A 288,358-nucleotide genomic window follows, 5' to 3' on the forward strand; every position below is an offset into this window, starting at 1 on the left:
TGTCAATGGCTTCAACTGGGTGGGAGTTGATCACCAGTCCTGCTAGGGGTGTCTCATGAGGTCACTGAGGCACTGGACTTTGTTTTTTTCCCAGCTGACCATCAGGCCGAGCAGTTGGGTTTGTTAGGTCAGCATCCATGGCCTGCAGGGCAAGTTGGAGCGTTTCTAAGACTGTGGCTAGGATTACCACATCGTCAGTGTAATCCAGGTCTTTGATGCATTACCAAAGCAAGCACCACAGGCACACTGAGCCACAGTTCTCCCCATGATGTAGTCAATGGCTGAGTTAAAGACCTTTGGGGCCAAGACACAGCCCTGGAGGACTCAGCTGTTGATGTTAAAGTTGTCTGACAGCAGCCCGTTTACTCACACAGGAGGAGATGTCAGAGGAGAGAGAGAAGGTTTAACAGCTTGACCGGGATGCCAAGGATCTTGAGGATCTTCCAAAGGGCTGGTCTATCCACAGAGTCAAAGGCTTGTTTCATGGAGGCTGCATAGAGAGGTTTCCTGAACTCCCTTCTCTCCTCAGCCTGTAGTCGGAGGGTCAGGATTCTTTCCACTGTGGAACGACCTGGTGTGCTCCTTTCTCTGCTTGAGGATGAGAAGTGGACGCAGTCTCGCTGGGATGACGTCTGCAGTCTGGCTGTTCTTTTTGCCTCGACAACACTGAGAGTCTTCCTTCTCTTGTGGCCAAGCACCTTGGCTGCCGCAGTGTTGATGCTTTGCTTTAGGTCATTCCAGATCTTCTTGGGGTTGTCCTCATCTGGGTCAGCAAACAGGGCGGCACACGGTTGTGAAGGTCCAACTGGAAGTAGGCTGTGACTTAAGGGGACCGCATTTTGGATACGTCAACCTTGCACTGAGCTTTGGAGATGAGTTCCTTTTCAGTCGAAGACGGACTGTCATGGCAAGACACCTGTGGTCGGAGTTTCCCAGCTCAGCACTGCAGTAAACACAGCAGTCGGTTGAGGTGTGCCAACGTTATCTGCTAAGGATGAGGTCAAGTTCCTTGTGTGGCCGTCTACGAACTGTTGGAGCAGAAGTCTAGGAGTCTTGTGCAGTTGTTGTTGCAGGAGCCAGTTCCATGGGGGCCTAGGGCACTACTGAACAAATAGTTTCAATTGACTGATTCTAATGATTGAGTAACACTGAATCATATCATATCAACTGCTTTACAAATCACTAAATGGTAAATGGTTTGTATTAATATGGCGCTTTTCTAGTCTTGATGACCATTCAAAGCTGCTTTACAGTACAGTTTTGCCATTCACCCATTCACTCACACTTTCATAGAGCACGCTGCCGGCACAGTCAGGAGCAACGTGGCGTTCAGTGTCTTGCCCAAGGACACATCCGCATTGAATCAAACCGACAATCTTCGAGTTGAAAGACGACTTGCACTACCACTGAGCTACCATCGCCCCTACGACCCCGCCCACATTGAGGAGGTACTATATTGTAGTGGAAACACAACCTAAACTGTGTCAAGGCGAGGCGAGCTGGGACCATAGATGGAAAAGGGGCTTTGATCTTGTCTGTGTCCTCAGTTGTACAGTCATTGTACAGTTTTTTGGGGAATAATGAACACAAACTTATACAAAAAACGCAACTCTTGACAAAAAAAATGTTCGAGGTTTGAATCAGCCTCCATTAAAATAAATATATTTTTTGTGTGTTTGGGCCCAATCCTTTTTGGATTATCTTTGATAATGAAAATACCTACCTTAATCTTAGCACCTTAGAAGAAAGAGGTGAACTTCTTGCCAAAACCGGTGATAGCTGCAGAAAAGTGGACAGGAAAAGGACGAGTTAATGCGGTGTGTGAAGTGAGAAACTTGACAAAAAGATTTGTTAGCATTCAGGTCCTTGAAATATTGTTACTACACTTTGGTTTTTTATCTGGAATGCACTTAAGGAATTGATTTAATACATTATTTTGAGGACTTTACATTTTGTTTACCATCATTTAACATTTGGCATTTGTCAATCATTACAGTATACAGTACAAATATCATCAAGTATATTATTATAATTGATTATCTGTATATATATCACAGTTTGTTATACCTTCTCCCAGTTTGCCAGCCTGCTCAGCAGCTCCTCCTGGCAGGATCTTGGAAAACACGTTGTCTCCCTCCATGCCCGGCTGACCTGCTGCTGCACTGCCAATGCCTCCTGGTCTCGGCGCTGCCTTGGAGCCTGGACACAAACAGTCAGTGGAAGACGAAATAAGGGAAAGACAAAAAATATCACACTCGTGTTAGCATTTCTTTCTTTATTTATGATAACATTTTTAGTCCAGTGTGTAAAATTTGGGCAGAAATTATTTTCATTTGGCAGAAATTATTTTCATTTTTCGAGTCAGCTCTTTGGAGGCCGCACACAGTAGACAAACTCAGTGCATTTGGAGTGTTGATTCTAACTGAGGACTACATAGGTTCTCCGACGCTTTCAACTTTAACACCGAGTGAATCGTAGATGCCACGTTTGCGCAAGTGCACTTTGCATAACCATAGTTACACAACACTTTCTGTGGGGAAATTCCAGCGGTTTCTAAAAACCTGAAAAGTTGAAAAAGTCAAAACTAACATGTGGTTATTACAGTAATTTTACTCTCGCTATTGCAGGAAGCTGGCGAATCAGCGTCTTTCTCACCAGAGAGGAGAGAGTTGGAAAAAAAAAAATATGGTGTTCATGTTCATATTAGTTTTTTTTTTTTTTTCAAATAAAACTTTTTGTTTTCCTTCATTCAAAATTGTTAAAACACTATTTTAACATGCAGTAAATTGTAAATAACTGCCAGATATTTAAAACTATTCTGGAAAAATGGGCAAAAATACTCACAGGACATTGGCTGGCCCTTTTATGGTTAAATACGCAAATAAAAGTCCAGATGGACATTTTGAGGCTCAGGTCTCAGAGGGTTAACCCAACATGCCAAAAAGAACATCGATATTTGATCATTAATGACCAAGGAGGCATCCGAAACCTCCCTCCTGTGTTTTCCAATGTGGGATTATTTGAATATTAATCTCTTAGATGAGACAGCACACAGCAGTTACATAATTCAGACACAGTGGTTTGCAGCTGGCAAAACATGGGGGTGCGTTCGTGTGTGCGTGTGCATGTACCTATGCCTGTGAGTGGGGGCTGAGCAGCTTTTGAGGCCATGACAGGTGCTGCCTTTGCTCCAATAGCTGTCACAGGGGGCGTGTCGATCTTGGTCTGCAGAAAAAGATGGAGGAAAAAAAGAGAAAGAATGTGAAGAAAAGCACAAACGTCTCAGTGTTTACCCTCGTTTACAGTGGAGCATTTGAAATGAAAGACAGGGGAATCTGGTGAATCATGAAAACGATTCACAGAGGTGTTATTTTTTGGTACAAGGACGACTGAGTGAGAGATGCTCAGAGAAGTTACCAATTTCTCCTCCTTTCACAGTGCCTTCTCTATGTAAATTATAGGTGGTTATGGCTAAAATATCTAAGATGGGGGAGTGAAATATTGAATTAATGCAGCAGGTAAGTATGTTGACACATCTGCCATCAGCCAGTTGGGGCCAGAATGGGCCAGTAAACAGGGACTCGCACACTTGATATGAGGACGATCACATAATATAAACACTGCACATGATACTGTTACTGCACTACCAGAGAATAGCTTCATGGAAACCATCACAATTAGTTATTACCGTGTGAACATGTGATGATATGGTACATTTCTCTGTATTTACTACTAATGTATTTTTACTAGTGTTGTTTTCTTTACATTTCTCTTTTATGAAATTAACCTGATGAGACAGATGCACGACTCTTACCAGTTTATCATAATACATAATTCTAGATTTGTTTGCCACAGACTCCGGTTTAGTTTAGCCGCAGCAAAACAGACGCGATGCCTTATCACGCAGAGTGCAGCATTTTACATTTAGAGCCACTTAATCAATGCTTTTAATTACACAATGGACCGAACATGAGGGTGCAAAAGTGAGAGAGTGTGCAGGCTGAATAATTGCCCATGTCAGAATTTACATTTACTGTTTATGGCTTCCTGTCACAATGAAGCTTTCAGAATCATTTCAGAAGAACTTGATATCGCACTCGTATGAATTATTTCAATTTGCTTTCAGTGCAGCAATATGGAAATCATGAAAGCCTTTCAGCAGTGGAAGCATGTTATGAATCATTTTGAATAATGGTTCACAATGCCTAAAGTTTTTTGATCGTTTTAATGCCCGATCACAACTGTCCTGTGATTTCAGATCCTGCCCTCCTATGCAATCAGCTCACTGGCCTCACCTGTTGTTCCATGCTCCTTCTTCTCACCTGCAGCTCATTAGTTCCCCTGTTTCTATATCTGCTCACTTTCACCTTACCTCTGCCAGATTGTCTTGTGTTTTTGCGCTCCCTGCATTTCTAGTTTTGTAGTCTACCTGAGCTGACCTGTTTGTAGTTTGCCCTCTGGATTCTGACGCCGTTATTTGGATTTGTTTGAACTGAGCGCTCCTGTGAGTTGACTTCTTTGCCTCTGTTGTGCTTTTGGGTTCTTCTCTGGCAGTATACTTCACAGCTTCTACATGACATAGTGATAGCAACTGTGTCTCATTGGCGGCCATAAAAAAAATGTTGTGATCTGTTTCAATCACCAGACTGATGCTGAGGATGAGGATGTTCTATCAGTCTGTAGTGGCCAGTGACATCATGCTGGGGCAGCAGCCTGAGGGTGAAGGACACTAACAGACTCAAAAAGATCATCAGGAAGGCCTGCCATGTTGTGAGAGAGGAACTGGACTCTTGACAGTGGTGTTGGAGAGGATAATTTTGTCTAGATAGATATGGAAAAATATTGGACTCTCCTTCACACCCTCTCCACAATGTGCTGATCAGCTACAGGAGCTTGTTTAGCAACAGACTGCACCACTGAGCAACACAGGAAATCATTCCTGACATTCATCTGTCCTATGTTTGTAACTAAAGCATTTTCCTGTAAAGTGAAGTGATTCTGATGAAGTGCCTTTATGTTAAACTCTGCTGTGTCAGAGTTAAAAAAAACTTCTCTTACCAAATCTTGATTTTGTGTTGAACAAACGATGAATTTTTGAAGCGTGTGACTTTGATAAAGTTGGAAGAGGAACTGTAATGTTGGCCCAATTGTGAACCAGAGATCTATTCACATTAAACTCTTTTTTTTTCTATAGAACACATTGTATAGCTTTTATACCACCCAGTGGCAATCTATAGGTCCTGTTAGGTGCAGTCCAGTGGAGGACATTCACATTTGCAAGGCTTTTTTGCATTATTCAACCTGTTTCTCTGCAGGTCAGTCTCAGGACTTAAACATCCTTTTTGTGCCCCCTTACAAAGGAACGGGAGTTTGAAATGCTCTCTAAAATAGAACATACTATTTTTTGTTTAAAATAATATCAGCATCCTACTTGTCTAACTCTTTATATAACTTGTCTTGTATTAACAATATTTACTCACCATCGTGACTGGCGTGGTTCCTGCCAGACCTGTCTGCCTGTTCTGCCCCATGGGTCCACCTGGGCCACCTGGTCCCATCTGACCTGGCTTAGGCTGGCCCTGCCCCATGCCCATGCCCATGCCTTGACCCTGGGTTGGGGCCTGCTGCTGAGGGCCAGTTGTTGCTAAGGCACCAGGCTGACCTGGCCTTGCAGCTGATGTCTGAGCTTGTTGTTGGAGCTGGGCCCTCTGTCCTGTTCCCCCATCTGTTTGAGAACCAGGAACACCCTGTCGTCCTGATCCTGTGGGCCCACCAGCTGGGCCCTGAACACGTGAAGAGCTGCTACCAGACCTGGAGGAGCCTGAATGGAGGACAGGGCCATTAACACTTATTTTTCACATATTATTTGGATAATTAATACTGTATTTGGGGCCAGGTTTGGCCCCACAGTCCTCGAGTTTGACATATATGAACTATATGTTACAGGTTTTACAAGCTGATACAAGTATTCGTTATATCAGGAATTGTTTTTTCTATTAGATTGAATACTGTAGCATTAGCCAGGAGAAGCAATAATATAAAGGAGAATGACATACCACAAATGTCATGAGCAAAGATCAAAACAGGATTTAATGAGTTTGCTACCAAAAACACAACCATGGTGATCCTCTGATAAGTTACAATTACTGCAGTTAATTTAAAAACTGTTGATCCCTGAGGAGACAGTTGATTGTCAAAGAACATCAAATCCCTCAACAAGGGATATTAAATATTTCTGCCATTGGTATTCAACAGTGAGTTGTCTTTAAAGGGAAATTTAGTGATTAAAATTTCCTATACAGATTGAAATCTTGTAGTAGTTGCATGACTGACAGCTTATCGGCAATAATCTGACTGGCTAATTGATAACCAGGAAGAGACCATGCATATAGTCACAGTTGGACAGTTTTGCGATCAACAAACCCACAGACAGACATTAAATTAAGAGAGAGATGTATAATGTACTGTACATCATACCTTTGTTGTCTTTGAAGAGTTGCAAAATCAATTAAAATTGTATTGATTTACTGTTCAGGTAACACGTAGTTGGATAGTAATAATAACTTTGCACTCATGTAAACCTGATGTTAGGTGAAAGGATGTTTTGTGTACCTGCTGGTTGGCCCTGCATGTCAAGTGGCTGGGATTTGCTGCGTGAGGATCTGTGTGGATCTCCCTGTCTGGAGGAGCGCTGGCCGTGATGGTGTCCAGATGGATCCCGTGAGTAGTCAGAACCTTGGTACCCCCCTGACCTTGATTCGCCGCGCCTTCCTGAGGAAGAAGATCTTCCTGATGGGTCATGTCTCAATGATGGGTCTTTGGGGTGTGCCTTGGTTGACCTTGAGGACCGTGGTTCATCTGAATGACGTGACGAGGTTGAGTGACGACTAGAGGTACCATGTTGCCTGTGATCACGGGACGTAGAGTGTCGCCCTCCATGGCCATACTCATCCTGGGGCCACAGGTCCTCCTCAGGAGGCTCATCATAATCATGGTAGGTATGTTTGACAGCGTGCCGGCTTCTCCCAGTTGAGTGGCTGCTGCTGCCGTAGTGTCGAGAGCTGGAGCGTGGCTTCTCAAACCAGTCTGTTTCTTCCTGGCCCAGATGGTAGGCTTTGGAAACCGAGAGCAGATCACAGTCAATCTCCATGTCGTTTGGAGACAGCGGCATGCAGGCTGAGACTAGAAAGGAGACAGGAAGACCAAACGCATGCAAAAGAAAGGAAGAGGAAGGAGAAGACACAGAAAGAAAGGCAGAAAATAAAAATAAAAGGTTTTACATCCATGCAAAATACACGCCATAATGCCTTGACACATTAAAGACTATAGAGGATAAAACAAACACTGCTAAACTGGCCATTATGGCAGATGTTTTGGTGCTCAAATTATTTTCAGCTTCCAAACAACTGCCCTCCAAAAGAGCAGTTTTCCTTCCCAAATTATTGATGCAATGAGTATGACTATTTCAGTGAGGCAATTATTCCTCTTATATCTTTGAAAAGTAAAGCTTAGACAAAATTGTTTGTGAGGGACAGTTTTGCAGTGTAAACGATACATAAATGAAAACATATATAATACCAAAGACATAATTAATTGTAAAACCCTGTAAAGACAACACAATGCATCTGTGTCGTGCAAAGAAGACCTTTCAAGTGAATCAGTGCAGCGAACGAAGAAAACGACCACGTCGAAGAACCATGCGAGTACTGGACAGACAGACGATTGGACGAACAGGCGGAAGTACGGACAGGCAGGCAGACAGACAGACAGCAGTCCACTGATAAGAGAGCTCCAAGTGACTTAGGAAGAAGAAAACATTAGCATGCAACAGCTATCACTGTCTTTCTTTTTCTTTGCTAAGCCTAGCCTCTGGGTGGGTGGGGGACGTTTAGATAAACGGAGGGGGCAGTAGTAGGAGGGCGTTCATCTCCCACAATTACCTTCACTGTCTGACACAGCACAATAATAATCGTCTATAATGTATGTATCATCCGATTTGTAGACATGTGTCCTGGGAAGGTCCCGTATGTGGTCTTGTACATCTGGCAGCGAGTGGCTTGAACCATACTGGCCGTCATAGTAAGGATATTTACTGCTGCGACTGTCATATGGGTTGGGACCTAAGGTTGACGATCGACCAGAACCCATGAACCTTCCCAGTGGACTGAGGGGACTCTCCTCTTCAGAGTACTGTCGGGTTGGGTGGCGCCCCTGGCTATAGCTGGATCGGTAGGATCGATCATCCCTTTCATAGGATCGGCTTCGATAACCAGAGTAGTCCCTGGCTGAGATCTTGTCCATGCCATAGCCAGTGGAACGAGAGCGGCCAGTGGAGGTGTAGTAAATTCGATCATCGTCATCCACCATCGCACCACAGTATCGACTGCCATGAGTAGTGCCACTGCCAACATCAAAAGCACTCCTCTTGAAGCCATAATCCTCAATCAGCTGGCGCCCTCGAATGTGGGAAGAGGAGTATGTCCCACCTGTTCCTGAGGCATAGGAGGCCAGGTCTGCCTCAACATCCCGAGCCTCCTCAATGGGAGAAAACTTGGAGATTTTTTGCTCCATACTCCCCAGTTTTCTGTGCTTGCTGCGCTTGGAGGACATGACAGCAGGAGCCATAAGGCTTCTGGAGGATGGCGAAGGTTTCTGTACCCCGGAGCGAATGCTGCCATGTTTGTAGTCGTAGTCATAGTAATAGGAGGATCCCCCACCCATGCTAGAGCTCACGCTGCTGCTGCTGCCCCCTAGAGGTCCGTGTCTGTAGCTGCTCTTACCCCTGCCATGGTGGTCGTACAGCTCTTCCTGCATCGCTGCTTCCTCCTCGGGTGCCCTGCCATACGAGGAACTGCCACTTCCCCCACGCGTTGTGCTGCCAATGGTGCCGCTGTGGCTGTGGATGTCACCTGGATATCGCCCACTGCTGCCATGATGCATCATGTCCACTGTCGTCGTGCCCAGCCCGTCTTTTGCCGTCAGCTCGCTTACATCGTCGATCATCATGTAGTTCCTTGGGACGTTTTGTTCTAAGCCAGGTGCCCCGTACATCCCCTCTGCTGTGTTGTAAGTTGAGGGACTGTCTACAGAATGCCCATAAGCATTGGATACTGTCGAAGTGTACTGTCCATAAGAACTGGCTGTGGTGGTAGTGTAGCCATAAGTATTAGCAGTGGTTGTGGTATATTGGCCATATGAACTAACTGCAGCTGAAGTATATTGTCCATAAGTGCTGGGTGGCACAGTGGCATACCCACCATAGCTGCTGGAGACTGGTGCTGAGCCATAGGGCCCATAGGAGCTGGCCATGGTAGTTGTTCCAGTGTACTGACCATAAGCGGGAGCTGCACTGGAATATGTAGCATCCTGGGCTGTGGTGGTGACCACAACTGTCGGGTTGCTGATTGTCTCATAGTTGGTGGGCATCTTGTGTTCCAGATCAGCTAGTGAAGTCTGCCTCGGTCTTCCAGGATGGACAGTCAGGATATCAGCTTGGGGCTGCACAGGGTATGGGGTGCTCTGGCTGGGGTAGGACACAGCACTGGGATATGGTGAGCTGTGGGTGGGGTATGGAGGCTGACCTGGTGGTGCAGGCCCAAAACCTGTCTGCCCTGGCTGAGGCTGAGGTGCAGCTGGTAGCCCTATGTCTGTCTGGGGGTATGGGGGCTGAGGTTGGGGGTAGGTGTGGGAAGGATATGCGGTTTGAGATTGGTAAGCAGGTCCTGGAGGGGGGATGTGGCTTTGGAGGGGTGTAGGCTGTGGCAATGCCTGGGACTGAGACACTGTTGGATAGGGAGGCTGGTTGAATGTTGCAGACTGGTATGGCACACTTGACTGTTGAGTGGGTGCTGCAGGTTGGCTCTGGGGGTACTGACAAGAGAGGAAAGATGAGGTTGGTGGGTACTGGGCTGCTGTGTTGAGATCACCAGTGAACTGGCTGAGGGGGGCAGTACTTGGCCTTGTTGTCAGTAGCCCATTGGTCTCATGTGATACAGCAGCTGCTGCTAAACGCAGATTATTCAACTCACTGTCAGACATATAGTCCCTTGCATCCCCCATACACCTCAGGTAGGCAATATCCCTCCTTTCCCTCTCCTTGACCAATGTCTCTTTCCTTTGGTGGATTCCCAGCTCTAAGTATCTCAGTTTAGCATCAATCTCCTTCTCTTCCTCCTCCAGTTCAGCCTGCTGCTTTCTCAACTTGGTTGACTCTTGCTCCACGGCCTTGAGCTCATGAGTGAGGTCTTTGAGGAGGCTGGCTTTAGCTGCCAGGCCAGACCGAGAGCTGGGCTTGAGGCTGGGCACGGAGGGCAGATAGACCTGTTGAAGGGCAGGTGTCATCATGGGCAGATGAGCTGATGCAGCGGTCTCCTCTGGAGGAGGGCTGGGCAGAGTTCGCTTGACCTTTCGAAGCAGTGAGCTCTGTTGAAGGGCTGCCAGCTGGAGACAGAGACAGGGAGGGTGCGATGGGAGCATGGAACAAAATGGATTGGAGAACAAAGGAGTGTAGAGAGTGATTAATGTGATTACAGAGTGCAAGTTAAATAAAAAGAAATGTGAGATGGAAAAAAAGTCAGTGTAAGAAAAGTTGAAAATGAGATGTGTTTTTGGAAATCAAACAGGGATAATTGGATGGCCCAAGACAAAATATGTTCATGATGAAGGAAGAAGACATGAATTAAAAGATTTAGGATTAAAAAAAAAGAATGAATCGTTGCAAGGGGAGCAGTAGGATGAAGTGATAAAAGGGGGATGATGTGAACATATAAAATTAAATAAAATTAGTAAAAGAAAAAATGGTAGAGAAAAGGAAATATTGTAGAGGGAGGTTAATTCAAATGAAGTTGGGTTGAAATGAACAGAAAAGGGAGGGGAGAAGAGAGGGAAACTCAAAGAGAAAAAAAAGGTCAAGGAACATAAAAACAAGAAGAGGACGCAACGGTAGGATTATATACAGAAGACAAAGGAGACACAAATAGACACAGAGACAAGGACAACAGGAAACAAAGGTGGATTTGTGTTAGAAGACACAAATACAAAATCAATCAATAACACTGTTCTACCAATCAATCTAACAAATGAAATCATGTGGAATATTTTTTTAAATAAAACAATTGAAAGATAGCTGTCAGTATATCCATATTTTACTAAAATGCATTCATATATTACAGTTTCATGATTTTCTGGTGCAGTTATATATATGGAAATTAACTTACAAATAATATGTTTGTGCATTTTTGTTCTGTTGAATTAGTTTTCTTGGCCTTGACTTGTGGACTGCTTTTGCCTCTAGCTTGCTCTGAAATGCATGTCTTAGTTAATCTTTTCTTTTTTATATATGTCACAGCATTTGGAAATAGATCATGTTGTGTTGTTCATCATGTCGGGCTGATCCCCTCAGGACCTTATTAATCATATAATCCAAGCATGTGGGCAGTGAAAACATGCCCTTGAGACTTCACAGCATTGGAGGAGAGAATATTTTATAATATGAAAAAATCTATATTAACAAAGGAGTTCTTTTTTCTCAGCATTCACATAACTACAATGACTCAATATTGATGTGGAAGGTAGACCATGACGCATATTAATCAAGAGGCTCTAATCCAATACATCAGCAATTGATCTTGCAAGCAGTAGTGAAGTATTGGAAAAATGTAGTTAATTATAGAAGCATCACTTTGATATATTTGACCACAGAACAAAATAGTTGCAGTCATGTCTGAAAGTGAGGTGAGCTTAAAACTTGATATATATTTATATATATACAGTACTGTGCGGAAGTCTTAGGCCTACAGGTGTCAAGTATTTAGCGTGCTCCACCCTTACACTTGAACGATAACACAGCTCTGTCAATACTGGAGTGGAACCTTAATTAATGTTACTGGTAAATCCTGTGTTTGTCCTACTATTTCATTTAAAGAAATATCTGCGGTAGAAAAACGTCTATTACGTTAGGTTTATTCAAGACATGCTTGAGCATTACATACACATGTTGCATGAGTTAAACTGATTGACAGCTCGCTAATATGTAAGACAAGCTTTAAGACACATCACTTACTTCCAAATTCCAATGATCACATAATTTGACAGACAGAAAAAACAACAGAGCTGGTGGTGCCTGAAACTTTTGCACAGTACTTTAAATATTCTCTGGGTAGTTCCTCGACAGTCAAAATACATAACGATTGGGAATTACATTAAAATCATACAGAGTCTAAATTAGTTTGTCTCTGGATGTTGGCCCTGCTATGGCCTGGTGACCTGCCCAAGTTGTACCCCACTATTCATAGTCATCTGGGACTAGCTTCAGCCATGGACTAGCTTCAGCCATGTTGCAACCAGTAATAAAGTCACCCATAAGAATCTGAGCTCCTGTTCTGAAGTTTACCACCATGTTTCCTGTAATAGGTTTCATGTGGACAACTGTCATTTTGTAGCTGTATAGCTTCTGCTTTATAGATAAATAAGCCAATACAGACACTGAAGTAGCAATTAAATCACAGAAGTACACTTTTTGCTATGCCATAATCTATCAAATTAATTCATAGATGTCCTTATCATGGATAAACAGAGGCATACATCTAGCAGATGATCACCAATGAATATCATCATCATTATCAACCTACAAAGAGTAAAATGAACAGGCAGAAACACTTGCAGTCTACCTTGAGAAGTCCTCAAACTGAGTTAGTTGTAAGTGGGCAAAATGTTGAACACCTTTCTTTGATGAAATATGTAGAATCAAAGAAAAACCAATACTGCATATTTGGGGTTTTGGTTTGTTATTTGGCATTTGTAGTAAATTTGAATGGGGGAAAATCTAATAGACTGCTTGCCCTAAACAACATAGAAAACAAAACAATCATAAAATATGAAAATGTCATAACAAACAGAATCAGTCATCATAACATTCACATAAAACATGAATGCACTCGCAAAATAAAAACTGAGAAAATAGAATGAAAGGCATTGTCCTGTAGAGGCCTATGAAATTATACCTTTGCCAAGTTTTGACACGGAACAACATAAAAGTAAGTCAAACTATCGCCCCATCCAATCAACAACCTAATATGTTTTTATTTTATAATATGTCTATATTTCTACTTCTATATTTGTTTCTCAAATGTATGATCTTGAACCTTGGAAATGAACCTCCTCTCTGGACTTGTACTTGCCAGTTTACCACATCAGCTGTAAGTGAATTATGTTTTGTTTTTGACTGTGCACATGCATTTAAGACATGTTCATCTCCTCCTTTAAGGGTGGAAAATTTACAGCACCAGGTGCATGGGTCAAAAGTGTTGCAGTTAATTAATCATGGTTGATTTTTGCTTCACATATCATCTCTTATTCCCTTTAAAAGCCAGGTATGCTTGTGCCTGGTCTGATTGCTATTAAGTGGCACATTTTCCAGGTAGCAAAATAAAACACTCCTCTGCAGAAAAAACTGACCTCATCATGCGTGTGTTAAAATATACAGTATCTGTATGTCTAACAGCAAACAGTATTTTGTTTTTTCCTGCATGTGTCAGTAAATGTTACTCTCTTGATAAACACTTGAAGTAATGGTGAAATGACTACATCTCATTTTCACTCATTTATAGGAACTGAAATGCAAGTACATTTGCTGTTGACACAACATGAAACATCACAACTATAACGGTTGGTGAATTGTGGTATTGTCAAATACTTTTGAATGGTTTGTGTTTGTTAAAAGATGGTTTCTATAAGGCCTATGTTTAATGCATGTGTCTCATAACAAAAATATTCTTTGCAAACTTGATGTTAAACATAGTACAATCTTCACAGTAGCTCCATGTTCATTCTAATTGTTTCTCATTTTATCTTTTAATGGATGCAAATAACAGCATGAGTTAAGTGACTTTACCTGGCTCTGAAGTGCTTGTTGTTGATACAGGGTCAGCCTGGCTTTGGTGTGTTCATCTGTAGTTGGGCTAAGGGACTTAGGATCTGACATGGATCTTTGGGTGCTCTTGATGGGTCGGGGCATAGATGGGTGTCGCTGGGGGGACTCAGCTGTGTAGGACTTCTGCTGTGGTGTGACATGGGCCTTGTTCAGCCGCTCACTAGACAGAGAAGTCTCCAGCAGGCGGTGAGGGGACACCGGGGAGACAGGAGAGTAGAGGACTTGTTGAGATTTGGGATTTGTCTGCTGCTGCCGGATGATGCTGGAGATGGACTCGTTGTGGAGGTGGTTGTGCTGCTGGTAGTTAATGTCAAGTGGGTCAGGGCGTCGTCGCTCAAACTTGGCTGCATTTGCTGCAATGTGCTGCTGCTGGCGCTGCTGGGTCAGAAGGTCTGATGCACTGGATTGTTGTGTTCCACTACTGGTGGAGGAAGAATAAGGACTGACTGTAGTTGGTACACTAAGTTGTGGAGCTACAACACCTTGTGACTGGGCTTCTGGGTCAGTTTGGCATGCAAGAGACTGTCCTTTCTGGGTTCGCTCAGGACCAGAGATGTAGTGCACAATCTCTACTTTATTTGGATCTGGTACTGTCACATGGATTGCTGGGGAGACTCTCCCTAGGTGCTCTACTTCTGTCTGGCAAGACATTTCCCTGATGGTCTGGACAGCAATGCTGGTAGATACCATCTTGGATGTGTCTGTTTTTGTGTCAGAAGCCGTACTGGTTGTAGTGGTAGTGGTGTTGCTAGCGGCATTAGACTCAGAGTGCCTGGAGAAACGCGAGCGTCTTCGGCGGACCGGGTGTTCTGTCTCAGTTTTCTCGTCGTCGTCATCTGTCTGGACCGAGCAGTCAACACTGCGACCTCTCCTGCGGGTGCGATGACGCATCATATACCTGGTGATTAAGAGAAGATAAAAAAAAGTAAGGATTGAAGACAGGTTGGACATCCCTCCTCCAGGGTGGAGTCTGGTTCCTGCTCCCTGCTTACACACCTGCATCTCATTAAGCTAATTAAGGAAGCTCCTCTTAAAGCTCACATAGAGTGGTCCTGTTGCACATAATATGTTAGTTATGGATGTCTACTTACATACATTAACTTGTTTGTATGGTCAAAAACCTCCGAGTTGCTGTAAACGAGCCGATAGAAATCTCTCTTTTCTGACGCTGTCCTCAGCCGCGATATTTCAGACTGAAATCTCACACCCAGAAGAAAGAGTGTGTTGTGATTGGCCAGTACCCGGAAGTGACACATTCAGCACACCTGCTCTCAGAAGCGCAGCTCCCCCCTCTGGAACGGTGGATGCACTGCTACTCATACCAGAAGGGAGATCGCGCTGAGCCAAAGATTACAATAAAACACAGCGTTCTAAGCAATGGCTGAACTGTGTGTTTTGAGCCTTCAGGGCTTTCGTAAACAAGGTAATGACGCAGATACACACTAAAAAACAGCCGCTTTAAGGATGTCTCTGCCAGATTTTCTACGTCTCTTCTTTCTACACAACCTCCAAGTACAACCAGTGGCTCCCTTCAAAATCCTGTCGAGTATCTGCAACAGTAAGATTTAACTTCCTGGCATAAATACCCTTTTCTGGATTTATATACAATCCTCAAGCTGGAAACAGCATACCTCTCCGCAACAGGAAGTGACACAGTCTTGGTGAAGTTCTGCTTTTAGAGTCTGCTTAAACTTGGCTCTACGGGCCATGATGTCTACACTGTACACATAAAACAAAATTCAGTCACAATCAGTGACAATTGAGTTTGAATATTATTTTTGCTGGGTAGACAATTATTGTCTGTATGTGAGAATAATGTTCAAATCCTTTCTCAGATACTCTCCATATCTGTCAGTGTAAATACTGGATACCAGTTATTTGCCTGCATAACTGTGTGAAATTGTATTCAGTTATTACAGCCAGCAAAATTGTAGTTTACTTCCAGTGGTTTATAAGTTTCTGGGTCCTCACAATAATGTACGTACACACATACACACTTTCAGGGCAGACATGGCTCAGTGGTAGAGTTGGACATCTTCCAAAATTAAGGTCAGGGTTCATTTTACAGCTCTGCTTGTCTACATGATTGCTAATGGTGGCTGTACCAGCAGTCTGTGAATGACTATGATATAAGTGTAATATAAAAAAAAACCCTGCAAATAGATGTGCTGTATGCATGTGGGTGTGAATGAGTGAATTGCAAAACTGTAGTGTAAACAGCTTTCAGTTGTCATCTAGACCACAGAGGCACCATACAAATATAAACCATTCACCGCTCTCTAAAAACAGATGTACTTTCTATTGACCCTACCACTGCACTCATTCACACACATATCTTTACCTCTCCTCCCCATCTTCATCATCTGTCTGCACACAGCTGTCCACGATCCTGCGGGGGGAGCTGTAGAAGATCACACCATCACCATCCAAGATGTCCCTGCTCAGCCTGGTCATAGAGCTGTGCTTCCTGATGTTACTCCTGGTCTCCATGTGCTCCTCCTGGCTTCTCAGACACATCTCTGATGAGGAGTTGGGAAGGGAACGGGAGCCCATCTGAGAGTCAATGTAGGGGTGCAGGGGCTGTCCGTTTACATCCAGCTTAAAAAAAAAAAAAAAGTTTGATAGGTGCTTAAACTTTGCCCACTCACAGATCATTGATTCACCAAGCCTGATGAGTGGAAAACACTGCATACAACTTGCTTTAAAGTAAAAATAACAATTACAACAACAAATAACTCTTGGTATTAGGAGCTTGGTAATTTGGTATTAAGAGCATGCGTCTGTATTTGTACACTCTCTGCTGACATGCAAAAGCTTCAGCATCAATGCCAGGGGATGCCATACCACTTGCTGTGTTGGATATCTACAATAATATTTACTCCCCTTACCTGCACACTCTGAGCTGCAGCTGTCTTCTGTCTCTTTTGCTCTTCAAGCTGTTGCTGGAGCTGCTGCTGTAAAGACTGGATCTGGTCTAGCTGGGACTTCTGCTGGGCCAGCTGCTCCCTCTGGATAACAAGTTGTTTCTCACGTTCGTGCTGCTGTTGCTGCAAAACCTAAAAAGAGTTGGTGGAAAGAGGGGTAGGAAAAAGTGGACAATAGAGACATGACAAGGAAATAAAGACAACATGTGAAAAATAAAAGAAATTGAGAGAGAGAGAGAAAATAAAGACGAGAGAGAACAAGGATGTTGACTTTTGGATATCTTGTTTTATACTTGATAGTCACATTTCACCAATGCAAATTAAATTGCAAGACTTGAAGTTGGATTTGGCATGAAGTTATTCTCAAGCTGATGGATTAGTTTTGATAATGGTTCCAAGTTGGAAGTGATTACAAGAATGGAAGTGAAACATAAAGTGCAGCGTGTGCTGGTCATTGTGTTTTCCAGTCGCATGATGCTCATAATTACATATTTAATGCATTTCTGTTGCTTAAATGGCAGGCTGGAGCAAATAAGGAGTCAGCGGTTCAGCCTGTTAGGCTATGAGATGCATATTGAGCATTCCATCTCTAGTTCATTCTTATTAAGAAAGGCTACCACACCTGTTTAACCGAGTTAACTTGAAAGATTTTCAAATGCTTGTTCTATCAAAAAAGAGGAAAATTGCCATGTTAGCTCTCCTGTTAGCTATTATAACATCTCCACAAGTGTATAAGGAGGTGAGCAATGCATGAAATTCAAATGTTTACTGAACATTATATTCCTAAGTGTTTACAACATTATGGAATATATTTTACTTCTATAAATAAGTCAACACATGGAACATAAAACCACTTTATAAACAAAACTTGAGCATCATGGGTTTATATCATCATAAGTTACAGGCGAAAGGCATGCTCATGCATACTTCACATTCAGGAAGCATCAAGTACACAACATAACATGCAGATTATATAATTATATATATACATGTATATATACACATATATACAGAGGTGGAAAAAGTAGGTAGGTTTTCATTGTGCTGAATTTTTATTTTTACTCAGTAACGGATAGGGTTTATAAAGTAACTATGTACAATACTTGAGTCAATACATACTCAAGTAAAATACACAATCCTGTTTTTAAATTGTACTTAAAAAAAAAAAAATTAAAAAAAGTATTCAATACAATAACTTGAGTAAATGTATTATGTTACTTTCCACCTCTGCATATATAAATATATACATAACCCACAAAAGTCATGCAGAATTTTAACATGTTCCTCTAACAGATATCTAGTAAATAGATAATACAAGTGTGACAGTACTTTCTTGAAAAGTCAACTGATAACAGACACGCATTGAAACACATGCATGTATACTATACATTGAATGTGTTCGTTTTTCAATTTGGGAATAATGCATCTTATAAAGCGTGTTCATATACATTTATAAAATGTAAAATGGCAAACAATTAAGATTAACATTAAGATTAAAGACAAGGGACATTACCACAGGAACAGAAAAACAATAAAACAGAATATATATCCAATGCAAAATGAAACAACTACAAATCATCAAGCAGTACATCAACAATCAAACTCTTTTTGGCATCTTGTTTCTCCCTCTACCTGTTCCTTGATGGTCTGCAGCTCCTGGAGCTCCTTGTGTACCAGGATCTGCTCCTTTTCCCTGTGCAGCTTCAGCTCTATCCGTTCCCGCTCCAGCTCCTCATGCAGGCGCATTTGCCGAAGTTTCTCCAATTCCACACGTTCTCTCTCCATCTGCAAAAGCTGCTCTTGCTGCCGATGCAGCCTCTCTGCCTCAGATTCACCCTCCTTGTGTATGGCACCTGGTGGAGGAAAGGGGGGGAGACCCCCTGGAAGAGGCAAGCCGCTGGGAGGACCAGAGGGGCCGACAGCGTGTGATGTCACTGAGGGTGGATATGCATTGGCTGCTGGAGGAGGCTGTTGTGACTGCTGAGCATTTGTCGCTTGTTGTTGTTGATTGTTCAGGTGTGCCTGAGACAGGTTTATTGGCTGCTGCTGTGGCTCTGTTGGTATGACAAGTGTTCCTCCAACTGAGGTGACTTCACCTGATGACGAAGACACTGTGGCACCTTTACCAAGGTAAACTGGTTCATCTTGGACTGCAGAGCTTGCTATTGTCATGGAAACAGACACCGGAGCACTTCCTGTTGCTGAAGTTGTTGCAGCACTGCCAGTAGTGGTAGTGGTTAATGGTGTTGGGTAACGGACTGGGGGTTGTCCAGTTAAGGACATTCTAGGGTTCAAAGGTAGTCTGGTTAGACTGGATAGGGGCACAGGTGTCATATTGGCAGAAGGGTATGGCCTATAGACCCCTCTTAGTAGTGGGTGTAGAACAGATGCTGGCTGGGTTGTGATGGGAAGTGTGGAAGCAATTGGGGTCTGAATGGTGGAGTAAATCATCCCATCAGAAGACCTAATAGCAGCAGGGTACATGGCTCTGAGACTGGCCTGTCTAGCATTGATAAGGTTGGTTAGTGCTTGACTGTGAGAGATTGGTTTCCCATCTAGTCCAAAGAGGAGGTTTTGTCTTATGCCAAGACCTGCTGCAAGTCTGGAGGACCCAGGCCCAGTTCCTCTGCCTAATGTGCTATATTGCATCAAGTCTGGGTTACTGCCAAACCGATCCATGGAATTGAGTGCTGCACACATACGACTGATCTCTCTGGCAGTTGTAGCACTGTACTGAGCTAAATTAGCTTCTTGGAAGCCAGCAATGTCACGGGCTGAGTAGCCATAGTCTGTACTGATGTTTGACAAAGAATTATATCTTCTTATCGGCAGTGTTTGGGTTGTAATGTCTCCTCCATGGCGCAGATCTGTATAGGAGCCATACTGCATCCCTATATACCCTCCGTAACCCTGCTTCATGGCAGTTAAATCCACAGCAAGTTCTCCTGATACTTGGAATTGTGGCTCTAGTTTAGAATGGTACGACTGTAGCCCTGCTTCAGCTAGGTTTGTATCAGACATTGAAGGCTGGAGCTTACCTGGGAAAGGTAATGTGTAGGCCTTATGCCCATCCATTGGATACTCATGGTACCTTGCAGGTTGTGTTTCTTGGTCTGACTCGTACGTGAGGGGTGGTGCAGAGGGAGGCCTTATGCCCTCTTTCTCAGAACCACCAACACAGCTTCCACCAAATGGAATTCTGTACACAACATCACAGCAAGCTGGTTGGTTGTCAGATTTAATTTGGCCACCTATTTGTTCCAGAGCATCCTGTCCTTCTTCGACCTGTACTAACTGAGTTACTGCCCTGGCCTGCTCTTGTCCTCCGTCCATCTGTACGATCATGTTATGTGGTGATTTACCACCTACCATTAAACCTGGGGGACTGGGCTGCCCTTTTAGCTCAATGGGGCCAGTTCCATACAACTCAGGGTTAATGGCTGGTAATACAGCACTGACAACAGCTGGGGTGGTGCCTGTCTGGCTGACTAGCAAGTCCTTTTTATGTAAAGGTGGCACCTGGCCAGTAATGTTGAACCTGACCAAAGGAGGCGGTTGTTGCTGATGATGATGGTGCTGCTGTAACTGTTGTTCAAGAAGCTCTTGTTGTTTCTGCAGCTTCTCCTGTTGTTTCTGCAGCTCCCTCTGCTGTACACTGAGGTCTTCCAGTTTGGCATCAATTTTTGGTATTGACGGGTCAATTGGTGGTGAAATTTGTGGTTTGTTCTGTGAAAGACACACAGCCGAACCCATGCCTTGGCCGAGATCAACCCAGGTTTGATGAGGGTCACCATAGACTGTGGGTTGTTTAGGCTGGGTCATGAACATTGATGCAGCCACAGTGACACTCACAGTGGTTGGTGTCATAGTCTCTTGGCTGTTCAAGTTCATGATCAGTGGCTGTACAATTGTTGAATGTCTGCTACCCTCTGATCCTCCATGGTATTTCCTGCTATCAGTGGCCAATGAGGTGAGATCCATCCCTTGGTCAGTCATAATTATGGGGGCTGGTTTGGTGGCTGTTCTAAGGTCCACAACACTTCCACCATGGATCATATGGCCTTGCTCTACTCGTGACGTGCCAGGTACTGTGGATATTCGACAGAGGGAGATATTATCCATTGACACAGACCCTCTGGTATAAGTACTGGCTGTGGTGACCATACTTGTTCCTACATTTACCTTCTCAACTCTTTGTGAGTGGTAGAAGCTACGTGTAGGAGAATGTTGGAAAGGTGGTGTATCTGGAGGACTACCACATGGGGAGTAGGTCTCAAAAGTTGATTGTCGGCTAAATCGAGTTGGTGAGGACAGAGGAGAAGTAGCAGTGTTGACAGTCACTGGTCTAGCTGGGCTTGGAGGTGGGGAATATGGGGCATCCTGTGAAGACTGCTGTCTGTACAACCGGGGGGAAACGGATCGATGTGATGTTTGTGTTCCCTGAGCCATCACTGGAGATGAAGGCCCAGAGCCAGCTGACTCCAATCGCATGGATGAACTGAATGTCTGTGTAGAGAATTCTGCTGTAGCCCTTCTTGAAGGAGATCGAGTGGGACTCTGCAGTGGAGGTGGTGATGGAGAAAGAGGAGGACTGGTACTCCTGTAATAAGTTGTATATTTGGGAGAACGTGGTTCAATTATTCTCTCAGTAGAGGATGTTGAGCTGTCTCGCACTTGGACACCCCTTGTCTCCCCCACCCTGCGAGTGATCACTTCTCTTTGACTATAGGCTTGAGTAATCTCTGCAATCTTGCTGCATACACTGGAAACAGTTGCTGAGGATGTGGCGGGACTGCCTGTGTGTCGGCCATATATTGCAGACTGAGTAGACGTGACAGTGTGGCTTGTACTAGTTTGTGAAATAGTTACTGTATCTCTGGCATAAACTCCATAAGCTGCAATAGTTGTGGCAGCCACAGTGGGTGTAATTCCATTTTTTCCTGCTTGGCTTTTGAGCCTATCTTTGTGACTATCCTTTGCAGAGAAATGCTGTGTTACACGTACATCAGGGATCCGCCCTCCAGTCTCAGCAAAGGAGACAGGAGCTGAGATCTGGGTGGGGCTGGTGCCTGGGGTCAAAAGAGCATTGCTTTGTTCCAGCAGCTTAGCAAAGGCTGAGCCCGTATCAAGGAGCTGCTTGTCTGGGTATGAGCTCTCTATCTCAATATCTACTTGTTCATCGGTGGCCTGCTGCATCTTGGTGATGTTTTGAGATGTTTGTCGGATCTCCTCATAAATATCTGTTTCTGTCTCTGCTGCCTCGTTGTCATATCCTGTTTGATCCTGTTCATATTCATACTCGTCATCATAAGCTTCTCCATTAATATCCTCCTCGTAATAGTGCCTTCCATGTTGTTGCTGCTGTTGCTGTTGCTTTTGTTGTTTTTGAAGCAGCTCTGCCTTCCTCATCATTTCCTCATAAACTTCCTCAGCACTCTTGAGAGGTTTAGAAGTTGATGATGCTGTGGTAGTAGTCGTAATTGATGACTTCTCTACTGGTGAGTAGAGGGACATAAACGTAGGCAGATTATACTCACTGCCTGACTTGTAAAGTTTGGACTCGTATCCCTCAGCCTCTGAGTCCAGACTCTGAGGAGAATATTCAGAGGCAGACGAACGATGAAGCTCTTCCATTTCTGCGGCTTGTCTCAGCTCCTCTGTTGGAGAAGCATCTTCAATGGGTGAAAGATTGCTTGGCGGAGTCTTGGACCTTTCTCTGCGCCTCTGAGCCCTCAGCTCTTCTTTATCCCTCTTGGTCTTTCGTGCTGTACTCCTTATTCTCTGTTGTTCCACCTCTCTCATTTTCTCCTGCTCTCTCAGAAGCTCTTCTTCCTCTCTCAGTTCATCTTCTTCTGACGAGTCTTCAATGGTGGGAAGGAGAGGGCCATGGGAGCGATGGCGTGCTTTTCTTTGCTGCTTGGCCTCTTCTAGTCTTTGTCTCCTGCTTGGGCTACTATCACTATCCTCCTCCATCGATGAAATGGAAGTAGGAGACTGACCAGAACCATATGATGATGAAGTGGGTGGCAGAGTGGAGGAGTAGTCACCTCGAGAGCGCTCCTCAGGAGATCCTGTCAGACTCTCCATCTCTAGCTCTGGTTCCCGATCGAGGCTTAGATCATTTTCACTGCTCAGGTCCATGTCTCGGCTATAGCTATTAGTGTTATTGAGTTCAATAGTTTTGAAGCGCCTCAGGCCTCCTTGAGATGCCATCACATCTTCCTCACCCTCCTCCACTGAGCCTTTATAAACATCAGTGGTGCTCTTAGTTTCCTCTTCAAAACTGCTAGAGTGGTGCTGAAGGCGTCTCTTCTCTTTTCCTGAGTCAGAGATGGTGTGTTTGTGGTGGCTTTTCTTGGGTTTGTGGTAGCCATATCCTTCATCTTCCTCGTCCTCCTCTTCCTCCATCTCTTCCTCCTCTTCATTTTCTTCATCAGCACTCATCTCCATTATTTGTCTCCTCATGAATTCCTCGTCTGTCATTTCTGTGGGCTCACCCTCTTTGTCCTTCTTTTTCTTTTCCTTCTTTTCTTCCTTTCCTTCTTTTCGTTTACCTTCCCAGTCTCCTCCATCTTCTTCTTCTTCCATTATGTCCTCTAATTCCTCATCAGAGTCATATGCGTCTGGAGGGATTGACAGGGAGCGTGGACGCTGCTTCCCTCTATCATCTAAATCTCTGTCTCTGTGCTTTCTTCCTCTCCTGTCTGCCTTGTCTTCAGAGAGACTCTTCTCCAGCAAAGGCCTCATGGAACTTTCTAGCTTGGTAATTTCAGATGGACTTGGAGGGGAGCCCCGTCCACTGATTCCCCTCTCGCTTAGCTTCATCTCCTCTTCTTGGATTAGACCTGTAATTTCGCTGTGGGAGCTGGAGATGCCATCAGAGGAGTAGCCAGTGTCACTGAGGCTCTGGGGGCTGCGTGACAAGTCATGCGTACTGTTGCTTTTAGTCTCCTAAAAAGAGAAGAAAGAACAATACATCAATACAAAAGCTTTTGTTTTTTTTCCATTAAAGTTAATTCATAGTATTCACCTAATTTAGGCCAGAATAAGTTCACAACTTTATTTTTGAAAATATAAAATCAATATGTTTATAATATGTTAAGTAAAATGATATAACTACACCATGTAGTATCACCATAAAACTATTTAAAAAAATAAAATAAAACATTTGTACCAGGTTAACCCTAGTTAGTTGTGTAACTAAACAACATTACTAAATTCATAGTTTATAAATGCATATAGAATTAAAATAAATTATAAACGTATACATCAGACTGACCAACAGCTTTGTCTCCCCTTTGAACAAATTGATAAATAAAGGGAAAAAACTGTTACGACTAAGTTGTTAGCTAAAGATAAAGAATTAGGCAACAATAAAAGTTGATGTGTACTGAGTGTGTATTTGAGCCATTGATGGAAGAGGTTAGTCCAAATTATTTCTCTTTTAGAAACAATGATCTTAACATAGGATTATGGAATTAAAATTAATGGAATTACAATGGATGTGGCACAAAAAACTTTTCAAAACTCATTCATCAATGGCTCTGTCTGGGATGTCAGTTGATAACATTTTAATTCATAGACTCAAATGGACTAACCTGGTGGAGGAAAGAATACAAAGTTTTCATAGAAATTATGAAAAATATAAAACTTTCATAATTGATTACTCCATCAATCATGTTCTGGATTAATCGATTAGTTGTTTGATCCATAAAATGCCGTAACATTTTGAAAATGTTGATCAGTGTTTCCCAAACCTCGAAATCATGAAGTTCTTAAATGTTTTGTTGTGTCCACAAACCAACAAAATGCAGTTTTAATGATTTCTTTGTTATGTGGACCAAAGAAACCGGAAAATATTCACATTTGAAATATTAAAACAAACAGACTAATTGGTTATCAAAATAGATGGTGATTAATTTACTAAAGAATTAATAATCCGTAAATCATCGCATCTCTATTTTCTATACCGAAAACCCATTTTTCTGCTCATCATCAAAGAGAAAACTTAACTTTGAGTTGTCGGCACTTAAAATTCAGAGCAGCTCCTCAATTGAGTCAGGTCTGCATTGCATTTACAAAGGCCTGCAGCAGTATTAGCTCAGCTGAGGGCCTTGGTGGTTTAGCATATTCATGGAGTGCCGATCATATTTCAGCAGGAGCTACAGCTGCCTCTGTCTGCCACTGTCTCACACATTTTCCCTCAGTGTTCGAGTCTAACTCCATTTCTCCCCAAGGTAATCCATGAATACCTCTCTGCCCCTGCAGCCACACAGTCTTAGCATTCTGTGAGAAGGGAATCAATGACATGCTTTCCAAATAGCCATAAACATCCAACACTGACGCAGAAAGTAATAAGTTGAGCTCACAATTCAAAACAACCAGACATCATCTCATGCCACTCTTCTCTGTGCCAGTCAGTGTTGTGTAGTTTTCTTTTCTTTTTTTGCACACAGGTTGAGTTTGATTTCAACTTTGTCAAGTAAACAAAACCTGAACTACTAAGAAACATGGTACAATTCATGAAAACATGAGGTTCATTCTTATGTAGATAGATACATGGTTGGTAAAAGAAGTACAAAAAGCAAAATTACCATAAATAAATACAATAGAGGACAAGCATATTTAATGATCTTACTTACTAAAAAATACAAAATAATAGGAACAAACAATATCTTTTAGGGAAGGTATATAGGATAATTTGTGTTAAGGGTGGTAAAGATGAAACACAATGAAATAAAATTATTCTGACAATAGGATCACACTGTAATCATGAATTCATTTCTCATTTAAAAAACAAATTAAATGTATACAATAAAGTAAACTTAATCATAATGAAAAAGCAGAATGTCTTGTGATCTGTAAATATTACATATATTTCCCAGGTATCAGAGTTTAACCCTCAAATCAAATACACAGTGAAGTCCCAGTGCATTTTAAGTAAAAAAAAAAAAAAAAAAAAAAAGGCAAGACAAGTTGGGTCCATGATTTTTGAAATACCCAAAGTGTTTCCTCCTCTCCTGTCACTGAATGTCTGACATTTCATTTAATCTTTCAGTTTCAGTTGTGCTCATCAATGGAACCCCACTTTTCAACAGATCTGTTTAGCCTTTCTGCTAAATTCATGGAACACAGCAACAGCAATATGTAAATTAAGTGGGAATGAGATCATGCAACTGTGCAGGTTTCTGTAGGTTGACTTACAGAAATATTACATAAACATTTCTTTGATCAGTATGAAAAAATGGCAGATGTATCGCTCTACTGGGGTCACTATCATTGACCTGGACACAAATACACATCACATTACATGATGACTGTATTACTCCAAGCATCTGCTATAAGTGCTTCAAATAACTTCATTTTCTGGTTATTTTCTATATGATATTCCCAAAATAGATTACCTCTATTGAGCTCTCACTGCATACTGTACATTGTTAGTTTTGGCCAAATTGTGATAAAGTGATCAGGGTGTGAACACAGAGTGGCTCAAGAGTCTGAGTCTGAACCGAACCGTGGATAAAGAGACGCCTCCTCCGTTTGCTTGCTTCACTCTGTTCTTTCTCTGTAATGAAGAAGAATCACCTGCCCTGAGCTCATTAAACTGATGGAGAAAAAATATGTACATGAAGCAGGGCCAAGCTGATACAGCCAAACATACGCACACAACCAGGACACATAAGCTGCAGTAAAAGCTTGAATCATTACACAACAATAGCATGTTTTTGGTCCATGTATGTTACACTATGGTTTAGAAATCTTGTAACATCCCAAATCCTCTCATTAGTGCAAAATGTATTTTTTTTCACTTTTTATTATTTAACTATTATAAACATTTTTGCCATAGTTTAACATACATACAGTGGACTAAAATCTTACTTACATCATAGTGCCGGGACTTCTTAATTTCCTTGATTGGGGTAATTGGCTCTTTCTTCTGCAAGGGTTTGCTCTCTTTGGGAGGTTGGGTCTCAGACTCGGTCTTCAGCTTAGTCTCTGAGGACTTCGGTTTCTGGGAGTCCATGGTTGTTAAAGTTGCTGTAGCTGGAGTCACGGTCTTGGTGTCAGTGGGTTGTTTGGCAGCAGTGGGTGCAAAAGGTCCACTACTGCCTGTTCCAACCTGTGGTTTCTGGGCCTGGCTCGGCTTGGACCCCTGCTGATTGGTGGGTTTGTGGAGAGGGCTTTGCTGACTAGTCGGCACCTGGTGACGAGGTGAGCCCATTGGCTGGTGCTTTGGAGACGGATGAGGAACGGGAAGAGGAGGTTCCTCAAGGGGTCCTCCAGACATCAGCCGCTGGGTCTGGCAGTTGAGACACAACCATTCCTTTTTCTGAAACAGAAAGAGAATAAAAACAAGATATGACAGAAATCTCTTCCAGGTTACTACTACTCACTCATGATCAACGATTTTAGCAAAGAAAAGCTTTAAGATGAAATATTATGGGGTTTACAAAAGAATGTGTTCCTGTTTATCACTTAGAACAAAGAGCATTTTGGCTGCTGTTTCCAGTACTATGTCAAAGCACAGGTCTTAACACAGACAAAATGTCCCGACAAAGAGAAGTTTGTACGTTTTTTGGATCTCACAAAGATATAAATACAAGTACAAAGTATATTTCAAACTTGTTATGCTATTACTTATTTATGTGTGACTGTCGGTCCTGCACAGGACGTTCCAGTATAACAGGCCTGATCACCCCCAGCTGCAGTGGACTTCCTCGAACCACTCACAGCCAGAGTGCCAGTACACATTTTGTGCTTGTTTTTAAATAAACCTTTAAAATGGTTTGCTTAGTGTGTTGCCGGTGGTTTCTTGGGAGATGTGGAACAGGGAGTCTCCACATTCATGTTACGCTCCCTAGGACAGTGACAACGACTGCTCATTTGGAATTTGTGTTGCTGATAACCTGGTCGTTTAAATCTAATGTTCGATTCGCCACTCTTTTAGCGCTTGTCATTGGTCTGTGCCAATTCCTGAAGGGAAAAATAAGGCTCTTCGGCTTCTAAATATAGAAGTCGATTCCCGTGTATATTCAGCAGCTAGTCATTACTCCGCCTGTCTGCTGTTTGAAGCTGAACAGGTAGTGCACAGTGAGGGTTGATGTTAAACGAGCTGTCTGTGTTGACAGAAATTACACAGGAGCAACTAGAACTATTAAGTTGAGGGCCAGCCACTGAGGACTGAGATTAAACTCACTGTAAAGCTCTGTAAAGCTGTAAGAACATTTGGAGGATGATTCTCTGCGGATTCATCATTTATTCTGACTCCTTTTAAACTTTACATTGTTTTTGTGTGGTGCACTGATAGATTGATAATAATAAAATATATTGATTTGAACAGTTTTAACTCGTAGAGAATTAAATATGGATTCATGCAATAATGTTAGATGGTTGTTAGTTATATTTTTTTGCTACTACATGGTGTTAAATGTTGTGTCTCCTCACCAGCACTTTACATGCACAGTCTATTATTTGCCCGTCTCTCTCTAGCTGTGCAGGACAGTTATGGTTTAGAGCTGGAGAGCAGCTGCATTACTCATCTAATGAATAATTGACAGATGCAACCCCTTCCTCCTCGACTCTTATCTTCCATCTCTGCTCTTTTCCACCCTCTCGTTGAATCCTCTCTGTCTCTAACAATCCTCATTTGGTCTTTTTTGTGTCTCCTCTCTTTATCTTGCTCCTGCGCTCTCTCTCTCTGTCTGTGTGTTTATCCGTGGTGAGGTGTTGTACAAAAGACTCCATCTCCCTCCATCACTGTGACTAATGTTGTTTTGAGTAGTGCATGCTCGAGTATTCAAATTTAAGATCCAATTAATGGACCCTTTTACTGAAAGAAGGAATTGGAAGGTCAGTGAAAACGTTATGAAAAATAATAATCAATCTGTATTCTTTATTCTTCTTCTTATTTTTCATGACAGTCATATTATTACTTCTTTCATTGGCTCCAGAGGTCTGTACTTGAAAGCCTTATACGGACATTTTTAAAAGAGTTCAACCTCTCTGAGCTTTTCTTTCCCGTTGAAACACATGTGGTGGGTGACACCAAAAATGTGGAGCAAAAGAAGTTCGACAGAAACAATGAATGAGTCAGGCTGCAGTACGACCCTCCCTGAGGGATACAATAAGTCATTCTGAGAGTGTCTCTTAGTATATTCCTTTCGCTGCTTCGACTCTTAATATCAGCACATCTTCATCCTCCTAATATAACTGTAGCATCCAAATACAGAAGACCTTCTTTTTTTTTTAAGTTGAACAAATGGCTACAGTGAACAGGTGTTGAAGCTTCAGACCAGGTTTCATTAAGATGCTTTGCTTACTGAGCATGAAAAAGAAAGCTGTGATGGGTCGAAATAAGTAACACCCGAGAAACCAGATTTAAATGAGTATGAAAATAGCATATAATTACTTTACTGTTGATCAAATAATACATTTATACACCAGCTCTCCTCTAATAAAATACCAGAAAATCTCATATTTAATCTATTTCATAGATAGCTACTTTGCCTTTGCAGCAAGAAGACCCAGGTTTGTGACCTGGAGAGAACATGTAGAGTTCAACCTCTCTAATGAATTAGCTACTGTATATCAACTGAATATGATGCAAACTGATCCTGAGACTGTCATGAAATCATTTTTAGACCTACAGTGAACAGATATTTCCCGGGCAAGTATATTCAGTCCAGCACAAAGGATTGTGTGTGTGTGCTCCAGCAGAGCACGCCATTGCTGCACCACTTAACCTACATAGCACCAACAATCTGCACCTTTCTCCTTCTGTCAATAACGCTCATTAAAACGCTCCATCAGTCCTAATTCTCTCTGCAGTTCTCTTTTATTTCTGCTCACTTCATTCTAACGCATGTTATACATCCAAACTCAATCATCTCTCTCTCTCGCTCTCTCTCTCTCTTTCTTTCTAAATGTCCCTCCTTTTGAAATATGCTGAGTGTTGCGGTATTGTAATTTTACTCTAATTTCTCTTACTTGTGTTTTCCTTATTGCACTTTTACTGTCCGTCTTTCTTTTTGCTGTTCCATAAAGAGAAAAGCATTATATCTTTAGATCTGTTTTCCATTTAAATCGGTCTAATGCGCACTATGAGTCTTCCACCGCTCAAAGGGATTTCGTGACAGAGTTGTGGAAATTACTCACCACTGTGCTCAACCCTTGTGTTACTGTGTTACTCAGCCATGGTGAGGCCTCACTCTTACTCATCAACCAATGTACTTGTCACAGAAGAAAGCCGCATTGTCTATAAGGGAATTATGGGATTGAGTTCTTCCCCCTTTAGTGTTTAGTGTCCACCACTACTAGTACTATCTTCTTTAAAGAAAACAGCATAATATTACAATATACTGTATGTGCTCAAATGGTACAAACATGAAATGTTTACAGTTTACCGTCCACTTTTAAAGATGACCAGAAACGAGAGTATCCAACTGACAAGGATATGAATCATGTCAGTATTGTATCGTGTTATTTTCAAAGAACCTCCCATGCGACACAAAATGGCTGCACCAAAGTTCACAGTAATCCATCTTGTACTTGTTGAGATGTGTTATGGAAAATGCAAAGTGCAGTTGGTAAGTTACTTTTGTCTGGACCATTGGGATGACATCATTTCACCCTTATCCACTAGTACAGTGGTTCTCAAACTTTTTAAACCACTGTAACACCTGAGGAAATATTGAGCTCTTGAAGTAACAGCCATTATCACCCAGGTTTAAACACAGTGGTGTAAATATAGACCATGTACAGACTTTTCAAACGAGGCAGATTTATTCCCAATAAGATCATTTAGATATATATATATTTCACACACTAAGATAAGATAAGAAGCCTTGTATATACAGTAGAACAGTATTTCTGATTTTCCACCAGAGGAAGCTTGAGAACCATGGCACAAGTGGAATTAGGTGCAATCATAATGAGGTTCAGTTGCTTTATTTATTTTATTTAATTAGATGAAATAGCCATATCTGTAGGGAAAGATATTCTCGTTAATGATTTGTTCACAGGAAGTTTTAATACAGATGTTCGTTAACAGCATATACTTGTCGTGATTAACATCTGTCTCTCTCCATTTGGAATACAGCACAAAAAGTGTCTCTAGATCTGTCAGTCTCAGTTCACTTCAAGTGTGAGTCTTCTCACACATGAGCTCCTGCAGTTCATCTCTCTATTGTCTCCTCACCACATGATCGTGAACAATCTTCCCCTTCCTCATAGCTCTCTTCTCGCTCCCCTGTCCGTCTTCTTTGCTCTCCCTCCAACAGCGTATAAAGGCTATTTTTACCCAGAGTACCATTGTTCTGCTTGAACGCACCCTTCTCAGGAACTGGATGCTGCTTCAGGCTGCACTCTACTGCAGTGCACACATGTTCTCATACTTACACCAGGACTCTCTCTCTCACACACACACACACACACACATGGACACATGGTTCACGTCAATGCAACATGGAGCAGGCCTGTGCAGCTGAAGGCTAACCAGAACGACAAGCAGAAGGAATAGGAGGTGGGAGAGGGCAGAGAAGAAACGGCAAAATGACACCACATGTGCACGGTGCGTGAACACATGCAGTAACATCGCTCAGCCAATTGTAATTTGGGCAAGGGAGGGAAGGGTCTGGGAAGAGGCAGCTGCCAACTACAGGATAACACAGAATCAGTGATGATGATGGTGGTGGTGGTGATAAACAGTGGAAGAGCCAGGGATTCAGATTTGGGTAGTGAAAACACTTAAAGATCTCGTGTGTAAGAATTTGTGACAAATTTTTAGACTTCAGATCAGGGAGCTTTGGTGGCCTTGACGAACCAGGAAGGATTTTTACAATTCCTCCACACGCAGTTGTTTCCATGTTCTTCTTCATTGGTTTATACGTCAGCTTTACATGGGCAAAGCCATTTTTTTGTGTAGTAAGCTGCTTCAAAATGGAGATGTTTACGCAGCTGCATAAACACTGCGACTCAAGATGGTGTCCTCTGTAAGAAAAAGGCCCTTAACTACATGAAAAGGGTTACTATAATATACACCATTTCTACAAACATTATATACAGAGTATAGTATACTCTGACTTCCTCCCACAGGATTTATAAATTGCCTGTGGGTGTTACGGTGAGCGTGAACGGCTGTTTGTATCAGTGTGTTAGTTCTATGGTTGGTGATCTCTCCATTGTGTTTTGCCATGTTTGGTGCTATGTCAGACAAGAAGAATGTATCCAGCACACCTCAAAGCTGTCAATGAATGGATGGATGGATGGATGGATGATTTTTTTAAATGTATTTAACCAAAGGTTAAGTGCCCTGAATTACCTAATTGGAATTATAAAAAGCTTGATTATGATTTTTATGAGCAGATATATTTGGATAACATGAAATAATGAGAGACTTCAGAATTTTTTTTTAACATTTGTAACAGTTGTAGTATAGCGTGGCTTAAACCTGTCTTTATGAATCTTTTAGAGTAAACGTTTATCCAGGACAAATATATATATTTTTTTCCTTTGGATCAAAGTGTGGCAACAAACTTAGTCATGGACAAACAAATTAATTTCAGGCAATCTTACCTCACAGAGAGCTTATTAAAAAAAAATTCGGTTGATGGCTGACCTCATTTTTTCATTTTGGTTTAACTTTGATGACGTTTTGAGATAGAAGTATTAATGCCACCAGAATCAATGTATTGATTGATTGATTGATTGATTGATCGATTGAGTGATCACAATGTTGGAAAATTACTGAAATGCATAATATGATACATTTCTGCAGCCATACTGTAGCAACACATAGGCTAAAACATTGATGGGCTAATACTTGTGCAGATATAGAGTTATAACTGATGCTTGATCAGACCTGGATCAGTTCGCTTGAATTGTAGCTGCAGATCCTGCTGAGCTGTGCACTACACACAGCAGACGGTAAAAGCACAACAGGGCATAAACACGAGTGTGCGCTGTAAATCGTGTCTCTCTGCCACATCGACACACAAATAACACTTTACGGTACTTTTTGTCATTATAGGTTTTTTATTTTGCTGTACATTTTCTTATCTGAATAATTCATAACCCATCCTCCCTTGTTGGAAGTTTTCTGGTTTCTTGACTGTCTTGAACCAAATTGACAGAGTCAGGTTTTGAGGCCAGTTTGGTCACTTGCAGCAGAGGTGTGTCACATCTTTTATTGTATGCATGGAGTTTCACTTTTATGTGACAACAAAGGCCAGTGGACCACCCACATCAACACTTCCTGCTCTACTTTCTTTCTTTCCTTCCTTCCTCCTCTCTCTGAATCATATATGTGGCCTGTAATTGTCTCTACCTTTTGCACTGCAGCTTTGCCATTCACCCAGTCACCCACACATTCATACTGTGCATTTATGTGCAGCACTTTTTTCAATCATGTCTGTCAACCCTCGACCTTCCTATTGAAAGACTCATACTCTCGCGGTCGTGTCCATCAGTAATGTTTTGTGTTGGATATATGTAGGAAAGTAGAAGAAAGGTGTCAACATATTAATGGCCATTATTCATTCATTTTCTGCCACTTTCACCTACACATGAGAGTCGTGTTAGAGTTAGGATCTGGAGCCAATCCCAGCTGACATGGGGCAGAAGTCTGTCACAGAGACGAACAACTATTCACTCACACATTACACCTTGACCGTAGGTGTATTTTTTTTAATCTCTTACAACATGGGCACACATTAATGTATTTTAGTCGAGGTTACCATTTATATTTCTACTCCCATCTCGCCACATTCATCTGAAGTGGCGCCTTGTCATATTTCAGCCTTCCATGCAATCACAAATAAATAATCAAAAACACATCTTTGAGAAGCAGAAGTTTTTCTCCTTTCCTTGTTCCGATATTGCGCTACACTTTGGAAGAAGTGAGCCATAGGTCAAGAACCAAACACACACACACACGTTTGTGTACGTGCTGCATACTGAGGACCGGTTTGCTGACAAAGTGAGGACCAGCATTTCCACTTTATAAATCAACACAATTACAAATATCTACTTCATGAATGACATCTATAAAGAACTACTGGGTGCAGTACCATAACATGTCTGCAGGTGCAGCCCCAGAGCAAAAAAGTGTGTGAAACACCAGGGCTGGAAAAAAGGTTCTTGTACCAAATTGAGGATCTCTGTTAAAAAAAAAAAAGTATAGCATGTTTACAACCTAAGGAAGTGATTTCAATAAAAACAAAGTGAGGACCGGCCAAAATGTCCTCATTTCGTAAAAATGACCTCACTTTGTTGGTTAAAAACCCTCACTGGTCCTCAGTATGCTGCAAGTACAAGAACACACACACACACACACACACACACGCACAAACACGCCATATTAACAGTGTAGGATTTCATCCAGCAACACTCCTTTCCCACTTTTAGAGAGAAGGAAACCAGGGATGGAGAGAACAAGAGGAGGAGAGGGAAGGAAATGAATGAGCAATAACAGCAGGAGAGAAAATATTGGACAGAAGTTTAGAGGGGAGTGACACAAGCAGGAGAGTAAGGGAGAGGATAAAGTGAGTACTTAATGTTTGAGGAGAGAGAGGAGGGCATGAATTAAAGGTGCAGGAGGAGAAAACATAGGAGGGGAGGAAAATAGAGGAATAAATTAGAGAAGGAGGAGGTATAGAGGAGGAAGGGAGATGCTGGGGGAGGAGAGTTAAATTATAGGTATAGAAAACCAGTGAAGGGGAGAATGGGCAAGAGATAAATTGGAAGCAGGGAGAAAGAATGGGGAGAGAAATAAATGGTAGAAAAGGAATAATTGGAAATAGGTGCTAGAGAAAGAAGACTAGAGCAAATGAAAAGCAGAAAAGGAAGATAATCTTCCTCATTTTATATTTAGATATGTGTGTCTTTAAATAAGTAACCTTGTTGTGAGAGACAGAGGAGTGGCCCTGAGGCTGGATATGTGTGTGTCTCGTTGCTAATGTTAACACATTATTGTGCACACACAGACGCGCAGCTTGTGAACAGGCAAAGCAGCCAAATGCTTGGGGCCCGAGCCGATAGGGGGCCCCCGACACTCGGAGCCTGGGGGCTGTTTTTACCGAAACAAAAAATGTGCAGTGACCCGGCGCATCCCCCGTCCCCCTTAAACGACAATGGGCAATTTGCAATGACATCTCAGTAGGAAACCTCCCTAAAGGAGCCCCACGTCAATGCCATGATCACACCTGACGTTAACCTGTGTGAAGTTATCATTCTGCAAGTTGGAAATGAAGCTGAAGGAAAATGAAGAGGAGTTATCAATCAGGTAGTGAGTAGAGGAAGAAGAAAGGAAGACATTTGTAAGTGTTGCGCTGCTGGCGCACATAATGATATAATCATAACATTAACAGTAAATGACTGCTGTTTTTGAACTGTTACTTTGTCTAACTAACGGGGACACAGAACTGCATAGCAGTTAACATTATCGTCAGAACGCTAGCTGACGCTAACTAGTAGAAGCAGTGCTTAAAAAATCCTAATGAGGAATTGCCTGCTGTGGGTTTAGTAAACCCCCAAGAAAACTATTTAACTTCTATACTTTATATTTTGTTTATAAGTTTATGATGTGATTTTTTTAAATATTTATAAGTTATTTACAGTAGGATATTGTTCTATATATTTATATTGTCTTATAATGTGGGTTCTTTACAATGTAATGTATATTTCTTTACTAAGTTCATATAGTTTTCTTAAAAGTTATTTACAGTATTTTATCGTGCTTTACATTTATATTTTCACTTTATTTACTTTCAAAATGACAAGGTTTTCCATTTGATTTCATTCATATGGAATAAAAAAAACTTCATACATTTTTCGTTGGTGTGAGATTATTCAGAACATAATGGTGATGAACACTGGTCAGATGGGCCCCCTGGGAATTCTTGCTTAGGGCCCCAACAGACTCTCGAATCACTTCTGTGCACACATCATGGTTTACTGCCAACATTACACTCAACGTCACCTTTTTCACTACCTACCTATTTTCTGTCTCCATCCGACCAACTAGCCATTTTTCAAGTGGACTGATATAAAACTCGAATTAAGTTTATCGTCCCACGTCCTTCCTCTGCTAATACAACATGTAGGAGGAACTCGTTAGCATATGTTGTCATTTCATTGCTGCCAAGATGATTGATCCTGACGCTGCATGGCTAAAACTGACTCTACACTAATATAATCGAAATTACACTTAAAACAAAGAGGAACTCATGGTCTATTTATAGGGCAAATCGTGACAAAGGCTCTTTTGCTCAAAGCGTCAGCAACTTTGTCACTGTGAAGTTCTGTGAAATATCAAAGTCATATAAAGTCAGCAGTGGTGGTTTTTAGTCCCCAAAAGATTTGACATGGACTGGCTTCTGACAATTCTGCAATTGCAATTGTTTTTTGGATGTACATCTAAGGAAGAATTTTAATTTGTGACTGTTTACCCTTCAGGTTAAAGGTGCATGATGTAATAAATCTAAAGCAACTGGCTATGTCACAGAGACTGAGGAATGATGTTCATATAACAAACTGAACTCACCAACAACAACAGTACAGCCAAAATATTTGCATTAAAACAAATATTTTGACACCACAAATCATGTTTATGTTTTTAAATCGTGTTTTGGCATGTGGCGCCACCTACCGCCGTCTACCAATCATTGCAGTCAGTAGAGTCTCAGCTGCCGAGCAACCACGGGTTGCCAGTTACTTCAGAAAACGAAACCTAAAAGATCTCGGTATTTTGAATTTGAATGTAGTAACGTAGTAGGACGATTGCCACAGGGAAAACAAAAGCAATTGTCATTTGGTCAAAGGCTTCACTGTTTTTCTTGTTTTTCTCATTAGAAAATCCAGCAAAATTGACCTCTTTGGGGAATCAAAAAAGTTTACACATTTGAACCTCATCTTCAGTGGTGAGGGCTGACAGGTATTATTAGGATTTAATCGACCTGTCCTTGGGTTTTAGCACGAGAGACTGCAGCCTTTGAAGTGCTGAAGTGTGCACTTTGAAGTGCAGGAGGCGGTCCTTACTTGGACTGGAGCGTAATGGGTCAGGGGTTTGGGGTGCAGGGCGTTTGCTGGCTCATTCTGCATGGTGAAGGAAGAGACATGACCAGACATATAATAGGGAGAGAGTTAAAAAATGAAACCAAGGGCTTGGAAAGAAAGAGAGAGAGAGAGCGGCACTATTCACCACCTCATACTGTTTAATTTAATCATTTAATCTGAGTACAGATGTAGTCACTCATATCCTCTAGGTCAAGGAAAGTGTGTGAGAGATGTTGAGAGAATGGAAAACAAATCGTCTTAATAGACGTTTGAATAAAGATAGACAAATCACCTTCCTTATCCTTGGAAAAAAGTTTCCAATTCCCCTTCAGACATAAAGAAATTAAATTCAAACCTGTGGAAGTTAAATGCTATTCTTTATTATAAGTGCAATGGTTCACAATACTTTCTGATTATTTCTATGCATCATCACTAACTCTCCTGTCCTTTCAGATCCCGCCCTCCTGTGCAATCATTGTCCTCACCTGTTGTTCCACGCCCCTTCTTCTCACCTGCAGCTCATCAGTTCCCTGGTATTTATACCTGCTCACTTTCACCTCACCTCTGCCAGATTGCCTTGTGTTTTTGCCAGGCGCTCTCACATTGCTAGTATTGTAGTCTGCCTGATCTGACCTGCTTGTATTTAGACCTATATGGTTTTTCTATCTCCCGTTATTTGGATTTGTTTGCCTTTTGGGTTCTTTCTCTGCCAGTATACCTCACAATAAGACCTGCTTTACTGAACTCACTAACATATATCATATAGAGAAGGCATGATAGGGCATCCATCCATCCCTTTTCTACCACTTTATCCTCCACATGAGGGTTGCTGTCTCAGCTGACATAGGGACATCACAGTCACACCCTGGACAGTTCGCCAGTCGATCGCGTGGCCAAACCCATGCACACAAGGCAAGAGTGCTAACCATAACACCGACCGTGTGGCCCAAGATATGGCAACATATTGGTGCAATGCTAAAAGCATTGCACCAATATGCAACATTTATCAATAAATAAGGACTTGCCAATCAGGGCAAGTCCTTATTTATTGATAAATGTCGCTGATTTCTGCCTTGTGTAGGAGAGAAGTGGAGAGGGAGGTGAACAAGAGGGACAAGAAGTAATCAGAGAGTAAGCTGAGACGCAGGCAAAATGTCAGAGTGAAAGAGAGAAGCAAGGGGAGAAGATAAGCATATTAGTGAAGTAGGAGGAGAGATGAAAGGAGGAGGAGGAAGAGAGAAAAGACGGGCGCATTCCAAAAATGTACAGTGAATTAGTTCTGCCTCATGAAACTGGCAGTTCCGCCTGTGAAATGCTTTGCACTAGGATTTCTTTCTGTCTCTCACACTCTGTGTGTGTGTGTATTGTTGTGAGTGTGTGTTCTTCAGTGTTTGTGTCTTTGCATGAATATTCATCCAGCGTTTGTGTGTATGCTGTGTATGCCCTAGTGTTGGAATGGAATGATGTGTGCTCAGTCAGTCTTTCCTGCTCGTGTGTGTGTTTGTAAAGAGCATCATTGCCTCCCCAGAACAGAGCTGACGCCATGTTGACATTTAGACAAAAACAAAAGCTCGGTCTTCTGAAAGAGCAACTGTGAGAGTAAAGCTCGCACAGAAGTGACAGGGTCAGGCATGACTGCATCTACTGCTGCTGCTGCAGAGTACACAAGAAAAAGACAAAAAAGCTGTTTTATTTGTCTTCCAAATCACATAGAAACATATTACTGGCCTAAAATAGGGGATAATTTAATTGTGGATTATGATTCACAAACTTATCTCAATGATGAATTGACACGTGATTGTGCCTCTCTCGATCAGTCGTTGGTTATTGCTTTATCCAGAGAGTGACAGCAGCTCAGCTTTACCATTAAAACTACACAAATGCTTAATTTACTTTGCAGTAGTAAGTGGCATCTGTGACAGCTCATTTTCAAAACCTGCCACCTGGAAAAGTGGGTGTTTCAGGTGCAGTTTCAACCGGCGATTCAGCATAAAGGCTTTGCATTCCACATTGGTTTGACTTCTTTCGTCACATTTAACGAAATAATGATTATAAGGATTAATAAAAATGTACAAATGCTAATGCACACACAAACAAAGGCACAGTGTCTAAAGGTCGGTGACATCTGTCATAATGTTTGGCATTTTGCTTTGAAAGTGACTGAACTTGGCCTTGTAAGTGAGTATCGATGAGAAAAGATCAGGTGTCCCTTCGCTTGGGTGTCAGCCAATTTGGCACAAGCCACGTGCTTGCTTGAAGAAGTGACGCTGCATAGCTTGATGTGTCCCTCTCTTCTAGAAATGTACATTAACGCTGCAGTGAAGCAGATCAAAACTATTTATCTGCACAACAATGCTTTGCAGTGGACAGACAAGCCCACACGTGTCAACCTCCTTATACCGCAGTCACAGTACACATCAATTCCTTAAACAGCTTCTGTAAAGAAGATTATTTTCCCTAAAATCCACCATGAGAAAACCATCCAATTGGACTTTTGCTATGTCTTATGTGTAGTGTAGATCACTGCATCTTCTGCACACATCTGCATTTCTACATTCTGGTATGAATTTGGCAAATTATTAATAAACAAATAAAATAGAACGGGCCAAGGAGCGACCCCTGCGGAACACCAACATCACAGTCTAAGCATGAAGACTTAATGCCGTCCACCAGCACACACTGTTACCTGTGCCATTAATTATTATTTGAACCATGTAACTGCATCTTCAAACATATTAACCCTTATGTTACAATGGATTTGGCATTTCTTCTTACCATAACTCCTAGACCGTTTGCGATATCTAGAAAATTCTAAAACTATAGACTGGCAGCCTGTCCAGGGTGTGACATCAGCTGAGTCACCCCCTGGACACCCCTGTGCTTGCAAAGCACCCCCCACAACCCTCATGCGGAGGATAAAGCGCTAGGAGACTAGAGAATAGAGCTTTGTGCCCATAGACTTGTCATTAGTAGCCCTCAGGACTTCCGTGGAATGACCCTCCAATCCCAGACGAGATTCACCTGCGCATCACACGTTTGTGACATCAGCTCGTCAGTACTGTATTTCTTAAACGGTTGAATAACTGCCAGATATTAAAGTGAAAGTTATCTTAGGAAAAAGAGGCAGAAGTATAGTACATTACAGTACAGGCTACAGTATAATAGAATGGTATCATACTGCTTTAAAACCAGGGAATCCAAGTAAAATACCACAATCTGCAAATGATATTTGCAGCCTTTGATATAAAAACAACATCATTCACAATAACACACAAACAAAATGCACATGTTCATATATTTTGCATATATTATATGCGCATGCAAGAAAAATATATGAACAAAGTCCTGCACACCCACCCTTCTGTAAGGACTGTGCAGTACAATTATCCACCTGTTCTAAGAGAGCTGCAGCTGTTTGTCTCCATGTTTTTTTGTTTTTTTTTTGAATTTTTGCTTCATCTTCATTTACATTCAATTTCTCTTCAAATGTTTCTTGCCTTTGTGTTTGTCTTCCAATAAATTCCCCATTTCTCCATTTTGTTCACATGCAGGTGCAGCCTCCAGGATGTCTATGGCTAAAACAAGCTCACTGGTAATGTGGTCTGTAGATATGAATGTTTCTGTTTAGTTTTTTCTCTTTGCTGCTTTGATGTTGAGAAAATTAATATTTAAATGTTCTCTGCTCGGCTAAAATATTTACATTTATAGTTAGTCATTTTGGCAGATGCATTTTTTTCAGAGCAACTCGTGAGTGCTCAACATATTAAGGTTGTAATAATTAACCTTCAGTGAGTGTAAATAGAAAACATTCATTAAAAACTATAATGCAGTCAAATATATCCAGTAGAGTCACAGCACAATGAGAAACTGAAAATAAATAAAAATCACACACTCCTGTGGGGACAGTATTATAATCTGAGGTCGCTTCAGTTCGGCAGGTTTAGGTTCATCATTCATTCATTATGATCATTATGTGTCAGCTGACCTAAATATAATGGATGACCAGATTTTTCTGGCATATTCCAAGATGACAATACTGGGATTTATCGGGCGGGAAACAATGTGACAGAATGCTTCAGGGAGCGATGAGACATCATTTTCACACATGGACTGAGGAGCACCACAGAGTCCAGACCTTAACGGCACAGAGAATCTTTGGAATGTGATGGATGATAATTAACATCGGTCCAACGCCATCATTAGTGCAAGATCCTAGCAGGAATAATAGATGTAAACGGTGGATTGAAATGTATGTTGTGAGGTTGCATAAGCCTATTGACATGATGTCCTCGTGCAGGCAGTGTGTGCAGTATTAATGTATAAAATGTGACAATACTACTATATTAGTACATATTGTACTAGTACAGTAATTGCATGCATGTTGAATATATGTGGACATTAAAGGGAATAAACTTGCAGGAGACATTAGATTAAAGAATGTACAATGAATGTATTAAATATTGGAAGACCATAAAATAAAAGTGGTTTGGAGTTCTCCGGGTTCTCTAGTTTCCTCCCACAGTCCAAAAACATGCAACATGGGTCTAAGGTAAATTGGACACTGTAGATTGACCGTATGTGTGAGAGTGCATTGCTGTTTGTATCTATGTGACTCCACCTATTGCTCAGTCATTGGCAACCATTATGTGCAGGGTAAATGGATGGATGGATATTGCTGATTGTAATTAAGTCCACTTGTATGGAATTTATCAGAGGAATATAAGAAAAGAAAATATATTAAAAAATATATATGATGCTGTTCGCTTGTGTTTGTTTGTATGTGAGTGCGTGTCCGGTGGTCGGAGGAGCTGCAGTATCTGCAGGGGCTCAACTGCACAACTACTACACGATGATTACATGTCATCTCTGAGCAGCAGTGACAGGCTCAGATTGGCATCGATAAGGTGTCAGCATTGATGCTTTTCCCACGTCATTTGTTCACTCAGCAGAACAGAGAGGCCTGTTGTCTTCCTAGTGCAGGAGGGTTGGACTTTCAATGAAAACTGCCTATATTACAACTTTGGTGACATTGATACAAAACGATAATTGGGCAAAGTGAGCACAGGCCTATTAACACATCAATTCAGATTATCAAAAGTTAGCAAATGAAGGCCTCGAATAACGATGTTATCGACAAAACTCCTCGGATTGTGCAAAGGTGGGTTTCAGTTGCGTTTAGCCTATTTGTGTTTGGCTTTGTTCTGAAGTACTGAATGGAGGGGACGCGGCTGTTCTCAGATCGATAACAAATAACCATTAATCCACACATGACCCCTGACAGGACGATCAATAGAGAGAAGATGGTAATGGAAAGAGGGGAGAATGGAGGACGGCAGCAACCTGATCTGAAATTACACACTGACTGAGGACAAACAAACATGGAGGCTGATTTGGACTTTTCTTTGTTTCCTGTACATACTGACAAATATATGACGTTAATATCGTGTGACATAAGTTGTTACATTGTACTCTGTGTGACTCGTTCACTTCAACAACATATATCACAATTTATTTCCTGTATTTGGCTCAGTTTTATTTTAGCACATTTACATCCAACAGTGTTCTACTGAAGTCAGGTTTAGCACAAATACTGAAAGTCAGTTAACTAACTATCTTCAAACCTGATGATAAGCAACTGGCTGAATTAACTTTACAGAGGCAGAAACCTATGTAATAAGAATTGAAGAACTTAGCCTCAAATGTCTGTCTGGACTTTTTTATTTTTTTTGCTTATTTTAACCATAAAAGGGACAGAAAATGTCCTGTGAGTGAGTGTATTGCCCATTTTTACAGAATAACTTTCAATATCTGGCAGTGCTTTACAATTTACTGCATGTAAGAATGGTGTATTAAACATCATTTTAATTTTCTGCAGCAGTTGCACATAAACACCAGATTTTGCGTGTTACATTTGAAATATGAAAAAGTAAGAAACACATTCAAAATTACATTTGGTTGAGTGTCTCAATGTGCAAAAACAGGCCAAAAAAAAGGAAACTATGTACAGGTGTTTTTCCAACTCTCCTCTCTGGTGACAAAGATGCTGATTAACTGGCTTCCTGCAACAGTACAAGTGAAATTACCGTAATAACCACACCGCACAAACCGTTGCGTATCTACACGGTGATGGAAATTGCACTTGTGCAAATGTGTCGTCATTGTTAAAAGGTTAAAGCCTTACAAGGGTAGTTCAGAAGCTTAATGTCAAAATGACATGACAATCCTTTGTCATCTCCATCCATCCATCCATCTCTACTGCTTTATCCTCCACCAGAGGGTCGCGGGGGGTGTGGACTAAGATGTGACTATTCAGGTGACTTCCTTTTGTTTTAACACATTGAATTGAATATTTAATGAAAAGACCACGCACAGTGGCAGTACACCTTGTTTCCGAAAAGCACGCTGGAACACAATAGGCCTCCAGTTGTGTTGTCATAAGTGTATGCTGTTATGAGATTTTAGATGAGCAGAGACTAAAACTTCCCCACTTCAACAGACTGACTCTTGTGTCAGACTGCACACACATTTGCTGGGTAAACTGAAGATGTCACCTCAGCTCTTAGTGTATGTAATCATGTGAAGTAAATACCAACTAAATCACAAACACCACCCGTACAATGTGTCCTGGATTCAGTGCTCTATATCAGTGACATTAGATAGAGACAGAGAAGTAAGTGCACCGGGTTAGTAATCGTTCAGCCGCACTCAAACGTTCAGCTGACCACAAGGCTTTTTTCAACAGAAAATGACAAATGGAGAAGATCTTGGACAATATCAGGTGGCAGATTCCAAGTCCTCGTGTTTTGGTGTTTTTGAGAATTAACTCTGGTAGTGACCTTTGTGATTATGCCTGTGGGCTTTAACCCTCACACACTTGCAAGCCCACACTTTGCTTCAAAAAAATCACCATAGCTTCTGAGACATACATTTAGCTTGATTTAAAGCATGAAAAACATGGGATCTGAAAACTGTCCACTGTTCAGCATGCGGTCCCCCGTTTGTTGATGAGTAGCGACACCGAAGTCCCCTGTTGTACACACACACACACACACACACACACACACACACACACACCTTAGGGCAAGAATCTGTATTGATAAGTACCAAGAGTGCTGTTTGGTCAGTTACAGGGCAGAATATACTGTGATTGGTCCAAGAGAAACTTTGACTGTAATTTGATTCACACAATTTCTCTCTGTTTTCTTTTTTGGTTTTTTTTCCTAATGGTTGTCAGCCTGTGTGCACAGCAGTGTTTGTGTGAGCATGTGTGCATGTGTGCATGTGTGTGTGTGTGTTAGCGAGGGAGGGCGGATCAATTTACTTTCCTTCCTCTGGGGGGTTACAGCGATGGTACAAGTGCTCTTCTCTTTCCCCTCATTTTCTCTTTGCATGGAAACTATATTGTTCTGCTTTATTTCCTCCTACCACAAGACTTACTCATCGTTTCATAGCATTGTTGCAAATAACTATTTGTTATTCGCTGATTAGCTGCCACTGCTGTCTGTGCGTAATGTGCAAAAACACACAATAAAACCACTCAAATGTATTGTTACATTTCCCCTTTTTTTTTCTTATTACATTATCAAATGCTGAGCTGAAGTATTGGTAATTATGGCTGACAACATAAGAACTAACAGTATCAAATGACCCATCCTGGTCATCATGTTACACACACCTCTCTTGTTCTATGGACACATTGTTTTTCTTCTTCTCCTCCTCCTCTATCTCTCTGCTGTGACTGTGCACAGTGACTGTAGTGTGCACAGTGAAGTGAAGTGACTGTAAGAAAAAACTGCCCCTGGCTACTGACAATATTAGCATAATAAAATGGAGGAAAGTGCAGTATGTATTTGTGGAGATGGTAATTCAAGCTGTGGACATGGAGAGACTTGGAGTTGACATGATAAATATAAATCACTGCAGCAGGAGTTTGACACTTGTATACAGGAGCTCCTGCTGCTGGTACCTTTTTCTTTTTAATTGATCTATTTCTCAGATTTCTCCTCTTTTTACATCATGATCTGAGCCATCATCATCATCATCATTATTATTATTATTATTATTATTATTATTATTATTATTATTATTATTATTATTATTATTAATAATAAAAATAATAATAATAATAATACATATTTTTTCTCTGAGAGAAACTGACAAAAACAGATTGCCTGTGGCCACATTTCAAATGATAATTTGATTGTCAGTTACAAACTAAAAAGGTTGTGACTGTGATCGTGTGGGCAGCTTACTGAATATGTCTAAATATGAAACAAAGCTCATGTTTTTTGGGGGGAAATATCCACATTGACTTACAAGTTATTAAAGGCAAATTGTACATTTGATGTCACTGGTTCTCTTTTAAAGCATAATTGTTTCTGAGATAAGGGCAGATCCTTTCAGTTCAATAATTAAATCTTCAAAGGCCACAAATTATTTTATCTCCTCCTATAAAATGTGTGCTACTGTGGCTCTTATTTTCATTTTATTTTTTACCACTCTTGCAGTTTAAATCATTTTTAAAAAATAGACTAATGCATCATAATGTGACCCCTGATTAACTCCTGGTCCGAATACTGTTTGTTTTAAACCATAATCTCACATAACAAATGTTAACCAGTACATTACTATGGACTTTAAACTGCTCTAACACTCACAATTAAAGTATCATAATAAATGTCATACACCAAGAGCACAGTGTAAAATATGCATCCCGACAACAGCCGAGATCAGCACCATGGACAGAGGAAACGGTCCGATGCAATGGCCACAAATGACCAGCAGGGGGGACTGATTGCTCCTGCTGATGTAAGAGCAGTGCTACTGATTCACTGCAGTCTGGAATAATGGACCATACTATGCAGAGTAATGTGGTGCAGCTATGTCAGAGAGAGAGAGAGAGAGAGAGAGAGTGGGGGGGGGTCCATGTTAGTATTTCACAATCACAATAGAAGTGATTCACAGAAATGAGAGACAGACAGACAGACAGACAGAAAGAGAGAGAGAGAGAGAGAGAGAGAGAGAGAGAACCGCATTAGAATACAAACTGCTTCTAGTTTCAGCTGGATTTTTCTAGTTGCACACACACACACACACACACACACACACACAGTTGTGCCTCTGTGTGACTTCAGGGAACATTGTATTGACATATCAATTTTCCTCTAACATTAACTACAACCAACCTGAGCAGAATTTCAATTAAAACCTTAGTATTTTCACCTTACAATGTACCATAAGCTGCCTTATGCCAACTTGCTCTTTGAAACCATATGGAATGTGACAGATGTTGGTGCAAGACAACATGAGTAAACCCAAGTCTTAAAACCAAAATTCAACTACTGTACATTTGCTATGACATAAAATGCTTTCTCAGCCTCCCCATGTGCATCTTGGTACAGTGCAGCCCTAACCATTTTGCTAGTTCCCATCTCGTCCTCCTTGAGCCATCCATCACTTTCTCTCTCTTTTCCTTCAATGTGTTTTAGCTCGTTCCCTCGTGGCATTTGTCTGGACCGTTATTTGTCACCATGAATACAATAACTGTGCAGCCATGTGTGCTTGTGCATGTTAGAATGTATACTTTGCATGTGTGCTCTCTCTCTCTCTTTTTTTTTTTTTGGTGAGAGCTATTATTGTTCATCTTTGTACAAACAAGATGGAGGGTGCGTGTGTGTGGGTGTGCTTGCGTGTTTAAGTGCTCATTGGTTGCTCCAAGCCATCATGAGACACTGCATGTATACATAGGGACGCGCGCACACACACACACACAGTCACCATTAGTCATTACGTCCCCTGCTGAGCTGAGCAGATGAACAACATGCTAGTGACAGGGCTAATTCCACAGCCCACGCCTGAATTACACAGGCACAGAATTTATCTGAGCATGTGTGAGTGCGTTTTCCTTAGTGTCCTGAAATATCAAACCTCTGCTTATGTCACTCTTTCTCGTGTGGAGAGAGAGAGAGAGACGCTGAAATGTTATTAAAGTAGACCTTTAATTACCTTTTTTATGACTACACACAACTCATTCTTGATGAGCACGGCTCTGTGTCGTTAACTGCAAACCAAAAGCCATGTTGTTTGATTAAGAGAGACTATTATTTGTACAGCTCTGTTCGCCACATTCTCGAAAAAAAGTTTCCAAACTGTAAGGAGGATTTGTTTTGTCATCAGATTCACCACATGTAACCTGTTGTGTTGACATGCTTTAACCCTTATTACGCAGAGCATTTCAGCTGTTTTTTTTCCATTACTATGTTAAAACATACATTATATACAGAGGGTATAAGATATACAATATAGTATATGTACAATATAGAGTGTAGCATATCCTTTTTTCAGCACAACAAAGGCAATCTGATGAAACAGTCTGATGAAATTGTTCTTTCACCAACTATATGAACACACCTAAGCAGAAAATAATTAATTAATTATTATTATAATAAAAATAATAAACGTTTTTGTGATTTTTTGTGAATTCTGCACAATTATTGCTCCTTTATATCACTACTAAAAATGTGATATGAAACCTGTTAGATATGTTTCCTCATTACTGTCAAGAGTAACTTTTTGGTTGACTTGTGTTTCCAGAGGGATGGAAACACTTGAGGTGCTCTAATCAGAATTTAATCATGCATGTTGATGTTTGTTTATCTTTAGAGAGCCTTTAATTATCACACATACATGGTGAGAACAACAGCTTACAAAAATGATGAATTGTCAGTGCACACGCAAATGTTCACAGAAAAGTGTTTTCAACAGACTGAATCTTTTTCTTTCATGATCTTGTTTGTCACTTATTAACTGCTTCACTAACCTTTACTGTTTGCTGTAAGGATACACACACACACACACACACACACACACACACACACACACACACACACACACACACACACACACACACACATGTTGATAAAGCAAGAGAGAAAAGCAGCAGAGGGAGGGAAAAGAGGAGAGGAATGACTGAGTGAGCAGAGGAGAATGGCTGGAAGAAAGGAGTGAGATATGAATGCAGGAGATAATGGAGCAGAAACACATCAGGCTTTAGTATCTGAGGCAGAACAGTCAGCAGAGGAAAAAATAAACACCCCTACAAACACTGAGAGAATGGTACAGCTCACTTGGGAATCATCCATTCAGTGAGTGGCACAGTCAAGCTAGAGGAAAACACAGTAAATGGATCAAGTCGGGTTTATGGCTCCGTTCAAAAGAACAAATTATTGTTAATTTTGTCCTTTTAGCTGGATCACAACAGTGAGCCCAGACCTGATTGACTGTAAGAATTTTATGATTAATATTTCTTCTCTTTTTTTTTTTTAAGGAATTAAGGTGAACGATGGAGAGGAAAACATGCTGAGTGAAATCATACATGATCCAGTCATACACTAAATAGTTAAACAACATAATACCACACACTCCTTTACAGATTTGATAGCTTGTTTATGTATGTCTAAGTTTAAGTGTTTGCATGCATGTACTGTAGGTGACATCTTGGTAGCTGTCAGCAAAGGTCAGCCACATATGCAGGACCGTGATTTGACAGCTGATTGGCAGATGGACCCCCCAACATAATATGTCATGGCAACCACAAGGGACATTGTCAGACTGTCAGCTAGTACTTTCACACTGGCAAGCGTGGTTCCCATTTGGGCTGAAGTTTTCTTCAAGACCGTTAAGTGAGCTTCTACAAGCTTTCTTTCTGTTAATTCAGAAAGTTGTATTCATCCAATTGTGATTAGTGTAAGGAATACAAACTATGCTCGAGCAGTGTTAGTGCAAAAGAAGAGGACGTTTATGGACGCCAGGTGTTGTTAGGGTACATTTGTGCACAAGAATACAGCTGACTATGATTGTGTGTGTGTGTGTGTGTGTGTGTGTGTGTGTGTGTGTGTGTGTGTGTGTGTGTGTGTGTGTGTGTGTGTGTGTGTGTGTGATTGTGTGTGTGTGTGTGTGTGTGTGTGTGTGTGTGTGTGTGTGTGTGTGTGCGTGCGTGTGTGTGAGTGCACGTGCATGCGTGCGTGTGTTGGTTTCCTTCTTAATGATGTATTATAAATGTTGCCATACCATCACAAGCACATGTTCATACTGAAGTCGGAGTCATTCATTTAGCAGAATGTTAAACTGTGAGTGAGGATGTCTTGGATATGAAAAATGTGTAAATATGAAAATGGCTGTGGGTGCAGAGAAACCAAATAAAAAGAGGCATTGCTTTCTACTGAAGTCCATAAACCCACACAATACGCTGAGTCTAAATCGTCTTTCAGAGGCTCTGTAGCTAATCACAGTTATTGGTAATCAAACAACAGCTTCTCCATTAAGAGTTCAAAGTAGAAAAAACGTGAGCAATAAAAACCCCAGAGCTGGATTCTATGAGTTTCCAACTCTCTGCCAGCATTTCCTTCCCTCGACCATTACAGCTCAAGATCCATTTCAGAGACACACTTCTCACAGTGAACCTGCATACTGGCTCTCCGACAACCTCTGGGGATACAAGCTCCATGTCACTTTAAAATACTACCACTGCAGCGAACCACAATGACCCAAAAGATCAAGCCTCTATTTGACATACTGCTCAAAGAGAATGTTTCATTACGGCTCAGCAGCTAATTCAGTTCCAGTAAAACTATTTCTCTTCTTCATCTTATCATTGTCCTCGGGCATCGTCTTGGTAAAAGAGTGCTTGTCTTGTTTTCTATCACTGGCAATTGGCAAAAGCTGTTACAGAGATTTAGAAACTTAACTCTAATTTGGTTCTTCTTTACTCTTGTTTCTTTATGTGCACTGAGCCTTATTTCATTTCACCACCTGCACAATGATTCAGCTTTATTTTGCCTTTAATCAGCCAAACTCACTCTCACGAGATACGGGATCTAGACTCGGAGGCTGCAGATTCTTCCCCCACAGTCCACCATTTTGTTTTTGCCATATCAGTGGTGATGTTGTGCAGATGTGATGTTTCCTTGCCTTCTCTGAGCCATTGTGGCTCGGGCTGTACAGGCCTTTGAGGTGTTTTTGTTGCTGTGGTGATGTTTACTGATGCAGACCATTACCATCCATCCATCCATTAACTCTCCTACTTGGACAAGTCATCAGCTTAAGGCTGACAATAATACAGACAAACTCACACTCATGACACTGCTTGTCTCTAATCTGTGGAAGGGACAGTCAGTCAGTCAGGAAGTAAGAAAAGTGAACACTGAATAGCCATTAGGAGGTGATTTGAATGAAAGTCTAAGGGAAAATTAGTCCACTTCTCGGTTTATGTATAACTTCAGCGGACGTTTTCTTGAGGAGTTAATGTCTCAATTGCTTAGTTTCACGGCAAATAGCAAGCAATGTAAAAGCCAATTATGATGTGACCTTTAAATAAAGCCAAACCTGAACACTCTTTACTCTTCAATGCACTACAAATCTGCGATGGCTGAAAAAGATTCTCTTAAAATGTTTTTTGATATTTTAGGAAAGGCCTTTCCACCCACCATCAATGGCTGGTCTAACTGATACCTTAAAACAAAACTGTGGGAAAAGCCTTCATAGATAATTGAATATCCTGTTTTTAGGAGTAGATGCTCCCTTCGAATGAATCGCTTTGGCTCAACAATGAGGTCATTTTACCTGAACAGTTACAAGCTCGTGTTTACCTCTGTATTTTTCTAAGTCTCTATCACAGCTCCACAACAAGAATCAATCAATTAAAAAGTGACTCCAAGCAGCTTCAGCGTCTCGTTCTTTGAGTCTATTACGTTCTCTTCAGCTCTTCAGCTCTTCAGCTTCATACTGTAGCCTTGGGACCTTTAACTCAAAATGACATATTCCTGTTTTGTGGGAGTCTCTTTTTCTTCTGTGAGGGGTGCTGTTCATCACTGTGCAGCTGGGGAGCAGCTCTCATCGCTGACCCATTTAAACACAGTGTAGTTGAGAGAGTGGTGAAAGTAGGACACAAAAATAAAGTTTAAGGCACTGTGTGGGAAAAAAAAACCCACAGGCAAACACATGTGCAACACACCTTTGTGTCGTACCTCCCTCAAGATCTGCTGTATCTGCCCTTTTAGGTTTGTTTCTCTCTGTCTTCATCTCTGCACATTATGGCCTTATGTCAAACCTGTCTTTTGTTGTGTATTACTGACCTTCAGATACCAGTAACTGCTTACAACTCTCTTGAATAGTGTTGTATATAGTGTTTGCTCTTAACACGTGCGTATGGAAATGCATCAATGACAAACTGAAAGGAAATAAAATGAAAGGACAAAATAAACTAGCCTTTTAAAGTTTTGTTTTACTCTTTTTAGAATGTTTATTCAGTAAATTGTTTGAATGCATATAAATAAATCAACAAAAAGGAAAATGTTTCTCCTGTTGGTAGATGTGAAAACATGTATTACTGTACAAGAAAGACAGGGATTGTCTGGATTCTCTCACTTCCTCTCACACTCTGATCAAGGACTCCTGTGTTCATTGGGGGACAAAACTATAGATAAAAGTGAGCCCATGTCCTCTCTATTGGTTGTGTGCGACTTTGTGTGATTTATGTTTACACAAACTGCGAGAGACAATGGGTCTAGAGAGACAGGGAGAGATGGCTCTGTAAGAAGCAGGTGACAGAAGCACAGAAAGATGGTGGCAAATATTATTAAATATTAAGTACAATTACCTTTCCACTAATGTCATAGAATTCCAATGAATGAATTCCAATTAAACACTGTTGGAAAAACCTCAAATCCAGGTTTAAACAAGGTTGTTGACCAGTGATAATTGGGTAGAGGGAGAGAATGGAGAAGACTGATGACAGGGTTGGAGGTGGAATGATCGAACAGAGGAGGAGTTGACGATGGAGAGAGAACCAATGCAAGGTTACCTGAGGTGGAAAACATCACTCAACTCTATCGTAAATAAAGACTGGGCAGTGTGTGTGTGTGTGTGTGTGTGTGTGTGTGTGTGTGTGTGTGTGTGTGTGTGTGTGTGTGTGTGTGTGTGTGTGTGTGTGTGTGTGTGTGTGTGTGTGTGTGTGTGTGTGTGTGTGTGTGTGTGTGTGTGTGTGTGAAAGAGAGAGGCGATTCATGGGGGTGTATTAATGAAGCTCCTGCAGATGACCTGAAATACCTTATATTACAAGGGTACACAGTCAATGTGGTTACATGCATGTTAAAATCCAATATTAGTCGGACTAAGACAATCATTTGGTATTCTTGGTATGTGATGTAAAGACGTTAGTCCGACTAAAACTAGCTTGATTTTAACATTCCTGGATAATCCAGTGGACTAGAGTCGGACATGACGGTTTTCTGATTGATTTAATGTGATGTAAACGTCAACAGGGAACTGATTCAATACACACTTAGCCTAGAGAGAGATACAGCGCCACCTCTGGAAGCAGAGTCAGACGTACACGACCAATGAATCGATTTTCTCCTCCACATAATAGAGTTGGACTCTGCAAGTTGCCTGTCTTAGTCTGACCACGGCCTTAATTAAACTGTGCATGTAAACGCACTGAGTGTGTTCTTCTGTAGGTAATTTAAGACCCGATTGAGAAGTCTAGTAATCACACATAAAAAAAGGAAACACCACATCACTATTGTTGGTGGGCACTGAGTACTTATAGTTTGCCAAAGGCAAGAAATATTGGCATAAAGTTGAAGAGCTGAAGTTTTTTTGAATTTCAGATATTTTTACACTGTAATGCAACATTACTTGTTCATTATATATTACATATTCTGTATGAGCTTGTTTTTCAGATGGCAGTGGAGGTTATGATGATACTATAGCTTACTTAATATGAATCGTTGAAAGTGCTATTGGGGCCACTGTGGTAAAAACCGAACACAGTCCCTTAAATACAGTAAAGGGGACATATTATAGCCTATTTATCCAAGTTAATCTAGTTCCCTGGTGTCCTAATGAACATGTCTATGACATGCTTTGGTCAAAAACACCTTAAGGATGAAGCACCCTGCCTAAACAGCCCTGTTAGTAGTATCTCTTTAGGTCCACCTTAAAAAAAAGTAAAACGAAACTTAAGGGACAGGAAATGACATCAGCCACAGAGGCTACTGGGAGCTAACAGCAGTTAGCATTTGGAAAAGTGATCATTTGCAGGCTCTCGCAGGCACATTGCCGTCATATATAACATGTATCTACTGGACAGATAAATCCTCTGACGCTGGAAGTTTGTGTAGAACTCTGTGCTGCACTGTGGAGCCAAGAATAGAACTTTTTGCAGACTTCCGGTTTTTGGATACCGTTGCTCTGGCCTGCACTCTACCGTGTTTTTTACGGACAAAGCAGAGGTCCGCAAGACAATAATTCCAGGAATTTAGTGCATTGTGACGTCCCATTGAGTGCGGAAGTCAACACTGCGTGTTTCATCTCCTGTACTTAGACTGAGGAGGACAACAAAAACATGAGTGAGTCATCTTTTTTTCACACTTTGGCGACTGATAGGGCCTCCAGACTCCCAAATATAAGGATATAAGGATTTTAAATTATTAAAAAGTTGTTTTTGCATAATACGTTCCCTTTAAAATCACCCTTGCTTGGTCAGTGTCATTTCATGCTTGATCACATAAGAGGTCACGCAAAAACTCATGGTTATGTTTCTCACATGTTTCTTGTTAGACTGTGGGAAAAATTGTGAACATGTTGCTGCTTACTAGCTTCTAAAAGGACTACTGCATGAATTTACACAAAATTCAGTGGAGTTATAGTTGTGATGAATAAGTGAAGAAGATTGTCCACTCAAAACAGAAAAGTTATCAGAAAGTTGGTACCACCTGGTGAAAAAAAAGGAGCAAGCAAGAAGGAGGAGAAATGAGGATGGCGAGTTGTTGTATTATTAATTGTAGTGCGATATCCACAAGTACAGGAGTGAACTATGTTTCCATTAGTGGATCTGTCGTTCTTCCTGCTGCTCTCATCCTCTATTTTGGTTCTGACTTCTTTCTGAATGGATAAGCATGAGTCACCCAGTCCTTAACCTCCTCCTCTCTCCTTGTTTCTGGCACTAAATAACATCTCAGTCTTTTTTTGCTGTTGTCTTCATTTTGGTATTTACTGGTGGAAATACAGCAAAGTGAGAATGTTGGGTTCTTGGAGACCCTTTATATCTTTATTCTAAAAGATTCATGGTGTGTGTACATACGTGCGTGTGAGCTTGAGCTCTTGTGTGCACGTGTGCAGAATTGTATGTAATTATAACCGTTGGGTGTCTAACATGCAGCAGTGAGCATCGTAATGTGATAGTGTGAACATAATGTATATAATCTGGTTTGCATGTGTGTACTTGTGAGTGTGTGTGTTTGCATAAGTATAGAGAACATGTAGGGTTGTATGTGTATGTGCGCTGGTTCCTGTCTTGTGTGTACTGCAAATCTAAATCAGACCAGTTGCAGACGTTCCTTTGTGGCATTTATTTGTCAAGAGTTTACTAAATGTCACACACTTTATGGAACATTATGCAGCTTCTGTGTTTTGTTAAATTTTTCTTCTGGCTGTTTCTTCGCTTCATTACCTTGTGCCTCTGTGGGTGTCTCCCTGCACATCAATTTACAAACTGTTATTCTCAGATTTCTTTCTCCGAGTGCAATAGAGAGCAAGATAAATGAGTGGTGAAGATAACTGGGAGAAATTAGAAGGGGGAATAAGGTAAGGGGACAGAAGAAGAGAAGACAATAATGAAACTGTTACATAAAACAAACAAAACACTTCTCCATTAGCCCTAATGGCACCCACAGTGCTGACACCAACCTTTATAGCAACCAATCGGCTCTGTGGAAACCCTTCACACATGTGCGCACACATAATTAACGTCATACAGAGAAACTCATTAAATTACCAGTGTTAACTATTTGGCCGCTGTGGCATTTTCCTGAGGCAGAGTGGTCAGAGAGGCTGAGTGAGAAGACACTCTAATAAAATGGTTACTATAGCAGCAAACAATTAATCGTGTGTGAATATTAATAACATCACAATGAAATCAACTGACGGTGAGTGAAGTCAATTCTGAAGGACCCTAGATTTTACAGGAGACTTAGGGCCAATTCCAATTCCTATCTTATATCTTATATCTTATACCTTTTGTCACTTAGAAATGGGACACCCCTTAAATGCAGATACGTCTTCAGACTGTGGGGGGCAGAATAACGCGAAAGCTGCGTCCAATCTGTCAACTCCAAAAAAGAAGAAGAACACATTTACGTCTCGATTATTTATTACGATCCATTTGTCAGTCAAATTATTAGGTTGTCAGTTAGTTATAAGATAATACTCATACAAATACCACAACCACGGACATATTCAGCTGACAGTAACCACACACCAACAATGACGTCAGTAATCCATAATATGGGCCTAAACTAAGATAATACAATGGTTTTCATAATTTCTATATCTCTATTAACAAAGAAAATACTTAATTTGTAGCGTACTTGTTTTGCTACTTTCGCTGCCATCTTTGTTATGTCAAAACATGCAATGCATTCTGGGTAGCCCATGCTCCCAAGGGTAATCTCGAAAAAATCTCAATATTGAGGGCCCTACAGCCCTTAAACTTGGCCCTCAACTTAATTTTTCTGAGAATCGGGACAGCACTTGCACTAGCGGGAGCACATTTCTGAGATTGAGGGTTAAGCAAGGAATTGGAATTCACCCTTATTCTAGCTTTTTACTGATTCTAAACTGAACTGATAACACACATCAAATACCTGTGCCGACACAGTTTAAAGGCCACAGTGCTAAATCAGTTCCCTTAAGGTGTAGACACGCGCACACACATACAGGTGGACTGGGTATGTGTGCAATAATTGTTGAGACAGCAGTGAAGGCATCTGTGAAAGCCTGACTGACAGACTGGACACACAAATGGCCTCATTCACTCATTCACTGGAACCTGCTTACTGGATGAGTCGCATGTGTGTGTGTGTGTGTGTGTGTGTGTGTGTGTGTGTGTGTGTGTGTGTGTGTGTGTCATGGTGTGTCATCATTCTGACCTTCATGTGGTGGTTGTTTTCATCACCAGACACTCACTCATTCCTTTTTATACAGTGTGTTTCCATGTTGAACCCTGAGCTTAGAATATATACAGTAGATATACAGACAGTAATACAGTAAAGAACTCACTGTCGAGAAAAAAAGTGACATGCGAAGAATGCGCTGAATAAACGAGGAAGGAAGAGAAAAGGAACGAAAGAACTGGAGGGAGGGAGGAATTAAGTGGAGAAGCAGGAAGGTGGTAGGTTAGGGTGAACTGTATGAGTTCTGCTCCAAGAGACTCTGCCTCCTCCTTGCATATTTTATCTCTCTAGCTATTTATACACTCACATATATATATATAAAGTTTGAAGAAAAACGTTGTTGAATTGTTAATAATTAAAGCAAGCCGTTCCCTCCATTTATCTTGTCCTTTTCGAAATGTGTAAGAACACTGCACTGCAAGAGAGTGACCACAAAAAGAAGAAAGAAGAAGAAAGCGGTCAGCTTTAGCATGGCAACGAGCCTTGGTCACATTTATTTACATCCATGTTTAAAATATTAAATTGCATTTTCTTATCTTAATATCTAAATAACGTAATTGGATCAATGGGCTTTTGCATTTACACCTGTTATAGGTGTGATATCTCAGTTTAAAATGAACAAATACGTTAAGCAGAATAAGAATAAACAACACTTACTGGGCTGACATACTTAATGAAACATAGATATGTGTTGTATTTACAGGGTTTCTTTTCGTCAAAACACGTGTTTCTGTGATCTCATCTCTTCTTTGCTTTGCTCAGTATTTTCCCCTCTTCTTTCTCTACTGTTCCACATCCCATCTTTATGTTTGTGTGTATGTGTTCGCTTGTCTTCCCTCTGGACTGGAGGCTACGCATGATTCAGTTCAGTTCATGTCTGGATTCTCCCCAGTCTCGATCTGACTCTCCCTCCATCTGTTCCCACTGCACCCTTGCGCCTTAGTAAATGTATTTTTTATTTTTTTTAAATTGATCTCTGTTTCTCTAAATGTCTCATCATCCACCTTATTTTCATTAACTTTATCGTTTCCAAGGTTTTCATCACTTTCATTTCTCTTTTCTCGGTTTGCATTTGTCTATCCTTTCTGAGCCTTTCCCAATTTTAAAAGCACTTTTTGTCAATAGTACAGTCAGTGACTTACTTCTTCTGGTGAACTGCAGGGCTTCAGCCACTTTGTATACACACATACACACACACACACAAAATGTTGTCTTTTGAGCTGAATTTGTATGTATGATAGCTTTAGTGGTCAATTTCTCACGGTCTAAATAATGTTCTTTCTTCTCTACTGTTCGTGTGTAGTATTCATCACTATCCTGTACACAGTAGTAGTAGCTATATTTAACGCTGTGCATTATCTCTAGGTCTTTACTGTACTGTGTCATCACCAATGCATTAGAGTACAGTACTATGAACTGCACTCTCCAGAGACCCTGAAGGCATCGTGTTTCCTCAAAGGAAAACACGTGTTGAGACTCACTCTCAGTTTGTCTGACTGACTGACTGACTGGTTTAGTTGCCTCTCGTATTTTCTAATCAGTTTCTTCCTTCCATTCTTCTTCATCAGTCTCCTCATGCTTTATCGCTGCTACTACTTTTCCTCCCTTCCTTCTTTCCTTTCTTCCTTCCTTTTTAATTTCCTTAATGACTCCCTTCTTTCCTCATGCAGTCTTTTAGTTCTCTGCATGCAAGTACTGCATATCTTGTTTCTTCTTGACATCCTTCCATTGCTTGGTTGGTTGAGGAAAAGGTGAACATTTCAGATAAATTACATGTTATGCAATATAAAAGTGGACTTTGACTATTTTAAAAAACAAATTAAGGTGACTCAAAAGCCACAACTCTTACAAAGGACAGAAGTTTAACTTACCTACCTTTCATCTTTCCTAATTCTCCATTATCTTTTGAACCAATTATCAATGTAAAAGTTAGGTACCACTCTCATGACCGCCACTGGATTATCAGTGGCTATCTGTGATATTTTAAAAGGAAAACATAAACTTTGCAAATGTTAATTAAGGGCCCACTTTAATGCATTGTATCTCCTGCCCATTTTACATCTTACAGAATCACACTGTATCATTTTAGACTTTGCATATGTTAACAGTGCGGTTTGTTCATCTGGCCAAACACTAATAAACGGTCTTTATGAAACAGAAAGGCAAAGTAATGCTGTTTTATTAACATTTCTACAGTAAACATTGTGTTGCCTCGGGTGTATTACCCTTCCTCTGATTTTAAAATGATCAAAGAAATCTAAAAGTCAATTTCTTTAAGCGGACCTAGACCGGAAGTTCCAGTTAAAGCTGTTCTTTAGTGTGTATCTGCGTCATTATCTCGTTTACGAAGCCCTTAAGTTTCGAAACAAACAGTCCGTTGTGGAGGCTGTTTCATGATCGACAGTGTCTTCTCACTCTGGGTCTGACTCCGGGTCAAAGTCGTAAAAGGGACTGCGGTGGAGAGTTGTGACGAAACTATTTTTAAACATTGTTAAAACAATGCTTTGATAATGAGTATCAGTGCATCCACCGTTCCAGAGGGGGGATGCACTGCTGAGCTTCTGAGAGCTGGTTTGCTAATTATGTCACTTCCGGGTATTGGCCAATCACAAGACAGTCGGGAAGTCTCTACGCTGGCTGGCCAATCACAACACACTCTGTCTTCTGGGTGTGAGATTTCAGTCTGAAACACCGCGGCTGAGGACAGCGTCAGAAAAGAGAGATTTCTATCGACTTGTTTACAGCAACTAGGAGGTTTTTGACCATAAAAACAAGTTAATGTATGTAAGTAGACCTCCATAACTGACATATATGTGCAACAGGACCACTCTATGTGAGCTTTAAAGTACATTATCAATATGTGGCCAATGTTGAAAAATGCCAGAATTTACCTTTGTATTTCTTAAAATGCCTTCATAGATACCTCCCATTGCTTAGCAGCCACAGCTGTTGTATGACATTTCTTTAATATATTTGCACTAATTAGCAGTAGTGGAATACTAATCTCTTCTTTGGAAAGTGACAGGACTTTGGAATTAATGGCTCAAAGGAATGGCAACGAGGCGATGATATTGCATTACTTACACTAAAAGAAAATGAGACAGTATACTGGCCTTTGAGAGGGAGGGTTGGGTTTTTTGTTTCGTTTGTTGTCTCTTTATTTTGTATTGAAGTCAAACCAAAAAAAAAAAACATTCATTTTGATTAAAAGATACTTAACACATGGGAAATGATTGGCATGAGACCCAGCTCAGTTACTTTCAATTCACCTATACAGAATTGTACCCACAGACCACAGAACATGGGGAGTTGAAGAGATTAATAGAGGAGCTAGAGAAAGTATTGAGAACTTAATAAATAAAAATAATCAATAAAAATGTAAATGGATGAAGAGAGATGGAGATATTTAGGAAGACAGAGAGGTCGTTAGATCAAAATCAATAGAGCAAGACCAAAAGGGCTTCGAGCACAGAAATAGAGAGGAGTGTGTAAAAACAGGAAAAAATAATTCAGAAAGTCTAAAGTCTGAAATTACATATCGGCTTTGAAACATCGATGATGATGTTAGAATGGACAAAAGAGAGGATTTCTCAGAGGGAAGACAAAGACGAGAGGTTCTGGCCTAACTGCATCCACACAATAAAGAAGTTCAACAGTGGAATGAATCGTCTTGTCTGTTTGTGTTGAAGGGTATCGATTGTCTGGACGGAGATGACTCAGAATGTGAATGTGTACAGTCCTTGTTCTTAACTACAACAAGGTATATACACATACTTGTACCGCATATCTTAAAAACATACATATGGGCACACTGCTTTGTATGTATATGTAACGATTCTCTTACCTCAACCAGATGTGGCGTGGGGTTGAAGCCGCACAGATTACACACTTGGCTTTGACACTGCGTACAGCTGTTGTAGTTGGGTGGGTCAGGGCTGCCGATGTTCAGCTCCGTTTTACAAAGCGGGCAGTTCACTTTTGGCTTGACGGGTTCTGGAGTGGGTACAGGGGCTGCCACAGGCTCCTGCCTCTGTGTCACTTTCTGCAGATGAGCAGGTGTTTGCTGTTGTTGTCCATGTGGTTGTGGTTGTCCTTGCTGCCCTTTTTGATGATGGACAGGTAACTGCTGTTGCATCATACCTTGTTGATGGGGAATGTTCTGGTGTTGCTGCTTCTGAGTTAGAGCATGAGGCCCACCCATTTGGGGACCTCCCATTTGTGTTGGAGCATGAGGCCCACCCATTTGGGGACCTCCCATTTGCGTTGGAGCATGAGAGCCTCCCATTTGTGTTGGAGCATGAGAGCCTCCCATTTGTGTTGGAGCATGAGAGCCTCCCATTTGTGTTGGAGCATGAGGGCCTCCCATTTGTTTTGGAGCATGAGAGCTTCCCATTTGTGTTGGAGCATGAGAGCCTCCAGTTTGGGGACCTCCCATTTGAGTTGGAGCATGATGGCCTCCCATTTGGGTTGGAGCATGATGGCCTCCCATTTGAGTTGGAGCATGATGGCCTCCCATTTGGGTTGGAGCATGATGGCCTCCCATTTGAGTTGGAGCATGAGGGCCTCCCATTTGAGTTGGAGCATGAGGGCCACCCATGGCAAATGGTTTGGTTGCAGCGATTCCTTGTTGTGGCTGCTGCCTGATGTCAGTACTTGCATTGCTGAACACCACCTTCCCTCGTGCAGGGCTTGGCTGGGTGGAAGCAGTGGGCAGAGGGTCAACACTGATTAGTGTACTAGCCTGATTGAGCAACGATGCTCCAAAGCCAAATAGTTTGGTCAGACCATCCTGGGCAGGAGGGGGCCCTTGACTCTGAGGTCTGTGGGCTGGCGAGGAGCCGGCACTTCTGGTATGGTCAGGGTGCCGAGCCATTGGCTGGTGCATTGGGGAACCCCGACCCAAATCGGGCTGGGAGGGCGCTTTGGCCAGACCAGGAAGAGGAATCGCCCCAGGGTGGGGAATCCGTGGACCTCCAGGCTGACTGGGGCCTCCTGTGGGACCTCCAACAGATCCTGTTGCTCCAGGACCTCTGTGGGGCAGTGGGTCAGACCTCATGCCCTGCTGAGAGGGCCCTATCTGTGTCTGGTGGCCGCCAGGGCCTGGGTGTCTCTGTAAGCCTGGGGAGGCCTGAGACTGAGTCTGCAGTCCTGGCTGGGATGATGGGTAGGTCTGAGACTGAGATTGGGGATACTGCTGGGACTGATGGTATGGCTGGGCCTGGGAATAGGCCTGTGTCTGGCTGTAGGGCTGAGACTGCTGTTGCTGCTGCTGCTGATGTTGCTGCGGATGTTGCTGCTGCTGTTGCTGCTGCTGCTGCTGCTGACGCTGGGTGGACTGACTCTGTGCTCGAGGTTTTGGCTGTGCTGCTGCTGCCGACTGTGTTGGCTGAAGTGTGGGCTGCTGCGGCTGGACGATGGGTTTGGCCTGGTGGGAGGGAGAGTGAATCTGCTGTTGGCTCTTAGAGCGAGGCGTGGTCATATCAATGCCAAGAGCTCTTTGCATCTGACAGTTGAGACACAACCACTCCTGGACCTGCAGACAGAGAACAGACAGGTTTGATGTTATTATATCTGAATATACACTTACTCAGAGAAAGTAATTTTTTTAAAACCTAAAAGATTCTACACTTACACACTACCAAAACAGCGTTTTGCAGAACAACTGTTGGAGGTTTGTTGATTAATGTCAGACAAGTCTAAACAATGACAGATGAGCGTAACACAGAGGGAAATCAGAGACAGACAATGAAAGTAAGCAAAAGATGAAAAGTAAAAAACATGATTAATCTCTGTGAGGACAGAGCTTAGTATTTATATATAATATCGTCTATCAATCTAACCTATAGGCCATTGAGTTTCTCTTTCAATGCTGATTGCTATCGATTACTTTAAGTGTCACTGATGACTCAGACAGTCCAGTCCAGTAACTCTAATCATAAAAACCACATGAACTTTCTCTTCATTTATCTAACTTCAAAGCTGGAAATTATGCATGAAAGTAAATGCATTTGGATGGTTAAACATCAAATATGGTCAAATGGTTTCTTGCCATGAGAAACAGAAGTGCAGAGAAATAGTTGTAATCAACCAGAAATGGAGAGAGACACAGAAAGAGTGAGAGAGAGAAGTAAATCAACCACAAATTGACTGCAGCACTGAGTGATTGCCGAGCTGAAACCACAACCTGAGTGAAAAGCATTACATCTCTCACAGACACTCATACATTACGTAGCACACAGGTATACACTCAGAAATCAAGTGCAAGCACAATCAAGACACACACAAAACACATGAGATACATCGTCGAATGAAATGAAGCGACAGCGTCCTTCACCATCTACAAATAAACACGAAACATCACCCCTCCTCCTATTCCTCTTCTCCTGTCTTCCTCGTTCCTTCTCTTCTTCTTCTTCAGATGAGAGCTGATACTCCCTTGTGTCCGGACCTTGGTTTAGCTCTCTAATTTCTCCCGACTGCTTAAAACACACAGCTTCTCTCCAAGCTGTGTCAGCCTGCTCTCATCCTGTCTGTCCTCCCGAAGCTTTGCATGCACCACTGCAACCCAGCTGCCATTAACAGTGCTATTTTAGCTCCCCTGAAGCCAGAGCAAAGATAGTAAATCGCTGCACGTTTCAAGGGTTCCTCCCATCTCCTTCTTACCCACAATGCAATGCACAGCAGTACTGTATCACCCCCCGTCTGCTGTCAACTAATCACCCCCCCCCCCCACCCTCAAGCCACACACCCCCACCTTGTTATGAGACAAGTTTACTCCTTGAACTGAGTGAAAAGATGTGGAAAGCACAGGGGAAAGAGAAGCAAACATCAGTCACATATCCTAAGTTAGCTTTTCCTCCCACTGAGCTTTTTCTGTCTGGCATTTTCTAGCTTGACAGCATCACTGATCCCATGTTGTTAACTCAGAGGCTAAACCCACTGCTGCACCCTCACATATTCATTTCCTCCTTAACATATTCCCTTTGTAGCTCTCTCCTCTGCTTCTGCTACTTTATCTTTTTTCCCCACACCCCGTTTTTACACTAATTTCTCTGCTCTTTCTCTAATCAGATTGAAAATGTAGGTCTTGTTCCCTGAATGGCTGAAGTAGAAAGAAATTGAAAGTATCATTTTGCTGTCCAGGCTCCTCCCATGTTGGGCTGCCATAATTACATCTGATGAGGATGGCAAGAGGGAGATGGGGAGCATAGGGAGAAAGAATGGGGGGTCTGATTTTAATGAGTCCCTGTCCATCCTCCATCTCTCTGAAGCCAGCATCAGGAGAGAATCTTATACAAATGAGGGATAAAATGAAAGATGGAGAGATGGTAAAGAGCGGAGAGAAAATGTAGAGGGAGCAAACCACAGTGGTGAAGGAGTAAGCAGTTTTTTTTTAATCCAGGCAGCTCTGCTCTCATCATGTCAAGCGTAATCAACAACACAGCAAACACAGAATATCCACATCTGTTGCACTGTGGTTAAAACCAATGGATCCTTTCATGTGAGAATTGGCTTTACCCTATATATAAAAACAAACAAAACCTTCTGCATAGTTATTTTTTTATGGATAAAGTGACCCCTAAATGCAGACAGATGCAACAGGACACAGAGTAGATCGACAAATCTACAACAGGTTTCATGTTTGCACATGGAGGTCAGTGAGGACATAGTGTCTCTGTCTTCCATCATAAATTACCAGCCTGCTGCCTAAGACAAAACACAGACAGGGGAAAAAAAATCAAATATTGTCAGCGTAGTAGCCATCACTTGACCCCCCACTGCCAAATTAGTGTTGATATTAATGTAGAAACCTCTGCTCTCTCACACAGATTGATAAGCCTGTCATAGGACATCTGCAATAGGTGTCTTATGTCTGTAAAAGCTTTGGAGTACAGGCATCACCTCAAGTTGTAACCCAAAATTTGTCTGTGGAATTTCGATGTGTTTTCCAGCTCAGTCAATGTCCACGTATGTGGAACTTTATACAAAAATAAATAGATGTCTCTTTTCCTCAGAGGAAAATAAGCCATGAGCACTTTTGACTCTCCACACTTAAACAGGAGGGAAGGTAATGGCAAATAGTTGTGTCGGTTTTTGTGTTTTCAAATTTAGTTGTACATAATATGTACATTTAAGTGTCAATATTATTACAAGATATCATAACTTGAATAATTTTACTGTAATAATATTCATGGCAAAAAGGGCAGTAAATATGTTTCTTCTGGATATTGGTTTGTTGCATGAGCATTTTTGCAAACCATGCTAAAGCAGGACATCAAATAAATGAATAACACTGAAATGTTACCCCAACCCAACCCTAACCTTCATGATGTTTAAAAAAAAAAAAAAAAAAAAAGTGCTTGTTTTGATGTGGAACAATGTATACTTCAAAATAAAATCATATTTCTGATGCAAATTAACAGCAACATACATTTAATGTTAATAATGTGATGTAATTACAACCGAATGTCATTTTTACGATAAAAATAAATAAATTGCCCCACGTGTTTAAATATTATCGATTTGGAACCACATGTGGCCCACGGTTCGCCAGTTTGACACGCCAACAACTATCTAATCTGGCTGGTCCCAAGTGAGATGCTTCCTAAACGGGACTGTGGAACACCAGCAAGATGGTCACATCTGGACACACGTCATTCAATAAAAATGATTCCCCACCACTGCTTGTAGAATGGGACAGTAATTCCATTGAATGGCGTAGTATGATCCAAAACACATTGACTCAGTAGCAACAGTATATTACAAAGATTTAATAAACTGCCTATTGTTTGAATCGATGGATTTTTTAAACTGGGTTTACAGACAAACAAAGTGGAGAGTGACACAAATAAATGAATTAAACTGTGTGCCAGCTACAATATCTATACATCTCTTATAATTTATGATAATTAGTCAGTTTCATTCACCCCCACTTATTGAGTAGCTATAAGCGAGTGGAAGCTCCACAGAGCAGAGTTCACTTCTGATCAAATATGTCACCAATTTGCCACCATTTTGTCACGTTAGAAGCTCTATTCTGCGACTGCCTGCCACACACCAAGTGTGACATTGACTCGCATGCACGCATACACACACACACACAAAAGCACACTTGCATTGTGACCAGCTGCTGAAGCGTTCACATAACACATCTCCAAACACGGAGCAGGTGTTAATGCCGTTTCACGGAGAAACCTTGATGTGCGATTCACAACATCAGCAGATATTTCACCTCTTCATTTCACACAAAATAAAACCACAAACTTCAAACTTTCCACTTTCTTTCCACTCTCACTCTTAGTTGCATTTCATTTTTGACAATGACTCCATGTTTGGAAATGGTTTCTGCTTGACATTCGTCTTTGCCATGACGTTGCACAGTCATATATAACCCAGAAATTGAAATTGTGCAACCAGGCATAACCAGTCGTGTGCTGCTGGCAGCTCCACTGGAGCGTTTGGATGATTAATGCCTTATCCAGGGGCACCTCAGCAGATTCATTTAATGACACCTCAAACACTTGGACAATCCTAGTGTGGTTTCTTCTTTCAATTGACCATGGCACAAAGAGGCTCGAGTCTCATAAAATTAGTGCAGCAAATTGATCTCTGTGGTATTCTTCAAGCTGCAGGCAAGGTTTTTGTACATTTATTATAATATACTGCTTTTACTGTACACTCAAGGTTTGTCTCAGTTATGCCCAAGAACAAATACAGGCTTAAATCATCTTTTTTTTGTTACCTTACTTTGTCGACAATGTTCTGCTATATTATACAAATGACAAAAATCCTCACCCACTCACTCACTCCCTCGTTCCACAGAACTGAATTCTAATTGGAAAATTATCAATGGCTTTTAACTTAAAATAACATAGGCATGACGTTTTTCCTTGTGCAGTCTTCCAGATTATCCGTTCCCTATCAAACCGCTGACAATAAAACGTCGATATCAGTATAATTTTTATCAATTATTTTTGCTACTGCTTACATAAATGACCTTTCATGTCATCACTGACTCAGAACTGTCCTGTCTAAACTTATAACTTGATACAATTGTTATCTATCTTCTGTCTCTACCTCATCTCCCTCTTGTCCTTTCTCTCCCCCTTATGGTTATCTGTCCCCCACCTCTTCTCTGTCCCCCATTTTTACTTCCACCCCAACCGGTCGAAGCAGATGGCTGCACATCTTTGAGTTTCTCTGCTCTCGATGATGTTCTATAGTCTATGTACAGAGTGTTGAGATAATGTATGTTATGATTTGGTGCTATACAAATACAATTTAATTTATTTTATTTAATTATAATATCCCATCACAACAAAGACAAATATGTCCTTATCAGTATCAGTTCTAATGCACAGTATATCAAATTATCCACACTGTTAATAGCATGTGATCCACTTGGAATTGTGAGTCAGAACATAACCAACCTATCTGCATGGGTAGATATAAGACGATTTTAACAGCCACAGCATTCTAGTGATCGGGTCGGCAGTTCATTTGAGTGTACTGAATCAGTTGAATCAGTTCATTAAAATGATTCGTTCAAAAGATGTTTTCACCGAATCGTTCAGTGCTTAGCATGAGCCCCGTGCCCTGCTACGTGACTCACCTCCTCCCTGAGTGCAGTACGTTCGCGCCGTGGGTCATAGAGTGAGTGACAGAACGCGAACGAGATTCACGTCCACAGCCTCAGTTCAGTTCTCTGTGTGTCAGTTCGTTCGCGAGATTCACGTCCACAGCCTCAGTTCAGTTCTCTCTGTCTCAGTTCGTTCGTTCGCGAATCATGACTGAGTCAGTGACTGACAGCGCGAACGAATCACAGCAGCACGGCAGACACAGTTCTTCTTACTAGTCACTCCAACCCCCCGCTCGGCGCACGTTGGCTGGCGTCGTTTGCCGAAGATTCACGAGTGAGTGACGCCGTCAGCGAACGACTTCACAATCATGATTCACAGAATACGGCAGTTCCACTCCCGGCCACCACGATCGCTGCTGAGCGACCAACTGAACTAAGAAAGGAACGAATCAGTTCAGGAAGTGATCCCAGTCAGTTCGTTCACTCAAATGATTCTTTCGAACGAATCACTCATGACCGACACAACACTACAGCATTCAGGCTGCGGTTAGGCATGTGTGTGTGCAGTTTTGCTGTCCAGACTTTCAAAACCAATTTGGATAAAACCCGGATCGACAAAATTAAGAGTGTGAACGAGGCCTATAAGTGGAGCTGCTTTCATAAAACTGTGGGGTGAAACAGCACAGCAGGAGTATAGCCGATTATATTTTTACTGCACAATTGCACACACTCTTGAGAAACAGTGGTAGGTCTTTCATGTTACATGAAAGTGAGCTGGAATCAACCTGCCATGAGCTGTAATTGGCTCGGAGTGGCTGAAAATGTCACATGTAATGTAATGTGTGAAAGAAAGGCCTGACGTAAGCGTTAGAAGCTGTTTGTGGTTTGGTGTTGTGGTCTGGTCTGGAGTGGCTCACTTTACCCGTCATGAAAAGAGGCTGCACATACACACATGTATACTCCATACACATAATATATAAACACACAAATAACGCACATGCACTTCCAAATAGGGACACACCGCTTTTAATAGAGCTGTCGATCAACACGGTGTGCAGCATTTCAATGCTGAGGAGGGAGAGAAGGAGGGAATGAGGGAGGGATGGAGAAACGCTGCTCAAGGGTGGCAGTAACATGAATGCAGTGTGATAGAGATTACCAGTGCAAGACAAGAGAGAACAGGTACTTTTAAGGCTGTGTCATGTTCAATTCAAAGTGCTTCTGTATCAAGGACATAATGAAAGAGAGCTGCTTTAAAAATGTATGAACAATTTAATAAGCCACAATAAGTATTTCAATGTTTTACTCTTGAACTGTGCTGGAACTGGCGTGTCTCACATCTCACATCACCATGATCCCTGATCATTTTGCCTCACACTATTGTGATATGTTAACACTTTTTTGAATGTGGTAATATTTTTCTAAATTATTATAGGTGGTGTAATAAAATGGTTGACCTGATAAAACTAATTTCACTTTCTTCATTCAGCCTGACCGATTGTGTTCACACAGGTATAGTTCGTAGATTTTTTGGCCTAAACATTCATTCAGGAGACTCGTCCTTCTGATGCTGATCGTCACACTACAAACATACTGTACATTTTCAAACAAACATGATGGCTAAGAGCAGTTGCAAAGAATCAAAACAAGAACAATTTATTGGGGACAGTATAGAGCACATGTACATGACGAGATCCTAAATAAAAATCACCAAGTAACAAAATAAATATTAGTGACAGATAAATATCTGTGCTGTATTATGAGGAGGGCGAGGGATGTAACATTAGCTGTGTTCATTGTATGGTCTGCATGTATCATTTACTTTTAGTCACTGAGTGGAGGCTCTTATGCAGAGTGACTGCAGTGAGTGAGTGAATAGTTTGTCTGCCTGCTCACACTCATAGCAGCAGACTAATGTACTGATCAATATTCCACACAGAGAAAGGGCGTTCCAGGAAATATTCCCCTGATGAAGCCCTGAGGCTACGTTTACACTAGCTGGGTATTTTGATTTTCTACCCTCTGTTTTCCAAAATAACTGGCACACATCATAGTGTTCAAAAAGGTTTATGTTTATATCAACCCTGCAAGAATATGCTAAGTAGAACCTTATAAGGTTCTTCGGCTTGTCCTCATAGGAGAACCCTTTTTAGCTCCACGTAGAACCTTTTTATAATCATCCTTTTCAGCGTCTACAAGTCGAGGCTTTCTCTTAATACCTGAAGACTAGAGTGGTGGGAGAATCAACTCACTGCAGTCAGGTGTGTGTGGCACTGATTGGCGTTGATTCAGCCCAGGTGTGGGGAGTGTTCATATACCCTGAGTCTCCAGTGCTCTGTGCTGACTCAGTGTCTCATCTTCAGAGATAGTGAGAGGTTCTCCCTGTGACTTCTTAAGTTGTTGGTGTATCTATAAACACCAATTTAGAACTTTGTGTTTGATGTCAATTGCATGTTTCCCAGTGTGTAACTGGTGGTTCTGGAGAGTTTGTTTTGCCTTCAGCCTTATGGGTTATCAAAGATCTCGCGGGCAGCCTTTTGTTTTATGTATCTCCTGGACAGTTCTGGTTTGGAGTCAGCTGCTTGACAGCGGTGGTTTAAGTTGATAATTTTCTCCTTCCCAATCTAATGCTAATGCGTTTCCTGACATTAAGACTAAAACGAAATAAAATACTAATCTGAAACTACTAAGTAATTTGTTGAATTAACTAAAACCAAACTGAAAAAAGCAAACTGTAAAACTAAATAAAAATAAAAAAGTAATTGAAATTTCAAAACTATAATAACTCTGGTTTATAATGTATTTTGCCCAAAACTGACGCAGAGCCTTTGCCATAGCCTTTGTGGCCTAAAACAAACTCAAGGATGGGGAGAGTTTCAGGGAGCGGGTGCAGGTTTATTATTCCTCAATAGAGCCTTGACAATAGAAATGAATGTGTAGCATGTGCTTTTCCTAATTTCACAAGTCAAAATCAGTTGCTAAAAACCTGGAACGCATGGTAATTGTTGCGAGAACAAGACAGATTTGACGGCTGAAGGCATTACATTTAAAATGCATTTTAAAGCGAGGCTTGTGTAAGTCTCTGTCAGACAGAATTAAAGACAGAGCTTTCTTTGTCTCTGCTCCGCCTGGGTGCCGTTAATAAAAAAGTATGGCATCGCCTTTCATTTTTATGCTGATGATTCCCAAATCTACATGCCATTGAAAATTGATGACTCAAGTTGTGTACAGCGTTGGTTTAGCTGCTTAACAGACATTTAAAGCTTTGTTGCCCCAGAACTTTCTCAGCTTTAATGACGAAAAGACTGAGTCGTATTGTCTGGACCTGGAAGTGGTGTCCCCAAATCGGCTGTTCCATAATTGGGTGTAAAAATGGACCCAGATTTTCAAATGAATGTACAGATTTCTTCAGCGGTGAAAGCTTTTTTTTTCCAATTGCAAGCTTTTAGCAAAGGTCAAGCCCTCCCTTTCTTTTAAAGATTTTGATGGGTTAGGGTTAGGTCACGCTTTCATCTCCACCAGACAGGATTATTGTAATGCCAGGCTGCCGGTGTGTTAGCATCTCTGCATTGGCTCCCACTCTATTTTAAAATTAATTTTAAAATTCTGCTTTTTACTTATCCCAGTGACCTTTTACATGCATACTGAGTGTCACAATCACTGAGGTCTGCATTTATTTTCCTGTCTATTGTATGTATTTTTGCAACTTACAGCACTTTGGCGAACTCTCAAATAAATTTGGATCAGATTGGATGGCAGAGCTCTGTGAGGGGAGGCCCACAGAGTCAGAGTTTAAAAACTCCTGCACTAATATGTCTGGAAAACTGTCCACTCGAACAAAAAAAAAAACACAAACCTTGAAATGTAACATCTGAAGAAAAAGAAGAGGCTCTTCACTCACTGAAGACCTTATAGCTCTGCAGCTGACAGTTAATTCTCTGCTTGTCCTGACGAATGGACTGCGTGCACACACCAACACACACACACACACACACACACACACACACACACACACACAAAATGGCCTATACCTCAGCTTGATTACATCAGCAAGCCAGGAGGAGAAAATCATAAAACACACTCATCTCTCACTTCTAAATCTGCACACACACACACACACTCACACACCAACTGTGTCATTCATCCTTTCATCTGTTGCCTCCCTTTGCTGAAAAACTGGGACTGGTCGATTGTATTGACCACTATCAGGCTATAATGCAAGTTGTTTAATTAAAAATCTGCCTCAGCACTTTGAGTCTCATCCAGCACGATCACAGCCTCGGTGTGAACTCTGCGTGACAAAAGCACAAAACCTGTGCATGTGCGGGTCGATGGATGATGGAAGATGGATAAATGCATAGATGACAGACAGACAGACAGTGTGTGCACACATGTATGTGCTCTTGTGATTAAAGATCGGGGCTGTGCTAGATAGATCAATACTGGATTTGAGTCAGACTTAAAAAAAAAACAATACCACTGGGTATTGTAATGGATGTATCCAGGGAAGTAAGACCTCATACAACACTTGAAAGACAGACACACACATGGGAAGAGTAAACTCAGGAAGATGTTGAATAAGAAAAGAATGGAGGCCGATTAGAGGGAAGAAAATGAAGGGGGGATCGTTTATGATACATCCCCCACAGAAAGGAGGAGAAAATAACTCCATGTGAATTTGCACACAGGACTGTTTGTAATACGTTAAAACAATCTCTATCTGGTGATTCCAACCACATTTCATTGTTCCTGTTTGGTCAGTTTTATGCCATGAAACAAGTATTCCACTTTTTCAGTTGAGCGATTATAGTCAGATTAATGTTTTAATGGTAGAGGCAGTTCTTCATTGCTGCAGTATGGCCTCAGTCACAAAATCAACAATAATAATATTAGTAAGTGAGTGATAGTACACAGCAAGATGTCGTCATGTGTCTAATTTAGCATCTAGTTTAGCATCTTGACATGAATTACTTATTGCTGGCAGCAAAAAAATTAGGTGTGTATATTTTATGCATACAGTACATATTAAATAATGTTTAATACGGAAAAGCATAGTGCCTGTAGAATATGTTACACAAACTGCCAACCAGCATATAACAGAGGGTCAGTAGAGAGGACTGGCATATGGTAAAACCACTGAAACACCGAAAAGTGTAGCCTCTGAAATAAAAATGTGACTGAAAAACAGACAGAGAGAAAGAGAGAGAAACCTACAGAGGACTTAAGTGAATCTCAACTAGGCAACTATTTATTCAAGCTAAAGGCTGTAAAACTACATCTTCTTCTTCTTGTGTGGAGGGGTGCGCATCTAGTACATTTTTTGACTGAGGTTTTCTCTTTGGTCTCGCAAAGGTTTTCAGAATCAGTGCACGGGGATAGTGTGATGTCCTTCATATTAAATTTAGTTCCTCACTTCAAGTCTTCCTGGAAAACTCAGTCCCAAGAGACTGAGACGCTACAGACACAGTGCTAGTATTAGCTGGGTGGATCTCACATCGCCTGTGCATATTTAAATAGATAAATAAAGTGTTTATGTCGCATGAGTGGCTGCTTCATCCTCCCAATGTCTGCAGTCCATGTTGCATGTCTCTGAGAACAGGAACTTAGAGATCACATTCTGGAGAAGCTACATTAAACATGCTTGAGTTTACTGCATGCATATGTCCCCAAAGACAGACAAAGTTGTACAGAGGTTAGTTGGAGGAAAATAAATGAAATAAAATATGTGAGTGTTTGACACGTGCCAACAGTTTAAATGATTTAACAGTTTCACGTCTTCTTTGATTTCATTCAATGACTTGAAAAAACCCTCTGAGGCAAACATGATATTGATGACATTGCACCAACAGAGCGTCTGGTCTTCAAGAGACAGAGACAGACAGAATTCAGGACAGTGCAGACCAGTTTGTGGAGGTATGAGTTGTGAATGAGTTGTATCACCTCCACTTCAAACAGCCTTATCGTGCAGGGACAGCACCCAGCCAGCTTTCTCAAAAACATCCTGCGGCCACTGCTCTCCACCCCCTCACCCCCACCTGTATTTTTTTTTTCTCCCACATATTCCTCCCCTTCAGTGTGTGCACGATAAGAGTGGACCTCAGCCTCGTCTGCATGTGTTTGGGTCTGTTTCAACGATGATCAGAGGTGTGTAGACATGCACTGCTGCACAGATATACGTGTGTAAAGGCCAGTGACAGCTGCAGACTGTGTCCTTAAACAACTTCTTTCAGTTGAGACTTAATAAATGGAAGTGACAAGGCTGTCCTCCCGGGAAGAACAGCAACATCACTCGTTTCAGGTAACTGCCCCAAAATGACATTTGTTTGGGTTCAAGTGACAAAGACATTTACCTGCTGTAAATAAATTATGACCTGTTCCTTTGACTGTTGTTTTGCATGTTACAGTCAACATTTCGTTCTTAGACGTGACCACAATACGTCACTAAGGTTAAATGTAAAGATTTTTTTTAAACTAGGACAAAGAAAGAAAGTTTACAAAGGGTTTACACATAGTTGATGTCATCTACGACAGTTAAATAAATGAATAATAAAATCAAACACAGCCAAATACCACACCGTTTCATCACCGGTAAAGGTAAAGAGCAAAGGGTATAACTTTGCCCTTAAAAGCAAAACGGTGAGAAATGATCAAAAATGTGCACGTTTCACTCTCACCGTGTCACGTCTAATTTACTTACGATATCTTAAAAAAAAAAAGGTCTAATTGAAGACTTACTGAGCTGGTACAACATCTATCAAGTTTAAATCAGTCCAGGTAAAAGTAGAACGCTCACATCTGTCTCATCTCAACAATTGTTTTTCTTCACTTAGTCACAGTTAGAGCAGGTTCAGTCTGCTTGTCTATCTGTGAGAGGCAGCAAAACACATTAATCATTTAAAGTAAATCATTATAAATTCTTGCTCTTGAACCCCTCTGCTCGCAACTGCACTAATGACACGCCTGTGTGTGTGTGTGTAGATGTGCAGAGTATGTGTTTGTCCAGGTGTGTGCTATTTGCCGCTCTCTCTGTGTCTCCTGGCTGTAGTCTCTTCCCTCATGGTTTATTCATGTGGTGGAGAGAGAGAATCTTCATCCCTCCAGTTTTCTCCCCTCCCCTCCTCCACATCCCAACCTACTTAGCTGGAATATTCCTGTAACTTCATCATACACTACATGAGGAAAGATAACTCCCATTCCCCCCCCCCCCCCCCCCCATTTAGGGCGCATACCTTTTGACAACACGACGAGTGAAAAGGTGGGGAGATAAGGAAAGAGAGAAAGGGCAGAAAGATAAGAGGTGAGGGGAAAAGAGGGAGGAGGAGGTGATAAGAAGACACGGGGCCATATATTAACGGCAAGGTGAGTGTGGAGGGAACTGCAAGAGGTGAGAGCAGCCTTCTTTGAGGAAGAAACTCCCTCATCCACACCAGTGTCTGAACAGAACAGCATGTGCTTATAAAGATATCCGATAAGATCAAGACCGGAACACTCGAGTGTGTAAAATGCCCTATTTTCAGGGCTTTGTCGGTGCTAATTTGGAGTCAACCAAGTCAATAATAAAGAATAAAGGAATAATAATGTTCTAAAGACAGAATGTGATGAGTAAAATGTGTTGGTATGACAGAAATAACATAATGTCCTCTATGGCCCCATTCAGACCTGGTATTAACATCCATCCGCAACAATCTGATCGCATGCAGACATTGAAATACATGCTGTAACCACATGAGATAGGATCTGGCTTACTCCACTGTGTATTCAAATACACGCTGTTCACGAGAATAAAATTAGGTTTCTGACTCCAAATCAGGTTTTTGTGATTGAATGCATTCGGGACAGATTGGGAGCATTCAGACTTGGGGTGATCTGCATGTCACTGGATCACTCAGGAAGGATGTTAATAAAGCCAGATCTGAACAGGGCCATTGTATCACAAAGCCCTATACACTCTGGTTTTGTTTTCTGGTTCTATTTCTAATTCAGTCACTCTGCCATGAAAAGGCTCAGCTTTGACCAGTGCCAGGTAAAAGAGGCTTGACAGATCCATGTGCATGCACGTGCACGCTGGCAGGGTAAGCTTATCACTATGATGCCTTCGCTCAGCTATATTAGCAAATAATCCTGCTGTGGCCTTACTTTGCCAATTTGGCAGCCATTCTTTTAAAATTACCTCACTGTACTACGAGTGTTAGCTCTTCAATTCAACAGGCTGGAGTTCAGTTCTTGTTTCTGTTATCAAAAAAATCTTCCCAGCCTGTGATCTGACTGCAGTGTGCGGGTTTTCATTATTACTAATTATAAAGCTCGGCTGAAGCGATTCATAAGTGGAACAGAAAAGAGAATGACAGCAGACTCAGCGTGAAGCATGAGTGACACGATAACATTGTAGATAGTATTAATACAATTTCAGTGCATTACATCTAATCATTTGGCAGAATCACAAAGAGCCGTACATCTGTAAACACTAAAGCTTCAGTACAGACTGGAAGTAAGAATTGAGTGCAATTAAATGACAGATTTTCTGAAATGTTGATAGGATTGAATTAATTGTTCTGTTGGAAATAACGACAGGGTTATTTGTTCCTTATGCTGATGTATTGTAGAGATCAGCTGTTTGGGGGGCATAAGCTACCACTGCTTCAACTTAATCTGTGAGTAGAAATTTGATGAAGCGCATCTGGTCGAGTATTGTACTTCACTTACCAAAGTTGGTGTTGTACATGTGCATTCTATTATTTATGTGAAAATGTAATATAATTCAATACAACTTTTCGATTAAAAACAAAAAATGTGTTACTGTGTGTTAAGGTAGTCCTGGAAGCAGAAAACAGATGTAATCATTTCCAAGAATTTCCCTTTGTATTCATATTACCATGAAATCACAGACTTAGTAACTTCACCAAAATCATTTATACTGTTACACACATTTGCTCGTATAACTTCATACGAACACAATCAGACAGCAACCATACTCATTGAGATAATCTTCCATACTCTTTTACATAAACTATCAGAGTGTTATGTAAGAGAGTACAGTAGAATATGTGAGTATTATTGACATGTAAGAAACTACAGTAGAATATATGAGTACTATTGATATGTAAGAAACTTCAGTAGAATATGAGTGAGTATTATTGTTATGTAAGAGAGTACATTAGAATATGTCAGTAAGTATTATTGATATGTAAGATACTACAGTAGAATATGTCAGTGAGTACTATTGTTATGTTAGAGACTACAGTAGAATATGTATTTGTTATGTAAGAGAGTACAGTAGAATATGTGAGTGAGTATTATTGATATGTAACAAACTACAGTAAAATATGTGAGTATTATTATTGTTATGTAAGAGAGTCCATTAGAATATGTGAGTGAGTATTATTGATATGTAAGAAACTACAGTAGAATATGTGTGTGACTGAGTATTATTGTATGTAACAGAGTACATTAGAATATGTGAGTGAGTATTACTGATATGTAAGAGAGTACATTAGAATGTGAGAGAGTTTAATTGCTAATGTAAGCGTGTATTGTATGCGAGAAATGCCAGGGCCATGTATTTGTTTTTCCCTGCTTCTCTGTGTCTCCCGCCCTCGTTCTCCTGTCTTCAGGTGCATAATGATGAGGTGATTGACTGACACCTGTGAGATCTGGCTCCTGCTGCTCATTGGTCCTCTTTCTCCCTGGAGCTGTCCAATTAGCACGAGGAGGAGGCCTTTAAGAAGAGCCAGCTCGTTTGCTGCCACATGTGGTTAAGATGTGCTCTGTGTTGCTGCTGCTGTTTTAGGTTCAGTCCTTTTTTTTGGCGGGTCATAAGTGGTGGTTGTTGGGCTTGGGGTTACATTTTGCACCTGTGTAGTTTGTTTTCTGTTGGGCACATTAGGTTATTGGTTGTGCCATCACTGTACTGTTTTAAAAGCTGTTTTTGCAGACAGATAGTTAGGCCTTTATCTCTTGTTTTATTGTTTTAAATAAAAGTTAGTTATTGGGCTGCTTTTTTGGTACAACTCAGTGATTCTGTCATAATCTTGGTTGTCTGGTTATTTCCTTTTTTACAGGTTGTAACAGACAGTATAAATAGGCTGGCCATGTCTCCTGGTGACACTGATAATGCTGTTGCCATCACAGCAGCTCTGCTACGGCCACAGAGATTCTTATACGGCAACATAGAGCATCACCTTGTATCTGAGCATAACACAGTGACCTTTTCTAGGTCTGATTTTCTTTCTATAAATAATAGAAATAATACTCGATGGCAATAGTTGTCTGTCAAAGTGTAAAAAAAAAAAATTATTCAGGACAAGGACTGAGAAAAGTAGAGGGTGTGAAGGAAAACTATGGAAGGAAAAATTAGAAAATAAATCGGACGATAGCAAAAGAAAGAAAGAGCTCAGAAGAAAGCTGAGGCGAAAGCCTGCTTCTGTGTGACTAATTGGAGAGAAGAGGGTTGTAACAGAGACAGGGTGTAGATGTTATTCCCACTGGGACCACTCTTAGTCAGAAAAAAAGAAACACTGCTGTTGTGAAAAGAATATTTAAATTCAGAAAGCATCTGTACAACAGTAACTGATATGTGAACTCAATCGGAACATAAACTAAATGGAACATTTTCATTTATGCTATTGTTTACTGTGCTATGCGTGCGTGTGATTTCACATCATTGAAGACACCTTTCCTAGACGGAATCATATCATAGATTGATAGAACGAGCTGCTCTTAAATCAATCACTTTTATCTATACCCACCTGAATCTGAACTTCTATTCATTTGTGACTTGCATTGACTAATCCCCAGGAGAAATCATGGTTAGATGTAAATAAATGTCCATATTGTATGTAGGATGTATCTTTCATGTGCTGATACTATAGGAGGGTGTTAATGTGCCTACATAGGGGAATTTACATGAAAATGTACACATTTCACTTCTCAAGTAGATTTGTTCATAAATATAGGCTACTGTGTGGGGGCAGCCATATGTAAATGTGTACGTGTGTGTGTGTGTGTCTCCATTGAGCTGCCGTTGCAACTGGAGGCTTTCAAACAGGATTTCTACTGCTTGGTGGAGGTTTATGCCAATGCTGGAGCTTTTGATTTGCCGCTCACTCAAGGACAGCCAAGCATAACAGACTGCATCCTCATACCACAGAGGAGGAGAGGCTGGAGAGATGGAGGGAGGAGAGAGGAGAGAGGAGAGGGAGGGGGGGGGGGGGCAAAGTAGAAAGAAAGAATTATTAAGCTAAAATGAATAAGGAGGTGGGGGGGAGAGGATGGAGACTGAGTAATGGTCTGAAAGAAAGAGCCACTTGCTCTTGGTAATCTGGAAAATGGGGGTAAGGATATTTGCAATCGTATAATTCAGTTATGCTGAAAGTTTGAGTCTGAGAAGTGATTACTTTCAGCACTTTATGAAACTTAATTGCATGTCAGGATTCAAGCAATCACTTTAAATTCTCCCTGGCAGCTTGGTAATGAGTAGCCTAATAAAAAAAATTTCCCAGTTTGATCAGCATCACGGTTTTATTTGAGGCAGTGTTTCTGCAACTCATTTTCGTAATACTGTTATTGATGTAGTTAAGCTCTCCGACTGCCACAACTGTATTGCAGTATATGGAAGAAACTATTACCTGTGGCATAGAGACCAACTCTGTCCTTCAACTGTAATACAGCTGGCACTGTTTCTGCTAGGAGAGCACATTCAAAAGATTTCCACAGGAGCCTTTCAAGTTCAGAATTATATGATTCTTATTCATTTTCTTTATTCTATGTGTCACTGATCTCAAATGGCTTGATTGGAATTCATATCGTCTCCATAACTACCTTTATACGTGCTACTCAGTTGCATATTCTAAATAAAATACGTGCTACACAGCTACAAGCAATTAAACATAATATCCCCTGTAATTTGCTGTATTTGAAGACATGTAGAATCTGTGTACAGAATGAGAAGTAAAATGTGAACACATCGTTCCTTGTTCCTCACATCAGTGCAGTTCAAAGTCTTTTAAATAATGACAGGTTTGTTGTGAAACATTAGAGAAAGATTTGGGCGGCAGTTGTTACTCAAACTACAGAGGAAAAGCGGGAGACAATGAAGCGCTGATGAGCTCACAACAGGCGCTCTATTTATTTCAGTTCTAGGTATCGTCTCGGAATTATAATCATTATGCTCCCGTCTGCGCTGATGAAAATACATCTCCTCATTTAGGCCCACGTAGTTCATGTCAGTCATTCTGGAGAAAACATCAGACTGGCTCAATCCTCTGGAACAAAACTGCCATTAAGGTGATAAATATATCAAGTCTTGTGCAAGAAATGGAAGCGATAATTACCAGTGACATATCTGTAGCTTGTTATCAGTAGCATTATTACTATTATTGTTGTCATCATCAGCAGCACTGTGGCCCACTCCACACATGCAGGAATAAGATGGGTGCAAGTGTTCATCACAAAGTGAGTTTGATAAGAAGATAAGAAGTAAACAAACGTGTGTGTGTGTGTGTGTGTGTGTGTGTGTGTGTGTGTGTGTGTGTGTGTGTGTGTGTGTGTGTGTGTGTGTGTGTGTGTGTGTGTGTGTGTGTGTGTGTGTGTGTGCGCGTGTGCGTGTGGGCGTGCGCGTGTGCGTGCGCGTGTGCAAGGAACAGTGATTAACTTTGATGTTTGTGTGTATGTTTCTGAAATCAAATTCATTTAAAATACCTGACAATTTATACTGATTTCAATTATTTGCAAATTGGGGTAAATCACCATGGCAACATATTCTCAATGCACCCGTTTAGCATCATAATGTGCACAAACTTAATCAGACATTAAAGTTTAATATATGATATAGTATAGTTTGAATGGAAAGGATTATATATGCACATTTTTAACCCTAATTGTTGCCGCTTTTGACTTTAATCAGGTTCACATGTAAATAGCAAAGAGTAATAAACAAAAAAAAATGTTAATCCTGCTCTGTTTCCAAACAGTCAGACATTAATAATTTGTTCTGATGAAGCTTGAAAATGCTCAGTAATTTACGAGTTGCACATAAATAGCTATTAATCTGCAGGAAAATTTAACAAACTGTTCATGCATCTGTCTGTTACACATAAACACACACACGCGCGTGCACACATAAAAACAACGTGTGACAGGCAGATGTGAAGATTGGAGAGACGGGAAGAGAGAAGCGCAATTTGCAGATTTTGCTGGAAACTAATTAATCCAACTAACACGCACGCACGCACACACACACACACAAACACACGCTTTTCCATTAGCAGCGCTATGTGCACGCTGAGTCTAAAATTAGTGCACAGTCTGTTCAACAACAAAGAGGCTACAGGGAGGAAGACGTGCTGCCAAAGGGCTGAGATAGAAAATGGCTGAGAGAGAGAAGATCAAGTTAGTGTGAACGACAGTTGCTCCAGGAAATATGAAACCTTTTCAAGTTGCACTTGTTTACACACAATGATTAAGTGGCTTGATTTGAACCTCTACCCATGTTGTAAAGATCACATCTATGGCTGGACAAAACAATAAAAATATCAACCATATTAATATCAACATAACCTGACATAATAAGGCACATCATTTATGTATAAGCCTGATGTTTATGAAAACACTGTCATTGTGCTGCATATCCAAGTAACTGCTCCACTCTCACTTCAACGCTGACCTCATGAAAGCTTCTACATTTGCAGTTTAAAGCACTACCTGAAACAAAAACAGAGATGAGTTTAATGCTAAAGGGCTTTTTCAACATTTTCCGAGCTTTTTATCACACAAGTGGATACAGTTCAGAAGACATAGAGAAAACAGGACCAGCGATTTCTGATCATGTACAACTCTTGCGGCTAACAGCTGCCCACTCAGGCCACTTTGGATAAAAGCCTCCATTAAATTGCTTAAACTACTTTTCACTTTGGCCTGTAAAGTCATGTTTATCAACATCCGCACATCGCGATTCACACTAAAACATAAGAATTATAAATAAAACGAACAAAAAAAGTACTGAGATAAGCTGTGATGTTTTTAACTACCCACAAACTACTGATACACAGTATTTTCCATGTCTAAGACTGAAAGCAGCTGAAGTTCCATCATCATCCATTGTGGAACACACAGAAAGCTGTTACCTAAATCACATATTTGCTGAGTAAAATCTTTCTCATTCTTAAACACCCCTCAAAAGCTAATTACATAATTCTCCTTCAATCAAATCAACACAATATGGCAGGACTACATGTGTGACTTATTCAACAGCCATAATGAAACATCTCTGACCGCTTAATGTGAAATAATCTCTTCAGCTTTCCTGGTTCAGTCTGCTAAACATTATGAGATGCAAATGGAATCGAAGCATAGTTTGTGGGATATGAAGCCTGGCACTGCTTATTAGATTATCAGGACACACAGCTCATTGATTAACTGTGATAATAAAGGATAATGTTCAGTTTAAGTTTTAATCCATAGCAGCATGCAGACACAACAAGGCAGGAGAGGTGGAGGGATTTTTCTGCAGGTTTTTAAATTACAAAAGTGTGGCATGTACATATACTTTGATATTTTTATATTTGAGGTTTTTTTTTTATCCATAACTATGATTGCTCCAAAACAGAAAACTGAAAAGAAAGAAATGAGTATGTCAATTCTGTACCATTGTTTGTTATAATCAAATTTGCAATGCAATCTAAATTTCAAAAATATGCCAGGTTTCTGTATTTTCTTTTACTTATTAGGTAAATAAACACATCAAGAGCCGTGGAACTAACCGGAATATAAATCTGTACAAAATCTTGGGAAAAATAATACAAATAATTCATTTTTTTGATGATGATTGTGTTGCATTGCATAATATGTTTTCCTTTTTTCCTGTGGTGCTTTTGCCCTTAATAAACATAATCATTTATTGCACAAGGTTCTGGCATAAATTAAAGTAAGCCAAGCTGGCTACACTGTGTGTGTGTTCGTCCGTCACATGTACAGACCATATCATATAAGTCAGAGGCTTATCAACTCGTCCTCTACATTTTTAACCTGTCGTGATCAATTTATCAAAGTCTTATACTGGGACAAGTTATGTTTTCACAGATATAAAATTCAATATTGTTTGTTCATACTGTTTGTTAAATAATGGTTATGAATGAAATGAAATAAAAATGAAAATACACTGTACATCTTCCGTGCATTTCCTGACTCTCTTCAACTTACATTGAACTGTCTTTTGTTAGGTGTCTTCTATTGCATTGGATGAAGCTGTAGCATAAGATCAGTCAGGAAGAATACAAGGTTGCATGCTTCCATCATAGTCTCATTCACTTACGCCCGGCTTACATAACGTCCTCCTGCATGTGCATTTTCACTCCGCAGCTATCACTTAGCAGGGTGTTAACACAACAACCCAACCACACTTGTTTGTGTGATTCATCGGCTATTTTCTCCCGCTTTGTCCTGACATGATGGGGCTGGAGCCAATCCCAGCTGATATAAGGTGAAAGGCGGGGTACACCTGATCGCCAGTACATCGTAGGGCCACATGAGGATATTATTATTATTATAGAGACAAACAGCCATTCACTCTCACACTCATGGTCAAGTCAGAGTGTCCAATTTACCTAATCCACATATTGCATGTTTTTGGACTCCAAAAACCCACGCAAACACGGGAAGAACATGCAAACTCTGTGCAGAAAGACTCTTTTTTTTCTGACTGGGTAACAAACTTGCCACAATGGCAAGAGTGCTAACCACTACACCACCCGTGTGGGCCACTTTAGAGTGTCCATCCATCCATTATCTACTGCTTTATCCTCCACCAGAGGGTCGCGGGGGGTGCAGTGCCTATCTCAGGTGATATTGGGCGATAGGTGGCGTACACCCTGGACAGTTCGCCAGTCCATCGCAGGGCCACATATAGAGACAAACAACCGTTTCACTCACACGCTCCCACCTACGGTCAATTTAGAGTGTCCAATTAACCTAATTCCTAACCTAATCTGCATGTTTTTGGTCCAATGGCTTCTCTCCATACAGAGAAGCAATTGGTCAAATCAGGATCCAAACTGGTGACTTTCTTGGTGTGAGGCAACAATTCTAGTCACTGCACCAACATACGGCATTTGTGAATTACAGCCGGAGTGTTTTGAATGGTTTGTGTTTGTGTTCTTGATGCATGCTGTGCTTTCTGCACATGGAGGCTAAGATAGACTTAGCCCCGCTGATTGTTTGAACTCATCTACATAGTCGAGAGCTGACCTGCGATCTGTGAAATCTCTGTCTCCATTTCCTCCCTGTCTTTCTTTTGAAAACAAAACACAGCTTTGTGCAGCTTCTCTTCTTAAGGCACTGGATTGGCGTCCATTCATTTAGTCTTAACTTAACCAGTTCCACAGAAATGAAGTCCAGCCTCATTAGTACCAGGTGTTCTGTCCCAATGAGAACAACTGATCCTGACAAGGTCAGTGTTTCAAGTACACACACACACACACACACACACACACACACACACACACACACACAAACAAACACACACACAGAGTCAAGTGTTGTGTGTCTTGTCTCGGGACATTAATTGAGATTCTGTCAGAGACTCTGGAAGGAATTACTGCCACTTGCTGTGCCTTTACACTTGCTGTCTATCACAAATAGACAAAGACCTCCACTACACACTAACAAACACACACAGTTGTATGTGCTGTCTTGCTGTCATTCTTTTGCCCATTTTCAACTATTGAAATCATTCAGTCTTTAAATTGTATTATCAGAATATACACATAATTAAGCTTGTCATTATCTTTTTATTTTCACCATGCTCTCATTCATTCTACCTCTCTCTACCTCTACCTCTCTCACTCTCTTTCCCTGTCTTCATATATCCTCAACCCATCTATCTCACGTCTGTCGCTCCCCTGACTCATTCACTTTATTCACTCACTATAATTGAATCTCATTCAAGTCAAAAGTGCATTATTGGCACACAGAAATAAAACAAAAAGCCTCGCGCCAAAGCAAAACATCTCCTTTCTCTCACCGACAATAAGCCAGAAAAAATCTTCCATTGTTTTTCTTGTTTCAGTAGGACCTGTTTATAAAAATCCAACTTTCTTTGTTCACTCATGTAATACTTAATAATATATTCATACACGATGTCTCTTAATATAAATCACCATTACATTTATATTCAGTCATTTGGCAGATTGTTCAAAGTGACTTGCAAGTGATCAATATATTAAGGTTAGATAATAAGAATTATTAGATTATTGATTTCCCTTAGTATGCGGTAAGAATACCACATAACACAATTCCTATTGTTACAGACAATCACAGTAAAAAAGTAAAGACTGAGAGAGTTAAGAGTTTGAAGGCAATCTACAAGGCAATAGACCTTAAAATGTACGATACATCCACATGAACACAGTCAAACCTGACCTACCTCAGTGAGGTGTGGGTTGGGGTTGAATCCACACTGGTTACAGACAGTTGCCTTACACTGGGTGCAGGTGTTGTAGTTGGGTACAGCCGGTGGGTTGGACAGCTCTGTGGTGGTGCAAACTGGACACAGTTTGCTGCTTGGCATGGGAGCAATCTGGGGCACTGAGTAAGGTGAAGTGGGCGTCATGCTGCGGTCAGGAGAAGCCGATGGAGATCTGCCTGTCCTGGAGCCACTGAAGTCGACTTGGAGGTTTCTACGAGATGCGTGCTGGCCTGGACTTTCATGGCCTCCCATACTGGACCCACTACGACTGTGACCCATACCGTGACCAGACACCTGGCTGGACTGCATATGTCGGGGAGGAGTCGCAGTCTCATGAGTTGCTAAGCGGTAGGGATCTCCAGCTCTGGACCCTATTCCTCCACCTGTGCCCATACCTGCTCCCATTCCGCCTCCACCCATCCCTCCGCCTCCCATTCCTCCACTTCCCATTCCGCCCATTCCTCCACCTCCCATTCCTCCCATCCCTCCTCCTCCCATTCCTCCAGTTCCCATTCCGCCCATTCCTCCACCTCCCATTCCTCCCATCCCTCCACCTCCCATTCCTCCCATCCCTCCTCCTCCCATTCCTCCGCTTCCCATTCCACCCATTCCTCCACTTCCCATTCCTCCACCTCCCATTCCTCCCATCCCTCCTCCTCCCATTCCTCCTCCTCCTCCCATTCCACCACCTGTCATTCCCCCTACTCTTCCTCCTCCCATTCCTCCTCCTCCTCCTCCATGTACTCCTTGTTGCATGCCAGGCTTGGGGCTACCCATTTGGCCCCTAAAAGAAAGGGAGAAAACAAAAAGAGAGGGGAAGAGGATTATTATTTATCAAACGACAATTTAACAATTTGTTTCCCACAAAATTGACTCAATCTGTGGTGGGAGCACACACACACACACACACACACACATACACACACATACCCTAACCATCAAAACTAAATGCCTAACCCTAACCTAAACCCAATTCTAACCCTAACCCTAAAACCACATCTTCACCCCCAAAAACCCCTTTAAAGAAGTGAGGACCAGCCAAAATCTGTCCTCACTCCATATGGTTGACACAGTTTTTGGTCTTCAAAAAAGCAACAAATACAAGAAAACGTACACACAAAGTCTATACCTTGTGGTGCTCACAGCTCTAAAATGAAACAATGGTTCATTTTTAGTTTAGAATGAAATGATCGCTGGTTAAATTAGACCATGGCCGGTTTCCTTAGTCATGCCAATTGCACACCAGGTGCTGTTTAGGCTGACTAATAATTAATTGTGCCTTGCAACATCATCTCCTTCAAAGAAGAAAAAAGAAAAAGAAATGCTTTTAAATGATACCCATTGATCTTATATGGCTCATCGTTGCTTGAAGACTCACAAGCTTCAGCTAGAAGTGTCACCTATGGAATCTGTCCTCTCCTTTGATCCATGAAGAAGAGGTGCAGTAGCGTTTATTTATAAGTGCATGGCTAATTTACAGAGTGATTCCCTGGAGACTCTGGGATCTATGTTGGAGACAGGCCTAGGATGGGATTATTTCACCAGAACAGTGGGGAGCAGCCCTGCAGGGAGTGCAATCTGCCCCAATATGTGCCCGGCTTGGACTAATTCAATTTAAGGTGTTGCACTTCACTTCTCAAAAGTCAAACTCTCCAACATATTTCCAGACGTAGACCCTACATGTAACTGTGTCCACCTGCCTCCCCAGCACACTCTCATTCTGGCATTGCCCTAGTTTGCCCACTTATTGGAATTCCATCTTCAAAACACTTCAAAACAATCAAGCCAGATCTTTTATCTTTCGGGTGGCAGGGGTCAACAATAGGAATCTCGTCGGCACAAAACTTCAAATAAAACAAGATGTGTGTTTCACCAGCTCAGCCTTGAGAAACTGAGACTTAGAATGCATGGCTCCTTTGCAAAAGTTTGGCAGCCACTCATAGATTATATCAACGATAAGATCTTAACTTCCTCACCTCATCTCGTTTAATCCCATCTCAAGTATACACTTGATATGCAACTTCTGTAACTGCCTACCAATACAAATGTGCTTAAAAAAAGAAATAGAGAAGCAAAACTTGCCTCAAAACTCTGGGAAGCCTAGAACTGTTGTTTCTACTGCTGCACAATGACAATTCTTAATTGTGAGATCTCCAAAAAAAAAACTAATCAATCAGTTAGCCCATCACAACAATACAGATAACATAATCCATCCTTGTCGTCTTTAAAAAAAACAACAACATCAGTGTTCACTGAAATTCATTTAACGACTTAATCACAGAAAGCTATTTTTTTTAAATGATTAATATTCATATACTGCTGGTTGGGCAAAGTAAGTGTAATGAGATGAGTTGTTCATTGCCGACTGATCGTATAATGGGAAAAAAATTATTTGAGAATTCAGCCTGCTCTCTGTCACTGTATTCTAACACATTCAATTACCTCCTCACTGGCAGAGAAGGGAAAAGCAAAAATAATAATAAATAAATAAATAAATAAAGCGGAAAAAATAATTATTGTTCCATTCACTGTTTGCTGCTGAAAGCTATGAAAGGAGCTGCGAACACCCGCAGCATCAACAAATTAAAGTGGAACATAATAGTCACACACACACACACACATACCTAAAAGCAACGCTCCAGAGAGGAGGTAAAAATTGCAAACCAATGCCTGAGGACGCCATCATTCAATTAACGTGACATTAACCCATAGTGCTCACACGGCACAGATCAGTGCCGCAGGTGCACCCTTGGTATATTGCCTCGGGAATAATACACAGCTCCTTATCCTGAGGGGGTGTTCATCGGTCACGTCTTCAGGCTTTTCAAAATGCATTTTTTCGTCTGCTTATGTGTTGTTGAGTCTGAGTTAGGATTCATTTTATATCACATCTATCTATAAAGCAAGTTGTGTCAGAGTGTCGGTCTGTGTGTCTGTCTGTCTGTGAAAGGCATATCTCGCTGACCGTTAGTCAGATCGCCTTTGGAGACTTGGATATGGGTTGAGCATGGCCCGATGGTGTGCATCCTTGATTTTCAAATTTTTTGGAGGAATTAAAATTTTCGCTGATTTATCACGCCACATCAGGCAGGCAGTGGCTCATCAGCAGCAGCTGCGCTGTCTGGAGGTAGAGAGGTGGGAGTGAAGAGGCTGTCCTCACAGTGGGTGAGACATTTTCACACGGTTCACCGCAGAACATGGTGTTATACTGAAACGATGAAGTCGGTGTCCATTCACCAATACGCGAACACATGTTTATTTTGCATTAGCATGCTAATACTTTGCGGATAACTGTTTCCAAATGTAAGCTAGTGAAGCTAGTATTGGCGTAGGGCTAACATAATACATACACTGTGCAACCTCATTAGGCACAACACAAATGTTGACATTTTGATCTGATAAGATTTGTGCAGGTTAAAAAGTAACTGTGTGAGATTTTTTCTGAGGATAGTGATCATTATTCTATTCTATTCTCTTAGTTGACAATGACTGAATGAAACTAGCCTTAGTGTATTGGATTTTCTGTTCTTGAACAGTCTGGTAATGAAAATATTTCACTCTTCTTCCCCAACTTCTTTCTTTTCATTTAATTTATCACTCTTTTTTCAGTACTGTTTTTTCCAAAACATTCATTTTCGTCTTCCTATTTTCTGTTAAGTTTCTCCTCTCTTTATTGCATCTCTGCCTACCTCCATTATTTTTTAGCTGGCACTGACCATGGCCTCGCATCCCTGATGGTTTTCTTTTGCTTTGTTATATCGCTTCTTTTTTTTATTTCAACTCCCTGAAGGCAAGTGAACCTAAATGACCCTTTGTGTCTTTTGCCCCAATCAAGGTAAAGTCCTTTGGAGATGTGACTGACAGTGATATAGAAAAAAATTTTCATCAATACTAACATGATTGTGTGACCCTTTTTTTAGGTGGCAACTTTTGGGGGCCAGACAGTGTATGTATGTGTTCAGATAATTAAGAATTCGTTTTGCTCCTGAAGGAAAGTTGAAGAAACTAGTTAATTGTGGTCATAGTCCTTAAAGACAGAAGACAACAGTAACATTTCACAGAATGTGAGGCAAACATATTCATAGCATTAAAATTATTTGTTTCAAGACATATTGCCCAGCCCTACTGCAGCTTCATTTACATAAATGTTTCCCCACGTGTAATCTGATCAGACTCACCAACATTAAATAACTAGACGGTTACATTCTGAATGGTATCTCCCTGGAGAATAATATTTTTGCAACAGAGTTCCAGTTTATTCTCAAGGTCAGCACTGCAAAAAAATAGGATAGAATAATCCACATGAAATGAAAAGGGGGAAAACCAAACAACAGGAAGGGGAAAAAAGAAGAAGAAGATAAGGAGACACACAACAAAGAGACATCTGGTGACTCATTCTCATTTTCAGGAAGACACCATCACTAATTGCTGTGAGAAAGTGAGGCTAACGTAAGTGACAACCCCAAATATTTTAGGAACAGTCCTCCTCTCTACAGACTTCACCTCAGCATTTCACCGGGGACAATTATCAGTGTCGCAACCAGCGCTGAAATGACATGCTTGTTCAAAGTGATTTCACCCTCATCCCATTATAACCATTAATCTGTTGTCTGAAGATAGGGGTAGTGTTTGTTTACTGGTCATGTAAGAGTGGCGTTGTGCGATTGTGAAGACGAAGACAAAATGGCAGCTCCCAAAAGTGAAGACAAAAGCTCTTGAGCGCCCCCAGAGGGTGCATGGATATTGGTAGTAAACTCCTCATTCAAACAGAATAACGTTGTTGTCTTTTTCAAAGATCATTTGTGCCATTTTGTTTGGTATTATGATTGTTTACTGTGACATGAGACATAGGATAGAGATGAGAAGAGGGAAAGTACATTTGGTGTGAGGATGTGTGGTATTTACATTTTATTTATATCTAATGTCTGAAAGAGGCCTCAGTATCAGACTCAACCATTGTGCCCTACAGAAACCAAAATATTTATATTAATATCCCACTGCACAATGGACAAAATAAATGTAAAAAAAAAAAGATAACAAGCGGACACTGCACCAACCAGGCATTGCCACCTACTTCTGTCCTTCTTGATTTTACTATGACGCTGGGACAGTTTTGGGTACTGTTGTTGACGACAGAGCTGCATCTGAGAGTCTCACCGAGGTCCTTTTGATCCAGAGCAGCATTTAGTGGTGTTTCTGAGGTAGTTTTATACTCTTAACTACTGTTGTGTACCGTGATCAATCGATGCTTTACTATTCACACAGGGAAAGCCCATGAAATGTTTAGGGTTGTTGCTGTTTGGCTTTTGTGGAGTGATAAAATGCTTATATATTGCATATTGAGTATCATAAAGAAAATCTTAGTCATAATATAATTTTCTTGTTTGATATGCAGGGAAAACCTGAGTTTGTTCCCCCTGGATCAGTACATTCCATTATAAGCTTCAGCAAAACAAGTCTGTTTATTCTGTTGGTGGACCCAAACTAAACATCTATATCTCTTCTTCCTCTTTTTCTTCCCACAAAGAGCTGCTGACAAAAATGCTTTTGCACGGCTCATTTATTCCCATCTGCCACCTACTTCATCCTGCTTTTTCATCTCTTTTTCATTCTTCTTGCTTTGTTCCCTCACTCTAATGGCGTGTCTCCACTGGCTCGCCTCGCATTGACACGGTATGGTAAAGTCGCGTTTCCACTCGCGATAGTACCTGGAACCAGGTACTTTTTTTCCTCTGGTGAGTTTCCAAGCGAGCTGAGGCGACACTGTGCATGACGTCGTCAGACTGCCGGCCACTGATTGGTCAGAGTGCTGTCACAGGAAGAGACATCCCACAAGAATCAACCAATGCCGAACTGTAGATCAGTTACTGTAAAAACACTTAACAATCCTAAAAATGTGGGTTAATCTCCAACAATTACGAGGGAAATGTCTAAAATGTCAATATTTAACAGAGGAGTATTTAGCGACAGCACTGCTGATCGTGAGCGGCATCACAGACCCTGCTGCTGTATATCAGTCCAGTGACTGACAGACTCTGTGCTCCGGTCATGGGCGAAGTTCTGAACAAATAGTTTTAATGAACTGATTCTAATGATTCAGTTACACTGACAACAGCTGCTTTACAAGTCACTTGTCACTCGTTTGTGTGTGTTGCGTTTAAAACAAAGTCACAGCAGTTTCATGCAGCCCACGTTGAGTTGGTACTATTTTTGTAAACGGCCATTTTGGAGCTTAAGTTGCTTTATTTTCATTCATTTTTGATCCAAACATGTGAGGCTGAAGTTTAGCAGACTAGATCTTTGATCAATTTAAAAATCAAACAAACAAAACAGAAACCAACTTATTTCACTGTCAGCAGACAATGTCAACAAGCAAGTGACAGTCATTGACATTTGAACTTGACAATTAATTTATTTTGTTAAAATGTTTGTGTGGATGCAAGCTTTGGCGGGCGCAGCAGACAACTGGCATGATGTTAAAAGAAGATATAGGAAACCAAATCAAAAAGTTTCACATACTTGACTGTATAATATTTATGCATTTTTGGGGGGGGGTTTTATGCATAAAATAAACCAATATTTGGCAACAAGCAGTGTCTGGTGGTGTACGACAACCATGGGCACATTTGTGTTATGTTTTAATGTTTGATTTGAGACAACTCTTTAAATATGCATAAATGTTTTAGCCAAAAGTATGCAAAATGAGACAAAGTAATAATCTTTGCAGCTCAGAAAACTAACTTAGTCATACTCACTTGGCTCCAGTTCAAGTTATAGTTTGGCTACTATATTGCAGGTTTTGCCTCTTCAGTGACTTCCTAACTTGTCTCAGAAGAGCAGTCACTCCCCACCTCCGAGCGAAAACTCATTGTCTGAACGAGCAGTTTGCTGGGTCCTTTCTGAATCATATCTCTGCTCACTCTTACCTCTTTCCTTAGCTCTTCTCTCTGAATTCACATGAATATTCCCAGGCTCTTGTTTCCTTTTGTTTCTTTGACTGATTCAGTGAATAACTGCAGCCAATTTAAGGACTCTCCGTATAAGTCTTCAAGGTAAAATATCTCAATGAACACACGTGAAGCAGAGCTGATCGTCCTGGCAGCTGCTGCTCTTTTCTCTTCCTCAAAACAACACTGACAAACCCCGTGGTTACTATGAGACCAAGTCTACTGGGTGCCTACATGCAAACATACAGCATACCCAATATGTAGACAAGTGGAATTAATAAATATCAATAAATAAAATGTGTTCTGCATTCTTTTTGAATGACAACTAAAGCATTATGTATAAGAATTGGGAAACATGGCCCTTACAACAGTAAATTAAAATAAGATAAACAGTGAGAAACAGAAGCAGCTGATAAAGAAACTATGCAGACATGCACACATCCTCACTGTGCCTGTCAGTTTTAAAGAGAGAGTGGGTTGTTCAGCGTGCAATTTTTCTGTGATAATTGTCTCTATTTTTCACGAGTTTAGAAAAGGAAATAAGTGAATCTAGTCGTTTTTTTTCTCCTCACTCAAACCAATGACTGCACCTTGAAAATCTGCTTCAACCCATTCTGGCACAATTCAAACAAACTCTCACTTTAAGTGCATTGTTTTATTTCAGTCTGATTGAAAAATATAAGTCCATTAATACTATTAATAATATTATATTAATAGTTAATTATATGAAAAATGAATACCAGTTTTAATTCATTGAACACCACATTTGGCACAGGGATAATTACAGTAATAAATCTTACAGTGATGCTCTGATCTCATGTGTCACTTCAAGCTTAAGCTAAAGTTATATAACAGCTGTGAACGTTGTATGCATTCAAGCTCCAAAGCACATAATCTCCTCTTTTTCAGCTGATGGTGATGATAATGCTGTGGTAAAGAAGGAATGTGTCATTAAATGGGGAAAAGGAGACGGAAGAAAAAAAAAAAGAAATCTCATCAGTGACGGCACTGTATCATGTTTTAAATCACTTCCACAAGCATCACAGCATAAGCACTTCTAACTGACCAACCATGACTAATTCAAGCACATCTATTCATCATGCAGCTCTGTTTTTTTCTTTTTTGCAGCTGAAGTAGCATGGAACTTTGACATGTCAAAGATTTCTAATTCTTACTAGTCTTAAAAAGAGTAACAGTAATTATTAGGTAAACAAGCACTAAAGAACTCAAGCTTCAAATTCTTGTGAACATTCACATCAACACACAAATGTGAATGCATACGGTCAGGAAACATGGCCATAACCATAGAGTAGAAGCACACACATGCTGTGCTAACGTCAAGAGTAATGATAGTTCATGTAAGGCACAGGGAGCTTTTGCTTTGTAATCATGCCGCATTGTGCCGAGTGAAGGCCACAAACACTGACCTGGATTTAAAGAGAAATTGATCCTGAGGCTTTGAGAGGGAATTTTGCTCTCCGTCACCTTAAAAACCGACTCCTGTCACTAAATCTCTTCGGGCAGAAAAACAATGAGATGAAAGCCAGATACTAAATACAGACACTGGTCTTTGCTCATTGGATACGGTTTGTGGTTTCTTTTCTCATTCGCTCACTCATCTTCTAACACATGGGGGTCACAGTTGGGGGCGCTGTTGCCAATCCCAGCTGACAGAGGGCAAAAGGTGGGGTACCTACCTTTAGTGTCCAATTTGCCTAACCCCCCAATCTGCATGTTTTCTGTGTGTGGAAGGAAAGCTGAGAACCTGGAGAATTGTTTATTTTCTGCCACGTGAAAGTTGTACATAAAGTAATATATATTGAGTCGAGGGAAAACTGTTGCTTCTTCTCTTCCTCTGTCCGCCTTTAGTTTCAGCTGTTTCACCATGGCCCTGTTTCATCACATGACTTTAGTTCATGTATCAATGTCACTTCGAGTAGCGTAAGTATGCAACAGATTGAATAGTAGACCGTCTAATCTGCTGCATAAACAATATCAACGTTTACCTCAGAGTTAAGTTTTAACCCTTTAACACCAAGACACAACACGTTTGTACAAGCACACTTTCCATTACCGCAACTGCACGGCGGTTTGTGCCATCGGAAAAAATTCCAACGGTTTCTGAAAGATGAGATCCGTCACTTCCACAGTGTAAATACAATATGAATCTCATCTTGTATTTACACTGGTAAGTAAATGTCTCCCTGCGTCACCACAGCTACAGTTACATTTCTCACATTCACTTTGAAGCAGCACAGGCCCAACACACCGAGTGTCTGACAGTTGCTTTTTGATTTACAGCCAGAGAGGTTGGAGACCAACAGTTAGAGCGCTGACTGTATTCTACAATACACCCAGGTGTTGCAGCAGTGTCAGCCAGATGTCTAATACGCTTCAACATCTATTTATAGCTTTAGCTCACACTATGTCTTGGTAACCTTCTAAAGCATTTTCAGCAGGCGGCTGCAAAAACAAACCGCTGCTCTGTTTCCTGTGCAAAGGTGAACATTTACGGTATGTGTTTCAAACACAGACGAGCGGTTTTTGTCCGTCGCTTTTCCTTGACGTATCCGTTTATGTGCGTGTCCTGGCAACGATCATGCACACACAGCGTGTGCTAAATCTGTCTCTAGTAGATGTGAAGCGAGTGATGAAATAACAATCACACCTGTCCACACTTACCTCTCTATATATGTGACCAGGCTTCTTCTTTCTTTTTCTTTTTTCAATGATTATTGATGCCATCAACACCACAGTGCATAACTGTGCACATAACTGTTCGTTATGAAACACACAGAAAGAGACATCGATTGAGGAGAGTCCACAGCAAAGAGAAATAAAGGCGATAACAGAAAACGGAACTTGAAAATTTTGTTTTTTTCTGACTGTCATTGGTTGATTGTGATAGCAGAAAGGGACAAATGACACTGATTTAAAACTACAAACAACAACTAGCTATAATCCCAAGACTTATTATTGATTTACAGTGCATGCCGACTGAATACTTAACAACCTTGATGACTGACTGTCTGCCTCACTGACTGAATGAACGACTATAGCTGACGACCTGACTGGCTGTCTGGATACCTTGATGGCTGACTGACTGACTGACTGACTGCAGCCGTTGCCTTGGTTTTATTAGGAAAGCAAGGAAGCATTCGTGCTCTGACAAAGTGATGGTGATGTGAAAAATAATCAAAGGGAAAAGCAGTGAGGGAGAGAAGAAACGATGGGGAAAAAGGGATGGTGCTCAGAGAGGAATTACCCTGTTTAGAATGCTGCCCCGCCCATATTCTCCATTCTCTCTCTCACAAACACACACTCGTATATATAAAAGGCATTTGCAATAGCATAATATCTCTCATCACAGAGCTAGCAGCATGGCTCCAGGGATGTTTGTCAATATCAACAACCCCTGGATGGATTACCATGAGATACTTTAAAATAGTATTTACATTTATATTTTTAAATTAAGCATTGTATCAGTCAACATAATATAAGCCTTATTAACAAATACAATGGGATGAATATAGAGTAAATGAACAGATGCCCTCCAAAGGCTTTGAAAGCTACCTAAATTCTAAAAAAAATACAAAATAAAAGGTGGACAAAGACAAAAGCTCTCAGAACCAGAAGCTAAAAATAATTCCAAAGGATTATACATAAACGTAGCTAAAAATTACTTTTGCTGAGCACTTCAAGACTGAGACACAAAAACTGCAAACAATGACAATTGCAGTTTAAGTCAGATTCATATTATCTGGCTGCTTGCCTTCCCAAATAAGCCTAGTTTTTATTTAACCTGACCTAAACTAACCAAACCAAGTCTTAATCCTAACTCAAAATGTAACTCAGAATGTTGGTTTTTGAACCAAAAACTTGTCCTTACAACCACAGAAACACATACAGAGTACATATTCTTGATTATTTTACAGAGATAATGGGAGGTTAATCGTCCACTGGCCTTCTGAAAGAACACTCACGCCCCCAGGCAAAGACTGACCACCAATCACTGGCTGTGCGCGCGTTTGTGTACGTGTGTGCAAGCATGTACCAGCGTCCATAATGAACAGTTCTTTTTATCAACCTGTGGCTTCTCCTGTGGCTTCTCCTCCACTATGCGGTACTTTAAGCTTTTTTAACATGTATAATAATCAGTTTAATGTAGTGGGAAAAAAAAACACAGGGCATTTTTCTTCTTAAAAGATTGTTGTAGCTGTAGAGTTGTTACTTCCTCAACTACAAATGGTTTGTTATAATCGCATGATATAGACTGCTGCATATGTTAATGTGATTTTGTTTTCAGCTCAAATAGCAGAAAGTTAGTGTGTAAAGTCGTGCTTACCGTCTTAGTGAATACCAGCATTTGTTAATTAGCTCTATGGAGCCTCAGCTGTTTGGGATATAAAACAGGGCTTTAGATGAGAAGCAGCTTCTGCTTCCTCTGTATGAAATTGTGCCAGATACATAATAATTTGCTTTGATGTTGTACAGATTTTTTTTTTTTTTTTTTTTACCTGATTAAAAAGGTTATGAGATCACCAACGTTATTACTAGTCATGCTGAGGAGGAATATTATTATTTTTTTCATGGCAATGAATCCAATAGTAATCAGATCAACATTTCCATTCATAGAGCCATGTTGCTCATGGAAAATTTTCAAATTTTCAATGAGTCCCTTCCACACTCAGCAAACATGAAGTACATCCATCTGCCGAGGCTCTGATATCACTGCATCTTTGAGAAACACTGAGAGAGGGGAAAAAATGCCCAAAACTGCTGCTCAATGTGAAGTCAGTGTCTGTCATCATCTCACATCATTCATTGCGCATCAAATCCATGTTTTTCTAATGCGATTTAATTTACAAATTCTCCATCACAGTGATATAGAGGAAAGTGCTTGTTGTTATCCTCAAAATAGTCTCTAACCCTTTTGTCAAAAGCATTTTGCTGCTCTTGTTTTCATCCGATATAATTTTATTATCTATTCCCTCCTCACATTCCAACTGTCATCGTTTTCTACGACAGCAGCACCTATTTCGTGCTGCATGCGTAATAAAAGGACTAATGTGTGCTGCGGCTCACACTCAGAGATGACAGTAACAGGACAGAGGAATATAAAAAAGGAACTACCTCTGTCAACACTTTCTATTTCCTGACACAGATTGCTGCTAAACTGGCAAAAAAACAAAACCTTTGTTAGCAAAATCATTTCTCCACGACCGTGAACCTCACCAGTTGATGATGTGTTTTCTCTGATTTTAAGTGAGGTTTCTTTTCTGTTGTGAACAGCGTGATCACATGATTACATGACATCATGACTAATGCTTATTCAGTGTTGTACAAGGACAGCAGGTCATGGACCAATTGTGTTTGTTATTTCATGGAAATAAAATACAGGCAGCGTGTTCACATGCAGTCTGATTTTAGTCAAACTAAGACAATAATTTCTGTTTTCTCATGTAAATACATTGGTCCAACTAAAAATAAGCTAGTCTTAGTCGGACTAACATACCTGGATAATGCAATTCATAGTCTGATTGGAGTTGGACTTGGCGTTCTGCGTTTGCACCAAAACCTTCTCCCCAATCTTTGACCCAGAACTAGAAGGAGTAATCCATTTTATAATCACAAACCAATATTAAACTGAACCAGAAAAGCACTCGGAGAGCGCAGACCTCTGCCAAGGCAGCTCAGCGCCCCACCTCTTTTGGACATTAGACAGCGAGTGTTGTAACCAGTGATAGCGTCTGCGGATCATCCCCAAAATGTAATCACGTCTGTGAGTTTTCAAGTTATTTTGCTTATTATATCAGACAGACAGACAAACTGACAGACAGACAAACATACAGACAGACAAACAAACTCCGGCGAAAACATAACCTCCTTGACGGAGGTAATAACACATTTACAGGGCTTTAAAAGTCGACCCTGAAGGCAACACTGAATGCTGCTGAAAATAGCAATCTGGATAACACATGGGACAGGTGCACGTAATTATGCTAGGCTAACACCGACAATGCACGTTTGAATGTGTAAAATGTCATATACAGACAAGACAGGTCATGGACTAGGCTCATAACTGTCAGCCAAAGTTATTTAAAATACATAACATGGGAAATAACAAACCATTAATGAAATAAAAACACAAAATTGTTGCTTATCCTGGACCATGACTAAAACACGATTTACCACAGTGCATTGCTCATAGCTCTGTGTGTATGTGTACTCTGTTACACCTGTCTTAGTTGGACTGCAGCCTTTAAACTGCATGTAAACAGAGGGTGACTATGCTTATTTTTCTTGAGTAATCAAACAACTATTTTGCCATGAGATAATTACAATTTTGGAAAGACTGTACATTTGTAACTGAAGTCATTTTAATGAGTCATGATCATTTTCCTTCTGAATGATTCTGATGAACAATACGGTCTTAACTGGTGCATTAATTAAAGAAACATTTATTTGTGCTTGGCACAAATGAGCAACAAGCTCATTTCGTCAATTAAATTAAAAGTGAATGATCACAATCTGGTGATTTGAAATTCCTGAATGTTAGGTGATCATGTCTGAAAACAAGATCCTGGATTGGCTGCAGAGGCCTGAAGGTCATGAAACTTAGTGAGCACACACAGGAATCTGTCTCTGCTCAATACAAAGAGAATCAAATCAATAAGGGTGAGAAGGCTGGACTTATGAGGTTACTGTGACAGAGAGGATACGCAGCCTGTCCTTGACAGAGCCACAGCCACAGTCTGCCCTGCTTACCTCGTAGTGTGTGTCTGACTGCCTGTCTGTCTGTCTGTCTGTCTGTCGTCTTGAAATACTCATTAACTGTAATACAAGACTGTCAAACAAAATCAGAGACAAGGGTACGGGCTGCTTGGAAAGGCCCTCACTCAGAAGGATGGAGGTGTTGTAGAGCTGCAGGCTGACAATCAGCTGTTCACTTCACCACTGAAACATAGCCTGCAATTTCAACATCATATTCTTCTTTTTAAACACCATATTTGGTTACAATTAAAACCTGCATCAGTTTCATCGTCGATATTGTTAATTTTTGGAGATTTAGAAAAAAATATATTTTGCGGTGACAGAAGTCATGTGCAAACACTAACACTAACACACTTCATTCACATAATACTTTGTTGTTTCTGAGAAGTCATATGGTGTTTTTACACGACGCAGTTCTAGCACGGCACGGCTCGACTTTTACATGGGTCGGTTATCAGACATGCCATTTTTAATTACTCTCTAGTTCCTCCCCAACTGCAGTGACGTTGTTTTATATGCGACACACACAAAGTAGTGACGAGCAAAGCAGTTCTTTTCGGTGCACTCAATCATTAGAATCAGTTAATTAAAAAGATTAGTTCAGCACTTGACCGGACCACAGACTCCATTTGACAGAGTCACTGAACTGAAATACGCCTGAACGGGTTGTGAATGCGGCTCACGATTGCCAGCTTTCCGCAGTAGTGCTGTCACTAAATACACCACATTTTACAAATGGTGGTGCCTAAATGTTGTGGCATTAACACGTGTTCTCAGGATTTGTTAAGTCTTTTCCACTGATCTATAGTTCAGTTTGTTTCTGGTGTTGGACGTCATGCTCATGACTCTGCCAGTGATGACACTCAATGGCCTCAATGCCCAATCAATGGCTGGTAGTCTGTGGAAATCAAGTCTAGATTTGGTGATTCTAAAGTTCACACCATCGAATCCCATTTTGTTTGGGTATGTGTGGATGCGCAACTCTGATCCGCACCAAGGAAGCGGACTACACTCACAGGGCATTGTGGGTAAACACAATCAAACTGCTGAGAACGCTGTGTTTTATTGTAATCTCTGGCTCAGCGAGATCTCTGAAAAAAAACGGTCTGGTTACTTAAACAGCATTTCTCCCGAATAGCAGATCCTCCTGCTCCGAGCACGAGTCTGGGCACATCCGGTTGCGTACATTGAAGCGCAGAAGAAGAAGGAGGTGTTCTGACTCCGGATCAAAGGGGTTAAAGGGACTGCGGCGGGGAGTCGTGACAAAGTATTTTTAAACATTGTAAAAACAATGTTTTGATAATGAGTAGCAGTGTATCCACCGTTCCAGAGGGGGGAGCTGTGCTTCTGAGAGCTGGTATGCTAATTAGGTCACTTCCAGGTATTGTCCAATCACAAGACAGTTGGGAAAGCTCTAAGCTAGCTGGCCAATCACAACACCAAGTCTTCTGGGGTGAGACAGAGGTTTCTGACGAGCGCTTCAGTGAGGAGAGATTTCTATTGGCTCGTTTACAGCAACTAGGAGGTTTTTGACCATAAAAACAAGTTAATGTATGTAAGTAGACCTCCCACTCTATGGGAGATTAAAGGTGTGTGCTTTCCTTGCATTTTTGATTGTATGTCCTAAATTGTTGACGCTAAATTCCTGGAATTGTTATCTCGCGAAGCTCCTCTTTGTCCGTAAAACACACAAGTGTGCTGGCGAGGGCAACAGCATCCGAAAACCTTGGAGAAAATAGGATATAATATGGGACCTTTAAGAGACACTGTATGGTAACCCAAGTCTGGGAAGTGCTTCACCTGTCAGACACTGAGCAGTGTCACAGTAAAGATGCCCTCTAACTTCCAACAGCTTTGTTAACAGTCAATACTCTGCTACAATATCAACTCTGATCACATGCTACACAACAATCAGCAATGACTGAGCTAATGAATCTTGTCATGCTCCGTTTGTCCTTTTATGTCATTTTATTGTGCAAATCCCTCTTATTTTTTTAAGTATTAAGTTTTGTTGTCCCTGTCTGTGTGCACTTTACTTTTCCCCTCAGTTATTTCCCCCAACCTGTTTCAGCTGTGTCCTGTTCGTCACAGCTGTCTCCCCTGATTCCTCAGTATATTTAACCACACCCTTTTCCTTTGTGTTGTTGTGAGATTGTCTTTGTGTGTTACACACTCACCATGTACTTTTTGAGTTCGCCTCTCCGTCTTGGATGTTCTGTCACTTAAGAGTGGATTTTTGCTTGTGCACGTGTGCTTCTGTGCAGCTGTTAAACTCTGCTTTTCTGTTCCAGTCAAGAGTGACTCTCGCTCCTGTCTGCCTGCCTTGTTTTTTCATGTTTTAATAAAGACTGTTTCTTACCACCGTCCTGCATCTGGGACCATTCCTGTCCGTTACAAATCTGAAAGTTCACCGGTGACATTTACTAAGCTGTGAAAAATGTTTGTGACCTGTTCCAGCTGTGCTCAGAGGGACAGTTACAGACACTGTAGCTACACTCACAATATACCATTTTTGCTTAAAAACACATAGGTTCATAAATAATCTTCTGGTTACGCCCACCATCCACATTACCCCGCTGTTTTAGAGTCCTGAAAATGAAGACATTTAAAGCCCAAGTGCGGAACCTATATTGCCCCCGTGGACTTCTGAGTAATTATCAAAACAGTGTGTTCTCTATGACCTACTTTTATTTCCCATGGCCATTCCCACTCTCACAAATACACACAGAGGGAGAAAGAAGCGATGCTGTCTTCTGATAATACTTTGTTGTAAATATGTCTGTTAATGTCACATCACTTGTCCAATCTGCATCCTGAAAAAAATGGAACTGAGTGGTGAAGGAAACAGCAGCACACAGCGCTCAGGAAGCTCTTGATTTGCTTTGCATTCTGGGTTGAGGCAGAAGGTGAGAAGACAAAATACAATCCACTTCTAAAACCTTTCATTAATGCTTCCTGGTGTTTTCATCCATAGTACAACAAGCATTCTCACTTTACTAGCAGCTTCTACCTTGCATCCATTAGTCATGACATAAAATGTGTCACACTGTGACATGAAAACAGAACACTGCGGTACTGAGAAACAGAGATAGTAGTGTGGAGCTGAAAGGCTTAATCAACTGAATGAACTCTTGTGACAATGGATTGAATATGACAGACACCCTAGCCACTAGTTTTAGTTTAAAAACTCGGCTGCTTTTAGGTTTGGATGGGCAGAATCTCAGATCTTTAAACACTTTGGCACAGTCATCAGTCTCGTAACGGAAAAACCTTGCTCTTAAATTCTACCATTGTTTTGTTCTCATTAGTTGTACATTGTAAAACGAAGCAAACAACTGCAGAAGAAATAATCAACTTCCTGTTTATATTAGCATGTGCATGCCCAGTGTACCTGAAATGAAAACGTTGTATAGATGTAGCTTTAAAATCAGAAGCTCTTACACTTTATCCTTTTTTTTCTATTCACTGTCTCAAGCTCTGAATATGTTTTTTGGTTTCCTAACAAACAGGTTGAACAATGTTTGAATCACTTTTTGACCGTGCGTCTTTAAAGTGTTTCTAATAATGGACTAAAACAGCCATGTTTAAATGTGCTCGAGCAGGATTCGCCGGCGCGTGAATTCATGTTTTAAATCAGAATAAATCAAAGGCTCCTTCTTTGAAAGTGATGAAAATCTTCTTGCAAACATTTGATCACGTCAGCCAAAGTGACCTAAATTCTAAAATCCCATTTTCCCTAATTTCACGCTGTTAACAACAACATCCAATTTCAATGTCTTGCTTTTTTGCCAGGCCCCCCCACTGAGTGCAAATGACTGCAGGAGCACAGCTGAAAACTGTGCCATCCAGAGGAAAAAAGTGTCGCTCTGTTCTGCTCTGCTCTGTCAGCAAACGTACACAAAGGACTTCATAATTGTTAATACTAAGAAAGACAAATTGTGTTTTTACTGCTCACATAAATCAGTCTGGATCACGAAGTCAAGTGCTTTCACTTTTGAAGAAAAACAACAGATATCCTTCCCTTTTTTTTAACCCACTGTCTATGAATAAACAGGATAAATGACAGAGCTGTAAATCTGTTTAACATGAAAAGAAACAGCTTTTCATCAATAGGATTCAGAATACTTCAGGAAAAGAATCTGTGGAATAACAAAAAAAAAACGCACATACACACCTTGCGACTTCCGTGTGTTTCAAGTTGGCGTCTGCATGTGTACTACTCTACTTTGACAAGTACACACACACACACACACACTCAGACAACATTTTCTGCCAGGTGGCGACAACATAATGAGAAAACACAACGTGACCTTCACTGGAGCAGTTCAGAAAAAAAATGGCAGAGCACAGCATAATATTCTGTGACAAACAAATGAAAGTCAGGTGGAAACATATCCCCAACTGAATGAAGCAAAAACAGTGAATGCAGGGCACAGTTTTCCCATAAGTTGTATCTGATTTTCTATACTGGAGTCTCTAGTTATCTATTTTCTACCACTTTATACTCCACATGAGGGTTTGTGAGGGAACTGGAGCTAATCCCAGTTGACACAGGGTGGGATTAAAGCTGACTGGCCAGTCCATCGCAGGTCCAACATACAGAGACGAACAACCATTCACACCCACAGTCAATTTAGATTGTCCAATTAACCTAAATCTGCATTTGTAACTTACAAAATGTACAAAAGTTTCTTCAGCTTTGTGTGAATGCATGCCCAGTTCAGTGCCAAATAAAGTTCAGTGCGTCCTGGCATTTTTTTTTTTTCAATAACAGCCAAACTATCTTTGATTCAGCATTCAGACAAAAACCCTCCACTGAAACCAAGACTAATGGAAACGTTTAAGCTGTAAAAGGTCAAATGGTGAGAAATCACTTGTAAATTACTTGTTGTCAAAAAGGGAACGAACCTTATTGACTTGAATTGCTTTCAACGTTCTTTTGGCCTCAATAAAAGTGCTCAGGGAGGGAGCAGCTCTCTACGGCTATTTCCTGTTTTAAAACTTTCAACTTATTTGTAGCTGTGATGTGCAGGTTGATTTGTATATATGTATGAAACATGTCTGGAGAACTGCCAGACTCAAATCTTAATGACTGAAAATTAAAGGGGTCATATTATATCCTATTTCTCCAAGTTAACCTAGTTCCCTGGTGTCCTAATGAACATGTCTGTGACATGCTTTGCTCAAAATACCATAAGGATGAAACACCACAGCAGTTCAATCACCCTGTCAAAACAGCCCTGTTCAGAACGCTCGGTTTAGTAGTATCTCTTTAGGTCCACCTTAAAAAAAACGTAAAACGAAACTAAGGACAGGAAATGACATCAGCCAAAGAGGCTACTGGGAGCTAACAGCAGTTAGCATTTGGAAAAGTGATCATTTGCAGGCTCTAGCAGGCACATTGCCGTCATATATAACATGTATCCACTGGACAGATAAATCCTTTGAGGCTGGAAGTTTGTGTAGGACTCTGTGCTGCACTGTGGAGCAAAGAATAGAACTTTTCGTTTTTGAGGACTTCCGGTTTTCGGACGCCGTTGCCCTCGCCAGTACTCTCGCATGTTTTACGGACAAAACAGAGCTCCGAGAGACAACAATTCCAGGAATTTAGCACATTATGACGTCCCAATGTGTGCGGAAGTCAACATGGCGTGTTTATCTCCTGTACTTGTACTCCTGACCACAACAGGAGTGAGTCATCGTTGAGTCATCGTTTTTCACGGGACCGTATCTATGTTCCCCGGGTCCTGTGTTCCTCGCTTTGTATTGGACACAGGAACATAGGACCCTTTTTCTAACCCTAACCCTACCTTTTTTCAAAAAAAGGGTCCCATGTTCCCCTGTTACATACAAAGTGGGGAACCCCCCTTTTCCACCGCAGGAACTTTTCTCATTACCCGTGATTTTGAAAAACCTTGGCACGTTTCCACCAAAATTACCCGGGAAAAAACTTTCCCTCTACCCCAAACTTTCACAGAAAGAAGTTCCTACTCATGACTATAGGATCAGATTACCAGGAACTCTTAAGGGGCGGAGCTGTGTGCTGAAGAATGCTGAGTGGGAAAACACATTGCGACTGCAACCCACCTTTAAAAAAGACCTTTTAAAAAAGAAGAAGAAAGAACTTCTTAATTTCCCTATTGGTCGTTTACAAAATATGGAGGAAGTATGACAAGTGGATGGACGACGAGGTCCAGGCTCTTTTGAGCGTATTTGCCGAGGAGGAGATTCAGCAAGAACCTCGAGTTCGTGACACGAAACAACCGAGTTTCGTTTTCCGGAACTTTGAGGGGCGGTAGAAATGCAAACCCCCCACAGATTACCGGGAATTATTTTCCCAAGGTAAATAAGTACCTGGAAATGTTGGTGTAAAATAGAGAGAGCTGTGTGAACTCATGTAACAACAGTCTTGGCACTTGCATGCAGGTAAATCTCAGTGCAGTGCTGCTCTATGTTAATGTCTGCCTCATTGATGACGAGACCTGGTTTATTATCTCCCATTGTGTTGGTTTCTGGCAAAGGCAGAGGAGCTGTATGGTTTCTGATGTCGACCCTGCAGATGTTCAGAGCGCGCTGGGCTGACGCTCACCTCCTGAGCCGATCAATTTGTTAACAGCTAGGCTTTGCCCAAAAAGGATTTCTTGGCAGTGGAGTGAGAGGACCTCTCAACCCAGAGTCAGATCACATGACACCAAAATGCTCCGTGTGACACCAATAGTTGTGAAATTGCTCCTGTGATGGTGAAAATCCATGTAAAACAACACTGAAACAGTCATTCTGGAGCCCTTCCAAAAGTAACATAAACATCTACAGTGTCTGTCAGCGGAAATGTGGTCACATGCACCAAAAAAAAAGCTGGCTTTCTCTATTCAGGATTTACAGATTACAGCTTTACATGCAGTAAAAACCCTTCCATAGCCTATTAACATTATATCTGACATTGTTATTTTTGCAGTGACAAACAAAAGCTAATTGAACATTTTTTCTGAAAAATAACTACAACAGTGTGAGCTTGTGAGCTCTGATTGGTCCAATAGATGATTAGATGAACAGTCCTGTTTGTCAAAGGCCTGTTTGACCCGACTGTGGACACTGTGTTTAAGGTCTCAGTGTCCCATCGGGGGCATCCTTATGGAAACCAGCAGTGCTCGCTGAGGTGGCTCACACTTGACAGCGCTGCCCTCTGCTCACTACATGAGGTCAGGGCCGAACTGTATTGGTATCTGTTACAAATCCGCACTGAGCCCTTGAAGAGAGCGATACACTCTAAGACCAGGGAGACTCAGTAATTTGGACTTTTAATGCTTCATCATACAGATTTAAATGTTGTGGCAAGAATAGTATTACATAACATAAGACATAAGTTAAAAACACAAACTCTCCAGCTGACTTTTTTTCCTCAGAATTCATGCTGTTTTATTTGTTTTTTATGTGCCATATAACTATTGCTCTCTGCTGTGGCTTCCGTTAACATCTTTAACATCATTGCTGTATCACAAATATAACCAAAATGGGAAAGAGTGTGCCTCAATGCAACACTCACACATGCAACACTTTCAGATTATTAGCTGTCTTAGATCTACAAGAATGACTGAATCAATGTGTTGTGCTCGTTCCCATGTTCTTAAACAGTGGTGCGTGAACCACAAGTGGTACGCAAGCTTCCTCTGGTGGTACTTCTATATAATAAATAATAATAATTAGAGTCACCTTATCTCTGGCTTTATCTAATTGCACTATACCAATATGTGAAGTATATGTGAGAAAGAGGAGGACGATGAGAGAGTAAATTATCTTATTAGTTATTGAGAATGCAATCAGCCTCCTATGAAAAGTCTGTATAGCTGACTTTGCTCATCCTATTTTCTCAGGTGGTGCTTTGTATAAAAAGTTTGACAATTAATTCATTAGTGTGAAAATCTACTGTGTTTAATGCCTATGTCGTACAATGTGTTGCGCTGACCTGTTCACCTACACCTGTACACATTTACTTTGCTGTAGTTGAGTGTTTGTTTGTTTTTTTTCTCCCTTAATCTCCTGGTTAGAGAATCAAACAGATTATCCAATATTCACTGGTTATTCCGCAGATTTCCTCCCTCATCCTGTTCAGGTATCATCTCTACTCAATCTGTTCCTGGGTTTCACTCATATAAGCTCCAGTGACAGCATCGATTTGCTGAAAACTAATACTGTGGCTGGGATATTGTTCTTATTGCCATCTTATCTCTTGTCGCAGCCACCCAAACACATTTAGTATTTGGAGGCTCCTGCAAACACGGCCTCCAGATAACGAGGTGTGTAAATATATAGAGAGAGAGCCTCTGTCTGGCTGCCTCTCGCCTTCTCTCTCTCGCACATTCACACACTCGATTTGCAAAAATCTCATTTCTCAAGCTCACACACGCACCGAACACGCCCACACACAGAAACATGCTCACTCTCATTTTTTGTTTTTTTTGCACTCTCAGACCCTGATCATCTGTGTGTTCATTTTTTAAGGTCATTATGGAGATGACTTCAAATCAGGCAGTTTAGGAACCGACTTCAAGGTTGATCTCTGTCAGTAATCAGCCCGACTCAGCAGATCAGAGCCACTGAATACGGTATTTTTTCCTTTGCTGACACAAGGGGAGGGGGAAAAAAATAATCACATCACTCTGATAAGGACTGACAGCAAAAAGCCTCTCAAACTTGGTTGAACTGAACAATCACGCTGAACACGACAAAGAGAGAGAGACTGCTGCTGCTCCACATGCCCTGAAAAGATTAAGTCACACAAATTTCCACAGGCACGTACTCACACAAGCACACATGTGCGACACATCAATGCATGTCTCTCTCTCTCTTGCTCTCGCTCTCTGGAAAGTGAAAATTGGTCTCAAGTGTTCAGCAAGTCAGAGGGAGAAAAAAAAATCCAACACACTCAAAGTTCACACCCTCATTTTCCGTACAAAATTAATACATATTCACACTCTCCTACACCAAGTCATCTCTCTCATTCTCTCCTTCTTTCTCACTTAAAGTACTGTCAAAAAGCAGCTCGACACGCACTCGCTGATGATGTATACGCACATCAATAATTTGAAAAAGGCTCACACACAGGCACATTCATCGACACATAAATGCACACACACACACACACACATTCAAGGCAATGTGTGACACATAAATCTGCAAGAATGAGTCAGTGTCAGCAGATGTGATGCCACAGGAAGGTAAGGGTTTGTTCCACGTGTGCTGCAGACGCTGTATTCATAACACCGCCTAATTCATTGTCTTTATTTGAATCTCCATATTGTCTTTATTTTGTACCCTTGTATATATCATTAGCACATTCTCTCATTTTACTTTTTTTTTTTTGTAATTTTCTTCTTTCAGTTTTCTGCGCACTCTAACACTATCACGCTCTCTCTTTTATGTAATGCCAGTGCTCGTTCTTTTCACTGAACCCTCATCTCGAACATCCACTTAACACATTTTTGTTTCAGTTGATTTTGGGACATGCAAACGTGTAGAAGAAAACTACAATTAATAAAAAATTATGTCATTTTAAATAAATACATAATGGTGTTCATCACTAAAACATTTGTAGTAAAATGTTATTTAGTGTGTAAGAGTTATTGGCATCTAATGGTGAGACTGCAGACTCCGCTCACCCCTCCCTTTTTCCAAGTGCATCAGGCATCAGGTTTACCTTCATTCGAGCAGTAAGCTTCTGTTATAAAATTCAAAACAAATACCCTGGCTATAGTTTGTCTCTTTGGGCTGCTGTAGTAACACAAATGCCTTTGGAGAGCAAAGACTTGAGTGCATATATAAAAGGCATATTGTAAGGCCACAAAGAAATAATGATTTTGATTTTAAAAACACTTATGCACTTGAACATACATTCTTAAGAGTGCTGTAGTCCATTTCTGCCAAAAAAAAACAAAAAAAACACCCTAAATGTTAAACATTAAACCCTTATCATTTGCATTAGTGTACACACATTTAAATTACAAGAGCACAAAAAGCTCAAGTCATATAACGTGGGGAAATGTCAATATCAAATACAGGTGCTACTGAACAAAAAACATCAACAGCATCACAGCAGTAAGACTCACAGTGAACATGCGTCAACGAGGTCTCTCAGAAAACGACACACGTGCTTCCAGATGTGCGGATGTCTGAAGCTCTTCAGTCGAGGCTCAGAGGAAAAAGAAGGAAAACGACTTCTGACTGAAACTGGAAAACATCCAGCGGCGTCATCATCAGCATAGAACTGGCACAAACCGGTGAAGTTTCGCTACATCCATCTGGAGAGGTCTGCTCACTATCAGTCAAATAAGCAACACTGACTCACCTGTGCATGAAATTACAAGGACTTGGTTGCCGTGAAAGTAAGGGTTTGGCATTCTTGGCTCAGATAATGGGCGTCTTGCTTCATCAAAGCACCGGAGAGCACAAATCAGAGGTGTGTTTGCAAGAAAACTGTGATGTGTCGTGCATTTCTGCTAATTAAGTTGTCGTCAGATGTTGTGATGAATGCACAGGAACCAGAGGGAGATTCAGGGAGGAGTCTGAATGAGCTCAGTTTCATTCTGCAGTCTTCATGACAATGGACCCAAACACATAGCTATAGTCTCATAAGGAAGGAATAAGGAATAGTCTCATACCTTAAGGACCAAGAAACGGTGTGGACCTGTGGTCATGTATCAGGGAGGCAGTCTGGGAAAACATGAGCTTGGTAGAATAGATTGAATCTACAGTACAAGTGTCTTCTGTGTTGGGTTACGTCCCTGATGTTTTCTGATCTTTTCACGGTTACAGTCGATGAAAGTACTAATGTCTGCATCAGGAGGAAAACCCTGCTCTAACATGAAAATCAGGCTTGGTCCATACCCTTAGTTACTCTCTCTTACTCTGCAAATTTGGCACATTGCATCATTTTGAAAGTCACTTCTAGGAATAACTAAACTTGGTTTCATGGAGTTAAAGGACTCATATTATACCCTAGTTCTCCAAGTTAACCTAGTTCCCTGGTGTCCTAATGAACATGTCTGTGACATGCTTTGGTCAAAATACCATAAGAATGAAGCACCACAGCAGTTCAATCACCCTGCCAAAACAGCCCTGTTCAGAACGCTCTGTTTAGTAGTATCTCTTTAGGTCCACCTTAAAAAAAAGTAAAACGAAACTTAAGGGACAGGAAATGACATCAGCCACAGATTCTACTGAAAGCTAACAGCAGTTAGCATTTAGAAAAGTGATCATTTGCAGGCTCTAGCAGGCACATTGCCGTCATATATAACATGTATCCACTGGACAGATAAATCCTCTGAGGCTGGAAGTTTGTGTAGAACTCTGTGCTGCACTGTGGAGCCAAGAATAGAACTTTTCGTTTTTGCGGACTTCCGGTTTTCGGATACCGTTGCCCTCGACCAGCACTCTCGCATGTTTTACGGGACAACAATTCCAGGACTTTAGTGCATTGTGACGTCCAAATGAGCGCAGAAGTCAACATGGCGTGTTTCATCTCCTGTATTAAGACTGAGGAGGACCACAAAAATCCCATAATATGGGACCTTTAATGTATTTAACCATAATATGGGACGTTTAAATGCAGATACAGAAATCTGAAATCAATAAAAGGTTTTTGATATTTTTGATAGTTTTGATGTTTTGGATAGTGAACGGTCAGGATGAATCAATCACATACAGGTCAAAATCATTCCATAAGATATCAGGAAAAAGTACAAACCAACACTATCCATTAAACCTCAATATAATGTACAAGAGTACAAGAGACATGAGGTAAAGGGAGACTTCTGGAGCCATGTTTTTTTAATATATAGATATATTGTAAATGCATACAAAAGAGATAATCATTGTGATTTTAGTATCAGCTAGGCGTTTTTTTTGTTATTGTTTTTTACATTAGACATTGACCGTGACCTCCTGATTTATTAATTTATTTCTTTGGGGGTTTTTTTCCTGTCTAATGACGTATGGTGAAGTTAGCAAGTCATCGTCATGGTGTGATTGAAAAGAACATGAAATGTTCTCAGAGCTAAGTGAAAAGAGGAACATCTATAGTTTTAATCCAACCATCTATTGGTCTGTCTGAATTTCACATCGCATCCTTTCAGCAGATCACTAAAAACCATCCCATGTATCGGATATGAAAAACTTTTATAGAGCAATCCCATCTGATCTGTATCTTTCTGCAGAAAAGAAATGAAAAAATAATAAAAGGAAAAAGAGAAGAATTGAATGATTCTCGTCCTTTGTCACTGTCAGGGTATTTTTGACTAAGTTAAGTAAAACCATAAAATAAGTTTTAAATCACATTAGTGGTGGTTTCTGAGCAAATTTCAGGTCATAGATATAAATCAGGTCAGGTGTTCTGATGATATGATGGATTTTTCTTGATATTGCAGGTTGTTCTCATGTGATCCCAGACTGGGGGGTAACAGGTTTACACACCTTTTGATTTATCACTACATCATCACTCCATCCCCCCTCCCAGTATTCCTTAAGGTTTTATACCATTGTATCGCTGACTGCACTTGATCTATTTCCAGCCGATTCTATTCCCTCCTTCCTTCATTCCTGTGCTCTCATTTCAGCTCCCGCTCATTTTTTCCCCTCTTATTTCCCCTTACTTTTAGCGTCCTGCTCTCCTTATCTGTACTTCACTAACCTATATAGCACTATAGGTCGTATCCCATTATAATGGCCAGGCCATTGTGGTTATTGGTTGGGAAGGGGGTGTGGAGGGAGCGAGAGATGGAAAGAGGGGGAAGAGCGATTGTACAGAAGCCAACGCCATTGCATTTGAAGAAAAGTAAACACATAGTGTATGTTTTGGGGGGGGTATTTTACTGAATATTACTATTATTCATCTGTGGAAAATACTTTTTGGTCACTAAACCAAAGATTGCAACAACAAGGAGTCACAAATATCTCAGATTTCCTGGAGATCATAAAATAATACCTGAGTGAAATGTTACAGTAATGTTAAGACAAATGGTAATAATAGTGTGGCAGGGAAATTATAAAGGGTGCATGTGTGTGTGTGGGGGGAGGGTGTGTGTGTGTGTGTGTGTGTGTGTGTGTGTGTGTGTGTGTGTGTGTGTGTGTGTGTGTGTGTGTGTGTGTGTGTGTGTGTGTGTGTGTGTGTGTGTGTGTGTGTGTTAAGAAATTGAGAAAAATTAATGTTAAAGAGAAGATGTAAAGAGAGGAAGAAATATACAAAGACATGGAAAGAGGAGTAAGGCATACATGTGTCTAGAGGAGATGGTGGTAGAGAGAGAGGGAACCAGGCAGCCAGAGCAGTGCAGAGGAGAGAGGGAGTGTGTAAGAGTAAGAAAGGGGGTGGGGGGGCTGAACACGCTCTGCACGTGATTCAATCTGTTCACATGGCCATGTATTACGCCTGTATGAATACTTAACGCGAGGCATTGCATCCTTCTCTGCTTTTATACCAAATGCAATTGAATGGATGGACGACGGTTGAGACCAATTCTGCAGAAGCACACCATAGTTAATCGAAATAGCAAAATCCCGGACACAGTAAACACACAGATAACAGATAATGCATCAGAGCACGAGCAGCTGTGTTGTCATTCATCAGGAGCAGTCATTTGCTTCCCTGTGTTATATAACCACGGATCGGTCTGTGCTGCTCTGCTCTGCTCTTCTCTTCTCTCCCATACAGAGGCATGAATCAAACCCCGGATTTGCCCGTGTGTGTGTGTGTGTGTGTGTGTGTGTGTGTGTGTGTGTGTGTGTGTGTGTGTGTGTGTGTGTGTGTGTGTGTGTGTGTGTGTGTGTGTGTGTGTGTGTGCTGTAGCCCTATAACCCGTTTGTGTCTGACTGTACAGTTATGTCAGGACATCATGCTATATTAGGTTAAGGCACATGACATACATGTTACGTAAGGACATGGTACATATTTGATAATTTTGTGTCTCATGTGCACTGTGTGATGTGATATAGGACAAATGATGATGATAAATTATGATGATGACAAGGTGTGGTTTTGAATGTCATATCTTACTATGTCGTCCTTAAATTCAGCAATGGCGTTGAACGTTGCATCGCTGCACTAAAACTGCTTCATCATAATGATGTAAAGGCAGCAAAAGTCACACCCATACATATTGATTCATTCTGTTGTTCTCCCATTTTCAACATAGCTACTTACACTGGGTGATGACGTGGAATTGAACGTAAATGTGATGTGGGGTTTTCGTGTATAGGCACGTAACTGTAGTGAGCTGTGGTGTAAGGTATATGTCGGTGCACGAGCATCATCATCTTTCTGTCAGAGTCAGACGCGTCTATACGTCAGTAGCGGGAAACGGTGGTATTGCTGATAGTACCAGGACTACACACACACACACACACACGCCTACAAAGCCAGGCAAGCCCCTTTAACGGACACACACACACACACACACACACACACACACACAGAGAGAGAGAGAGAGCACCCTCCCCTCGCCCATGCGGAAAGAATGGATAGTATATGGAGGCAAATGCATCACATCTCTAAGATGAACCACAAAAACGTTTCCAGTAAAAGACACGCTCGGTCACTGCAGAAGATAACGAAGGTTGTCAATGATGTTTGTGTTTGAAGGAGGAAGGAAATACTATCACAGCATGAAGGGGTCAAAAAAAAATTGGGTAAAAAAAAAAAAAGCACACCAGTTTCCGCGATGACACGCAGCACAGTGGCAGTAACCTTAACCTGCAATGTCAAACCTGTCCCATGCCCACGCGTGTTCAGAACGAACTGCTCGTAGTGTTTCAGCACCACGGACAGCGCTCTTGTTTTTTTTCATCTCAGCATCCCGAGGCTGTCAGTTCCTCTGTAAGTCATCTTTAAAAATCACTGCACGGACACGCGGGGAAACACGTTGAAACACCATCTTAATCCCGTCCCTACACTTGACACAAATCACATATGTACTCTCGCTTTCCATCAACCTTTTCCGCGTTGGGATGCTGAGTATTGAGCCCCCTTCACCCGAAACACCTTCCACCACTTCTGCGCCTACCTTGTCATCTCCATCCCGGGGCCTCCTACTCCCATCCCTCCGCCGGCAGCGGCTCCGTTCACCGGCTTCATGTGTTGTCCTGTACCTGGTCCAGCTGCGGGTCCTCCGGGCATCGCCGTTCCCATCATCACGGCGGATCCAGGCTCACCGGGCTGCCCGCCGCCCTCCATGCTCGCTTCGTTCCCCATCTCGGTCTCGGCTAGGGAGACAGGAGGGAGGCGGCGAACGGTATCAGGTCAAGTCGGCGGTGTTGCTCTTATGTCGCTATGTGTTTTGTTTTGTTTTTCTAAAAAAAAAAAATGTAATCAAAAAAAGGCAGGAGTGGGAAAAAAGGGGGGAGGGGGGAGAGCGAACTCAACGTTGCTCCTCCAACACCGCCATCATCATCTTCATCCTCCTCCTCCTCGTCAGCTTCAGCACCAGAAGGGCTGCCTCCTCCTGACGTGTTGACGGGAGCGCGCCGCGCGGTCACGTCGACGCCAAAGGGGAGATAAAAGCGTGAGAGGCGAGAGAGAGAAAGCGACGTTAGATTAGATTAAATTAAGTTAAATGACACCCGGGGGAGGAAATGGGTCGCGGCAGAAATATTAGGATACAACCAGGACTGAGAAATGAATTAAAAGGAGTGTAGATACAAAAAAACAGAAAAGTCATTTTTTTTGCATGTCCACTGAGGGCAAATTTTGATTTCAGAAAAGTGACATACATGTGTCATCGTCATTATGATCATAATGAATTCAGTGAAATTGTGGCAAATTCAAATAAGCATTTAATGTGTGGAAAGGGGCTTATAGTATCAATAATATCCATTTGCAGACTACAAGGGGCGGGACTACAAGTGGGCGGAACTTCAAGTTGTCCAAATCAGTTGTAGTCCACACTGCTTGTTGTTGTTGCTGTCATTCATAAAAAGAAAAAGAAAAACATATTACAGTCACATATATTTAAAGATGACAGTGTTGATGAGGAATATTGAGATTTACCTCCATCTTCTCCTCATGACGGGAAAGTTTGGCAGGTGTAACACAGTAGTGTAGTTGTATAATGTCTGCACTAGAAAGAATCAAACAGCTGTTTTGAAGTTGGGAAGAAGTGCAGTACACTGACAATGCAATCAGGAATCCATCATTCTGACAGGATCAAAGGAGTTGAGTTGGAGGCCATCACATACACATAATATATGAAATGAATTAGAATCCAAATTAAACCTAAAAGGGAGTTAACAACTGGATGATTAGATCTGATTGGAGAGAGCCAAGGTGTTTCCTGTTTCTTTGGGGGGGGAGTATAGGGAGCCAACAAACATGGCGCCATTGTCAGATTTGTTGTCATGCATTGGAAATGTATGTTCAAAAGATAAAAGGAGCATGAGAACATCAGCCTAAGATGTGAAGACCAGGAGCTTCCGAAGCTGGAGCAAGCAATGACCAATTGTGATCAGAGGGTTGTTGTTGTTGTTTTTTATTTTACGGTTACCAAAATAACATGTATGAAATTGATGATGTCAGACAACAAAATAGAGGTCTCCAGGATTCGAACACCACCAGGGTCCGCACTGGCTTGCAATGGTAAAGTTCTCTTTGTTCATACAAGCTTTGTGAGAGCAGAATCTTTCCTACGCCGTCCACTCATCATCTGTTGTCTTAAGAAGGAAGAAGCCTGATTATACGACAGTTTCTATGTCACCTACTAAACTGTGCTTTGTTTAAAATGAATTTATTTTCACATATACAGTGACAGGAGGGAACACAAGAGATAACACGTCAGGAAGAAACTACAAAGTAAAACACAAAACTGAAAAAAACACAACGAAACTAGAGAAAACCAACAATCGCAATTTCCAAATCCAAATTCAATCAAATATCAGTAAAGACATGAGTTCATGTTCCATGACATTCATTTGTTCACATCCACATTCACACGTGACAAATGGCCTTTAATAGACTTTATTATAATTGCCATATTTTATTTCACATAAAAGCTGATCAGCATCTGTATGAGTTAAAGCAAAACAGCTAAAATGTGAGCACATAAAGTATGGTAATCTGTAAAATACATATAAAATGTCATTTGAGAGAGAGGGAGAGAGAGAAAGTGAGAAAAGTATATTAAATCTACTCAACACCACAATAACAACAGAGCCAGTCAGATAACAGTGTGTGAGCAGTGTCCGACAGCCTCAGAAACTGGGAAAGGGTCCACTCTCTGTTTCCACGCCAAGTGTCTCCCTCTGAGGCCAGTTTTTATAGAGATGAATAAACCCTGCCAGCAAACTTCGGGCCTGCATGTGCTCTATACACTGTGCAGTGTCTCTCTCGGCAGAGAGGGAAAGAGACAAAGTAGTGCAGCAGCTGTAGAAGATAAAGAGAAACACAATTCCCCCCTCTAAGCTTCTTTCAGCTCTAACGTTTCCCAATTTGTTTTGGTTTCACACCAATTTTATTTCTGTTTTGGTCACACTTTTTTAATACGTCTGTTGCAGCTAAAAATAGACATTGCCTCGTTCACATTTCGGGAAATATCAAGGGGTTTTGTTTCCAGCTGTGTTTGCAACAAAAACAGTGACATACACAGCAGAAACGAGGTCATTTTCAACGCTAAAGAAACGTCCACATCAGCTCAGTCATCAGTGCATGACTACAAATAATGGTTTTGTGAAAACATCAGTGTTTGCTCAGCGTAGTCAAGTAAATGGAATTATCAGCATGAGTTTGAATAGAATAGAATGGCTAGGATTTGCACTAGCGCCTGCCACAACCCATGTGGAGGATAAAGTGGGAGAAGATGAGTGTGTGAGTGAGAATGTAATAGAATATAATTTTATTGTCCATCAGAATACGTAAAAAAAATGTTGATCAGTGTTTGTCAAACCTGGAAATGACAATGTTCTCAAATGTCTTGTTTTGTCCACAAACCAAAATGATTCACTTTTGATTATTTCTTTGTTATATGGTGCAAAAAAAATGAAGAATATATTCACATTTGAGAAGCTGAAACAATCAGAAACGTTGTTTTAATAATTAAAAAAAAGCTTCAAAACCAATGAATCGATTACCAAAATAGCTATTGAGTAATTGTTTCAGCTCTAGTGGAAATTTCCCTTCAGCTCACCTGCGCAAAATCACAAAAGGAGACACAGACATTGATAAAAATAACACACTTCACATCAGTTAAGAGATAGTCATAAAGGCAAGAGATCAAAAGAAGAGACAAATATACAGTATATAACAAAGCAGTAAAACTGACACAGACAGGGTTTCATTAGATTAAAAACTGCTCTTTACTGCAGCCCTGGATTAAAAGCTTAGTGGTCACATTGTGGAGTTGAGAATACATTTTTTTGTATACATTTTCAGTTGCCAAGGGAACTCTGTAGCGCCTCCCAGAGCTCAAAGGCTCGAGCTATCTGCCATGATACATCTTTGTAAACAGCGAAAAGATCACAAAAATATCACCGAGAAGACCTTGCAGAGCTGTTCTCCAAGACATTACAGAGTAAATCACCGCAACTGAAACGTAACAATACTGAATTTATTCAGCACATTGACAGTAAACTATCCACAGGGGCCAACTCAGATATACACTTACCGACCTCCATTTTGTAGGAAAGAATAAACACAAATATGTACACAGGGAAATCTCAATGAAAATGAAAAATCTTTCTGTTATTAATCCATCTATCTATTACCTTTCTACCACTTTATCCTCCACATGAGGGTCACGGGGGGAGCTGTGCCAATCTCAGCCGGACAGTTCTCCAGTCCATCACATGGACACATATAGAGACAAGAAACAATCCACTTTCACACTCAATTTTCCTTATCCCCATATTGCATGTTTTTGGACTGTGGGAGGAAGCCGGAGAACCCACAGAAAACTGGGTCTTGAATAATGACAAGTGGTGGAAATGTGTGACAATAGTGTTTATTCAAAGCATGGTAATCAACATCAGTATACATATAAATATGTCAAAAATAGCTGGTAATTTAGTAATAATTGTGTATTCTATTAGAAGGTGGCAGACATTAAAGGTCTCATATTATACCCCATTTCTCCAAGTTAACCTAGTTCCCTGGTGTCCTAATGAACATGTCTGTGACATGCTTTGGTCAAAATAATATAAAGAGGAAGCACCACAGCAGTTCAATCACCCTGCCAAAACAGCCCTGTTCAGAACGCTCTGTTTAGTAGTATCTCTTTAAAAGAAAAAAGAAAAAAAGTAAAACGAAACTTAAGGGACAGGAAATGACATCAGCCACAGAGGCTACTGGGAGCTAACAACAGTTAGCATTTGGAAAAATTATAATTTGCAGGCTCTAGCAGGCACATTGCCGTCATATATAACATGTATCCACTGGACAGATAAATCCGCTGAGGCTGGAAGTTTGTGTAGAACTCTGTGCTGCACTGTGGAGCCAAGAATAGAAGTTTTCGTTTTTGCAGACTTCCGGTTTTTGGATACCGTTGCCCTCGCCAGCACTCTCGCATGTTTTACGGACAAAGCGGAGCTCCACGAGACAACAATTCCAGGAATTTAGTGCATTGTGACGTCCCAATGAGCGCGGAAGTCAACATCGCGTGTTTCATCTCCTGTACTAAGACTGAGGAGGACCACAAAAATCCCATAATATGGGACCTTTAATGTATTTAACCATAATATGGGACCTTTAAATGCAGATACAGAAATCTGAAATCAATACAGCAATCAAACAGCAGTTAGCATTTGGAAAAGTGATCATTTGCAGGATCTAGCAGGCACATTGCCGTCATATATAACATGTATCCACTGGACAGATAAATCCTCTGAGGCTGGAATTTTGTGTCGGACTCTGTGCTGCACTGTGGAGCCAAGAACAGAACTTTTCGCGGACTTCCGGTTTTTCGCGTGTTTTACGCATTGTGACGTCCCAATGAGCACGGAAGTCAACATCGCGTGTTTAATCTCCAGTTCTTAGACTGAGGAGGACCACAAAAACTTGAGTGAGTCATTTTTTTCACACTTTGCCGACTGATAGGACCTCCAGAGTCCCAAATATAAGGTTTCAAATGATTAAGAAGTTGATTTTGCATAATATGCGACCTTTAATACAGTGTGCTACAATGTGTTCTATACAACAATTTACATAAGAACCCAAACAAAATGATTTTAGTCATCTCGCTCTGAGGAAGTCATTTCCTTGTTGAGTTCTCGCTGACCACAGTGAGCACAACAAACAAACCTCACAACAGCCAAAATCCGTCTTTGCAATAATGGCAGCAGTCCCACTCATCTCTTTTCAATCTGCTATCATGAAGCGGTGCTGATGATTTGTGGAATCCAGCACAGGCCCTGCCTGCCGCGGCCCCTCAGGAAACCTGCAACAGTGGGATTGATCGCCCTGACAGACTGACTCATTGACGCTCTACTGAGGGTTTGAATACTTAAGAGGATTAAAATGAGCAAAGTGCCAGCGCACCACTTCATTCTAAGCAACAGTCGTCCAGGGCAGAGAGAGCCTATTGGTCAGCTGTGAACGGTTGACTGAATGACTGATATGTGGAGTGGAACTCAATCAGGATTTCCACTGCCTAAGTCCACGGGTAGCAACAGATGAAGCTGTCCGTGTCATGTCCACATCCTCTTCTGAGGTGAATGCATTCACCACCTTCTCCAAAACTACTTTGGCCTTAATATTTATGACTGTATGCTGTTGATGTTTAACATTTCATTGTTCTCTACCTTTCTTTCCAAGCAGCAAATAAATTAGATTCAGCTCTAGGACTGAACACTTTGGGAAATGGATTGAATTGCAATTTTATTTTTGATATTCTTTGAACCCTTTGATACCTAAGCCTCAAAATGTCCATTCTGGACTCTTTTTTTTTGTGCTTATTTTAACCATGAAAGTGCCAGAAAAGGGCTTTTATTTATTTATTTTTTTTAAACTAGTGTATTAACAATTTCAAATGACAGGAAAAAAAGTCACAAAATTTAGCAACTTTTGTGGTCGGGAACGCACAACAGGGTGAGTTACAAGCTATTTACAATATATTCTCAAATGAATAGATAAAGCTCAGCCCTGCGGCGCTTCATTCAGCATGAAAACAAAAGAAAGATGAAGCAGAAAAGACAAAAAGTTAAAATAGCAAATAAAAGCAAGGCATGTTTTTTTTCCTTCACAGTCAAACATTCTTTTTTTTCTCCTCATGACCACGAATACACAGCACTACATCAGTGGCCTTTGTACAACAAGCAGAGCTTCTCCTTTTTTATTCCAAAATGGATTTAATCTAAACCCAAATATGTCATTCATTAAAGAATATTTCACCTTTATTTCCCAGTGATGGCAGCAGAATCACTAAACTTCAGCTGCAGTCGAACACAGTCTGTGTCTTAAAATGTTCTTTGGGTTCTTTGTACTTCAGAGAGAGTTAATCACAACAGCTCCTGTTGTCTTCCTTCCATCCTTCCTTCCTTGCTTCCTTGCTTCCTCCCCCCATCTGTGATGCAATTATTTTCTGCAATTATAAATCACATAATACCTCATGAAGGATAACAAAAAAACCTTTTTCTTTTTCAACAATTATCTTCTTTCTCAGTTGCCTCCTTGCCTTGTGGAAGCATGACAGAAATAAGCTCAATGAAATTTGAGCCCAAAATAAATCATTCAATAATACATTTACATTTCAAATCCTGATTGAATTTGAAGCTTGTTACTCAAAAGGCTAGTCATGCAGTTTATAATTTAAATTTATCTCAAACTATTTACGCCGTACAAAAGAGTCCCGCCACCTCTTTTTCATCCTCTTGAATGATGTAGAGTTAATTAGTGTAATGTGTGTGACGGGAAAGTTCGGTCTTTGTCAGCAATCTGTTTGGGCCGCGTCCCAGTTAGTGAATCCTGCAGCAGAGCAAACTGAGTCAGGTCTATGATGAAGCTTCTAAATCTTATAATAGGGTTTTATATACAGTACATACACAGTTACTGGTTAGGTGATTGTCACTGTTGTGGTTATACATGAACACTTCCACAGCACTGTATATTTGGGAGATCTATGAATTTGAATCAAGCCCTCAGTGGGTTTGTGGTTTTGGTTTCCACTGATGGATATTACATTATTTTGTTGTAAATGTTTCATTCATAAAGTATAATTATAGTAAAGCAACATAGTTGACCAAAGTGCTGTACAGTAATGAAGTAAACACTGAAGAAAACACAAACAAAACATAGGACATATTGTAGTGTACACCGTGCCAAGAGACATGTTTTTAAGATAAGATAGTCCTTTATTATTCCTGTAGAGGGAAATTTACATACATATCTTTACATAGAAAGATTTAACAATAAGACTATGAAAAGTAAAAAGAAACAGACATTCTAGACAGTATATTGCACTTTTAAGACAGACTTAAAAACAGGATGTGCTGATGGTCTTCCAAATGCGTCGCCGCAAACCATTCCATGTTTTTGGGATGACCAAGAAGCAGCTGATCAGCTGATTTTCAGGACCACGAAGGAGCTTCACTTTGTTTTTATTTATTTACCTTCATTATAAACTGCTTCCAAGGAAAATACCCAGCTGTCTGAAGAGTTTTATTTCAATATGAACACAGTATTATGTGCCAGAGCAATCGTGTCTACAGAGGTCCACTCCCACTAAAATCACTGATGACTCAGAGGCACAATTTCCTCAAAGAAGTAATAAATTCATGTTGGCAGACGGAGGTTTCCTTTCAGTGTGAGGCAAAAAGATGGGAAATAAAATACTTAGTGAGTCATCCTAACAGCAGCATTCGCATTTTTATTTTTTTTTTGCTACCACACACAAACTAAAACGGTGAAACAAATTGACACACACACACACGGCCAATATATCTCTGCAATGAGTGACATTTACCAAATGTGCTTCATGTCATATCTGCAGGCTGCACGAGTCTGAAGGTAAACACGCCTGCCAAAGCTGTAAGCTCCTGTTCCATTATATGCCAGCCTTAATCAGAGAGGGGGAGAGAGAACAGATGGCTGACAATGAAAGAACGAACCCTTCAAATGAACAAAGACAGGAATAGAAACATAGAAGCAAAAGAAAAGTCAGGAACTGTGGAAACACAAACACACACACACACACACACACAGTAAATGCACCAATGAATAGAAAGAGGGATAATTCTGGTACGTCATCGTCATCCAACTCCAGGTTTACCCTGTTATTTGACATGATAGTTTACAGAAAGTTAAGCTTTGCATTAGTTCCTGCTGGACTCGACTTGTCATATGCTGCAACTGTGATCGGCTGACTGCAGTTTATCAGTCACTCTCTCACCCTCACTCGTTTCTTGCTTCAGCGTTGCTGTAACATCCTGAGTAGACTTATGTTCTGTTTCCTGTTTTATTTTGAAATAACTACCATTGTCTCTCTTTTCAGCGTCTACTTCCTGTAAAGATTTGCTCCTCTGTGATTACCTGCGTGTTTCCTGTGTCTGTTGCCAGTGACCTTGCCTGAATTTAAGATCGATATCTCGTAGCCTTTTGACCTCTTTTATGTTTTTGTATCTTTTGTTGCCTTGAGCTTTTTGGAATTCTGTTTTTGTTTGACCAGTAAAAGGTGTTTTCCTGGTCAAACTGAGACTGTTGACGAGTCGTGGGTTTGGGTCCACATCCAGTGTTGGTTCGGCCTGATAATTGCTGCTGGCAAAGCGTTGCTGCCTCCAAAGGCCTCATACGTTTGGTTTCGCATTAGGGCTGCAACCATTATTCGATTCCTCAATAACTAAATTAATTGATTCACAGGTTTAACATTTGTGTGTTTTTCGGCTTGTTAAAGTGTGAATATTATCTGGTTTCTTTGCTCCATATGGTGAAGCAACCATTAAAACTGGATAATTTAGGTTTGGACGAAACGAGACGTTCAGAGAATCGTCATTTCCAGGTTTGTTAAACACAGATCGACGTTCTTCGACATTTTCTGTCATTTTATGGACCAAACAAGTACTCGAAAAGATGAAAATAATCGTGAGTTGGAGCTCTACTTAGTATGCTGCTTGGCAAATTCAGGGAGCATCTAAAGCAGGGGTTAGTGTGGGTCCAACTTTTTAGGAATTTTTTAGGGGAATGTGCTTTTAAAAAATTATATAACCATATGCCATTTGTATCCCTTTTATATGTATTGTATTGCCTTGTGTGAGCTTTTATGTCATTTATTTATTCCGCCTTTATCTGTTATTCTGTACAGCACTTAGGTCCACTGTGGTTGTTTTAATGTGCTTTCCGGATTGGGGAATTTCAAAATAGAAGCGCTTGTTTTAATAGGCAGTGATTATGATGCAAAATGAATCTTTTAATAAACTAAAACATACAGAAATGAGGGCCACATGGCTGGTGGGGTGGTTAGCACTCTTGCCTTTGCAGCAAGAAGACCTGAGACCTAAAGTAAAGTTAAAGTACTTCTACAAATAAACCAGATCCACTCAAGTTTTATTTGTTGTTTGTTTGTTTTGCTCCTGTGAGATTGGACATAAGGCCTCTCAACAAGACTCTGCTTTTACGTAAAGCAGCATATGGCGGAGCTGATAAGTGAGCAGGCGAGATGACACGTGATTTCCTTTCTGCTCCACCGCGCACACACACACACACACACACACACACACAATAAAACCGAAGAGTAAGCACAGACCTTGAGAAAAGGATGACAGTGATGATGAGATGATGTGCCCGTGCAAATCCAGTTTGAAATGGAGTAAATCAACTTGGTAGAAACTTATGAGGATGAAATCTTATGGCAAGAAAATCACAAAAGGTGCTGCTCACAATATCATCAATGAAGTCACTGATCACACTTTGTACAAAACAGATCCTGACGACACCACCAGTGTCTGCATGGACTCCATCAGGGGATTTGTCTCATTGTTGCTCAGGCCAGATGCATTCATTCCCTGCAGAGTCCAAGTGCCAGAAACTCTATTAAGACTAAATAATCACATTTCATTTGTGCAATCTGTGATAAATAATTATTATTTTGCATTCATGTGTCTCCTAAATGAAATTGAATTGAAATTGACAGTGGTTGTGGGAAAGCAGTGTCCATCAACACAGTGCTGAATAATCTGGCAGATTTTGCATGAACAGAACTGTGCAGCATTACATGGAAAGTGGCTCCACCTAGTGTCCATATGACGTTAACACAAAGTGAAGGGGCAAAATAAGTTTGCCTGATTAACTCTGTCTCTCCACATTTGATTGCTGTCAGCATCTTGAGCTGTTTGATGGTGGTAATAAGCAACAACCAAAGTATTGATGTAAATGCAGCATGCTGAACATTACAGCGTGTACGTCTCCTACATATTTAAAGACCGTATACAGGCTGGTGAGGTTTATACATTGAAATGCTACAAGAAACCTTCGATCCAACGTTAGAAGAGTTAATGGTTGTGGTAATGGTAATCCCTTTTTCATGGTGGGGATGGGAATATCTAACTATTAACTGCTTATTTGCATGCTTACAGATTTACCTCTTGGATCGGATATCGGACAAAAAAGGCTGTAAATGCTTCACTATGCACAGACTGTAAAAAAACAAAGCTGAGTCATGTTTGGGCTGTTTATTTCTTCTTTTTGGGAGCACAATATTTGTTGCACAGTTGGATAATTGTGTCTTTGAAAATGACTCGGCACAAAGATGTGTCCATAGTTCACAATGTTCCAACATGACAGCATCGGACTCAGTATGAGTTTGTGATATCGGTATCACACACAAACAAGTGGAATCGTTCCATCCCTAATCTAAAAGGATCTAAAATACAGCTGCAGGTTCCTTTCACATTTTAAATCAAATAGCCACATGTGTGACATGGGCAACAGAGGCATGATGGGGTTGTGCTTGTAAAGGTAAAGGTTGTAAAATGTATTTATACGTAGTAGTATTTGTACATAGTACATACATGTAAAAGATTATATATCATAGAGACAGATTTGATTAAACACTGAGCAAATCATGTAGTTAATGTGTAGATTCAAACAGGTTAGTCAGTCATTTCAGCCCCACCACTCATAAAATTGCATAACATAATTATTGTGTTATGCAAAGCACTGTGCACTGCTGGCCAGTAGAGAGCGCTATAAGAGTAAGGGGGGAAAAAGGAGATACCACAACAACTGTGCAGCTGTCAACCTGCTGAACAATGTATGAAACACTCATGAATCATGAAAAAATATAGCCCATTGCAACAGAAGGACAGATTGATGACACTCAAACATATTAAAGTTGTAGCACACTATTTTGCAAGATATATTTCTGAGAAAGTAGCAATGATTGTGTGTCTGAAGGCTGGCAGCCAAACCACCAGCTGGAAATGATGTCAGGTGGACGCTCAGCAAAGTTGTTTTAATAGTTCGATTAACAACTAAAGGCCCACATGCACTCAAGCTCGACGTGATGTTAAAATATTCTTCAACACAACTGGAAATTATACATACACTGTGTAACTTAATGGACTGCATTATTAGACCACATAGCCTGACATATAATGTCACATTGCCAGTAATTATTTGATGCTTCACTGCACAGTAGTTTTGGACGATAAAAGCAGGAATTAAATATTTTAGATGTATTCCTCTGTGGGAGTAAAAATAATGAGTTCAGGCTGCTGAGCTTCACTCTCTTGAAGCCAAGGGTGTGGTTTTGACTTCACTTTTGTATCTGAAATGTTGCACTGAGGAATGCAGCCGTCGTTTATTAGTTGCTAAACGTCTGTGTTGGGATATTTGCAGAAGGCAAACACAATGTATTTGATATTCACAAATTCTAATTTATGAAGAAGAAAACCCTTCATTTGTGTCGTCATTAAATAATTTGAATTAAACCTAAATACAACATGTAACCCCTGGCTTGCTTCTGTCATATGTTACTCCTAAATTCTTTATTTCATTATTCTAGAACTATTCTAGAGCTTTGAGATCATTTGTTAATTTCACATTGTATCATTTTTGTCAATCTTTATTCAAATTAATTAATTAAAAAAACAATTCATGTGTGATCACATGTATTTGTACGGAAGAGTATTAGGGCCACATGTAAATAATAATAATGAAATAAAACAGCATGAATTCTGAGATTAACCCTTATATGGTGTTGATATTTGTGTTACTTTTTACTTGTTAGCCTGTGGTGTCATTTTGGGGTTTTAATTCAACTCAATCAAACAATTGTATGTTAAAAATACCCAACAGAGGTTTAATCCCAAATACAAGCAAAAAAATAAACAGCATATTATGGTTAAAGTCAGAATCTCTCATATGACTTTTTTTTCTCAGAATTCATGCTGTTTTATTTTATTTTTTGGAGATGAAAGTTAGAATTCTGACTTTTTTTTCCTCAGAAGTCATGCTATTTTATCTATTTTTTTTCTTTCTTTCAATTTTTTTTTTACATGTGGCCCTAATACGCTTCCGTATATTTCTTACATATTGGACCTTTAAAAGAAATGTATGGAACCAATGTCGGCATTAGTCCATGAGGTTGTAATATCAATCAATAACAACAAACAACAACAATAACGATGAGGATGATGATGATGATACAGTTAAATGTAGTGGGAACGTGGTGTCTTTGACTTGAGATGACATGATGCAGGTTTGTTGCTTCTTCTAACCAACAACACTTTGGATGTTCGTGCACTTCCGGAACTTTCGTAACGGCTGTTCTTGTGTGTGTGAGTGCAGGACTCGTGCAGGACTCGTGCAGGGACGAACAGGACCGAGCCTCCTCTTTAAGCCTGAAACTGATGAATGAGAGTCTGAAGCAGCAGTAGATTCTGCCCCGCATCTTTTCTTCTTTTTTACACCTCAGGACTTGGAAGGACTTTGCTGCAGCAGCGAGGACACAAGGTGAGACATGTAACCGACTGTTGCATAAAAAAAATGATACCGGTCTTATTTGGGTTAAAAAACCCGTTTCATCCTCTTTGCATCTTATTCGTGTGCACCGATAATTAGGCTCCAGACAATAGAGGAGCATGTTGCTACTGCTGCTGCTGCGCTTGTGCACCTCTGTTTCCTTCCTCCCGTCTGCATTGCTGATGCAGCTTCTGTTCCGTGTTATGAAACGAGCGAACACACGCTGCTTTCTCTCTCCTGAAACTCCTCACATTTGATTTTTTTTATGGTTATGTTTTTCCCCCACAAAACAAGCCCCTCGGACACCGCGGCAGTGATGAGAGCAGCGGGACGTGACACGTGTGTCTGCGGGGTTAAATAACGTGGCTCGAATGAATGAATGAATGAACTCGTTTGGAGCAAGTGTTTCACAACAGTCATTTATTATTAGACTGGAAACTAATAAACAGAATACGTGGTTTTATGCTAACACTTTAAAAGTGTTAGCCCAGAGGTTGTAGTAGAGGAGGTTAAAGGTTAAAGGGCACAGTCTCAGTCTGTCTTATCATGACTAATACATGTAAAGGTCCAGTGTGAAGAGCAGAACTTGATTGCATTCCCTTTAAGTGTGTTTGTGTACATTTTTTATTGCTTTAAAAATCAAAAATAGTAGAGCTGAAACGATTAATCGATGAATCAATTATTAATCGATTGCTAAATTAATCGGCAACTTTTTAGATAATCGATAATCGATTTGAAGCTTTTTTCATGATTAAAACAAGATCTCTGATTGTTTTAGCTTCTTAAATGTTCAATTTTCTTGGTTTCTTTGCTCCACATAACAAAGACATCATTAAAACTGAATCATTTTGGTTTGTGAACAAAATAAAACATTCGGGAACATCGTAATTTCCAGCTTTGACAAACACTGATCAACGTTTTTTAACATTTTCTGACATTTTATGGACCAAACGATTCATCGATTAATCGACAAAATAATCGTCAGATTAATCGATTATGAAAATAATCGTTAGTTGCAGCTCTATACTTAAGGCAATGGCATTCCAGTATACCACGTGTCAAACTCAAGGCGCGGGGGCCTTGAGGCCCGCGAGTGATACATTGGTCTTAAAAATCGGTGTTAAATAAGGTCTATGCTGCTTTAAGGCGTGCGTTGACCATAAACTACGTTTCCCACAATGCGTGCGAACATGCGTTAATTTGCAACATTTATCAAGGAATTTTCTAAAATCTCAACATTTAACAGGAGCCTGGTGTATGTAGTGACAGCACTGCTGAAAGCTGCCCATCGTCAGTCGAATCGCACAGTTTTTTGTACTGAACTAATCTTTTTAATGAACTGATTCTAATGATTCAGTAACTTGACAAGAACTGCTTGTTTTGTGTTTGTGTCGTGTATAAAATGATGTCACGGCATCCCTGCCCACGGTGAGGAGGTATTATAGCCACGGAAAACGACGTGCCTGATATATAGCGAACAGAGTGGAGTCGAGCTAGAACTGTGTAGTGGAAAAGCGGCATATGTTTCTGTAGCAGGCCGAATAAAGAAATCAGCCAGTCATGAAGGAAGGCCATCGTAGTAGCCTGGCATTTTTGGGAAAGTGAGAGCTGAGCAGAGGAGTCCACCACAGTCCAGAACCTCCACCAAAGTCACTCTCACTGTCACTTAAAATGTGCTGCAACTTATTTCATATTCTGAGTTGTGGTACTTAAGACCCAGACTGATTAATTTATATTTAATTTTATGGATTACACAGACTGATATAAAAGGTTTGAGTACTGCAGTTGTCCTTGTATGTAAAGCTGAAAGTGCATAGAGAGCTGTGTAATACCTCCTGATTTTGATCGTGCACTGGCGTCTCTGCCTCTGGTGTGACTAAAATGTGCTTCAGAGTTTGCTTCTATTTCCCAGAATTGCTTTTGACAAGCTGTAGAGACGTTGCATAAGCCTGATGCATACAGTAGGAGAGAGATACTGAGGGGTGAGGAGTCGGAGCACAAGATGTTCCAGCTGAGAGTTGTGCCCCTTAATCAATACCCAGCATGCTTTGTAGCCGCAGTGATTTCTGGTCAGTTGAAGCCACTGTGGTTGTTACATCATGTACTGTGGATTTCCATCCACATCACTGTAGAATTTTTGAGTACACAACAAATTCATAAAATTAACCTTCTGCCACATGGAAGGTACAAGGACTTCCCTGCTAAAAGGACTTGGGTGAATCTTCTTTTAATTATTAACTGTCAAGTGGTGAAGTTACATCAGATGTTTTTTATTATCCTTTTTCTTTTTAGTCACTGTTTTTCTGTGTGCTTCTGCTCTCAGTGTTGATTATTCTACATCTGACCTTGGATTGGGTATCTATCCGCCCAAACTATTCCAACCAGACGAAACCTGAGCTGATAAAAGTGTCTGTCTCTTTTTGCGGATATTGTGATTCTTTATTTCTCTCAAAAAACACACAAGGTTTGTTCAGATAAGGCTTGTCCTCTTTAGTGAAGGACGGTCTTTATTTTGGATTATTTTGGACTTTAACCCTGTGGTAAGAGGCCATCACTGCTTTGTCGGTGCTTTTTAATGGAGCCAGACTTATTGTGTTGATGTGGTGAAAGTCACAGTGCATGTTTGCTCACATCGCACTGTTGGATAAGAAGCGTGATACTTTGGAGGTAATGAACACAGCCAGCAGATGTGGTTATAGTTTAAAGATTTACATTAGGCTGCTGCATTTAATAATGGTTTCATCATTAATCTGTAAATGTTAACCTTGGACAATAGGACACCTAATAAAGTGGCATCCATTGTGGTTTTCTGCTGTTGTCGACTGTTTGCTTCAAGGGTTGATGGTGTTGTGCGTTCAGAGATGGTCTAATATGTGAGGTACTGTTGCCTCTCTGTCTTTTTGAACCAGTCTGGCCATCCTTGGGCACCAACAAGGTATTTTTGCCAAGGGAACTGCCACTCACTGGATATTTTACTCTTTGTAAGACTGATCACTCTAAACTCTAGCAATGGTTGTGTGCGACAAGCACTTTGAGAAAAACTCAGACCAGTCCGTCTGCCATTAACAACAACCATGCCAAAAGTCTTTATTTTCCCTTGGTTTGAAATTAAGCAGGTCGTCTTGACCATGTCTTCATGTCTTCATGCCCCCGCTTCTTTGCAGATGCAAGAAGCGGCAGCTGAGTGTGTGTGTGTGTGTGTGTGTGTGTGTGGGGGGGGTCCAGTTTTCTTGACATTCCTTAAAGGAACATTTTGTGTTTACAGATGCAAACACAGGTCATGATATTAGTTTGATTTGAGTTCTGTTGAACCCAGATTCGCAGATGGATTTTGAAGGGGCACTTCTGTGGCACTCGCTTTTTTTCATCTTCCATCACACCGTCAGTCTGTTCCTGCTAATGAGCCCAGCGGGCGGCTGAGTGCTGCAACAGAACGGCACAGTGGTGATGGCGGGGGGGGGAGAGAGAGAGAAGGGAGGCTACTGCTGGCCTGTTTGACATTTTATGCACATTAAACGCAGTTGACCATCAGATGATGAGAGGGGAGGAACTGACTGTGCATAACACAAGAGCACAGATGGCAGCGGCGTGATATCCAATACTGATTTTGTCAACCGTAATGTGCCACGACAACATTTTCCGTGGTTGCATCACAACATTTTATCAGTTCTCAACAAGTTTTGGGAACCGAAAAGTTCAGAGGTGTCACCTGCTTTATCGTCTATTTTCCTCAAAATGGGAATATAACAAAGTTGGCATCATGTGTGTGATGAGTGTGTGGCTCTTCAGTAGACTTGTTTGAACAGAGCATCATAAACTTAATTCATCCGTCGAATCCTTGATATATTGACAGGAAAATGGATGAATGTCCTAATTGTTTCCTGCGCATACAGACGATGATTTCAGGGCAAACAGTGATGGTCAAAACAGTGTTGTGTCGCTTTCATAATGTCTGTAAAATAAAAAAGAGGCTTTTGTAAGTTGTCACATGTCAGATGAGCGTTGCTCCTCAAGACTGTGTGTGTGGGATGTTAGCTGTGTGAAGTCGGGTAAACGACTGAGCAACTTTTATTGCCGTTTTTCGCCTCTTAAAAGATGTAGTGGGTGTTTTGGAAAATCCCTGATACTGCTGATACGCTCCCTTTAGGGCCTTAATCTGTGGGGAATATCTTAAAACGTAATCTTTTTTTTTTAATGATTCTGCATGTCTGTCTCAGAATGTGTTCGTTCCACCTCCCAGAGATGAGGCTTTTATTGATGTGCACAAGCTGTTTTTGAATTTTGCCAGATGATTTACTTGATCCATGTGAGAAGAATGACTGTGTCTGTTTGTTTACAGGCGTACATCGATTTTGTGATTTGATTTATCAAAGTTTGATCGATCCTATGATGTTTGGACTTTTGTTGTGACGACACGGCATCGCCAAACTAATAGTATTATGTGCTTGGATCTCATCTTTTAAGTTTGTATTCACACCCCCAAAAATATAACTACTAAGAAAGAAAGGAAGGTCATAAAATTACATTACTGTGGCTCGAACATAGACCATGTGCCTTCCCCCATGTCCAAATGGCTGTGGAGTCTGTATTGAAGCAGCATGCATTACTACGGAGCAGTTCCCTCTGTTTTGAAGGTTGTATAACGATGTGTGCTTGCGTGTGCAGTGTGACCCCCTGATAAGCCATGGTTGTTTCTGTTTGTGTTCATGCCGGTCTGTCTGTGTCGTCATTTTGTTTGACCAGTATCCTTTGTACATTTCATTGTGTATTGTTTATACTGTTCTCTCTGCCTGGCTTAAATTACAACACTGTGTATTAGGGATGGGAATCTTTGGGTGGCTCACGATTCGATTCAGTTCCGATTCTTAGGGTCACGATTCGATTCAACCGATTCGATTCATACAATTCTCGATTCAAACGATTCTCGATCCAAAAATTGATACAATGCATAGTGTGTTAAGGCAAATTATGGCATCAAAACAATACAGTTTGTATAAGATAATATGATAATGTGATTACACAAAGGCAAACTTAAGACAAAAGTAAACATGTATTCATTCAAAACAAATAAAAACGTACTTACTGTACAAAAAAATAACTTGCATAAATAAAAGCTGAGGCTAGCTGCCTTTTTATCCCAAAAGTTACAAAATAAACTGTACACAAATAACACAAGCTGGTGTTTTGTGTGGTTTTTCAAAATAGAAACTTTATTTATTTTATTTTTAAATCGATTTTTGAAGTTTATAAATCGATTCAGAATCGTGGATGATTAGAATTGCGATTCCTATGTGAATCGATTTCTTTCCCCCACCCCATACTGTGTATACGTGTCCATTTGTGTGTGTGTCGTTTAAAACTCATTTCTGGATTACTGATCAGCATCAATTGTCAGATTATGTGTGAGTGATATTTCCAGCCAGTTGTCCACATCCAAACACATACTCTTATGTATTGTATTTTCATCTTTGAGAGCATAGTAAAGAAACCGCAGCACGTGTTTAGGCTTAGCTTCATGTAGAAACTGACACAACTGAGTTGTTGTGACAGTTGTGCAGCAGTTGCCAATTTCAATTTCTGTTCAGAGCAAAACAGTGACAAATATAAATGTTGTTGTCACAAACCCAATGGAAGTTTTCGCCTGGAATAATTGCAGCAGGACTGAAGAATGAATCCAGTGAGCGAACAGATATATTTAACTTCAGTGTGCAGTATTTTAAATGCTGTCCAAACCATATCTTTGATGAACAATGTGTTTGCTGCACAGAGCGTGGTTTCCTGACCACACTCCTTTGCTACATTTTTCATCTGTCTGATGATCCTGGCCGTGTTGATAAATGTTGGCAGAACAACCAGTTGGTTCAAGCTCGGATTGTCTGGCCAATGCAGCTTCAAAAAATCTCTGTCTTTGGTTTTTGTCAGTGAAAGGAAATGAGTGTTGTCCGTGACATGATTTATCACTGTTAATGTTTCGAGTCATTTGTAGGACAAAATACTGAAACTGTCAAACATTTTGCTTCTCATGTTCTGTTTGGCAACCACCGTAAGCTGCTTACGTGCTCCGATGTAGCACTTGGAGGTTAAGCAGAGGAGACCCTTCCCCTCCATTGTGCCCCTATGAACCCACAATGACCTCAATGAACCCAGTAAACCCTCACTGATTGGCCAGCAAACAGCCACCAGTGTCCAATGGGAGATGTTTATTCTCCTCTCATCCATACCCTCACTGCTTCAGCCCTTTCCCTGTCAGAGTAGTATTGATTAAGTGTGTAAGTGCCTGCGTTACAGGTGCTAATTCTCCTCTTTGCAGTGAACACCATGTTTTATCTTTGGTTGTTGATAATATTAATCATACAGTAACATTGTGTAAGTAAAATCAGGTTGGCAGGGATTAGATATCACTCTCACAGGTGGGATTATCTGTTTTAAAAATATCCTCAGAAATGTGCAGGTCAAAGGTCACCTTTTCTGTGTGCGTGACCTATGACCTCTTGCTAAATGAGTAAATGCAGGCTGATGCTGAATGAACTCACACGTGTTGTATGTTTTTTTCCCAGGTTTGTGTATTTTGACTTAGAATCAGCAGGTTGTAAGACCAGAGGGAATGTGTTCAAATGTAGATGACCTCAGACGCATCATAGTTTGCGTTTGTTTTATTGAGAACTAAAATAAATTCTGAACACTCTGATAAGACAGTTTTAGTATAGGTAACAAATTATGTTGAAACTGAAACACTCAATTAACACAATGTGCCAGATTTAGATGCTTTAGGTACTGCAAACCAAATTAAGAGTTTTGTTCCCCATAGACTTTGCCAGGTAGTTTGAGGGAACCAATCCTACATTTAAACCCTTTCTCCACAACATAAACAAACACCATTTGCAAGCTGTGAATTAAAATTTTAACTATGAATACATTGGCTGTACCATTGTTGTCAGTGAAGCCATTATTTAATTTTAACATGATGGGTCATAATAAATGGAGTTTTCATGTTCTCCCTGTGTGTGCATGGGTTTTCTATGTGTTCTCCAGCTTCTTCCCTCAGTCCAAAAACATGCAATATGGGGATTAGGTAAATTGGTCACTTGGCCATAGGTGTGAGTGTGAGTGGTTGAATGTCTCTATGTGTGGCCCTGTGATGGACTGGCAAACTGCCCAGGGTGTACCCCGCCTATCGCTCTATGTCAGATGAGATTGGCAAAGCACCCCTCACAACCCTCCTCTAGAAAATGGAGTGATGGATGGATGGATGGATGGTTTTACTCACAGCTCCTTGAAACCTAGTTCCGGGGCTCTGAAGTGGTAGTGCTCAAAGAATGAGTGAATTAATCAATCAGTTAATCAAAACTGACTTTGTTAATCAGGCATTTATCAAGGAAACCTAACCTCAATGAGTACCACTTTCTCACATACTCTAAGCAGACATTAGGTTTGCAATGTTTGCTATATGCAATGCACAAACGAAATGATACGTTAGAATTCTGACGCTTTTCCACTAGCATGACTCACCTCGCCATTTTGCTTTTCCACTAGTGATAGTACCTGATACTTTTTTTTGAGTACCTGCTCTGGCGAGGTTCCAAGCGAGCTGAGCCTATACAATGTGTGACGTCATCAGACTTCCGGCCACTGATTGGTCAGAGCGTCGTCACTGGAATAGGCAGGAGAGCGAATTCCGACACAAGAATCAAAGCGTGCAATGCCGAACTGTCGATCAGTTAAAAAGACTTTAAAATCCTGAAAACTTGCGTTAATCTCCAACATTTAGCATGGAAATGTCTAAAATCTCAAGTGCACTGTTGACTCCGCCCATGTTGAGGAGGAACTATTGTAATGGAAAACCAACCAAACCATGTAGTCGAGCCATGTTGAGCCGAGGTGAGGTGAGTCAGGACCATGTAGTGGAAAATTGGCATTAGAGACATCTACTTGCAACTTGGTGAAACTTGCAGACTACATTAAATGGAGGACGACTCCTCTCATCCCACCTTTCCCCAAAAGTATAAGGGGCTTGCCTTCACATACCAGAGAAGTCTTAAAGTACATATAAAAGGATTACTGTGAGCCTACAATACACAATGGATTTTCATTGTAGGAGGATTATATACTTATACAAACGTACTTTGGTGAGTTATTAGATTTCTTACAATAAACACTCACTAAATGGCAAATTATGTTTAACAGGCTGATGGGAATGTTTTAGTTGTGCTTATACTTAACCCTAAAATCTTAGGATTGCATTTTGAAGAAAGAGATATTGAATGTCTAAACCAGTAATACCTTAAAGAGTGTCTGTATAACATCCAATCGACCAGTTCCCTTCTGATGCTAACTCAAACTGTTTAAAATCAAATCTTAACCTTCAACAAAATCTGGAAATCCCCCTTTTTTCCCCAACTCCGCAATTTAAAGAATATGTTTGATTTGTACACACAGAAGAAGAAGTCTGTCTTTTTTTAGCTGCAGTGTGAGTGTAAAGGACATAAAGGATGTGTTATGTTGCCTTTTTAACAACCTGACTCGATTGTTAACACCCCCAAACCTCACCAGCACCATCACCAGGCTTCACCATTGTGTAATTCTGTTACACAAGCAGGGGATGTGATGCCGACTTGCGGATGCCTGCGAGCCATTCCAATGAAAGGGGAAGATGTTATACAATAACCATGAGAGCCATAAATTGGAGATGTCGTTAATAATGATATTATTATTATTATTTATCTGGGGAAACAGGCAAAGTTTGGTCTTTGGCTCCTTTAAAGTCTTTAATTTAAACTGTAAATACGATTCAGCTCTCATGTCTCATTCAGAAATAATAGCTTTCTTGGACGCCTTCGCGAAGCTTGACGCAGATTTGCTGGAAAGTCAACAGAACGGACAGTGGCAAATTAGACTTTCTAGAAAAGGTTGATGAATGCAGTTTGATGTTCATTTCTCATTCCTCCTTTAAATCAGCCTTGAGCCCCTGCAGGGTTTATAGAATGAGCCCCTGGTACACACACTGTTCAAATGATGACTTGCGTGCGTACATACATGTGGTGGATGCATGTTTTTTGAGAACCAGTGTAAAGGTTAAGAAATCTTTGGTGAATTTTGTCCTGTCCTCAACCTCTTCAAAGAGCTGTAGTTGTTTTAAAGGACTCATATTAAACCCTATTTCTCCAAGTTAACCTAGTTCCCTGGTGTCCTAATGAACATGTCTGTGACATGATTTGGTCAAAATACCATAAGGATGAAGCACCACAGCAGTTCAAACACCCTCCCAAAACAGTCCTGTTTTACAACTATAAAAAAAAAAAATAGTAAAATTAAACTTAAGAGACAGGAAAGCTAACAGCAGTTAGCATTTGGAAAAGTGATCATTTGCAGGCTCGAGCAGGCATATTGCTGTCATATATAACATGTATATATCTGTCCACTGGACAGATAAATCCTCTGAAGCTGGAAGTCTGTGTAGGACTCTGTGCTGCACTGTGGAGCCAAGAATAGAACTTTGTGGACTTCGCAGACTTTCAGTTTACAGATATCGTTACCCTCGCCAGCACTCTCGCATGCTTTACAGACAAATCGGAGCTCCGCGAGACAACAATTCCAGGAATTTAGCGCATTGTGACGTCCCAGTGAGCACGGAAGTCAACATTGATTGTTTTTATTTCCTGTACTTAGACTGAGGAGGACCACAAAAACATGAGTGAGTCATCTTTTTTCACACTTTGCCAACTGATAGGACATGCAGCGTCCCAAATATAAGGATTTAGATGATTAAAAAGTTGATTTAGCATAATATGGGACCTTTAAAATCAGAACGAGAGTGTTTTAATGAGGTCTGTGAATGTGTGTTGCTCTTCCATCTTTGGCTCATCTTGTATAACTTATTTTAGAAGGCTGAACAGTGGTATTATTATTTGGACCTTATGTAAGGTGGCTTATGCAAGCACTTGTCTTTGTATTGCCTTCCTTTATCATTCTTTTTTTCCCCATTCCTCTCTGTCCTTCTCCCTCTCAAGAAGTAATTACATGGTGTCTGCGAGTGCACATACATAAAGAAGACCTCTGTAATTGCCCTCCGAATTTCACTTCAATGCTGTGATGCTTAAGGAAGTGCAGAAACAGGAAATAGAAGATGAACCATGTGAAATCACCTGGTTTTCTGTGTTAATTGATGATACAGATAGACACACTTTGTGTTCGCTGATATCACACAATTATTTACAGTGGTTTTTAATGAGCGTGTTCATCAAAGGTTGCTAATGCTGGTGGAAAATGTAAATTTACCACAGGGGTTAGCTGCAGCTTCTGGTTTAAAGCGATGAAAATAACAAATGGAGCTTCTTAGTCACCGCCTCAGCTGTGACTTATTCATTTGATGACAGGCCTTTGTTTTGTGAAGAGTCTCAGACTCACGACACCACGCTCGATGTCAGGATGACTGTCAGTAACTGGACGCTGTCCAATTTGTCCAGCATGCCACAAAGGCAGAAATAAATCAGGTTATGTAATAAATGACACGACATACAAACCCATTCACAGAAGGAAACTTCCTTCTATCACAACCGCACCCCAGGTCATCCAACAGCAAAATGTCACCATGGGTCATTAAAAGCTGCTTACATAAACAACCTGGTCTGTTGTTGTTGTAGCAGAACATTTTCACACAAACTTGTGTTTTATCAGTTTGCGACACACAACTTTGAATCCTGTAATCATTACAGTTGATGGAGGAAAATATTCAACACAAATACACATTTACATCACACATGACCGAGGTGTTTTTCAGACTGGGTTGCACATCATCGTAGTAATATTAATAATCGGTGTATGTAGCATACTCCATGCAAAGATGCAACCTAAGGTGCTTTACACAGGCAAGATAAAAACAACAACAACAAAAATAATCATACATAAGCCATATATTTTTTTAAAAATGGACACATTCTTCCAGGTTCACCCTTTGGATGTCTATCGGAAACATTGTCTATTTCCCACTGCACCCAGGTCATCTGCATTTTTTTGGTCTCTTGTTTTTCATTTTCCTCTTAACAATACCCCATTTCAGGTCTGGTGAGTTTGCTGGACATTCAAGCACACCAACACCATGGTCATTTAACAAACTTTTGGCGATTCTTGCAGTGTGGGAAGGTGCCAAATCCTGCTGGAAAATGAAATCAGCATCTTGAAGCATGAAGGAAGCATGAAGTGCTCTAAAATGTCTTGGTAAACGGGTGCAGTGACATTGGTTTTCAAAAACCACAGTGGACCAACACCAGCAGATGACATTGCACCCCAAACCATCACAGATTGTGGAAACTTAACACTGGACTTCAAGCAACTTGGGTTATGAGCATCTCCACCCTTCCTCCAGACTCTAGGACCTTGGTTTCCAGATGAAATACAGAACTTGCTCTCATTTGAAAAGAGGACTTTAGACCAATGAGCAATAGTCCAGTTCTTCTTCTCCTTATTCCTTGTGAAGTTCACCCAAATTCTTGAATCGATTTTTCTTGACAAGCCTCTGAAGGCTGCAGTTCTCTCGGTTGGTTGTGAATATTTTTCTTCAACACTTTTTCCTTCCACTCAACTTTCTGTTAACATGGTTGGATACAGCACTCTCTGAACAGCTACATTCTTTGGCGAAGAATGTTTGTGGCTTACCCTCCTTGTGAAGGGTGTCAATGATTGTCTTCTGGACAACTGTCAGATCAGCAGTCTTCTCCATGATTGTGTAGCCTTGTGAATCAAACTGAGAGACCATTTTGAAGGCTCAGGAAACCTTTGGTGTTTTGAGTTGATTAGCTGATTGGAATGTGACAACATAAAGTTACAATAGTAGATTTTTTGCACCATATTCCAATTTTTTGAGATACTGAATTTTGGGTTCTTGTTCTAAATGTGAGCCAAAATCATCACAATGAAGAACCAAAAACTTAAACTACTTGGGTCTGTGTGTATTGAATGTATATACACAAGTTTCACTATTTGAGTTGAATTACTGAAAGAAATGAACTTTTCCCCGATATTCGAATTTATTGAGATGCACCTGTATATGGAACTCCAAAAGAACACACAAGTTGTATTTAAGTATTCATTTGTGGCATGTAATTATTTGTTATATTCATTTTTCATTTATTATTATTATTATTATTATTATTATTATTATTATTTGTAGTAATATGATTTGTTATTTCCTTCAACAAGTTGAGGCTTCGGGATCTTTTTTGCAGCAGCTTCAGCTGTTTTTGCCTCTACATGTGTCATGACCTCATGCTGGTTCAGTGTTAAGCCCAATTTATACTCCTGCGTAAAGTGCTCTTACGTAGAGCCGTCTGCGTCGACACAGAGCCTGTCGCAGAGCCTCTGCGTCGTCTCCGACTGCACAAAATATTTTGTCCGTCACTCTGTCAAGGGACAACGGAGACGGCAAGAGCTGCATTTGGTCCTCAGGACAGGCCGAGCTAAGCTGCTCTGTGCCGGCTCACAGTGCGAACCGAGCGTCCACAGAGGCGGAGCTGATCACCACAGACAACGTCGCTGCCAAATTATAAATACGTCATATCTTAACACACAAACCACGTTTAGACTCTAAATGGCCAATTTCTCGCCTCAAATTATCTTAAAACTGCGTTCCGTCACACAAGTGAGAAACGGCCACACAGTCTTTCTCTCTCTTTCTCTCTCGGACGCAATTGCTCGCTGTAGCCAGGAGCACAACAACCTTGCGCAGCGACCCCTACTGATCAGGCGGGAAATTGCAGCGTGTATCCGTTCACGACGCAGAAGTATGAAGGCTCGAGGGGGCCTCCATGGTTACGAAGTCGGATAACGCATTACGCAGTCGGAGAAGTATAATGTGGCCTTTATCCTATATTTTAAGGTCATCGGACAGAGCAGACTGCTGCCCTCCCCTCACCACTCCCATGTTTCTTGTCTTTTTAATCGGCATTCTGTTTCCATATGCTGACAAAAAAAAAGCAATATTGGCTGAATCTGAGTTTTTTTTTTTTTTGGAGCACCGGCACTGTGCACTATTTTGTGAGGTTATGTAAGGGTAAAATGGGAACTCTTTGGACCTTTTTGTAGATGTTGGGTTTACGTTTGTGTTGGGTGCTGTAGCACAAATGAGCTTTTTTGTTCCTCTCAAACCAAAAAGCCTGTTTAAAAGCTGATGTGGTTATACCAGTAGTTACTGTGGTAACGGCAATTATGTTTAATAATACAGATAACATGACCTTGTTTGAGTATATATTTGCGGGATACTGCAGAGAATAAATTCCTTTATCCAGAATGGTTTAATACAGTTTTCTACGGGAGGAAAACTGTGGTCACTATTCAAAATACACCATTGTTTTAAAATGACACATAACGTCAGGGAGAGCAAACAAACCTTTAGTTACAGAAGTTATGAATCACTATTGACTTCATCAACTGTGAATCAATAGCAATGTCAGTGTGGTTATAAGCCATTTTAAGTAGGCTAAAATAAATGTTTTTTAGCATATTGTGAATAGTGCACAATAATACTTTTTACCTTGAAAATGAGGAGTTATGTGATTGAATCCTAATTGAAAAATCATCCATCTCTTTTTTGAGTTAATAATTTGTTGTTTTTTTAACTCAACTGTGCCAAGGATTTATACTTAACTCACATTCAGGAAGTTAAAATAATCATAATGTTAGGCAACAAGCGGTAGAAGCAAGTGTTAAACCTGAACTGAGTTGCTCAGAGAAGCAAATGTACACTGCACTTTGTTATGCAACAGTTATTTCTAAGGCCGAGCATTACCAGAATATTTTGGCCTGGTTTCTTTCATCTGCTATATAACATTAATCCGAGTGCAATGATCTACAGTATGTGTTTTTTTGGCTGGATGTGACTTCCAGCAAAGTTATGTAGGTTAAAAACAAGCTGCACAGTCTGTCTGTGGAAGTTTCATGTGACCTAGTTTTTGATATACTGTATGGAATGAAGTCTTGTGACGTTTAGTTATTTTCTCCATTTTTTTTTTTAGTATAATAGGTTTTTCACAGTGCCTTCGTCACTTTCTTTAAAGTAGGAGACATGCTATGCATCTTATGTTCTATATGTTAAAGATAGAATGTGGAACATATAAAATGTCTAAAAAAAAAAAAGGAGACTTGTGCTAAGTAATGTTCCTACATTGGCCAAAGTCCTTTTAATGATGTCAACTTTACCCATCTCTGTGATCGTGAAATTAGTGTTAGCTGCATGATTTCCGGTTTCCTCCGTGTCTGTCGTAAATCAAATGGCAAATAAGCAACCATATTTGTCTACTGCTGTTCAAGATGGCTATGAATTTCAGCGCAAACCCCTATGAAAACAAGTAAGAAAGCAAATAAATCTGTACTACTTCTTAATTGTTTTCTTTCTTTTTTTAGTTAGTATTTTTAATCCCGCAATCAAAATGAATAATTTTGATATATTGTGTATTGTGTCTAGCCTGCACCTTCCTGCAGCACCAGTAGGGATCCCGCTCCCCGATACCTGCAGTAGACAAAGAAGTGAAATGACAGTCTGAAGGTAGAGAATTTGTCTATTGGAGGAATGCGAAAAGGAAGTTGCTCAGGTATAAATGTGGACTGCACACTTTGTTCGGGGTCTTTCTCCAGCAAGGATCACTCCTGTTAAGATTGACCTTTTCCTTGCAACGGAAATAAAACCTTGTCGGCTGGCAGTTCTCTATTTCATTTTTCATCAGCAGCAGAGAAATTAGGTGTGTTTTCACAACACACTTAATTGCAGCACCATGGAGTTTGAGACCTGATTTGAGAGGAACTTTACTTTTGTAAAAATCTTAGCTAGTGTGGCCATTGTGGCCCTTTGACCTCTTGAGTTTACTGTTGTAAATGGCATACACAGATGCACACACACTGTGTGTTGTTGACACATTCGTAATAGGAACATCTTTTTCAAAATGTGCAGCCATTACATATCTGGTATTTATTGTTATAACATAATGTTATATAATTCTGATCCAAGCATTGTACTGTATGTTCTTGTTCACAATTTACCTTACATTACCAATTTAATGCATTTTTCCAATGGTTGTGTCATGGATTCTGACTTCTGCAGGCAAATGAAAGTGGGGTTTTTTTTGTGTAAAGAAAGCTGAAAACTTCTTTCTATTTATTAAAAATAGGATTGTGTGCAGTGTTTTAACAGTAGAGTTCTTCCGTTTTTGCAGAGTGACTGAAACAACAGTGATGATGACCGGGTTTCTTCAAACCATCTCTCCGAACTTTTCCTCACCTGTGTTAGGCAACAATCGTTTTCTGTGAGGAACAGTGTTCAGCTGATGGTGTGGAGGATATGCACGACGATTAACTCGCTTTTTAAACGATTGGGATACATTGGTTAGACACTTTATTTTTTGCGCGAACTCGGGCATCTTGTGTTCGTTCAGGCTTACTGGTTTTGAGGCGAGCAACGCGTGCGAGGTTTAATTCAGTTGGATTTATGAGTCTTTTAAAGGTGCACTGTGGGACCAATAATTCAAGCTAGCGAGAGCTACCTGTTGTGTAATCTGCAGTGCAACGTCATGCAAGGTGAGCTGGAAGTATGGCTCACTGTGATAGCACTGTGTGTCTGGCCGCGTCTGAGTGGGAGTGCATATTAAAAGCCTTTGTTTTTAAATGAGAGAAGCCACATAATTCTCCGCTGTGCTTTATGTCTTCACTCAGACTCTCTGTCATGTCAGGGTCTCTTTAATAGAGGACATGACGGTCACCTGTGGTTTCACTGCAGCACAAAGAAAAGTCCATGGGTAATGTGGGATTTTGCCGGTGCTGCTGCGTAAAGATGGAGCTTTAAAAGCATCTTAGGAACTTCAAAGAGCTCCTCACCTCTCTCACTGTGTCTCTCTCCGGGACATTTCTCTCCGTCTTTCATCTCAGGTCATAATGGATGGATTGTTAAAGTGCTCTGCTCTATTTTTTGACAAGAACTTTTACATCTACGTTGCAGCAGGAACAAAATAAAAGTGTTTTCACACTCATTCTCACTACACATTGATATCTTCACATGCTGCCAGTAGGAGCCATTTGGGGTGAAGTGTCTAGTCCAGGGACACACACAGCCACACAAAGTGGTGATGTCTTTTGGCCATTTAATGACTTTTTTTGTTACCTCATCTGGGATTAAAATTAAACCACAGTAATTGATGAGTTTGTTTTTCATTGTAGTTCATCACCATTCATCACCTATATCACTTATCCTTTGACAGTTGGGGAAGCTAGAGGCCGTTTTGGCTGACATTTGGACATTTGAGGCTACAGCACACCGGACTGTTACGCACACTCAACACACACTCAAACAACCTTCACACAAACCGCATTTACATTTAAAAATCACACAATTTAGTCTCAATTCAACCGAACCACCTCAACAGTACTAATCACTTCTCCACCCTTTTCCACTGGTCAAAACACCTACTGTAATAGAAACTACTTTATTTTGGGATTCTAGTCACAAATTATGCACATTTTCTGGTGTGACGGTATCACTCACACTCCACCCAGTGGAACGATTCGGTACGGTACGTATATTTTTCTGTTTACTATTAGGAATAGTAACCAAAATGACAACCCCAACCATTCCCTCCACATGGGGCGAAGTTTACCGCTTACATTGGCCTCAAAATTACTGTCCGTCTATCTGTGTTTGACATATTGGGACACCTGGGACAGCTCCACCAGAATCACCGGGAGGGCTTTTCCTCCTGGGTCACCACTCTATCAATAGGCTCGTCTTTTGCCCTTCACAAACCGATCCCTCTTTTTTATTTCACGTCCTACGGCAAAAACCAGCATCTTTTTCTAACGTGGTAACAATATCCTTCCATGAATTTAAGGTCATGTGACTGTCTCGGTGCTCTCGGACAGAAGAGTCATACAAATGCGTGTACAAGCGGACCTGCTCGGCCAGCCTTCCATTGAAAATGAAGAGTTGGTGCGCCACAGTCGACAGTTACAAAAATTCAGAGGTGCGCGCCCTTAGCTCCGTGCCACCTGTTGGAGCTCACACGCCCGGCAAGACACAGGATATGTCGTCACTTTCGGCGCGCGCCCGGTACTCCCCTGCGACCAGTGTTTCTTCAACGCCCGCAGTCTATTATCATATAATCTTGAAACAGCCACAAACCGAGCAGGGGAAAAAAAACGAGCTGCTGGATTTCCTCCTTTGTTGTCTGTTCATTGTGGTCGCACCGGTAAGACGTCACGATACATATCTCGCTGACCCGGTCCAAAAACGCTCACATATCCTTGCTAATTTTGGAGGAAATTATGAACTTGCCAACCAGCGAGCAAGCATGACAGAGATGAGTCATTTATTGGCCATGAAATATGAATTCATTTGGCTCATGTTGTCTGCACTCGTTGACTCGTTCTCTCTCTTCTGTCTTTGTCGTTACAGGTGTGTGAAGTGCGGTCATGCAGAGGTAGCAGCAGTAGCAGTAGCAGCAGCAGCCTGCACATCGGGATGTCTGGCAAAGATGAGGCACAGCTGAATGGGAGGAAAACGGAAGTGGCAATCTGTTACATCAGCGATGAAGAGGAGGACAGTGACGACGAGGACGAGGGAATTTCTGGTGAGTCAGCAAAAAAACAGTACCACAGACAGAATAGTTGGATGTTAACGTCATACATGATGCTGCTGTGAGGGGGGGGGGGGGAAACACCATCTGGTTCAGGACTCCCTGTTCTTTTAGTCACTGCAGATTGTTCTCTGTGACTCATACTGAATGTTTGGCCTCATGGTCGCACTGCTGAAAGAATTAGGTTTTTGAAATTTAAAATGAGTGAGTACACCTGGGATTTTTAAACCCTGGTGAACCTGTTGAGAGAGTTGATGAACACCATTTCAGTTGCCGATGTTTGCCCTTTTGGTGTGTTTTTTTTTTTTTTTACAAATGCACCAGAAACAAAAGACCAAGACAAGTAGAAATAACTGTTGCATAACAAGTAAGAGTTGGTACAATTTTGTATCTTTTTTACGTCGTAAGTCACAAAAACAATGCAATGAAAACGACAATGCTAACATCCAGAAGAAGGATTTGTTTCTTTGCCTCGTTCTAGCAATGATACGTATAACAAAGGAGAAAAAACTTACAGTTACACTTTAGTTACAAGCGATGTCAAAAACTATAGATCTGTGACTCTGATAAGTGTAAATCGAGAAGGAAAGTCATTAAAAATAATCAAGAAAATATCTCAATTTTGAGTCCACCCTGATGTCAACGTGCAAACCAAAATGTGTTACCACACAGAGACGATGCATTTGAATGGAATGTGGGATCAGATATACCTTCATGGAATGCCACACTGACGCAGACCCTTATTTTTATTTTAGCACGAGTGAAACCTCAGGCATGTGCATGTGTGTGTGTGTGTGACAAGATATGTCTATGCACCTTTCTGCGCACACGGATAAGGAGGCAGATGTCGGTCTGTCTTCCTTCCGTGGATAAAACACAAATCGAGGAGAAACTCGGCACACTGGGTGGCTCACGACTCAGTTTCTGTAAACGCACTGTGCTGTACTGTCCACATGTGTGATCACACAGTCTCTCCTCAGCAGCCTCGATGGCCTCGTGTCCTTCCACAGGAGAAAAAAAAAAGAGTCTCCTCCTTTCCTCATTTCTTCTGTTGCCAGCACATGTTGCATAACCCAATGAATCATCTCGTTCTGTTAGATGCTAAGTTTGTGTGTGTGGGCAGATGTGTCTCTGGCTGTGTGTTTTTGGGGAGTAGGAGGTAAGATTTAATACTTTAGTTTTGGTAACTTGTTAGTTTTTGGATGACTGGTCTTGTTTTTTAAAGAGAAAAGTTTGAGAACATTTCTCTACTGATGACAGCTGTGTCTTAATTTTGCCTTCATGTCCATCCACAATTATATTATCAACCTATAGACACACAAGCTTTTATGTACTCAAGAATGAACTTGTCTGGTTTTGATGGACAAATGTAAATACGTTTTGTGGCTATAACTCAAAAAGGTGTATGTTTACATAATACATTTTCATACAAATGATTTATGACGTAAAATAATGCAATAAATACATTTTTATACCCTGATCAGCTTCACTGTGACATCATTTTTCAGGAGCAGAATATGAGACTGCGACGTTATTCCTTGCAACTTGACTTGTTGGCAGAAGCAAACAACGGGGCGAGGGGGAATTCTAGATTTGAAAGGAGAGATGGAGAGAGGGGGGGAAAAAGCACCTTGTTGACTTAGATTTCTGAAACTGAACCCATAATAGTTGCATTTCCCTCACTCTGAGTGCTTTTTTATTTGATTTGAGACAATGAATGAGAGATTTAACTGTCTGAATAACAAATGTTCTTGTAGTTTAAGTGAACTTCTCTTTTACATGTATGAGTAGTGTAATCTTGTTTCTTTGTTGTTGTGAGAATTAGTGTCACGTCAACATTTTAGGACTTGAAAGGCCGGGCCATATTGTACGAGCTGTTTAAGGGTGCAGACTTTGAGCCACAGTAGAGGTCACATGAGCACATTATGAAACCTTAATTCACTCTGCATGTACACACACAGTGCAATGGGGGTTTTCCCCACCCTTTCTTTTCCAAGATGGCTTCATTATGAATCACTTTTGTGAACATAAATCACTTTTATTGGACCAAATTTTGGCACTGAATTCTGAACATTATGGGCCTGTCAAGGGAATTTGTGGCCCCACGAAAAAGCATCACATTGCTTCTCACCACCAAAGTCCAGACCAACTCTAAAAATATAACGCTGTGTGAAGCTGTGTATGATAATCTGCTTACACTGTAATTTGATGGAAGACTAAAACTACTACTGTTTGTTAGGTCATTTGTTATTTCTGTACATCTGATGCTGATGGTGCTTAATTATTTCCAGAAATAAATAACTGAACTGGTGATTGAACTGCTGTGGTGCTTCATCCTTATGGTATTTTGACCAAATATAGGTCAATAATAGGGTATAATATGTCCCCTTTAAAAATAATTACATTATTAAATAAATCATTTTAACTTCAACAATATGTGGGTTTGCACCTTAAAATGTCGGTGCATGTCCTCAGCCCATTAACTGTACATTTGCGAAAGGTTTATTATAGTGAGTCTGTGTTGCTTGCTCAGACTTGTAACGAGTACACACTTAGTGTGTGTATGTGCATGTGTGTGAGGCAGAGAGTGTGAGGTGATGATGAACCATTAATCATTTAACAAAAAGTGGTTCACGTCCTAGTGCTCTTCTTTCTTAATGCCCAGGCTTATAAAAACATGTTTGCCACAGCAGTTGTGCAACACTTTGAGCAACTGACCCAGCAAATCAGCTGTGTCACAGCAGATTAAGAATAATGTCATCTTCCAAATAATTGTGTTACTTTTTTAAATGAAGTATGTAATGTTCTACTCTTTATGCATATCTACAAACACACACGGCAAAGATAAAGTGTAGTGAAATAACAGAACCTGGAGTCTAGTCTAGATGCAACACAAGGGAGTGCATCTTTGTAGGTGATAAGGGTGCAAAGGTGTTTACCAAGTTAAGGCGAAGACAGGATGCAGTTTTAACAGTTTATTGATGAATGGATTCACATACTGTATGAGATGGACTAATGCAGGGAGGCGGAGATCTGTATTTAGAGCTGTGACGTTACCGTACAGAGGTCTGTAACAATCAGGCGACGATAGGCGCTTGCAGGTGTGCTCCCGCCGCAGGTCAACCGATTGCATGCTGAGACAAGTGCAGGGGGGAAAAGGAGGAGACATGGGTGGAGAAGAAGGCGGAGCATTCTAAATGTTGTAGAATGTCTCCTAGTCCCCAAAAGATTACAGTAGGTAAGGATTGTCTAACAATAACACAGTAAAATCTCACAAAAGAACTACATGATACCAGAGTTTAAAAGCAGCTAAAACAACTATTGACATATCTGTGTTCAACTGGAATCATCCATTTCCTCTGTTATGTACATAAATATTCTATGTGTCAAGTAGCCCAGTAAAAGCCCAGTATGTAACTTCTGCTGCTAGGTGTCTTTCGTTCATAGCAATAAATGACCTAGTTTTAGGATGATGTGAGATCACAGGAATTATTGTCTCGTTTGGTTTCCTTATGAATTTGCACTTTAAAGGGGACATATTATACAAAATCAACATTTTATCATTTAAATCCTTATATTTGGGACTCTGGAGGCCCTATCATTCGGCAAAGTTGACTCACTCATGTGCATTACGCATTAGTGACAACAAGTGAGTGCGACGAATTAGTGACAAATACACACAATAGAATGAGAAAAAAAACAACAACCCACTGGCTAACTAGTAGTGATATTTCACTCCTTCATTAGCTTCTACAGGTTAAAGTTTATAAAGTTTATAAAAACAAACTGAATGCCGTTCTTCGGGAATGCAAGAAGGAGTATTATGGTAAAATACTGGCAGCAAACAGGAATTGCACTAAAAAACTTTGGGAAATTCTGAATAATGTGACTAAGAATAAGAATATTAAACAGGGCTATCCTCTGTATTTTAATGATAATGATAAACAGGAAAGCAATATGACAGTCATAACTCAAAAGTTGAATAAGTTCTTTGTGAATGTGGGTGCAGAGTTAGCCAAGGCCATACCAAACTCTCAGCTACCCTGGAATCATTTAGATAAAGAAGCCAACAGGAACGTTAACTCCCTGTTCCTCTCACCAGTGGACGAGTCTGAGATACGACACCTGGTCGCTGGGTGTAAAGACAAAACATCCACTGATGTGAACCACTTCGATATGAAGCTCATTAAGAGGGTGCTGTGTGGAATTGTTGCACCTCTGACGTATGTCTGCAATCTCTCCTTTCAAACGGGGACATTTCCCGATAATATGAAAATAGCTAAAGTGCTGCCACTGTTCAAAAAAGGTGATGCGCAGGAGTTTCCAAATTACCGTCCAGTCTCAATACTACCTCAACTGTCTAAAATGCTAGAGAAACTTTATAACAACAGGTTGGACAACTTCATCAACAAACACAATCTGTTGGATGACAGCCAATATGGATTCAGAAGCAACCACTCGACTGCTCTGGCCTTGACTGAATCAGTGGAAATAATTACTGATGCGATTGACCATAAACTGCATACCATAGGGATTTTTATTGACCTGAGAAAAGCATTTGACACCATTAACCATGAGATCTTGATAGCAAAACTAGAGAGATATGGTATTAGAGGTATAGCACTGGAATGGGTCAAGAGCTACTTAAGCAATAGATCCCAATACGTCAAGATAGGTGATGAAGTGTCGGACTGCTTGGACATAGTCTGTGGGGTCCCACAGGGGTCAGTTCTGGGCCCAAAACTGTTTATACTATATATAAATGACATATGCAAAGTGTCTAATATTCTGAAATTAATATTGTTCGCAGATGACACAAATATCTTCTGCTCTGGGGATGAATTGAATCAATTAGTGGAAACAGTCAATAATGAAATGGCCAAACTTCAGGAGTGGTTCAACATAAATAAATTATCACTGAACTTAGAGAAGACTAAATATATGTTATATGGGAAGAAAGGTCACAAGAAGAGTATCAATATTCAGGTTAACGGGGTTGGACATTGAAAGGGTTAAGGAACATAAAGTGTTGGGCGTGATTATTGATGAAATGTTAAGTTGGAAACCGTATATCAGACAGTTAAAAACTAAACTGGCCAGGAGTGTGTCCAAACTATGGAGGGAGGCAAAAACTCCTAAACCATGATGCGCTCTATTTATTATACTGTACACTGATCTCTCCTCACCTTTACTACTAGAAATTTGGTCCTTCACCATGTCGGTCACGGGGGTCAAGCTGTGGAACAATTTAGATGACGAGATCAAAAATTCAGCTACACTGAGAGTGTTTTAAAAAGAAGTATGTAAACATGATTGTGGCTGGGTACAGGGCGACCCAGGGAGATTGTGGATGAGGTCATAGTCAGATGTCTGTTGACGCTACAACCGAACCATTACAACACTGCTCTAACTCGCAATGGAACTGCTGAGCTGGTCACTGAACGCAATCGACCTGGATCTTCTATGAGCTGCAGCCTTATGCCATTGTTGTCGAAAGTTAAGATAATGAGGAAAAAAGAGAAAGAACAAGAAATAAAATTTTCTGTGTAATGGGGGCGGGACTAGATAAGCGTTGCCTATCCCGCTTTCCCTTTCGGTCATGTGTATGAATTTAAATGCTGATGTGTGCAGATGTTGATTACTTGTCATGCCCGAAATAAACGATTCATTCATTCATTCATTCATTAAAAGTGTCAAGTATTTAGTGTGACCTGCCCTTACACTTTATAATAATAGCACAACCTTGCCTCTAGTGGACCTGGAGTGGAAACCTAGTTAAAGATATCTGCTGTGAAAAAGGTCTGTTATGCCAGGTTCATTCAAAACATGTTTGAGCATTACATGCACATGTTGAGTTCAACACCTTGACAATTTGCGAATATATAATACCCAACTTTCAGTCAAACTCGTGCCAATCCAAATGATTACGTGCTTACCGAAATTGACAGACATTAAAACAAAGATGCTTTCAGATTGTTTGTCAGCTTTAGATAATTTAACACAGAAATGTTATATCTTTATCTGCAACTGAATGAGATTTTGGAAGAAATCTTGTTTTGCTGCTTCGACTGTTTAAACGGTTTACTTTTGAGGACAAAATGGTGGAAAAGAGTGTTGAGGAAAAACAAAACACATACAGTACATGCTTGCTTTCCTCACAAGTCAGACATCATCACCCCCCGCTGTCTCCTGCGTATGTCCCACTGTTACCATAACAACTGTCACCAGGACGCCAGCCCCCTCAGAGTTGTGACAATTTTTTCCCGAATGGTTGACTTTCCCCATTTTCCTTCTCTTTCTACACTGATTTCTTTCCCGTCTCAGAGACTTTGTCCATTTTGTTTTGTTTGATCAATTTTATGCCATTATTCTTCATACAGTTTGCATGTTCTATTAGGCAAATTGGACACTCTAAATTGACAGTAGGCATAAGAGTGGTTATTGTTTGTCTCTATGTGTGACCCTGGGATGGACTGGTGATCTGTCCAGGGTGTGACCTCCGCCTATCGCCCTCTGTCAGCTGAGATTGGCACAGCTCCCCCCTCATGTGGAGGATAAAGCAGTAGAAGAAGGATGGATGAAGCTAGATTTACTAAATGAATGGTAATCAATAGGTTTAGAATTGATTACAACAAGTAAAATCTGTTTTGTCATACTAACCACAAGTAATTGTAGTTTCATTTTTTCATCTGTTTTTAGCATAATTCATTTCCAAAAGTTGTTGTTGGTGCTTCTTTGTGTTTACAGTTATACTCCAACCTGTTTGTAGTCACTTTACTTACAAAATGTTGCTGTTTTCCTCCTGTCTTGGCTGAAAACAAATCACTTACTGTGTAAAGTGCAGTGATGTCACCGGGCGACACATGATCTAAATTCCGCTATACTTAGAAACAGAGATATGTGAGTTGTGCCAGGAGCAGGAGGATCTGCTGTTCAGGAGAAGTGATCCTTACGTAAGGATTCCAGGCTTTTACTGAGCGCTTGCAGAGGTCGAGTACAATACAAAAAAAAAATACAATAAAACCCAGCGTTCCCAGCAGTGGCTGAACTGTTTGTTTCGAAAACTTTAGGGCTTCATAAACGAGGTAATGGCGCAGATACACACCAAAAAACAGTGTTAATTGAAACTTCCGGTCTATTGGTGCTTTAAAGTTTTACAGCTTCAAAACATGTGAAGCCTAAAACTGTTGGAAAGGACTCTCACAAAAGCACAAATGATAGTGCAGAATACACTCTTATTTGTCTTAAGGAACTTTCCTGGCATAAACCCTGACCTTGTCAGAACCAGTAGTCCTGATTTAGACCTGGTCCTAATGAGGCAGATCTTCATTTCTGAGGAACTGGTTAAGTTTAAGGCTAAGATTTCAGATTGTGGTTAGATTTAGCTTAGGGATATTGCTTCGTTATGCCTGTCTAATGAGTGGAAGTCGGTGTAGAGTCCTTTAAATGAGAGCTGCACTAATCTTTGTGTGTGTGTCTGTGTTTGCACATGCGTGCAAGCTGGGCCATTCTTCAGAGTGACATTGAGAAATGGACTCGTATAGGTGGGACCTGTTTCCCAAAATAAATCGTCCTCTTCAGCATCACAGCACTGTTGGGATGCCTGCACAGTTAATTCTAGGTTACAGTACATTTTAGGTTAGGCGTGTAGGTGTTTGCTGCAGTGCACCAAATATTTGAGGTCAAATTATTCAGCCAATAAATGCACATACAAGATGTGCGCAGGGCATGTGCGTGGAAGTAAACCAGGGCCTAGAAGTACCATTGAACAGAGACATTTTAGGAAGGAACTCATGGGATGACATTCGTCAGCTGAAATGTCTGAATCCTCATGTTACATGATCAACATCGTATACGTACAAGTGTACCTTATACATACCAGGTGTTCGATAAAGGTATTGTGTGTGTCTGTGTGTGTGTGTGTGTTATTGCAATGAAATACTTCACAGTACTTTCATGTTAGTGATGCCTGCGTTGGTGTCGTGAGTCTGTGTGAACAGATTGAAGTGTGTGTGTGCGTGCGTGCGTGTGTGTGTGTGCGTGTTGTTGGCCCTCCGTAGCTAAGATGATGCTGTAACGAGGTTTAGTCACACACACACACGCTCACACATAGACACACACTGACTCCAGAGAGCAGGAGAGTAATAGTCTGTTAATTAGCTTGTGGCTCCCCTGCCTGTGTGTAGGCGTGGGTAAGCAGAGAACACTCAGAAAAACAAGTTAACATGTTTCCTCCCACGAATGTTGCAGGCACCTGGTGGTTTAATCAGCTACAAGATGCATCACTTTGCCAACTTGGGTCAAAAGTGTTCAGGTAGAACATTAGGTAGTTACTGTTGAAAGGGAGACTGCTAATGTTTTTCACTTTGAGTTTCCACTCAGAAATGAACAATGGAAGCAGGACCGTCTTCTCTGTACATTATGTTTTCATTCGTCGTCGTCGTCTTCGCGAGCCTTTTCAACAGCAGCAGCATTCAGCAGCCAAAGAGCTATAGCATTTGTGTCAGCAACACTTTTTTAAGCAGCAAACAAACGAAATGAACCACAAAATCAAAATACACAAATCGCGAATAAAATCTAAATTTAAAGGTGAAGTAAGTAGTTTATAGTGCCATCTAGAGGAGAGGCTGAAATGTACAACAAAGAACTGCTCCTCTGCTCACCCCCTCCCTTCCCTGAGCGCTACGGTATCCGCAGCCGGTCAAATGTCGTCCTCGTCGTCTTTCTCCGTGTCAGCAGACGAGGTTCGTGAGGCGAGGGAGAGGGCGAGCTACCACGGCCGTAGCAGACGAAGCGGAGAGAGAGGAGGCGGGACTTCCGCTACAAGTAAAGAGACGCTTGATTTGTTCTCTCGCGTTTGTCCTTACAGGCTCCCGTAGAAACATGGCATCCTGGCAATGCAGTAGCGGCCCGCGACCATGTTATTTTACATGACTTTTTGAAACACTACGAAAATGAAACAAAGAATATTATACAGCGACGAGACAATGCAGGAGCACATAATATGTATAAAAAAGTGGATTTTGGGTCATATAAACCCATAAATACTACACAGTGTCCCTTTAAACATTCAAAATGAGTTAATTTGTTTGTTTCCTCCGACTCTTTTGCGTTTGCGCTCCCTCAATTATTCTTTGTGCTCGCTGATTTCTTCTTTGCACCGTGGGACGCTGCCTGCTGATTGGCAGAGTCACTGTCCATCTGGAACTTGTTCCCCAAGATTTACCCGTCAACATTTGACAGAATAATTGTAAGTATCTAACATTTTAAAGGTGCCATATGTAAGAATGTGGCCAAAACTACATTCAACAAATTCAAAATACCGAGGTCTTTTAGGTTTCGTTTTCTGACGTCACTGGCAACCCGTGGTTGCTCGGCAGCTGAGACTCTACTGACTGCAATAATTGGTAGACGGCGTTAGGGGGCGCCACATGCCAAAACATGATTTCAAAACATAAACACGATTTGCAGTCTGCAAGATTTTTTTTTAATGCTAATATTTTGGCTGTACTGTTGTTGTTTATGAGTTCAGTTTGTTATATGAACATTATTCCTGAGTCTTTGTGACGTATTAGGAGGATTTTATGACCATTTGCTTTAGATTTATTACATAATGCACCTTTAACACACAATCAAGATACAATCTTGTCGCAAACAAAAAACCATGGTGCAACAAATCAGGGAGCGCAGGGAACACAATAGAGTTGGAGTAAACAGAATACGGATCAGTGCAAGCAAAAAGTGTATTCTCAACCGAATAAAATACAATATTTTGAATGATTAAATCAATATTTTGTGTAGTTTGATTTTCTGGTCCATTTTTGTTTGCTGAATTCATAAAGTGTTGTTTGCTTGGTGAAAAGAGGGTTTATTCTTTAAATTACATGTTTTATATATGAGCTGTGTTGCTTTAATTGTGGTATAACATCAGTTAAATCACATTTCATAGTGCGTGCGTGTGTGTGTGACCTGATTAAGGCCACACAAAGTGAAGTGTAGGAGGTGATACAGTAACACCAGCTGGTCTCCATACTGATACACAGCACTTCCAGATATGTGTGTGTTGTTTGTGTGTGTGTGTGTGTACATATCAAGCAAGTTATCAAGCAAACCTCTCTTTGTGAGAACATTTTGACCTCTTGAGGACATTTCAGCTGGTCCACACAACTTTAATGGGCTTTTTGAGGATTAAGGCCTGGTTTTAGGCTTTAGGGTTGGAATTAGGTTTAGGTTAAAACCAGCATGTGTGCATATGGATTTGAGTTGGCAGACTTCAGATCAGGAAAGATTCTGGCTTGTTGTCAAAAGTGATGACCTGTCAACTTTGTTTCTGCTTTCCTGACACCGCAATCATTTTACCTTTTCATTTCTGTGGCTGTGAAGATAAACTGATGTCACTCACATGTTTTTTCACCTGTCAAGATTCCAGGCTTTTTCAGATCACTTGCAGAGCCCGAGAATACAATAAAACCCAGTGTTCTCAGCAGTGGCTGAACCGTTTGTTTCGAAACTTCAGATCTTGATAAACGAGGTAATGGCGCAGATACACACCAGCAAAGCAAAGCAGCGTTAATTTGAACGTCTGGTCTATGGGAGCTTTAAAAAAGAAAAAAGTTTGAAAATGCTTCTGGCTGTTTTTGAGGAGAGAACACACTACAAGATTGTTTTGCCCAATTTTACCCGTGATTCACAGTTGGGCAGAGTCTGCTCCATTCGGCACAGTTGCGGACAGTCAGCATGGCTAGTTGGCACAGACAGTCTGTTGGTGTGTGAGAGGTAAAGACTCAAATAGGTGTGTGAGGGTGAAAGATCCGACCCAACCTCAGTGGCAGTCAATCAAATATGTTTGGGTTTTTTTTAGCCCATTCTGGATGCAATCGGGTAGTTTGTGCTTATTACCGACACAATAGCCAATGAAAAAGATTAGGTGGGACGCAGGAAATGGCGTCACAAGACGTCAGGAAGTAGCTGAAATATCTCAACAAAGATGCCAACATAAACTCCTCCATGACTTCGCCCGTAGCTGTCTTTGCTTCTTTGATTTCTCAGAGCTGATAGCTGTGCAAACAACAGCAACGGCAAACCCGCTTGTCGGTATGTGTGTGATCCGTGGTCTTTCAGTCGTCGTGGAAAAATCTGTTGTTGGTGTGTGTGTGTCTAAAGAGTGTGAAAGCTGTGTAGTGGGATGACCAGAACCCAGAGATCTTTGGATGTGAAACATGCAGACACTCACTATATGTTTTTTGGTGTGTTCGAATGAAGGATGCGGGGCTGAAATGTTAATCTAGATGCAGATAGGTGCAGAAATTAAAAGTAGTTTGCATGAAGACTTATCCTGGAATAAACTGACTTATTTGGTTCATTGTCAACAAGTAAAGACGGCATAATGAGGGCTCTCTCTCTCTCAAACACACACACACACACACGTTCTCTTTCTCTCTGCCTGTTGGTCAATTGAGGTTATGTAAACAGTGAAATGTCAGCTACTTTCCTCCCTCACAGGAGGCGTGGCTGGAGACCAGAACAGTGGTAGTATGGCAAAGGTGAGAGTGTGTGTTTGTGTGCATTTCTGTGTGTGTGTGTTTGTTTGTGTGTGTGTGTGTGTGTGTTTGTGTGTGTGTGTGTGTGTGTGTGTGTGTGTGTGTGTGTGTGTGTGTGTGTGTGTGTGTGTGTGTGTGTGTGTGTGTGTGTGTGTGTGTGTGTGTGTGTGTGTGTGTGTGTGTTAGTGTGAGTGAGTTCATATGTTGCCAGGCAAGCTCCACTTCACAGTGCTGCTGCCTCCCCTCTCCTCCTCCCCCACCTCAGTATACTCCTGCTCTTCTGCTGCCCCTCCCCCAGGCTCAGGAGAAATGTAATGTGGGTTAGTGTGTGTGTGTGTGTAATCCCACACCACCAACAAGGGTTTAAAGGACAGTGGGGTTCATACGATTGTTTTGAACCATCGCCTTTGAATCGCCTCCTGCCCTCATTTGTCTCTCTCTTGATTTTTCACCATCATTCAACCTTTTTTGGTAACACTTTGAATTACAGCAACAATAACAACATGTTGCTAATAATTATAATATAATGCCGTTATTATTTGAGGATTACCATGTTATTCATTGTGTAATGGTCAGATAACAGCTTGGTAATGACAATTAGTAAAAGTTAGCATCAGTGTAAAAATGTATTCTCCCATCCCCACACACACACACACGGTCCATTGTTTCCATTCATTATAAGATATCATTACCATACTATTCCTATGGTGTTTTACTCTCTTATTTGTTTATCGAGCAATCTTTTCCATCCTTTTCCTTTTCTCTCACCCATATCCATCTTTCTCACCTCGTGTTTTCATTGGAAACGAAATATAAATTCTTGTCAATTGACCGGTTTGGATCACGCGGCGAGTGTGGATCAGTGGTAGAGCGGCTCGTCTTTCAACCAGAAGATCGTGGGCCCTACGTGTGTCGACCCATGTGTCCCTTCTGACTGCTGTGAAAGTGTCGATTGAATAGTTGTGAATTGGTGAATGACAAAACTGTAGTGAAGAGCAGCTTTGAGTGGTCATCGAGACTAAAAAAGTGCACTAATTACCCTGATAATGACCAGTTCTGCTCTATAAAGTCACACTACAAGACTTTTCAACCTTATAATCTATTATAAATGTCGTCATATACCCAGGATTTTTGAACTTGCTCAAAGAAAAAGGAGCCAGTGTTTGGTTTGAACTGTGGTATTGTTGCATCCCCCTGGTTTGAAATGTGGCATTGGGAAAATAACTCCCATAACTATGTTAACTCACCCAGGTCTTCAGAGTCATTTGACCTGGGAGTTAATGTGGATTTAAATCCGGGTTTAAAGGGTGTTTTAGTGTTAATGGGGTTTCGGTGTGAAATATTCAAAGACACGAATGCTTGAGTCTGTGACAAATCCATCCAAGACGTCCATGCTGGGAACAGGGACAGTGTGACAGAAGCTGAAGGTTGAACAGGAGAAGAAGAGAAGAAGAAAAAAAACAGATTCTTTAGAGAGAGAAAGGGGAGACAGGAAAAAGAGAAATACATGATTTATTCGAGCTAAATCAAATCCTTTTTCATGCATCATTTCCTGTGTCACCTCTCCCACATTCCGTGTGTTTTTGTGAGGTGACATATCCATGTGGCGGGTCTACAACTGTGAAAAGATTGTGTAGTGTGTGTCCCCTGTCAGTGCTGATGTAGTGAGACTCCACAGACTCCAGATCACAAGGCATGCGTGTTGTGAAGTGTAGGATCCTCCAACTCTGAGAGTGCACGCAGTGTGCGCTTCTTTTGCTTTTAGTTGATTCTGAAATGTCCTCTCTGTGGCATTTGTAGCGTTTATCAGCAGCAAGTAAAGCTTTCACAATTCAAGGAATGTGACACGTGAACTGGTTAGTATGTGCTGTATGTCCTGTGAAGGTACATGAGGTAAATTTTCCATCTTGAACCCTCACCTGAAAGTCAGAGAACTTGACTTCAGCTCCACCTACCTTCTTTCCCCGCCCTCCTAATTGTGATACTATTTTGGTTTATAAAGAATATGTAATATAAAAGAAAGCTGTGCGTGTCAGTTTAGTTAATTAAATGTACAAAATGCACTACTCTCAGCAAGAGAAATGTGTTTTCTGCCAGCTATTATCAAACAAAACAGTGTGTGGGAACTGATTTCAATTTATTTGATTTGAGTGAAAATTCTCTTCTGGAATAACATCTTACATCTTAATAATAATATTGAATAATATTACTTATATTACATTTCTGAAGGATATAAATTCTCTTTAAAAGCACTCCTAATTTTTTTAACATTTCATTTAAATGACCTCAAATGAACAATATTACAGCTGTGTTCGTCGGTCTCTATGATCATTTGCCCTTTGTACCGTCTGTCTTTTCCTTGTCCTGGTTGAACCTCTTAACCCCTGTTACCTAAGGCAGCCCCACTGGAGGGGGCGTGGCCTGCTGACATCACACTGTGTCAGTTTGCCAGCTGGGAGGAGGGAGCTAGAGAGAGAGAGGGCGGTAGGAGGAGGATGTGGACAGGAAAAGCAGCACAGAGGAGGAGGTGGGGGGTTTCCTACACACGGCTGGCTGGGGGAAGCTTTCAGCGACTCATTGTTTTGTAATTGTCCCAATGGCCCTCTGTCCTCACTGGATCGCCCATAACGCTGCGAGACAAGGCTAAGAGCTGGATGTTGAGGAGCCTCACACTCATTCCCATTCGTACACACTCACACGGACACTGTCGGTGGAGACAGGGCAGTTAGGAAGTATGAAGGACGAACACTGAGCAGCTGGAGGAAGTTTCTGAGAGAGAGAGAGAGAAAGAGGCATGGATCTAGAGTAGGAGAGGAGTCAAAACTTTGAACCCTATGACATGGGTGAGTAGCAGGATTCTCTTTTTCCTCTTCCACTCTCTCCACACATGAGTTTGTGTGATTCTTCCTGTGTCTGTTCTGTATCAGTGAATGCCTACAGGCTCAAAGGTGGGGGTTGGGGGTGGTGGGGGGTGTAGGTTGGGGGTAGGGGCGTCTAGCACACTGACCTATATGTGGTGAACTGGTAAGTCTCTGACTCGGCCATGAAGGCAGACTACTGTGCAGAGGTTTCACAAGTCGTATTATGAAATTGATTGCAAAAGTCTTCCTTGTTCTCAACTAAGTATTCTTATCCTTCTATAAAAAAAATGTATATAAAAGTCATCCTTTCAGGGAGCCAGTTTGTCTGTGTATGTAAGAAGTATGTCTTCTTCTTCTTCTTCCTCCACGTTACAAAATTAGACTTTGCAAATTGGTGTAGCATTCAGTCTCTTTGGGGAATGAGACATTAAATTCAGCATGAAATGTTCACTTTAAAGTTTATTAATAATATGTTTTAATAATCTTTTTCAAATACTTGCCACCACTATGTCAATTTTAACAGCCACGTGTTAAAAGTATCACTGAAAACAATGACGCTGTACTCTTTTATTTTTGTTTTTTTATCACAAAATTACTCAGAAAAGAAATTCAAAAGATAAACGATAAATACTATTGTTTTTTTTCCGTATTTCGCTCTCTGAAAACCATAGTTTGTCACAATAAATCCAAGACAAAACATAGTGTATCTTTCCTTTTTAATGACAGCCTTTAGTTAAAAGTGTGATGTGTACATGTGTCAGGTTTAAGGTTGTGCGTTTGGTCACGTGTGTGTGTGTGTGTGTGTCTGTGAGTAGTGTTAATGACATATTTGGACATTTCTACGGTTGGTGTGATAGATTATCGTGTCTATAAAGATCTGGATTCATTGTGAAATAAATGGTTATTACTCTTGTGCGTTTTGGTAGCCGTGGTAGAGGTTTGTGTTTTACAAAGAACTAAACATAGGCATTATAATGTATTAAAATCCTCCCCCCACTGTGTGTTTTTTTTACATTCCAGCAGCCCTCAAACCTGAGTAGGCAGAGTAGGTTTGCAGCATTCCCACCTTGAACACGCTGTGAAAACCACATTCCTCCTCTAGCTGTGTACTTTATTTTGTTATAGACACAATCGTTCTGTTTGTCTGGCAAATTCACATGTGAACGTTTTAAGACAAAGTCCTTTATTAGTTTGTTAGAGGTGGAGACAGTTTTATTTTAGAGTCAGTAGTCAGTTGTGTTTTTTCTGTTAACATAGTTGTGTGAAGTCTTACCTGCTTTACTGAGGATCAGTCGCACGTGTTTGTGTGCTTTCATGTACACGTTCACTTCTTCTTATATTACCTCACTTTTCTGAAACGATCAGCGACACATAAACAGACGTGTGTGATGTGGGTGGCTGCTTCTGTACATGCCGTTTTCTTGTGTGTGTGTGTGTGTTATGGAGGAGTGGTGTTTTTTTGGAAAGGGGAGGGAGGGTTGAGGGCAGTGAAGGATGTTCAACTGTATGTAGGAGCCCCCCCCTCGGTGGGGCCCCAGCTCCAGCATCAAGGCTTATGTAAGTGTTTGAGCTGCCAGCCCTCCTGCCTGCCTGCCTGCAGCCCCACCATTCAAAAACGTTATTGACTGTAGAAAAGCATGCAGAGCAGTTCTCCAGTGGTCAGTCAGTCAGTGACTGAGGCAGCAGACTAAACACCGGCTGAGTGCGGAAGAGAAACAAGACTTTTTGTTGACTGCTTTTTGAAGTGAAGAAGAAGAAGAGACGCTTTTAGAGAGATTGACAGAGAGTTAGGAACCAACACATAAGAGGAGGAGACCAGCTTTTTTTTTTTCTTTGCTCGATCACTATGTTGCTCCTGGACGAGTCGGAGACTTTTTCAGGTAGGTGACGCCGTCTTTCATCCTGAGGCAGGGCTTTAAATCCTTGGAAGAATGTATAGTAGCAAAAGAGAGCAAACGAAATGTGATGCACACAGGTTGGAGACGAGGGTTTGTGAGACACTCCGTAGTTGATCTGATGAGATGACGGGCATTTTCAGTATTTTAAGATAAGGAGATGCTTTTCAGAACGGGGGGGAAACGGTCACTGAGTAACTGAGTATCTGTTTTAATGAGAGTTGAGCGTGCAGCTGCAGATTGATTGACACTTGAACACGTGAAGTTACTTAACCCTGTTTTGTAACACTGAGTCCACGCCCACATGCGCACACACACACACACGCTCTCCTCTTTCCTCTAAAATAGCCCTCTGCACCTTTATCTCTCCACTCCTGTTCATCTACACTCTTCCGTTCCTGCTCCCTCTGTTCTGCTCATCTCATTTTTCTTCCCCCCCATCTCTGAGCCGGTCTCTCTCCCTCTCTCTCTCTCCCTCTATCGTGTTGTCATCTCAGAACTCACCCTCCCATTGGCTGTTTCTACGGTTACCTAAACCAATGCTGCAGCGTGATTGGTGGATGTGTGTAGGATTGGGCCATGCTGGAAGCATGTGGAGGCAGGAAAACATATGGTTTCATCAGAACAGTGCATTTAGGGGGGTAAATGTGTGTAAAAATTAAAGTAAAAAAAAAAAAAAAATAGAGAATTATAGTATTACACCTTTAACAGTCTATTTTTACAACAAAAAGGTGCATGGTAGAACCTTTGAGCCTTTAAATCCTGAAAGATAATATTAAATCCCTAATTAAATGTTTGTAATCGATGTAGCTCAGATTTTTTTTTACAGGAAATTTACAGGATTTACATTTATATCTTCAGTTAGGTGCATATAATCCTATATGAAGTCGGCCGAAAAAGACAAATGCGGTGTAATCGACTAGGTTAACTGATGTTTTTATTTAAAATCTAAATACTTTTCTGACTTATCTGTGTTCTCTTTGTCCTGGTGTTCCAAAGATCTCCCGCGTGTCCTCTTAAAGTTAAAAACAGTCACTTAAAACTCACTAGGGCTGCAACTAACGATTATTTTCATAATCAATTAATCGGTCAGTTATTTTCTCGATTAATCGAGTACCCGTTTGGTCCATAGAATGTTTAATTTGGTCCAAAAAAAGGCTGATGTTCTTGTTTTGTCCAAAAAAACAAGAACATCATGATTTCTTTGTTATATGGAGCTAAGAAACCAGGGGGAAAAAACACATTTAAGAAGCAGAACAATCAGAAAACTTGTTTTTATTTATTCCTTAAAAACACAGTAGTTGAAGATGAATTTGGTAATCAATGACTAATCAATGAATCGAGTCATTGTTTCAGCACTAAATCTCACCACTGTTTCAGCCCTTCAAAGCCCAGTGTTGCAGATTACAGACACAAAACCATGAGGCATGAATCTCTGTCCTGACATGTTTTTCTTCTCTCTGGAGCTGCTTTTGTCTGACATTTGAAAAACATGAATGTTTTAGTTTTGACCAAAGGTTTTTGAAAATGTGTGATTGTTTGTGTATTCCTGGTCTATACGGTTTATGAGCAACCACTGCTTAAAATTGGAAAAGAAAGGTGGTTTGAGGATTAAGCAGTCAAGGATTTAGACTTAAATTGCCATTAAAGTCTGACGCCTTTTGTTCAAGTTTTTCTGTGGTGTCTTTCTGTGTTTTTTTATCGTTCTCTTAATTCTTGGGATTGCAGTGCGATTCGCTCGCTGTGGAAAGAGACACTAGATGCCTTGTGTGTGCGAGTTTGGCAGTGAAAAAGAAACCCCCAGCCATGCCCTGCATGTATACACTTCTGTTAGTACAGTATGTTCCTGAGTGATAAACTGCCAAAGAGCCTTTTTAATCTGCACCTGATGCAATATAAGATGAGAGATCTCGTTATACTCTTTATTATACACGTGCAGCACTGCACGGCGGTGACTTCACCTTTAATTGGCCTCGGCGTGACATGCAGGAACAACCTGTCCTGTTCAGACCGGTGGAGTCTGGCTGCTTTCATAATTCTACAGCACGGAGGATGTCGGCTCAACTGGACCCAGCCACATGGCTCTCATTTCCACTTCCTTAATGCCGTTGGGACGTTTGCGTCTTCCTCTCATATACCCTGAATTCATTTTCTTTGTTCTCCATCAATGCAAATTCCCCTTTTAGGAACAGAGATTTTTGTCTTGTTCACCACAGACGGGGCATTTACATTTCTCCCTCTCTCCAACCTCTCCACTTCTTTTTCTCTCTGGTTGTCCGTTTCATGCTCTTTGCATTTCTCAGTCTTGTGTATTTTAAATACTGTTTCTATTGCGGTTGTCAATAAACTTGTAGGCAAGATACTTTCTTAGGATTTGGATGTCGTCGCACTGAGATTTGTCTTGGCTTTGATGGCTCATTTTGTGGCATAAGAGTCTTATGACAATGAGTTTATTAATATTGATTATAAATACATGGAATTGACTCGGTCTGCAACTATCGATTATTTTCAGAATCACTCAATCTGTCGAGTAATCGAGTAATGTTCTCGAACGTTTTGTCCACCAACCGAAACTAGAAAAGCACTCGGAGAGCGCAGACCTCTGCCAAGGCAGCTCGGTGCCTACAAAATACTGGCGCGCCTGGGTCAGACATCGAGTGTTGTAACCAGTGATAGCATCTACAGATCATGCCCAAAATTTAATCGCTTGTTCCTGATCCTATTGTAGACATTTCCTGAAATTTTCATCCAAATCCGTCTGTTACTTTTCGAGTTATGTTACTAACTAAACAAACAAACTCAGGCGAAAACATATACCTCCTTGGTGGAGGTCAATGATTCAGTTTGAATGATTTCTTAGTTATCTGGAGCAAAGAAACCAGACAATATTCACATGAAGAAGAAAAGTCACACAAACTGGTTTTAATTCTTTTGAAAACACTGTTTCAGCCCTAGAAAAACAACATACTATTACTATTTTAGATTTAATACAGTACCTAAATGTATTGTTGTCCTGTGAGAAGCACAAACCTCTCAAAAACTTTCCCTGTGGCCACCTTTAAATGACGATGGAAGAAATGTTCGCATCACAATGAAAGAACCTGGAAAATAACCAAGTTAATGTTCCCATGATTGTCTGACAAGTGCAGTGTCACTATATTTAAAGGTTCAAATATCATCGAAATGTTCATATTCATCGAGAAGAGTGTTGTGTGTTGTTATTTAGATTAATAACCAACAATGACAGCAATGGAAAAAACAAATCTGTAACAGCCCTAATTCTGACTGTGACATCAGCTGGCGTGAAGACGAGCGACAACCTCTGAGTCATGTTTGGCTCAACTTCTCCTGTGTGGTTGTTTCCAGTCGTTCAAACTCCTGAACAAATATTTGCGCCTTTTGGCTTCTGCTGCTTCTTGTTTGCTTATGTTGCAGAGAAGAGCGGTTAAACGCTCTTTATGTGACCCATTTGACAATGAGTCACATACATGTTGTACTTTGTGCTGTTAATGTCAACGTTTGAAAGAACCACACGTAGAATAGAGCGCATTATCCTGTCTCATTCACTGTAGAATAGAAATGGAAACATTCCTACTTATTTTTAAGTAAGTCAACACTTTTAAAGGCCCAGTTTGTAACATTTATGAGTGTTTATTGGCAGAAATCAGATATATCACCTATTACTTTGTATAAAATGATTTGCTTTAAATAAAAATAGTTTGAGGTTGTTTTTTTTTATTATTTAAGGATTGCTTATGGAGAGGCCTCCATCATTTTTGTGCCACAGTTTTCTCCAGTGACTCCTGAAATGACAAACCAGGCAGAATGTGTGTGTTTTTAGATTTGAAAAGCAATTGCTTTATATGTAAATTAAGAAGAAAGATAAGATGTTCTCTCTGGTATGAAAAGGCCACCGTAGTTCTCTCACTTGGGAGATGAGGGGGTGAGAGGAGGAGTCCCCTCCTGTTGCAATCTCACCATTAGATGTCACTAATTCTAAAAGAAAAAAAGACATTTCAGATGGACATTGCACGACCTTGAGGTCAGAAATGGGTATAATAAGAAGGGATTAATTGTGAATTTAAAAATACAACAACAGATGCAGACTCGGTAAAACATCAGCAACAGCAGCAGTCAGTGTTCTGTCTTCTGCCAACAAGGGTTTATGTAACAGGCGTGTGTGTGTCTCCTCCTCCTGCAGTGACACACTGGCCTAGTAACAGCCCTTTTCCACACCCCTGCACTGCCCCCCCCCCTGCTGTCTTTGTCGTGACCTCTCCTCATGTTTTGTCGTGTTTGTCTCTCAGACCCATTTCACACTCACGCACACAAAGGCTCATCGCAGGAGGGTTTTATAACTCACCTGCTTCGCTCTAATAAAGCAGCCCTTAATAAGTCATTCAGGGCAGTGTGTTATATAAGAGGTGTGTGTGTGTGTGTCATGTTGAGAGCATGCGGTAGTCTTAAGATTGTTTTTTTTTTGTGTGTCTTTCTCACTTACGTAAAGTGATGTAACCCAGTTGTAGAAAACTACAGCTGGTTTTCCAAGTATTTCCCCTTCGTTTCGTATTCCTGCAAACAAACCAAAACAACCATGAACACCTGTTTTTAAGTGTCTGTTTGACCTCATTCAACCCTTCTCTTCACTCACACAAGCATCTGACCAAAGTAAATAACGTGCAGAATATTACTTCAATCTTTCAATCAACGGCATTAATCTCACAGTACAAACAACATCGAACATGCAAACAACTTGGGACAAACAACACGTCAACACGGTATTAAAAGATGTGACAAACCTTGCTACCTGCTTATTTGCCTTGTTGGCTGAATGAACTGCAGAACATTTCTAATCTAAACGACAATCTTATCAGTCATTTTTCAGTTAATTATTACAATTGTTTTAAATTGAATTGTGGCGCCTATGGTCTGGCTATTATCACTGATGTCACATATAACTTAGATTGGTCAGGTTGACTCTGGCAGCTGATTATCAATGTTTTTCAAGAAGCTTTTTTTAAATTTAATTTTCTTCCAATCTTGAGAAACTTTGAGCATTTTCTGTGACTCAGAATAATCAGAGTTGATTATTACAAGAGAAATTTTTAAGAATTGGGGACAAACAGAAGATTTAATCCACACAGACACACAGGAAAGTTAAGTATCAATGTGGCAGATTTTACATTCACTTGGTTTTTTCGTTATCAGCCCGTCTGACGTTGTGTTCCACGTACGTGTCACATGTGTCGTCCGTCCGCCTGAATCATTCCTGTCATTGTTCTTGTTGCTGGAATTTGGAAAACAGTTACAGAACACACACAGAGATAGTCACATGCTTGTGGTGGACCGCATACAAACAGCGAACTCTCAATCTACTTTGAAAGCTCTGCTGTTGCTGTTTTGTTCTGTCGCTGTGTGTGCGCGCACATACAGGAGAGCACGTTGTGTAACAGCCAGAGGCGATGGTTACATAAGCGTCCCACCTCGTCTGACTAGCCTCAGCGCTGGTGGACCCGTCTGTCTATTGGAGAGCAATTCTGTCTGGGTGAGACTGTGTGTGAGAAGTGCAAGACCAATTCATCTCAATGTTTACCATGGTGATATGTTGACATCCCATTTGTTAGTTTCACACAAACACCTGCTGATCCAGACACCACTGGTTTGCTCGTGTTGACTCACATTTCGATGCCCGTGTTGCATTTTAAAGCTCAACGTGTCATGTAGCCTTCGCTTCTTTTTCAGTCATATTGTTAGGGGACATATTATGCAAAACCAACTTTTTAATCATTTAAATCCTTATATTTGGCACTCTGGAGGTCATATCAGTCGGCAAAATGTGAAAAAAGATGACTCACTCATGTTTTTGTGGTCCTACGATAAATTACGCAATTTTGACACTCAATGGGACGTCACTCAATCGGTCACAGTCCAAGATTATATCATGTTTAATAATTATCATCTTCCAAGATCTGCATAACTACCAGACATGTCCGAGGGAGCTATAGCATCACTCTCTTCTTCTTTGGTAGGAATGTGTCCTAGTCACGGCGTCCATACTTGTACCGCCACCCGATGATGAAGTCAGATACTACAGGACCCTGACGAGTATACCAGGGTCTACGATGTGCGACGCACACTTTGTCTCTCTTCAACAGAGAGTCCTTAAAAGAAATGATTTCCATGCAAAATATCAAACTGATCACTGATAACATCGCATCGCTCTTTTGCATTTACAAAAGCTGCTGTCAAAACCTGTCGAATAATTACAAGATAGGGAATTAATTCATGGTTTGCAGGGGAAAGAGTACAAAATACCCATCTGATCAATGTGGTGTCTCAATGTGGTTCTGGATAAAATGTTTTAATTCATAATTTCTGCACAAAGTTACCACAAACACCGTATCCCTTTCCCTGGCTACTTCCTGGAAACCCCATTAGTGCTGAATAAACACACTGAATGTGTTCCTGTGTGCAGAGAGAGACGCATTGTAGTAGATATCAGCGTCATCTTTAATCTGCTTACGTAGATGGCATTTTACAGGACAAGAGAGCATGAACGGATTATTAATGTGTTTGCTCTTATTTTCGTAACACAAAGGTCAGTGATTCACAGAGAGAATGAGCCGCCACAGGATGGAGAGAAAGTTAAGACACTAAACAGATGGCACTGTTTTTGAGGGAAGCCACAAGGAAGAAAACACAAACAGTGGATCCCACGTCTAATTGTTGTGAAACCATATAGAGGTTGCAAAGTATGTAAGCTCACACCATCTCATATTTTAGGTGTGTGTGTGTGAGAGTGTAAACTCAGGATTAATGGAAGCCTAAATGTCACGCAGGTATTAGGTTTGTTTGGGAAAGAAAAGCCTCAACGTGCAATTATCTAACGCCAGCTTTGCTGCAGGCCATGACCCGAAAACAAGTCTCTGACATTTTCACAGAGATCCCACACAGCAGCCTCTACTTTGCGTTTCGTGACAAAACAAAATCCACTCGAGTTTCTTTGGCTTCAAACCGAACAATAGCCACAGTCTTCACAAACTCAGTCTACTCAGATTCATAACAAAGGAGGATTTATCAATAACAAGTATTGACCGACATACATATCTATTCCAACAGTTGAAGCAATCAGGATTGTCCAAAAACACAAATTACATATGAATATTTTTCTTCTACCGTATTCCCAATGGTCAGACGAGGTGGGACGCTTATGTAACCATCGCCTCTGGCTGTTCATCAAGATCTTTATGTCAAACTGATGATGACAAAAACCTGCGTGCATTTGACCCAGGGATGGACGATTTAACGCATTTCTAACAGGGTTTAAACTCTGGATTAATCAGGATTTTTAACCATTGGGAATACGGTAGAAGAAAAATATTCATATGTAATTTGTGTTTTTGGACAATCCTGATTGCTTCAACTGTTGGAATAGATATGTATAGATATAATCCAGAGTTTAAACCCTGTTAGAAATGCGTTAAATCCTCCATCCCTGGGTCAAATGCACGCAGGTTTTTGTCATCATCAGTTTGACATAAAGATCTTGATGAACATGCTATTCATTTTTTTTTTTGTATTTTGTAGCACAACACTTAAAGGTGCATTATGTAATAAATCTAAAGCAACTGGCCATAAAATCCTCCTAATATGTCACAGAGACTCATGAATAATGTTCATATAACAAACTGAACTCACCAACAACAACAGTACAGCCAAAATATTTGCATTTAAAAAAATATTTTGCAGACTGCAAATCGTGTTTTGGCATGTGGCGCCACCTACCGCCATTTACCAATCATTGCAGTCAGTAGAGTCTCAGCTGCCGAGCAACCACGGGTTGCGAAACCTAAAAGACCTTGGTATTTTGAATTTGAATGTAGTAACCGTTTTAGGCCACATTCTTACATATGGCATCTTTAAATGTTGAACGTTTATGAGCCGAGTGGGACAGCACTCAGTCATTTTTTTTCTCACCAGTTCAGCTCACCTTAACGTTTGATTTTAAGAGAGACCAAGGGGAAAAAAAACGTAATATGTACTTATTCCATACTGAAACTTATTTATTTTTTCCCATTAGAATTATTTGAACTTCTTTTTTTGTATTATTATTATTTACTGTTCTATGACCCTTGTAAGGTGGTTTAGAGATTAACTACAAGTCACCGTAATGCAACTTGAAACTCCCTTTTTAAGTTGCATGCAACAGTATATGAATATCCAGTCAAAGTGATTTTGCGATTGCATTCTCTACTGATTTAAAAGAGTCGTATTCCAGGTCGCATACACAATGAGTGAGTGAGTGACAAAGTGTGTAGTAGCCTTTGGAAAATGTTACTGCCGGGCTTTTGAGATCAAAATCTTAACTGCTCCTTAAATAATTGTTTCTAGTTTTGATTTGTTCTATAATCTATATCTGTCAATCAAATTACAATCAGTTTTTTTTGCCTCAAATCGTTACATCATGGAAAATGTAACCTCACCCGTGCAATTTACATACCATCGCGTAACAGGCTTCTTCATGGTTGCAGTCTTGTGTTCCTCATTGCTCTCTTATATAAACACCCACTACACTGCATGCACAGTTGTTGCATAACCTTGTGGTTGCAGACGACATTTTTCCCCAAAGCACCCAACTCTCCCCGGACACACTAACCATTATTTTGTTCCCAACGGTTACCATCGAGAGCCGCATACTGTACATCCTCTCATGTTCATTTGAGGACAAGTAAGTCTCAGACCTCCAGGGGGATTCATAAAAAAAAAGAAAACGAATGAAAATTAGCTGCGGCTGCCATTTACTTTGTGTCACTTACTGACAGTGGATGATTCAGCATTTTAAAAACACACCCTCAGTTTTTTCAGGCCTGCTCTTATGTTGTGTTCAGATGTGGCTCGAGTTCAAGGATGTTTTCAGGAGATTATAGCGTTTACATTAATGGACTTTATCTGATCAGTTTTATGATGTCGGGAATATCACTCGGTCGTCAGCAATAATAGAAACATAAAGGCCCCGTCCCATTTCTCCCCCATAAAATTTCCACTTAGTTTGGAGTGCCCTCAACCGCAAATTCCCCTTGTTGAGGGAAGTGGCTTCCCTATGAAATTGGGACACCACTATATGCAACTTAGCGTAGTGAACGAAACGAACGTGCTAACCGACGTCACATGTTGACAATTCTACTTGTGGAGCGTGCTACTAGCACTCAGCAAATAGCCACTAGCTAGCTAGTCAGCTAGTCACCGTCATAATTCGTCGTTATTTTCTGACATTAGTGTTCAAAGCTCGACGGTCCTTTGGATGTACATCAAACCAACGTATTCCAACACATTTCGACATTGTAACGTGCTTATTTTGCGAAAATATACTTACAACTAAATTGTTCCTCTGCAGATGTGGCCGGCATCTTTGTTGAAATAAAATCAACCGGCTCACTGAATTCGCAAAGCATCATGGGTCATTTCATCTTCCACCTTTTTTTAAACCTGCATCAGCGCTCACTACATTTTGAAGGTTGATTTTAAGGGAAAAATCGCACTCCCCCTTGCTCCCCCCCTTGCCCCCCCCCCCCCCCCCCCCACGAGAACACTCAAAATGTAGGGTTAGGGCAAACATTTAGGGTTAGGGGAGTTATTGGGACGGACCCAAAGCCTTGTTTGAACACACAAAAGGCACAATGGTGTGTGGACCAGTGGTGTTGTTAAAGCACTTTGGGGGCAACAGGTTGTTTTTAACATCTGCTTTAGATTTACAGCATATATTGTTGACAGTAAAATAGATGAAAGCCCATATTCCATATTTCTATTGCATTGTTTAACATGAATGTGATTTTTCAAATGCTCTTTTCTTTGAGAGATTGCATCTCCACCATTACTGGCAGTACAGATTGATTTCGCCCAGCAACACTAGCCCCTCCAACTTGTAGTTTTTTTTAACGTTGACACCTGCACTGCACTTGAACACAACCACTGACTGTGTAGCAGTGTGACATATCGAACTCATACATGCATGGATCTTGAATTCTACAGAGAGTCTGCTGAAGTAAAAGGTTTCCTCACAAAGCAGTTTTGGTCTCGGCTGAATGTTTTTCACAATAAACTTCACGTTTGATGTCTGACCAATTTACAACTTGTTCAGAGCGGCCGAGTCTGCGTGTCTCCATAGGTTTCACTATCTCGTCTGAAACCCTGTGTTTTGACTGCAGGAGGACATTTTGTCTTTTGTCTGTTGGTTGTGTGTGGTGATGGTTTGCAACTTTATGCGCCTTTCAGATAAGAGTTTGTTTAATTTGTGTTTGTGCAACAAGGACCAGGAAACATAAAACCACCAAAATTATTTAAAAAGATGACATAACACATTATTTTTATGTAACACTCCCGCTCTCTCTCTTTGGTAATTAATTCCTGGATTTGTCTTCTGCTGGACAGGAAGAAGTGGTTCTAGTTAGATTTCCCAGAATCTGTGTGTGTGTGTGTGTGTTTATGTCACCACCATGTTCTTTTCAGTGTGTGTTTGTGTGTGTGTGCGCAGCTCTGCTATTTTCAGGAATAGTTGCATAACTGTTTTGTAAGGTAGAGTTTAAGGGAGTCAAGGTGCAAACTTGGAGGAAAATTCGAAGATGAGGTGATTTAGTGAATGTTTAATTGAATCTGTGACTTAATAGAAGAAAACCTCTTCTTTACTGAGCTTGCTGCACATGTTCAGACACCGGTTCAAGTTTTTCTATTGAGCATGATATAGTTATGACTTAAAATTTGAAAAGTGATTAAGTTCTGATAACACCAGTGGTCGTCATGGAGATCAAAACTACTTGGTTTAAATGACACAGAAGCTCATTTCTGAGGAGGGTTAGTCATAAAGTGGTGATAGTTAAGGTCAGGGCTGATGCTTTTTTTGTATGGCGTACGAATTAATGAAAATCCCAAGAGTCCCAAGAAGAATAGCTGCTCGAACCTGTGTGTTTGTGTGTGTGTCACTGTTTGTGTCCTGTCTTGTGTTTCGTAAGCCGTCCATATTTACGATCCAGCTCTTACATAAGCCACAGATCTAGTTCACTGTGTCTGTGTGAGAGCAACTGAGGAGGAGGAGGAGGAGGGCAGAGGTGAAAAGAAAAATCAAGGCAGAAAAAGTGTGTACAAAAACATGGTTAAAGGTGGGACTCGGTGCAGTTTTCATAACAGAAATTTAATTGGGGTAAGATAATGTGAACCCTCCTCAGCTGCAGCAGCTAGAATGAGTCAAACCAGTTTGATGGAAGTTTCCGTTTCAAACTCTGTAATCAGGCCTGATGAAAGAGGTTGAGTCAACAATTCAAAATCAAGTCCTTTTAAGAAAAATGTCACAGGGATTTGGTAATAATGTTGAGCTCAGCCAAACCGTTCATCTAATTAATTCATCTTACATTAATGATTTGCAAATGGTTTTGCAAAACAGCAGACGTTCAGAACACGCAGAGTACGGACAGAGGCGTCTGATGGAGGCACACGCTAATGTGTTGCTTGTTAAACTTTGCGTGTGATATTTCAGTGTGAATGTAGTAACCTTATCAAGAGCATTCTGCACCACGCACTATATACTGCACGGCCCAATTTGTGGCATTTTCTGGGGGAAACCTAATACGCAGAGACTTGGTGTGTGGCTTATAACGATGACATGAGACTGCTGCTTAAATTGCCAAGATGGAGCAGTGCCAGTCAGAGGTTTGTCAGTAAGCCATGTGAACACAAACGGAACAAAGAACCAATCATGATGGAAACACAATACCAGTCCTAATCCAGTTAAACTGGCTGCATGAGTGCTTGGGGAGGACCTGCATTTTTGACCTGGGATTGTTCTATTTACCCCATAATAGAATGATATAGTTTGTACCTTCCTGATTCCTGACAGTTATAATTCATTTATAAGTTTTCCGCTGTCATTTTCCATTCACAGAGATGTTACTTGTTTCTCTAAACCACAGCTGAAAGATTTGATTCATACGTACAGGAAGGAAAGCAGCAGGGATTTTGTGGATTGTGCACACTATCACGGACATCTGTTCATTAACAGCATTTCCGTGTGTCAGTTTGAATTCGTAGGGGAATTCAGTTTAGTCACTTATTAGATTGTTCAACATTGATTCTGCTTTTGTGTCTTAAAATTTTCCCTTTTTGCGTTGAAACTGATTTTGCATTGTTAAAATGTTTCTACAAATAGGAATACAATTGCAAGACCATGCAGTTAGATAAGCAGCCGGTTGTGCAATAAACCAAAAGCAATAAAACCTGCTTTCAATACAAATGAAACCAACAACGTCCTAATTTATGTTTCGTTGCTTCTTCTCTCCCCGTCTTCCCCCCTGCAGACCAGTCCCACGGCGCCCCCTTCAGCTCTGAGAATGAGACCCAGGGAGGCAACCCCGCTGTGTGGCAGTGTGCTCCTCCCCCATCTACCTCACCCTCGGGGGACACGGCAGCTCATCCTCCCCATTACCAGCCAGCGTCCAGACCCCGCGCTGAGCCGGCCGGCAAAAAGCCCTCCCCTCCTTCCGCCTCCGCCCTCACAGGAACCAAGAATAGAAGCTCCAAACCAGCGCACATGAGACGCAACATCAGGTATTGATAACTCTGCATCGCTGAACTTAATTGTCATCCATCCTATACACGAGGGCCAATCCCTCACCCCAACTGACACTTGGTGAAGAAAGGCAGGCTACACACTGGACATTTCGCCAATCCATTACAGGGCCAACATACACTCTCACTCACACCTATGGTCAGTGTAGGCTACAGTTAACTAACCTCATCCCAATCTGCATGTTTTTCGGACTGTGGGAGGAAGCCAGAGCATCCAGAGAGAACCCACACACACATGGGGAGAACATGCAAAATGTCAGACGAGAAAGGCTCTTCCACTGTTAGAGTTTAATGATAACAAATGATACACAAAGTCCGCACAATCTTCCATTTTGTGTCTGTGCTGTAGAGCCCTTGTATATGTATTTTAAATAAAAATTATTGACATGAACTTTGTCAATGAAACTTTTCTCAGAAAAACTAGTAACTAAAAAGTTTTAGTGACTTCTGATATAATACTATTAGTAATACCATGCTATAATATCCAGGTAATGGCTTGGTAATGAGAATTCTACAGGCTACAATCAGTGGACTAACTTATCATGAAATTATTTGTGAATAAAAGTAATACTGTTATTACCAAGTTATTTATCTGTGAACATTTTTAAAAAATTATTAAAATAAGATGCTGTTACCGCAGTATTACTTCTCTATCCCAAACGTTATGATCATATTACCTAATACTTGACTATAATGTAAAGTTGTACCTCAACCGGTTCTGAGAACTTAAATCTGTAAACTTTCCCACCAGAGTTTCTCCCCCATCATCACTTTTTATTATAACTTGTATAACATGAAGAATTTAATGCACAATATTAACAAAAGAAATGTCCCTCGTCTTTTAAGTTGTTGCCAAACAGTAACCAGCGATCAAGGAGATTATTACTCAGTGTCCTGTGTGCAGTAAACAAATCCACTCTACTCACTGAACACATGTCTCTCATAATAATAATAATAATAATAATAATGAAGATTTATGATGAATACCTTAAGGTAATTTGTCAGTGATTACACACATGCTCAGCCTGCAGCTTCTTTCCTCCAGCTGCCACCGACCAAGATATAGCTCAATCTCAAACTTGTTGTTTCCGTTACATAACACCGTAAATCTTTAGAATAACACCAGACATGTGTGAAGAGGCAAGCTCGGGTTTCACTCAGTGATAAAATAGTTAATTATTTTGCTGTGCAGGGATTATTCCTTTAATTGTAGGCAGCTGCAGAATTAAACCCATATTTGTTCCTTTGGATCTCTCAGTCTGTCTCCACACTTGTGTTTATCATAAGTCTCCTGGGTTCATCTTAACGTCTGTTAAATCTGCTGCTCCTGGAAACAACGTGAACAAGCGTTGTGATACTGAAACGAGAGTTTAAAGAAAGCACTGTTCAATACTGCTCATCATCACAATGCATTTTTAGTAGTAAACCTTCCGTTTCTCCTGTCCTGTGACAATTTGTAAAACCAACCTTTTATATTCTGTATCTGTGCAGAAAGATACTGAGGGAGCATCAGTTGGAGGCAGTGACCAAAGCCGTCCAGCAGGAGGAGCTGGAAAGGAGACGACGCCTGGACCAACAGAGAAACCAAGAATTTCCCGTACCACTGCTGCCTGAATACACGACTGGTGAGCATATGCATCCTGATCTAAATGCCCCATAATTAAAACTGGTCAATTACACACAGACCCGTAAACCTGTACAGCCACCAAGTTCCCAATCTCAACTATTAGCCAAAGAGCGAAACCCATAAATCAATAGTAAGGCCTGTTCCACAGCGATGTTCACACTGTCTCTTGAGTTGTGCAAAAACACTTCCCCTGTCCCCCGATTCCATTTCATTTTTTAAACTCTTAAAAAGTTGATTGTATTATACACCAACATCCATATTGATATTATAATTATATAATTTTATATATTATATTATATATATTATAATATATTATTTTTGCGTAGAAAGTAACATAACACATTCACTGTCTTAACCTGTTGCGTCATTTCTCTCCCTCCCTCCAGGAGAAGTGACCAAACACGTGTGTTCGTCGTCGGCGTCATCGGCGTCACAGCAAAAAGTGAAGTCAGCCAGACAGGAAGTGATCACCCTGAACGCCAACTGCACTGGCATCAAGGACAATGAGACCAACAGAGATGTTACCGCAACGACAGCGCACAGACCTAAAAAAGGTGAGGCGCACAGATCAAGCTTAACTGAACGCAGAATATTTCAAACAAGAAAAGGCTAATTTACCCAACTAAACATACAACAAAAAGAGTTTGACACACAGAGGAAGTAGTTGTTGGGTTAGTTTTATTAACTAATACAAAAAATATACAGGTATATGCAAGACCAAAACACAAAGAAATATGCATTTTCTTTATTCAACTTGATGTTAATGAGGAGAAAGTGCAGGTGTCTGGCTCAGATTGTCCTTTGACATTTTTATGATTGTACAAGTGGGCGAGTGAGTCAGATTGCCGTGGGAGGTGATGAAAGCAGAGAGGGACACGGGGCTCTGAAGTAGATTCATTACGCGTCATCCAGTTTTTTTTGTTTTAGCCGTCAGCATTTGCTGGCCAATGCTTCAAGTAGCTGCATGCTACTGCCTAATGGGCACGCACACTGGCCTTTATTTATCCAACTTGGCACAGTTCAGTTTTAGGAAGGCAATTGTCTCTATGTATGTATGCGTGTGTATGATTATTCATGCATTCATTCAGATAAGACAGTGTTTGAATATGTGTTTCCTTTACATTATCATTTAACTGTGCATGATACTGTATTCTAAATAAAGTAACAATATTAAAGGCAACTTTTTGAAATACATCATCAAATTATTACTATTATCTGAAGCTTTTTTTTACTTAAAGGTCCCATATTATACCCTCTTTCTCCAAGTTATCCAAGTCTCCCCTGGTGTCTTAATGAACATGTCTGTCACATGCTTTGGTCAAAACACTTTAAGGAGGAAGCACCACAGCAGTTCAATCACCCTGCCAAAGCGTTCTGCCTGTTCAGAACCCCCGGTTTAGTAGTGTCGCTTTAAAAAAAATAAGAATAAAAAGCCCTGTTCAGAACGCTCCATGTCGTAGTATCTTTTTAAAGTAAAACGAAACTTAAGGGACAGGAAATGACATCAGCCACAGAGGCTACTGGGAGCTAACAGCAGTTAGCATTTGGAAAAGTGATCATTTGCAGGATCTAGCAGGCACATTGCCGTCACATATAACATGTATCCACTGGGACAGATAAATCCTCTGAGGCTGGAAGTTTGTGTAGAACTCTGTGCTGCACTGTGGAGCCAAGAATAGAACGTTTTGCAGACTTCCGGTTTTCGGTTACTGTTGCCATCGCCAGCACTCTCGCGTGTTTTACGGACAAAGCGGAGCTCCGCGAGACAACAATTCCAGGAATTTAGCTCAATGTGACGTCCCAATGATTGAAGTCAACATTGTGTGATTTATCTCCTGTACTTAGACTGAGGAAGACCACAAAAACATGAGTGAGTCATCTTTTTTCACACTTTGGCAACTGGTAGGACCTCCAGAGTCCCAAATATAATTATTAAAATGATTAAAAAGTTGATTTTGCATAATATGGACCTTTAATTTAAAGCATTTTTTGAATTCTTTTTTAAAATGCAATACCCTTTCAGCCCACCAGTTGACCATGGTCAACACTATTCTAGTTTGTATAGCTTCTGATTTAGCTTTAAGGGAACCTACGTACATTTATTTATTTATTTTATTTTATTTTTAATTATCGTGTAAATAATTTCATGATGCGTCATTTTAAATGCACACACTCGCACCATGGAGCTAATCATGGGCCAAGAATTTAAACTACTGGTTGAACATAAACTCCAATACTTAGCCTAAGGGCACATCTGAATTCCAGGGAAGGAATGATATATCAAAGGGGAATAACACTCATAACAGTTCCAGTAGTTTGCCAGAACTCGAAAGCTTCGGTCTGTTTGAACTTAAGTGAGTCTTAATACCCTCATGACAGGCGTAAATTACTCACACTGTTTCAGATTGCTTTTGGAGCCTGAGGGTCTGAAAAGTTATTAGCACATTAAAAGATCAAATATCGAATTATCTTGAATTTCTAATCAAATTAGAGAAGAAAAAAAAACAACAACTCAGTGTTTCTTCACTTCAAAGCCACACCATAACGTATTTCTGTGTCAGTATTTCTTCTCTTCACTCAGAACTGTAGACACAGGGTGGGTTTGTCTAAATGATTATTGCTGCTAATATTCATCATTGTGTCCTCAAAGACAGCACAACATGCTAATTACTGCCAGAACCATCATCCTGCTGGTTCTCATTTGTATGTGACTTCATTACACATTTCAGCTTTGCTGCTGCGTCAGTAAAGACAATGTAAAGAAAGATGAATGTTCTCTCTGCATATATAATATTCAGTACATGCAGATTTTTAAAGCTGGAATAAACAACGTTTAGATTTAAGCATGTCATTATGATGTTAAAATTATAGAAAAACCACATCATCCAGAACAGTGTTAAGTAGTTCACCATCTATTGGTACATATTACTGTACATAATGTGTTTGCCCGGCACGGCACGACTCGGCTCAGTTTTTTTTGGCTTTTCCATTAGCTATAGTACCTTTTTTTTAGTACCTCCTCTTTCAAAGTTCTAAGCGAGCTGAGCTGATACTACAGTGTCGGCACTCGAAAAGCCATAAGCACAACAGGTGACACTAGAATCAAACCAAACAATGCTGATCAGTTTAAAGGACTTACAAATCCTGGACATGCGTTAAGCACGGAAATGTCTAAAATCTCAATATTTAAAGGCGCTATATGTAAGAATGTGGCCAAAAACGGTTACTCCACTCAAATTCAAAAACACCGAGGTCTTTTAGGTTTCGTTTTCTCCGCCCTTGTAGCTCAGACGTAACTGGAAACCCGTGGTTGCTCGACAGCAGACTCTACTGACTGCAATGATTGGTCGACGGCGGTAGGCGGCGCCACATGCCAAAACATGATTTCAAAACATAAACATGATTTGCGGTCTCTTACGGCCAGTTGCTTTGGATTTATTACATAATGCACCTTTAACAGAGGAGTCTGGTGTGTTTAGCGACAGATAGAGTGTCGGACGGTGTCTGTGCTCCGGTCATGGAGTAAGTTTATGAACAAGTCTTTTTAATTTACTGATTCTAATGATTCAGTACAAAATAATGCTTTACACGTCACTAGTCACTACTTTGTGAGTGTGTCGCGTGTTAAACGAAGTCACGGCATTTTCTCTTCCCAGGTTGAGGAGGTACTATATTGTAACGGAAAAACCAGCCAAACCGTGTCAAGCCGAGTTGTGCGTGCCGTGCCGTGTAGGTACCATGTATTGGAAAAGTGCCATTTGTTTAGACTGTACAAATGAATAGAATACAGTGCAGTGTGTGTGTGTGTGGGGGGGGGGGGGGGGTGCGGCGGGGTTAGAGAGTTTTCATCTCAGAATATTTAAAACCTTCACAGGGTACATCGTGTTCCGTTTCCCTATGGCCACAGGACACGCGCGCGCACACACACACAGCCACTAAACGGCACTTAAAAACACTCCGTGATAAACACGTGTCAGCATTAAAAGTGAATACATAGTTCAAGATTTAGGGCCTTGGAAAGAAGGAAACAAATGGAGAGAGAGAGAGAAAAGAGAGGAGATGAAAGGAGACAGTCAGTCAGTGGGGGCTGATCAGGGCCAAGTCTGTGAAGCAATAAATCTAGCTAATCCTGGTTATGAGCCAGAACACATACATATATATATATATATATATATATATATATATATATACGCACTCACATAAATAACACACGGACACACGCTCACACGCCATAATGGCACAGTGACATTTTTAGTTGGGGTTGCATAACTGGTCCCCCATCCCACCCCCCCGCTCTAATCCTACTTGTATAACTGGGCATTCACTGCAGTTACATAAGCATTCTCACACACACACACACGTACAGTAACATACTGACACACACTCCTTCCATCGTGCCTTTGCAGTTTTGCTAGCTTGTGTAACTTTCAACACTTGATATCACTGACTTTTTAACGTCCTTTGTTATCAGATAAGGATTTTGGTGTCTGTAAGTAATACCTTTGTAATGAACACATGAACCCGCTTATGATAAATGAATAAAGGATCACTGATAGGTGTGTCAAACCCAAACCTGGCAAACTATAGAGTCCCACACTCTGTTGTTATTATTGATCACTTAATTTAATCATTCGAGTGCTTTTTGCAATAATTAAAACAGGTTTTCTGGCTTTTTTTTGCTTTTTGAATGTGAATATAGTCTGATTTCTTTGCTCCATATCACAAATAACTCTTTAGAAGTGAATCATTTCACCACATAATAGCATTTATTGTCCCTGTTTGGCACAACCAATAAATAAAGAAGTAATTTAGTAAAGCCTAAAACATGAACCGTCGACCATCAACAACAATTTATATCATGACAATATATAAATAATAATTAAAAAAATGGTTTATGTCATTTAAAAATGCATTCTCTGTTTAGAGAAAACCTTAAAATGTCTCTGTCCACCTTTCCTCATTCCCCATCTCCTGCTTCTGTCTGTGCAGATGTGATTGATCTGAGCTCGGGCGACGACAACGCCGTCGTCCACACCAGCGGCGACTCAACCGTCGAGGAAGAGGAGAACGAGCCGAGAGGCATACACGCCAACGACGTCCTCAACAGACCAGACGAACAGGGCAGAGTGTTGGTAAACTTGAACCATTCGGCGGCGGAACCTGACATTTTCCTGTCACCTCATCTGGCACGAGCCGTCAAACCTCACCAGGTATTTATGAATGCTACACCTGCTTTGATACCATACTGTGTGAAAAACACAAATCTTTCCATCATTGTTCCCCCTAAATCGTGATTTCATTACTTCTTTTATCCTCTTCCCATAACTTTCTATTTCTTCTCTCGGCATCCCTCCCTCAGATCGGCGGGATCCGTTTCCTGTACGACAACGTGGTGGAGTCGGTGGATCGCTTCAGCGGCAGCAGTGGATTCGGCTGCATCCTCGCTCACAGCATGGGCCTGGGCAAAACGCTGCAAGTCATCTCCTTCATCGACGTCCTGTTCAGATACACCCAGGCTCACACTGTGCTGGCCATCGTACCTGTAAGCATCTGTGGTTTCATTCTAAACACATGTAATTATGATGAGTGCCCCTGACTTAAACCTGGAAATAATAGAAGAAACCGTTGCACAGGAGAATAAGACAACAGTGACACAAATATGGCAAAATCCAGGCTGTTACAATTGGACTGACTGATTTATAACTTTGTCAGTCTAAAGAATTAAATATTCTTTAGTTCATGCCTCCATGCATCTGTGAACAAGTCTGCTTTCTTGACAATATCATGCAAAACAACTCTATTTGTTAACTATCGATAACAAGTTGAAATGGCATGTCACTTCTACATCCATGTCATATCAGTGGGAGGACGACAAGTTTCTGAGGTTTTAAATAATTTTGGGCCCTTGCACAGTGTGTAATATAGTAACTGTTACTCGGGACACCAACTCAGAGCAAGAACAATATTTAATCATAATTAGCCATGGTTTCTCCTGCAGCTGTTGATGTTACCTTCTGGAGGTTTATTTTTAACTAAAAAATGAAACAGATGGTGGCTTCTTCATATTTAAAGGGGACATATGCAAAATCAACTTTTTAATCATTTAAATCCTTATATTTATATTTCTAAGTACAGGAGATAAAACATGCGATGTTGACTTGTTGACATGTTGATGCACTCATTGGGACGTCAGAATGAGTTAAATACCTGGGATTGTTGTCTCGCAGAGCTCCTTAAAACATGCGAGAGTGCTGGCGAGGGCAATAGTAACCGAAAACCGGAAGTCCGCGAAAAGTATTGTTCTTGGCTCCACAGTGCAGCACAGTTCTACACAAACTTCCAGCCTCAGAGGATTTATCTGTCCAGTGGAAACATGGAAACACACAGTCCCTTAAGTTTTATTTTACCTTTTTTTTTTTTTCTTTCTAAGGTGGACTTAAAGAGATATTACTAAACAGAGCGTTCTGAAAAGGACAGTTTTAGCAGGGTTATTGAACTGCTGTGGTGCTTCATCCTCATGGTATCTTGACCAAAGCATGTCGCAGTGCTTCAGGCAACCCCTGACTGCGTGCATGATACCCGTTTTCTGCGAGCGATGTTATCTGTCACCGTTGTTTTCCTGCCTGCTGCGTAAAGCTACACAACGACAGGAAATGTCACACCAGAAGTCTCTCACACGAATGATGGCGGGCATCTACCCACATGTTTCTGCTGAAAATAAACCACCACAATATGTTGGCCATATTTTCTACAAGACTCAAATGTATGTTGATGAATGTGTGAAAAACGGTGAAGGAATAATTGAACATGTGATTATGACACTTAATTTTTTTTTTTGAGTGTGTTTCTCAAAGAATGAGTATAATCTCTCTTCTCTCTCTTCCCCTCAGGTGAACACGTTGCAGAACTGGCTGTCAGAGTTCAACACATGGGTCCCGCCCTCAGAGGCGTTACCTCCAGATACTGACCCCAGCCTGATGCCCCCCCGCACCTTTAACGTTCACATCCTCAACGATGAACACAAGTGAGTCACAGGACGTCCCCTGAATCCTTTCAACCCTGCTCTGCTTGTATTTTGTATCAGATTCAGAAATATAATAATTCATGCAGAAGTGTATTGACTATCATCTGGCTGCAGTGATGTTCATGTAAATCAGTGAGGACAGTTTTCTTTTCAGTCTCTTTGTCTAAAAAAAGACACTGAACTTGTGACCTTTCTTCTCACTTTATCCCCATCTGGCCTTTTTTTCTCTGTCTCAACAGCTGCTTTTTTGCTGAGAAGATTTTCTGATTCTCTGTCTTTGTCGTTGTATTTTCCTCACATACATGTTGGAGAAAAAAAAATACAAAGCACTTGTTCTGCTTTTTTATTGATTTTGTAAATACCGGTTTGTATATTATGCAGTGCAGCATAGCCAGAAGCAAACCTTCCTTCCTTTTCCTTCCAGCCTGTGTGTTTGTGTGTGGCTAAAAAAAATGTCAAATGAGTTTTTATTCTGCTAATAATTTCGAGACATCTAAAACCTATGTTGTGTGAAATGATAAACGTCACAATTTATTCAGAAAATGACGTTGTGATGTATTGAAATATTGGACACAAATTATATTTTTTACTGTAGTAACAAATGAATATTTAAAACACTAAATATTATAAATGATGACAAAATCAGTCCCTGTCATCCTCTTTGCCTTTAATATATTATATTTAATAATTCTTACTGTCTGTAGCTCTGCTACACATCACACTTTAATCCATAGATGAGAGAACAAACTGTCGCAAAATGACTTAACATTGTCTGACACAAGGTGTGTTTTTGTACAGCCTTGGGACTTTTTCCTGAATTGCTTTTCAATACATAAGTTTTAAGTTTTTCACAGCAAAATGTTTTTCTTCTATTAAACTGGAGCAAATGTTTCCAGAGATTAAAAATACTGTTCAATGTAATGTGAAAAAAACCTCAATATTCTCTGTGACGGAAAAAAACCTATCCTTTCTAACTCTGCCCAGAAACACAGCTGCCAGGGCGAAAGTGGTGGAGGACTGGGCAAAGGATGGAGGAGTGCTGCTGATGGGTTACGAGATGTATCGCCTCCTGTCGCTGAAGAAGAGCATTGTGGCCGGGCGGAAGAAGAAGAACAAGAAAACAGCCGTCGTAGTCGACCTGGATGAAGAGGACAGGCAGCAGGAACTGCTCAAAGGTGTGAAGAGATGAGGGGAGAGGAAGCTAAGGGAAAACACAATTTCACAGGTTCAATAGCATTAAAATGACCATCATCATATCATCAACTGTCCTCTTCCTTCAGGTATCGAGAGAGCCTTAGCTCGACCCGGTCCAGACGTGGTGATCTGCGACGAAGGCCACCGCATCAAGAACTGTCACGCCAGCACGTCGCAGGCTCTGAAGAACATCCAAACTCGCCGGCGCGTGGTGCTGACTGGCTACCCACTCCAGAACAACCTGATCGAGTACTGGTGCATGGTTGATTTCGTCCGACCAGACTTCCTTGGTAAGGAGCAAGAGCTGCATTTTATTGAAGCCCGTAGTGCATAGATTTTAAATGTAAAACATGCGTTCATACATTTTCAAATGGGTTCACACAATTCTGATTCAGCGACTCAGCTCCACATCCTGTGTCGCCCACAAATTCTACTAATGCCTATTGTTTCTGTTCACAAAGAGCAAAAAGAGACAACATTAGCAAGAGCAAATCTTATGCACTGCACCTAAGATTATAAACTTTTATAATGATCAGAACACCCTCTATGTATTTCAGGCACACGGCAGGAGTTCAGTAACATGTTTGAGCGTCCCATTCTGAACGGGCAGTGTGTGGACAGCACGCCTCAGGACATCCAGCTGATGAGGTACAGGAGTCACGTCCTGCACAGTCTGCTCGAGGGCTTTGTGCAAAGGTGAGACGTCTGCTTTTATAAACCCCGCAAAAAAAATCCAAAACCATTTAACCATTTACACATATCTACTGTAACCTGTCCTCATTCCAGACGAGGACACGATGTCCTGAAGGACCAGCTTCCCTCTAAGAAGGAGCATGTTTTGCTGGTGCGTCTGTCTCCTCTGCAGAGGGCGCTCTACACAGAGTTCATGAACCGCTTCAGAGAGGCGGGAAACACCGGCTGGCTCAGTCTCAACCCATTGAAGGCTTTCTGTGTCTGCTGCAAGGTGAGAATCATTTGATATTCATTTATTTAAAGCTGCAGTGCATAACTTTCTTGATTTTACTTTTTTGCCTTCGTTTGGTCTTGGTAAATAGAAGTAATGTTATATTGTTTTTGTGTTGCATCTTTAATCTGAAAAACAGGCTCTGTCAGGTCATACTATCAGTCTGGACTTATTCTGTCAAACTTCAGTCAAAGCAGTTTGCAGACGTCTCACTTTACTAGCGCAATGTCGCTTTTCAGCGAGGGAATGTCACCTGGCGACACACAACATCGAATCATTGCAATAAAAGTTATGCACTGCAGTTTTAAATTGTAATGCTAAAATAATCATTTAAAAAAATACCGTCTACAACTATATGTTCTTAAAAAAAAATTGTAAGTAAATATTAAAGCCATCGTGACCATTTATTGCACTACAACATCTGTTTTCACGTCCGCTTATCTCCTGCTGTTCTTCAGATTTGGAACCATCCAGATGTCCTGTACGAAGCCTTACAGAAGGAGAACTTGGCGAGTGACCAGGACTTGGACCTGGATGACATGACCTCCACTGGACACACCCGATGTCCAACCGCACCCAGTCAAAAGTCCAAGCCGCTGGACAATCCTCTGCCCCCTGGTGGACTGAGTCTCAATCAGCTGCAGGAGAAAGCCAATCAGGTCATCACTTACGAATGGGTATGTAGACAGAGACTGCAATGCAGTCAGTGCAGTAACTCGTAGTCATGTTTAAGGGGATCAAAATGCTGAGGTTCTCGAGAGAATTTCTCTCGTTTTTAATCATGCGTCACTTGACACACAAATCCTGTAAGTGTCTTAGTAAAAAGAACATCTGAATTTAAAGTTTATGTTTAATGGGGAGGTGAGTTTTAACCATCCCTCTTTTCCCGTGGACAGGCGAAGGACATCATGTGTGACTACGAACCTGGTGTCCTGGAGAACTCTCCAAAGATGGTGATGCTGTTTCACCTCATAGAGGAGAGCGTCAGAAAGGGAGACAAACTGCTCGTATTCAGGTAAAAAAAAAAAAAAAGATCAGAATCAAAACATAAAATTAACTTACCAAAACATTTATTCACATAATTGTCCATTCCATTGTGTTTTTCCAGTTTGATTTAATTTGCTTAAGCTCTACTTCATATTATATTTACACTAAACTTTCGTTGATTTCACCCCTGTGTCTTCCACCTGCAGTCAGAGTTTGTCCACACTGACAGTGATTGAGGATTTCTTGGCCAAGAGACCGGTGCCTCTCTCACCAAACATGTCTGGCAGAGAGCGATCCAACCAGAACTGGGTCCGCAACCTCAACTACTACAGTGCGTGTTCACTTATTATGATGATTTGTCTTGTCTGGTGTTTCAATCATTTAACATAGAAGAGGCAGTTAAGTGAACGTTGGTCTAAACGTGTTATTCGTTAGTGTATATCAAAAAGTCAAGCATGGCTTTTTTTTCCACTTTGCTAAACTACTGTTGCATTAAATCGAGTTGTGGCAGTGGTTTGTTTTTCTGCTGGTTCTCCTCTCATTGACTTACTGTAAGTGCTGCCACCTGCTGGTCTTTAACGATAACACTCAAGCTTTGGGTCGTTGTTCGTTACAAGGACAGAAAGGCACTCACAGATGTTTTAAAGTGGGTGTTTGTGTATTTCAGGTGTATAAATGTCTTAATCAAATTAAAAGTTTTGGAGTTGGAGGATAAAGTGAAACCTCTGAGATAGTTATGACTGTGATAAGTCAGTGTTTGAGTCTTGTCAGTGCAAACTATTGAAGTAATAAATAAATAAATACATAATTAACAGAGAATCGAAATTATAATTGAAGGACAGTTGCGTTCTAAAGCTGCTTAAAACCTTGTTTAACTCTACAATGTGTCATGTCTTCAAGGATTGGACGGAAGTACAACAGTGTCAGAGAGAGAGAGACTCATAAACCAATTCAACGACCCATCTAACACGTCAGCGTGGGTCTTCTTGCTGTCAACCAGGTACCATTTCATCTACGATATTAATGGAACAAATGTGTAATATTGACATTAGAGGGCAACCGTATTTGATCGCACACCTCTTTGCTCCTCAGGGCCGGTTGTCTGGGCGTGAATCTGATCGGGGCGAACCGCGTGGTGGTGTTTGACGCCTCATGGAATCCGTGCCACGATGCCCAGGCTGTGTGTCGCGTTTATCGCTACGGTCAAAGGAAGCCGTGTCACATCTACAGACTCGTGTGTGACTTTACGCTAGAGAAGAAGATCTATGATCGCCAGATCTCCAAACAGGGCATGTCAGGTAAGCTGGTATCTGATATCCATCTATTATCTACCGCTGTATCTTTCACCAGAGGGTCGCGGGGGGGTGCTGGGCCTATCTCAGCTGACATAAGGCGATAGGCGGGGTACACCCTGGACAATTCGCCTGTCCATCACAGGGCCACATATAGAGACAAACAACCATTCACTCTCACATTCACACCTATGGTCAATTTAGAGTGACCTGTTTACCTAATCCCAAAATCTGTATGTTTTTGGACTGTGGGAGGAAGCCGGAGAAAACCCACACGCACACGGGGAGAACATGGTATCTAATATAAATAGATATAATAATCATATAATAGAGCAGAATGTGGTCAAAAATCACATTCTGATTTTTCTTGACAGGCTGTGTGACTGTGATATGATTGGTAATTGGTACGACTGATCATTTTTGTAATTTAACTGTTCCTGGAAAATGAATATCCATATCATGACATATTTTTTTGTCTGATTAGTTCATCAGAGTTCCGTCATACATTTTTATATTCATCAAAAAAATGCAGTGCGTTTTTGGGGGGGGGGGAGTGTACTTTTCTTGCATTTTTGTTAATTTACAAATCAAGAGACATCCAACAGGGGGAAAATCTAATTTCTTCAGTTTAAATTTGACTGTCTCTGGCTGACAACGCAGTCAAAGAGAAGTCTCTTTTGATAGAAAACCAAATCATCTGTTTTGTCTTGAAACCAGATCACTTTTGCCACTGGTTTTGCTCCTTCCACTGTTCTCCTTCTCAAACCTTCCTCTTCTTTCTTCATCAGACCGTGTTGTGGATGACCTGAACCCTGTGCTGACCTTCACCAGGAGGGAGGTGGATTCTCTCCTTCACTTTGTGGAAGAGGAACCAGACCCCTCCCATGTCCTGCTTCAGCCCAAGGACAGTATGGAGAGTGTCCTCAGAAAAGCACTGCACCTCTACCCTCACCTTATTACAAAGGTAGATAAACAATGTCCCTATTCTTGCCCCAATTATTCCATCATGTTCTAATGAAGCAGATATCTTAAAAAGTTCCCGCAGAGATGGTGGATGGTTTCCAAACTAAACTGTCATAGTAGCAGCTGAGTTCATAAGATTGAACTGTCAACTTAACATGTCACCCTCTGTCTGCCGTCCAGCAACCATTCCCCCATGAGTCCCTGCTGATGGACCGTAAGGAGCTGAAGCTGAGCAGGGCTGAGAAGACGGCTGCTAAGAAGGGTTATGAAGAGGAGAAGAGGGCCTCTGTGCCTTACACCCGTCCGTCCTACGCTCACTACTACCCCGCCAGTGACCAGAGCCTCACCAACATCCCTGCCTTCAGCCAGAGAAACTGGTCAGTGACTCGCCGCTTCAAACATTGCCATTATTAAACTATCAAACTGATAGAATAGGTTATTTGTCATAGTCGTGTTTTTGCGTTTTAAAAGAGGTTCAAAAAGGTCATGCACACATTTCAGTCTAAGGTACATTTTGTCATTCATCTTATTTGTGGGCTGGTCCACGCAGACCCCAATGAACACCATCACCCTTCCAGTTTGATTCGGCGTAGACCGTACACGCCGACCGCACATGCTCACTATTTCACAACACATTCCATTCTAGTTGTCCACTCTTTTTCTTGGTCAAAGGAGACAAAGTAGAACACAGTAACCATGGAAACTGGCTTGTGGTTATATGAGGAGGTTCATCAATACGTGCACATGATCATGCACGCATGAAATGCTAGACTAATGCAGTCCCTCATTTTAGTGTTGAACGGAAACAAAAATATCTCTGCGGATATAGAATGCAGTTGGTATGACCCAGCCCTAATCCCCTCTTTTTAACATTTTAACCTAACATTTAGGATGTGGAAAGCTAAATGTTATGTCGTGTTTTAAGTCTAAATTAAATAATAAGCTTTATTAACACAGCACTTTTCTTAACAAATGTTACAAAGTGCTTGAATGAACTGAAATGCAAAGGGATGTAACATAACCTGTTTTTGAAAGACAAACATTATTCATAAACTTAGAACTTAGAAAAAAATATTCAACTTTGTGCTCAGGCGCCCTCCCCCTCGTACTGAAGAGAAGCCAGTGGCCAGTGTGAGGCCGGTCCAGTCAACCCCAGCTCCCACAATGCCTCGCCAGACGTCTGCAGGCTCCACAACAGGAAACGATTCACCCCAATCCAGCCCCGGAGTGTTCCCAGTTAACTGTCTGCAAAAAGCTGGGGTGATGGTACAGAAGATCGTCACCACTACTGGTAGGTACAACAGTAGTGCATGCACTCAAACACACTGTACACTGTGTCAGTTATCAGTTAAATAATAATGTTTACATTTAGTCCTCTTTAAAAGTCTTGGTTTTGTCTCTGTCAGACATCGTGATTCCAGGCACCAACAGCTCATCTGATGTCCAGGCCAGGATCCCGGCTGGAGAGAGCATCCACATCATCAAGGGCACAAAAGGTAACTAATCACCGCACAATATTACAAAAGCACTTGTTTTTGAATATCTTAGTGTATTATTATTATTATTATTATTATTATTATTGAAGAACCGTTTAAGGTTAATTTTATGAAGGTGGTCAGAACAAAGACTGTCTCAGTCTGATTCAGCTGTTGACTTCCTTCATCTGTTGCAGGTACTTACATCAGGACATCTGATGGTCGAATCTTTGCCATCAGAGCGGCTAACAAAGCCAAGGCTGTCGAGGAGAATACTACAGCACCACCCAAAGGTAGGATGATTCATTTACCAGAGCTAAGCTCCAGTAAAAGCATTTACAATCTTGCTCTTGTTCATCTTATCACCTAGTGAGGCCAAAGAAAGGCCTTGTGCGGTGAAGAAAATGTTATTGACATAAAATAAACTTCTTTACAATTTAATCTTATGATTCATTCCTTGTTGTTTCTTCCTCTCAGACTTGCCGGCCCCACCTGTTGACTGCTGTCTGACGCCTGATGATAAGAAGGAGCCGGAACCCTCCAAGACTGTGCCTCGCCCTCTGTCACCTGACAGCCCAGAGATCATCAGCGAGTTGCAGAGCTACACAGGTGGCAGCGCAGAAGCCGAAGCCACTGCAGTCTCTGAAAATCAGCCAGAGAGGGCAGCAGAGAGCAACACAAACAACCTGCCTTCCACCAAACTGCTTCAGATCAACGGCAGCAGTTTCCCCACTGGAAACATGAGCCACCACGATGCCTCTGTTACGAATGTAATTCAGCATACCACTGACACCACTGTCGCTCAAGACCTGAGAACAGGCTCCAAGCGTAAAGCCTCCTCTCCATCTTTGGACGAGCAGCCCAGCAAACACCTCTCTGCCGGCAAACACTCCTCAGCCTCTCTGGTCTCGCAAGGCTTCCCCTTCACTGGGGGTTATGGCCTGCCGCCACTGGGCCTCAACCCCACCATGCTGAGTGGGTCACTGGGGCACCCACTCTTTGCTGGGGCTGGTTCGCCTTACTTCCAGCCTCCCCACACTCAGCTGGGGGACCACGGTTACAGGTACGCAGATTTGTTCGGCTCGGGTGGAGCCAGCACACCTCCCACCTCTTCTCCTCCCGCCCTGTCGACGACGACCACAGCTACTGCCATCTCATCTTCTACATCAATTAACGCTGCCAGTTTGGTTCCAGGTGCCCTGCCTCCATTCATGCTGAACCCCAGCTTGGCTGGCATGGCTGGGATGTTCCCACCAGGCTTCCCCCTTTCTTACAACCAGTCCCTGGCTAGCCTCTACACGGGGTCGATGCTCCAAGGCGGGCTCCCAGGGCCAGCTGCCACTCCTGGCCCTGCTGGAGCCAGCTTCCTCTCCCAGTATCCACCTACTGCTGCCTCCAGCTCCACCTCATCTTCACCTTCCTCTTTCTCCTCCTCTGCACGCTCAGAGGGCCACCGTGGTCCTCTTCTGGTGAACGGCAGGAATGTCAGCAGTGCCAGCAGCTTAGATGACGATGATGATGATGTAATTGAGGTGAATGGACAGTGACAGCCAAATAATGAGGTCATTTGAGTAATCACAATATTTGCCAAAATGCAGGCTTTGATGAGCCTGTGATAAGGGCTGTGAGGGAAATAGACACAAAATTAAACAGAGTGAAGTGATCCCCTCCTGTGTCTTTGAAAAATTGAGTAGAAATTGAACACAGACTGTAAGGTAGAGCAACATCAACACACTTTGATGCTGAATATCAGAAGATGAAACCTAAGGAAGAAAAAAAGCTCCATGAAGATGGAAAATAAAAGAAAACTAGAGGACTTTGCGCTTCCAAGAATTATATTTCCTTTTTTTTCTAAATACTGGCATTGAGATACCAATCACTGGACTTGTACTGCTGATCGTGGGCCTGCAGTAACCACAAATGGCCACTAGTTGCCCTGTTGACTTTAGAGATTCTAGTTCTGCAGCTTTGTTAAATGTCAAGACTCTTGCATTATTCAGCTCATTAAATTATACTGTTAGGATGATGTCGCTTAGTTAAAAATAAGGTTTGATAACTGAGTTAGCTGGTAGAAACATTTGTCAAATATCAGTAAGTGAATTGCTTTAATTTGTCACTTGTCAAATATTGCTACTGAATATTTCCTAAAACTGCAAAGGTTAAATAGATCAAACAGTATGTTGACAAAGCTTTTGGAATTGAGTTAATAATTCACTGCCAGGACAGGAGTATTGTACATTGATGATCTCAAAAGAAAAAAAGGTATGGGTCATCTTGAATTACTGATGGAGCGTTTAAGGTGATGACGTGAACGTAAGTTATTGAAACCTTAAAACTCTGATGTAAGAATGTATGCTCAATCAAATGCCTTGAAACCAGGCCTTTTTGAAAAGACTTAGGCATCAGACTTGATCTGATTTTTCTCTCTTTTTTTGTGCGTGTATTTTCTATTTATGTGATCTTTTATTTTTTAAAGAAAACAATTGCCTAAAAGCAGCCAGGTGTAAGTGAGAAATTCCCACTGTATTGTAGTGAGGTGTCCTCCTCGTAGCGGAGAATCAACCAACAGAAAATGCCTTTTTTTCCTCCATCTCTCTGAATGTGAACTGTGAGAGGTGAGAGGTAAAGAGAGACAGACCGAGTCACAGAGGCTCTCTGAATCTCAACCACAGTCTTACTGTAGCCTAGCGAAAAACGATGCAAAACACTCACTCGAGCCTATATATGTGTTTGTACAAACCCCAGAGGAATTGAGCTTGTAGCCCCTGAGTTTTTTGCTTGTGTCATCCCTGTGCGTACCTGTGCGTTGTTAACGGTTACAAAAGGAATCATTAGAAAGAATAAATAGAAACTTTCATTGCTTAGTTTGGATGCAGATTTGATCTCGGATATGTATTTGTTCTTTGTCTCCACTTTTTTGCCAGTGTGAAACCAATTTAATTTATTTTCAGAGACCGAGAGAAAGAAAGAAAGATGGCGTAGCTTGCCAAAAAAGAAAGATGCACAAGCACATTGGCAGCCTCAATTGAAAAAAAATAAATAAAAAAAAGGTCTTCAGAGACCAGATAATGCTTTCAGCAAGTTAAAAAAATACACCACAGCAGCACACTCGCTCTACAATACCCTCACAACCACAGTCCGGACTTACATGTATATCCATCTCACTGTATGACCCTGCAGGTAACACTGTACACTACGCTGCACTGTAAGAGACACAAATCTGTACACCTCTGTAAACTGATGGGGGAAACTTGATCATGTGACCAAGTCCCGGTCAGATTAACCATAAACCATTGTTCTGCTGTTCCAACGGATTGCCTCTAATCACATTAACTGATCGATAATGTTCAGGACTGTCCTTTTTATAGAGAAAATGTTCTCTGCTGGAAGAGCTCCAAGAACCACCAGCTCATTTATCGAAGGTGAAACTCTGAACAGCATCAAGCATTTCCTGTACTTTCTCTTCCATGTATTTGTTCTTCGTATTGATATTATTGGTTTACTTAAGTTTCATTTTTGTTCTCCTCTTTTTACAAATGTTGGAATTTACCAAAATAATTTATTTATTCATGACAGTTGCATATTTATTCATTTTTATTTTTGTACAATTATATTTTTTGTCTGCTTTTTATTGCTGTTTTTTTTTTGGTTTGTACAATCGTGATGGTCATATAACTTTTGTTGTTACCGCAGATGGAGATGACGATCTGCTTGTGTGACTCAGCAACACGTGAACTTGTGTAGAACTTGCATGAGGACCAACCCACTGGTGTGTTACAGTAAACATAAATATCTTAGATATTAGCGTCTTTAAGAAGGCTTGTTTACAATGACAAATAAAGGACAATAGATTGATTTTCAGTGTGATGAGCGCTGACTCATTAGATCATCCTCACATATCTAAGAGTTTGTGTTTGGAGTATATGAGCCATTTGTGCATGTAAATAAAGCCCATTGGCAAGTGATGGGTCCAGAAATCAAGGCAGTCCAATTATTCATAAAACTGTAAAGAAAACTGATATCAAGTGCTTTTCTTTCACTGTGTTGTTTTTCATTTCCATATCATCAGAAATGTCCATCCGTGTCACCATCATGATGGAAGACTCGCTGAGTGAGTTTCCTCAGTGTTGAACTGTTGGGTCATCAGCTCCTTGTTTGCTGTGCTGACCAACTGCTCTTCTATTTCACAGCTTTCTACTTGAATTTACGTATTTATTTATACAAATCGAGTCGGCTTCAAAAGCTGAGCCAACTGTCTGAATTCCATTTTAGTCAAGGAGAAGATTAAAGCTGCTGTCTCTGAGGATTGGCTCCTGACAAAGCCTATTGTGTAGTGTATGGATAATGTGTATGACCTTGGATTACTTTTAAATCCTCTCCTTTCTTTTTGAAAGTTTGTAAATAAAAACAAACTGTTCTGAATAACGATTTGCCTCATTTCTTTTGTTCATGTTACACATTGAATTGTTTTGGCAGTCATAAAGGAAAACCAACCACATGTATATAGTTGAGATACTTTTCAGATATTGATGCACAAATCAAATCGCCATTATAAAAACAAGAGAAAACAAACCAAACTTTTCACACAATGAGTAAGTACCTGGTGTCATTGAGAGAAAATATTTCATATTTCATACTACATACATATACACTATCAGTCAAAAACGTTTGACTAATATATATATATATATGTATATATACATATATATTTATTTATATATATATATATATATATATATATATATATATATATATATATATATATATATATATATATGTATGTATATATGTATGTATATATATATATATGTATGTATATATGTATGTATATATATATGTATGTATATATATATATATGTATGTATATATATATATATATGTATATATATATATATGTATGTATATATATATATATATATATATGTATGTATATATATATATATATAGTGACTATTTAAAGGATTTATACTTTGCCAATAATGTCCTCAGGAGAACCAGGCAACAACATCCATGTTTCTATAGGGTCCATGGTTTAAAGTACACAAAAGCAAAAGAGTGTTTAAACAAAGCAAGACTGTTGGAATGTACATGCACCTTACTGGACTAAAGAATGTGTTTACTGTGTGCTTTTTCCTCCTCTGAAGTCTCTGTTTTTCCACTCAACATAATTGTAAGTAAGGGTCACCCCTTGAAACTTTTGAAGTATATTTAGGTTATATGTATGTATAAAAATAAATAATAATCATAAATTAATCATTTGTCGACTTATCCATTCATTCTATAGTCGACCCAACGCCTTACTTACTCCCGTGTTAAGAACTCCGTTTCCCAGCATGCTCTGGTGACGTTACGTGACTGGATGTTTTTTCACCGACTGTTGATGACGGTGGCAGACACCGCGCAGGTCAGTAGCTGAGTGCTGCTGCTGCTTCTGAGAGGAAGCGAATGAGAGGAAGAAGGAATACCTGTTTGCTAAAGAAATGTTAATATAAGTGTTCCTGCCACATGAAATCACAGAAGAACGGTAAAATCAACATATGAAGCGACTGAGGTAGTTCCGTTAGTATCTGTTCTGACGCTGGTCCACAAACGTCTCTAACATTGTTTTGGAGGCCTGTTGCTAACTACGGGAAATCCTCGGGTTAGCCCGGTAGACACCGAGGCGAAAGAGGGCTCAGGCGAGCCGGAGCTACAACGTCGTGGTCTGGTGTGGTCGAAACTGGCTTCTCTATTTTACACGTAAACGAAGACGGGACTTCTCCTGCTGCTGCTCCGTTTCGGACGTAAATCAACGTAACGCAAGACGATTTCAGTTTGACAGCTAGCTAACATTAGCTCTGTCTCCTGTGTTTACAAGCTAAGTCGGTTGTTATCTACTTCTTAGGATTGACTAAAGTTGCTCGTTTGACCTGATACTTTAATCTAAAGAGTGAAGGTCGCGTGCTCGACATCAAGATCAAAAGGTGCCCTAGCTAAAGTTACCACATCTGCCGTTTTATCTACTGCAGCGCAAAGTTTGTTAGCCTGTTGGACAATTATGATCAGTCTCGTTGCTTTGTCTTTACTGAACTTAACTGTTTGAATGTCAAAGAAAGTTACATAATTAGTTAAACTGTTAAGTTACGTATCGATTTTTAAACAACATTTTAACATAGTATTAAGAAGAAATTGGCAGAAACTGAGTTGATTAATGAAAGCATCCTTGCTCATTTGAATATCCCGGATGAAGGATCAAAGAGAGGCGTGGACACTGATGCTGTCAGGTGTCACCTGTTCTGCTTGGCATTATTAATCTTACATCAGCATCCAACATCCGCTGCACCAGAAGCAACGCTTCTGCTTGAGCTGATCGGCTCAGGAAGGAACATCTTCGTAACAGACCACAATGAATCGTTACCTGCCAGTGGCAAGGCAGCACTTCCTCGCTGCTCTTGCCAGCACCAGTGTGGTGGTGAAAACTATAAGTGCTGTGGTGATACTCCTGTACCTGTTGTCATGGGTTGTTGACACTCCATACTCATTGGGGGTGACCCCGGGATACCTTTTTCCACCCAACTTCTGGGTGTGGACACTGGTGACGCATGGGGTGGTGGAGCAGCATTTCTGGGGAGTGGCAGCCAATGTGGGGACAGTCCTGGTCTGCGGGCGCCTCCTGGAGCCTCTGTGGGGTGCTCTGGAGCTCCTGATCTTTTTTGCAGTAGTTAATGTGTCTGCAGGCCTCCTGGCAGGACTCTCCTACCTCCTCACCTATGTGGCCACCTTTGACCTGGACTACTTGTTTGCTGTGCGCGTCCATGGAGCTCCCGTGTTCCTTGGAGGTGTCCTGGTAGCACTGAAACAAACCATGGGGGATACTACAGTGCTCAGAGTGCCGCAGGTGAGTCCAACAAATAACACAAGTTACTTCTGCTCTGCACTGGCATGTCCTGCTGATTTGAACCTCTAAATAATGGGCAGGCTAAATACCAGTTAGGAGCAGGACAGCATAGTCAAACAGAGAATATAGCATAACATGAATGTAAACAGCAGTGGACATTGAGCAACTCACCAGCACACCTCTAGGTTGGCATTAGTGATGTTAAATAATACATAGTTTGCTTTGTTGAGGGCTTGGATATATCCCAGTATGTATGGACACTAAAAAATCTAACAAACTATTTGAGTCAGTGTTCATTTTAACAGTGAATATTTGGAATAGAATGATTCTCGATTTTGGTCTGTAATGGAGAGAGTGTCTATTTTAGGTGTAGTTTTTATCTTAAGCTAATTAACATAGTCTAAGATTTACAATGAAGTGATCATTTGGAAGACATACATTTTTGTGATGTATAATATACATTAACAGCTTGCACTCACTGTGAATTTTTTTTTTTTAAATGTATAATAGAGTTGTTACATTTGTAAAGTAATTACACAGTAGTAGTTTTGTTTGTGGTTTCAGTCTCATTTGACTTATTTTTTATGTAGTTGTATAGTCTCTCTTTATTATGGTGGAGTTTTTTATGGTAACATAGCAATAATTAAAACCATGTATGTGCATCGTGCATTTAATAAGTTATCAAACCATTGTTAATGATAATGCAATCTCGTTAGCCTCAGATGTGTAAAGGCCAGTGGTTTAACTGTTGAGTGTTTGTCTTTAGCCTTTGTCTCTGGTTTAGTTATGTGATCTTCTTAAAATGGAAGATGAGATGTTATTTTACGCTTTAACAATTCATCTGATGCTCCTCTGGAAAACTCACTCAATATTCCTATTGTGTTTCCTAAACTTGCAGGCCACTCAGCTTTAGCTATAGTTATTCTTTCTTTATGTGCTTTGCATGACTTTGTATTAACCTTGATCACTTCATACAGTCATCTCAGGAAGTGCTAATGTTGAATTGATGTCGAAGGTGCCAACCTATCACACCAACTAGCTGTCAATGCTTGTTTGTTCCAATAAATCTTGACTTTAGTGAATCATTCACAGTCGTCTGTATGAACTACGTTACTCCCTTTACCTAAACATTGTTGTCTCCTGCTCCTGTCTCAGGTGAGACTCAAAGCAGCCCCAGCTTTGGTCCTCCTCCTCTTGGCCTTACTGCGCCTCTCTGGGCTGCTTGACAACGCCGCCCCTCTGGCTGGGTACAGCTATGGTGCCCTTTCTGGCTGGGTCTACCTGCGTTTCTACCAGAGGCACAGCCGGGGTCGTGGGGACATGTCGGACCACTTTGCCTTTGCAAGTTTCTTCCCTGAGGCGCTCCAGCCGGCCGTGGGGCTGTTGGCAGGACTGGTTCATGCTGGTCTGGTGAAGTTGAAGGTGTGCAGGAAGATGGTGAAGAGATACGATGTTGGGGCGCCCTCTTCCATCACTATCAGCTTGCCAGGGACAGACCCACAGGATGCCGAGAGGAGGAGGTGAGTCAGACCAAATAAAGTCAAATGTTGTCTGTGTAGATTCTCATTCATCTTAGTCATACTAAAAATACTCCAAAAGTCAGCAGCTAGACTAATGGATTTTTTAAATATGTTTCACCTCTCATTCACCTCTCATTCAAGAGCTGTCTTCACTCCAGTTGCTACTGACTCACTGGCTTTGGGAGAAAGCCAAATATTAAATCTGTATGCACACATGCCAACATAAATGATTCCGATTCTAACTTTGGTCTCAGGTATTGTTCTGCCATGTGGTTCTGTTGAAGAAAAAGTTAGACTTTTTCCCCAAACAAGACTAGTTCAGAGGAAATACCATTAGTGAATATTTAGCAAATTGTTTTGCCTTGGAAATGGCATTTAAGAAAACCGCCTTACTACAAGATCCATGTCGTAGCTACTTTAGAGTTTTTACTCGTATCATTTGGCTTTCATCAGCGAGATATTCCAATAAAGGCCTTATTTCTCCACCAACAATGAACACTAAACTTTTACCATTACCTAACCAGGTATGGTAACCCTTTATCTATCTTAACCCAAGCCTTCAAAAGGGTCTTTAAAGTTGAAGGCACTGGCTAAAATGCCCTCCATAACAATGGTTTAGAGTTAAAATTGTCCTCACAACCATAGAAAGACATAATGCGCACTCTAGCTAAAACCTACACATCTCCAACTTTGTCTTGTTCCAGTAAATGACATTCTTTGCAAACTGTCACACAGATACAGTTACAGATAGATGTCTTTGGTCACACATAAACAGACTTGATCCAGTTATTGTCAAGGAGTCTTTTTACATTTTTGGGCTCTCAGTCTTTTCTGTATGAATACAAATGTTTTTCTACACTGTCATTAGAAACGTATGATGTCTCCTTCCTCCCAGGAGATGTTTGTTGAATATGCTTTCATGGCTGCACATGTTAAAGCTTCTCAGTTTCTGAGACGCAGCTTACAAAATGACATCCAGCTTGTGTGGTTACATTGTTTTCGCTAACTGGTTGGTTTTCATTATACTGTAGTTCAGTCTGCATCACTACTACTATAAGTGTTTCTTTCCTCTAGCACGCCACATTTCAAACGTGGCTTAATTTCAAACATGAATTCAGCCTCACTTGATTCATAATGAGGATGACCATATTATGGTGTGCATCCTCACTTGAATGCTTGATTTTGAGTTGCTGGTGATTGAGAGGTCAATGGTTTACTGAAAGAGATATTAACCTAATGGTGGTGATTTAAAAGGTAATTGGTACTTTCCAGGACAAGTAGGTAATATTTAATTTAAAAAAAGATTGGCTCATTCATTTAAATTATGTTCATCTTGATTGCCAGTAATAAAGGACCGTGTACTGTTTCAGTCATCGAGGACTCAGGGAAACTCAGTTTCTCCACACCAGGGTTATATCTACAGAGGTGGATATTTTGGCCATGCACAAAGTGCTCCAATGTGTAGACCATAGTTGTGGTAAAATAAATAATGTCAGAAAGAAGACACAAGTTTAACCAAAACAGGCTCTTCCTCAGACTATTGATGAACACAGAATCAACATCTTAAATGCCAACAGTACTTGTCTATCACATCATGTGACATGATCAACCATCTGAAACTGTGATCATTGGATATGACAGACAACAGAGGTGTTTTTTTAAGGCATTGATATGCACCACAACGTGTTCCTCCATTTTTCTTTTACTACTTTGACTTAAATATTTAGATCATATGGTCACAGCCCCTCACTGTCGCTGTCAGCGAGTTATAACCGGTTCTACAGGTGTCGGAGAGGTATTTGTGCAGATTAATTGGGCACACGGAATGTCAAACTCTTTCATTTAAAGGGAAAGTTAAGACCTCTGCCAAGGAGGTATGTGTTTTAGCCGGTGTATGTTTGTTTGTTTGTTTGTTTGTTCATTAGTCTGTCTGTTAGTTAGCAACATAACTCGAAAAGTCACGGACAAATTTGGATTCAATTTTCAGGAAATGTTCATAATAGGACCTGGAACAAGTGAGGGGGGGGTCTGAGCTGCTGCCTTGGCTGAATGCTTTTTTGGCTTTTCTTGTCCTGTTATCTGCTCTGCATATTGATGTATAGATGTATGCAGGTGATCATTTATTGTCCTCTGAAGGGTATCTGTTTTTGCAGTACAGCAGAGAAAAGAGTAATGACCTCAAAACTGAACTAACCCTTTAAATTTCTGAGGCTTGTTTAGCTCTTTTTACAGGCCTCTTTCTTTGTTTCATACATTTATCGAAACACAGTGAATAATTGGAAAAATTACATCTACACAGAAGCTCTGAAATGAACAAAAGCTGATCTCTCCTGTTGTTTGTGCAGAACAATCTCTCACTCTCGCTCTCCTTTCCAGACAACTGGCCCTCAAAGCTCTGAACGAGCGTCTAAAGCGTGTGGAGGACCAGAGTGCGTGGCCCAGCATGGATGACGAGGAAGATGATGACGAGGACGAGGTCAGAACTGACACGCAGCCTCTCCTATCAGGTGGCCGTGACCCCTCCTCCACCATGTTGAGACCAGCAGGGGGGACCGTAGGCACTTCCCTTGCCTCCTCCTCCACCTCCTTGTCACAGAGCGGCGGAGCACCATCCACAGGCGGAGCACAGCACCCAGAGTCCAGCATTATCAGCTTCGAGGATGCACCATCCAGATCGTAACAAATAAAACGGGCAAGAGTTCGGATATGCACGGCGTGTTTGATGTCACTGGCAGGTACTGGCGTTGAGTGTCTCTGGCTAGTAAGCTAATTTATTTGGTGACAGCGATTAGGCATACTCTCAGTATCACACACAAAAAATGACACCTTTGACCAGTTCATACACAGCAGTCGTGCGCATACAAACGCTCTGTTAAAGTCACCATGAAGCTCAGAGGGTTGATAACTGTACAGCGCTTTCAGTTTGTTTGAGGTTTTGATTATAAATGCTCAGTGACACTTCATTCTTCTCATCCTTTCTGGATAAGAGACATTCTCTCTTGTCCAGACTTAATGTCGACTTGCAGAGTTCTGTCCACTGCTTCGTGTATCTCTCTTGGTTTCTGAATAAATAACATGGGCTACAATATTCTCTTTGTAAGTTGTTCTCAGAGCAGCCCATATTCTTCTCCGATTGCTTGCTACAAGAACGTGTTCAGTGACAGACTCGTAATTTTTGATTCTAGATGAAATGCCAACTATTCGCGCACCAGTTTGTCAAGTGCTAAAGGCTGTAAGTGACTTTCGCGTTGGGTTGACTGGTTCATATGGATAGCATGTGGACCAGGGGAAAGACGCTGCTGCAGGTCTGACCTGCTGAAGAACTATGATACAAACTTCAAGAAGGAAGAGTTGCCAGGTGGGTCTCTGGAACAGCACGGAGAGAAATTGACTGTAACCTTTCTTTTTTTTCCCTCTCTTTCCCTCTTAACTGTTGCTCAGTTGAACTCTTTAATCTATTTTTTTCTCCACCATGTTGATCTTTGAAGAAAATCAAGAAAACAAACTTTGTATCTGTGCTTTAACAGGAAATGTAAAGGATGTTACTCTCACACACAGGTCTGCAGATGATCATTATAATCCCAGTTATTAGTGAGTTGCAGATTCATAGTTTGCAACTGACGTGTCAGACACTGAACAATGAAGATAAATGACGTCATAGACACAGTTTTAAATTTACAGTGCTCAGCTGAGGGTGGGGAGGAATCATTTTCTCGGGACACTGAAGGGCAGTTGAAATGTTTTAAAATGAATCACAAATTGCTTGCAAAGGAGAAGGTCAGTGATACCGTTGTTTTTCGGGCCATAATCACTGTACAGTCACGTTTGATGATGGCACCTATCCCAGTTTTTACTTGTTGATTACGTCGTTCACAGCCACTAAATTATTCTAGATGGTGAGAAACTGAAGTGTGAACCTGTGATCACAAGGTTAAAAATGTCTGCAATTTAGATGAGAAATTGCACGCCTTTACATACTGCACATAGGTAATTGTTTATGAGGTGACATTAAAGCCATCCTTAATTCTTTAAATGCAAACTCAATCTTAAACTGTCTTTCTGGAAGAACAAGCTCAATGAAATAGGTTGCAGGTTGTCTTTGTGGGAAGCCAAATTTCACAAACTAAAAAGGCATGCTGTACAAAACTGTGTTTTGACATTTTACAGCACCTTGCGTACAGAGGACAGAGAAGCAATATGACATTTTGGGAACTGCTCCGAATGATTGGATTAAATTGCAAAAGGTACCATTACATGTTTAAGTGAGTTTTGTGCAGAATAATCTTAGAGTGGCCTTACTGATGTTTTTTTTTTTTTTTTTTCACCAACTGAGTGAGCATGCAGTAAATCATCACATTGACCAAATGACCAAAATCAGCAAATCAAATGGAACAAAAGACAGGGGAGGTTATATATAACCGTCATGTGTTCTTGTTTTAACCAGCAGCTGGGATTGGATTTAACATCAGCAGAATTTAAAGTTAAAAACAAAACAACAGTTCACACGGGACAATGTAGAGCTATGGAAATAACCTGCATCCATCCAACCAACCATACAGAATGCTGAGATAGTCAAGGCAGCGGTTTTAATTTTGTCCCCCTGGACTTCTTCTACTCTGGGAGCATAATCTAAATAAAAACTAAATGAAATTCTACAAATTCAGATTAAATATGTAGTGAATATATAGAGAAATGTTTTGCTTTTTAACTGATGGAAATGTGTCGTATTAGGGAAGTGATAAGCCATATTAGTGTGATGAAACTGTGTGATCTGTCCTGTGTTTCTCCTCACTCCTTCCTCTCTGTGCTCTTATTAGCAGATGTTTACGTCAGATGAGTGGGGCCATTCTTTAAGTAAATATGGATGAATGATAGTATTTAAAAGGATGAATGAATGGACAGACTCGTCTTTCAAATGCAGTTTCACTGTGGAGACGGCCGAGCTTCCATCAATCTGAAATCTTAAACTGCCTCCTTCCCTCAAAAGTATTCAAAGAAGAGATGGAGGAAGAAGGTCAAAAACAAATCTAAAGAGAAGCTGCTGATAAAAACATTACAATCACAGTTCACGTTGTCATTCTCATACTCTTTTCATTTTGTCTTTTGAGCTCAGCTTAGCCTGCATCGCATAATACATGTCGACGCAGCACAACAGTTGTGACATATGGTCAAATTTTGTTTTATGATGTATGAAAGGTTGTAGTGGGTAGTCTGAGGTTTTAGAGTGGGCCTGGATCTAATCTGACTTGTATCCTCCACTAACAGTCCCTGTTCTGTCTTTATTATTTTTGTCATTTTCCCCCTCTATATTCCGATTTGTTCTGCTCTAAACATGCTCAGAGAGAAGTTAAGAATTTAATCACAAACTGTCAATATGAACAGTGCCACTGTATAAGTCGGGGTCGACGGAATACAAAAGTTACATGTAAAAAAAAATCATGTTCACAAGCAGTGGTTAAGACACTTCAGTGGCCAATGAAAATGCACCTAAATGCTGTCATCGTTTAGTGACAAACCATTGTTTGCATTTTTTCCCCCCTATACATCAGTATCGTGTCATTACATTTTATGAGTTTTTTTTATTATTGTTATTATTATTATTATTTATTCTGAAGTGTAATTGGTGAAATAATGGCTGTGGGGTTAACACCAGTGTCCATGATTTGTAGTTCATTGTTTATCTGCTCTAAGATTCAAACTGATTATAGTGCTCTGATTTATTATCCTGTTGGCAAAGCTGGACGCAAAGAAATTCTTTCCACAAGTTGTATTTTCTGTATGACCCTACTTTTGCACCGGACCTTGTTGACACTAATGACAGTCTCTTTTTCTCTGTACTGTGGCTGTTCCACAGATTTCTCTGTTGTAGTTTTCAGATATATTTCTTTATCTCTGTACAAATTAAAAGACGATTGTATGAAAGCGTTTCCCACAGTCTACTGCTTTACTGCTGGAGAACTTGCTTTCCTGATGTGAGTGTGATCTTACTCGACCAGGACTGGACCTGGAGTTGGAGGAGTAACTCTGTGTCTGTCACCTTTCATGATGACCATTAACGCGACTGCATTATTTACAACAGAAAAAAAGGACGAGGGAGAGAGACCAGGAGCAGAAAAACAGCAATTGTATCATGTTATACGTTTAGGCCGTTCTCAATCAGTTAGTACATGTTTACAGTAGTACTACACTGTAATTTATTCAAGCAGCAACATATACACACATACATATACGGTGGCTTATACTTAAACTGACCGCTAGGTGGTGCATGAAGCACATATTTCCTGGTTCTTCAAACCACTGCAGTTATGAAAAGTTGCATCTTATTTGCTGGTTAAATGTTGATGTGCTCAATTAAATCAAATACTGAGGAGAGATATCGATATAACAAAACAAACATGATGTTTCCTCTGGACTCGATTATCCCATACTTCATAAATGTTAAAATACTTTGCAGAGACTCGTTTCAATTCCCACTCATTCACGAGATTCACGAGATCACCTGCAATTATAAACACACCAAGCTTTATGGACGTTTAAAAACAGAGCCGTTGCATTAAGCACACAGGAAGTTGCGCGAATGTCCGAAAATAGCCCGTGTTTATAGCTCAATATAATTGCACTGCTATAACACATTTCCACGCAGTGGTTCTGACATGTCGTGCCCGCGCAGGTGTGGCTCTGGGGCTCGTGCCCGCCACCCCTCCCCCTCCACACAGCTACAAACTACAAACCCAAACTGCGCGCTCATGTGAAGTAATTCATTGTATGTGAGACGGGAGGAAGCACCGAGCGATTCAACCGGTCGGCAAACACTGAAAAAACCCGTCCGTTAGCCACAGAAACTACAGGTAAACTACTTCCATATATTCCCGATGAATGTAAAGGTGTGCCTTTTCCACGCTGTCCACTTTAAAAGCTAAGGCGTTTGTGTTTTTTTAGTTGTCCGGAGCTTTGAAATGCCGTGTTAACAAAGCTAAACGCTAGCGGAGTTAGCTTACGGTAGCCAAGTTAGCTTTTCCTTTAATCGACCTCCGTCTCAGTGCCGCCGCTTCGTACCTGCCACAGTTTCTCTGAGGAGCAAACTGGGATTTACGTTAAATTCGGGTTCCACATGACAGAGACGCCTTCGACATATTTAACAGAGAGCTGATAATAAAGTGGCGTAACTTCTACCGTCTTTGTAAACTGGCTGAGTTGGGTAGGCGAGTCTGCTTTAACCAAACAATGAAGCTCTTTTCCTGACCTGCCTCAGATGAGCCTCTAAAACACTCACTGGGGCGTCATAAACACCTTGTTTATTTTGCGGTAACACGTGTTCAAAAACGCCCAAATCATCAGTATTATTAAGCCACGAGTGTTCTTTATTCTATCACTAAAACCGGCTCTTTTGTCGTTTTGAAAGTGTTGGAAAAAGTGTCGGTGAAAATACAACACACAGTATCTGGTTGACGGGGGATATTTAAGTGTTTACCCAACAGGAGAATTTTGTCTCATAGAATTTCCACTGGTCAGAAGTAATGTACAGTAAGAGCTGTAGTGTTTTCTGCTGGTGTTTAGTTTGGACCCGGGCCACCCACCCATTCTTCCACTGCGGACACACTAGCCATCTGTTGCCTCTGTGATGACGCCATCTTTCTGCTGACCCACCCAGTGGCTGTCTGGTTCTAAAACAATGTTTGCTTTAACACTGGAGGCTCGCTCACTCTGAGGGAACTCATTACATGAATTGTAATATTTATAATTATTAGTACACGTGTGTACACTTTATAATTCCAATTTGAGAATATACTAACTATTTAGTTCGGACTAAAGTCTGTACATTTATGGAAATATGAATAGTCAGTGGCAGATCCGTATTTGAATGGTATGCATTATGACAAACTAGATTTATCTAAAGAAACAGTGATGTGATTTGTCTTATGAATGCTGAAGTTGTGGATATCTGAAATGACAAATGGTGGATAAGACAAATGTCATTATCAATATCTGAAGTGATAATTTTTATTCCGATAGAATATAATTATGGGTACCTGTAATACATACCTAGATTAGTTCATGTGACTGTGTTCGGGTTTCGTTTTTCCTCTATGACAATGAACTGAATATCTTTGGTTTATGGAAAAAATATTTGAGGAAGTTGTCACTTAGGAAACACTGGAAAACATCACCATAGAAGTGATAATAATAATAGATAATGAAAATAATCAATGTGGTTTATTAAAATTATAATTTTGGGGTATTTATAATAAATCCTACTCATTTTATTGTTCTCGTCGATGCCTCAGCTTGTGGAGCATTATTTAATACACTAACGCTTGGCATGCAAGCAGGATTTATTGCAGGTTTTACACACTGTTGTCCTTGAAGCTGCTGAGTAAAATTATATCTTCCTCTGCTGGTGTATTGACTCGCTGATCCATTTTTTGATGTATACATTTATAGTCTATATTCAATACGGTTTGCTGCATGCAGCAGTTCGGCAATTTTTCTGAAATAGATTTTTTTTTTCATATTTGTCAAGTGGAAGAAGAAAAACACCTGCCATGTTTTTCACATGAGTTGGCAGTCAGTTAGCCATCATTAGGCCACTCTAATTTTCCACCCCATAGACTGTGTGGGGTGTTTCTTGGCATGATTAAGATGCAGCCATTGTCTGTGTGGGGTTTTCTATAAGACACTCATGAATCATAAAGCACACACAGTAACCATGTTAAATATGCCGTCCAAGTTGTGTCACACAAGGAAACGATGTAGAATGATTAGTGTTTCACTTAACACACAGGTCTCACAGTTGCATTTGACAACTGTGGTCAAAAATATTGCAGGAGTTTGAAATAGTTTTTTCTTTATTGAAACAAACTGGCTTATTGAGTCAACCTGCAAATCAAAAATGGTTTTTGAGTCTGTACTATATTTGTAGTCTTTCAGTTGATCAGCATTCCATTATTGGTTAGTCAAGTGAGACCTGCAAGAGTTTGTGACAGCTGGTGTAACGTGTTCTGCTGCCACAGAGGAAATGCACTTCAAAACATATTTAAAGCATCTCCCAGTGCCTTCACTGCAGACATGAAGCAGAAAATGTGTCCAAGACCTGCCAAAAATGTCTGTCAGTGTCACAAATGATGAACTCAAAAAGACTGAAGTGTGGAAGATGTTAATTTCCAGAAATAATGATTAATTATTTGGAGAAGCTTGAGCCAAAAAATGGCTCATCACAGTAACTCTCAGTTGACAGATGGCCACTGAGACAGAGAGCTAGACATCAAGTCAAACAAACTACGTTACATTATCTGTTATGTGTAGACATGACTCACTCATCTATCATCAATAAGTACGTTTTAGATTAATTTTCTTTCAACAAGTTTTCATGGTTTACGAACATGCAGGTGAGGCTGAGAACCTGGTCCATATTTTCAAAAACCCTATGAATTATTTTATTTTTCCACCCATTTTTTTTTATATTTTACATGTATTTTACCAGCAAATTGTGTCTTTGTCTGATTGAGTAAAAGCCAACAACATAATAAAGTGCACTATTTTTAAAGTCCCAGTTCACCTTTTAATGTGGTTTGAGTAGTCTTATTTAAAGGGACATTCGGATGCGTGCTGCGCACACCTGTACTGTAAAATGTAGCTCACTGGTTATTGGATCGCTCGTGACAGATTTCAATAGCAGGTCTGAATTGGGTCACTGACATTGACCACTTAACCACGTCTCCTGTCACATCAGACTGTGCTTTGATTTGAAGCACTGACCCTCGGTCAGTGCTTTGTATTACCTGTCTCGATAATATACTTAATGCTATTTGTTGGCTCAAAGGACTCCAAAGGCTCAGTTAGAGACTTGCCCAGAGGCGCTCCAGTGACAGTTATTGAAACACGGGTATGTTGCTATTGCCAGTTTACTGAATGCTGCAGTCATTGACCATGTGCCCAGCCCCAGGCTAAAGCTGCTCCCAATTTTTATCCTTTTTTCTCTCCAGTCAGACGAAATGGTTTAATCTTTTTTGACACTGCTGTCCTACTTACAGTATTCCTGCACCGTTTCAAGGATGTTTGCAGCAACCCACCATGGTGTGGTGTATTTCAGGGTCAGAAACTAATGGGATGAGCAGGTATCAAAAAGCTGAACTTGTTCTAAGTTTTACTGGGTTTATTTGTATTTTAATCTCCTCATTGACGTTTTCATACTTGATGTGATCAGTGGTGTTGCTAGGTGGGTATAGCAAGTGTGTTTGTTTGGGAGGCATATTGTAATGTTCTGTGGTGTTGATCAGAAATTGACTACATGACTGAAAGCTGAGTAAAATGTCAGCCTGGACTTGAAAACCACAAAATGCCAGTCCAGTGACAAACTGCTGGAGAGACTACATTTAAATGACAATCTCGAGATGAAGGAAGACGGACAGTTTAAGGGACAGAAATATATATAAAAAAACTATTGGGGCTGCAGTATTTTCTTAATTATTTTCTCTATTAATTGAGTATTTGTTTGGCCCATAAAATGTTCTCAAAATGAATTAGTTTAAGCAAAAATCTGAAAATATACACATTTGAGAAGCGGAAGGAGAAAACACTAAAATGGATCAACCAACTGTCAAAAAATTTGATTAATTGTGTTAATTTAATAATTGCGTACAAATGATGTACGCAATTATTAAATAATTGCTTCAGCTCTAAAACCTTACTAGACGATACTTTTCCAGCGTTAATTGCCTGTTATCAATGACCTTGCTCTCCGATCAGTTTCCACCACACCCCAGCTGACTCACTGAGGTGGAGTTGGAAGGGTACACGTAACACAGAGCTATACTGCAACGTGGGAAACAATCATTCAGCAATGTAATGTATTGTCCCCTCCTGAGGTTCTTGTTTGCTGCAGTCATTGAATACCTAGTACCTAGTTTGTTTGATTTGAACGTTATTTTGCTGAAGTACTGTCACCTTGACGTATAATGTGCACTTGCTGAATGAAGTATCTTGATAATGAGGCATGAGAGCCTTTACTTTTCAACCCTAGATATTTATTTTTGTTTTCTAATCCATAGAGGCTCTAAATGTCTCTTCACTGGTCAATACATGCTGTTGCCGTACAATAAATGGCACACGTTTTTTTATTATCATCTCTTTTTTATTAAAATGGACTCTCCTCAAACGCTTTAGTAATCGCAAGACTTTCTGTGTTTTTAATTTGCTTTTTCTGCATCATCTTCATTTTTAACCTCCACTGCATTTCTTCCTCCAGGCATGGCAGCCATTCGTAAGAAGCTGGTGATTGTGGGGGATGGAGCTTGTGGGAAGACCTGCCTTTTGATTGTCTTCAGCAAGGACCAGTTCCCTGAAGTCTACGTCCCTACAGTGTTTGAAAACTATGTCGCTGATATTGAGGTGGACAGCAAACAGGTGAGGCAGCTGCAATGTGTCCGTCACTCCTTATGGTGCCTTGAGGTCGATGCATCTTTGCAACCTTGTAACATGTACCTCCATATATCATGATTGTTTTAGTACAAGAAGATATTTTGTGCTAATATCTGCTAATTCTGTTGCCTGGGTGCTCAATCATGCTCATTCCACCCTTAAGGCAGAGCAAGCATATTTTTGTGTCTCTCACAAATGAAATATTTATTGGTGTTTTTATGTCATCTTCCAGGTGTATTTTGCATAGGTATTTATATTTATTTGCTGCTCTAACCAGGGGTGGGGTGATAATTTTGAGTTTTCTAGCAATGTGGTCTAGGGGCTGCGTGATGTATTGTAGATTTATTGTCATCGCATTGTCAACATGCCTGATTATAAATATCGCAAACGCCTCGAAACTTTCACAGTATAATTAATATCCACGGGCTCAGTGTTTCCTCCACCATTCATTTAGAGCAATGCTTGTTTTATTTCTGGTTGGTGTGCATTTTTAGCGTATTCCTCATCGTTTAGCTTCTCCTCTCATCCTGCCCAGTTCTTCATCTCGTGTATTGGCTCAGACACAATCACATACACATGGAGTCGAGTGAAAGTTAACTTTGGTGAAAGATGAGTTTAATGCTTCCTTAACATAAAAAACAGACTGAAATATGCGCATGGGAACACACCGTCACTTGAGTTTCTTTTTGTCTGTTATATTTATAATTCATCACCAGCTTGTTGTATATTATACTGTATAAAAAAACAAATGCATTTATCTGTATCTCTTCATCAATCGCGAGTGATGTCATCACAATACGCGTGCCCTTAATCGCTTATCGCATTTCCTAATATGCTGCAGCCCTACATCCCATTGACATTGAAGATCGGGATGGGGTGAGTTTAATACAAAGTCCTCGCATAGCAGAAAGCACGTTGTCGTCGACAAGCACATAGATGTAGATGTTATAATCAAATCACAAGCCACAGTGCGTTTCCAATCAAGATCAAAACGTCTGTACGGCCCTTTGCAACGACCTTCCCATCTTCCTTAAAAAACACGTCTGTTCCATCACTTAAAACTGTTATAGCAACCTGTAACTGCACACAATATCTAATGTAAGCTTTCAGAGTTGTTGTCCTGCCTGCTGCATAATGCCAGCAAACTACTGTCCAGAAATGGCAAACTGGAAGTCTTGCACAAAAATAATGACAGGCGCCTACTGGCTTGTCTCTGCCGAAAATAAGTTATATAGGCTAACCCAAAAGTGTCTTAATGTCATGTAGTTTTCATACCATGCTGTCTGCTTGGCGAGGCCTTGATGTGTCACACATTTCTTACTCGGAGTCCATGTATTTATTACAAATGAACGGATATTGCAGTCAGACTGCATAATGCCAGACATTTTTGCAAGAATCTTAATTTAGAAGAAGCTATAAGATGGGTCAACTGATTTTATTTTAGTAACTTGGTCTAAATATTGTAAGTATTAAATGTTTTTTTATTATTATTAGCTGAAGTTAAGTTGAATCCTGAGAAGTTTAACAACAACTTTGGCTCAAACTCTCAGACTATGAATGTATGAAATTGCAATATTTGAATGTAAATCATTGGTGTGTGTTTGTGTGTGTCAGGTGGAGCTGGCTCTCTGGGACACAGCTGGTCAGGAGGACTATGACAGACTGAGACCTCTTTCCTACCCAGACACTGATGTCATCCTCATGTGCTTCTCCATAGACAGCCCTGATAGTTTGGGTGAGTTCACGCCACATGCACATTGTCAGGCGACAAAAACCGACGCGCATTAATGCACAACAAAAAATACCACATCTCTTTCCTTCCTATGATCTCCCCCATCTTTCCGCTGCGTTATTTTTGGAACCTGTAGATGGTGTGTTCTTCCTGTTGTGACTACTTGAAGGGGAACTGCTTACATTTGTCATGCTGTGGAATGTAGCCATTAAACTGCAACAATGTGTTTACTCTTCCAAGGAATTCTCTCTCCAATCATAACAAAATGGCGTTCCATAAAATAAGGCGATAAAAGCTAAAGATGGTTGAAATGCCACAAGATAAGTGTACAGAATTAAACGAGAGGAAGTGACATTTCTAATAATAGTTTACTATTCTGTAGTTTGCATGACCATTGTTTAGACATTATTTCAGTAGTTTTTGAGATGATGCTTGGTGGAGATATAGCTCTTATTTGTCTTTGTTATATGCCACTGAAACTGAATTATCGTGTCAGTAACAGACATTTTAAATCAAATTTCCCTTGGCTTAATCAAAATACTGGTATCCTCTGATTCAACTGTTAATTTAAAGATCAATTTTATTGCTGTACTATCAGATTTGTTTCATGAAAGGGTTCCATTGTCAACTTTTGTGAGTGTCAGAGAAAAAATGTCTTCCAGCATTTTCCTTTTTGATTTTATCATGAGTTAATCGCCCTTTCCAAGACATTCATGACACACATCACCTTGTTCTGCAGAATTTTGGAAAGCATGAGTCCAGTTATCATTGAGCTCTCTTTTCTTTGCAGAAAACATTCCAGAGAAGTGGACCCCAGAGGTCAAACACTTCTGCCCCAACGTTCCCATCATCCTGGTAGGAAACAAGAAAGACCTGCGCAATGACGAGCACACGCGTCGAGAGCTGGCCAAGATGAAGCAGGTACCTCAACTCTACTCCAAATGACTGGTTTTATAGATAACTGGATGTCGAGAAGAGTTGAGTGGAAGTCCTTAAAATTAAAATCTTTTTCTTTTCATCCCACAGGAGCCAGTGAAGTCAGAAGAGGCCCGAGACATGGCTGTACGAATCTCAGCCTTCGGTTACATGGAGTGCTCTGCAAAGACGAAGGACGGTGTGCGGGAGGTGTTTGAAATGGCCACCAGGGCGGCACTGCAGGCCCGCCGTGGAAAGAAGAGCAATAAATGTACACTGCTCTAAAATGGCCGATATATTTGGACTGATTTTACCCTGGGCTACTGTACACAGGACTGGGGCTTGGGAGGGACTGAGGGATTGGGAGGGACGGGAGGAAAAGCAGTAAACTTCTACCGCTGTAAAACGGCTGTTTGTTGGACTGAAATTACCCTGAGAGTTGGGTTTGGGAAACTCTGAATGACCGGTTTGGGCGGGTGGATGGATGAATGAGTGGGGGGGAGACAAGAGAGCACAGGAAATGGCTACAGCTGTTAACATTGGGCTCTGTAGCTGTAGGTTTACCATCAAGCTGGAAAAATTCTACCAGCCTTGTCAAGTGTCACAAGCCACTTTTTTTTAAAGACATTTAGCAGACAACTGACAAATGTGCTGGTGAGTAAATGAGGACCACGATAAATGAACAAAAGTGGATTATGTATGCCGAGATGTTGAGTTTCTGAGAAAGGGACAGGAATGATGAAGTGGACGAATCAATATCTGTCAGCTGCTTTAAACAAGCTTTGAGTGAAATAACTTGTAGTGCAATTTCAACAATTTGGCATGAGGAATATTTTCATCTCCATAGTGTTGCAACGGTCATGTGCTGTCAGGTGCTCGGGGTCTTGTGTGTTGTATTATCAGAGAGGAGGCTTGGCGTCACATGCTCACATGTCCAGTTCAGTGCCATGCAGTCGCTCACTGTGGCTTACAGACTCGCAGTGACAAACTCTCACTCTGAGGTTATTTGTCATAATTACTGGATTGTAAACGTTGTTTGAATAGCCACCATCTCTCTGTGCAGCACGAAGTCACCACCAGTTGCTGCTTTAAATATTCATGTAATGTGTGCAGTGCAGTAGAGAGGAGTGTGATGGTTGAAGAGGGGGTTCAAACACTGCGGTTTAAGGATTGTACTGTCCACATGGTGGTGTGACATTTGATTTAAGATGGCCGGCTCCCTCTGAAGGTTATTTAACGTTTTAATCATTTCTTTAAACCTAATCAGTGGAAGTGACAGGGGAATTATTGTCCCACTGGATGTCCAAGTGAATTCCAGCATTGTAGAACCTGAGCTAACTCTGCTAGTGGCCCCCATCTCTTCCTGTACCACACAGCTGACTGCTGGTGCTCATCTTCCCCTGGTTTTAGACCAGGACAAAGAACAGGGAGAGGGAGAGTATTGTGTTTACATGCACACCACTGATCTCCTTATGTGGGTTGAAGGACTTTTATTTGTTGTGTCTACGCATGTTTAAAGGTCAAATGTACAAGCTACATGTTGGAGAGGAAGTCGTGTCTGTGATATATCTGATGTTATCCATCCTATATGTGTCTCTTTCACCTGTTAGCTGTTTCTACCTGCCATCTAAATTAAACAGTTAACTTAAAAAAAAAAAGAAGAACATGATGTGAAATTACCTTTTTATTCATAAGATTGTGCATGAAAATGCCAGCGTTGTCAGGTTAGGCAATCCGATAAATTCAGGTAATATACATCACTAATGTGCAGAGTAAGAATAAACCACCTGCTGTGAGTTGGAAAGCCTTCATTTTAAGGTATTTTCTAAAGTTTTTCTGTTTTAGAAATTGTAAGCGTGGCCATTTCTCTTGGAATTCAAAGTTGCCAGCCTTCCCGGACTTTTCTGTCTTGTATTGCCAGATTCATGCTCTCTTCAAAGTGTACCCTCCTGTTCGTCTTCCTGACTTACAGGGAGGAAAACCCAGTTTTGTGTTTTTATACTTTTATTTTACTGCTTTAAAAGGTATACATATGTTGTCTATCAGTATTTTAAAAAAAAATTAAAAAAGGAGGTGGAAGACTGTTTGTGGTGCCACTTTAGTTTATACTCCTTTTTTTTTTCTGATGATGGTTGTCGACTTGTCAATCATCTCTGCCACATGCTGTTGTTAGGCAGTCAGGAGAAAGGCTGGCCCCTCGGCTGCCTGTCTAGAGCATCACTAGAACCGTATGTGCTGACTCCTTTGTTTTCAATACAAACTTGGCTGAATACCCAAAAGGAAAAAAACAAAAAACAACAAACCTGGTCTCCTCAATGTACAAATCATTTTTATTTCTAGTTTTTATTGTGTTTTGAAATCCTAATTTTGGATACTGAAGCAGTGGCGTAAACAAAGGAACAGGATAACCAAGCTGTATACAAATTCTGTAAATATGAAATGTGGGTCTGTTCAAACTAGACGACACACATGCACAGGACTGGAAACTGTATTTGTAAACTAGCTTTGGTTTGTGTAATAAATTACTTTCTATAACACTCGGTCTAATTCATTGTGGTCTCGGTGGATAGAACCTGGGAAGAGCTCTTCATTTCAGTGTTGTAATATGAATTATGGATGATGGGCGAGCGATTGTGATGAAGTGGTGGTCACGCTACGCTGCGGTAATGACTCGAGCGACACATGAACGGAGTGGTGGTTAAAATTGTGCAGCGAATGGCAAGAGGAAGGAGAGAAAGAGTTCTATTTTTTCCCTTGTTCAGCAACTTTCACATCAACTACATTGTAATTAATGTCTTATCACCCCCCTCATAAAGTTATACCACTGCATCCCAAGCGATCGACCAGCTCTGCATCCATCAGCTCACGTCTAAATAAGATGCACTGTATTAATCATACATGGCAGTAAATGTAGATCAATTTATTAGTGAGTCAAGTATCATGGGTTTTACAGCAGCATTGCAGCAGTTAAACTTCCACAGCAGAGCCTATTGATTGGATGAGAATTCCACAGGAAGCCTCATCTCATCATGAAGCAGGTTGCACAACACTCTGATGAACACAGAGAGTCATCCACACCCTGTAATAATACAGTGTGCTTTAGGTTTGAGCTATCAGATTATCAGGTTAGGTTGAGAACGCTGATATAGTGCAACATAGATAACTAATGTCAAAAAGAAACAAACACAAACTGTCATTAATATCGATGTAGAACACGGGTCATTTGGATCATTTCTGGTGGAAGAGCAGAAAGTAACTCCACTCCACCGAGCCCTTTGCTGCAGAGAGAGTGGAGTGTGTGGGATGCTGAGGTGAGGCAGTTTCAGCCTGTGTGGGATGATGATGCTGGATGTTGTAAAAAGAGGTTGTATAAGGGGCAGCATGGAGGGATGGAATGGCAGAGATACCACGTGAGCAGAGCAGGATGGTGCATTTCCATGAAGCTTTTTTTTTCAAAATAGAAACCTAAGGAAGCACTGAGGGAACACAAACCTCACTCTAAGCCGCTCACAAACGCACAAAGACAGATTTCTATTTACATTCTACATAAAATACTGTTGTATCCTTGTGAAATCATAATCTGTTTGTGCAAATAGCAGGTTTTCATAGAAGATGCCTGGTGTTATACAAGTAATATATAACCTACAGTATAGCAGTAATAATAATTTTTTTCACACTCAAGGTCACCTTACATACAAATGCAAACATACAAACACAATAAAATTGTGCTGTGTGGTAATTGGGAGTATGAAATAGTTCAGATAAAATGAAAAATATACAGATCTATAGATAGTCAGTGAAAGCACTTACACCAAACATAAGCTATGTTTCACAGTTCCCTGTTGGTGTTTTCATACCATCCAGATCACAGATTTCCTGATATGAGAGAAGAGCCTGGGGGCGACCTTTGGCAGCGTAGGAGACGTGTATGTGATATGGCAGGAAAGGGAAGGTATGAGGATCGTAGTCAGAGGAGGCGCTGGATAATTGATCACCGGAGGTGTACGTGGGTGGATGTGAGTGAAAACAATACATCAGGCTGTGCTTCTCTGACTGAAAATGACTCTTTGACAAAGCATAAGGCCGCTTTATATAAATATATACCGCATATGTAACTTCCAGTGACATTACTGTATTCCAGTGTATACTGGATTCAGCGAAAGCCAAAGAGATTATGTTCTTCTACGTCATCCATCAAAGACCAAAAAGAGAAGAGTATAAAAGCTCTGATCGATGCAGCTATAATGAAGAACTCCAAACTGTGGTGGGCAGCGTTACACCTCTCAGTGTACAACCTGCCAGAAATGACAATTAGAAGGAGGATCTTGCAAGTGTTTGGCTGATTTTGTCATTAGAATCTGAATCAGATCCATGCAGGAACATTGGGTAAGGCAATGTTTTGGCATTATTTCATTCAACTGGTCAGTATGTAAGAATATAAAGTGACAGAAACGTTGTTTTCCTGTGGAAAAGAGAGCAGCATTAGAAGAAACCACCTGTCCCTGGCATGTTTGGGAACATTGCAATTGTTCTGGAAGTGACTGGTGCATTTGAGTGTTGTCATCACCCACTCACAGCTGCATTCTGGGTGTTAATCATGCTGCTGCTGCTGCTGCTGCACTGTGGTAAAATAAATCTCTCTGAAGTTAATGACACTACAGTGTCTCAGCAGAAGCAGAACTGCATCATGAATGACTCTGTGGATCCAATGCTTCACTGGGCTCTGACTGAACATTATTCGATACAAAGATGTCCTCATTGCACTGACCAAAATAATTGTGATGTAAACTATTTTATTGCAAAAAGATTATCTTCATTCTGTAAGCTTTTAGAACATGTGCACAATTCCAGAAAAATGTTGAATGTGAGATGCACGATAATATTCTATTTTGTCCCATCCTAAGCTCTGATTAGGCTTTAAAGGTCTAGTGCAGTGTTGCCAACTTAGCTACTGTGACGTTTTCTGGACTATGAATGAACTTTTGCAGACTCTGATATCAAAGCTTGTGTAGTGGCCAAGTCCCATTTTCAACCACTACTGGTTACTAATTGGTAGATTGTTCATGACGCGTAACTCGGAGAAACTGATACGGAAACTTTCTTTAACTTAACTCACAATGCATTTATTTGTGCACATGCACGCATGCCATGTTTTTCCCAAAATTAGCAACACCTGTGATCAGTGACATGTACTTAAAGGGGACATATTATACCCTATTTCTTTCTCCACGTTAACCTAGTTCCCTGGTGTCCTAATGAACATGTTTGTGACATGCTTTGGTCAAAATACCATAGAGCATGTGTCAAACTCAAGGCCCGGGGGCCAGATGTGGCCCGCCATGTCATTTTATGTGGCCCGCGAGTGATTCATTGGTCTTGAAAATCTGTGTTAAAACAGGTCTATGCTGCTTTAAGGCGTTTAAGGTGATATATTTAAGTAATAAATACAGAAAGTTATTTAGCAATATGTTACGGAGTAGTTACCTTTATTTAACTTTAACTATTATATTTGGTTATATTTAGTTACATTTATTCTGTATGACAGTTGCATCTGGCCCTTTGAGGGTAACCATTATGCTGATGTGGCCCTCAGTGAAAATGAGTTTGACACCCCTGCCGTAGAGGATGAAGCACAACAGCAGTTCAGTCACCCTGCCAAAACAGCCCTGTTCAGAACGCTCGGTTTAGTAGTATCTCTTTAGGTCCACCTTAATAAAAAAAGTAAAACAAAACTTAAGGGACAGGAAATGACATCAGCCACAGAGGCTACTGGGAGCTAACAGCAGTTAGCATTTGGAAAAAGTGATCATTTGCAGGCTCTAGCAGGTACATTGCCGTCATATATAACATGTATCCACTGGACAGATAAATCTCCTGAGGCTGGAAGTTTGTGTAGAACTCTGTGCTGCACTGTGGAGCCAAGAATAGAACTTTTGACAGACTTTGCGGACTTCCGGTTTTCGAATCCCGTTACTCTCGCCACCACTCTTGCGTGTTTTTTACGGACAAAGCGGAGCTCCACGAGACAACAATTCCAGGAATTTAGCTCATTGTGACGACCAATGAGTGCGGAAGTCAACATCTCCTGTACTTAGACTGAGGAGGACCACAAACACATGAGCGAGCCATGTGACATTTTCTTTGTCTAAAATAAATCACTGCATTTTTGGGTCACTTTTGCCAGTCCCAGGCCTGGATAAAGGAAAGGGTTGGGATTTTGACATTAAAAAACTCCTCACAAAGATTGACTTTAGAAAGTTCCTATGCAGTTCTTCACATATATAGTTTTTTTTTTGTTTTTTTTACTCACTTGTCTCTCCCATCATGTTACTCCTCTCTCCTACAGTGTCCATTACAATTCCATACACATTGCCAATTACTGACAGTTATTAGATGATGTCAATTAGTGACATTTAGGACTGCCAATAGCTACTCTCCTTACTGAGGAGTCAGTAACACAGCGGTGACCTTCTACTACGTGAGAGGACGCCTTCTTATTTGTTTTTGCTTCTTCTTAAAAATGCTCAACACAAGCTCTGGCCAGTTTGTCCATTTGGGCTGCTGTAGAAAGGAGGCCGCACAAGATGGCCACCTCAATAAAGCAGGGCTCTTCAAAGTACATACTATACTTGGTGATTTCTGGTCATAAACCCTCTTAAATGTTCAAACTTGACCATAAACAACGTATTGTAAGCCACACAGTGTGCCACTTCACAGAGCTATAGTATGATTACTTGATGTATTAATCCTGTCTTTATTAAAACAGTCACTTCTTTTTGCTCATGTCAGTTTAAAAGGTCTGACTGAGCGAAACCAAAGAGCGGAAAAAAAGGGGAAGGAAGGAAGTTCGTCACTGCCTGCTCCACCCTAACTGGTGGCCAGGCACCGTGTGAAGAGTCAGCGGTGACTCTGGTGCAACACTTGTGGAGGAATGAGCTTCAGGGAGGCTGCAGTCAGTGATTCAGTGAGTGACGAGCCTGTTTCTCTCTGCCTCCTCCTCCTCCTCCTCCTCCTCCTCCTCCTCTTCCTCTTCCTCTTCCTCCTCTTCCTCTCCCTACTCCTGGCTTCGCCGGTTGGAGAGGAATAACGCACAGCGCAGTGCAACCGCCGGCTTTATATACCGATCTATTTTTAGCTCCTCACAAGCCCAACTATTTTTAACCAATATGAGCTCATCGCCCGCCCGACCTGTCCAATGGGATGGTAGGCAGTGGAGAGGAGCCGTCCAATGGGAGGGAGGCAGAGGGAAGAGGGGGCGGGTTACACAAGAGCAGAGAGAGGGAGAGGGAGAGAGAGAGAGAGACAGAGAGCGCGAGTAGCAGACAAGACCTCTCACTCTGCTGCTTTTTTACGGTACTACAAACTGACGACCGCCAGCTGACTGACATTTCTTATCAGTATCGTTGCCAACGAGAACAAAAACGTTAAGAAACCGTAGGTAAGACAAATACAGGACACAGGATAAGAGCTTGGTATTTCATACCATGTATATTTACAATACACATTTATTGACTTTTAGTGACTATATCCTTTATTTACTACAATGGCTGCTCTGTTGACTTTTAACAACAGCAAAGACAATGGACATTAGGGGTGGGTCAAAATATCGATTTGGCAATATATCGTCGTCCTCGTGCAATACAATAATGGATATGCCGGGACAAATATCCACATTCAATACATATATTTTATACACTTAGTTCTTTGTATGTTGTGAATAAACAGAGAAATCCTGCATGCTAAAGTTTTCACAGACGTTTTGTTTTCTACAGTCACTGCAGATATCGTGATGTATCGCTATATGATTGTCTTGCAATACATTGATCATCAGAGAATCAGTGTATTGTGCACAATATCATGAGGGACCCTGTGATTCCCATCCCTAACGGACATGTTTGAGATAGTGTTCTTTACGATATTCTATTATGTTGATATTTTTTTAGCACAGCCCTCCACAGTACACCTAATAAAGTGGAAAGGCTGGCACCACAGTGTGGTCCTCTGCTGCTGTAGACCATCACCTTCAGTGTTCAATATGTCATACACTCAAAGATGGTCACTTGCAGCGTCAGCAGTAAGTCATCTTCATTATATCTGTCTATACACTGAGTTGCTACCATGTGATTGGCTGATTCGTTATTTCAGCTAACAAGCAGTTGAACAGGTTTACCTAATAAAGTGGGTTAGGGTTGATCAATGAGCACTGTTGCTATGCAATCAAATCAACCAGGAACATTACATTTTGAGTTATTCTGCTCACAGACAAACAAAGAGACAGACAAGGCCAGAAAACAATAAATACTATAATTTATGTTTGAGTGTTAACACTGGATGATAATTTGAAATTAATCTACATGCCCTCCATGATTATGAACACTGTTGCAGCATGGATTTAACCTCTGTACTGCTCATCTTTCCATTAGACGATCTTTGGTGATGACTTTGGACTGGTCGAACTGACTGTGCTCTGTCCCTGTCTGGTGTTTTTTCTGACTTTAAAAGAAGTCCATGACAGGGATTGCCCTAAGATTGTGAGTCATACAAACACCCACCCATTCTGTTATTTCCCACAGTTTTATTTTTAGCCTAACGTCACCAAAACACACTGAAATCCTCAGTGATCAATGGATCTCTTCTCCTCTGGTGGGACAGTGTGAGTCAACGAGTCTACCTTTCACTGGAAAACAAAAACAAAGAAACACTATAATGTTAATGATGAACACTTTTAGATTGTATCCACAGAACGTCACCTACTTGTAAATCTTCCTGAAATCTTTAGGTTTGTTCAGATTCTCTCTCTCATTTCACTGGAAGTTCAGCGCGCTCCCGTCAGGCGCGCCCACACACAAAAAGGTTCCAACACATCACGACGGGAGCGCGCGGGACGGTCAAACCTACTCCCACCAAACTGTGCACCCTCCTGCTGTCATAAACCCCAACACATCTGTTAAATAATTTAAATTCAAACGGTTCTCTGGGAGTAAATACCCGATTGGCCACTTTCTTAGAAAATGTAGCCTTTAATGAAAAATGTATTGAGAAATTAGTAGGAGAAAAGACAGAACCCATTCGACTGGTGTATGGAACTACAGTCTAAAGCTACATATAAAATAATTACACTGGTTACGATTATTCTCACAATTAATATAACATATATATATGCTTAAAATATTTGTGTATTTTAAACATGTTTTGATTGTAAGCCCGGCTTACAATTAAAACATGTTTAAAATACACAATTTAAAAAAGTAAGCCCACAGTATTTTTTTATCCACTGCATTCACTTACTTTACCCAATCAAACACTGACATCTAGCGGTGGAAACCCGACATCACATCAGACGGTGGATCGAATTCAGTTTTAAAACCATGGTCAGGGAAAACAACAAAAAAAAAAAGAAAAACAATTTACTCAGGATTACCTCGGGATCGAACATTTTCTCAGTGTCTTTTAGTTGTTTTAATTGCTTTTTTATGGATATATGTAAGCCACTTTGTTCGTTAATTTCGGTGCCGGACAAAGACTTCTAATCTAAATAAAAACGTCGAATCAAGTCTTTAAATTCACTTTCCCCACAGTCTCGCGGTACTTCAGGTAAACAAAGTCGCCAGATCTGCGGTTTCCCCTTGGCATTATGCTACCTTTACATTTAATTTTCTTTCTTTCTTTCTTTCTTTTTATTTTATTTTAATTTTTTGTTATTAAATTTGCAGTATTTACTAGACAAAACGTATGAGTTTAGGAACGAAATTACTTTAAAAAAAATACCGGTATTTTTTAGGTCTGGGACATTTGTTCTGCACGGTTTATGTTCAGACCTGGCAACCCTGCAGGTGAGTGTCGGAACGGAAGGAAACATAAGATGGCAGCACTGTCTTCTCTGAGTGAAAGAACCTCCGCCGTTCCCACAGAGTTTGTGACACAGAAAGGACCATAGCGACTCAGTGGTGAGAGTCTATTCCTCCTTCTTTATATCGTCTAAATATGTTTTGTGTATGTCTTAAATGTCCACACGTGTGAGTAAATGTCCCTCAAAAGTGCACTTAAACAGCTATAGCTAACAGTCTACGTAGCCATTACTCTCAGTCTGAATAAAACACATGCTGTTTAGGACATGTTGAAGCTCTTCGTTTAAAGCTAATTATGAATCACATGGAACTTTATAAAACTATAAAGAAACACTCTGAAAGGAAAGTGATAGATCTGCATTTCTCTACCCCCACCTGTCCAGAAAGAAAGAGGCACAATAAGCCACAATAAAAACGCCTTTTAAATAAATAAATAGATAAATAAATAAGTATCCTTAACCTACATGTTTTCCTTCTCACACACACACACACACACACACACACACACACACACACACACACACACACACACACACACACACACACACACACAATAATATCAGCCTAAAAAGAGCCAGTCATAAAACAAAACTAAAGAACAACATTATGCACAGGACAGAAAGCTGCTTAAGTGATATGTTCTCACTCAGCTCATGAAACACAGAGTGGAGTGTAAGATGTAGATCTTGTGAATTCCATTTTCATTTATGAACCATAAGTGAGGAAGTGAGGACATGTTGGCTGGTCCTGGATTTCTTTATTTTATTTTTATTATTTTATTAATTATTTCTTTACTTGGGCCTACAGGTCCCCCCCCATTGATCCGGACAGCTGTGCGAATGGGTACGAGTGATAGAAAATGCTCATAGATGTGTGAGTGAATGGGTGAATGGCAAAACTGTAGTGTAAAGCAGCTTTGAGTGGTCATCAAGACTAGAATAGTGCTATTCAAACTGTATGTCCTCACAGCAACAGAGTGACAAGTGTGTGTGTGTGTGTGTGTGTGTGTCCCTTTTCAAGAGACAAAAGCAGCGGGAGGATCTTAGAGCAGTAATGATCTCAGCAGCCAGAGTGCTCACACTGTTTTACTAATTGACATTAGTTGTGAAAGAGAAATCTGAGTTTTTTTGTCCAGGATAACTGGGAGGTCATTAGTTCTAATTACCCTGCTGACTCATCAGATACACTGCGCAACAAGCTTGTAATTCTTCTCTCGCAATGACCCAAGAGGTTATAAGTTTCCAGGAAATCATGTTGGCGCTGACTTTTTAAATTTGCAGCAATGTGTTTGATTCATGCTTGTCTGTTTTTTTTTCTCCCCTGTCTTCTCTCTTTACAAATGTGATGACCACAGTCCAATACCCCAAGAAGAACCTGTACCAAAGTTAATGACTTATACTACTTCTACTTCTATGTAGCTTATTCCTCTCTCACTTTGGATAAAAACGTCTGTTAAGTGCTTAAATGTAAAGGGCCAGTAAACACTTTTATATGGCTCTTAATACAAAAATTAGGTTCCTGCTCATTGATGGTTAAAATGCAAACTTTATGGTTTTATGCAATAATTACTCACTGGGAACCACATGATCATAAATCTTCCATCATGAGGCAGCACTCATGACTCATCAGCTCACATGTTGAAATGACAGCGGTAATGTTTTTACAGAACTATGATTGCATGAAACCAAAATATCAGAGCTAAGTTTAGCAGTTTTAACCTTTAACCTTTTACGTAATTCGAATGAACCTCAACTTCTTGAGTTCAACTTTTTTTTTCTCCCTGCTTGGTATTTTCTGAAGCAGTGGACTCTAAGCATGTTGTCACAGAATAATCTGCAGTTAATTAACTTTGATTTAATTGCCTCTATATTTTTAATATTTAAAATGCACCATGTCTAGTTGGTCTTTTGTGGTTAATTCATCTGTTATGCCATACTGAGGCATTCAAAATTCAAGTCAACAAAGCTACAGTAGGACCTGCAACTTTACTAGCAGTGATCATGGGTTGGCCAAAAAAAAGGGGGTAAAGATAAAGAACTTCTGTCACTGTTAATGGTACTATTGAAATATCTATGTTCATTAAGTATTCAAATAAAGTCTTAAAGGGGTGGTTTATTAAATGGCAATGAAGATTTTCATATAGGAATCAAAGAAATGAAGCTTCACTAGCATCTTGGTCAAGGTCTTTCAAACGGCATCATGCCATCACAGGATCAGAATTCAGTTTAACCACAGGCAACTACTTCTTCATCATCTTTTGAACAATTAAGACAATTTAATTATAAAGTTGGTGTGGTCTGATTTGCCTTCATCAAATTAAAAGCCGTATGAGGTTTTATTAACACCAGATTACAGGACATCCTATCATATAGTAAAACTGCTGGCTTACAGTCAAACAAGTGGCAAAAAATGACACAATAACAAACAAGTTTTGAGAATAAATCATTCACCAATCAGAAATCCTTTGGGAGGATCACACGTGTGTTCATTTGCGTGTAACCTAAATTCATTATTAATCCCAGAAAATGAATACACTGTCCCCGCTAGCCTGTGATTGAACTTGAGCTGGTGAAAAATGTAGCCCGTACTGCTGTGCCCCAGTGAGCCGCTATCTACCGACAATAACAGAACAAGAAAGAAGACTCTGGATTTAATGATTGCATTTGGGTTAGAAGTAAAACTGGAGAGTATAATGAGGAGGGGGAAGGAGGAGGAGGAGGAGGAGGAGCAAAGATGTTTGTTTCAGGATTACTTGTGAAATTGTACTTTTATTTTTCCTGTTAATGCATTTCATGGCTTGGCCCCAGACTATAATTCTTTAATAGCTCTTCGTTTATCTACCCACGCACAATCTGAGGTCCTGATGTCTTTGCCTATTGGCGTTTGTCAAATTGAGCCTTGGAAATTCAATATATTGTTTCACACAACATTTAAAAACGGTGTTGCCTGATCTAAATTCTGAGGTGTTATGTTCTAAGGATTGAAAGAAAAGAATGAGTGTGTAAAAGAGAAGAGTGGGGGAAAAAAAAGAGTGAGAGTGATTGGTTTAAAAATGAAAGTCTCTTTCACTTAAAATATTTTTGATTATGTTTTTTTATACAGTAGTGAATAGATGCCTGCATTTGTGTGTGTGTGCACAGTGGCTACAATGATCTGGAATCTTGGTCTCTCCGCCTCCCAGAGAGGGAGAGAGAGAGAGTGAGAGAGTGTGAGTAAGAGAGCAGTTGCATGCAGAGAGGAGCCTGGATGAGAGACAGAACAGAAGAGAGCTGTCAAGCTACGAGGAGGCAGCGGAGAGAAGACTTGTGTTTTTTTTTTTCTTCTAGGAATACATTTACGCTCTATGTCAGAAGCTCATACACACACACTCTCAGAAACCTATAAACTTGAAAATGTGTGTGTGTGAGCGCTGCTGATACCTCCTTATAAGTAGAGATTATGAGAACATGATCTGAAGGATCTGGAGTTACTCCAGTCTGACTTACTTGGATCTTTATAACTTGGACTTACACTATAATTAGATTAAAATACGTCTATTTTTTTTCAACAACAGCAGCACTTTGGACTGAATTTTTTTGCCCTGTCTGCTTTTGCACTTGTTGTAGCCTGAAGGCTGGACTCACACTTAGCTTCTTGTATTTGTGTGTGTGTGTGAGGAGAGAAGGATGTGTTGGCCAGTGACAGCGGTCTTGCTGCTTGCCCACCTCGGGGCCACCTTAACAGGGGCATGGAGAGCATCTCAGCCAAGACTGCAGTTCACACACTCAGGTAAGGGGCAACGTTTGTTTTCCTTCTGCCTTATGATTTTAGTATTCAAGACTTTTTTTTCTCTCCTAATGTCTAATGCCTAAGTGTTGCTCTCTCTCGCTCTCACACTCACACAGGTAATCACACATCACTTCTCTTTTTTTTTTCTTTCCTCTACTATTACTGCCCCCACACAGTCATTAAATATGTGGCAGAACATATAATACCTCTTTGTTCCTCCTTCACTTTTTGTTTCCATCTCACACTGTCTAACTTGGTCCATCTTTCTTTATCGCCTGTCTAAATGTAACATTGCAGTGGACTAGTTTTAGTGTCTTTCAAGAACTGGTTTAATTGAAGTGCTTATTTGACTCTCAGTCATGTTAGTTATGTTATATATTCATAATTGAGCCAGACTTTACATTATGTGAATGTGTTTGTCTTTCATTCGAGTCTGTAAAACTAAAGTTGAACCCTTTAATCAGATGGCCTATTAAAATTCATGTTCCTGTTAATACTTGGGCAGTAATTTTAGCATGAACCTGCATTTTACACGTCTGTTAAAACTTTCATCCATACCCTCTGTGGCTGAAATGTGCGCTCAATAGCAAACGTTTATACCGAAGCATATGTAAAGTTTCACACCCAAAGGGTAATCTCCTGTAATTAACTGACTCCTTGACAACAGAAACGCGCCCATACCCCCAGGGTTTGAAATCAAATGTCTGTGTGTATTATTTTTCACTTATGGCCAAAGAAATAATGATATGTTGGCAGAAATCCCAGATCCAGATCACCACCAACTAAATTGTATCTTGGCTCCTGGCCACTGTCCACCGCAGGGAATTCCATGCAGAGGCTTGTGGAAGACACAAAATGACAAAATTGGAAAGGAAAAAAACTCAAAGTGAGATATAATTCAATTAGCATTCATACTGTGGTGGAAAACCTTGGCATGCATTGCGTGCTGGTGTATTTCGCCCTCTGTTTTCATCTTTTTCTTCATGCACCGCCATTGTGCAGCAAGGTTACATTTAACACATGTGGTTGGATTAACATGCAGGTGATGAAGAGGAGCACTGGCTCCATCTTCAGTGGCTTGATTCATAGTTGAGTTGGAGTCGACTGGTCCTCTTAATGGGTGAGCAGTGGTGCTGCACCCATGAAGCTTATGCTGAGCTTCCAGTGGTTGTTGGCATTTGTTACCCTTCTGGGAGCAGCAGTGGGGTGCGGTGTGCTCTTGCTGTACAGTGTAGAAAGAAAAAAAAGAAGAATGTTGCTGATGCAGTGAGTAGTCCCGAAGCAGAATCACACTTCTAAAATTGTGAGGTTTGACACTTTATGCTATGATTTATGTTTGAAAACAAGAAATGTGGGGTTTGGGTGTGATCATTTGCCCTCCTGGCTTACCTTTTTAAAGGTTTAATGAGCTGTCCAGACCCTTAGTTATTGCATGATGAAATCATATCCCTTTAATCACATTTCCCAGACAGAATAGTGCAGGGTCTGTGAAGTAGATGTGAGAAGGCTGATGTCGACTAATCATGACCTAGAATTTACAACGAGAGGGTGAAGAGAATCCTTGTTGGATGGTCCCAGTTGGGAATTGAACTCCTAATGAAATTTGACGAGCTGATGAACTACCTATGTGTTCCTGTGTGTCCTTGAGCATTTATTTATATGTGGACGTATGAGTGTGTGGATGTGTGTCAGTGCTGCTCTCTGTATTTCTCTTTACAGTCACTTTTGAACATGTGTGTACATACTTGCATAGATGTGTGTGTGTGTGTAGAACTGAGAGAAAGACCATCTCAACTTTAATTTTATAGTGTAGTTTTTGTCCTTTATTGTATGTAACTGTTTGTAGTGGATCTAGCATTCTGGCAAACCAGTTTGTTAATCAGTATGACCAATCTGTTTTTGATAAAACACTGATGGCAGTGGATGGTTTTGAGACCTTGACTGCTGGGTTATGGGCCCAGCCTGCTTCTGTTGTGTCACTCTTGCTGCGACACCCCAGGTAGGATTTGAACCCTGGCTTAGGAGACCAGTGCCTTATCCATTAGGCCACTGGGACTCGTTTAAAGGACATTTATGGGTCTATTTTGTGGATATTTCATAGCATAGGCAGTCTCTGACTCAGGTTACAGTGTGCCAGAGTAATGTGTACTGGTTTCTTCTATTATTTTTGCATATAAACAGAGTCAAGAACTATGGCACATGCACAGAGCACTCAGGCCAGCTTAAATCTACCTCTGGTCCAACTGTAGGTGGTCATGCACTTTTTGCAAATTCAATTTAGCACGCTTTCATTCAGACTGACATGTTCACGTGCATTTTAAAAGTCAGGTTTTAGTCTGACACACACTTTTTTCCCCTTAATGTCCTGTAATTAGAGAATGTAGAGATTGTGAGTCCCCACCATGTGATGAACTGGAGATGTGTCAGTCCCACACTATACCATCTTTTACTTGGAAGAACCCCCCAACTAGCATTTCTCCAAAATACATTTGGTGAAAAAATCCTACACAAGAAATGATACAGGGGAAAAAAAGAAGGCAAAAACAGTCTTAATTTTGCTGAATTTATTGTCTTTGGGTTTCTGGCATAAGTTTTCTTGGAGCATTACTCATAATTACTTCCATGGTTTTGCTGAATTCTTGAAGTCTTTAGATTTTTGTGCCTCATTCTCTCCAATTTACAGTGAAATGCCTTCATCCCTATCTCATTTGATTTGTCATCCATCCTGATTAAGGTTCCAGCATGAGTACAGAGTTGTTAATAAAACACTGACAGTATAGGATGAATGGACCTCTGGGTAATGGGCCCCAGGTCAGTTTCACTGAACCGGAGTCACCACAGATGGGACTTAAACCCACAATCCCTGGCTTAGGAGGCCTGTGCCTCATCCATTAGGCCACTGGGGCTTGTTGATGATGCAGTTTGTTGACATTTTCGCAATTTCCACATACATTGTTAGTATTGCAGTCATGACAGATTGCATAAAACGTGAAGTGCGGCCTTTACTGGGGGCATGTTAGTATTAGTTACCAGTTCAGCATGTGCTATTCGAAGTCTTCTTACCATCCATAAGAGACATAGAATAAAATGTGTCTCTTCGATGGTCCGAAAATTATACTGGCTTGCATTTCACAGTGTTTTTGTCTCTGTCTCGGCAGCCAAGGTCACACTATTCCTTGCCGTCTTGTGATCAGTATTCTTGCTTCATGTGCCTGGAAAAAAACAACAAATACTTGAATATATGCCTGATTTCTGCCTAACCCCATCTCTATTAATGACTAAATTATCTTTCACTGAAAGTTCATGTCACCCATATGGAGCAATTATCGACACAGACACACACATACGTGTAATGACCTCTTTATCCCAGCGTACCAATGGTAGTGCAATTTTCTAGATGAAAGATGGCAGTTAGAGATATCGGCTCAGTACCACACACACACACACACACACACACACACACACACACACACACACACACACACACACACACACACACACACACACACACACACACACACACACACACACACACACACACACACACACACACAGAGAGAGAGAGAGCTGTGTTCCTCTAACAATTGCACACAGATACCGTGTGGAAGAACACACAAAAAAAGCACTATACTCTTAACACAACACAAACACACAGACCGTTAAATGACGGTACATTGCCACACACAACAAGAAAATAGTGTTTGTATCCAAACAAAAATATATTTATGAGAGTGTCACATGTCCATGCTCAGTGCACATACACAATAAAGGCTATTAAGGCTTCATCAGCACCTGCTTAACAACAAGAATATTAAGATGAATCATAATCCCAGAATAAAACTCCCTGAAGTACTTGGGGAATGTTTCCAAAGTTTGTTAAATTGGTGAGAAACTTTGTTTTTTCCTCATTCAGCATTCACTTAGTAAATTGGTTTGCACATAACAGTCTACTGTTAATCAGTCACTAGAGATGGTTTTGCATTAAATTGCAAATGAGTTTGTTTGGTGTGAGTGGAGACTTGGGATCTGTCCTTTGACCCTCTGGCTGCCGGTCGGTTGCGATGAATTGAATGCAGCAATTTAAACTCGTCCTGCTGTGTCCTTATGGACAAATGCCCAAATTGTTATGTAAATGTAAATGAGTTCCATTAGCATACAAACTGCTTGGTTATACTGCACAGTGGATAAGTTCATCAGTGTCCACCTTCAAGTGCATTTCTGGAAAATTATACAGTGTGTCGGTTTCTGCGCAGAAGAAAATGTGTCACCCATATAAAAGCTTCAGTGTGGCGGTCTCCTTTTTTTTATCTGCAGGTTGTGATTTATTGTTTTTTCCCCCATTAAACCAGTTCAACAGTAAAGATATCTGCCTCTACACAAATCCATGGAGCAGTATAGCTGTGTTGTCAGTGAGAAAACCAAGTCAACAGACATGCCAACCAGCAGCTGTCAGCTGATTTGGCCACTCCAATGTAGAATACATTTGAAATCTTGTAAAACCTGAATAAATAGCAGTATATCATACGTACACCACATCATTTCTTTGCCCTCCACCTAGTTTAAAGATCCTCCCTATCATTGAGTGTAGTAAACAATTTTTGGGGCCTCTCTTGAATTCAGGCAATTGTGCATTTACCAGGCTCTGCAACTGAGGATCTTTGCCAGACGTTGGTATCAGCAGGGGGTGCTGGGCAGCAAAGCAATCGATATTTGCAATGAATAGCAGTTGTCACTGTCCCAGCTTTTAAATCTGTATGCTTTGAATGGCTTGTTTCTTCTCCACAACCCCGTAACTCACTGTGATTTTCAATTGAATTTACATAAATTACTATTTAATTTAGCAGTAGTTTTATGAGTTGTCTAAAACTTAAGTTTCAGCTGAAATATGTCATGTCTATTTCTATAAATGCACATTAACTATTGGCCAATGGAATGAAATTACAAACAGGTATTTATTGATCCAACAATCAGAGTACAAAAACAAGCGAATCATTTGCACTTCTAAACATAAATTAGAAATATTTGTCTTTTGAGCCTCTCTCTGACACAGAAATATGTCGCTGCACTTTAACAGTGTAATCGCACTGTATTTTGGATGGCCTAATTTCAAGAACTTGATATTCTTTGTCAGAAATTCAGCAAACTATAATCAGAGGTGAACATCTTAACAGATTAATGGCCACATGTACCACGTCTGCTGTTAATTCTGTGCATTTAATGTTTATATATATATGCCATAATGTTGAGGTTGAAGTTAAAAAGTAAAACCTTGCTCTTTGTGTAAGTAGTATCATTCTCCTCCTCTTTTTCTGACCTCACCTTTCTTTCCCTCCATGTACTTATAAAGTACAAAAGCCTCTGGAGTGATATTAAAAATCAAGAGATCTTTCAGTATTCATTTATTCTTTCAGATCTGTTTCTATCTAGGCCAGTGCTTTCCAGGCTCTGGGCCGGGCTTCCTGAGAGTTATGTGGTATAAAAACCAGGATCATTTGTATTATTAATTTTAACAGCAGCAGTAGCCATTGCTTGTAACTGCTGAATTTGTTCTGTTTTGCTCATACTGTACTAAACTTCAGAAAAACTCTAGTATGACAGGTATCTTCTCTGCAAGAAGACCTGATTTCGTTGACTTATTTAGAGACACTGGAAAAGATCATTATATTGCAACCCAAGTTCTGTCTCCCCTGCTGTATAAGTCCCAGAATATTTGATGGATGTGATTAAATAGCAGTGCAAGAAAACTGTAGGTTTGCACGAAAACATTAAAAAAACAAAACAAAAAAAAACCTAAATAATGGATAATCCGTGCTTGAGGGTTTTCTCCTCTCTGACAGACAGTGGAACGAGTCCAATTACTTCCTTGCTTTGGCAACAACAACTCCCAACAACAGTGGACATGCAGTAATTTACCCTCGTGAGGTTTCTGGTGTTAATATCAGGGGCTATCTTTAGCCCGAAGCCTGTAATTAAGAAAAAAAATCTCTCAAGCTTCATATTTCCTCCATTTCCCCAAAGTATTAATTTGCTCCAATCTGCCATGCTGACAATAATCAAGGGCTGACTGTAGCTGAGTTGACCTCTTCTCTCTGCCTCTAAATGTGCGTCAGCATTTTTTTTTATAGAACAATAACAAGATGCAAGAAAAGTGTAACTTCTACTGCTGAATTGTTACTCAAGCAACAAGGGCATTTAACATGAGTAAAGTCATCACTTCAAGTTGAATTCACTGGAAGTTTGTTTTTTTTAGTTATTTTTAATGAGACTAGGCAAAATCAATTACATTGGGTTCAACTTTATTGTCTCTGCAAGGAGTACAAACTCGGAGACACTGATATCATTAACTCCATATGCCATAGGGATCCTGACGTGGGTGTCCATGTTTTTTCCGGAAGTATATTTCTCACAGCATTCCTTTCACTTTAGTTCCATGTGGGACTTTAATCCACAAAGGCACACTTGACTTTCAGCCACATGGAAGCCAGAAGCAGACGGATCAGAAGTGCCAGGACTGACTCTGTCCAATAGTTTACCTCATTAGCCGTAGATTAGGGCAAGCTCAAGCTACAAAATATGAGGGCGTGTAGAGATGTAGCAGATACCGAGAGATTTCTTCTTTAAATAGACATCCATCTGCCACCTATTCTTCCAAAAAAGGTTGCTGTGAAATCTCACATTTGTGTTAATCCTGAAATAATTTATTGTGCAATGACTGCAAAATGTAGTCAGTTTAAGATATCACTTCAAATTCATTAGATCAAACAGAGAAGTGCCAAACAACCAACAAACATATTTAGGATTATTTTCATGGTGAAAAGACATATAAATAATGTTTGAAGTCCCAAGTTTGCAAGCTGTGATCTCCCTGAGTGAAGCATTCCCTAAAAGGCACCAAATGTCTATTCAATTTACAACAAGAGCCATCCTTGATTTGAGAGTGAAGAAAGCACATTTCTTTAAAAAGTGTAACAAACAAAGACATGGTAAAAGATTACTGACCCTAAACATGTCACCTTTAATCCTTGGTGTTACTGATCTTACATTCCCAGGGCAGCGTAAACAAGACCTAACCAGAAGAATGTGATTGTCGCTGTTTTGTCAGTGATGGGAAGATGAGACAAAGTCCCACAAAAGGTTGGAAGTCGGACTTCCTTTTCCTGTTTAAATGCGGCCGGGACTTATCAGAAAATAGAGAGGATGTATGGTGACTGATCATCATCTGGCCTGGCTTTAAAGCAGAGATCAGTCATAAATTAAACTCTAACAGCTGATTGTAAATTTAAACCTGAACTGCAGACATCATGGCTATCCATAACGTTCAAAGGGCAGCCCCCCCCCCCTTTTTTTTTAAATGGTTGCTCATTTTTAAGATGTAAAGATATACAGTAGTTGCTGTCTGTTTGCCAAAGCAAATGCCCACAGATCAAGCCGTACGTCTAACATACTTTGAGGCTGAGCCAAGAAGTAGAAGCCACAGACAGTTTAAAGACTGCAGTGATTTTTCACTCTGGAGTGGACGTAAAGAATCTTCTCAAAAGTGTTGACTGAGCTCTTTATGTTGCTTAATCCAGACCGATGGTGTGGCTGCAGCGGGTATCAACTAATCTTTGAAAGAATAACAGAAGTAAATTTCTCCATTATCTGTCACGATCCAGTCTTCAAAGAGTTACTGCTTCGTCCACTTCACAGCCTCAGCAGCATGAACGGACACGTGATACAGACTCACATCTGAAAGCTGTACTCCACGCTTATCTTCATGTGCTATATATTTAGATATAGGATTTGGGGAGACAGTAAATCATCATGTAAATGTGATTGTGAAGCAGAGACAACAAATAATGCAACTTTTCCTCAATAAATAAAGATGAAAAATGAATTAAAGTAAAAAAAAAAAAAAAAAAATCAATGGTGAATGGGCAACAATGTGTATATGTAGCAGCACAGAGACACACCCAAAAGCCTGATGATGATGAATAATTATAAGCGTTGAGGTGGAAGGTCAAGCTGTTCACGTGGGCCTGGTCTGTCGGTGACACAGTCCAGGGGCACGTCTGTTTTACTGCGGGGTGTGTGTGTGTGTGTGCGCGTGTGTGTGTGGGCTCAAAGGCTTGAGCATATAAGATTTTAAACCATGACGAATAATAAGATGAACAAGTGAACAAAATGCATGGAGTGAAGTGTCAATTTATATACATGTAGTGAACATTACTATAGGACACTCTTCAAGTCAAGAAAACCACGATACAAAACAGAGAAACTTTCAGGTTAGACACTCCTATCTCCTAAGTCTGCACTGCAGGATGCCCTCTTTTGTTTATATTTCTTCAACAATCCCAATCATCTAGCTCGTGATGCACAGAAACGGTGTTTCCCTGCAGCTATTGGCACCCAAACATCGCGATACAAGATACAATAGAACCGTTATAAAAGCATTTCGTCCTGGCCCCATTAATTTTAGTAACTTGGGAACTAGCTTCAGTGTTTACATTTAAACGCAGGAAGTTGCTCACCTTCACTAAAAAGTGAAAAGACGGTAATAAACATTTAACAAGCTTCAAACAATATAAAATGTTGTTTCACTTTCTCAAAATGTGTGAGATTCGGCTGCAATGTGAAGCTTGGGGCTTGGGGCTTGGTCCGATCCATATCCAAGATGATTTTGAGAAATGATAACAGACAGGAAATGGAAGGGTCAGAGAATACTGCCTGAAGTAGCTACCCAAAGGCAGGCTTATACCTGCAGTTTGAGTCAGACAGTTGGTGAGGCAGGCAGACATGACACAATGTGGCACTGACAAATTGAATTTGAAGACGTTTGACCCTGTCAGTGAAACTGAGCGCCAGGTGCAGCAAATCTGTTGTTACGGTCAGTGTAATATGTTATGAAAGTAGACAGTCGCTCAGCATGTGACATGTCACAGGAAGCAATTTAAGGCACCAAGAACACCTAAAAGTATCAGAGACACATCATTGATGCAGTGTAGTCTGATTTTGGCATAACGGCAAAGGAAAGTGATTCTATAGTCCTGCATGTTTTTGGACGCGTGTGTGTGTGTGTTAGAAATATTTGTTTCTGTGTGCACACACTTGTCTTCACATGAGTGCCCATTTGTGTGCCTATGGGCTTTGTTCCCAGGCTTCTGCCGGCCTCCTGCTGTAATTGCACCAGTAATTGGTGAAGTGATAACCCCATTTCCACAGGAAATGTGCCCCGGTTTCCTCGCCTCCGCCATCGCCACCCCCTGTCTGATGGCGCAGCCAACAAAGTCCTCCCCCTGGGAACGTTGCACCAGACAGCTTAAGCTCCCCGGGGCTCAGCAAGTAGACGAACAGATGGATAAAGAAGCGAACACAGACTCAGGGGCGAAATAACACACATGTAGCTTACAAATACGCTCATATGGACAGTGCTGTAGGCTGTAAGAATAATTGGATAGATTAATGGTAAGTGTAGCTGGATTTAGAGAGGAAAACTAGCTGTAAAGCATCCGGAAAATAACAATCATTCATTCCCATGAGTGGGACGATTAAAAGAGAGGCTTGATACTGACATCGTTCTGTTTGTCGTTTGTATGTTGTTTTTTTTCTTCTTTTAAATAAGTTGCAAGTCAGTGAGGAAAGTTTCCTCTCTAGAACTTGATTGTTAAGAATAATCCAGCAATGCCTGCTCACTAATAACACTTGAAAACATCCTACTGGTGCACAGGTCAGCTGGTTTTGATCACTCCCAATGTGTTATCATGGTGCCAGCAGGGAAGAGCAGACATTCAACATGTGTTTATCTGAGTCACAGCTGAGCCCAAAGATGACAGAAGGCAACTCAAACGTTCTGTTAGTTTCTTATCAATATGGAAGCAACAGTTTGTTGCAGAATTACACCAATCTGCCATAACAATAAAAACAAATGGCCTGGTTCAATGTTGTGGCAGAGCAAAGTGTTTGTGCGCGCGCTCTGTTTTTAGGAGTTCAAGTCTGCAATGTCATTTAAAACTTATTAGAACTTATTAAAGCTCACATAGAGTGGTCCTGTTGCACATATATGTTAGTTATGGAGGTCTACTTACATACATTAACTTGTTTTTATGGTCCAAAACCTCCTAGTTGCTGTAAACGAGCCGATAGAAATCCTCTTTTCTGACGCTGTTCCCCAGCCGCGATATTTCAGACTCAACTCTCACCCCAGCTTCCCATCTGTCTTGTGATTGGCCAGTACCCGGAAGTGACATATTCAGCACACCCGCTCTCAGAAGCGCAGCTCCCCCCTCTGGAACGGTGGATGCATTGCTACTCATTATCAAAACAAGTCAGACCCAGAGTCAGAAGACACTGTCGCTCGCGAAACACCTCCACAACGGACGTTATTCTTCTTCTGCGGTTCAATGTACGCAACCGGATGTGCCCGGACTAGTGCCCAGAGCAGGACGATCTGCTGTTCAGGAGAAATGCTGTTTACGTAACCGGACCGGGTTTTTTCAGAGATCTCGCTGAGCCCGAGATTACAACAAAACACAGCATTCTCAGCAGTGGCTGAACTGTTTTGAACCTTCAGGGCTTCTTAAACAAGGTAATGATGCAGATACACACTAAAAAACAGCGTTAATTGGAACTTCCGGTCTAGGTCCGATTTAAGTCGTACAAAACACAGTTGTAAGACCTGATTCAACAGTTTCTATGGTAGAAGCAAACCTCAGGTTAGGTTTTTCTGGAAGTCTGTTCCAGGCTTGAAGGGCATGAAAACAATAAGCTGCTTCTTCATTCTTTGTTCTGTCCACAGGGGCCACCACAGAGACTCTCTGAGGATTCTCCTGTTAGCTTCCTGGTGTCAGAGAGTCAGCAGAAACACCCTCCTGCCTGGATAAATTCATATTTACATTCATGGTGCCCGTGAAGCCACACGGTGGCCTACACTTAGTGGCTAACACCATTGCCTCACAGCATGAAGGTGCCCGAGGGCCTTTCTGTGTGGAGTTGCGTGTGCATGGGTTTTTTCAGGGTTACTCCAGTTTCTTCCTCCTCCGTCCTTGAAAACATGCAGAAGTAAACTAACTGGACTCTCTAAGTGGACAGTAGGTGTGAGACTGAATGGTTGTTTGTCTCTGTATGTTGGCCCTGTGATGGGCTGGTGACCTGTCTTTGCTGTACCCTGCCTTTTGCTCTGTGTCGGCTGGGATTGGCTCCAGCTCCTCCATGAATTAATTGTTTTGGGTTTTTGAGTGTGTGTGTTTGTTGAATGTGAGGAAACACATGTAGTACATGAGCGTCCTGTGTGACCGAGTGAACACCTGTGTGTGAGTGAGGGAGAAAGACTTTGAGAAAGTGTATGTGGGTGAAAAGCAGGAATGTGCTTAGCTCTATCACACGCCACACATTTGCTCTAATCACATCGACGTCCATCAGAGCTCCCATGACCAGCAGCCTTTAATGTAATGTTCACCCCCCCCCCCCACACACACACACACATACGCACACAGAAACACATACTGTATTATGCAAAACTGTGCATATACAAATCCGACACTCGTAGAGAGGTGCTGATAATCAGAAAGCATTCACGCTCAGACGTTTGCAGCATGTGTGGTTCGGTGTGTGGGTTTGCACATGTGTCGTTAGGATTATGTCTTAGCCTTTATGCTCTTTTACGGCTTAACCTTTTTTTATCTTTGATTCCTAGTGACAGAAGTCAAAGGCCAATTGGCTGGGATCACGGGTCATGACCCTTGCTGACCCTTCTGTCAGCTTGATGCTGATAAGAATGGCTTCTTTCACCAGACACGCGTGTGTATAAAAGGTGTATGTGTGTCTGTGTTTTTGAAAGTTTATCACAACGCATGCATTATATTCACTCTGAAATCTTGTAGAATCGCAGTAAATCAGAATCACAATACAGAATTGAATCGACACCCAAGTATTGTGACGAAAGCGTGGCATATCTACAGAATGACATTTATAAAACTGAGAATTCTGAGAAAGTCCTTTGTGAGTGAGATGCTCACCGACTACTTAAGGCTCTGTGTTTTGTTTTTTCTTCCACTTTGAATACAAATTGACGGCAATGGGGACCTTAGGAGTTATTTTAAAAAAAATCAATTCTAATCCAGAGTTTCCAAAAAGGCTGCAGGGATGGAGGACAGATTGCCACTGGGTCGATAAAGTTATCTCAAACTACCTCTGGTGAATGCTGAAAATTCAGGAAGACTTCTCAAAGCATTCATTCCATTTTTTTGTGATGTGTTAACATCCTGTTGAAGGATGGCTGTGACAGATATGCTGCTTGCCACAGATGATGTTTTTTGTATCTTGAAGCGTGTGTGTGTGTGTCTGTGTGTGTCATCATCTAAATGACTTTGATGTCGTGGAAAAACACTCCATTATTTCAAACTGCCCTCTGTGTGCAGATGAGGTGTGTGTGAGAGAGGGATAGAGATGGGGAGTGGGGGCAAGGCCAAGAGACACCCCCTCGACGCACCACACACACACACGCCCTCACAAATTATGTCGGCATGGTCGCTGTTGCCAAGGCAACTGTCCCGAGAGTAAGGGTGGGGTGGGTGCAGCTGGTGTTTCGCGACACAGAGTTAGGGGTGTGTTTGTGTGCACGCATGGTGGAGAAAAAGAATGTGTGTGTCATACTGTGAGGTATTCATCATTCATACAGTGAGGTCAAGATAGATGTTTGGAAATGAGTGGGGAGAAATATTCCAAAAAAAAGAAAATCAGAGTTGTAACCAAACGCAGACGTGTGTCGATGTTGGTGGAGATTACTGTGGAACTAAATTTGTTTCAGATTTGTCGCTGCGTGTGTACTTGTATTTGTCATTTGTGGCATAATCACTGACGTTGTCCTGACCAGTAGTCCCTCGTTGAGACCAAAAGCTGGTCCTAATGAGCCAGAACCTAATTTCTGAGGACCTGGTTTAACGTTTAAAGCTAAGATTTGAATGGTGGCTAGGTTAAGATTAGAGTTGGGTATGCATGTGTGTTGACAACGCCAGTTTCTGTTCCCTGTAATAGATCTGGGTGTCATTGCCCTCCTGCTATAATGCTGATTTAATGCACCCTGAAGTGAGGATGTGAGCTGGATTTATCTCAGCCTGACTGAAGCAATAGGATCTTGTGAAATGAACAGATGCCGAACCGTCGCTGGTGTTTCCACTGCAGAGGTGGTTTCACATTCAATTAAGCTGAGCTTTTCACTTTATATTGAATTAAGCAAGGTCATACCGCTCTTGTGGCTCGCACTCTGAATGTAATTCAAATGAAGTGCTGGGATGTTTGAGGAGGCAAAGCGAGACATGAATTCCACCCAGGCTAGAGTGAGGCTCTCAGGCACTCGGAGACAGTGGAAGTGGTCGGGTTGTAGTTGTTTGAATGCGGAAAACATGATATGCTTGGAATTTAAGTGCTGTCAAAACAAGGTCAGCAGGCAGACGGCAGAAACTACCCATTAAATTATTGCTTTAAAAAGAGTTGAATGATTTTGTGTTTACTTGCACTTAAGCTGTGTGTTTTGCAGAGAGCAAGGAGTAGACTCTAAACAATTAGAGAAGAAAATGTGTGGTGGCTGCCAGTGTAAATACCGCAGGTTCAATGAGAAACAGAAAAGCTCATTTCAAAGCAGCATGGATCCTTGTCATGACAGATTCAATAGCAGGAAGAGTGCAGGTGTTATTGACGTGTTATCATATTTTAACGTGTGAGTATAGTAAGTCTGCTTGACTCACATCTACGACAACATTTATTCGCACAATTTAATCATTACTTCTTTGTCGGAGGTTAAAGCAGAGATGTGTTTTTTTTTGCTTTGTTTTGTTTTTCAACCAGAATCTATCTGTCCAGTATTTTTCACAGGCTGCTGTAGAATTGTTCAGGAAAAAGCTCGACATGAATAGTTTGTGCCCGAGGGCGACCAAATCATAAGCCTCGATCAAACCAGGAAGAAAAGTCCCGATTTTATTGAATTTATTGTGCTGCCGATGCACCCACTGTGACTAATGAAGCCGAGATCAGTGTGAAGCGAAACGATTTACCTCTCTGACCGTTTTCTGAATACACCCAGTGGGTAATGAGCAGAGATTTCCCACTGAGCCAAAGCATAACTTTCTTCTGTCTGCCTTTAGTGTGCAGAACTTCACTTTCCTGCTGTGACTGTCACTCTGCTTCAGATTACCTCTCTGTTTTCATTGAGCCTCTCATCTTCCTCTCTTTTTTTCCTCCACTCATTTCCTTTCTGCTCATCCATCTCTTGTGTTTTCGCCCGAATGTCTGCGCGTCTCCAGTATCGACCCCTCCCTCCTCTTCCACTCTGTCAACTTGGTTTCTAAGCTTTTTTGTGTGTGTGTGTGTGTGTGTCATGAATCTGCCACCATTTCCACCAGCAAATCGTCATTTTTCAGTCATCATATAATTGTTTTTCCCTCACTCTCCTCTCACCCTTTACCCTCGTTTTTCATTTGCCTTTGTTACCCCCCTTTTCTTCGGTCTGCCCATCATTTTCTATCCATCATTTTCCAGGACACAACAGTTTTCCATCACACTCCTCTTCCAGTTGATTTCACTTCCTCCTTGATCCGCCCATATGCTCATCACCCCCCCCCCCCCCCCACTGCAACATGGTTTTCACAGACACTCCCTCATCGACCCAATCCCCACCTGTCATTTTCCCCACTCCCTTTCTTCTCGCTTATCCTCATCATCACCCGTCAATATTTATTTATTTCCTCCATCAGGATTTCTTTCATTCCAATTGTCGAGTTTCGCTCCTCCTCCTCCCTATCCTCATCTGTCTATCATCGTGTCAAGTTTTGACATTTTTCCTTTTCTCATCTAGTTATCTGTCATCTCCCATCAGACCGTTTTCATCTAGCTGTCACTTTGCAGTGTCATTTTTCCTCATATGCTCATCCTCCCCCTCCTTCCTCTATTTTTGACTTTGTCGCTCTGTGTTGTTTTACCCAGACTCTCTGCCGTTTAGTGCATACCTTATGTTTACAGTGAAAAACAAAGATATTTAGTTTTGAACAGCAGGTGATGTTTAAATTTCTGTGTGAATATTTGTTGCATTTTAATGTTGAGATATGTTGTTTGTTGTTTGACTGTTGTCTTCTCTAGCAGAGGTGTTGCTCTGTGTTTCCTGCCCAGAGACAACATGAGCTTATAGCTGAGTCTGGTGTGGCAACAAAGCTGCACACGGTCACCACTGCAACTAAACAAACAAATAAATGTGCAATCACTTTGTTTTGTCCTGTGCTCTCTGCACATGGTGAGCATTGGCAAATATGCGGATCACGTGATCACATGCCAAGCACGAACTGTAAAAAGTCACAGGGGCTCGCGACGTGAAGCTTGCTAATTGGGCAAAGTTGTGTGGACTTCTTTGTACCGTCTTTGTCTGCTGCTGCTACCGGTTAAAGCACACTGCAGAATCACAACACACAAATGAAGTTATTGGAGAAAGAACATCCATATTTGTGCAACTCTGTGGAGCAGAAATACACCTGCCGAGCCTGAGTATAGTATCTAAAGAGAACAAGCACCAAAAATGTAGTATCATTGTCTGAGGATATGTTTTTGTTATATGATCCTTGTGGTGGGGCCCATGGTTGGTATAGTGTTTAGCGGTCTCGCCTTTGCAGCAAGAAGACCTGGGTTCGAGCCCTGGTTGGAACAAGGGCCTTTCTGCAAAGAGTTTGCATTTTCTCCCCGTGTGTGTGGGGGTTTTCTCCGATTTCCTCCCACAATCCAAAAACATGCAATATGGGGATTAGGTAAATTGGTCACTCTAAATTGACGCAGGCATGAGAGTGTGAGTGAATGGTTGTTTGTCTCTATATGTGGCCCTGTGATGGACTGGCAAACTGTCCAGGGTGTACCCCGCCTATTGCCCTATGTCAGCTGAGAAGGGCACAGCACCCCCCGCGACCCTCCGGCGGTAGATAATGGATGGATGGATGGATGAATGGATCCTTGTGGTAAAAGTGACCACAGTGTTGGTGCAGTGAGGAGCAGACCTGAAACTTTTTTCAGTTTTATATTCTATATGAAGGGACTGCGACTGACCATAATTTGAGTCGCACTCGGTGCTGTGCGTAGATGCAGCCTGTGTAGACATTGAAAAAGCCTTACACTGTCACTGACACTGCATAATACCTTTTTAAATCTATACCGGCTGATCGCTGCAGGATAAAGTAGCTTAGATGTCCTTCTACCCAACTACATCTTACAGTTTTTTTTCCCCGTGAGAGGCCAAGGTGTTCCAAGATCAGGCAGCATACCTAATTCCCTCAGTTTGCGCAGGGTCTTCTCGAGGATTTCCCTATAGTTGGACGTGCCCAGAATACTTCCACTGAGAGCGTTCTGGTAATTCATCATTTTCAAATGCATCTATGTAACAGAAGGGTTTTCCCTGGCACTTGAATACATACACAGTTTTCTTGGCACTTGGGAGTTTTCTTAGGGTCACATCCTCATTAACTCTATCATATGTGTTTTAGCAATATGCTTGGGTTTTAGATTAGAATAGATTGGAACTGTCATCACATCAACACCCATTTCCAACACTTGGTATTAAAGGCATTCTCAATCTGACCAAAGTTTCTCAGTATTCATGTCATGATTTTTGGCAGTTATTTCTGGTTATTTTGTATCTGAGTGAATTTACTAGTTCTCACTTAATCTGACAAGTGTTAATTTGAGCTAATTGACATAAATATCCTTTGGGTGAATATCGCCTCTTTCTCACCCCAGTCTGCCGCCTGGCATCTCTCTTGGAGTCTCTCATCATCATTCCATGCTCTTTCTCAGCGTCTCATCTCTTTTCTTCCTCAGTCTTTCAGATTGCTCGTAGTAATCTCAGCAGTGTCCCACCCCTCTTCACAACCATTAACATATTTTTGATTTCCTTCTCTTCTCCCTTAGTGTTCACTTCCCCTCACATTGAATTTGTCTTGAGCTCTTCATGTCTTTTTTTTATTTTATTTTTATTTCTTCCCTTCATAAACCACATCCTAATTTTCTTCTTCCTATTAAGCCCATGTGTCTACTAACATGATGCATACTGTAGCATATAAAGAGCAGAGACAGTGAAGTGTTGAATGTATTCACAGTCGTTCATCACTTATAGACTTGGATCCCACATCTGCTGCCATTTGCGGGCAGTTTCAGTCGATGCCACGTGTTTTTCACACAAGGCCGTCTGAACAAAATAGAAAGAATAAAGTGCACTCACACGAAGATATCAGCAAACAAATTGAAGTAATTGATGGATAGAGTTGGTGCTTTGTGGGTTTATAAATGTGGTTTGCTAATTAAAAAAATATTTGTCATTTCAATATGAATTGCACTTTAGAACAAACTGGCAGCCCATGTATTTCTTGAAGAACTTGAGCATAAATCTGATGGAGGCAGTGGAGCATTCCTGTGTGGAGTGTCGCAAATTCACTTCAGCATGAACAAATGGGTTGAATGATTGGTTTGTACAGAAACCACCCAAGCTGGAAATTCATACCCTCGTAATATGATATGCAATATTAACCAGATTATATCCCGTGTGATGCAGTTAAAGTTCTTTTGTCAGCTCACAGTCAGCTGCATAAAGAAACGCTCTGTGTGGTTGAGCGGTGTAATCCATCACTGCAGAGGGAGAATCACCACATGAGTGGCTGCTGTTTTGTCGTGTTTGCTTAGTTTGCTAAGTCTTTTGTAAAAAATGTTTTTATTTTTTAAATGTCCTCATGTAAAGCAATATTGTGTTTTACAGCTTCACTTGGCCATATTTTTGTAAATTTGAAGTTGTAATATATTCTATATTCCAGTTGTCCTGTCTGTTACAAGAACCAATACTTAAGAACATTAAGGAATGAGAGGCAAAGGGATGAACTAAATTTTAGTTCATCCCTTTGCCATCATACTGTAAGAAGTTTGCTGTATTTATTTATTACTCATTTGTTTTTATGTACATCCATACCACTGAAAAGTTTCCACACACGTCCACAATGCAGTGTGATCTGTTAATTTCTTTATGAGCCCTCCAATCATCTCCCTGAGTACACAGTTTTAGAATTTGATTTAAAGGTCCCATATTATGCAAAATCAGCTTTTTAATCATTTAAATCTTTACATTTGGGACTCTATTTGGAGGTCCTATCAAGTCGGCAAAGAAGTAAAAAAAGATGACTCACTCATGTTTTTGTGGTCCTCCTCAGTCTAAGTACAGGAGATAAAACGTTGCGGATGTTGACTTCTGCACTCATTGGTAAGTCACAATGCGCTAAATTCCTGGAATTGTTGTCTCGAGTCCTACACAAACTTCCAGCCTCAGAGGATTTATCTGTCCAGTGGATACATTTTATATATGACGGCAATGTGCCTGCTAGATCCTGCAATTGATCACTTTTCCAAGTGATAACTGTTGTTAGCTCTTTTAAGGTGGACCTAAAGAGATACTACTAAATTGAGCGTTCAGAACAGGGCTGTTTTGGCAGGGTGATTGAACTGCTGTGGTGCTTCATCCTTATGGTATTTTGACCAAAGGTCACAGACATGTTCATTAGGACACCAGGGAACTAGGTTAACTTGGAGAAATAGGGTATAATATGACCCCTTTAAGAACACTTAGTTGTGATGTTCCTTGGAGCTACCAATGTGTGAAGTTATATCTAATGCTACTTTAAGCCTATATACTGTCTGTTTATGTCTTTAGATTTTTTAGTCCATGCCCAGTCCAATCCACTGTTGAACACTTTGAAGGTCCAATATGAGAGTTGCTATCGCAGTAATTGTGTCATAGGCTGCGATAGACGATACTGTCACTGCACAAAGCCTGTTGACTCAGCTATCAGCGGCCGATCTCCCACTCTATAGTTTTCATAGTTTGTGTATACTGTGTAGTATACACTGTGCAAGATCATTTTCAGTGAAAACATTTAGTAATGTGTGCGCTCGTTACCTGTGTTTCCAGGTTTCCTTGTAATCGTAAAATCTGTCTGGAGATGTAGTTCATCTGCAGTGCGACTGTCTGTGTTTGTTTATCAACAAAAGATACACTCTGGATTATTTATTTTGACTCGAGCATCCTGTGTGTGTGTGTGTGTGTGTGTGTGTGTGTGTGTGTGTGTGTGTGCACATGCGCATGTGTGATAGATACTGAAAGTGTGGCAATGTTTGTCTTTGCCTGATTATGCCATTTTATCTGATTGTTTGTTGTCCTTACAAAAACTTTTTTTTTTGTAATTTAAAACAAGTCAGGATTATAGACAACAATGATTGCTATGTCTAAATTCATTTATGTATTTTTTGTTGTTCCTTTTATGATTTGAGTTTAAAACACCTGGCATTAACCCTTAACAATAAGGGCACATTAATTGTCATTACTTAATGTTGTTTTAAGCATTTACTAACAGTTAATTGATGTTTTCAATAATCATTTTTATGTTATTAAGGTTAATGGATTTCTCAAGAGTTCATAAGGCTAAGGCTAAACCAGATAATAGAGGGCTTTGGAGGTTTAGAATGTATTTTTTTTTTTTACTTTGGAGGGAGCCAAGCTAATGTTTCTCTCGTAGTTTTGTCACAGGGCCCTTCCTGATTTTCCCTTGTTTTATTGCACACATGTTTTTTGTTGAATTATTATTATATTTTGTTTTATTGGTTGCATTTATTATCCTGCTCTGGCTTTCATTGGTTGCCCTGTTAGTTTATATTTGTTGTTTTGTGTTTCAGTGTTTCTACTAAACTTTTATATGGGTTTTTTTTAAGGATGGCAGACTATTGCTACTCAATTAACAATATAAATCATGAAAATCAAATTTTGTGTATACCTTAATGTTTCCGGCTACTTTTATAGTCATTTCCGTAACAGCTATGTTATTTCTAGTACCTGAACCACAATATTCATTTTATGCATGTGATATGCGTATACTCATAAATCTTAAGAATAGGCTGCAGAATATCCCGCTAAATTATTTGGCAACTCCAGACAAATCTCCCACGACCCATTTGTGGGTCCCAACCCAGTCTCTGGGAATGAATGATTGACATGAATGCTGTCATTATCATGAGGCATTTCTAACATTGGTTTCAGAAATTGCTCTGTAAATTAAGATATATATACATAATGATGAACTGTTCCTTCAAAATTCCAGTAATCGATCATGGATTTGTTGTTTGTTTGATTATTGTTATAGTTGTATTTGGCTCACATAGCTTTGACAAAAAATAAAACTGCATTCTCCTCTTTTATCAGAGCTGATCCAGAATGGCCGCCTGCTGACGCTGCCCCTAGTGGCCGGTGACCTCCAGTCCCTGGTGCCTGATGAAGATGGGAGGCATCTGTATGTGGCCATGAAAGATAACCTGCTGTCGACCAGTCTGGACGACATAACACAGAACCCACGCAAGGTCAGCAGTGGAGGACACATGCACGCACGCACATACCTTTACATACCATCTGAGGCAAGGTACGATGCAGACATACAGCAGACGTATACAAAGCACACAGTTCAATGTCAGTACATTCAGGGAATGGATATGTCAAAAGCGTGTGTTGAAGTTCCCACCTTCAAAAAGACCACAGAAACACAACTGAAAATGTGCAGTGTACATTCAAAACTTCATTTTCTGTGAACTACATTTTCTTGTCAGCTGTGGTTTTTTTTTCATATCCACATCTTAAACTGCAGGAGTAATATGAGGCTAATTGATACGATGCTTTAAAATCAGAGGCCCGTCAGCGCTGCTCATCCTGATTCAGCTGGTCTAGTTGCCATGGACCACTGTCTCCAGTGTTACCCAGTGGTGCATCTAAACATGACTAACATTTTCAGTGTGTCAGAGCCCAAACCAGCATTTTCACAAGGAAACACAACTTTTAGATGGATATGAACATGGATCTGTGTGGAAACTAGGGATCTCTCAATCCGTAAACTCAAGTATCAAAGCCGACTGGGGATTTATTGTGTCATACTGGATAGAGATTGTGATCACCCCAATTGCCTCTCCTCTGTGTACTTATACTTTCCACATGTGCTGGCTGTCAGCTACTTCAGTGAGCATGTCCTTCATGTAGGTCGGCTGTAGACTCTAGCAAGGCTCTATATTCAGAGCAGACTCATATTAGCATGTATTTCACATTACTTGTGCTGGATATAACTAGTCGTATTTTAATACAGTGATTAGTTCTGATCCACGCTGCTCTGTCTTCTCTGCCTGGTTTACTGTGCCACACATACATGCCTCAGAGGGATTTTATTTTACTGACCTTTTCTTTTAAATGGTGTACTGTGCAGCTCCTTTATCTAGGTGAATAAAACTCAGTACCAGCAGATACTCAATAGTTTCTCCGCTTGTTTCAAAAACAAGCTCAAAGATGAAGGGTTACAGGTCTTTTGACATTTTGTGCTACAGCTGTAACACAATATCCTGACAGCCAGACAGACACAGTGATGGTTTGTCAGGCCAGACGGGTTGAGTTCAGGGTCACAGCAAGGACAGTGACAGTGCCGTTTCTTCATAACTCTGCTCTGCCAGATCAAATCAATACCTTCATCCTCAGACGTACAGGCAGGCTATTACAGAGCCAAACAGGTAAGGAAGCAGACAAACAGGCAGTGGAACAGACAGACAGAGAGACAGCAGTCAAGCTGGCCCGCCACCCACTCAGCCAGGCAGTCAGCCAACAAAAGGATAGATAGTCACCGTGGAATCATAACTCAGTTCTGTGCAAGCTGTAAAGTTATATATTTGTACATACAGTATTTATAGTCTGTTTATATCGTCCCAGCTTGCATGCCGTTTTTTCTCTCATGGTGTTAAAATCACTCATGGTGCCATGTTCTCCACATTTCTGTTTATTTTCTCTGCTGCCAACATCCAGAGCTTCTTATCAGTGTTCCTCAAAGACCATGTGAAGCCCAGTTTCATCTATGTTATTGTCTCACAACCGAAAAAACCAAACACACACACTGAAGTTTACACAGTATATACACACAATCTTACTGGCTCAGTAAAAGCAGTTTTGGCACAGAGAGATGAGCATGTCCATCCCAGTTAGCGGCAGAGCGCTGAAGGTGACGCGTTTGTCATCAGTTATAATTTTCTTTGATCAGGCTAAAAGCCCTACAAGAAATTCCTTCTGTGTGAGTCGACGGCTGGAAACCCACATTAAACAAAGGGTCACTAAGGGTTTGAGTGTGTGTGGCTTTTCATTGGAGATTTGTTCATCTTTATTCATTCACACTGCTGTTATAAGTTAATTACATGACTTTTAATAGACATTTTTCCCATCCTTGACAGCCTGCATGCCTTTCACTCAGGGGTTTATTTCCATCAACCATAGTCTTTACTTGGTGAGAATCCTTTAGTGGTGGTCCATACTCCTGTCATTTGGTATCTGGAGATAAGGGGGAACATGGTCTCTAATCTAATCTGATCATCTTTGCTCCGCGCTGTTCTCTGCGGGAATGACTGCATCAGGGAACGATTACTGGCCATCCACAAATTATTTCCTGGAGGCATCAGCAATTGTTATTAATCATATTCCAAGAGCCAATGTCACATTTTCTAATTTAAAGCAAATTAATGTAAAAAAAAAACCCAAAAAACCCAACAAAAAACTTAAAAGAGTCCTTGAGAACCAGTACCTGCACTTTGTTAAAAGGTTGTCCTTTATTCTGCAGAAACTTTGCTGGTTTCCTTTTCAAAATGACGTGATCTAAAGGGAAAAGAGAGTTAATTTTAGGTCATGTGGTACATAGAGATAAGTGGGAATGATCACTTATCATATTGATTCCATCTCTGCTCCACCATTGTGGTTCCTGGGGGAATAACTGACTCAAGGAAATATTTAGATTAGTCATGTCACTGCCATCTGACACTTAAGCCTCATTTCCGTGTCTCTCCCCCTCTCTTCTCAACTTCAGTCCACTGGTGAAATTATCTATTTCCTGATTAGAGCTGAATCTCTCACCACACACACCCACACTTATACAGGCTCAAAACAAATGGATTTGATCCAGAAACAACCTGTGAATTTTATTGAGCCACAGTGATTTAAAACTGTTTTTTTTTAGTGTATGAACATGTGATACTTTGTATGCTCTATCTTTTTTGTTTCAGGACTTCCTTCAATGTTTAATTATGATATGATATGATATGATATGCCCATGAACCATACCATACCAATGCAGGAATATAAGCAACAAGACATGAGGCATCCATACATATTTTTTTTTAGCATTTTCCCTTCATAGCTAGAGTTTGTGCTCTTCTAACATAGAAGAGAAACCATCTGATTAATATCATGTCCTGTCAAGTCCAATATGAAACGTTAAAGACATTTAACAGAAAATCTGACACTAGAGCTAGAAAAGAATTGGAGAAACATGAGCTCAATGTTCTTGGTCACCAGTAAATTCCATCATGAAAATTAAGTTTCCAAAACTGCAACAGTCTCAATGTTAATCAGAAATAATCATGGAAATATACTCTTATGAATAACAGACTTGGCGTAATTAGGATACAAAGTCTTTACAGTGCTGATGCGTCAGGGTTTATCTATAAACCGAACACTCCTAACAGAGAGTCAGTTTACCACCACACCATCAACTCTAAATAGCACAAATTATATGTGAAGATGTTGACACATGTTCCATAATGCAGATTATTTATAGCCAGAGACATAAAGGACCGGCGGCATCTGCTGAATATACACTCACTGCTCACTTTATTAGGTACACTGGACAGAAGAAGCACCCACTGTGATCTTATACTTCTGCAGTCCGTCTTCTTCAAGGTGTTGTGTGTGTTCAGATGCATACTCTGTTTGTAATTAGTGGTTATTTGAGTTACTTTATATGTTCCCTCTTTTGCAAAGCATTCTTTGTAAACACTGGAGTCGAATTGGTTGGAGTGAAAATCACAGTAGATCAGCAGATTCTGAAATAATCAGAACAACCTGACTGGCACCAACAGGCATGCCATGTTCAAAATCACTTAAATCATCTTTCTTCATTTCGTCATTGGCTGGTTAGTTATTTGTATCAAATCATTCAGCTAACTTTATCAACAAGGGTCCAAACTTATTTCAGGAAATGCAGTAGAATTCATTACTGCGATGTGAATTACATCAATGTGTATAATGCTTATAAGTAACCACATTTAACTGAACACTACTGCTATATTTATATAGTTGAAGCAAAAAAGTATTCGTAATGTGTGACGGCATCAAGCGATCACTGCTTGGACAAAACCGTACCATAAACCTGATAATATTTTAAAAAGAATTGTCACGATTTGTGTTTGCGTTGACAGTAAATGTAACTGTGTGTCAACAAAGAAATGATCTAAGTCACTCTATAAAGTAACAACAGTGGTTGCATTGATGTGAACAGGGGATTGTGGCCACAACTCAAACAGTGGGTGAGATAGTTTCATGGCCTGTATCACTGCTTATTGAGCAGCTTGGCTCATAGTCAGGACGTAATGTTGTTTTTGATTTCTTCTCACTGAGGCTGCATCACTCTTTAGCTATTACATAAGAGGCATTAAAATCTCCCTCTTCACCTCCTGCCCTCTTTCTTCCAGATGAGTCATGCTCTGCTGTCTCTCTGTGCCTTGCTTCCTCGTAAAGCACCTGTCAATGCTAAAAGCTGTTTATCGGAAATGTAGCGCAAGCAATAATAAAAAAAAGTTTTAAAATCTCTCGTTTTCTTTCTCTCCCTCTTTGTTTTCTTTATCTCTCTCACTCTCTGCAGCTGTACTGGCCAGCCAGTCCGGACCGTGTCCAAGAATGTCTCATGGCTGGGAAGGATCCAGAGGTGATTATACACACAATTTCAAATACACACGCATACAGGTAGAGCAATAGCAACTTTGTCTATGAATTATGAATGAGCAGTTCTAAAGTCCCAATTGGAAGAAATGTGGATCGGTGGTTTAACTTTAGACCAAAAGAAACTTCCTGTCAATAAGCAAGACAGTTGCACGCAGAGGTGGAAAGTAACGAAATACATTTACTCAAGTTACTGTATTGAATACTTTTTTTGTGTATTTTGTATTTTTTAAGTACAATTTAAAGTCAGGATTTTGTATTTTACTGGAGTACGTATTGACTCAAGTATTGTGCTTATAAATCCTATCCGTTACTGAGTAAAAATAAATTAATAAAAATTCAGCACAATGAAGACCTACAGGGGGAAAATATACACCAGAACGAGATAAATGATGATGTGATTAGCACCAGCACTGGCGCATGAACATAGAGGGGGCTTGACAAATGTGACGTAATATCCTGTGTTGCGCCGGTTGTCATATTTCTACTACCCTCACACCCCATGCAAAGTAACTAAGTAACTTTTACTTCAAGTACATTTCAAATTAACTACTTTTTACTTCTACTTGAGTACATTTTCAGATGACTACTTTTACTTCTACTTGAGTGATATTTCATCAAAGTATTGGTACTTTTACTTGAGTACAATATTTTAGTACATTTTCCACCTCTGGTTTCACGTTAGATTGCAATCTGGAGCAAAACTAACATTTGAATGAATCTGATTGATTTTGGAACAATGAACAAACATTGGAGATGCTGGCAAGCACATCAAGATTCAGGTAAGCTACCTTTATTCAGACAACAAACGACTTGTACAGGACAAAAATGGACAGACTTTGACAGGGAAGAAAAGACAAACATATGATGCTCCCCATGGATAAGTTGGAATCAGTCAAATCCAAGATATGAGGATACATATCTTTTAAATCGTTTAAATCCGGTGGAGCTGGAGATCTCAGTGTGTGTCGTCACTGGCAGCTATGGGCAAAGATTCACACAACGTTATCTACTCTGATATATTCATGCAGGTCATTTTGATTACCTTACAGTAATTCAGTGAAACAGTGTGGCTCCTTTTAAATTTCCTGCTGATTTACACTACCGTTCAAAAGTTTGGGGTCACTTAGAAATGTCCTTATTTTTTTAAGGAAAAGCACTTTTTTTCAATGAATATAACACTAAATGAATCAGAAATACACTCTTTACATTGTTAAAGTGGTAAACGACTATTCTAGCTGAAAACGTCTGTTTTTTTATGGACAATGTACATAGGTGTAGAGGCCCATTTCCAGCAACCATCTCTCCAGTGGTTACAATGGTACATTGTGTTTGCTAATCGCGTTAGAAGGCTATTGGATGATTAGAAAACCCTTGAAAACCCTTGTGCAATTACGTTAGCACAGCTGAAAACAGTTTTGCTGGTTCTGTGACGAAAGCAAAGTTTGAAGGGCAAAATTATTATTTTGAATAAAAATCATTATTTCTAATCTTGTCAATGTCTTGACTTTATTTTCTATTCATTTTGCAACTCTTTTGATGAATAAAAGTGTGACTTTTAATGGAAAACTCAAAATAATTGTATAGGTGACCCCAACCTTTTGCACAGTAGTCTAAATTAAACCTATCCAACCTAGCATACCTTAAAAAAAGTCATAATAATACTCATACGTACATCCTCCATTAAGTTGTGTTTGTCTGTGTCTTTCTTTCTCTGACCAGTTGGAGTGCGCCAACTTCCTGCGAGTTCTGCAGCCTTTTAACCAGACTCACCTGTATGTGTGCGGCACCGGCGCCTTCAACCCACGCTGTGCTTTCATAGCGACCAGCATCTTCCAACGGGTATATTCTCCAAACACACTCTTTTATAATAATTTCATGCTGATTTTTTGTATAAAATGCAAAAAAAATAAAGGTCTGGTGTTTATTGGCAGAAATATAGCATACATTAGTACCTATAATTATTTTTTGTAGCCTTAGAATATGTACTGTAGGCAGGAGTCTTGCTTTACAGAGGGAGCCGTCTTGTGAAGCCATGTTTCTACAGCAGCCTGAGTTGAACTAATCAACCATGAGCATGTGTTTCGCATTTTGTAGCAGAGGCTTACCGTGCATGATGAAGGAGAACAGCGTCCGCTTTGGTATTCAAAGGCTACCGTAGTTCAAAAGCTTGAACAAATCATACAGGCGCTCTAGATGTGATGTTTGTGGCTCAAAGCAAATAATATATTTTATACATAATGGTTTTTATAACCTACTGCATACATAAATATAACATAAGTGCTGTAAGGTTTTCAGTGAGTGTAAATGCTTGCTTGTAAACAAGTCACTTGCAAGCTATTGCCAAGCTTTCTCAGATGTATGACAATGTAAACACATACAAACCAAACTGAAACAACTGAAGTAAATATAATGATTAAGAAGAGAAAGTGAAGTTGACTCCAGAGCACACTGATGTTCCTGCCACCCACTCTTCTGTGTGTGTGTTCTGCCTTCCAGCTCCAGCCCCCATTCCCAGGCCTATCAGCAGCTGAAATATCATATGTGTGGTGTCTGCCCCTATTCCCACATATCTACCATGGTTTACCCTGTGCCATCTGTCTGTTATATACACGGTGTCCCTTTTGTCTTTGAGGCTGCTATCAGCAGGACAACTGGACACTGTAGATTTTTTATTTGACATTTTATGTCAAGCACAATAAAAATGCAATTATGGTGTGTCACACTTGTACCGCACAGATAAATGGATAACGTGGCCTCATCGAGACACATGTGGGCTATCTGTGTGTCAGGCGTCAGTCAATGGTGTTAAATACTTCTGCTATGAGGACACATTTTGATTCAAGCCTATCTCTGAGGACTTTTTGACCTTGTGAGGATGTTTTTTTTTGCAACTTTTGCAAAAGGCTTTTTGAGTTCAGACCTGGATTTAGGGTTAGGGTTGGAATTGGGTTTAGGTTAGAGTGAGGTTAAGGTTTAGGATTAGAGATAGGCATCTGGTTGTGATGGTCAAGGTTAGGGTAAGAGGCGAAGAAATTATGTCTATGAGTGACCTCACTAAGAATGTGTATGTGTGTGAACTGACACTAATTCCATGAAAGCGTGTGTGAGATCGGAGCAGAGGTTCACAGAAACTGGTGGTGGTGTCTGTTTGTCAGATTGGCCTTCACACATTTTAAAATCCCTCCACTTAGCCTGATTACCCTCGGTCCACTGCCATGTGAGAGAGAGGAAGAGGGAAAGAGATTATGCTGTTGGTCGGTCGGTTCAGTTGTTTGAAAATGTTTTTCTGCTCATTTGACAGAATCGTTGGACAAACAAAATAATCCACAGTATGTATTTAAGAAATTCGAGTCACAACCCCCTTTTCAGCTGATTTCTGTCCTTGTTTCCGTTGACAGTCAGAGCACCAGACTCTCTCCTACGGCCAGACAGAATGTGGGAAGGGGAAATGTCCGTATGATCCATTCCAGAAAACAGCCTCCGCTGTTGTTGGTAAGTTGACCTCCTGTTTCCTGATATCAGTGTACATCACTGGAATATGTTGTGGTTGTAAGTAAGGTGTGGATGTTTGTACATTCCAGTTTCTCATGAGAAAATCTGAGATCTGAATGTGTGTCACTTCAAAGTTTAGTATCTGAGTATGAAAGCTATCTTTTTCCTGAAATTCAAATTGTCGAAAACTTTTTCCTCTGCGTTTTGACTTAACTAAATGTTTGTTATTCTGTGAAGATGGAGAGCTGTATGCTGGAATAACCTCAGACTTCATGAGCAGGGACTCTGCCTTCTTCCGTAGTCTTGGCACTCGTCATGTCATCCGCACTGAGCAGTATGACTCCACCTGGCTGCAGAGTAAGTGAAAGGAAAAATATACAGAAACAAAAGAAGGTTGTAAAAAATCTTCATCATTTTCTTCATGATTTTTGAAATGGCTGGTGCTATCAAACCTGGGATTATTGTGAATACTTCCCAGAAAACATGGCCTTACACATGGTTTTTTGTCTTGATATGTCTAGTTTACAGTGTGTTTCTTTTCACATGTCACTCATGGCGTGTTTCAACTAAAATGCTTGCAGTCAAGCAAAAATGAACAGCTCAGATTGATTACGTAAAGAAAGTCAAATTCTTTATTGTTACCAACCCTCAGTTTTCTTGAATATGCTGACCTAAACAGATTATCTTATGCTCAAATCCAGCATCTCCTGAACCATGTCCTACAGCTCCAGTTGGTGTTTTATCAGGCAAATGTTTTGACGTCTGCTACTGATAATAACAAGATACATGTTGATGTTCTCTGCTATACCAAAAGTCAATTGTACCTCAATCATCCCTTTGCTCTATCTCCACATTCTTACACATGCATGTTACGTGCCTATCAGCTGAGATGGACAACATTACAGTTGATTTATATTTTACCCCTGTGTGTGTTTGCGCGCCTGTGCGCATCTCTCTCTCCCTCTTGCTAGATGCCCAGTTTGTGCGGGTAGCGCCGCTGTCTGAAACTGATAACCCAGAGGATGATAAGGTCTACGTGTTCTTCACTGAGCGCGCTCAGGAAGCAGAAGGGTCTGCTGGGAAGGTGCTCTACTCCAGGGTGGCACGTGTGTGCAAGGTATGAGGCAGAGAGTTTGTTAGAGAGAGACGTGGTTCATGTGTTTGTGTTATATCTATATCAGAAATTGTTTGCATGTGTTTACAAAAATGTTTGCCTGGACAGGTAGAGTTTGCACATGCTGGTCAATGTGTGTTTGTACATATGCCTGCTGAGGTGTGTTTTTTCGTAAAAATGTAAATTGGTTGTTGTATCCAGCATGCTTGGATAGATAAGTCGGAGTTTTAGGCACTGTATATTTTCTGCTCCACTGTGATACCCTGTGAATGTTTGTACTATATGACTCTTTATGTGGCTCCATCTCCCTAAGGTTCACATTTAGAACTAGAAAAGCACTCGGAGAACGCAGACCTCCGCCAAGGCAGCTCAGTGTCTACAAACAGGGTATCCGTGGCGTCTTAAAAAGTCTAAAATCCAATCATTTGAATTTAAGGCCTCAAAATGTCTTCAATTCTCCTAAAATCTCATAAAAGGTCTTAAATACAATTTTGAAAGGTCTTAAAAATCTATTAACGTTACTTTGATTTAAAAAAAAAAAAAAAAAAAAAAAAAATGTTTCTATATTTGAGGAGGCGATAAGATAACTACAACACGGAACTTAAGTAGGCCACCTGTGCTGCCCGGTGAGAATTTATCGAGCACCGCAAGCTAGTGTGCTGTGCGTGCGCAGCGTTGTGTTTCAGCTTAGCATAGCAGCGGAGAAAACTTAATGAAAGCCCACAGCTAAGCCAAATTCCGAGGTTCAAAGATTTGTGGCTCCAATTTTCTACAAAATGTCTTTTGTACTTTTTGCCAGTATGGATTTGAAATGGGTCTTAAATTGTATTCAATATGATCTTAAAAAGTCTTAAAAAGTCTTAAATTTGACTTGTTGAAACCTGCAGAGACCCTGTACAAAATACACCCTGCCGGTGCACCTGGGTCAGTTAGAGAGTGTTGTAATTAGTCAAAGCGTCTACGGATCACGCCCAAAATGTAATCACTTGTTCCTGGTCCCCGGACATTTCCTGAAAATTTTATTCAAATCCATCTGTGACTTTTCAAGTTATGTTGCTAAATGACAGACAGACATACATACAAACAAATTCTGGCGAAAATATATACATCCTTGGCAGAGGTCAACAACAATACAAAGAACATGGATGAGAGACCCATCTTTACACATTATAATATTGTTCTTTTTTCACTATTCAATAGAATGACATTGGAGGCCAGAGGAGTTTGGTGAATAAGTGGAGCACCTTCCAGAAAGCGCGTATGGTGTGTTCAGTCCCTGGACCAGATGGTCTGGAGACACACTTCAACCAACTGCGTAAGTACACACACGAGCATCACATGACAAAGGCATTTCATTCACCACAAAAGTAATCACATCCAACAGGCCTCAACCACTCGTCTCATCAACATCTGTAGCTCTACCACAAAACACTTAATAAACAAAGAACAGAGCAGAGTTCAGAATCTGAGCCTGTGTGTGCCTGTACTTGTATTTGTTATATCTTTAGGACCTTATCTGGCATAAACCCTGACATTGTCAGAACTTATTGCTAAGATTTGACTTATGGTTATGGTTAAGGCTTTGGTTAGGCTGTCCAAATGAAGCCAATGCAGTGTCCTAAGAGGAATAGCTGCTCAAATGTGTATGTGTGTGCTTGTGTGTGAGGTTTATGAGGAGCAGAAACTTGTGGTTTGAATATTTTGAGGTAACACAGAGACTGAAGAATCTTAGAAGTGCTCAGCCACAGCCTCAGTCTCTGAGTGTCTATGTCTGCATCTGTGTCTGTATGGCTCCACTGTTACCACGGAGATCAACAGCTCTGATGGTCACCTTGGGTTCCTCTTCATGCCTCAGCCTTGGTAACCACAGCAACTGGCCCCAGCCTTAACATTCTGTTGCTGAGGTTTTGTTCAATATCAAGGACTGTGTGTGTGTGTTTGTGCGTGTGTGCGCGTGTGTGCGCGTGTGCATGTGTTGTGAATTATGGTCTGTTAGCCTCTATCTAACTGTGCTATGTCTGTTTGTCAATCATATCTTTAGATGAATTACTCTACACTCTTGATCATCACACACTTTATAAACATTATTTTACTTGAAAAAGTGCCTTGAGATATTTTTTTCAAAGGTGATCTCACACCCTTGATAATTAACATGTTATTGTATATGTATGAAGGTGAATGAATGTATGAAGATTTCTGTTGTAGGTTGTAGATATAGCCTCATCAGGACCTTTAACTGATGAACTCGTATGATGATTGTTGTTCTTTATCTAAATGCTGACACAGTTCATTTAAACTTGTTTTGTTGCAGACTTCTAGTCTATTCTTGATTAATATTGATTAAAACTGTTAGAATGACAATAGGAGGAGGTCATGCACATTCTGTGAAAACCTCGCTTTGTTGTTGTTCTGACTGAGCTCTTGTGGGAGCAACGTCTGAGCAGACCAGCACTGCATACCATTACCTGTGATAGAGAGAATAAAGGTTTTTGTTCAGCTGTTCTTCATCGATTAAGTCTCATCACTCGAACTGTTGTGAATTGATCCAAAAATTGGGATGAGGTGGCTAAGGCTGACCTTCACATAGGCTGAGGGTGATATTCTCGCAAAAATATTCTGGCTCAAAGCTTTAAGGTTTTGCAGACTGGAGTTATGAGATGTGACATTTTCATCAGGATGGAGTCACTCATGGTTTTCCAAATGTGTTGCTTCATGTCGTGGTTTCAGATGATTCAGAAGAAAAACATTTCTTCTTTGAGATGGCACCAACAAATTCATAAACCATATTCATAAACTAAACTAATCAAAACAAACAAAACCTTAAACGAAAGACCATTCAGCTGCTGAAGACGCACTGATAGAGGAACTTAACGAGTATCATCCAAATTGTGGACCGGTGTAATCTTTTCGCCTGGATTACTATACAAATACTTGGGCTTGGACTCGTGACTTAACAAGTTCTACAGTTCTAAATTGGGGGTTTTACAGTCCTTATCAGTTCAGAATACACCACTGACGGTTGATATGGGTGTCCTATGTTAGATGAACTTGACAGGAGAAACACCTCACTAGTGTCTTTGGTGTCCTCAACACATTTGGTCATGAAAAACACTGGACTTTGTCCATTACTGGTCACTGAGGGTAATGGGTGACTTGCTCCAAACCACATTTGGGGTTCATGCTGTTGTGCAACCATTGAAAAACAGAAAGAGCTTTGTGGAGACGGGACTTGTTTTTGTAAACTTTAGTCTTTCAGAATAAACAGCATGACTCCTCTTAGCTGAACACACACAGAGCTGTTAACGCACATTCTCAAGCTTCAGCCTGTCTGAGTACACGGGACAGTTCTGACTTGTCGGGAGCGTAAACATTTCTGGCCAGCATGCCCGTGGCCACATTTTACAAATCTGATAAGGGTGCATACAAATTTGTTTGTGAACTCTCTTTAGCAGAACACACACTCATTCACACAAACCCATATACAGGAGATTAATCCATCAGGTTAAGAATGCTGTCAGTGTTGTGTTTATGCCATGCTCTGTCACACAGAAACACTACACATCCAGTAAACCCTTTACACTGTGCGGGTCCCTTGAAACTGCAAAGCAGTGGATCCCACCAGGCTGTGTGTGTCTGTGTGTGTGAGAGAGTCCTTATGGAGACCAAAACCTGGTCCTGAAGAAGCAGAACCTCGTTTCTGAGGATATGTTTAAGTTTAGTCAGGCATTAACAGGTTATGTTAAGTTCAGTGATAACAGTTTTTTTAGGCTGTCCAAATGAATAGAGGTCAATGCAGTGTCCTAAGAAGAATATCTGCTCAAAACTGTGTGTGGTTGTGTGTCTTTGTGTGTATTCTGTAAATTCACAAAACTGCACAAAGGTATTTAGGTTCAGGTGTAGGTTTAGCTTTGACTATGTTGCTGTTTTAACAGGTGAAACAAATGTGGGACATATCCAATTTAAACTGCACAGACAACCATAGATGTCACAACTTGACAACCAGTTTTAAGTAAACCCTTTACACAAGAACTCTTAATTCATGCATTGCAATATTTTCAAACCAAACATAGGTAATCCCAGTAGGCGTGGGAGATAAAATGATGAGAAAGATCATTACAGTACAGTTGTCCTCCGTTGCAAGATCATACAAGTGTAATGCTCATGCAACAAGCAGATTCTGCCCTTAAAGAAATGTTTTTTAAGAAACAATTTGTGTTCCAGTACTCATTTAAATTCAATTATCAATTTTGACATTTTTGTTAACATTTATCGCCATATCAAGCAGCAATCGCTTAATATTTCTTTACTAAAGGTGAGGTGTGCACATCTCTCTGTTTACACAGTGGGTGTGTGTAATCAGGTCATCAGGTCAATTCAGGTGTTCCTGTGTCAAGTTTACATGTTATGATCTCAGGGTACAGCCTTGTGTGTGGTGACCTCTTCCTCTTTCTGTGCTTAACAAACGCTGTGTTGGGTTGTTAAATATGGAGAACTTGCGTGGCTTTTTGATTTCAACAACACTTGTTTTGATCAGAGCATCGGGTGCATGATTGCTTCATGGAGTGACTCATGGGAGAGACTCGCTTTGAAGTTATTGTTCAGGAACTTTTGGGTCGTGTTCATACAGCGAGCTGTTAATGTGTCTGGCTCTAGTTATCGATGTCGCTTGTGTAAAGTTGTACACCAAGCTTCGTCGACCACAATTAAGAGGCGAGTGGAAGTGATTCATCTTCATCTGGAGAGAAGTTCAACACTTGGAGGAAGGGTTCTCTGCTGTTTACTGCTGCTGTGCATTGTGGTCATAGTTGTTGTTGTGGGTGGGCATGCTTTGAGGTTTTAGAGTGGGAAACAACAGCGCTCTGTGGCTGGACTCTGTATTAAGACTCTGGAGCCAATTTTTGGGGGCTTTTTTTTATCATATTTTTTTTCTGTGTGCGTGAGGCTCAGTGTTCCAGACATAAGACAATACCCATATACAGTACTTGTTGTCACATTGTGTACTAGTGTTGGAAAAGAAGGGACGGTGGGGGGGGAAAAAAGTGTATTCACTCATATGGTGTCAACCACAAATACTTCGATCAACAGAGCATAAGACGGCAAAGGAAGTTGAGGGGATAAAGGATTCATATTGTGCTGTTACAGAATAGATGGAGAGATTTAAGAATAACAAAAGTAACACCCTGATGAGACCAGGTTTTTCTTTGTAGAAAGAAACCTTTTTCACTGCCTTAAGACAGCAATTCACTTGACCACACCTTTTAAGACAAATTGAATATTGGGCATTCTTTTTTGTTTGAGAAAACAACTGTATCAGTCTTGCACGTTGCATATGCAGTGAATACACTACAACCACAGCTTATGGAGATACTGTCCTGAAGAGTCAACGTACCAATTGTTAAGGTTGATAATGGCCAAATCATTTGGAGGTGGTTTGAGAACTCACTTTTCCACATTCCTGAGCTCCTTGTATTGTTTTTCTCTCTCTCTCTCTCTCCCTCCCTCCCTCTATCTGTGACACACAAACACTGACAATGGACACGTTCGTACACTTTTTAAAAAATTTGACTTGCATATAAACATCTGTACCAATGAGCAGTTTACTAAGAACATGTGCCAATACTAGAGAGTCACTGGTAATGGAATAGTGTGCTTTAGTAGATGTTTGAGTTGACCCAGATGGAACTTGAACACAATCCCTGGCTTAGGAGGCCAGTGTCTTATCCATTGGGCCACTGGGTTCTGTGTAGGGGGGGGAATCATGTTGAAAAATGAAATAATATCCCATCCAATTATTTATGTTTTTGCGTTTACAAGTAAAAGTAAAAGTTAATTTCACCTGCTGTCATTGTTGTGGCTTTTGTGTACTTGTACATGTCTGTACGAAGGACAACCGCTTTGAATCTTTAATTATAGATTTCTTGACACAAAGGGTTTAACACCTGCTTTATGGACAATTTTTTCTACCCAAAGCCATTTTTAATCAGTTTTAACCCCTGTTTCTGTCAACTGTATCATCTTTGCATGGTTTGAGGGGATAAAGTAAATATATGTATGATGCCTCACCCCGTCCAATTAATGCACTTTTCTACTCTTGCATTAACTCATTATCAGAAATACATTGTGTTTCAAGTGGGTATGAAAACATGTTTTGTAAAGAAAATGTATCATCTTTTGATGCCTCCATTCAGCCTTTTTAATCAATCATAGCTTGTGTGAAAAAAACAACTTGAAAGGAAGCCAAGTTAATCAAAGGGAGAAAGAGAGGAGAATGATAAAAGGGACGAGGAAGGAATGAGAGGGGCTACTTCCCATAGGACGGAGGAGAAAAACAAAGAAGGACAAGTAAGACAAGAGCGTAGGTTAAAGCACAATGCATTGACCAGGGAATCAAGTCCAGGAAAATACATGCAGTGGTTTGATGAGTAGAAGGCGATGAAAAGATGTTATTGTTATTGTTCCCACACTGTGAGACAGACGGTGGAGGAGGACAGGGAAGGAATAGCTGATTAAGAGGAGGACTGAGGTGGTATTTTGGGCAGAAAACTAATTCAGTTTCGAAATGCAAGGTGGTGATGATGTAGTAAGGAAATGATGGAGAAAAGAATATATCAGATGTGGCTGATAAGATTAAAGGCTTTTAAAACTTCTACAGTGTAAGCATTATCAGAATTATCCTGCTGTTATATGCAAATATCAAGTACAGCTCCCTCCTACCACTACTTTTATATTCCCCCTGAGCTACACAATCTGAAAGTGACACAGGCAAAGATATAGCAAGGAGAATAAGATAGTTAATTAGTGCAGGGATCCCAAAGAGAATCCACAAAGGAAAAAAAGTTGTAAAAGTAACAAAGTCCTGACAGATCATCTGCACACTCTTACAATATATGTAATAATAATTTAAAAAAGACTAACAAGTACTAACAAGTTGTTCAGCTGTCACAATAGATGGAGCCAAATGAAGGAGGGGAGTGAGGAAACGCTTCAGGACAGAGGAAAAAGCTCTTCCTCTCAAGGAGCAAGGAGGGATAAGTGAGGTGAAGTGAAGCTAAAAGGGTGTGAGGGGTGATGGGACACTGAGGGAAGGAATGGGGTTAATGGGGAAGGGTGGAGTAGGAGGAGACAGGAGAAAATAACAAGAGATTAGGAGTCATGCTGGGCATAGTCATTTTACACATTAAACACACTTATTTAACTATAGTAACTATAGATTCCCAGTGTCAAAACAACAAAGGGTGATCACATTCTCTAATGACCATTATAAAAGTCCAGTCTGTAAGACATAGTGACATCTAATGGTGAGCCTACAGGTTGTGACAAACAGAGAAGTCTTCCTTTTCTAAAGTGTGTCAGGGATCTATCCTAAGGGAGCAGGCATCTTCTAAATGGTTGTCCTAATGCGGACACAAATGTTAAAACTATATAAGATACATATGAAGATGGAGGTAACAGCCATGGCCCGAAGGGAAAACGTGTCACAGATAAAATAGTGTCACGGCAAAGGGAATAAGGCCAATAGCTAAGGGGGTTAAAGGACGAGACAAGCTGCAGGCAGGGCTATTATTGGCAAATTAATGTGGATGGCCACAAGGATATTAAGACGGAAAGGTGAGGAGGAGGAGGGAGTTGGCTAATGGCATTCAGGGAAGCTAGACAGGGAGGGAGGAAAAGTGTGAGGAGGAGGATAGAGTAGTCTGCCCCAGGACTATGGCCAGACAATTAGGAAAAGGAGGATTACAAGGAGAAGAAGGACAAGGAGGAGAAGGATAGGGGCTGAGACTCCGGGTCTGCAGGCTTGACAAAACTATCTCCCTTCGGGGGAAACAGCCCCTTTTGTTTAGAGAAGAAGACACAAGAAGAATCCTCCAGAGAAAATAGGCCAGACAGACAGATGGAGGGAGAGATTCAGGGAAGGTGGGATCACAGGAGGGAGGGAAGGGGAATCAGTGGGTCAGCAAAAGAGAGAAAAACAAAGACGATGAGAGACGCCTAGTGGGGCACTGGGAACTTCAGGTGAATTTGGGTAGAACCTGATGTGGAATGAGGACCTGATGAAAAGATAAGAGAGAAAAAGAGAAATTGATTCAGACAGATGAAAACAAAAAGAAAGAATAAAAAATAAAACATTGCTTTGCCTGTAACTGCAACATGATTTAACTGCCATATTGTTTTTCAACACTTTAAACTAACAGTCCTTCCTGCGGCAACTTGAAAAAACATAACGATGAAAATGTTCATCTTGTCTCACCTGTTCAGATAAGACAGAGGGAGGCTGGCCATATATTTCCTGCATTCAGTGTTTGTGGCTAATGTGTGTGTTTTGTTTCCCCTCCCCTGCTAAAGATTAATGATATACTGAGAGACATTACGGTTCAATAAATCAGGCAGCGATGTAGAAGTAAGTTGGAACGGCACTAAATTCTGTCAGGATTTACGCTTGTCATGGCGATAAGGGAGAATTTTTACCAACCTAAGCTGTAAATAAGTGAAATGTCTTCTTCAAAGACAATGGAAAGAAAAATGTTGTTCTGGCTGCGTCTTCCACAGAATAACTTTGTTTTCATGTGAAGTTGAATCCACAGTGAGGAGCTGGGAAGAAAGACAACCTGGGTAACTTTGAAGCATGTGGTGGGAGTTTTCACCCTGCTGGCATTACAAAAGTTTGAATCACTTTAAAACACTTTTAAAAACTCTCTCTATATATATTTATATATTTATATATAGATGAACGTATTTACTTCTACTTGCATTTAAAGCACAGCACGTCCATGCAGTGTTATACAGAGTAAGACGACATTTATCTTTTCTTTGTCAGCAAGTGGTGTACGTTGACATCAATGACAGATTGCTACTGAATTAAAGGTCCCATATAATGCAAAATCAACTTTTGAATAATTTAAATCCTTATATTTGGGACTCTGCAGGTCCTATCAGTCGGCAAAGTGAACTCACTCATGTTTTTGTGGTCCTCCTCAGTCTAAGGAGATAAAACACGAGATGTTGACTTCCGCGCTCATTGGGACGTCACAATGCGCTAAATTCCCGGAATTGTTGTCTCGTGGAGCTCCGCTTTGTCCGTAAAACATGCGAGAGTGCTGGCGATATCCGAAAACCGGAAGTCCGTGAAGTCAGCGAAAAGTTCTATTCTTGGCTCCACAGTGCAGCACAGAGTTCTACACAAACTTCCAGCCTCAGAGGATTTATCTGTCCAGTGGGTACATGTTATATATGATGGCAATGTGCCTGCTAGAGCCTGCAAATGATCACTTTTTTCAAATGCTAACTGCTGTTAGCTCCGAGTAGCCTCTGTGGCTGATGTCATTTCCTGTTCCTTAAGTTTCATTTTACCCCAGGCAGTGCTATTCAGTCAATGGTTAAATAAAAAAAAGTTATTTAATTTTAGTCCTGACTAAATTATCTTGCAATATCTCTGACTTTGGTGATCTCTCAACTTTTCCTCCAGCAATCTAACACGCAACGATTTCCAATATTATACCTGCTCAACATTGTTTACTTTGTCATTTTGTTGAATGTTTATGTTTATGTTTTGTGGCTTGATGTGCTTCAAACTTGACAGGTGACTTTACTAAGGGAAATCAATGTGTAGCAGTGCCTACCTTGACGAAATACAAGACGTATCGGTAAAAGAATAACAGGCACACATTGAACACTGAGTACTGCTGTAGTATTCAAGATTCAACAAGTCTTTATTGTCATTGCTCAGCTGCATAAAAAGATAATTTACCATTTCACAGCACAAACAAAGATAATGAAGTCGATACGGTGCACAAATGAATGGTCTGACTCAGGCATAGGTAATTATTTGTCCTTTATTCCATCTCACCACAATCCAATCACCCAGTAAATCATGAGTTCTCACTGGATTTAAATGAAGTCACTTCTTTATCTGTACTGAAATGTACACAAACCTCTGCAGACATTATCTCAGCTCTGCACAGGTGAAGATGTAAGTCCTCCAGTGCCCTCCTTTTGACTCCGTCTCAATCCTTCTATAACATAAACTTTGGATAATTGCCTTGCACCACACAGCATATACATCATCCACAGTCATAAATCAGAAGGACATTACAACAAAAAAAAATGTTAGAACAAATATACAAGGAACATGACAAAAGAACATGAAGATATGATAAAAGTTGTGATTAATGAAAGTTGCTTAAGACGGTGGATTAGAGCGTTTGCTCGAAGTGATAAGAAAAGCAGAGAGGAGTTTAAAAAAGATGACTTCCAGTTGAACTGGTGATCATGGAATTAAATGAAAGAAGATCATTATTTTGCGTTGTAAGGAAAAAGTGACGCAGATGAAAAATGCTGAAGGCTTTTATGATGATATATATATGTATATATATATATACTGTATATGTGTGAACATGCTGACGACAGCTGTGGTCAGAAGAATAATTTTTTCAGGTTCTTCGCCCGTCTCTTTCTTGTGAATGACAGAAATCCTTGGACTAAAGAGTGAAAACAGAATCGTGACAGACTGAAGATTTGTGTTTTGAGAGTTTCCGAGCTTTCAATATGGATGCGAAAGCAATATTTGCTGTCATGTTAACAAGATTATAGATTATTAGAATCTACTGCACAAGTATGTACACACTAAACGTGTACAAGGAGAGTGACTGCATTTTGTTTCTGTCTGCGCAGAGCAGATCAACAGAGCTTCAAAAACTCACATTATGCCTTTTTTTGTATTCACCTCTTGGAATATATGCGTCTTTGTGTGCTGCGTGTGTGAGATGAAGTGAGATTAGACTTCCAGCAGGGCTGTCGTTCCGTAGAGGCCACCTGAAACAGCAGGAACGACAGGAATGTGGGACTAGTGATACGCTCCGTCGTCTCCGTCACCACAGCAACATCTCTGGCTCTGTGTGGGAGAGGAGAAAAGATGAGAGTAGTGAAGAGAAGAAAAGCAAAACTTTTTCCTTTTTTCTTTATTGCTGCAAAGGTTGCCAAACTCACTGTATCTCCACATCAACCTGGGTTTTTTTTTCTTCTCGTTAAAAGTTCTTTCCTTGCAGCCAAGTCAAGTCACATATTTATAGAATATCACAGCATGCCAGAAACAATGATCGCTGCTCTCTACTTTTGTGATTAACGCTAAAAAGACGCCTTACTTTAGATAAAAGTGGAAAACAGAAAATTTGATTTGTTGTGATTCTAATTAACTGTGAAATAGAGGCTGAGCTGTGACACACAGTGAATGTAATGAACAGGAGCTGGAAATCATTTGAACTTTGTGTCAGTGTTAAACACATCACACCCACACCGTGCACAATGTATAATACATTTTACACATTTTATACAATATATGTAATAATACACGATGTGAAGATGATACGATCTGTGGGCTGAACTGTGTTAGAGTGGGTGTTTAGGTAAAGAAACTTTTTGCCTTTTAAAGTCAGAAATACTGCACCACCACCACATATGGAGTAGTCTAATAAACAAAAAGCTGGATTTGCTAAATAATTTGCCATCTGCTTTTGGTTTGTTTGTTTGTCAGTTTTCCTCTCAGTCTGTTCATTAATATTTTCATCTGTTCGTGTTTCCAGTGTAATTTGGGATTTTAAAAACTACATTAATTAGCCTGAGGAGAGAAACCATTATTGCATGGATCATTTGGAAGAGCAGCTGTTTTTTGTTGCACACAATTTCTTTTGACTTTTGGTGTTCTTTATCCGAGTCTGTCAAGGTTATACACTTTTTAACATTGATGGACTTTAACCGATGCTCAGTCAGGGCATGCGCTGCTCACCTTAGCATTACTCCATTGTGTCAGTAATGGTGAAAACACTGCAGGGGTACCTTTAATTCAAGGGGCTATGCAACTCATGTTTAAAAAAGGTACTGCAATCTAAATGAAAAAAAATAATGTGTTAAAAGTAAGTGTCGTTTCCCCTCCTTCCAATAGATTCAAAGTTTCCCTTTAGTTTTTCGGGCGCTTTCACACCTATAGTTCGATTACTTTGGTCTGCACCAGCCAGAAAAATGTTACAATGTAGCAAACAGACGTGGGTACGGTTTGCTTTCACATATGCATAGTTAAAAACTAACCAAAATAGACCGCGAAGACCATCGGCACCAGAACCGGACTAACCCCCGATTTCCACCGGGAAAGCAAGCACCGTGGTCATCAGAGCTGATCGATGCCACTCTAATCAATGTGAGCATTTCCACTGGCCCCCGCCGTGGCTTCTTGTGTGAATACGGCTGGCTCGCAGCCGTAACGTGCCCGGTGGGGATTGAAGTGGCAGAGAACGGTGCAAAACCACGCTGCTGAGGTTCCGAAAATCTGGAAATCTGGAGTTATCCCGTATCTCATACCCATAATGCATTAAACTAGACTGCTTCGTCCCATTTGGTTTGGTTGCTTTCACACCAGAGGAACCGTACCAAAGTAGAGTGGATAAAGCAGACCAGTTGATTTGGTGCGCACTGAAGGTCCAAGATTACATTCACACCTACGCAAGCGAACCGAACCACAGCATTTGGTGCGCACCAACACGTTACAAAGTACAGATACTTGGTTACTGTACTGAAGTACAATTTTCTCATACCTGTACTTTACTTCATTATTCGTATTTCGCCAACTTTTACTCCACTACATTTCCTAAATAAAAATGTGTACTTTTTCTCCTTCCCTCATTTCCTTTAACCATCTTTGTTACTCATTACTACAAAATAAAAGCATTGAGTTGGTGATGTAATGCCCGTTTGTTGTCGCCAGTTGCTTTTTAGCGGCAGCAGCTGTTAGCCGCTCAGCTGCAGTACATTTAACATCCATTTAATCAGGAAAATTGCTTTTGATACTTAAGTAAAGTAAATGTCTGGTATTTAAGACTTTTACTCAAGTAATTCAGAATTATTGGTATAAGTCGCTTTTTAGGATTATTCTAAAAGGCGACTTATACCAAAGTAATTTTCTGGTAAGATACTTTTACTAAGTATCGCTTTCAAGTACTTTATACAAAACGTATTTCCTTCGTATTTGATGACATATGATATTAATACAACACGTCTTACATCAAGCTCCTTGAACCCCTCGTGTGATGTATTTTTATGACATTTTAATTTTACCAGAGCTGTTATTGAGTGCTTCTGAGCTGCAATCAGGGCTATTGCCTTTTTTCCAAGTTAGCACATAATGTTTTAATGAATATAATTTACTCGAGCTAAAATCTGAAGATGCATCATCTCTTTAAAATCTTTGAAGATCAGACAATCATGTATTATGTATCTGCAGTTTCCTGACACAGTTAGTTTTAAATGCACATCATCAAGTTTAGCTAGTGCTTTGTGATTTATTATGTTATGGAGGGAGACAGAGTAGGAATCCACACTCCACCTGATTAAGCTGTGTGAGCGACTGTGTTTGCAGCAACACGAAAGTGGGCGGAAAAAAACCCCTCCTCACATGTGCTCCCTTGTGTTTTAAATAAAGAGTGAAGGCTGTGGTGTGATGTTAGTGTGTGTGACAGCAGGTGTCTTTCTCCTGTGGCAGAATCAGCGCTCCGCTCTCCCACTGTGGCCGGTTATTAATGGCTACAGATTCATTACAAGCAGCCAGTCAGCCATGCTGCCAGCACGCCCGATGCTATTAGTCACACAGTCAGGCTGATAGATATACACACACACACACACACACACACACACACACACGCACACACACACACACACACACACACACACACACACACACACACACACACACACACACACACACAGAGAGAGAGAGAGAGACAGAGCATCCACATAATGAATACCAAACAGCACCCCCAAACACACAACCTAGACAGTTGAAGTGATTTATGCCTCATAAGGACCAGGTTTTGGTCTTCATGAGGACTACTCAGGTCCTTAAGAGATAATCTGTGTTGTCACATCATCCACAAATGTAACACATCTTCACTAATGTTCAACTTATTGTTTTGTACTTTGTCGTGTAACTTAATGTTTTATCTTCCTCTCTCCATCTCCATCCCTGCCTTATTCTCTCCATCCAGAGGACATCTTTATCCTCCAGGGGAAAGACAAGAAGAACCCTCTGATATATGGTCTGTTTACCACCTCCAGGTATGTGTGTCTGTAATACACAAAACATAGTTAGTTGAAAAATTGTATTTTGAGGATGTCTGTTAGGTGGTGGCTGGGAGGAACTGGGAATGTGTTGGATTTCCAATGGGTGGATGAATGTTGTCGCTTCACAGACTGCTTGGATTACTGTTGTAACACTATTATATTTGCACTCAGCTGTTCAGTGGAAACACTGAAAACCCCTGAGCCTAAGGCAGTTGAGCACTGTCAGTGCTCTGAGAGGCAATGGGAGGTATTGTGAGTAATTCAGTGACACATTTAGAGGAATTCAATGATAGGAAGGGGAGCATGGATATGTTTCTGTCGTTGGCTGTAGGCGACTGGACCTGCTTGAGTTAAGATGTTTTGCCTCTCATCCCAAAAAAACCCCAGGTATTTTGAGGCTGAATCGTCTTTTGAAAAGTTAACCTAGGTTCAGGTTGTTGATTTCACTTCAGTCAAGGTGAGGGTGAAGGGCATCTTAGTCCACCGCCTTTGTTGAGTGATGGTTTCTCCAGGTTAACAAAGATGCTTCCTTCACTCCTCTTTCAAACTGTCTGTCTTCCCTGGTCAGAATGTGAACCTTCTCATCCTCAAAACAGTGTAGATTTGAGAGTGTGAGAAACTGAGCAGACTTGATGAAGGTTTTGCGTTCCTTTAGTGCTTCTTTCAGTTTACTCTAATCCTTGGAAATCTTGTGAAAATTATGATGTGGAGAAGATAGAAAAACATTTCATTTCGGGTTTACCCTTAAATACTGAAGAAACATTCATTGCATTTTCCGGTAGTTTATTTCATCATGTTTGGGGTTGAAACGCTGTCAAGAAAACCATCTGTGACATGATGTGAACGCCCCATGTCATCCTGTGTGTGTGTGTGTGTTTGTGTGTCTGTGTGTGTGTGTGTGTGTGTGTGTGTGTGTGCGTGTGAGTGTGCGTGCATGCGTGTGAGTGAGAAAGACTTCCAAGATTAGAGCTTGACTCAAATTTTACTTTCCTCACACACAAACAGAAACTGCAAACCTCCCTCTCATTAAAGGACACAACCCATAAAATCCCTTTCTGACCTCAAGCAACTTTTCGACCATGAGAATATTTAGGAGAAGAAAGTCAAGAAGCAAAATGTGTACCGGGGTCAAAATATGAGATGAAATGACTGAGAATTTTCAGAGGAACTACAGGCTGTGTAAACTGCAGTGACGAAACATGAAAATATGAAGCAATGCTGACATGGGCTTGATTAGAGGGAACAATGTGCTTTCTGTTAGTATCTGCAACATGCTCATTTGCCTGCATGTAAGTAAATTTAAAAATGTCTTGATCCCAGGGAGAGGAAGAGATAAATATGTTTTGTTCAATCTGACATAAGGCATGCAGACATTTAAAGATGATGAGATAAAGAGAGAGGCTGAAAGGCTTTCATTAAGACTGGCACTGTCGAAGACAGATGACAGGTGAACAGCACAAAAACAATGAATTAAAGCAGGCATTGTAGCTCAAAGTGGAGGGATAAATGAAGTGACTAAAATCCAGAGTGAGGGAATAAGTCTGTGTATAGTCTGTCATTTCCTCCACACTTGCTGACAGCACCACATGCTCTGAGAATAACCCAGTTTCAGAGGTGGACGCCAGAGTTCTACAGTAGCAACAGCTCAAAGTATGACAACATCTGGCACGAGGAAAGCAGGGAGTTGTTTTCTGGGTTTGGACAGAGTGTGGAATCTCAGTTGGGGAACGGACGGTAATCCAGAGGATCATTCAGGGTGGGGTCCCAACCACAGCACTGCAGAGTGTAGAAGGGTCATTCCGTTTAGAATAGAAACTTCTCTCTGTGGCAGAGTCATAATCTCCCACACAAAGGTTTTTTTTTTGTCTTCTTTTCTGTTTTTCATTGTATATTTTTTCCGATATTATTTTTTATAAGACACGGCTGATTAGGTTTATTTCATTGCGGTGTGTTGCTGCTCTGAAGCAACACAGATGTGTTTTTATTAATTTTTATATTGTCATTATTCACCACATTTGTTCAATTTCTCTATTTAGTAGTCATCCATCCATTTATCCAGTCATTATCTATGGTCACAGGTGGAGCTGAAGCAATTTTTTTTTTACAACCACTAAAGAGGTGATGTTTTTGGCCCAGTTCGTCTGTCAGCAGAATAACTCAGAGTGTGACTGACTGATGGTAATGATATTTCCCAGGGATGTAGATTATGGGCAGAGGAAGAAGGGGGTGATCTGAGGAACTTGACAGTCTTGACGGAGGTTTGCACTCTTTCCCTAGTCTGAGATCTCACTCAAGTACTTTGGCAAACTACCAGATATTTACAAAATGTGCAGTTGAAGTTACAATAATGAACCAAAGTAGGATTATGGGGTAGGGTTTCTACCCCAACCCCCGAAACTATTTGGAACAGTTTGTTTGTTTGGCAGGTAAAAATACACGTTGTGCTAATACTGGATTTGTTATAGTTTAAATTGTATTCAGATGTATTTGTCAGCTATGCTGGCTTTGCAGATGATTTGCTGTTGAACCTAGACACTGTCTCATTTGGATGTTTAATATATGTCGTTAACACAACGTCTAACCTCTTCACTGAAACCACTGGCCTTTATGTGAAGAAGTGAAGACTAAACTGAGTGAAACCCCGGTGACTCATCACAACACAGCCATTCTATCTGCTCTGTTTTTAGCCGTTCTCCCATAAACTGGTGCTGGAATCTTTCACTCTGACGCACTTTGTCAGAACTGTAAGCCATAAACCATACAGTGGATAGGATGTATTGTGGTGTGGACTAATGTGCTAAAAGCAGTTCATTCATCCAAACTTTGGGTTGGAGCTGGAGCAGATTCATTGAAATGGTGTGTTCAATTTTAAAAGCCACAGTGACTCACAGCAGTTCTTCATACAGTTCCTGTTCCTCCTTAACGTGAAATCATCAAAGGTTTCCTCTGCTCGTCTATTTTCCATAAATAAAAAGGCATCTATTGTGTTCAGCTATGACTAATAAGCTTTCTTTTCTTCCTTCTTGTGTAACCTTAGTGATATTCTGAATGGTTCGGCGGTGTGCGTTTATCGAATGGAGGATGTCGTTCGTGCTTTCAAGGGAAATTTCCTGCACAAGGAGGGGCCTCAGTATAAGTGGGCAGAATTTACAGGCAAGGTGCCTTACCCACGACCAGGAACTGTAAGTTCATAAGTAAATAAAGAACACACTCCCACACACAAAGAAAATAAAACACACACAAAGAAGATATAACATTTAACAAATGTCTTTCTCTCCCTCCTTCTTTCTTTGTTTCTTTACCTGTCTCTCAGTGTCCGAGCAGCACATATGGAAGCTACAGTTCGACGAGAGAGTATCCAGACGACGTCATCTTCTTCAGCAGAACGCACCCGCTACTGCAGGTTCAGCTGATATTTCACTTTATCTAATGACAGTCTCGGTTAAATTGAGGCATATTTCGCGGTATATTTTTGTGCATTTTGAGTCTGCGTAAAGCAAGAGTAGAGTCTCTCCTCTTCACGCATTATACAATGATCGAAAGTAGTGGCTGGAAACATGTGACCCTGTCTCTCTTCAATCTTCTGATGAAGATGAAAAAAAGTGAAACACATAGCACGTTTTTTTTCATCATTCTAATTTGATAAGGTGGTTCGTAACACATTTTTCTGTGGGGTGACAAACTCAGAGGAGTGTTTTTTTTATCACATTAAACTCACTTTAACAAACACTTATTCCACACATGACATGTTGCATTGTTTTGTAAAATGCTGAGATCACTAAAACTTGTTACTGCTTCAGGAAAATGTGCTACCACTGGGAGAGCGCCCCCTCCTTGTCAGAGTTGGAGTCCATTACAAGTTCAGCAAGCTGTTGGTGGACAGAGTGGAGGCCATCGACAGCACCTACGATGTTCTGTTCATCGGCACAGGTAGAGTGTGTGTGGTGGACCATTTTTTAAGTTTTCTAAGGTGCAGTAACCCTGAGGTGTATGTTGTTGTCAATAAAAACCTTTTTAAATGTGTCTTTGTTGCTGCAGACTCTGGTCTAGTGTTGAAAGCCATCCATCTGCCCAGAGAACATGGTCAGAGTCAGGAGGTCACACTGGAGCAACTGCAGGTTTTTCAGGTACAACAAACAACTATCCGTCTGTCTGTCTGTCTGTTTGAATGTCTGCAGTTTCTTTGTCTGTTTAAAGTTGATGTAAACTTGACTTTTTGTCTCTCTTGCTCACAGCACAAATCACCTGTGACAGCCATGACACTCTCAAAGAAAAAGGTAACTGATGAAAGACACGGAAAAAACTCACTTTTAGACTTCCAAATCTCACAAACACGCATGCATTCACTCACTCACTCACTCACTCACTCATACAGTGGAGAAGTATCACACTTATCACTCACATCTCCACCTTGTATCTCGAAGGACAGCTTTATCACCAGTTGCTATGGTTACCCCTCCTCAGTCAGAGCAGTAATGAGGAGATGCACGTACACACACAAACACACACACACAGAGGGAGAGCTTGCATTATTAAAGTAGTCGTGGAAAAAAAATAAAAGAATCTTCACACAAAGAGACATACGAGATTAAAAGCAAGAATCCCTACATGTGTCTTTAGTCCTCTCTCACACACACACACACACACACACACACACACACACACACACACACACACACACACACACACACACACACACACACACACACACACACACACACACACATGCAGTGGCATTTTTACACCGTGAGTTGAATGTGTGACTCAGAGGGTGAGGATGAATCTGGTTTAGCTGTTACATTGCAAGTATGTTTTTATGAGAGCAAACTGAAAGCGCCCCCTTTAACACTGACGTTATCTTTTCTTCTTTTCTATTTTTTCTCTTACCTCTTTTGTCCTTATGACCACCCTTCACTATACCCCCCCCCAATCTATTTTCAAATTATTTGTCTTTCCTCATCTGCATTTCTGTCTTTCATTCCTCCTCCTCCTCCGCTTTCTTCTCCTCCTTCAGCAGTGGTTGTTTGTGGGCTCCAGGGAGGGAGTGTCTCAGCTGGCCCTGTACCAGTGTGAGCTGTACGGTCAGGCCTGCGCTGAGTGCTGCCTGGCCAGAGACCCATACTGCACTTGGGACGGACACGCCTGCAGCCCCTACATGCCCACTGTGCGCAGGTAGGGATGGTGAATTTCTGTGGAGCTGATTATTTTATACTCTTTATTCACTTACAGGCTACATTTCCCAGCAAACAGATGGTTGAGGATTTTTTTTTCCCCTGCAAAAATTGGAATTGCTGATGTTTGTGTGATGCAGTCACATTTTTTGAGTTCCAGTGCTATCACCATCAGCCCAAATCTTAACCCTTTAACACCGAGCGTAAAGCTAATGACACGTTTGCGCAAGTGCACTTTGTATTACCGTAATTATGCAATTAATTACGCATCCCCCGCGACCATCCGGTGGAGGATAAAGCGGTAAATAATGGATGGATGTAAATCACTGCCATTGAAAAGTTATTCTGGAAAAATGGGCAAAAGCACTTACAGACATTTTCTGGTTAAAATGAGCACATTTTGAGGCTTCAGTGTTAAAGGGTTAACTGTGCAAACAAAATCTGATAGCATGATTAGCATAAAGTTTATCAGTGCAATTGATTCTCTTGAGTCGATTGAATGACCCCATGGTTTTTTCTGTACCTTCCACCTTCAGGGCAAACTTCACATGCTAACCCACAACAAGTAAAAGAAGGATTTAATTGCACTGCAGCCTCTTGGAGCAGCTGGAGGGTTGAAATTATTTTCTTAAGTGTATTACTTTTTGTCCACAGGAGGAATGCTCGTCATTTAGGGGAAGAGGAGGATCCACTAACTCAGTGTGTCAGACAGGGAGGTGAGGAACCAGTCCACTAATACATTAAACACAGAAAATGCAGCAAACTAACTTCATTTGAAATGCTCCAAATTACAGAACCAAATTTCACAGTTGAGTGAAACTGATTTTATGTTTTAAAAATGTAAAACATAATAAATTTTTTCAGAGACGGGAAGAAAGCAAATACAACTTAATTAAAATGAGCTTCAGCAGAATATGCTTGACTTGTTGTCACTGGAGTGAACACGGTTCTCTGACCTGTCTCATCTGCTTCTCTTTCAGCCGTGCTGCAGGTGGAGGCGGAGCAGAGAGTGATGATGGTCGCTGAGGGAAACAGCACCTACTTGGAGTGTCTGCCTCGATCCCGACACGCTGCCGTTACCTGGTACAAACAGGCCGGAGAGAACAGTCCTGAACTAAACCAGGTACACACAATTCACTGTTGTACTTTTTGTTTGTTTCCTAAACTTTCATAGTACAGAGTGTACAGTTGTATTACAGCTTAAAGCAAGAGACTGTAATATTCTCATAACATAAATGTTTTAGTGGAAATAGCGTAGAGTTTTCTCCAAAACATGTCCGAACTTGGAAAGTTGATGTCAAAGGCCTCTGTTCAGAAGACTCAATGAACAGCCTGGCAGCACTGCAGAGCCTCGCTCGTCTAACGAGTGAGAGAAGGCTGAATTCATGGGTGGAAGCTCACAGCTGTCAGTCGATGCATGAAGCCAAGACAGATTGTCCGCATCACTCCTTTACAGGATCACTTGTGGGTAAACGTGTAACTGGGAGTGGTGAAAAGAGGTGAAATATGTGATCATCAGGCTACTTACACATTACTCTTGTTTTCATTTAAAAACACGTCCTGCAAAAACTGCTCATTGATGTCTCCTGTCCACATTACCCTGGCATTTTAGAGCTCAGAACACAGAGTTCTTGTTTTGTTCTTGAAAACTGTTTTTGTATTTACCTGCAGTCACTACCTCTTTGCTGTGAAAGGATTTCTCGGTTAACCCCTGCGATAAATTTCATGTTCACCTTGTCGTCAGTTTCAAGAAAATCCTTGCTTATATTTTTCTCCATTTTGGTCTCTCGTCAGTTGTACTTCCTGAAACCAAGCAAACAAATAGTAGATAATCAATTTCCTGTTTACACCAGCACATATGAGTGTGATTGACCACCAAATTGTGACACTGGGGGCTTCAGTACAGGTGGTCAGATTCTTAAAGGACACATATTATACCCTATTAAATAGAGTTACAAGTTAATCTAGTTTCCTGGTGTCCTAATGAACTTTGGTCACAATACCCTAAGGATGAACTTTGAGTGCCTGTCTCTTTAAATGCAAATGAGACACAGGAAACTCACAGAGTTCTACACAAACTTCCAGCCTCAGAGGATTTATCTGTCCAGTGGATACATGTTATATATGACGGCAATGTCCCTGCTAGAGCCTGCAAATTATCACTTTTCCAAATGCTAACTGCAGTTAGCTCCCAGTAGCCTCTGTGGCTGATGGCATTTCCTGTCCTTTAAGTTTCGTTTTTACTTTTTTTAAGGTGGACCTAAAGAGATACTGCTAAACCGAGCATTCTGAACAGGGCTGTTTTGACAGGGTGATTTAACTTCCCTGCTAGTTTGTGACTGTAGCCCGTGGGCCACATGTCAACATGTGGAAAAGCTCAACATTCACATGATCTCTCTCTTTCTCTCCAGTTGGTAACAGGTGACCAGTTGGTGGTTATTGAGCGGGGCGTCCTGATTCGTCGAGCAGAGTTGTCTCACGGCGGTGTTTACCACTGCCAGGTCGAGGAGCACGGCTACCACTGGACTGCCGTCACTGTCCGCCTCGCTGTGTGGAGCCAGACGGCCAATCACCTGCTCTCTCCCTGGTCCAGCTCACCCCATCAGAGCAGGGGAACCCAGCCGTGGTACGACGACGTGATGACGTTGATTCACCCGGGAAACCTCGGCCAGCACTGCAGGGCTATGGGATACCGCCCACCGCGCAACTTCCGTCGCCATGGTGACATCATGGTGGAGCCGACCAAGGAGAAAGAGAGAGGAGAGAGGCACAAGCATGGGGGAGGAAAAGGAGGAGGAGGAGGAGGAGGTGGTGGAGGAGGAGGAGGGAGAGCAGCAGGGAGGAAGAGCAGGAGCAAGCACCAGCCGAGAGCGCCAAGGAGCGCTTGAATGTTTCGCTGAGCAGGAGGCACACACACACACACATTCATATTAACATATACAATAACACACACACACACACACACATTTAATTTATACACTGAGACACACACATACTGTATGTACAGAGACTACGACAGACGCATGCACTTATCTACAAAGAAAAAAGGCATAATTTCATCATGGTGTGAAACTTTTAAACTTAAGCTACTAAACGAACTGAAGTGTGTACAGGCGGATGTGAATCGCTGTTTGACCTGGACACAGACTTTGTAAATAACAAATAAGACGTAAAGGTTGTTGAGCATGCTGAATGAGTCCCAGATCACCCATTTTTGTCTGACTGTGTCGTGACAAGGACATGTAAAGGAATGATTTGGATTTGGATTCTTTCCAGAGAAGAAAAAAAGCTTAGCATGACAAAACAAACCCTAATGAATAATTGCTGTCTTAAAGGACTACCATCATCTTTGTGTATGTCTTTGCCAATTAATTACAAATCACATACCAGCCAACTGTTCTCCCAAACAGACCAGATGTTTTTAGATTGATTTTCGACTTTCAGGCAAGCACTGGTTTCCATTACTTTCAGGAGGTTTTTGTGGAAACTTGAGAGAAAATACTTGAGCAGTTATGAAACGTTACTCTGCATTTCAAGGACACTCGAGTCGATGGAGAGTTGAGGGTGGACTGCTCAAAAGCCTTTTCAATAAAGAGCTATATTGTTGGAGATAAACAATCAGAGCGCCTCCGCGACCCACGTGTGGAGGATAAAGTGAGTGAGTGAGTGAGGATAAAAAGAAGTATATATACTGTATGCGTGCACAGGATTTGTTTGTCCCTGATGAACATACAGTATAACAATCTCGTAGTTCACCTAAAGTGAGAGCTTTGTTGGGTTTCTCAGATGGGCGGAGTCTGACCACAATATGAGTGACTGACCACGGCCACTGAGATGAAAGACGGAGAGCACTTCAAGCGCTTTGATGAGGTTACGGATCAACTTTCCCAGGTCATTAGTGTTCTGTGTTGCAGCCGCACAAACGCACCACAAGAGATGTTTCCATTATGTTGCCCCTCAACATTTGGTGCAGTCATGTTAGCTGCTCAGTGCAGGTGCGGCGGGGAAAACTAAGCAAATCCTATTTTGAGTGTTGGCTTTGTTTTCCCACACGTTGACATGAGCAGAGTGTACAGATTCAGGAAACATGTTAATGTTTCCTAAATCGCATTATCTCCAGTCTTCAGATAAATCAATAAATCTTCGGCACAAACAAACTTTTAAAGGACTCATGTTATACCCTATTTCTCCAAGTAAACCTAGTTCCCTGGTGTCCTAATGAACATGTTTGTGACATGCTTTTGTCAAAATACCATAAGGATGAAGCACAGTTCAGCAGTTCAATCACCCTGCCAAAACAGCCCTGTTCAGAACACTCTGTTTAGTAGTATCTGGTAGTATAAACAAACGGGGACAGGAAATGACATCAGCCACAGAGGCTACTGGGAGCAAACAGAAGTTAACATTTGGAAAAGTGATCATTTGCAGGCTCAAGCAGACACAATGCGGTCATAATATAACATGTATCCACTGGACAGATAAATCCTCTGAGGCTGGAAGTTTGTGTAGGACTCTGTGCTGCACTGTGGAGCCGAGAATAGAACTTATCACGGACTTCCGGTTTTTCGGATGCCGTTGCCCTCGCCAGCACTCGCGTGTTTTACGGACAAAGCGGAGCTCCACGAGACAATAATTCCAGGAATTTAGCGCAGTCGCAATGAGCGCGGAACTCAATTTGCCGTGTTTTATCTCCTATACTTAGAATGAGGAGGACCACAAAAAAGAGTGAGGGCTGGTAGGGCCTCCAGTGTCCCAAATATAAGGATTTAAATGATTAAAAAGTCGATTTTGCATAATATGGGACCTTTAACTCAAAATGGGTCAGAAACGGGTTTGGTAAGACCAGATAAATGTGACGCACCACATGAAGTTTTTTCTTTGTAGTGTTTAAATCATATTTGCAGCAAGTCAATACTGAAAGTACATTTGTGTAACTTGCTCAGGTGGTGACAGTTCACTCATCACATTCAATCACTGGTTCATATTTTCAGTCATCTCTGATACGACCTGGACTGAACTGCTAAACGAACAGAGCACGCATGTATTCGAGCTATGGTTCCAGTCGTGAGTGGGAGCTACGTACGATGGCGCAGGCTGTGCCGCTCCGTGACATCTCACTGTAAACTCTGAAGCTGGCCTGCTGTGTCCTAAAGAAAGCTTTACTGCATAAAGCTGGAACTTGAGAATGTGCGAAACATGACTGTCGTCAGTCAAGAGGAACAGAGCAGCTTCAGCGACTTTGCGAAGCAGTAAATTGTGATTTGTTCTTGATGTTAAAAATGTTCAAACTAACACGGCTTTGTTCTGTCTCTATTTAACGTTCTGCTTTGTGGTATTTATTTGTTTCATTTGCAGTGAAAAAATACTTGTTTCAGTTTTTTTGGGAAACGCTTGAAGCTCCCCCATCAGGTCACAGACTACAGTAAATACTTAACGTGAGTGTTTTTGCAGGTCTGTCTTTATAGATCTTTGAATGCATTCTTTCCTCCTGTGTCTGTTGATATCCAGGGAATCTTGTTAAAAACTAAATGGGCTGTAAAGTGTGGGAACTAACGTGTATTTAAAATGGTGATGCTTTGTTCTCCTGCTTTCTCAAGACAACAGATTAAAACCCAAAGCTTAAATGAACCGATCCTTATGATGGTTAAAGATCGAATCCTTTCAAGGAGGAAAGAAGCCAGGCGGTCTGACTGAATTAAAACATTTCTATAGTTCAATCCAATAATTATGCATTAATAACAGCTTCTCACATATTTATATATTTATTTGAGTCTCACTTGACGACCTTGCCTTTATTAAATGTACAAGATCCCAGTTCTTCTGCTGTTCTGGTTGGTGAGCCAACAAAATGGATGACCTGGTTTAAAATCAAGCTAGAATGAGGTTCAGGATTGTGGTTACACTTTTGATTTGTAGTGGATTGGGTTAGGTCATGGAAAAGCATTATGTCAATGTCACTGATGGTCCCTTTTGAGAGGTGCGTGTGGGAATGGATTTGGGACACATTGGATGCTGCGGGAAAAAACAAACCAAAACGACTCTCAAATGAATAGAGCCTTCAGAGAGTTAACGTGGGCTTGGCTCCTTGAGTTTAACCACATGAAAGACGTGACTCGCGCTGAGCGACTGCACTGAACGAGAGTGTCTTAAACGCAAAAAGAAAGTGGGTTTTATGAGCGAGCACGTGACTCTGAGAAATTGCAGTGGTGAAAATGTCAGATGTAGCCCTGCCAGAAGAAAAAGAAAAAACCCGACGATGTATGGGGTTAATATAATCCCCAGAAAAACTGTGTTCTCAAGTTGCTGTCAGTCCTGTTAACAGAGCTGAACTCCACACATGTTTCCTGGTGTTAACAACATAAATGGAGCTCATGAGTCGCTGTGTGATAGTACATTAAACAGCCTTCTCGCCTTTCTTAAAAACTGAAACAAGGAGCCTAATGTTCATGTTGAAAGCCAAGTGATCGTCGAACTGATGGACTGGCTTGTAAAGTTTTAACACTTTTTTTTTTCTTCATCTTTTTGACTAATGTCACATGCAATTTATTTCACGCTAAGAATGTTTTTATAGCGTTCTTTCAGACAAGGCAGCAGGCACTTGGATCAGTTATTTTGGGGGAATGAATAAACTCACACAAAGTCAAATGTCATGCTCTTGGTCTCACTCGTCCATTTTGAATGTAAATAGATGCTCAAGTTAATTGAATTTGCAGTACTTTGCCAGCTAGTTCCACTTTCTGTCTCCACTCTCACATTTAGGCATGAACCAAATCCAACAAGCTAAAAGAAAAAGAATCTAAAAAGTCTGTGTGCACTCCAGCTTGTGGATATTGTGTATATACTGTATTTGTTTAAAGTGTGTATATACGTGTGTTAAATGTGTTAAATCTAAACGCCACACGTGTAGGAGCGAGGCAGAACTACACGGCATTTTTATGGTAGACCATTTGAACGTTTAATGTTTCCTTTTCGAAGGACGCGGTGCAAGAGTTGCTTCTCGTCCGTTACAATGGCCTCGTGTGTTTTCACTCTGTGTAGTGCTGTATTTACGACTCGGTGCCAATATTAGTCTCTTGTGATTTTCCAGTGCGAGCTCTTTGCAGACGGAATGAAAACTGTCGTCGAATGATTTTCCTCTCTTGTACAGAGACTTTGTTTCTCTCTTCAGTAAATATGTATCGGTCTGCTTTCAAAATATTATGATTTGTGTTGTGTGATTTTTGTGCCTGCACAAATGCACCCAGACACTGAAGTACGCACTAAACCCAACTGTCAGGTATGTTAAATATAGACCTGTGAGAGGGTTTTCACAAATCCAGGTCAGGTATATCTTCATGAGTTAGAAGTGGGGAATTGGCCTCGCTTGAATCCAGTTCTGACCATAAATGTTGAAAAACTAATCTTTTGGTTATTGCCTGAAATCAACAAAATAAGAAAATATTAATAATATAATATAAAATAATATAATAATATATACATGGAAAAATGAGCCCTCTATCCACTTGATTTATAACATCTATTGACACGTCACTGGATTTGGGTCTTTTTCAATAGCACATGATGTTGATTTTGTAAATTATATTCCCCATTTATAGCACATGAATAGACACCAGCGTGACTGACAGCTGGTGTACAGTATTGTCCAATAGGCAAATACCAACGGCAGCCAAACTGCAAACCTCTCAGGTGACACTAACAGTCCACAGGTTTGTCAGAGGGTCAACTTAGGGTCAACAACTGGACACAGGAGTCAAAAGAACTCCAGCAAATCCACTTGACTCTGTCCCATTCCAGGTCTGGTCTTGGCATCTTTCCCGAGTTGTCTGATCACAAATGGACAGCACCAGATATAGACCCAAACTAGAGCTGCCATCTTGTGATTGGTTATTACAGAATGGATGTTAACACCAGGTCTGCGTTGGTCCTTAACCCTTTAAGGTACTACTCAACCATTTGGTAGACCACACTTTAAGTCACTATATCGCATTGAAAAATGCTTCAAGCTTAACTCACTAACACTTAATGTGACTTGTTATGAATGTTGTACTTTATGAATTATGCAAACAGGGTTTAATATGAACAGACGTCTCAACCGATAGGTAGAGGCCTGTAACTAAAATATTGTAGGGTCTAATTAAAAAAAAAAAAAAGATTTTCATTATTGTTATCATAAGTAAATCAAATAAAATAATAAAAAATGCAAATAAATATTTTTTCCTTTGCTTTTCTCTTGGTACCATTAAGGGTTAATCTAACTGTTCATCTAAAGCTAGCATTTTGTTGTGTTGGATATTTAGGATTTACGACAAAATCTGGACCCAATCCCAGCTGACATACACTCTTAGAAATTAAAGTGTTAAGTTAGCAGGCAGGTTCTACAAGGTTCTTCGACTTGTCCTCATAGGAGAACCATTTTTGGTTCCAGGTGGAACCAAAACCCTTTATTAAACCCTTTATTTAAAACCCTTTATTGAGGAAAAGGCTTTTCAGAAGAAAATGGTTCCAGGTAGAACCTCAGTCCTTGTAGAAGAACACTTTTGGAACCCTTATTTCTAAGAGTGTAGAGCAAAAGAAGGGTCACCAGTCCATCACAGGGCACAACAAACAAAACATCCACTCTCACACTCACAGCGACAGTCAATTTAGAGAGTCCAATCAAACTAAAGCTGCATGTTTTAGCCATATGCACACGAGAAGATGTACACTCCACATAGACAGACGGGTTATCTTCTTGCTGTGAGGCAAACATTAACATTTTAGCTATTACTATTACCTTAAAACCCCCTTTGGAATCTGGTAAAAGTGTAAATCAATTAAATCTACTAACCCTTTGCACCAATAGTTAATATCTTATTCTATCATTTGGGGAGCAGTCATGACGTCTTTTATACATTCACATTTACGCTCACCTCTTTCCATTTACTATTCAATTTTATTTTACAAATAAAAGTTTATGTTGTTCTGAGATGACAATTTCATCAAAGTTGAATGAAGATTCAACACAATTCAAAAATAACATAAACCCTCTTTTAACCCCCGTGCATTTCTCATCATAGCTTTTCTTACTTCATGAAAAAGAGAAACTTTAGAAGAAGTTTGTAAAGGCAGCACATGCATGCAAACAGACACAAATCCGTGCACAGTGCTATTACGGTCCGGGTACTAAAGTATAATCCGTTTTTTTCACAATACCAACAAACGAGAGAACGGAAATTTCCTTGTTTCGTATTGAACCAAAATACGAAAAAACGGAAACAGCGCCCCTATTTCCTTGTTTCGTATTCAACCCAAATATGAACAAACGGAAACAGTGCTCCTTTTTCCTTTTTTCGTATTTAACCAAAATACGGAAAAACGAAAGAAACAAAACAAAATAACGGCCCAAATTTGTTTTTTGCAAATTCCTTCTTTTGTTTTTCGTTTCTTAATTCTCGAGACGGCGGCTGACAGACCGGAAGCGGAAGTGAAGTGTAAAAACTTCAAAATAAAAGCGTGCTAATTTATTTTCATACAGATTATATTATATTCTCTTTATACACTGTAATGTAGTACATGTATTTTTGTGAAAAGTGAAACTATAACAGCTGGTTGTTTGGGAGAAGGACATGTAGGCTATAATTATTATTTTAGCTGAGTGTGTGAATGGATATTGTAGAAAACGTTTACCCTGCCGAAATAAGCTAGCATCTAATGTCACCAGCAGAGGTCGCCATCAGCCGCAGTCAAGACAGACATGGCCAATAATAGTGTTAATAATTATTTGAAAATCAAAACTTGTGATTAAGTTCTAATGACTTCAGCGTCGATGTTTAGCCACAAGGTGGCGCCCGCATCCACCCAGGGATTTATTATGTTTTGTCTTATAGCCTATAACCCTGTATGATTTGGAATACAAATATGCTGAGATGGAGCTATAGTATGTAAACTGGCTGGAATACAAATCAAACGTACCTGTCTCAAATGGATCAACATCTATGGAAGTCTTGTATTGTCGTCCCAGGGCAAAATACAGTAATGTAATAATATATATCTTTAGATGCATATTAATTATTGAATGTTTTTATTATTTAATTAAGGTTTTCTTATTCACGCTCAAGTTCAGTTTTGTTCCTTCTGTTATAAACTCTTCCAATTGGTAATATTGTGTTGTGATCAGTTCAGTAATTAAGTAAGTAAGTCATTTTCATTTGACAAATGCGCTTTTAGACAGAAGTCAAGTGGAAAAGGTCACCTTGTGTCACTGGAGTGTGACACAAGGTGAGAGGGAACCCAACAATCTTCAGTGTTGCTTTGATTACACCCTGAAGCCTCTTCCTGTTGGTCTCAGGTCCAATACCATACTGTGATACAGAATGCCAAGGAGCTCTCAACACATGATGGTATTGAGAGCCTGTTACAGTAAAATACACCTGACATACTGTAAGAGACATACAGGCTGAAGATGAGCAGCACGGTGTGTTAGAGTGTGTGTGTGTTGCAGAGGGGGTGGTTCACCTGGGAGTGGGCGTGTGTGCGTGCGGAAGTGTGTGTGCGTAAAGGTGGGCACTCACCGGTGACGCGGATGAGGGGGAGAGAGAGAGAGAGAGAGAGAGAGTCAGGGTTGGGAGTAGCCGTAATTTTTGTTGACCGCTACCGCTACTCATTCATTCATTTATCACCCTTTTTTCCTGTTTAATCCGCCAGTCTCATTTTCACGTTTATCCATCCTTGCTGCGCTGTGATAGCTCTGTGCTGTTTGGTTACAATAAATGCACCTAAGCATATTTGGATCTCAGCGTATCTTTATCATAATCCACTATAGCGCGTCACAAATCTACGTACCTGAGTACCCAAACCTCATAAACTCTCAGCGGCTAAAAGGTTTGTGTTTGGAAGCCGCAACACATACAGTTAAGAGTGAACATGTCAGAGCCTGTAATGTGACCGTACATTTTGCTCATTTGAAAACAGCTTAAAGGTTGCAGGTGTACTGACAAAGGGGAGTATCATTTCAATGGTTTGAATGTGTGAAAACAAAGCAATTTTAGGCTATTCATATCTGTGTATTATGTGATTAACTAATAGAACTAGCACTTGAACCCCAACGCACAACCCAGGAAACAAATAAGTACTCAGTCAACAAAAGACTACAAACAAATTGTCATTAATCTAATCCATAATCTCAACTGAACTACTGTATATAGCACATACATGAACTTTCCTGTTTTGAACTATAACTAACAAAAACTACAAGTAAAAAAACAAACAATTATAAAAAAATCAAATTAATATTTTCAGTGAATTAATCACAAATAGTGTCTTACACTATTCTCCTCAATCCCTGTTATTGTCCTGTCATGAAAACATGTTATGTTCACCCTTAACTGTATGTCAGGTGTATTTTACTGTAATCTCCAGCGATCCAGACATGGACCCAACAGTGAGGAGCACGGGACCTTTTTCACTTGACTTCTATCTAAAAGCGCATTTGTCAAATGAAAATTTTCACTTACTTAATTACTGAACTGATCACAACACAATATTACCAATTGGAAGAGTTTATAACAGAGGGAACAAAACTGAACTTGAGCGTGAATAAGAAAACCCTTAATTAAATAATAAAAACATTCAATAATTACTATGCATTTAAATATATATATATTATTACATTACTGTATTTTGCCCTGGGACGACAATACAAGACTTCCATAGATGTTGATCCATTTGAGACAGGTATGTTTGCTTTGTATTCCAGATGACCTGTCATGAGCCAGTTTACATACTTTCGCTCCATCTCAGCATATTTGTATTCCAAATCATACAGGGTTATAGGCTATAAGACAAAACATAATAAATCCCTGGGTGGATGCGGGCGCCACCTTGTGGCTAAACATCGACACTGAAGTCATCATAACTTAATCACAAGTTTTGATTTTCAAATAATTATTAACACTATTATTGGCCATGTCTGTCTTGACTGCGGGTGATGGCGACCTCTGCTGGTGATATTAGATGCTAGCTTATTTCGGCAGGGTAAACGTTTTCTACAATATCCATTCACACACTCAGCTAAAATAATAATTACAGCCTACATGTCCTTCTCCCAAACAACCAGCTGTTATAGTTTCACTTTTCACGAAAATACATGTACTACATTACAGTGTATAAAGAGAATGGTATATAATCTGTATGAAAATAAATCAGCACGCTTTTATTTTGAAGTTTTTACACTTCACTTCCGCTTTCGGTCTGTCAGCCGCCGTCTCGAGAATTAAGAAACGAAAAACAAAAAAAGGAATTTGCAAAAAACAAATTTGGGCCGTTATTTTGTTTTGTGTCTTTCGTTTTTCCGTATTTTGGTTGAATACGAAAAAAGGAAAAAGGAGCACTGTTTCCGTTTGTTCATATTTGGGTTGAATACGAAACAAGGAAATAGGGGCGCTGTTTCCGTTTTTTCGTATTTTGGTTCAATACGAAACAAGGAAATTTCCGTGCTCTCGTTTGTTGGTATTGTGAAAAAAACGGATTATACTTTAGTACCCGGACCTATTACAGGGATTCATTCAGCTCAAGCTAGTTATTTGTCATGCAAACCATCCATCACTGCCTTTCTTCCCCCAAGACAGTAACATACCATACATACCAAACTACCGTTCATCTCTGCCAAAAAGTGACCACATGTGATTTTTTTCTTCTTCTGCTGGTATGTGTAGCCGAGCAATGCCATGGCTGAAAGACACATTCCGGTCATGCCGCATACCCAGCAGCCCTCTTTATTCTTATTTACTGCTTCCAAACTCTTGAGGTAATGAGTGGGTCAGCGATACCTCATTATTTTGAACTGCACTTTGTTTGTACGTACGCATACTTTTCTTCTGGCCAAACGTAAGCAGTGGTGCAATTTAGCTTTTCTTTTCACTTTAGGGGGATGCTCTTTGAAAGCCTGATTATGGGCAAGAAAACCAGAGAGGAACTTTTTGCACTGAGAAACAGGATATCACATTCAGAATTAACAAGTGGATTGCAGTTGTGTTTTATTTAAAGTAGACATATTATACCCTATTTCTCCAAGTTAACCTAGTTCCCTGGTGTCCTAATGAACATCTGTGACATGATTTGGTCACAATATAAGGATGAAGCACCACAGCAGTTCAATCACCCTGCTAAAACAGCCCTGTTCAGAAAGCTCGGCTTAGTAGTATCTCTTTAGGTCCACCTTAAAGGTCCACCTTAAAAAAAAGTAAAATTAAACTTAAGGGACAGGAAATGGCATCAGCCACAGAGGCTACTGGGAGCTAACAGCAGTTAGCATTTGGAAAAGTGATAATTTGCAGGCTCTAGCAGGCACATTGCTGTCATATATAACATGTATCCACTGGACAGATAAATCCTCTGAGGCTGGAAGTTTGTGTAGAACTCTGTGCTGCACTGTGGAGCCAAGAATAGAACGTTTCACAGACTTTGTGGACTTCCGGTTTTTGGACACTGTTGCCCTCGCCAGCACACTCGCGTGTTTTACGGACAAAGCGGAGCTCCACGAGACAACAATTCCAGGAATTTAGCACATTGTGACGTCCCAATGAGCGCGGAAGTCAACATTGCGTGTTTTATTTCCTGTACTTAGACTGAGGAGGACCACAAAAACACGAGTGAGTCATCTTCTTTCCCACTTTGCCGACTGATAGAGTCCCAAATATAAGGATTTAAATGATTAAAAAGTTGATTTTGCATAATATGTCCCCTTTAAGGATGAAGCAACACAGCAGTTCAATCACTCTGCCAAAACAGCCCTGTTCAGAACGCTCGGTTTTGAGTGCCCGTCTCTTTAAATGCAAATGAGACACAGGAAAAAAAAAAGGTTGATTTTGCATAATATGTCCCCTTTAAGAATGATGTTACTTATATAATATATATGTATTCCTTCAACAGTAATAAAAAAATAAAAAAATAAATAAAGAATCAGTCATTTTGACTGTTCAGTGTCATTTTACTCACTGACGCCACACAGTCTGAAGGTGAGTCTGTGGGGGGTTTTTTTTGGCATAGAACAGAGGAAACTCATCTTTTCATGTTCAACAAGGACACATTTAGACATCAGACGTTTGATGCATGCCGTGTGTGGGATTGGAAAGAAGTTCTGAGAACACATACTAAATTTCTCCATGAGCATCAGGTTATATGGTTCCCCCCCCCCCCTCACCAAAGTGACCACATACAGCAACAGTACTGAAATGTCTGTCTGACCAAAATGTTGGACAGATTTCCATTGTTCATTGTTTCACCATGTGTTCACTTATCCAGTGAAAAATCTCCATTTCTGCGTTTACATTGACATCCAGCCCTTTGGTTTATGAAGGAATCACACTAAACGAATACCAAACACTATCACAGGACACACGCATGGTCTGATAACTGTGTAGAGATGCGTGATTTTGATGGAAAAACTGGACCAAAACATCAAGACAAGCAGAATAAATTCACTGTTAAGATTATGACTAATTTCGATGGGCCATGCCGTCACACAGCTGTCTTCTTCACCAGTGTCTTATGAAAACTTTGAGGCCGGGATTCAAACCACAAAACAAAACAAAATTTGAATAAAACTCAGAGGAGCCAGGCATTGTAACGGACCACAGCCACAATTTCAACACTTGCTATCCTCTTTCGACATGATCAGTTTCACTTTCCCCAAACCAGCTCAGGAGTGATCAGTTGCTCGTGACAACCGCAATAAAGGGAATCCAGTACCATCGTGATGGCTGTTGTTGTCACGACATCCACAGTGGTGACTGGAGTCGCCTCATTTTTATTGACTTTTTTCAATAAAAATGTACAGCAGTGTTGGAAAATCAACCAGACAATTTGATAAAAAAAAACAAGCACTAAGAAGGAGACACTCTTACCATTTGCGACAATGAGTCATCTTCCATTTTATCCCAACGGGAACTCCTGTTTTCACAATTTGCTGCACATAAAAGTGTCTTTTCGGTGTAATAAGAGGCCGTGTGCCTCACCACAGCGTCTCCTTGACTGAAATTTTCATGCTGAACAAAACTGTCTACTTGAGCTGAAGATTTCATTTAACAGCTTCCTGCACGCGGCAGATTGTCGTCGGTGAACTCCTTCCTGTGGACAGTAAAGGACGATTTCATGTCCTTTCCGCTGAGTTGTGGAGCCAATTCCAGCAGTAAAGAGACAATACATACACAGACAGTTTCACAGTCATTCATCAACCTGAACCTGTCTTTGGACTGAAGAAAGAAACCAGAGAAAACCACGACTGAAATGTTGCAGCATCAAGTATACAGTGTAATCTGTTGTGTCTAGTCTGGTGAGAAGTCGATGCAATGAAAGAACAGGTATAGGAGTGAAGGCACGAGGCAAACACATTTGTATGTTAATTACAGGGTGAACGCAGTGCCCACAATGAGAGCGAGAGAGGGTTTCTACATTCATTCATGCAAGAAGTAAAACCAGTGAGGCTTGAGGCATCTGAGATATAGACAATGGAAATCTTTGAGCTTCTTCATGTACCAATAAAAGAATGTTTCATGAGAGCCAGATGTCCAAGTCACAACATTTATTGTGTAGCTTGGTGTGGAAGGGATCAGAGATTAGCAGTGACAGCAAAACCATCCAATTCTGATCGACTAATCGATACCTCAGTCTTAACTCAGCAACTTTCATACGAGGATTGCAGCTCACTGAAGTGCTTCACAATAAAAAGGAAAATACCATTTAAAAATACAACAATACAATGAAAAGGAAAAGTCTGAAGTCAAAAAGTCAAAAACCCTGTTTTAACTTTGAAATGAAACAAGAGATGCGAACAAAATATTCAAATACAAGACTGGGTGGAATAAAATAGGAAAAGGCCAGAAGAGTCAAGAGGTTAAAACCCTGTTTTAACTTTAAAATGAACTAAAAATGCAAATGAAACACAACACAGGGTG

General features: G+C 40.7%; 5 protein-coding genes across 5 annotated transcripts; 4 read left to right on the plus strand and 1 right to left on the minus strand.

Annotated features, from left to right (window-relative positions):
* Positions 1–1,738: 1,738 nt before the first annotated feature.
* Positions 1,739–112,912, minus strand: bsna (bassoon presynaptic cytomatrix protein a; the record flags this gene model as incomplete). The annotated part of the gene is made up of 16 exons (XM_083894792.1): positions 1,739–1,779; positions 2,068–2,199; positions 3,132–3,225; positions 5,481–5,821; positions 6,613–7,113; positions 7,941–10,440; positions 13,892–14,828; positions 16,272–16,528; positions 16,819–16,986; positions 17,477–17,518; positions 18,487–23,805; positions 26,738–27,184; positions 59,764–61,452; positions 83,915–84,496; positions 84,701–84,740; positions 112,725–112,912. 16 exons carry the CDS (start codon positions 112,910–112,912, stop codon positions 1,739–1,741), a joined length of 13,278 nt encoding a protein of 4,425 aa, XP_083750918.1.
* Positions 112,913–143,090: 30,178 nt separating this feature from the next.
* Positions 143,091–189,189, plus strand: LOC310932144 (helicase ARIP4-like; the record flags this gene model as incomplete). Its single annotated transcript, XM_083895437.1, has 22 exons — positions 143,091–143,199; positions 171,846–172,095; positions 173,608–173,741; positions 174,130–174,297; positions 178,733–178,953; positions 179,103–179,285; positions 180,634–180,767; positions 181,752–181,942; positions 182,048–182,251; positions 182,519–182,657; positions 182,748–182,925; positions 183,384–183,602; positions 183,822–183,940; positions 184,119–184,243; positions 184,813–184,912; positions 185,005–185,210; positions 185,993–186,168; positions 186,348–186,544; positions 187,259–187,458; positions 187,574–187,663; positions 187,840–187,935; positions 188,120–189,189. 22 exons carry the CDS (start codon positions 143,091–143,093, stop codon positions 189,187–189,189), a joined length of 4,509 nt encoding a protein of 1,502 aa, XP_083751563.1.
* A 4,838-nt stretch (positions 189,190–194,027) lies between these two features.
* On the plus strand, positions 194,028–201,961 carry tmem115 (transmembrane protein 115; the record flags this gene model as incomplete). Its single annotated transcript, XM_083895235.1, has 3 exons — positions 194,028–194,519; positions 195,675–196,039; positions 198,416–201,961. 3 exons carry the CDS (start codon positions 194,028–194,030, stop codon positions 198,717–198,719), a joined length of 1,161 nt encoding a protein of 386 aa, XP_083751361.1. The 3' UTR covers positions 198,720–201,961.
* Positions 201,962–202,813: 852 nt separating this feature from the next.
* rhoab (ras homolog gene family, member Ab) lies at positions 202,814–210,439 on the plus strand. The gene is made up of 5 exons (XM_083895765.1): positions 202,814–202,887; positions 207,285–207,442; positions 209,072–209,192; positions 209,980–210,110; positions 210,216–210,439. The coding sequence occupies exons 2-5, from the start codon at positions 207,287–207,289 to the stop codon at positions 210,387–210,389; spliced, it is 582 nt and encodes a 193-aa protein (XP_083751891.1). The 5' UTR covers positions 202,814–202,887; positions 207,285–207,286; the 3' UTR covers positions 210,390–210,439.
* A 13,178-nt stretch (positions 210,440–223,617) lies between these two features.
* sema3h (sema domain, immunoglobulin domain (Ig), short basic domain, secreted, (semaphorin) 3H) lies at positions 223,618–275,314 on the plus strand (the record flags this gene model as incomplete). The annotated part of the gene is made up of 18 exons (XM_083895330.1): positions 223,618–223,720; positions 243,960–244,114; positions 248,467–248,529; positions 250,266–250,385; positions 251,945–252,038; positions 252,276–252,395; positions 253,010–253,155; positions 254,353–254,467; positions 267,180–267,249; positions 270,293–270,437; positions 270,569–270,658; positions 271,056–271,185; positions 271,294–271,382; positions 271,491–271,532; positions 272,270–272,427; positions 273,081–273,142; positions 273,407–273,549; positions 274,838–275,314. The coding sequence occupies 18 exons, from the start codon at positions 223,618–223,620 to the stop codon at positions 275,312–275,314; spliced, it is 2,322 nt and encodes a 773-aa protein (XP_083751456.1).
* Between the last annotated feature and the right edge of the window lie 13,044 nt (positions 275,315–288,358).

This window comes from Microchirus variegatus (genome assembly GCF_963457635.1).
Source record: "Microchirus variegatus genome assembly, chromosome: 9".
NCBI lineage: Eukaryota > Metazoa > Chordata > Actinopteri > Pleuronectiformes > Soleidae > Microchirus > Microchirus variegatus.

What these genes read in the sequence shown, in the direction of transcription:
- rhoab (XM_083895765.1), top strand. Translation starts at nt 207,287, where the DNA reads ATGGCAGCCATTCGTAAGAAGCTGGTGATTGTGGGGGATGGAGCTTGT. An exon ending in TTGAGGTGGACAGCAAACAG is followed by an intron (nt 207,443 to 209,071) that starts GTGAGGCAGCTG and finishes TGTGTGTGTCAG; the next exon opens with GTGGAGCTGGCTCTCTGGGA. An exon ending in AGACAGCCCTGATAGTTTGG is followed by an intron (nt 209,193 to 209,979) that starts GTGAGTTCACGC and finishes TTTTCTTTGCAG; the next exon opens with AAAACATTCCAGAGAAGTGG.